Here is a 288,358-nt window from a genome sequence, read left to right as displayed (position 1 = left end):
TGTCAAAACTTTGTTAGGAATTATGTGATCCTTACTGGCTGGAAGTAAGGGAGTTAGGGCATGAAGTTATTTCTAGAGGTTGGACACATACCAAGTTTAGCTCAGTTCAGGGCATCTTTGAAATACCTATACAAACTTGTTCCTACATAGTAACTTGCAACTTTGAATGAGAATGTGCTTGCTTACAGCAACGTGCTACATGTTCTGAATGCCCGAATTGGGAATCTGTGTCAAAACTTTGTTAGGAATTATGTGATCGTTACTAGCTGGAAGCAAGTGAGATGGGGCATGAAGTTATTTCTAGGAGTTGGAGACATACAACGTTTAGCTCAGTTCTGGGCTTCTTTGAAATACCTATACAATCTTGTTCCTACATAGTAACTTGCAACTTTGAATGAGAATGTGCTTGCTTACAGCAACGTGCTATATGTTCTGAATGCCCGAATTGGGAATCTGTGTCAAAACTTTGTTAGGAATTATGTGAGGCTTACTGGCTGGAAGTAATGGTGATGGGGCATGAAGTTATTTCTAGGAGTTGGAGACATACAACGTTTAGCTCAGTTCTGGGCATCTTTGAAATACCTTTACAAACTTGTTCCTACATAGTAACTTGCAACTTTGAATGAGAATGTGCTTGCTTACAGCAACGTGCTATATGTACTGAATGATCGAATTGGGAATCTGTGTCAAAACTTTGTTAGGAATTATGTGATCCTTACTTGATGGAAGTAAGGGAGATGGGGCATGAAGTTATTTCTTGGAGTTGGAGACATACAACGTTTAGCTCAGTTCTGGGCATCTTTGAAATACCTATAAAAACTTGTTCCTACATACTAACTTGCAACTTTGAATGAGAATGTGCTTGCTTACAGCAACGTGCTACATGTTCTGAATGATCGAATTGGGAATCTGTGTCAAAACTTTGTTAGGAATTATGTGATCCTTACTAGCTGAAGTAATGGAGATGTGGCATGAAGTTATTTCTAGGAGTTGGAGACATACCAAGTTTAGCTCAGTTCTCGGCATCTTTGAAATACCTATACAAACTTGTTCCTACATAGTAACTTGCAACTTTGAATGAGAATGTGCTTGCTTACAGCAACGTGCTATATGTTTTGAATGCCCGAATTGGGATTCTGTGTCAAAACTTTGTTAAGAATTATGTGATCCTTACTAGCTGTAAGTAAGGGATATGGGGCATGAAGTTATTTCTAGGAGTTGGAGACATACAACGTTTAGCTCAGTTCTGGGCATCTTTGAAATACCTATACAAACTTGTTCCTACATAGTAACTTGCAACTTTGAATGAGAATGTGCTTGCTTACAGCAACGTACTATATGTTCTGAATGCCCGAATTGGGAATCTGTGTCAAAACTTTGTTAGGAATTATGTGATTCTTACTAGCTGGAAGTAAGGGAGATGGGGCATGAAGTTATTTCTAGGAGTTGGAGACATACCACGTTTAGGTCAGTTCTGGGCATCTTTGAAATACCTATACAAACTTGTTCCTACATAGTAACTTGCTACTTTGAATGAGAATGTGCTTGCTTACAGCAACGTGCTATATGTTCTGAATTCCCGAATTGGGCATCTGTGTCAAACCTTTGTCAGGAATTATGTGATACTTACTACCTGGAAGTAAGGGAGTTGGGGCATGAAGTTATTTCTAGGAGTTGGAGACATACCAAGTTTAGCTCAGTTCTGGGCATCTTTGAAATACCTTTACAAACTTGTTCCTACATAGTAACTTGCAACTTTGAATGAGAATGTGCTTGCTTACAGCAACGTGCTTTATGTTCTGAATGCCTGAATTGGGAATCTGTGTCAAAACTTTGTTAGAAATTATGTGATCCTAACTAAATGGAAGTAAGGGAGATAGGGCATGAAGTCATTTCTTGGAGTTGGAGACATACAACGTTTAGCTCAGTTCTGGGCATCTTTGAAATACCTATACAAACTTGTTCCTACATAGTAACTTGCAACTTTGAATGAGAATGTGCTTGCTAACAGCAACGTGCTACATGTTCAAATGCCCGAATTGGGAATCCTTGTCAAAACTTTGTTAGGAATTATGTGATCCTTACTAGCTGGAAGTAAGGGTGATGGGGCATGAAGCTATTTCTAGGAGTTAGAGACATACCAAGTTTAGCTCAGTTCTGGGCATCTTTCAAATACCTATACAAACTTGTTCCTACATAGTAACTTGCAACTTTGAATGAGAATGTGCTTGCTTACAGCAACGTGCTATATGTTCTGAATGCCCGAATTGGGAATCTGTGTCAAAACTTTGTTAGGAATTATGTGATCCTTACTAGCTGGAAGTAAGGGAGTTGGGGCATGAAGTTATTTCTAGAGGTTGGACACATACCATGTTTAGCTCAGTTCTGGGCATCTTTGAAACACCTATACAAACTTGTTCCTACATAGTAACTTGCAACTTTGAATGAGAATGTGCTTGCTTACAGCAACGTGCTACATGTTCTGAATGCCCGAATTGGGAATCTGTGTCAAAATTTGTTAGGAATTATGTGAACCTTACTAGCTGGAAGTAAGGGAGATTGGGCATGAAGTTGTTTCTAGGAGTTGGAGACATACAACGTTTAGCTCAGTTCTGGGCATCTTTGAAATACCTATACAAACTTGTTCCTACCTAGTAACTTGCAACATTGAATGAGAATGTGCTTGCTTACAGCAACATGCTATATGTTCTGAATGCCTGAATTGGGAATCTGTGTCAAAACTTTGTTAGGAATTATGTGATCCTTACTAGCTGGAAGTAAGGGATATGGGGCATGAAGTTATTTCTAGGAGTTGGACACATACCAAGTTTAGATCAGTTCTGGGCATCTTTGAAAGTCCTATACAAACTTGTTCCTACATAATAACTTGCAACTTTGAATGAGAATGTGCTTGCTTACAGCAACGTGCTATATGTTCTGAATGCCCGAATTGGGAATCTGTGTCAAAACTTTGTTAGGAATTATGTGATCCTTACTAGCTGGAAGTAAGGGAGATGGGGCATGAAGTTATTTCTAGGAGTTGGAGACATACAACGTTTAGCTGAGTTCTGGGCATCTTTGAAATACCTATACAAACTTGTTCCTACATAGGAACTTGCAACTTTGAATGAGAATGTGCTTGCTTACAGCAACGTGCTATATGTTCTGAATGCCCGAATTGGGAATCTGTGTCAAAATTTTGTTAGGAATTATGTGATCCTTACTAGATGGAAGTAAGGGAGATGGGGCATGAAGTTATTTCTAGGAGTTGGAGACATACAACGTTTAGCTCAGTTCTGGGCATCTTTGAAAGTCCTATACAAACTTGTTCCTACATAGTAACTTGCAACTTTGAATGAGAATGTGCTTGCTTATCATCAACGTTCTATCTGTTCTGAATGCCCGAATTGCGAATCTGTGTCAAAACTTTGTTAGGAATTATGTGATCCGTACTAGCAGGAAGTAACGGAGTTGGGGCATGAAGTTATTTCTAGGAGTTGGACACATACAAAGTTTAGCTCAGTTCTGGGCATCTTTGAAATACCTATACAAACTTGTTCCTACATAGTAACTTGCAACTTTGAATGAGAATGTGCTTGCTTACAGCAACGTGCTATATGTTCTGAATGCCCGAATTTGGAATCTGTGTCAAAACTTTGTTAGGAATTATGTGATCCTTACTAGCTGGAAGTAAGGGAGATGGGGCATGAAGTTATTTCTAGGAGTTGGAGACATACCAAGTTTAGCTCAGTTCTGGGCATCTTTGAAAGTCCTATACAAACTTGTTCCTACATAGTAACTTGCAACTTTGAATGAGAATGTGCTTGCTTACAGCAACGTGCTATATGTTCTGAATGCCCGAATTGGGAATCTGTGTCAAAACTTTGTTAGGAATTATGTGATCCTTACTAGCTGAAAGTAAGGGAGATGGGGCATGAAGTTATTTCTAGGAGTTGGAGACATACCAAGTTTAGCTCAGTTCTGGGCATCTTTGAAAGTCCTATTCAATCTTGTTCCTACATAGTAGCTTGCAACTTTGAATGAGAATGTGCTTGCTTACAGCAACGTGCTATATGTACTGAATGATCGAATTGGGAATCTGTGTCAAAACTTTGTTAGGAATTATGTGATCCTTACTAGATGGAAGTAAGGGAGATGGGGCATGAAGTTATTTCGAGGAGTTGGAGACATACAACGTTTAGCTCAGTTCTGGGCATCTTTGAAATACCTATAAAAACTTGTTCCTACATAGTAACTTGCAACTTTGAATGAGAATGTGCTTGCTTACAGCAACGTGCTACATGTTCTGAATGATCGAATTGGGAATCTGTGTCAAAACTTTGTTAGGAATTATGTGATCCTTACTAGCTGAAGTAATGGAGATGGGGCATGAAGTTATTTCTAGGAGTTGGAGACATACCAAGTTTAGCTCAGTTCTGGGCATCTTTGAAATACCTATACAAACTTGTTCCTACACAGTAACTTGCAACTTTGAATGAGAATGTGCTTGCTTACAGCAACGTGCTATATGTTTTGAATGCCCGAATTGGGATTCTGTGTCAAAACTTTGTTAAGAATTATGTGATCCTTACTAGCTGTAAGTAAGGGATATGGGGCATGAAGTTATTTCTAGGAGTTGGAGACATGCAACGTTTAGCTCAGTTCTGGGCATCTTTGAAATACCTATACAAACTTGTTCCTACATAGTAACTTGCAACTTTGAATGAGAATGTGCTTGCTTACAGCAACGTACTATATGTTCTGAATGCCCGAATTGGGAATCTGTGTCAAAACTTTGTTAGGAATTATGTGATTCTTACTAGCTGGAAGTAAGGGAGATGGGGCATGAAGTTATTTCTAGGAGTTGGAGACATACCACGTTTAGCTCAGTTCTGGGCATCTTTGAAATACCTATACAAACTTGTTCCTACATAGTAACTTGCTACTTTGAATGAGAATGTGCTTGCTTACAGCAACGTGCTATATGTTCTGAATTCCCGAATTGGGCATCTGTGTCAAAACTTTGTCAGGAATTATGTGATCCTTACTACCTGGAAGTAAGGGAGTTGGGGCATGAAGTTATTTCTAGGAGTTGGAGACATACCAAGTTTAGCTCAGTTCTGGGCATCTTTGAAATACCTTTACAAACTTGTTCCTACATAGTAACTTGCAACTTTGAATGAGAATGTGCTTGCTTACAGCAACGTGCTTTATGTTCTGAATGCCTGAATTGGGAATCTGTGTCAAAACTTTGTTAGAAATTATGTGATCCTAACTAAATGGAAGTAAGGGAGATGGGGCATGAAGTCATTTCTTGGAGTTGGAGACATACAACGTTTAGCTCAGTTCTGGGCATCTTTGAAATACCTATACAAACTTGTTCCTACATAGTAACTTGCAACTTTGAATGAGAATGTGCTTGCTTACAGCAACGTGCTACATGTTCTAAATGCCCGAATTGTGAATCCTTGTCAAAACTTTGTTAGGAATTATGTGATCCTTACTAGCTGGAAGTAAGGGTGATGGGGCATGAAGCTATTTCTAGGAGTTAGAGACATACCAAGTTTAGCTCAGTTCTGGGCATCTTTCAAATACCTATAAAAACTTGTTCCTACATAGTAACTTGCAACTTTGAATGAGAATGTGCTTGCTTACAGCAACGTGCTACATGTTCTGAATGCCCGAATTGGGAATCTGTGTCAAAACTTTGTTAAGAATTATGTGATCCTTACTAGCTGGAAGTAAGGGAGTTGGGGCATGAAGTTATTTCTAGAGGTTGGACACATACCATGTTTAGCTCAGTTCTGGGCATCTTTGAAACACCTATACAAACTTGTTCCTACATAGTAACTTGCAACTTTGAATGAGAATGTGCTTGCTTACAGCAACGTGCTACATGTTCTGAATGCCCGAATTGGGAATCTGTGTCAAAATTTGTTAGGAATTATGTGAACCTTACTATCTGGAAGTAAGGGAGATTGGGCATGAAGTTGTTTCTAGGAGTTGGAGACATACAACGTTTAGCTCAGTTCTGGGCATCTTTGAAATACCTATACAAACTTGTTCCTACCTAGTAACTTGCAACATTGAATGAGAATGTGCTTGCTTACAGCAACATGCTATATGTTCTGAATGCCTGAATTGGGAATCTGTGTCAAAACTTTGTTAGGAATTATGTGATCCTTACTAGCTGGAAGTAAGGGAGTTGGGGCATGAAGTTATTTCTAGGAGTTGGACACATACCAAGTTTAGATCAGTTCTGGGCATCTTTGAAAGTCCTATACAAACTTGTTCCTACATAATAACTTGCAACTTTGAATGAGAATGTGCTTGCTTACATCAACGTGCTATATGTTCTGAATGCCCGAATTGGGAATCTGTGTCAAAACTTTGTTAGGAATTATGTGATCCTTACTAGCTGGAAGTAAGGGAGATGGGGCATGAAGTTATTTCTAGGAGTTGGAGACATACAACGTTTAGCTGAGTTCTGGGCATCTTTGAAATACCTATACAAACTTGTTCCTACATAGGAACTTGCAACTTTGAATGAGAATGTGCTTGCTTACAGCAACGTGCTATATGTTCTGAATGCCCGAATTGGGAATCTGTGTCAAAACTTTGTTAGGAATTATGTGATCCTTACTAGATGGAAGTAAGGGAGATGGGGCATGAAGTTATTTCTAGGAGTTGGAGACATACCAAGTTTAGCTCAGTTCTGGGCATCTTTGAAATACCTATACAAACTTGTTCCTACATAGTAACTTGCAACTTTGAATGAGAATGTGCTTGCTTACAGCAACGTGCTATATGTTCTGAATGCCCGAATTGGGAATCTGTGTCAAAACTTTGTTAGGAATTATGTGATCCTTACTAGCTGAAAGTAAGGGAGATGGGGCATGAAGTTATTTCTAGGAGTTGGAGAAATACCAAGTTTAGCTCAGTTTTGGGCATCTTTGAAATACCTATACAAACTTGTTCCTACATAGTAACTTGCAACTTTGAATGAGAATGTGCTTGCTTACAGCAACGTGCTATATGTTCTGAGTGCCCGAATTGGGAATCTGTGTCAAAACTTTGTTAGGAATTATGTGATCCTTACTAGCTGGAAGTAAGGGTGATGGGGCATGAAGCTATTTCTAGGAGTTGGAGACATACCAAGTTTAGCTCAGTTCTGGGCATCTTTCAAATACCTATACAAACTTGTTCCTACATAGTAACTTGCAACTTTGAATGAGAATGTGCTTGCTTACAGCAACGTGCTATATGTTGTGAATGCCCGAATTGGGAATCTGTGTCAAAACTTTGTTAGGAATTATGTGATCCTTACTAGCTGGAAGTAAGGGAGTTGGGGCATGAAGTTATTTCTAGAGGTTGGACACATACCAAGTTTAGCTCAGTTCTGGGCATCTTTGAAACACCTATACAAACTTGTTCCTACATAGTAACTTGCAACTTTGAATGAGAATGTGCTTGCTTACAGCATCGTGCTACATGTTCTCAATGCCCGAATTGGGAATCTGTGTCAAAATTTGTTAGGAATTATGTGAACCTTACTAGCTGGAAGTAAGGGAGATTGGGCATGAAGTTGTTTCTAGGAGTTGGAGACATACAACGTTTAGCTCAGTTCTGGGCATCTTTGAAATACCTATACAAACTTGTTCCTACATAGTAACTTGCAACTTTGAATGAGAATGTGCTTGCTTACAGCAACATGCTATATGTTCTGAATGCCAGAATTGGGAATCTGTGTCAAAACTTTGTTAGGAATTATGTGATCCTTACTTGCTGGAAGTAAGGGAGTTGGGGCATGAAGTTATTTCTAGGAGATGGACACATAACAAGTTTAGCTCAGTTCTGGGCATCGTTGAAAGTCCTATACAAACTTGTTCCTACATAATAACTTGCAACTTTGAATGAGAATGTGCTTGCTTACAGCAACGTGCTATATGTTCTGAATGCCCGAATTGGGAATCTGTGTCAAAACTTTGTTAGGAATTATGTGATCCTTAGTAGCTGGAAGTAAGTGAGATGGGGCATGAAGTTATTTCTAGGAGTTGGAGACATACAACGTTTAGCTGAGTTCTGGGCATCTTTGAAATACCTATACAAACTTGTTCCTACATAGGAACTTGCAACTTTGAATGAGAATGTGCTTGCTTACAGCAACGTGCTATATGTTCTGAATGCCCGAATTGGGAATCTGTGTCAAAACTTTGTTAGGAATTATGTGATCCTTACAAGATGGAAGTAAGGGAGATGGGGCATGAAGTTATTTCTAGGAGTTGGAGACATACAACGTTTAGCTCAGTTCTGGGCATCTTTGAAAGTCCTATACAAACTTGTTCCTACATAGTAACTTGCAACTTTGAATGAGAATGTGCTTGCTTATCATCAACGTTCTATATGTTCTGAATGCCCGAATTGGGAATCTGTGTCAAAACTTTGTTAGGAATTATGTGATCCTTACTAGCAGGAAGTAACGGAGTTGGGGCATGAAGTTATTTCTAGGAGTTGGACACATACCAAGTTTAGCTCAGTTCTCGGCATCTTTGAAATACCTATACAAACTTGTTCCTACATAGTAACTTGCAACTTTGAATGAGAATGTGCTTGCTTACAGCAACGTGCTATATGTTCTGAATGCCCGAATTTGGAATCTGTGTCAAAACTTTGTTAGGAATTATGTGATCCTTACTAGATGGAAGTAAGGGAGATGGGGCATGAAGTTATTTCTAGGAGTTGGAGACATACCAAGTTTAGCTCAGTTCTGGGCATCTTTGAAAGTCCTATACAAACTTGTTCCTACATAGTAACTTGCAACTTTGAATGAGAATGTGCTTGCTTACAGCAACGTGCTATATGTTCTGAATGCCCGAATTGGGAATCTGTGTCAAAACTTTGTTAGGAATTATGTGATCCTTACTAGCTGAAAGTAAGGGAGATGGGGCATGAAGTTATTTCTAGGAGTTGGAGACATACCAAGTTTAGCTCAGTTCTGGGCATCTTTGAAAGTCCTATTCAAACTTCTTCCTGCATAGTAACTTGCAACTTTGAATGAGAATGTGCTTGCTTACAGCAACGTGCTATATGTTCTGAATGCCCGAATTGGGAATCTGTGTCAAAACTTTGTTAGGAATTATGTGATCCTTACTAGCTGGAAGTAAGGGTGATGGGGCATGAAGCTATTTCTAGGAGTTGGAGACATACCAACTTTAGCTCAGTTCTGGGCATCTTTCAAATACCTATACAAACTTGTTCCTACATAGTAACTTGCAACTTTGAATGAGAATGTGCTTGCTTACAGCAACGTGCTATATGTTCTGAATGCCCGAATTGAGAATCTGTGTCAAAACTTTGTTAGGAATTATGTGATCCTTACTAGCTGGAAGTAAGGGAGTTGGGGCATGAAGTTATTTCTAGAGGTTGGACACATACCAAGTTTAGCTCAGTTCTGGGCATCTTTGAAACACCTATACAAACTTGTTCCTACATAGTAACTTGCAACTTTGAATGAGAATGTGCTTGCTTACAGCAACGTGCTATATGTTCTGAATGCCCGAATTGGGAATCTGTGTCAAAACTTTGTTAGGAATTATGTGAACCTTACTAGATGGAAGTAATGGAGATGGGGCATGAAGTTATTTCGAGGAGTTGGAGACATACAACGTTTAGCTCAGTTCTGGGCATCTTTGAAATACCTATAAAAACTTGTTCCTACATAGTAACTTGCAACTTTTAAATGAGAATGTGCTTGCTTACAGCAACGTGCTACATGTTCTGAATGATCGAATTGGGAATCTGTGTCAAAACTTTGTTAGGAATTATGTGATCCTTACTAGCTGAAGTAATGGAGATGGGGCATGAAGTTATTTCTAGGAGTTGGAGACATACCTTGTTTAGCTCAGTTCTGGGCATCTTTGAAATACCTATACAAACTTGTTCCTACATAGTAACTTGCAACTTTGAATGAGAATGAGCTTGCTTACAGCAACGTGCAATATGTTTTGAATGCCCGAATTGGGAATCTGTGTCAAAACTTTGTTAAGAATTATGTGATCCTTACTAGCTGTAAGTAAGGGATATGGAGCATGAAGTTATTTCTAGGAGTTGGAGACATACAACGTTTAGCTCAGTTCTGGGCATCTTTGAAATACCTATACAAACTTGTTCCTACATAGTAACTTGCAACTTTGAATGAGAATGTGCTTGCTTACAGCAACGTACTATATGTTCTGAATGCCCGAATTGGGAATCTGTGTCAAAACTTTGTTAGGAATTATGTGATCCTTACTAGCTGGAAGTAAGGGAGATGGGGCATGAAGTTATTTCTAGGAGTTGGAGACATACCACGTTTAGCTCAGTTCTGGGCATCTTTGAAATACCTATACAAACTTGTTCCTACATAGTAACTTGCAACATTGAATGAGAATGTGCTTGCTTACAGCAACGTGCTATATGTTCTGAATTCCCGAATTGGGAATCTGTGTCAAAACTTTGTTAGGAATTATGTGATCCTTACTACCTGGAAGTAAGGGAGTTGGGGCATGAAGTTATTTCTAGGAGTTGGAGACATACCAAGTTTAGCTCAGTTCTGGGCATCTTTGAAATACCTTTACAAACTTGTTCCTACATAGTAACTTGCAACTTTGAATGAGAATGTGCTTGCTTACAGCAACGTGCTTTATGTTCTGAATGCCTGAATTGGGAATCTGTGTCAAAATTTGTTAGAAATTATGTGATCCTAACTAAATGGAAGTAAGGGAGATGGGGCATGAAGTCATTTCTTGGAGTTGGAGACATACAACGTTTAGCTCAGTTCTGGGCATCTTTCAAATACCTATACAAACTTGTTCCTACATAGTAACTTGCAACTTTGAATGAGAATGTTCTTGCTTACAGCAACGTACTATATGTTCTAAATGCCCGAATTGGGAATCTGTGTCAAAACTATGTTAGGAATTATGTGATCCTTACTAGCTGGAAGTAAGGGAGATGGGGCATGAAGTTATTTCTAGGAGTTGGAGACATACCAAGTTTAGCTCAGTTCTGGGCATCTTTGAAATACCTATACAAACTTGTTCCTACATAGTAACTTGCAACTTTGAATGAGAATGTGCTTGCTTACAGCAACGTGCTATATGTTCTGAATGCCCGAATTGGGAATCTATGTCATAACTTTGTTAGGAATTATGTGATCCTTACTAGCTGGAAGTAAGTGTGATGGGGCATGAAGTTATTTCTAGGAGTTGGAGACATACAAGGTTTAGCTCAGTTCTGGGCATCTGTGAAATACCTTTACAAACTTGTTCCTACATAGTAACTTGCAACTTTGAATGAGAATGTGCTTGCTTACAGCAACGTGCTATATGTTCTGAACGCCCGAATTGGGAATCTGTGTCAAAACTTTGTTAGGAATTATGTGATCCTTACTAGCTGTAAGTAAGGGATATGGAGCATGAAGTTATTTCTAGGAGTTGGAGACATACAACGTTTAGCTCAGTTCTGGGCATCTTTGAAATACCTATACAAACTTGTTCCTACATAGTAACTTGCAACTTTGAATGAGAATGTGCTTGCTTACAGCAACGTACTATATGTTCTGAATGCCCGAATTGGGAATCTGTGTCAAAACTTTGTTAGGAATTATGTGATCCTTACTAGCTGGAAGTAAGGGAGATGGGGCATGAAGTTATTTCTAGGAGTTGGAGACATACCACGTTTAGCTCAGTTCTGGGCATCTTTGAAATACCTATACAAACTTGTTCCTACATAGTAACTTGCAACATTGAATGAGAATGTGCTTGCTTACAGCAACGTGCTATATGTTCTGAATTCCCGAATTGGGAATCTGTGTCAAAACTTTGTTAGGAATTATGTGATCCTTACTACCTGGAAGTAAGGGAGTTGGGGCATGAAGTTATTTCTAGGAGTTGGAGACATACCAAGTTTAGCTCAGTTCTGGGCATCTTTGAAATACCTTTACAAACTTGTTCCTACATAGTAACTTGCAACTTTGAATGAGAATGTGCTTGCTTACAGCAACGTGCTTTATGTTCTGAATGCCTGAATTGGGAATCTGTGTCAAAATTTGTTAGAAATTATGTGATCCTAACTAAATGGAAGTAAGGGAGATGGGGCATGAAGTCATTTCTTGGAGTTGGAGACATACAACGTTTAGCTCAGTTCTGGGCATCTTTCAAATACCTATACAAACTTGTTCCTACATAGTAACTTGCAACTTTGAATGAGAATGTTCTTGCTTACAGCAACGTACTATATGTTCTAAATGCCCGAATTGGGAATCTGTGTCAAAACAATGTTAGGAATTATGTGATCCTTACTAGCTGGAAGTAAGGGAGATGGGGCATGAAGTTATTTCTAGGAGTTGGAGACATACCAAGTTTAGCTCAGTTCTGGGCATCTTTGAAATACCTATACAAACTTGTTCCTACATAGTAACTTGCAACTTTGAATGAGAATAAGCTTGCTTACAGCAACGTGCTATATGTTCTGAATGCCCGAATTGGGAATCTATGTCATAACTTTGTTAGGAATTATGTGATCCTTACTAGCTGGAAGTAAGTGTGATGGGGCATGAAGTTATTTCTAGGAGTTGGAGACATACAAGGTTTAGCTCAGTTCTGGGCATCTGTGAAATACCTTTACAAAATTGTTCCTACATAGTAACTTGCAACTTTGAATGAGAATGTGCTTGCTTACAGCAACGTGCTATATGTTCTGAACGCCCGAATTGGGAATCTGTGTCAAAACTTTGTTAGGAATTATGTGATCCTTACTGGCTGGAAGTAAGGGAGTTAGGGCATGAAGTTATTTCTAGAGGTTGGACACATACCAAGTTTAGCTCAGTTCTGGGCATCTTTGAAATACCTATACAAACTTGTTCCTACCTAGTAACTTGCAACATTGAATGAGAATGTGCTTGCTTACAGCAACGTGCTACATGTTCTGAATGCCCGAATTGGGAATCTGTGTCAAAACTTTGTTAGGAATTATGTGATCCTTACTAGCTGGAAGCAAGGGAGATGGGGCATGAAGTTATTTCTAGGAGTTGGAGACATACAACGTTTAGCTCAGTTCTGGGCATCTTTGAAATACCTATACAATGTTGTTCCTACATAGTAACTTGCAACTTTGAATGAGAATGTGCTTGCTTACAGCAACGTGCTATATGTTCTGAATGCCCGAATTGGGAATCTGTGTCAAAACTTTGTTAGGAATTATGTGATCCTTACTAGCTGGAAGTAAGGGAGATGGGGCATGAAGTTATTTCTAGGAGTTGGAGACATACAACGTTTAGCTGAGTTCTGGGCATCTTTGAAATACCTATACAAACTTGTTCCTACATAGTAACTTGCAACTTTGAATGAGAATGTGCTTGCATACAGCAACGTGCTACATGTTCTAAATGCCCGAATTGGGAATCCTTGTCAAAACTTTGTTAGGAATTATGTGATCCTTACTAGCTGGAAGTAAGGGTGATGGTGCATGAAGCTATTTCTAGGAGTTGGAGACATACCACGTTTAGCTCAGTTCTGGGCATCTTTCAAATACCTATACAAACTTGTTCCTACATAGTAACTTGCAACTTTGAATGAGAATGTGCTTGCTTACAGCAACGTGCTATATGTTCTGAATGCCCGAATTGGGAATCTTTGTTAAAACTTTGTTAGAAATTATGTGATTCTTACTAGATGGAAGTAAGGGAGATGGGGCATGAAGATATTTCTAGGAGTTGGAGACATACCAAGTTTAGTTCATTTCTGGGAATCTTTGAAAGTCCTATACAAACTTGTTCCTACATATTAACTTGCAACTTTGAATGAGAATGTGCTTGCTTACAGCAACGTGCTACATGTTCTGAATGCCCGAATTGGGAATCTGTGTCAAAACTTTGTTAGGAATTATGTGATCCTTACTAGATGGAAGTAAGGGAGATGGGGCATGAAGTTATTTCTAGGAGTTGGAGACATACAATGTTTTGCTCAGTTCTGGGCATCTTTGAAATACCTATACAAACTTGTTCCTACATAGTAACTAGCAAATTTGAATGAGAATATGCTTTCTTACAGCAACTTGCTATATGTTCTGAATGCCCGAATTGGGAATCTGTGTCAAAACTTTGTTAGGAATTATGTGATCCTTACTAGCTGGAAGTAAGGGAGTTGGGGCATGAAGTTATTTCTAGAGGTGGGACACATACCAAGTTTAGCTCAGTTCTGGGCATCTTTGAAATACCTATACAAACTTGTTCCTACATAGTAACTTGCAACTTTGAATGAGAATGTGCTTGCTTAGAGCAACGTGCTATATGTTCTGAATGCCCGAATTGGGATTCTGTGTCAAATCTTTGTTAGGAATTATGTGATCCTTACTAGCTGGAAGTAAGGGTGATGGGGCATGAAGTTATTTCTAGGAGTTGGAGACATACAACGTTTAGCTCAGTTCTGGGCATCTTTGAAATACCTATACAAACTTGTTCCTACATAGTAACTTGCAATTTTCAATGAGAATGTGCTTGCTTACAGCAACGTGCTATATGTTCTGAATGCCCGAATTGGGAATCTATGTTAAAACTTTGTTAGAAATTATGTGATCCTTACTAGATGAAAGTAAGGGAGATGGGGCATGAAGTTATTTCTAGGAGTTGGAGACATACAACGTTTCACTCAGTTCTGGGCATCTTTGAAATACCTATACAAACTTGTTCCTACATAGTAACTTGCAACTTTGAATGAGAATGTGCTTGCTTACAGCAACGTGCTACATGTTCTGAATGCCCGAATTGGGAATCTGTGTCAAAACTTTGTTAGGAATTATGTGATCCTTACTAGCTGGAAGTAAGGGAGTTGGGGCATGAAGTTATTTCTAGAGGTTGGATACATACAACGTTTAGCTCAGTTCTGGGCATCTTTGAAATACCTATACAAACTTGTTCCTACATAGTAACTTGCAACTTTGAATGAGAATGTGCTTGCTTACAGCAACGTGCTATATGTTCTGAATGCCCGAATTGAGATTTTGTATCAAATCTTTGTTAGAAATTATGTGATCCTTAATAGATGTAAGTAAGCGAGATGGCGCATGAAGTTATTTCTATGAGTTGGAGACATACAACGTTTAGCTCAGTTCTGGGCATCTTTGAAAGTTCTATATAAACTTGTTCCTACATAGTAACTTGCATCTTTTAATGAGAATGTGCTTGCTTACAGCAACGTGCTATATGTTCTGAATGCCCGAATTGGGAATCTGTGTCAAAACTTTGTTAGGAAATATGTGATCGTTACTAGCTGGAAGTAAGGGAGATCGGGCATGACGTTATTTCTAGGAGTTGGAGACATACCAAGTTTAGCTCAGTTCTGGGCATCTTTGAAATACCTATACAAACTTGTTCCTACATAGTAACTTGCAACTTTGAATGAGAATGTGCTTGCTTACGGCAAAGTGCTATATGTTCTGAATGCCCGAATTGGGAATCTGTGTCAAAATTTTGTTAGGAATTATGTGATCCTTACTAGCTGGAAGTAAGGGAGATGGGGCATGAAGTTATTTCTAGGAGTTGGAGACATACCACGTTTAGCTCAGTTCTGGGCATCTTTGAAATACCTATACAAACTTGTTCCTACATAGTAACTTGCAACTTTGAATGAGAATGTGCTTGCTTAAAACAACGTGCTATATGTTCTGAATGCCCGAATTGGGAATCTGTGTCAAATCTTTTTTAGGAATTATGTGATCCTTACTAGCTGGAAGTAAGGGAGATGGGGCATGAAGTTATTTCTAGGAGTTGGGGACATACCACGTTTAGCTCAGTTCTGGGCATCTTTGAAATACCTATACAAACTTGTTCCTACATAGTAACATGCAACTTTGAATGAGAATGTGCTTGCTTACAGCAACGTGCTATATGTTCTGAATGCCCGAATTGGGAATCTGTGCCAAAACATTGTTAGGAATTATGTGATACTTACTAGCTGGAAGTAAGGCAGATGGGGCATGAAGTTATTACTAGGAGTTGGAGACATACCAAGATTAGCTCAATTCTGGGCATCTTTGAAATACCTATACAAACTTGTTCCTACATAGTAACTTGCAACTTTGAATGAGAATGTGCTTGCTTACAGCAACGTGCTATATGTTCTGAATGCCCGAATTGGGAATCTGTGTCAAAACTTTGTTAGGAAATATGTGATCTTTACCAGCTGGAAGTAAGTGTGATTGGGCATGAAGTCATTTCTAGGAGTTGGAGACATACCAAGCTTAGCTCAGTTCTGGGCATCTTTGAAATACCTTTACAAACTTGTTCCTACATAGAACTTGCAACTTTGAATGAGAATGTGCTTGCTTACAGCAACGTGCTATGTGTTCTGAATGCCCGAATTGGGAATCTGTGTCAAAACTTTGTTAGAAATTATGTGATCCTTACTAGCTGGAAGTAAGGGAGTTGTGGCATGAAGTTATTTCTAGAGGTTGGACATATACCAAGTTTAGCTCAGTTCTGGGCATCTTTGAAATACCTATACAAACTTGTTCCTACATAGTAACTTGCAACTTTGAATGAGAATGTGCTTGCTTACATCAACGTGCTATATGTTCTGAATGCCCGAATTGGGAATCTGTGTCAAAACTTTGTTAGGAATTATGTGATCCTTACTAGCTGGAAGTAAGGGAGATTGGGCATGAAGTTATTTCTAGGAGTTGGAGACATATAACGTTTAGCTCAGTTCTGGGCATCTTTGAAATACCTATACAAACTTGTTCCTACATAGTAACTTGCAACTTTGAATGAGAATGTGCTTGCTTACAGCAACGTGCTATATGTTCTGAATGAGCGAATTGGGAATCTGTGTCAAAACTTTGTTATGAATTATGTGATCCTTATTAGCTGGAATTATGTGAGATGGGGCATGAAGTTATTTCTAGTAGTTGGAAACATACAACGTTTAGCTCAGTTCTGTGCATCTTTGAAATACCTATACAAACTTGTTCCTACATAGTAACTTGCAATTTTGAATGAGAATGTGCTTGCTTACAGCAACATGCTATATGTTCTGAATGCCCGAATTGGGAATCTGTGTCAAAACTTTATTAGGAAAAATATGATCCTTACTAGCTGGAAATAAGGGAGTTGGGCCTTAAGTTATTTCTAGAGGTTGGACACATACCAAGTTAGCTCAGTTCTGGGCATCTTTGAAATACCTATACAAACTTGTTGCTACATAGTAACTTGCAAATTTGAATGAGAATGTGCTTGCTTACAGCAACGTGCTATATGTTCTGAATGCCCGAATTGAGAATCTGTGTCAAAACTTTGTTAGGAATTATGTGATCCTTACTAGCTGGAAGTAAGGGAGATGGGGCATGAAGTTATTTCTAGGAGTTGGAGACATACCACGTTTAGCTCAGTTCTGGGCATCTTTGAAATACCTTTACAAACTTGTTCCTACATAGTAACTTGCAACTTTGAATGAGAATGTGCTTGCTTACAGCAACGTGCTATATGTTCTGAATGCCCGAATTGGGAATCTGTGTTAAAACTTTGTTAGAAATTATGTGATCCTTACTAGATGGAAGTAAGGGAGATGGGGCATCAAGATATTTCTAGGAGTTGGAGACATACCAAGTTTAGTTCAGTTCTGGGCATCTTTGAAATACCTTTACAAACTTGTTCCTACATAGTAACTTGCAACTTTGAATGAGAATGTGCTTGCTTACAGCAACGTGCTATATATTCTGAATGCCCGAATTGGGAATTTGTATCAAATTTTTGTTAGAAATTATGTGATCCTTACTAGATGGAAGTAAAGGAGATGGGGCATGAAGTTATTTCTAGGAGTTGGACACATACAACGTTTAGCTCAGTTCTGGGCATCTTTCAAATACCTATACAAACTTGTTCCTACATAGTAACTTGCAACTTTGAATGAGAATGTGCTTGCTTACAGCAACGTGCTATATGTTCTGAATCCCCGAATTGGGAATCTGTGTCAAATCTTTGTTAGGAATTATGTGATCGTTACTAGCTGGAAGTAAGGGAGATGGGGCATGACGTTATTTCTAGGAGTTGGAGACATACCAAGTTTAGCTCAGTTCTGGGCATCTTTGAAATACCTATACAAACTTGTTCCTACATAGTAACTTGCAACTTTGAATGAGAATGTGCTTGCTTACAGCAACGTGCTATATGTTCTGAATGCCCGAATTGGGAATCTGTGTCAAATCTTTGTTAGGAATTACGTGATCCTTACTAGCTGGAATTAAGGGAGATGGGGCATGAAGTTATTTCTAGGAGTTGGAGACATACCACGTTTAGCTCAGTTCTGGGCATCTTTGAAATACCTATACAAACTTGTTCCTACATAGTAACTTGCAACATTGAATGAGAATGTGCTTGCTTACAGCAATGTGCTATATGTTCTGAATGCACGAACTGGGAATCTGTGTCAAAACTTTGTTAGAAATTATGTGATCCTTACTGGCTGGAAGTAAGGGAGATGGGGCATGAAGTTATTTCTAGGAGTTGGAGACATACCAAGTTTAGCTCACTTCTGGGCATCTTTGAAATACCTATACTAAATTGTTCCTAGATAGTAACTTGCAACTTTGAATGAGAATGTGCTTGCTTACAGCAACGTACTATATGTTTTGAATGCCCGAATTGGGAATCTGTGTCAAAACTTTGTTAGGAATTATGTGATCCTTATGAGCTGGAAGTAAGGGAGATGGGGCATGAAGTTATTTCTAGGAGTTGGAGACATACAAAGTTTATCACCGTTCGGGATATCTTTGAAATACCTATACAAACTTGTTCCTTCATAGTAAATTGCAACTTTGAATGAGAATGTGCTTGCTTACAGCAACGTGCTATATGTTCTGAATGCCCGAATTGGGAATCTGTGTCAAAACTTTGTTAGGAATTATGTGATCCTTACTAGCTGTAAGTAAGGGAGATGGGGCATGAAGTTATTTCTAGGAGTTGGACACATACCAAGTTTAGCTCAGTTCTGGGCGTCTTTGAAATACCTATACAAACTTGTTCCTACATAGTAACTTGCAACTTTGAATGAGAATGTGCTTGCTTACAGCAACGTGCTATATGTTCTGAATGCCCGAATTCGGAATCTGTGTCAAAACTTTGTTAGGAATTATGTGATCCTTACTAGCTGGAAGTAAGGGAGATGGGGCATGAAGTTGTTTCTAGGAGTTGAACACATACCAAGTTTAGCTCAGTTCTGGGCATCTTTGAAAGTCCCATACAAACTTGTTCCTACATAGTAACTTGCAACTTTGAATGAGAATGTGCTTGCTTACAGCAACGTGCTATATGTTCTGAATGCCCGAATTGGGAATCTGTGTCAAAACTTTGTTAGGAATTATGTGATCCTTACTAGATGGAAGTAAGGGAGATGGGGCATGAAGTTATTTCTAGGAGTTGGAGACATACCACGTTTAGCTCAGATCTGGGCATCTTTGAAATACCTATACAAACTTGTTCCTACATAGTCACTTGCAACTTTGAATGAGAATGTGCTTGCTTACAGCAACGTGCTATATGTTCTGAATGCCCGAATTGGGAACCTGTGTCAAAACTTTGTTAGGAATTATGTGATCCTTACTAGCTGGAAGTAAGGGAGATGGGGCATGACGTTACTTCTAGGAGTTGGAGACATACCAAGTTTAGCTCAGTTCTGGGCATCTTTGAAATACCTATACAAACTTGTTCCTACATAGTAACTTGCAACTTTGAATGAGAATGTGCTTGCTTACAGCAACGTGCTATATGTTCTGAATGCCCGAATTGGGAATCTGTGTCAAATCTTTGTTAGGAATTACGTGATCCTTACTAGCTGGAATTAAGGGAGATGGGGCATGAAGTTATTTCTAGGAGTTGGAGACATACCACGTTTAGCTCAGTTCTGGGCATCTTTGAAATACCTATACAAACTTGTTCCTACATAGTAACTTGCAACATTGAATGAGAATGTGCTTGCTTACAGCAATGTGCTATATGTTCTGAATGCACGAACTGGGAATCTGTGTCAAAACTTTGTTAGAAATTATGTGATCCTTACTGGCTGGAAGTAAGGGAGATGGGGCATGAAGTTATTTCTAGGAGTTGGAGACATACCAAGTTTAGCTCACTTCTGGGCATCTTTGAAATACCTATACTAAATTGTTCCTAGATAGTAACTTGCAACTTTGAATGAGAATGTGCTTGCTTACAGCAACGTACTATATGTTTTGAATGCCCGAATTGGGAATCTGTGTCAAAACTTTGTTAGGAATTATGTGATCCTTATGAGCTGGAAGTAAGGGAGATGGGGCATGAAGTTATTTCTAGGAGTTGGAGACATACAAAGTTTATCACCGTTCGGGATATCTTTGAAATACCTATACAAACTTGTTCCTTCATAGTAAATTGCAACTTTGAATGAGAATGTGCTTGCTTACAGCAACGTGCTATATGTTCTGAATGCCCGAATTGGGAATCTGTGTCAAAACTTTGTTAGGAATTATGTGATCCTTACTAGCTGTAAGTAAGGGAGATGGGGCATGAAGTTATTTCTAGGAGTTGGACACATACCAAGTTTAGCTCAGTTCTGGGCATCTTTGAAATACCTATACAAACTTGTTCCTACATAGTAACTTGCAACTTTGAATGAGAATGTGCTTGCTTACAGCAACGTGCTATATGTTCTGAATGCCCGAATTCGGAATCTGTGTCAAAACTTTGTTAGGAATTATGTGATCCTTACTAGCTGGAAGTAAGGGAGATGGGGCATGAAGTTATTTCTAGGAGTTGGACACATACCAAGTTTAGCTCAGTTCTGGGCATCTTTGAAAGTCCCATACAAACTTGTTCCTACATAGTAACTTGCAACTTTGAATGAGAATGTGCTTGCTTACAGCAACGTGCTATATGTTCTGAATGCCCGAATTGGGAATCTGTGTCAAATCTTTGTTAGGAATTACGTGATCCTTACTAGCTGGAATTAAGGGAGATGGGGCATGAAGTTATTTCTAGGAGTTGGAGACATACCACGTTTAGCTCAGTTCTGGGCATCTTTGAAATACCTATACAAACTTGTTCCTACATAGTAACTTGCAACATTGAATGAGAATGTGCTTGCTTACAGCAATGTGCTATATGTTCTGAATGCACGAACTGGGAATCTGTGTCAAAACTTTGTTAGAAATTATGTGATCCTTACTGGCTGGAAGTAAGAGAGATGGGGCATGAAGTTATTTCTAGGAGTTGGAGACATACCAAGTTTAGCTCACTTCTGGGCATCTTTGAAATACCTATACTAAATTGTTCCTAGATAGTAACTTGCAACTTTGAATGAGAATGTGCTTGCTTACAGCAACGTACTATATGTTTTGAATGCCCGAATTGGGAATCTGTGTCAAAACTTTGTTAGGAATTATGTGATCCTTATGAGCTGGAAGTAAGGGAGATGGGGCATGAAGTTATTTCTAGGAGTTGGAGACATACAAAGTTTATCACCGTTCGGGATATCTTTGAAATACCTATACAAACTTGTTCCTTCATAGTAAATTGCAACTTTGAATGAGAATGTGCTTGCTTACAGCAACGTGCTATATGTTCTGAATGCCCGAATTGGGAATCTGTGTCAAAACTTTGTTAGGAATTATGTGATCCTTACTAGCTGTAAGTAAGGGAGATGGGGCATGAAGTTATTTCTAGGAGTTGGACACATACCAAGTTTAGCTCAGTTCTGGGCATCTTTGAAATACCTATACAAACTTGTTCCTACATAGTAACTTGCAACTTTGAATGAGAATGTGCTTGCTTACAGCAACGTGCTATATGTTCTGAATGCCCGAATTCGGAATCTGTGTCAAAACTTTGTTAGGAATTATGTGATCCTTACTAGCTGGAAGTAAGGGAGATGGGGCATGAAGTTATTTCTAGGAGTTGGACACATACCAAGTTTAGCTCAGTTCTGGGCATCTTTGAAAGTCCCATACAAACTTGTTCCTACATAGTAACTTGCAACTTTGAATGAGAATGTGCTTGCTTACAGCAACGTGCTATATGTTCTGAATGCCCGAATTGGGAATCTGTGTCAAAACTTTGTTAGGAATTATGTGATCCTTACTAGATGGAAGTAAGGGAGATGGGGCATGAAGTTATTTCTAGGAGTTGGAGACATACCACGTTTAGCTCAGATCTGGGCATCTTTGAAATACCTATACAAACTTGTTCCTACATAGTCACTTGCAACTTTGAATGAGAATGTGCTTGCTTACAGCAACGTGCTATATGTTCTGAATGCCCGAATTGGGAATCTGTGTCAAAACTTTGTTAGGAATTATGTGATCCTTACTAGCTGGAAGTAAGGGAGATGGGGCATGAAGTTATTTCTAGGAGTTGGAGACATACAACGTTTAGCTCAGTTCTGGGCATCTTTGAAATACCTATACAAACTTGTTCCTACATAGTAACTTGCAACTTTGAATGAGAATGTGCTTGCTTACAGCAACGTGCTACATGTTCTGAATGCCCCAATTGGGAATCTGTGTCAAAACTTTGTTAGGAATTATGTGATCCTTACTAGCTGGAAGTAAGGGAGATGGGGCATGAAGTTATTTCTAGGAGTTGGACACATACCAAGTTTAGCTCAGTTCTGGGCGTCTTTGAAATACCTATACGAACTTGTTCCTACATATTAACTTGCAACTTTGAATGAGAATGTGCTTGCTTACAGCAACGTGCTATATGTTCTGAATGCCTGAATTGGGAATCTGTGTCAAAATGTTAGGAATAATGTGATCCTTACTAGGTGGAAGTAAGGGAGTTGGGGCATGAAGGTATTTATAGGAGTTGAACACATACCAAGTTTTGCACAGTTCTGGGCATCTTTGAAATACCTATACAAACTTGTTCCTACATAGTAACTTGCAACTTTGAATGAGAATGTGCTTGCTTACAGCAACGTGCTATATGTTCTGAATGCCCGAATGGGTAATCTGTGTCAAAACATTGTTAGAAATTATGTGATCCTTACTAGATGGAAGTAAGGGAGATGGGGCATGAAGTTATTTCTAGGAGTTGGAGACATACCAAGTTTAGCTCAGTTCTGGGCATCTTTGAAATACCTATACAAACTTGTTCCTACATAGTAACTTGCATCTTTGAATGAGAATGTGCTTGCTTACTGCAACGTGCTATATGTTCTGAATGCCCGAATTGGGAATCTGTGTCAAAACTTTGTTAGGAATTATGTGATCCTTACTAGCTGGAAGTAAGGGAGATGGGGCATGAAGTTATTTCTAGGAGTTGGAGACATACCAAGTTTAGCTCAGTTCTGGGCATCTTTGAAATACCTTTACAAACTTGTTCCCACATAGTAACTTGCAACTTTGAATGAGAATGTGCTTGCTTACAGCAACGTGCTATATGTTCTGAATGCCCGAATTGGGAATCTGTGTCAAAACTTTGTTAGGAATTATGTGATCCTTACTAGCTGGAAGTAAGGGAGATGGGGCATGACGTTATTTCTAGGAGTTGGAGACATACCAAGTTTAGCTCAGTTCTGGGCATCTTTGAAATACCTATACAAACTTGTTCCTACATAGTAACTTGCAACTTTGAATGAGAATGTGCTTGCTTACAGCAACGTGCTATATGTTCTGATTGCCCCAATTGGGAATCTGTGTCAAAACTTTGTTAGGAATTATGTGATCCTTACTAGCTGGAAGTAAGGGAGATGGGGCATGAAGTTATTTCTAGGAGATGGAGACATACCACGTTTAGCTCAGTTCTGGGCATCTTTGAAGTACCTATACAAACTTGTTCCTACATAGTAACTTGCAACTTTGAATGACAATGTGCTTGCTTTCAGCAACGTGCTATATGTTCTGAATGCCCGAATTGGGAATCTGTGTCAAAACTTTGTTAGAAATTATGTGATCCTTACTGGCTGGAAGTAAGGGAGATGGGGCATGAAGTTATTTCTAGGAGTTGGAGACATACCAAGTTTAGCTCACTTCTGGGCATCTTTGAAATACCTATACTAAATTGTTCCTAGATAGTAACTTGCAACTTTGAATGAGAATGTGCTTGCTTACAGCAACGTACTATATGTTTTGAATGCCCGAATTGGGAATCTGTGTCAAAACTTTGTTAGGAATTATGTGATCCTTATGAGCTGGAAGTAAGGGAGATGGGGCATGAAGTTATTTCTAGGAGTTGGAGACATACAAAGTTTATCACCGTTCGGGATATCTTTGAAATACCTATACAAACTTGTTCCTTCATAGTAAATTGCAACTTTGAATGAGAATGTGCTTGCTTACAGCAACGTGCTATATGTTCTGAATGCCCGAATTGGGAATCTGTGTCAAAAATTTGTTAGGAATTATGTGATCCTTACTAGCTGTAAGTAAGGGAGATGGGGCATGAAGTTATTTCTAGGAGTTGGACACATACCAAGTTTAGCTCAGTTCTGGGCATCTTTGAAATACCTATACAAACTTGTTCCTACATAGTAACTTGCAACTTTGAATGAGAATGTGCTTGCTTACAGCAACGTGCTATATGTTCTGAATGCCCGAATTCGGAATCTGTGTCAAAACTTTGTTAGGAATTATGTGATCCTTACTAGCTGGAAGTAAGGGAGATGGGGCATGTAGTTGTTTCTAGGAGTTGAACACATACCAAGTTTAGCTCAGTTCTGGGCATCTTTGAAAGTCCCATACAAACTTGTTCCTACATAGTAACTTGCAACTTTGAATGAGAATGTGCTTGCTTACAGCAACGTGCTATATGTTCTGAATGCCCGAATTGGGAATCTGTGTCAAAACTTTGTTAGGAATTATGTGATCCTTACTAGATGGAAGTAAGGGAGATGGGGCATGAAGTTATTTCTAGGAGTTGGAGACATACCACGTTTAGCTCAGATCTGGGCATCTTTGAAATACCTATACAAACTTGTTCCTACATAGTCACTTGCAACTTTGAATGAGAATGTTCTTGCTTACAGCAACGTGCTATATGTTCTGAATGCCCGAATTGGGAATCTGTGTCAAAACTTTGTTAGGAATTATGTGATCCTTACTAGCTGGAAGTAAGGGAGATGGGGCATGAAGTTACTTCTAGGAGTTGGAGACATACCAAGTTTAGCTCAGTTCTGGGCATCTTTGAAATACCTATACAAACTTGTTCCTACATAGTAACTTGCAACTTTGAATGAGAATGTGCTTGCTTACAGCAACGTGCTATATGTTCTGAATGCCCGAATTGGGAATCTGTGTCAAATCTTTGTTAGGAATTACGTGATCCTTACTAGCTGGAATTAAGGGAGATGGGGCATGAAGTTATTTCTAGGAGTTGGAGACATACCACGTTTAGCTCAGTTCTGGGCATCTTTGAAATACCTATACAAACTTGTTCCTACATAGTAACTTGCAACATTGAATGAGAATGTGCTTGCTTACAGCAATGTGCTATATGTTCTGAATGCACGAACTGGGAATCTGTGTCAAAACTTTGTTAGAAATTATGTGATCCTTACTGGCTGGAAGTAAGGGAGATGGGGCATGAAGTTATTTCTAGGAGTTGGAGACATACCAAGTTTAGCTCACTTCTGGGCATCTTTGAAATACCTATACTAAATTGTTCCTAGATAGTAACTTGCAACTTTGAATGAGAATGTGCTTGCTTACAGCAACGTACTATATGTTTTGAATGCCCGAATTGGGAATCTGTGTCAAAACTTTGTTAGGAATTATGTGATCCTTATGAGCTGGAAGTAAGGGAGATGGGGCATGAAGTTATTTCTAGGAGTTGGAGACATACAAAGTTTATCACCGTTCGGGATATCTTTGAAATACCTATACAAACTTGTTCCTTCATAGTAAATTGCAACTTTGAATGAGAATGTGCTTGCTTACAGCAACGTGCTATATGTTCTGAATGCCCGAATTGGGAATCTGTGTCAAAACTTTGTTAGGAATTATGTGATCCTTACTAGCTGTAAGTAAGGGAGATGGGGCATGAAGTTATTTCTAGGAGTTGGACACATACCAAGTTTAGCTCAGTTCTGGGCATCTTTGAAATACCTATACAAACTTGTTCCTACATAGTAACTTGCAACTTTGAATGAGAATGTGCTTGCTTACAGCAACGTGCTATATGTTCTGAATGCCCGAATTCGGAATCTGTGTCAAAACTTTGTTAGGAATTATGTGATCCTTACTAGCTGGAAGTAAGGGAGATGGGGCATGAAGTTATTTCTAGGAGTTGGACACATACCAAGTTTAGCTCAGTTCTGGGCATCTTTGAAAGTCCCATACAAACTTGTTCCTACATAGTAACTTGCAACTTTGAATGAGAATGTGCTTGCTTACAGCAACGTGCTATATGTTCTGAATGCCCGAATTGGGAATCTGTGTCAAAACTTTGTTAGGAATTATGTGATCCTTACTAGATGGAAGTAAGGGAGATGGGGCATGAAGTTATTTCTAGGAGTTGGAGACATACCACGTTTAGCTCAGATCTGGGCATCTTTGAAATACCTATACAAACTTGTTCCTACATACTCACTTGCAACTTTGAATGAGAATGTGCTTGCTTACAGCAACGTGCTATATGTTCTGAATGCCCGAATTGGGAATCTGTGTCAAAACTTTGTTAGGAATTATGTGATCCTTACTAGCTGGAAGTAAGGGAGATGGGGCATGAAGTTATTTCTAGGAGTTGGAGACATACAACGTTTAGCTCAGTTCTGGGCATCTTTGAAATACCTATACAAACTTGTTCCTACATAGTAACTTGCAACTTTGAATGAGAATGTGCTTGCTTACAGCAACGTGCTACATGTTCTGAATGCCCCAATTGGGAATCTGTGTCAAAACTTTGTTAGGAATTATGTGATCCTTACTAGCTGGAAGTAAGGGAGATGGGGCATGAAGTTATTTCTAGGAGTTGGACACATATCAAGTTTAGCTCAGTTCTGGGCGTCTTTGAAATACCTATACGAACTTGTTCCTACATATTAACTTGCAACTTTGAATGAGAATGTGCTTGCTTACAGCAACGTGCTATATGTTCTGAATGCCTGAATTGGGAATCTGTGTCAAAATGTTAGGAATAATGTGATCCTTACTAGGTGGAAGTAAGGGAGTTGGGGCATGAAGGTATTTATAGGAGTTGAACACATACCAAGTTTTGCACAGTTCTGGGCATCTTTGAAATACCTATACAAACTTGTTCCTACATAGTAACTTGCAACTTTGAATGAGAATGTGCTTGCTTACAGCAACGTGCTATATGTTCTGAATGCCCGAATTGGGAATCTGTGTCAAAACTTTGTTAGGAATTATGTGATCCTTACTAGCTGGAAGTAAGGGAGATGGGGCATGAAGTTATTTCTAGGAGTTGGAGACATACCAAGTTTAGCTCAGTTCTGGGCATCTTTGAAATACCTTTACAAACTTGTTCCCACATAGTAACTTGCAACTTTGAATGAGAATGTGCTTGCTTACAGCAACGTGCTATATGTTCTGAATGCCCGAATTGGGAATCTGTGTCAAAACTTTGTTAGGAATTATGTGATCCTTACTAGCTGGAAGTAAGGGAGATGGGGCATGACGTTATTTCTAGGAGTTGGAGACATACCAAGTTTAGCTCAGTTCTGGGCATCTTTGAAATACCTATACAAACTTGTTCCTACATAGTAACTTGCAACTTTGAATGAGAATGTGCTTGCTTACAGCAACGTGCTATATGTTCTGATTGCCCCAATTGGGAATCTGTGTCAAAACTTTGTTAGGAATTATGTGATCCTTACTAGCTGGAAGTAAGGGAGATGGGGCATGAAGTTATTTCTAGGAGATGGAGACATACCACGTTTAGCTCAGTTCCGGGCATCTTTGAAGTACCTATACAAACTTGTTCCTACATAGTAACTTGCAACTTTGAATGACAATGTGCTTGCTTACAGCAACGTGCTATATGTTCTGAATGCCCGAATTGGGAATCTGTGTCAAAACTTTGTTAGGAATTATGTGATCCTTACTAGCTGGAAGTAAGGGAGATGGGGCATGAAGTTATTTCTAGGAGTTGGAGACATACCACGTTTAGCTCAGTTCCGGGCATCTTTGAAATACCTATACAAACTTGTTCCTACATAGTAACTTGCACTTTGAATGAGAATGTGCTTGCTTGCAGCAACGTGCTATATGTTCTGAATGCCCGAATTGGGAATCTGTGTCAAAACTTTGTTAGGAATTATGTGATCCTTACTAGATGGAAGTAAGGGAGATGGGGCATGAACTTATTTCTAGGAGTTGGAGACATACCAAGTTTAGCTCAGTTCTGGGCATCTTTGAAATACCTATACAAACTTGTTCCTACATAGTAACTTGCATCTTTGAATGAGAATGTGCTTGCTTACACCAACGTGCTATATGTTCCAAATGTCCGAATTGGGAATCTGTGTCAAAACTTTGTTAGGAATTATGTGATCCTTACTAGCTGGAAGTAAGGGAGATGGGGCATGAAGTTATTTCTAGGAGTTGGACACATACCAAGTTTAGCTCAGTTCTGGGCATCTTTGAAAGTCCTATTCAAACTTGTTCCTACATAGTAACTTGCAACTTTGAATGAGAATGTGCTTGCTTACAGCAACGTGCTATATGTTCTGAATGCCCGAATTGGGAATCTGTGTCAAAACTTTGTTAGGAATTATGTGATCCTTACTAGATGGAAGTAAGGGAGATGGGGCATGAAGTTATTTTTAGGAGTTGGAGGCATACAACGTTTAGCTCAGTTCTGGGCATCTTTGAAATACCTATACAAACTTGTTCCTACATAGTAACTTGCAACTTTGAATGAGAATGTGCTTACTTACAGCAACGTGCTATATGTTCTGAATGCCCGAATTGGGAATCTGTGTCAAATCTTTGTTAGGAATTTGTGATCCTTACTGGCTGGAAGTAAGGGAGTTGGGGCATGAAGTTATTTCTAGATGTTGGACACATACCAAGTTTAGCTCAGTTCTGGGCATCTTTGAAAGTCCTATTCAAACTTGTTCCTACATAGTAACTTGCAACTTTGAAGGAGAATGTGCTTGCTTACAGCTACGTGCTATATGTTCTGTATGTCCGAATTGGGAATCTGTGTCAAAACTTTGTTAGGAATTATGTGATCCTTACTAGCTGGAAGTAAGGAAGTTGGGGCATGAAGTTATTTCTAGGAGTTGGAGACATACCATGTTTAGCTCAGTTCTGGGCATCTTTGAAATACCTATACAAACTTGTTCCTACATAGTAACATGCAACTTCGAATGAGAATGTGCTTGCTTACCGCAACGTGGTATATGTTCTGAATGACCGAATTGGGAATCTGTGTCAAAACTTTGTTAGAAATTATGTGATCCTAACTAGATGGAAGTAAGAGAGATGGGACATGAAGTTATTTCTAGGAGTTGGAGACATACAACGTTTAGCTCAGTTCTGGGCATCTTTCAAATACCTATACAAACTTGTTCCTACATAGTAATTTGCAACTTTGAATGAGAATGTGCTTGCTTACAGCAACGTGCTATATGTTCTGAATGCACGAATTGGGAATCTGTGTCAAAACTTTGTTAGAAATTATGTGATCCTTACTAGATGGAAGTAAGGGAGATGGGGCATGAAGTTATTTCTAGGAGTTGGAGACATACCAAGTTTAGCTCAGTTTTGGGCATCTTTGAAATACCTATACAAAATTGTTCCTACATAGTAACTTGCAACTTTGAATGAGAATGTGCTTGCTTACAGCAACGTACTATATGTTTTGAATGCCCGAATTGGGAATCTGTGTCAAAACTTTGTTAGGAATTAAGTGATCCTTACTAGCTGGAAGTAAGGTAGATGGGGCATGAAGTTATTTCTAGGAGTTGGAGACATACAGAGTTTAGCACCGTTCGGGATATCTTTGAATACCTATACAAACTTGTTCCTACATAGTAAATTGCAACTTTGAATGAGAATGTGCTTACTTACAGCAACGTGCTATATGTTCTGAATGCCTGAATTGGGAATCTGTGTCAAAACTTTGTTAGGAATTATGTGATCCTTACTAGCTGGAAGTAAGGGAGATGGGGCATGAAGTTATTTCTAGGAGTTGGAGACATACCAAGTTTAGCTCAGTTCTGGGCATCTTTGAAAGTCCTATTCAAACTTGTTTCTACATAGTAACTTGCAACGTTGAATGAGAATGTGCTTGCTTACAGCAACGTGCTATATGTTCTGAATGCCCGAATTGTGAATCTGTGTCAAAACTTTGTTAGGAATTATGTGATCCTTACTAGCTGGAAGTAAGGGAGTTGGGGCATGAAGTTATTTCTAGGAGTTGGAGACATACAACGTTTAGCTCAGTTCTGGGCATCTTTGAAATACCTATACAAACTTGTTCCTACATAGTAACTTGCAACTTTGAATGAGAATGTGCTTGCTTACAGCAACGTGCTATATGTTCTGAATGCCCGAATTGGGAATCTGTGTCAAATCTTTGTTAGGAATTATGTGATCCTTACTAGCTGGAAGTAAGGGAGATGGGGCATGAAGTTATTTCTAGGAGTTGGAGACATACCACGTTTAGCACCGTTCGGGATATCTTTGAAATACCTATACAAACTTGTTCCTACATAGTAACTTGCAACTTTGAATGAGAATGTGCTTGCTTACAGCAACGTGCTATATGTTCTGAATGCCCGAATTGGGAATCTGTGTCAAAACTTTGTTAGGAATTATGTGATCCTTACTAGCTGGAAGTAAGTGAGATGGGGCATGAAGTTATTTCTAGGAGTTGGACACATACCACGTTTAGCTCAGTTCTGGGCATCTTTGAAATACCTATACAAACTTGTTCCTACATAGTAACTTGCAACTTTGAATGAGAATGTGCTTGCTTACAGCAACGTGCTATATGTTCTGAATGCCCGAATTGGGAATCTGTGTCAAATCTTTGTTAGGAATTATGTGATCCTTACTAGATGGAAGTAAGGGAGATGGGGCATGAAGTTATTTCTAGGAGTTGGAGACATACCACGTTTAGCTCAGTGCTGGGAATCTTTGAAATACCTATACAAACTTGTTCCTACATAGTAACTTGCAACTTTGAAGGAGAATGTGCTTGCTTACAGCTACGTGCTATATGTTCTGTATGTCCGAATTGGGAATCTGTGTCAAAACTTTGTTAGGAATTATGTGATCCTTACTAGCTGGAAGTAAGGAAGTTGGGGCATGAAGTTATTTCTAGGAGTTGGAGACATACCATGTTTAGCTCAGTTCTGGGCATCTTTGAAATACCTATACAAACTTGTTCCTACATAGTAACATGCAACTTCGAATGAGAATGTGCTTGCTTACAGCAACGTGGTATATGTTCTGAATGACCGAATTGGGAATCTGTGTCAAAACTTTGTTAGAAATTATGTGATCCTAACTAGATGGAAGTAAGAGAGATGGGACATGAAGTTATTTCTAGGAGTTGGAGACATACAACGTTTAGCTCAGTTCTGGGCATCTTTCAAATACCTATACAAACTTGTTCCTACATAGTAATTTGCAACTTTGAATGAGAATGTGCTTGCTTACAGCAACGTGCTATATGTTCTGAATGCACGAATTGGGAATCTGTGTCAAAACTTTGTTAGAAATTATGTGATCCTTACTAGATGGAAGTAAGGGAGATGGGGCATGAAGTTATTTCTAGGAGTTGGAGACATACCAAGTTTAGCTCAGTTTTGGGCATCTTTGAAATACCTATACAAAATTGTTCCTACATAGTAACTTGCAACTTTGAATGAGAATGTGCTTGCTTACAGCAACGTACTATATGTTTTGAATGCCCGAATTGGGAATCTGTGTCAAAACTTTGTTAGGAATTAAGTGATCCTTACTAGCTGGAAGTAAGGGAGATGGGGCATGAAGTTATTTCTAGGAGTTGGAGACATACAAAGTTTAGCACCGTTCGGGATATCTTTGAATACCTATACAAACTTGTTCCTACATAGTAAATTGCAACTTTGAATGAGAATGTGCTTACTTACAGCAACGTGCTATATGTTCTGAATGCCCGAATTGGGAATCTGTGTCAAAACTTTGTTAGGAATTATGTGATCCTTACTAGCTGGAAGTAAGGGAGATGGGGCATGAAGTTATTTCTAGGAGTTGGAGACATACCAAGTTTAGCTCAGTTCTGGGCATCTTTGAAAGTCCTATTCAAACTTGTTTCTACATAGTAACTTGCAACGTTGAATGAGAATGTGCTTGCTTACAGCAACGTGCTATATGTTCTGAATGCCCGAATTGTGAATCTGTGTCAAAACTTTGTTAGGAATTATGTGATCCTTACTAGCTGGAAGTAAGGGAGTTGGGGCATGAAGTTATTTCTAGGAGTTGGAGACATACAACGTTTAGCTCAGTTCTGGGCATCTTTGAAATACCTATACAAACTTGTTCCTACATAGTAACTTGCAACTTTGAATGAGAATGTGCTTGCTTACAGCAACGTGCTATATGTTCTGAATGCCCGAATTGGGAATCTGTGTCAAATCTTTGTTAGGAATTATGTGATCCTTACTAGCTGGAAGTAAGGGAGATGGGGCATGAAGTTATTTCTAGGAGTTGGAGACATACCACGTTTAGCACCGTTCGGGATATCTTTGAAATACCTATACAAACTTGTTCCTACATAGTAACTTGCAACTTTGAATGAGAATGTGCTTGCTTACAGCAACGTGCTATATGTTCTGAATGCCCGAATTGGGAATCTGTGTCAAAACTTTGTTAGGAATTATGTGATCCTTACTAGCTGGAAGTAAGTGAGATGGGGCATGAAGTTATTTCTAGGAGTTGGACACATACCACGTTTAGCTCAGTTCTGGGCATCTTTGAAATACCTATACAAACTTGTTCCTACATAGTAACTTGCAACTTTGAATGAGAATGTGCTTGCTTACAGCAACGTGCTATATGTTCTGAATGCCCGAATTGGGAATCTGTGTCAAATCTTTGTTAGGAATTATGTGATCCTTACTAGATGGAAGTAAGGGAGATGGGGCATGAAGTTATTTCTAGGAGTTGGAGACATACCACGTTTAGCTCAGTGCTGGGAATCTTTGAAATACCTATACAAACTTGTTCCTACATAGTAACTTGCATCTTTGAAGGAGAATGTGATTGCTTACAGCTACGTGCTATATGTTCTGTATGTCCGAATTGGGAATCTGTGTCAAAACTTTGTTAGGAATTATGTGATCCTTACTAGCTGGAAGTAAGGAAGTTGGGGCATGAAGTTATTTCTAGGAGTTGGAGACATACCATGTTTAGCTCAGTTCTGGGCATCTTTGAAATACCTATACAAACTTGTTCCTACATAGTAACATGCAACTTCGAATGAGAATGTGCTTGCTTACAGCAACGTGGTATATGTTCTGAATGACCGAATTGGGAATCTGTGTCAAAACTTTGTTAGAAATTATGTGATCCTAACTAGATGGAAGTAAGAGAGATGGGACATGAAGTTATTTCTAGGAGTTGGAGACATACAACGTTTAGCTCAGTTCTGGGCATCTTTCAAATACCTATACAAACTTGTTCCTACATAGTAATTTGCAACTTTGAATGAGAATGTGCTTGCTTACAGCAACGTGCTATATGTTCTGAATGCACGAATTGGGAATCTGTGTCAAAACTTTGTTAGAAATTATGTGATCCTTACTAGATGGAAGTAAGGGAGATGGGGCATGAAGTTATTTCCAGGAGTTGGAGACATACCAAGTTTAGCTCAGTTTTGGGCATCTTTGAAATACCTATACAAAATTGTTCCTACATAGTAACTTGCAACTTTGAATGAGAATGTGCTTGCTTACAGCAACGTACTATATGTTTTGAATGCCCGAATTGGGAATCTGTGTCAAAACTTTGTTACGAATTATGTGATCCTTACTAGCTGGAAGTAAGGGAGATGGGGCATGAAGTTATTTCTAGGAGTTGGACACATACCAAGTTTAGCACCGTTCGGGATATCTTTGAATACCTATACAAACTTGTTCCTACATAGTAAATTGCAACTTTGAATGAGAATGTGCTTACTTACAGCAACGTGCTATATGTTCTGAATGCCCGAATTGGGAATCTGTGTCAAAACTTTGTTAGGAATTATGTGATCCTTACTAGCTGTAAGTAAGGGAGATGGGGCATGAAGTTATTTCTAAGAGTTGGACACATACCACGTTTAGCTCAGTTCTGGGCATCTTTGAAATACCTATACAAACTTGTTCCTACATAGTAACTTGCAACTTTGAATGAGAATGTGCTTGCTTACAGCAACGTGCTATATGTTTTGAATGCCCGAATTGGGAATCAGTGTCAAAACTTTGTTAGGAATTATGTGATCCTTACTAGCTGGAAGTAAGGGAGATGGGGCATGAAGTTATTTCTAGAGGTTGGACACATACCAAGTTTAGCTCAGTTCTGGGCATCTTTGAAACTCCTATACAAACTTGTTCCTACATAGTAACTTGCAACTTTGAATGAGAATGTGCTTGCTTACAGCAACGTGCTATATGTTCTGAATGCCCGAATTGGGAATCTGTGTCAAAACTTTGTTAGGAATTATGTGATTCTTACTAGATGGAAGTAAGGGAGATGGGGCATGAAGTTATTTCTAGGAGTTGGAGACATACAACGTTTAGCTCAGTTCTGGGCATCTTTGAAATACCTATACAAACTTGTTCCTACATAGTAACTTGGAACTTTGAATGAGAATGTGCTTGCTTACAGCAACGTGCTATATGTTCTGAATGCCCGAATTGGGAATCTGTGTCAAAACTTTGTTAGGAATTATGTGATCCTTACTAGCTGGAAGTAAGGGAGATGGGGCATGAAGTTTTTTCTAGGAGTTGGACACATACCGAGATTAGCTCAGTTCTGGGCATCTTTGAAAGTCCTATTCAAACTTGTTCCTACATTGTAACTTGCAACTTTGAATGAGAATGTGCTTGCTTACAGCAACGTACTATATGTTCTGAATGCCCGAATTGGGAATCTGTGTCAAAACTTTGTTAGGAATTATGTGATCCTTACTAGCTGGAAGTAAGGGAGTTGGGGCATGAAGTTATTTCTAGGAGTTGGACACATACCAAGTTTAGCTCAGTTCTGGGCATCTTTGAAATACCTATACAAAATTGTTCCTACATAGTAACTTGCAACTTTGAATGAGAATGTGCTTGCTTACAACAACGTGCTCTATGTTCTGAATGCCCGAATTGGGAATCTGTGTCAAAACTTTGTTAGGAATTATGTGATCCTTACTAGCTGGAAGTAAGGGAGTTGGGGCATGAAGTTATTTCTAGAGGTTGGACACATACCAAGTTTAGCTCAGTTCTGGGCATCTTTGAAATACCTATACAAACTTGTTCCTACATAGTAACTTGCAACTTTGAATGAGAATGTGCTTGCTTACAGCAACGTGCTATATGTTCTGAATGCCCGAATTGGGAATCTGTGTCAAATCTTTGTTAGGAATTATGTGATCCTCAGTAGATGGAAGTAAGGGAGATGGGGCATGAAGTTATTTCTAGGAGTTGGAGACATACCAAGTTTAGCTCAGTTCTGGGCATCTTTGAAATACCTTTACAAACTTGTTCCCACATAGTAACTTGCAACTTTGAATGAGAATGTGCTTGCTTACAGCAACGTGCTATATGTTCTGAATGCCCGAATTGGGAATCTGTGTCAAAACTTTGTTAGGAATTATATGATCCTTACTAGCTGGAAGTCTGGGAGATGGGGCATGAAGTTATTTCTAGTTGTTGGACACATACCAAGTTTAGCTCAGTTCTGGGCATCTTTGAAATACCTATACAAACTTGTTCCTACATAGTAACTTGCAACTTTGAATGAGAATGTGCTTGCTTACAGCAACGTGCTACATGTTCTGAATGCCCCAATTGGGAATCTGTGTCAAAACTTTGTTAGGAATTATGTGATCCTTACTAGCTGGATGTAAGGGAGATGGGGCATGAAGTTATTTCTAGGAGTTGGAGACATACCAAGTTTAGCTCAGTTCTGGGCATCTTTGAAAGTCCTATTCAAACTTGTTTCTACATAGTAACTTGCAACTTTGAATGAGAATGTGCTTGCTTACAGCAACGTGCTATATGTTCTGAATGCCCGAATTGGGAATCTGTGTCAAAACTTTGTTAGGAATTATGTGATCCTTACTAGCTGGAAGTAAGGGAGTTGGGGCATGAAGTTATTTCTAGGAGTTGGAGACATACAACGTTTAGCTCAGTTCTGGGCATCTTTGAAATACCTATACAAACTTGTTCCTACATAGTAACTTGCAACTTTGAATGAGAATGTGCTTGCTTACAGCAACGTGCTATATGTTCTGACTGCCCGAATTGGTAATCTGTGTCAAAACTTTGTTAGAATTTATGTGATCCTTACTAGGTGGAAGTAAGGGAGATGGGGCATGAAGTTATTTCTAGGAGTTGGACACATACCAAGTTTAGCTCAGTTCTGGGCATCTTTGAAATACCTATACAAACTTGTTCCTACATAGTAACTTGCAACTTTGAATGAGAATGTGCTTGCTTACAGCAACGTGCTATATGTTCTGAATGCCCGAATTGGGAATCTGTGTCAAAACTTTGTTAGGAATTATGTGATCCTTACTAGCTGAAAGTAAGGGAGTTGGGACATGAAGTTATTTCTAGAGGTTGGACACATCCCAAGTTTAGCTCAGTTCTGGGCATCTTTGAAATACCTATACAAACTTGTTCCTACATAGTAACTTGCAACTTTGAATGAGAATGTGCTTGCTTACAGCAACGTGCTATATGTTCTGAATGCCCGAATTGGGAATCTGTGTCAAATCTTTGTTAGGAATTATGTGATCCTTACTAGATGGAAGTAAGTGAGATGGGGCATGAAGTTATTTCTAGGAGTTGGAGACATACCAAGTTTAGCTCAGTTCTGGGCATCTTTGAAATACCTTTACAAACTTGTTCCCACATAGTAACTTGCAACTTTGAATGAGAATGTGCTTGCTTACAGCAACGTGCTATATGTTCTGAATGCCCGAATTGGGAATCTGTGTCAAAACTTTGTTAGGAATTATGTGATCCTTACTAGCTGGAAGTAAGGGAGATGGGGCATGACGTTATTTCTAGGAATTGGAGACATACCAAGTTTAGCTCAGTTCTGGGCATCTTTGAAATACCTATACAAATTTGTTCCTACATAGTAACTTGCAACTTTGAATGAGAATGTGCTTGCTTACAGCAACGTGCTATATGTTCTAAATGCCCCAATTGGGAATCTGTGTCAAAATTTTGTTAGGAATTATGTGATCCTTACTAGCTGGAAGTAAGGGAGATGGGGCATGAAGTTATTTCTAGGAGTTGGAGACATACCACGTTTAGCTCAGTTCTCGGCATCTTTGAAATACCTATACAAACTTGTTCCTACATAGTAACTTGCAACTTTGAATGAGAATGTGCTTGCTTACAGCAACGTGCTATATGTTCTGAATGCCCGAATTGGGAATCTGTGTCAAAAGTTTGTTAGGAATTATGTGATCCTTACTAGCTGGAAGTAAGTGAGATGGGGCATGAAGTTATTTCTAGGAGTTGGAGACATACCACGTTTAGCTCAGTTCTGGGCATCTTTGAAATACCTTTACAAACTTGTTCCTACATAGTAACTTGCAACTTTGAATGAGAATGTGCTTGCTTGCAGCAACGTGCTATATGTTCTGAATGCCCGAATTGGGAATCTGTGTCAAAACTTTGTTAGGAATTATGTGATCCTTACTAGCTGGAAGTAAGGTAGATGGGGCATGAAGTTATTTCTAGGAGTTGTAGACATTCCAAGTTTAGCTCAGTTCTGGGCATCTTTGAAAGTCCTATTCAAACTTGTTTCTACATAGTAACTTGCAACTTTGAATGAGAATGTGCTTGCTTACAGCAACGTGCTATATGTTCTGAATGCCCGAATTGGGAATCTGTGTCAAAACTTTGTTAGGAATTATGTGATCCTTAGTAGCTGGAAGTAAGGGAGTTGGGGCATGAAGTTATTTCTAGGAGTTGGAGACATACCAAGTTTAGCTCAGTTCTGGGCATCTTTGAAATACCTATACAAACTTGTTCCTACATAGTAACTTGCAACTTTGAAGGAGAATGTGATTGCTTACAGCTACGTGCTATATGTTCTGTATGTCCGAATTGGGAATCTGTGTCAAAACTTTGTTAGGAATTATGTGATCCTTACTAGCTGGAAGTAAGGAAGTTGGGGCATGAAGTTATTTCTAGGAGTTGGAGACATACTATGTTTAGCTCAGTTCTGGGCATCTTTGAAATACCTATACAAACTTGTTCCTACATAGTAACATGCAACTTCGAATGAGAATGTGTTGGCTTACAGCAACGTGGTATATGTTCTGAATGACCGAATTGGGAATCTGTGTCAAAACTTTGTTAGAAATTATGTGATCCTAACTAGATGGAAGTAAGAGAGATGGGACATGAAGTTAATTCTAGGAGTTGGAGACATACAACGTTTAGCTCAGTTCTGGGCATCTTTCAAATACCTATACAAACTTGTTCCTACATAGTAATTTGCAACTTTGAATGAGAATGTGCTTGCTTACAGCAACGTGCTATATGTTCTGAATGCACGAATTGGGAATCTGTGTCAAAACTTTGTTAGAAATTATGTGATCCTTACTAGATGGAAGTAAGGGAGATGGGGCATGAAGTTATTTCTAGGAGTTGGAGACATACCAAGTTTAGCTCAGTTTTGGGCATCTTTGAAATACCTATACAAAATTGTTCCTACATAGTAACTTGCAACTTTGAATGAGAATGTGCTTGCTTACAGCAACGTGCTACATGTTCTGAATGCCCCAATTGGGAATCTGTGTCAAAACTTTGTTAGGAATTATGTGATCCTTACTAGCTGGATGTAAGGGAGATGGGGCATGAAGTTATTTCTAGGAGTTGGAGACATACCAAGTTTAGCTCAGTTCTGGGCATCTTTGAAAGTCCTATTCAAACTTGTTTCTACATAGTAACTTGCAACTTTGAATGAGAATGTGCTTGCTTACAGCAACGTGCTATATGTTCTGAATGCCCGAATTGGGAATCTGTGTCAAAACTTTGTTAGGAATTATGTGATCCTTACTAGCTGGAAGTAAGGGAGTTGGGGCATGAAGTTATTTCTAGGAGTTGGAGACATACAACGTTTAGCTCAGTACTGGGCATCTTTGAAATACCTATACAAACTTGTTCCTACATAGTAACTTGCAACTTTGAATGAGAATGTGCTTGCTTACAGCAACGTGCTATATGTTCTGACTGCCCGAATTGGTAATCTGTGTCAAAACTTTGTTAGAAATTATGTGATCCTTACTAGGTGGAAGTAAGGGAGATGGGGCATGAAGTTATTTCTAGGAGTTGGACACATACCAAGTTTAGCTCAGTTCTGGGCATCTTTCAAATACCTATACAAACTTGTTCCTACATAGTAACTTGCAACTTTGAATGAGAATGTGCTTGCTTACAGCAACCTGCTATATGTTCTGAATGCCCGAATTGGGAATCTGTGTCAAAACTTTGTTAGGAATTATGTGATCCTTACTAGCTGAAAGTAAGTGAGTTGGGACATGAAGTTATTTCTAGAGGTTGGACACATACCAAGTTTAGCTCAGTTCTGGGCATCTTTGAAATACCTATACAAACTTGTTCCTACATAGTAACTTGCAACTTTGAATGAGAATGTGCTTGCTTACAGCAACGTGCTATATGTTCTGAATGCCCGAATTGGGAATCTGTGTCAAATCTTTGTTAGGAATTATGTGATCCTTATTAGACTGAAGTAAGTGAGATGGGGCATGAAGTTATTTCTAGGAGTTGGAGACATACCAAGTTTAGCTCAGTTCTGGGCATCTTTGAAATACCTTTACAAACTTGTTCCCACATAGTAACTTGCAACTTTGAATGAGAATGTGCTTGCTTACAGCAACGTGCTATATGTTCTGAATGCCCGAATTGGGAATCTGTGTCAAAACTTTGTTAGGAATTATGTGATCCTTACTAGCTGGAAGTAAGGGAGATGGGGCATGACGTTATTTCTAGGAATTGGAGACATACCAAGTTTAGCTCAGTTCTGGGCATCTTTGAAATACCTATACAAATTTGTTCCTACATAGTAACTTGCAACTTTGAATGAGAATGTGCTTGCTTACAGCAACGTGCTATATGTTCTAAATGCCCCAATTGGGAATCTGTGTCAAAATTTTGTTAGGAATTATGTGATCCTTACTAGCTGGAAGTAAGGGAGATGGGGCATGAAGTTATTTCTAGGAGTTGGAGACATACCACGTTTAGCTCAGTTCTGGGCATCTTTGAAATACCTATACAAACTTGTTCCTACATAGTAACTTGCAACTTTGAATGAGAATGTGCTTGCTTACAGCAACGTGCTATATGTTCTGAATGCCCGAATTGGGAATCTGTGTCAAAAGTTTGTTAGGAATTATGTGATCCTTACTAGCTGGAAGTAAGTGAGATGGGGCATGAAGTTATTTCTAGGAGTTGGAGACATACCACGTTTAGCTCAGTTCTGGGCATCTTTGAAATACCTTTACAAACTTGTTCCTACATAGTAACTTGCAACTTTGAATGAGAATGTGCTTGCTTGCAGCAACGTGCTATATGTTCTGAATGCCCGAATTGGGAATCTGTGTCAAAACTTTGTTAGGAATTATGTGATCCTTACTAGCTGGAAGTAAGGTAGATGGGGCATGAAGTTATTTCTAGGAGTTGTAGACATACCAAGTTTAGCTCAGTTCTGGGCATCTTTGAAAGTCCTATTCAAACTTGTTTCTACATAGTAACTTGCAACTTTGAATGAGAATGTGCTTGCTTACAGCAACGTGCTATATGTTCTGAATGCCCGAATTGGGAATCTGTGTCAAAACTTTGTTAGGAATTATGTGATCCTTAGTAGCTGGAAGTAAGGGAGTTGGGGCATGAAGTTATTTCTAGGAGTTGGAGACATACCAAGTTTAGCTCAGTTCTGGGCATCTTTGAAATACCTATACAAACTTGTTCCTACATAGTAACTTGCAACTTTGAATGAGAATGTGCTTGCTTACAGCAACGTGCTATATGTTCTGAATGCCCGAATTGGGAATCTGTGTCAAAACTTAGTTAGGAATTATGTGATCCTTACTAGCTGGAAGTAAGGTAGTTGGGGCATGAAGTTATTTCTAGAGGTTGGACACATACCAAGTTTAGCTCAGTTCTGGGCATCTTTGAAATACCTATACAAACTTGTTCCTACATAGTAACTTGCAACTTTGAATGAGAATGTGCTTGCTTACAGCAACGTGCTATATGTTCTGAATGCCCGAATTGGGAATCTGTTTCAAATCTTTGTTAGGAAGTATGTGATCCTTACTAGCTGGAAGTAAGGGAGATGGGGCATGAAGTTATTTCTAGGATTTGGAGACATACCAAGTTTAGCTCAGTTCTGGGCATCTTTGAAATACCTTTACAAACTTGTTCCCACATAGTAACTTGCAACTTTGAATGAGAATGTGCTTGCTTACAGCAACGTGCTATATGTTCTAAATGCCCCAATTGGGAATCTGTGTCAAAATTTTGTTAGGAATTATGTGATCCTTACTAGCTGGAAGTAAGGGAGATGGGGCATGAAGTTATTTCTAGGAGTTGGAGACATACCACGTTTAGCTCAGTTCTGGGCATCTTTGAAATACCTATACAAACTTGTTCCTACATAGTAACTTGCAACTTTGAATGAGAATGTGCTTGCTTACAGCAACGTGCTATATGTTCTGAATGCCCGAATTGGGAATCTGTGTCAAATCTTTGTTAGGAATTATGTGATCCTTACTAGCTGGAAGTAAGGGAGATGGGGCATGAAGTTATTTCTAGGAGTTGGAGACATACCACGTTTAGCTCAGTTCTGGGCATCTTTGAAATACCTTTACAAACTTGTTCCCACATAGTAACTTGCAACTTTGAATGAGAATGTGCTTGCTTACAGCAACGTGCTATATGTTCTGAATGCCCGAATTGGGAATCTGTGTCAAAACTTTGTTAGGAATTATGTGATCCTTACTAGCTGGAAGTAAGGTAGATGGGGCATGAAGTTATTTCTTGGAGTTGGAGACATACCAAGTTTAGCTCAGTTCTGGGCATCTTTGAAAGTCCTATTCAAACTTGTTTCTACATAGTAACTTGCAACTTTGAATGAGAATGTGCTTGCTTACAGCAACGTGCTATATGTTCTGAATGCCCGAATTGGAAATCTGTGTCAAAACTTTGTTAGGAATTATGTGATCCTTACTAGCTGGAAGTAAGGGAGTTGGGGCATGAAGTTATTTCTAGAGGTTGGACACATACCAAGTTTAGCTCAGTTCTGGGCATCTTTGAAATACCTATACAAACTTGTTCCTACATAGTAACTTGCAACTTTGAATGAGAATGTGCTTGCTTACAGCAACGTGCTATATGTTCTGAATGCCCGAATTGGGAATCTGTGTCAAATCTTTGTTAGGAAGTATGTGATCCTTACTAGATGGAAGTAAGGGAGATGGGGCATGAAGTTATTTCTAGGAGTTGGAGACATACCAAGTTTAGCTCAGTTCTGGGCATCTTTGAAATACCTTTACAAACTTGTTCCCACATAGTAACTTGCAACTTTGAATGAGAATGTGCTTGCTTACAGCAACGTGCTATATGTTCTGAATTCCCGAATTGGGAATCTGTGTCAAAACTTTGTTAGGAATTATGTGATCCTTACTAGATGGAAGTAAGGGAGATGGAGCATGACGTCATTTCTAGGAGTTGGAGACATACCAAGTTTAGCTCAGTTCTGGGCATCTTTGAAATACCTATACAAATTTGTTCCTACATAGTAACTTGCAACTTTGAATGAGAATGTGCTTGCTTACAGCAACGTGCTATATGTTCTAAAGGCCCCAATTGGGAATATGTGTCAAAATTTTGTTAGTAATTATGTGATCCTTACTAGCTGGAAGTAAGGGAGATGGGGCATGAAGTTATTTCTAGGAGTTGGAGACATACCACGTTTAGCTCAGTTCTGGGCATCTTTGAAATACCTATACAAACTTGTTCCTACATAGTAACTTGCAACTTTGAATGAGAATGTGCTTGCTTACAGCAACGTGCTATATGTTCTGAATGCCCGAATTGGGAATCTGTGTCAAAACTTAGTTAGGAATTATGTGATCCTTACTAGCTGGAAGTAAGGTAGTTGGGGCATGAAGTTATTTCTAGAGGTTGGACACATACCAAGTTTAGCTCAGTTCTGGGCATCTTTGAAATACCTATACAAACTTGTTCCTACATAGTAACTTGCAACTTTGAATGAGAATGTGCTTGCTTACAGCAACGTGCTATATGTTCTGAATGCCCGAATTGGGAATCTGTTTCAAATCTTTGTTAGGAAGTATGTGATCCTTACTAGCTGGAAGTAAGGGAGATGGGGCATGAAGTTATTTCTAGGATTTGGAGACATACCAAGTTTAGCTCAGTTCTGGGCATCTTTGAAATACCTTTACAAACTTGTTCCCACATAGTAACTTGCAACTTTGAATGAGAATGTGCTTGCTTACAGCAACGTGCTATATGTTCTAAATGCCCCAATTGGGAATCTGTGTCAAAATTTTGTTAGGAATTATGTGATCCTTACTAGCTGGAAGTAAGGGAGATGGGGCATGAAGTTATTTCTAGGAGTTGGAGACATACCACGTTTAGCTCAGTTCTGGGCATCTTTGAAATACCTATACAAACTTGTTCCTACATAGTAACTTGCAACTTTGAATGAGAATGTGCTTGCTTACAGCAACGTGCTATATGTTCTGAATGCCCGAATTGGGAATCTGTGTCAAATCTTTGTTAGGAATTATGTGATCCTTACTAGCTGGAAGTAAGGGAGATGGGGCATGAAGTTATTTCTAGGAGTTGGAGACATACCACGTTTAGCTCAGTTCTGGGCATCTTTGAAATACCTTTACAAACTTGTTCCCACATAGTAACTTGCAACTTTGAATGAGAATGTGCTTGCTTACAGCAACGTGCTATATGTTCTGAATGCCCGAATTGGGAATCTGTGTCAAAACTTTGTTAGGAATTATGTGATCCTTACTAGCTGGAAGTAAGGTAGATGGGGCATGAAGTTATTTCTTGGAGTTGGAGACATACCAAGTTTAGCTCAGTTCTGGGCATCTTTGAAAGTCCTATTCAAACTTGTTTCTACATAGTAACTTGCAACTTTGAATGAGAATGTGCTTGCTTACAGCAACGTGCTATATGTTCTGAATGCCCGAATTGGAAATCTGTGTCAAAACTTTGTTAGGAATTATGTGATCCTTACTAGCTGGAAGTAAGGGAGTTGGGGCATGAAGTTATTTCTAGAGGTTGGACACATACCAAGTTTAGCTCAGTTCTGGGCATCTTTGAAATACCTATACAAACTTGTTCCTACATAGTAACTTGCAACTTTGAATGAGAATGTGCTTGCTTACAGCAACGTGCTATATGTTCTGAATGCCCGAATTGGGAATCTGTGTCAAATCTTTGTTAGGAAGTATGTGATCCTTACTAGATGGAAGTAAGGGAGATGGGGCATGAAGTTATTTCTAGGAGTTGGAGACATACCAAGTTTAGCTCAGTTCTGGGCATCTTTGAAATACCTTTACAAACTTGTTCCCACATAGTAACTTGCAACTTTGAATGAGAATGTGCTTGCTTACAGCAACGTGCTATATGTTCTGAATTCCCGAATTGGGAATCTGTGTCAAAACTTTGTTAGGAATTATGTGATCCTTACTAGATGGAAGTAAGGGAGATGGAGCATGACGTCATTTCTAGGAGTTGGAGACATACCAAGTTTAGCTCAGTTCTGGGCATCTTTGAAATACCTATACAAATTTGTTCCTACATAGTAACTTGCAACTTTGAATGAGAATGTGCTTGCTTACAGCAACGTGCTATATGTTCTAAAGGCCCCAATTGGGAATATGTGTCAAAATTTTGTTAGTAATTATGTGATCCTTACTAGCTGGAAGTAAGGGAGATGGGGCATGAAGTTATTTCTAGGAGTTGGAGACATACCACGTTTAGCTCAGTTCTGGGCATCTTTGAAATACCTATACAAACTTGTTCCTACATAGTAACTTGCAACTTTGAATGAGAATGTGCTTGCTTACAGCAACGTGCTATATGTTCTGAATGCCCGAATTGGGAATCTGTGTCAAAACTTTGTTAGGAATTATGTGATCCTTACTAGCTGGAAGTAAGGGAGTTGGGGCATGAAGTTATTTCTAGAGTTTGGACACATACCAAGTTTAGCTCAGTTCTGGGCATCTTTGAAATACCTATACAAACTTGTTCCTACATAGTAACTTGCAACTTTGAATGAGAATGTGCTTGCTTACAGCAACGTGCTATATGTTCTGAATGCCCGAATTGGAAATCTGTGTCAAATCTTTGTTAGAGATTATGTGATCTTTACTAGATGGAAGTAAGGGAGATGGGGCATGAAGTTATTTCTAGGAGTTGGACACATACCAAGTTTAGCTCAGTTCTGGGCATCTTTGAAATACCTTTACAAACTTGTTCCCACATAGTAACTTGCAACTTTGAATGAGAATGTGCTTGCTTACAGCAACGTGCTATATGTTATGAATGCCCGAATTGGGAATCTGTGTCAAAACTTTGTTAGGAATTATGTGATCCTTACTAGCTGGAAGTAAGGGAGATGGGGCATGACGTTATTTCTAGGAGTTGGAGACATACCAAGTTTAGCTCAGTTCTGGGCATCTTTGAAATACCTATACAAATTTGTTCCTACATAGTAACTTGCAACTTTGAATGAGAATGTGCTTGCTTACAGCAACGTGCTATATGTTCTAAATGCCCCAATTGGGAATCTGTGTCAAGATTTTGTTAGGAATTATGTGATCCTTACTAGCTGGAAGTAAGGGAGATGGGGCATGAAGTTATTTCTAGGAGTTGGAGACATACCACGTTTAGCTCAGTTCTGGGCATCTTTGAAATACCTATACAAACTTGTTCCTACATAGTAACTTCCAACTTTGAATGAGAATGTGCTTGCTTACAGCAACGTGCTATATGTTCTGAATGCCCGAATTGGGAATCTGTGTCAAATCTTTGTTAGGAATTATGTGATCCTTACTAGCTGGAAGTAAGGGAGATGGGGCATGAAGTTATTTCTAGGAGTTGGAGACATACCACGTTTAGCTCAGTTCTGGGCATCTTTGAGATACCTTTACAAACTTGTTCCTACATAGTAACTTGCAACTTTGAATGAGAATGTGCTTGCTTGCAGCAACGTGCTATATTTTCTCAATGCCCGAATTGGGAATCTGTGTCAAAACTTTGTTAGGAATTATGTGATCCTTACTAGCTGGAAGTAAGGGAGATGGGGCATGAAGTTATTTCTAGGAGTTGGAGACATACCAAGTTTAGCTCAGTTCTGGGCATCTTTGAAAGTCCTATTCAAACTTGTTTCTACATAGTAACTTGCAACTTTGAATGAGAATGTGCTTGCTTACAGCAACGTGCTATATGTTCTGAATGCCCGAATTGGAAATCTGTGTCAAAACTTTGTTAGGAATTATGTGATCCTTAGTAGCTGGAAGTAAGGGAGTTGGGGCATGAAGTTATTTCTAGGAGTTGGAGACATACAACGTTTAGGTCAGTTCTGGGCATCTTTGAAATACCTATACAAACTTGTTCCCACATAGTAACTTGCAACTTTGAATGAGAATGTGCTTGCTTCCAGCAACGTGCTATATGTTCTGAATGCCCGAATTGGGAATCTGTGTCAAAACTTTGTTAGGAATTATGTGATCCTTACTAGCTGGAAGTAAGGGAGATGGGGCATGAAGTAATTTCTAGGAGTTGGAGACATACCAAGTTTAGCTCAGTTCTGGGCATCTTTGAAATACCTATACAAACTTGTTCCTACATAGTAACTTGCAACTTTGAATGAGAATGTTCTTGCTTATAGCAACGTGCTATATGTTCTGACTGCCCGAATTGGTAATCTGTGTCAAAACTTTGTTAGAAATTATGTGATCCTTACTAGATGGAAGTAAGGGATATGGGGCATGAAGTTATTTCTAGGAGTTGGAGACATACCAAGTTTAGCTCAGTTCTGGGCATCTTTGAAAGTCCTATTCAAACTTGTTTCTACATAGTAACTTGCAATTTTGAATGAGAATGTGCTTGCTTACAGCAACGTGCTATATGTTCTGAATGCCCGAATTGGGAATCTGTGTCTAAACTTTGTTAGAAATTATGTGATCCTTACTAGCTGGAAGTAAGGGAGTTGGGGCATGAAGTTATTTCTAGAGGTTGGACACATACCAAGTTTAGCTCAGTTCTGGGCATCTTTGAAATACCTATACAAACTTGTTCCTACATAGTAACTTGCAACTTTGAATGAGAATGTGCTTGCTTACAGCAACGTGCTATATGTTCTGAATGCCCGAATTGGAAATCTGTGTCAAATCTTTGTTAGAGATTATGTGATCTTTACTAGATGGAAGTAAGGGAGATGGGGCATGAAGTTATTTCTAGGAGTTGGAGACATACCAAGTTTAGCTCAGTTCTGGGCATCTTTGAAATACCTTTACAAACTTGTTCCCACATAGTAACTTGCAACTTTGAATGAGAATGTGCTTGCGTACAGCAACGTGCTATATGTTCTAAATGCCCCAATTGGGAATCTGTGTCAAAACTTTGTTAGGAATTATGTGATCCTTAATAGCTGGAAGTAAGGGAGATGGGGCATGAGGTAATTTCTAGGAGTTGGAGACATACCAAGTTTAGCTCAGTTCTGGGCATCTTTGAAATACCTATACAAACTTGTTCCTACATAGTAACTTGCAACTTTGAATGAGAATGTTCTTGCTTACAGCAACGTGCTATATGTTCTGACTGCCCGAATTGGTAATCTGTGTCAAAACTTTGTTAGAAATTATGTGATCCTTACTAGATGGAAGTAAGGGATATGGGGCATGAAGTTATTTCTAGGAGTTGGAGACATACCAAGTTTAGCTCAGTTCTGGGCATCTTTGAAATACTTATACAAACTTGTTCCTACATAGTAACTTGCATCTTTGAATGAGAATGTGCTTGCTTACAGCAACGTGCTATATGTTCCGAATGTCCGAATTGGGAATTTGTGTAAAAACTTTGTTAGGAATTATGTGATCCTTACTAGCTGGAAGTAAGGGAGATGGGGCATGAAGTTATTTCTAGGAGTTGGACACATACCAAGTTTAGCTCAGTTCTGGGCATCTTTGAAATACCTATACAAACTTGTTCCTACATAGTAACTTGCAACTTTGAATGAGAATGTGCTTGCTTACAGCAACGTGCTATATGTTCTGAATGCCCGAATTGGGAATCTGTGTCAAAACTTTGTTAGGAATTATGTGATCCTTACTAGATGGAAGTAAGGGAGATGGGGTATGAAGTTATTTTTAGGAGTTGGAGACATACAACGTTTAGCTCAGTTCTGGGCATCTTTGAAATACCTATACAAACTTGTTCCTACATAGTAACTTGCAACTTTGAATGAGAATGTGCTTGCTTACAGCAACGTCCTATATGTTCTGAATGCCCGAATTGGGAATCTGTGTCAAAACTTTGTTAGGAATTATGTGATCCTTACTCGCTGGAAATAAGGGAGATGGGGCATGAAGTTATTTCTAGGAGTTGGAGACATACCAAGTTTAGCTCAGTTCTGGGCATCTTTGAAAGTCCTATACAAACTTGTTCCTACATAGTAACTTGCAACTTTGAATGAGAATGTGCTTGCTTACAGCAACGTGCTATATGTTCTGAATGCCCGAATTGGGAATCTGTGTCAAAACTTTGTTAGGAATTATGTGATCCTTACTAGATGGAAGTAAGGGAGATGGGGCATGAAGTTATTTCTAGGAGTTGGAGACATACAACGTTTAGCTCAGTTCTGGGCATCTTTGAAAGTCCTATTCAAACTTGTTCCTACATAGTAACTTGCAACTTTGAATGAGAATGTGCTTGCTTACAGCAACGTACTATATGTTCTGAATGCCCGAATTGGGAATCTGTGTCAAAACTTTGTTAGGAATTATGTGATCCTTACTAGCTGGAAGTAAGGGAGTTGGGGCATGAAGTTATTTCTAGGAGTTGGACACATACCAAGTTTAGCACAGTTCTGGGCATCTTTGAAATACCTATACAAACTTGTTCCTACATAGTAACTTGCAACTTTGAATGAGAATGTGCTTGCTTACAGCAACGTGCTATATGTTCTGAATGCCCGAATTGGGAATCTGTGTCAAATCTTTGTTAGGAATTATGTGATCCTTACTAGGTGGAAGTAAGTGAGATGGGGCATGAAGTTATTTCTAAGAGTTGGAGACATACCAAGTTTAGCTCAGTTCTGAGCATCTTTGAAAGTCCTATTCAAACTTGTTCCTACATAGTAACTTGTAACTTTGAATGAGAATGTGCTTAGTTACAGCAACGTGCTATATGTTCTTAATGCCCGAATTGGGAATGTGTGTCAAAAGTTTGTTAGGAATTATGTGATCCTTACTAGCTGGAAGTAAGGGAGATGGGGCATGACCTTATTTCTAGGAGTTGGAGACATACCACGTTTAGCTCAGTTCTGGGCATCTTTGAAATATCTATACAAACTTGTTCCTACATAGTAACTTGCAACTTTGAATGAGAATGTGCTTGCTTACAGCAACGTGCTATATGTTCTGAATTCCCCAATTGGGAATGTGTGTCAAATCTTTGTTAGGAATTATGTGATCCTTACTAGCTGGAAGTAAGGGAGATGGGGCATGAAGTTATTTCTAGGAGTTGGAGACATACCACGTTTAGCTCAGTTCTGGGCATCTTTGAAATACCTATACAAACTTGTTCCTACATAGTAACTTGCAACTTTGAATGAGAATGTGCTTGCTTACAGCAACGTGCTATATGTTCTGAATGCCAGAATTGGGAATCTGTGTCAAATCTTTGTTAGGAATTATGTGATCCTTACTAGCTGGAAGTAAGGGAGATGGGGCATGAAGTTATTTCTAGGAGTTGGAGACATACCACGTTTAGCTCAGTTCTGGGCATCTTTGAAATACCTATACAAACTTGTTCCTACATAGTAACTTGCATCTTTGAATGAGAATGTGCTTGCTTACAGCAACATGCTATATGTTCTGAATGTCCGAATTGGGAATCTGTGTCAAATCTTGTTAGCAATTATGTGATCCTTACTAGCTGGAAGTAAGGGAGATGGGGCATGAAGTTATTTCTAGGAGTTGGAGACATACCAAGTTTAGCTCAGTTCTGGGCATCTTTGAAAGTCCTATTCAAACTTGTTCCTACATAGTAACATGCAACTTTGAATGAGAATGTGCTTGCTTACAGCAACTTACTATATGTTCTGAATGCCCGATTTGGGAATCTGTGTCAAAACTTTGTTAGGAATTATGTGATCCTTACTAGCTGGAAGTAAGGGAGTTGGGGCATGAAGTTATTTCTAGGAGTTGGACACATACCAAGGTTAGCTCAGTTCTGGGCATCTTTGAAATACCTATACAAACTTGTTCCTACACAGTAACTTGCAACTTTGAATGAGAATGTGCTTGCTTACAGCAACGTGCTATATGTTCTGAATGACCGAATTGGGAATCTGTGTCAAATCTTTGTTAGGAATTATGTGATCCTTGCTAGCTGGTAGTAAGGGAGATGGGGCATGAAGTTATTTCTAGAAGTTGGAGACATACAACGTTTAGCTCAGTTCTGGGCATCTTTGAAATACCTTTACAAACTTGTTCCCACATAGTATCTTGCAACTTTGAATGAGAATGTGCTTGCTTACAGCAACGTGCTATATGTTCTGAATGCCCGAATTGGGAATCTGTGTTAAAACTTTGTTAGAAATTATGTGATCCTTACTAGATGGAAGTAAGGGAGATGGGGCATGAAGTTATTTCTAGGAGTTGGAGACATACAACGTTTAGCTCAGTTCTGGGCATCTTTGAAATACCTATACAAACTTGTTCCTACATAGTAACTTGCAACTTTGAATGAGAATGTGCTTGCTTACAGCAACGTGCTATATGTTCTGAATGCCCGAATTGGGAATCTGTGTCAAATCTTTGTTAGGAATTATGTGATCCTTACTAGCTGGAAGTAAGGGAGATTGGGCATGAAGTTATTTCTAGGAGTTGGAGACATACAACGTTTAGCTCAGTTCAGGGCATCTTTGAAATACCTATACAAACTTGTTCCTACATAGTAACTTGCAACTTTGAATGAGAATGTGCTTGCTTACAGTAACGTGCTATATGTTCTGAATTCCCGAATTGGGAATCTGTGTCAAAACTTTGTTAGGAATTATGTGATCCTTACTAGCTGGAAGTAAGGGAGTTGGGGTATGAAGTTATTTCTAGAGGTTGGACACATACCAAGTTTAGCTCAGTTCTGGGCATCTTTGAAATACCTATACAAACTTGTTCCTACATAGTAACTTGCAACTTTGAATGAGAATGTGCTTGCCTACAGCAACGTGCTATATGTTCTGAATGCCCGAATTGGGAATCTGTGATAAAACTTTGTTAGAAATTATGTGATCCTTACTAGATGGAAGTAAGGGAGATGGGGCATGAAGTTATTTCTAGGAGTTGGATACATACAACGTTTAGCTCAGTTCTGGGAATCTTTGAAATACCTATACAAACTTGTTCCTACATAGTAACTTGCAACTTTGAATGGGAATGTGCTTGCTTACAGCAACGTGCTATATGTTCTGAATGCCCGAATTGGGAATCTGTGTCAAAACACTTTTAGGAATTATGTGATCCTTACTAGCTGGAAGTAAGGGAGATGGGGCATGAAATTATTTCTAGGAGTTGGAGACATACAACGTTTAGCTCAGTTCTGGGCATCTTTGAAATACCTATACAAACATGTTCCTACATAGTAACTTGCAACTTTGAATGAGAATGTGCTTACTTACAGCAACGTGCTATATGATCTGAATGCCCGAATTGGGAATCTGTGTCAAAACTTTGTTAGGAATTATGTGATCCTTACTAGCTGGAAGTAAGGGAGTTGGGGTATGAAGTTATTTCTAGAGGTTGGACACATACCAAGTTTAGCTCAGTTCTGGGCATCTTTGAAATACCTATACAAACTTGTTCCTACATAGTAACTTGCAACTTTGAATGAGAATGTGCTTGCTTACAGCAACGTGCTATATGTTCTGAATGCCCGAACTGGGAATCTGTGTCAAAACTTTGTTAGGAATTATGTGATCCTTACTAGCTGGAAGTAAGGGTGATGGGGCATGAAGTTATTTCTAGGAGTTGGAGACATACAACGTTTAGCTGAGTTCTGGGCATCTTTGAAATACCTTTACAAACTTGTTCCTACACAGTAACTTGCAACTTTGAATGAGAATGTGCTTGCTTACAGCAACGTGCTATATGTTCTGAATGCCCGAAATGGGAATCTGTGTTAAAACTTTGTTAGAAATTATGTTATCCTAACTAGATGGAAGTAAAGGAGATGAGGCATGAAGTTATTTCTAGGAGTTGGAGACATACAACGTTTAGCTCAGTTCTGGGCATCTTTGAAATACCTATACAAACTTGTTCCTTCATAGTAACTTGCAACTTTGAATGAGAAAGTGCTTGCTTACAGCAACGCGCTACATGTTCTGAATGCCCGAATTGGGAATCTGTGTCAAAACTTTGTTAGGAATTATGTGATCCTTTCTAGCTGGAAGTAAGGGAGTAGGGGCATGAAGTTATTTCTATAGGTTGCACACATACCAAGTTTAGCTCAGTTCTGGGCATCTATGAAATACCTATACAAACTTGTTCCTACATAGTAACTTGCAACTTTGAATGAGAATGTGCTTGCTTACAGCAACGTGCTATATGTTCTGAATGCCCGAATTGGGAATCTGTGTCAAATCTTTGTTAGGAATTATGTGATCCTTACTAGCTGGAAGTAAGGGAGATGGGGCATGAAGTTATTTCTAGGAGTTGGACACATACAAAGTTTACCACCGTTCGGGGTATCTTTGAAATACCTATACAAACTTGTTCCTACATAGTAACTTGCAACTTTGAATGAGAATGTGCTTGCTTAGAGCTACGTGCTATATGTTCAGAATGCCCGAATTGGGAATCTGTGTCAAAAGTTTGTTCGGAATTATGTGATCCTTACTAGCTGGAAGTAAGGGAGATGGGGCATGACGTTATTTCTAGGAGTTGGAGACATACTAAGTTTAGCTCAGTTCTGGGCATCTTCGAAATACCTATACAAACTTGTTGCTACATAGTAACTTGCAACTTTGAATGAGAATGTGCTTGCTTACAGCAACGTGTTATATGTTCTGAATGCCCCAATTGGGAATCTGTGTCAAAACTTTGTTAGGAATTATGTGATCCTTACTAGCTGGAAGTAAGGGAGTTGGGGCATGAAGTTATTTCTAGAGGTTGGACACATACCAAGTTTAGCTCAGTTCTGGGCATCTTTGAAATACCTATACAAACTTGTTCCTACATAGTAACTTGCAACTATGAATGAGAATGTGCTTGCTTACAGCAACGTGCTATATGTTCTGAATACCCGAATTGGGAATCTGTGTCAAATCTTTGTTAGGAATTATGTGATCCTTACTAGCTGGAAGTAAGGGAGATAGGGCATGAAGTTATTTCTAGAAGTTGGAGACATACCAAGTTTAGCTCAGTTCTGGGCATCTTTGAAATACCTTTACAAACTTGTTTCCACATAGTAACTTGCAACTTTGAATGAGAATGTGCTTGCTTACAGCAACGTGCTATATGTTCTGAATGCCCAAATTGGGAATCTGTGTTAAAACTTTGTTAGAAATTATGTGATCCTTACTAGCTGGAAGTAAGGGAGATGGGGCATGAAGTTATTTCTAGGAGTTGGAGACATACAACGTTTAGCTCAGTTCTGGGCATCTTTGAAATACCTATACAAACTTGTTCCTACATAGTCACTTGCAACTTTGAATGAGAATGTGCTTGCTTACAGCAACGTGCTATATGTTCTGAATGCCCGAATTGGGAATCTGTGTCAAAAGTTTGTTAGGAATTATGTGATCCTTACTAGCTGGAAGTAAAGGATATGGGGCATGAAGTTATTTCTAGAGGTTGGACACATACCAAGTTTAGCTCAGTTCTGGGCATCTTTGAAATACCTATACAAACTTGTTCCTTCATAGTAACTTGCAACTTTGAATGAGAATGTGCTTGCTTACAGCAACGTGCTATATGTTCTGAATGCCCGAATTGGGAATCTGTGTCTAATCTTTGTTAGGAATTATGTGATCCTTACTAGCTGGAAGTAAGGGAGATTGGGCATCAAGTTATTTCTAGGAGTTGGAGACATACAACGTTTAGCTCAGTTCTGGGCATCTTTGAAATACCTATACAAACTTGTTCCTACATAGTAACTTGCAACTTTGAATGAGAATGTGCTTGCTTACAGTAACGTGCTATATGTTCTGAATGCCCGAATTGGGAATCTGTGTCAAAACTTTGTTAGGAATTATGTGATCCTTACTAGCTGGAAGTAAGGGAGATGGGGCATGAAGTTATTTCTAGGAGTTGGACACATACAAAGTTTAGCACCGTTCGGGGTATCTTTGAAATACCTATACAAACTTGTTCCTACATAGTAACTTGCAACTTTGAATGAGAATGTGCTTCCTTAGAGCAACGTGCTATATGTTCAGAATGCCCGAATTGGGAATCTGTGTCAAAAGTTTGTTCGGAATTATGTGATCCTTACAAGCTGGTAGTAAGGGAGATGAGGCATGACGTTATTTCTAGGAGTTGGAGACATACTAAGTTTAGCTCAGTTCTGGGCATCTTTGAAATACCTATACAAAGTTGTTCCTACATAGTAACTTGCAACTTTGAATGAGAATGTGCTTGCTTACAGCAACGTGTTATATGTTCTGAATGCCCCAATTGGGAATCTGTGTCAAAACTTTGTTAGGAATTATGTGATCCTTACTGGCTGGAAGTAAGGGAGTTGGGGCATGAAGTTATTTCTAGAGGTTGGACACATACCAAGTTTAGCTCAGTTCTGGGCATCTTTGAAATACCTATACAAACTTGTTCCTACATAGTAACTTGCCACTTTGAATGAGAATGTGCTTGCTTACAGCAACGTGCTATATGTTCTGAATGCACGAATTGGGAATCTGTGTCAAATCTTTGTTAGGAATTATGTGATCCTTACTAGCTGGAAGTAAGGGAGATGGGGCATGAAGTTATTTCTAGAAGTTGAAGACATACCAAGTTTAGCTAAGTTCTGGGCATCTTTGAAATACCTATACAACCTTGTTCCTACATAGTAACTTGCAACTTTGAATGAGAATGTGCTTGCTTACAGCAACGTGCTATATGTTCTGAATGCCCGAATTGGGAATCTGTGTCAAATCTTTGTTAGGAATTATGTGATCCTTACTAGCTGGAAGTAAGGGAGATTGGGCATGAAGTTATTTCTAGGAGTTGGAGACATACAACGTTTAGCTCAGTTCTGGGCATCTTTGAAATACCTATACAAACTTGTTCCTACATAGTAACTTGCAACTTTGAATGAGAATGTGCTTGCTTACAGTAACGTGCTATATGTTCTGAATGCCCGAATTGGAAATCTGTGTCAAAACTTTGTTAGGAATTATGTGATCCTTACTAGCTGGAAGTAAGGGAGTTGGGACATGAAGTTATTTCTAGAGGTTGGACACATACCAAGTTTAGCTCAGTTCTGGGCATCTTTGAAATACCTATACAAACTTGTTCCTACATAGTAACTTGCAACTTTGAATGAGAATGTGCTTGCCTACAGCAACGTGCTATATGTTCTGAATGCCCGAATTGGGAATCTGTGATAAAACTTTGTTAGAAATTATGTGATCCTTACTAGATGGAAGTAAGGGAGATGGGGCATGAAGTTATTTCTAGGAGTTGGAGACATACAACGTTTAGCTCAGTTCTGGGAATCTTTGAAATACCTATACAAACTTGTTCCTACATAGTAACTTGCAACTTTGAATGGGAATGTGCTTGCTTACAGCAACGTGCTATATGTTCTGAATGCCCGAATTGGGAATCTGTGTCAAAACATTGTTAGGAATTATGTGATCCTTACTAGCTGGAAGTAAGGGAGATGGGGCATGAAATTATTTCTAGGAGTTGGAGACATACAACGTTTATCTCAGTTCTGGGCATCTTTGAAATACCTATACAAACATGTTCCTACATAGTAACTTGCAACTTTCAATGAGAATGTGCTTTCTTACAGCAACGTGCTATATGATCTGAATGCCCGAATTGGGAATCTGTGTCAAAACTTTGTTAGGAATTATGTGATCCTTACTAGCTGGAAGTAAGGGAGTTGGGGTATGAAGTTATTTCTAGAGGTTGGACACATACCAAGTTTAGCTCAGTTCTGGGCATCTTTGAAATACCTATACAAACTTGTTCCTACATAGTAACTTGCAACTTTGAATGAGAATGTGCTTGCTTACAGCAACGTGCTATATGTTCTGAATGCCCGAACTGGGAATCTGTGTCAAAACTTTGTTAGGAATTATGTGATCCTTACTAGCTGGAAGTAAGGGTGATGGGGCATGAAGTTATTTCTAGGAGTTGGAGACATACAACGTTTAGCTGAGTTCTGGGCATCTTTGAAATACCTTTACAAACTTGTTCCTACATAGTAACTTGCAACTATGAATGAGAATGTGCTTGCTTACAGCAACGTGCTATATGTTCTGAATGCCCGAAATGGGAATCTGTGTTAAAACTTTGTTAGAAATTATGTGATCCTTACTAGATGGAAGTAAAGGAGATGAGGCATGAAGTTATTTCTAGGAGTTGGAGACATACAACGTTTAGCTCAGTTCTGGGCATCTTTGAAATACCTATACAAACTTGTTCCTTCATAGTAACTTGCAACTTTGAATGAGAAAGTGCTTGCTTACAGCAACGCGCTACATGTTCTGAATGCCCGAATTGGGAATCTGTGTCAAAACTTTGTTAGGAATTATGTGATCCTTACTAGCTGGAAGTAAGGGAGTTGGGGCATGAAGTTATTTCTAGAGGTTGGACACATACCAAGTTTAGCTCAGTTCTGGGCATCTTTGAAATACCTATACAAACTTGTTCCTACATAGTAACTTGCAACTTTGAATGAGAATGTGCTTGCTTACAGCAACGTGCTATATGTTCTGAATGCCCGAATTGGGAATCTGTGTCAAATCTTTGTTAGGAATTATGTGATCCTTACTAGCTGGAAGTAAGGGAGATGGGGCATGAAGTTATTTCTAGGAGTTGGACACATACAAAGTTTAGCACCGTTCGGGGTATCTTTGAAATACCTACACAAACTTGTTCCTACATAGTAACTTGCAACTTTGAATGAGAATGTGCTTGCTTAGAGCAACGTGCTATATGTTCAGAATGCCCGAATTGGGAATCTGTGTCAAAAGTTTGTTCGGAATTATGTGATCCTTACTAGCTGGAAGTAAGGGAGATGGGGCATGACGTTATTTCTATGAGTTGGAGACATACTAAGTTTAGCTCAGTTCTGGGCATCTTCGAAATACCTATACAAACTTGTTCCTACATAGTAACTTGCAACTTTGAATGAGAATGTGCTTGCTTACAGCAACGTGTTATATGTTCTGAATGCCCCAATTGGGAATCTGTGTCAGAACTTTGTTAGGAATTATGTGATCCTTACTAGCTGGAAGTAAGGGAGTTGGGGCATGAAGTTATTTCTAGAGGTTGGACACATACCAAGTTTAGCTCAGTTCTGGGCATCTTTGAAATACCTATACAAACTTGTTCCTACATAGTAACTTGCAACTATGAATGAGAATGTGCTTGCTTACAGCAACGTGCTATATGTTCTGAATGCCCGAATTGGGAATCTGTGTCAAATCTTTGTTAGGAATTATGTGATCCTTACTAGCTGGAAGTAAGGGAGATAGGACATGAAGATATTTCTAGAAGTTGGAGACATACCAAGTTTAGCTCAGTTCTGTGCATCTTTGAAATACCTTTACAAACTTGTTTCCACATAGTAACTTGCAACTTTGAATGAGAATGTGCTTGCTTACAGCAACGTGCTATAAGTTCTGAATGCCCGAATTGGGAATCTGTGTTAAAACTTTGTTAGAAATTATGTGATCCTTACTAGCTGGAAGTAAGGGAGATGGGGCATGAAGTTATTTCTAGGAGTTGGAGACATACAACGTTTAGCTCAGTTCTGGGCATCTTTGAAATACCTATACAAACTTGTTCCTACATAGTCACTTGCAACTTTGAATGAGAATGTGCTTGCTTACAGCAACGTGCTATATGTTCTGAATGCCCGAATTGGGAATGTGTGTCAAAAGTTTGTTAGGAATTATGTGATCCTTACTAGCTGGAAGTAAAGGATATGGGGCATGAAGTTATTTCTAGAGGTTGGACACATACCAAGTTTAGCTCAGTTCTGGGCATCTTTGAAATACCTATACAAACTTGTTCCTACATAGTAACTTGCAACTTTGAATGAGAATGTGCTTGTTTACAGCAACGTGCTATATGTTCTGAATGCCCGAATTGGGAATCTGTGTCTAATCTTTGTTAGGAATTATGTGATCCTTACTAGCTGGAAGTAAGGGAGATTGGGCATAAAGTTATTTCTAGGAGTTGGAGACATACAACGTTTAGCTCAGTTCTGGGCATCTTTGAAATACCTATACAAACTTGTTCCTACATAGTAACTTGCAACTTTGAATGAGAATGTGCTTGCTTACAGTAACGTGCTATATGTTCTGAATGCCCGAATTGGGAATCTGTGTCAAAACTTTGTTAGGAATTATGTGATCCTTACTAGCTGGAAGTAAGGGAGATGGGGCATGAAGTTATTTCTAGGAGTTGGACACATACAAAGTTTAGCACCGTTCGGGGTATTTTTGAAATACCTATACAAACTTGTTCCTACATAGTAACTTGCAACTTTGAATGAGAATGTGCTTGCTTAGAGCAATGTGCTATATGTTCAGAATGCCCGAATTGGGAATCTGTGTCAAAACTTTGTTAGGAATTATGTGATCCTTACTAGCTGGAAGTAAGGGAGTTGGGGCATGAAGTTATTTCTAGAGGTTGGACACATACCAAGTTTAGCTCAGTTCTGGGCATCTTTGAAATACCTATACAAACTTGTTCCTACATAGTAACTTGCCACTTTGAATGAGAATGTGCTTGCTTACAGCAACGTGCTATATGTTCTGAATGCCCGAATTGGGAATGTGTGTCAAAAGTTTGTTAGGAATTATGTGATCCTTACTAGCTAGAAGTAAGGGAGATGGGGCATGACGTTATTTCTAGGAGTTGGAGACATACCAAGTTTAGCTCAGTTCTGGGTATCTTTGAAATACCTATACAAACTTGTTCCTACATAGTAACTTGCAACTTTAAATGAGAATGTGCTTACTTACAGCAACGTGCTATATGTTCTGAATGCCCCAATTGGGAATCTGTGTCAAAACTTTGTTAGGAATTATGTGATCCTTACTAGCTGGAAGTAAGGGAGTTGGGGCATGAAATTATTTCTAGAGATTGGACACATACCAAGTTTAGCTCAGTTCTGGGCATCTTTGAAATACCTATACAAACTTGTTCCTACATAGTAACTTGCAACTTTGAATGAGAATGTGCTTGCTTACAGTAACGTGCTATATGTTCTGAATGCCCGAATTGGAAATCTGTGTCAAAACTTTGTTAGGAATTATGTGATCCTTACTAGCTGGAAGTAAGGGAGTTGGGGTATGAAGTTATTTCTAGAGGGTGGACACATACCAAGTTTAGCTCAGTTCTGGGCATCTTTGAAATACCTATACAAACTTGTTCCTACATAGTAACTTGCAACTTTGAATGAGAATGTGCTTGCCTACAGCAACGTGCTATATGTTCTGAATGCCCGAATTGGGAATCTGTGATAAAACTTTGTTAGAAATTATGTGATCCTTACTAGATGGAAGTAAGGGAGATGGGGCATGAAGTTATTTCTAGGAGTTGATGACATACAACGTTTAGCTCAGTTCTGGGAATCTTTGAAATACCTATACAAACTTGTTCCTACATAGTAACTTGCAACTTTGAATGGGAATGTGCTTGCTTACAGCAACGTGCTATATGTTCTGAATGCCCGAATTGGGAATCTGTGTCAAAACATTGTTAGGAATTATGTGATCCTTACTAGCTGGAAGTAAGGGAGATGGGGCATGAAATTATTTCTAGGAGTTGGAGACATACAACGTTTAGCTCAGTTCTGGGCATCTTTGAAATACCTATACAAACATGTTCCTACATAGTAACTTGCAACTTTCAATGAGAATGTGCTTTCTTACAGCAACGTGCTATATGATCTGAATGCCCGAATTGGGAATCTGTGTCAAAACTTTGTTAGGAATTATGTGATCCTTACTAGCTGGAAGTAAGTGAGTTGGGGTATGAAGTTATTTCTAGAGGTTGGACACATACCAAGTTTAGCTCAGTTCTGGGCATCTTTGAAATACCTATACAAACTTGTTCCTACATAGTAACTTGCAACTTTGAATGAGAATGTGCTTGCTTACAGCAACGTGCTATATGTTCTGAATGCCCGAACTGGGAATCTGTGTCAAAACTTTGTTAGGAATTATGTGATCCTTACTAGCTGGAAGTAAGGGTGATGGGGCATGAAGTTATTTCTAGGAGTTGGAGACATACAACGTTTAGCTGAGTTCTGGGCATCTTTGAAATACCTTTACAAACTTGTTCCTACATAGTAACTTGCAACTTTGAATGAGAATGTGCTTGCTTACAGCAACGTGCTATATGTTCTGAATGCCCGAAATAGGAATCTGTGTTAAAACTTTGTTAGAAATTATGTGATCCTTACTAGATGGAAGTAAAGGAGATGAGGCATGAAGTTATTTCTAGGAGTTGGAGACATACAACGTTTAGCTCAGTTCTGGGCATCTTTGAAATACCTATACAAACTTGTTCCTTCATAGTAACTTGCAACTTTGAATGAGAAAGTGCTTGCTTACAGCAACGCGCTACATGTTCTGAATGTCCGAATTGGGAATCTGTGTCAAAACTTTGTTAGGAATTATGTGATCCTTACTAGCTGGAAGTAAGGGAGTTGGGGAATGAAGTTATTTCTAGAGGTTGGACACATACCAAGTTTAGCTCAGTTCTGGGCATCTTTGAAATACCTATACAAACTTGTTCCTACATAGTAACTTGCAACTTTGAATGAGAATGTGCTTGCTTACAGCAACGTGCTATATGTTCTGAATGCCCGAATTGGGAATCTGTGTCAAATCTTTGTTAGGAATTATGTGATCCTTACTAGCTGGAAGTAAGGGAGATGGGGCATGAAGTTATTTCTAGGAGTTGGACACATACAAAGTTTAGCACCGTTCGGGGTATCTTTGAAATACCTACACAAACTTGTTCCTACATAGTAACTTGCAACTTTGAATGAGAATGTGCTTGCTTAGAGCAACGTGCTATATGTTCAGAATGCCCGAATTGGGAATCTGTGTCAAAAGTTTGTTCGGAATTATGTGATCCTTACTAGCTGGAAGTAAGGGAGATGGGGCATGACGTTATTTCTATGAGTTGGAGACATACTAAGTTTAGCTCAGTTCTGGGCATCTTCGAAATACCTATACAAACTTGTTCCTACATAGTAACTTGCAACTTTGAATGAGAATGTGCTTGCTTACAGCAACGTGTTATATGTTCTGAATGCCCCAACTGGGAATCTGTGTCAAAACTTTGTTAGGAATTATGTGATCCTTACTAGCTGGAAGTAAGGGAGTTGGGACATGAAGTTATTTCTAGAGGTTGGACACATACCAAGTTTAGCTCAGTTCTGGGCATCTTTGAAATACCTATACAAACTTGTTCCTACATAGTAACGTGCAACTATGAATGAGAATGTGCTTGCTTACAGCAACGTGCTATATGTTCTGAATGCCCCAATTGGGAATCTGTGTCAAATCTTTGTTAGGAATTATGTGATCCTTACTAGCTGGAAGTAAGGGAGATAGGACATGAAGTTATTTCTAGAAGTTGGAGACATACCAAGTTTAGCTCAGTTCTGTGCATCTTTGAAATACCTTTACAAACTTGTTTCCACATAGTAACTTGCAACTTTGAATGAGAATGTGCTTGCTTACAGCAACGTGCTATATGTTCTGAATGCCCGAATTGGGAATCTGTGTTAAAACTTTGTTAGAAATTATGTGATCCTTACTAGCTGGAAGTAAGGGAGATGGGGCATGAAGTTATTTCTAGGAGTTGGAGACATACAACGTTTAGCTCAGTTCTGGGCATCTTTGAAATACCTATACAAACTTGTTCCTACATAGTCACTTGCAACTTTGAATGAGAATGTGCTTGCTTACAGCAACGTGCTATATGTTCTGAATGCCCGAATTGGGAATGTGTGTCAAAAGTTTGTTAGGAATTATGTGATCCTTACTAGCTGGAAGTAAAGGATATGGGGCATGAAGTTATTTCTAGAGGTTGGACACATACCAAGTTTAGCTCAGTTCTGGGCATCTTTGAAATACCTATACAAACTTGTTCCTACATAGTAACTTGCAACTTTGAATGAGAATGTGCTTGTTTACAGCAACGTGCTATATGTTCTGAATGCCCGAATTGGGAATCTGTTTCTAATCTTTGTTAGGAATTATGTGATCCTTACTAGCTGGAAGTAAGGGAGATTGGGCATAAAGTTATTTCTAGGAGTTGGAGACATGCAACGTTTAGCTCAGTTCTGGCCATCTTTGAAATACCTATACAAACTTGTTCCTACATAGTAACTTGCAACTTTGAATGAGAATGTGCTTACTTACAGCAACGTGCTACATGTTCTGAATGCCCGAATTGGGAATCTGTGTCAAAACTTTGTTAGGAATTATGTGATCCTTACTAGCTGGAAGTAAGGGAGATGGGGCATGAAGTTATTTCTAGGAGTTGGACACATACCAAGTTTAGTTCAGTTCTGGGCATCTTTGAAATACCTATACGAACTTGTTCCTACATGTTAAATTGCAACTTTGAATGAGAATGTGCTTGCTTACAGCAACGTGCTATATGTTCTGAATGCCCGAATTGGGAATCTGTGTCAAAATTTGTTAGGAATTATGTGATCCTTACTAGCTGGAAGTAAGGGAGATGGGGCATGAAGTTATTTCTAGGAGTTGGAGACATACAACTTTTAGCTAAGTTCTGGGCATCTTTGAAAAACCTATACAAACTTGTTCCTACATAGTAACTTGCAACTTTGAATGAGAATGTGCTTGCTTACAGCAACTTGCTATATGTTCTGAATGACCGAATTGGGAATCTGTGTCAAAACTTTGTTAGGAATTATGTGATCCTTACTAGCTGGAAGTAAGGGAGTTGGGGCATGAAGTTATTTCTAGAGGTTGGACACATACCAAGTTTAGCTCAGTTCTGGGCATCTTTGAAATACCTATACAAACTTGTTCCTACATAGTAACTTGCAACTTTGAATGAGAATGTGCTTGCTTACAGCAACGTGCTATATGTTCTGAATGCCCGAATTGGGAATCTGTGTCAAAACTTTGTTAGGAATTATGTGATCCTTACTAGCTGGAAGTAAGGGAGATGGGGCATGAAGTTATTTCTAGGAGTTGGAGACATACCAAGTTTAGCTTAGTTCTGGGCATCTTTGAAATACCTATACAAACTTGTTCCTACATAGTAACTTGCAACTTTGAATGAGAATGTGCTTGCTTACAGCAACGTGCTATATGTTCTGAATGCCCGAATTGGGAATCTGTGTCAAAACTTTGTTAGGAATTATGTGATCCTTACTAGATGGAAGTAAGGGAGATGGGGCATGAAGTTCTTTCTAGGAGTTGGAGACATACAACGTTTAGCTCAGTTCTGGGCATCTTTGAAATACCTATACAAACTTGTTCCTACATAGTAACTTGCAACTTTGAATGAGAATGTGCTTGCTTACAGCAACGTGCTATATGTTCTGAATGCCCGAACTGGGAATCTTTGTCAAAACTTTGTTAGGAATTATGTGATCCTTACTAGCTGGAAGTAAGGGAGATTGGGCATGAAGTTGTTTCTAGGAGTTGGAGACATACAACGTTTAGCTCAGTTCTGGGCATCTTTGAAATACCTATACAAACTTGTTCCTACATAGTAACTTGCAACTTTGAATGAGAATGTGCTTGCTTACAGCAACGTGCTATATGTTCTGAATGCCCGAATTGGGAATCTGTGTCAAAACTTTGTTAGGAATTATGTGATCCTTACTAGTGGAAATAAGGGAGTTGGGGCATGAAGTTATTTCTAGGAGTTGGACACATACCAAGTTTAGCTCAGTTCTGGGCATCTTTGAAAGTCCTATACAAACTTGTTCTTACATAGTAACTTGCAACTTTGAATGAGAATGTGCTTGCTGACAGCACCGTGCTATATGTTCTGAATGCCCGAATTGGGAATCTGTGTTAAAACTTTGTTAGGAATTCTGTGATCCTTACTGGCTGGAAGTAATGGTGATGGGGCATGAAGTTATTTCTAGGAGTTGGAGACATACAACGTTAAGCTCAGTTCTGGGCATCTTTGAAATACCTTTACAAACTTGTTCCTACATAGTAACTTGCAACTTTGAATGAGAGTGTGTTTGCTTACAGCAACGTGCTATATGTTCTGAATGCCCGAATTGGGAATCTGTGTTAAAACTTTGTTAGGAATTATGTGATCCTTACTAGATGGAAGTAAGGGAGATGGGGCATGAAGATATTTCCAGGAGTTGGAGACATACAGCGTTTAGCTCAGTTCTGGGCATCTTTGAAATACCTATACAAACTTGTTCCTACATAGTAACTTGCAACTTTGAATGAGAATGTGCTTGCTTACAGCAACGTGCTACATGTTCTGAATGATCGAATTGGGAATCTGTGTCAAAACTTTGTTAGGAATTATGTGATCCTTACTAGCTGGAAGTAAGGGAGATGGGGCTTGAAGTTATTTCTAGGAGTTGGAGACATACCAAGTTTAGCTCCGTTCTGGGCATCTTTGAAATACCTATACAAACTTGTTCCTACATAGTAACTTGCAACTTTGAATGAGAATGTGCTTGCTTACAGCAACGTGCTATATGTTCTGAATGCCCGAATTGGGAATCTGTGTCAAAACTTTGTTAGGAATTATGTGATCCTTACTAGATGGAAGTAAGGGAGATGGGGCATGAAGTTATTTCTTGGAGTTGGAGACATACAACCTTTACCTCAGTTCTGGGCATCTTTGAAATACCTATACAAACTTGTTCCTACATAGTAACTTGCATCTTTGAATGAGAATGTGCTTGCTTATCATCAACGTGCTATATGTTCTGAATGCCCGAATTGGGAATCTGTGTCAAAACTTTGTTAGGAATTATGTGATCCTTACTAGCTGGAAGTAAGGGAGATTGGGCATGAAGTTGTTTCTAGGAGTTGGAGACATACAACGTTTAGCTCATTTCTGGGCATCTTTGAAATACCTATACAAACTTGTTCCTACATAGTAACTTGCAACTTTGAATGAGAATGTGCTTGCTTACAGCAACGTGCTATATGTTCTGAATGCCCGAATTGGGAATCTGTGTCAAAACTTTGTTAGGAATTATGTGATCCTTACTAGCTGGAAATAAGGGAGTTGGGGCATGAAGTTATTTCTAGGAGTTGGACACATACCAAGTTTAGCTCAGTTCTGGGCATCTTTGAAAGTCCTATACAAACTTGTTCTTACATAGTAACTTGCAACTTTAAATGAGAATGTGCTTGCTGACAGCAACGTGCTATATGTTCTGAATGTCCGAATTGGGAATCTGTGTCAAAACTTTGTTAGGAATTATGTGATCCTTACTGGCTGGAAGTAATGGTGATGGGGCATGAAGTTATTTCTAGGAGTTGGAGACATACAACGTTTAGCTCAGTTCTGGGCATCTTTGAAATACCTTTACAAACTTGTTCCTACATAGTAACTTGCAACTTTGAATGAGAGTGTGTTTGCTTACAGCAACGTGCTATATGTTCTGAATGCCCGAATTGGGAATCTGTGTTAAATCTTTGTTAGAAATTATGTGATCCTTACTAGATGGAAGTAAGGGAGATGGGGCATGAAGTTATTTCCAGGAGTTGGAGACATACAGCGTTTAGCTCAGTTCTGGGCATCTTTGAAATACCTATACAAACTTGTTCCTACATAGTTACTTGCAACTTTGAATGAGAATGTGCTTGCTTACAGCAACGTGCTACATGTTCTGAAGGCCCGAATTGGGAATCTGTGTTAAAACTTTGTTAGGAATTATGTGATCCTTACTAGCTGGAAGTAAGGGAGATGGGGCATGAAGTTATTTCTAGAGGTTGGACACATACCAAGTTTAGCTCAGATCTGGGCATCTTTGAAATACCTATACAAACTTGTTCCTACATAGTAACTTACAACTTTGAATGAGAATGTGCTTGCTTACAGCAACGTGCTATATGTTCTGAATGCCCGAATTGGGAATCTGTGTCAAAACTTTGTTAGGAATTATGTGATCCTTACTAGCTGGAAGTAAGGGTGATGGGGCCTGAAGTTATTTCTAGGAGTTGGAGACATACCAAGTTTAGCTCAGTTCTGGGCATCTTTGAAATACCTTTACAAACTTGTTCCTACATAGTAACTTGCAACTTTGAATTAGAATGTGCTTGCTTACAGCAACGTGCTATATGTTCTGAATGCCCGAATTGGGAATCTGTGTCAAAACTTTGTTAGGAAATATGTGATCCTTACTAGCTGGAAGTAAGGGTGATGGGGCATGAAGTTATTTCTAGGAGTTGGACACATACCAAGTTTAGCTCAGTTCTGGGCTTCTTTGAAATACCTTTACAAACTTGTTCCTACATAGTAACTTGCAACTTTGAATGAGAATGTGCTTGCTTACAGCAACGTGCTATATGTTCTGAATGTCCGAATTGGGAATCTATGTTAAAACTTTGTTAGAAATTATGTGATCCTTACTAGCTGGAGGTTAGGGTGATGGGGCATGAAGTTATTTCTAGGAGTTGGAGACATACCAAGTTTAGCTCAGTTCTGGGCATCTTTGAAATACCTTTACAAACTTGTTCCTACATAGTAACTTGCAACTTTGAATGAGAATGTGCTTGCTTACAGCAACGTGCTATATGTTCTGAATGCCCGAATTGGGAATCTATGTTAAAACTTTGTTAGAAATTATGTGATTCTTACTAGATGGAAGTAAGGGAGATGTGGCATGATGTTATTTCCAGGAGTTCAAGACATACAACGTTTAGCTCAGTTCTGGGCATCTTTGAAATACCTATACAAACTTGTTCATACATAGTAACTTGCAACTTTGAATGAGAATGTGCTTGCTTACAGCAACGTGCTACATGTTCTGAATGCCCGAATTGGGAATCTGTGTCAAAACTTTGTTAGGAATTATGTGATCCTTACTAGCTGGAAGTAAGGGAGATGGGGCATGAAGTTATTTCTAGGAGTTGGACACATACTAAGTTTAGCTCAGTTCTGAGCATCTTTGAACTACCTATACAAACTTGTTCCTACATAGTAACTTGCAACTTTGAATGAGAATGTGCTTGCTTACAGCAACGTGCTATATGTTCTGAATGCCCGAATTGGGAATCTGTGTCAGAACTTTGTTAGTAATTATGTAATCCTTACTAGCTGGAAGTAAGGGAGATGGGGCATGAAGTTATTTCTAGGAGTTGGAGACATACAACGTTTAGCTCAGTTCTGGGCATCTTTGAAATACCTATACAAACTTGTTCCTACATAGTAACTTGCAACGTTGAATGAGAATGTGCTTGCTTACAGCAACGTGCTACATGTTCTGAATGCCCGAATTGGGAATCTGTGTCAAAACTTTGTTAGGAATTATGTGATCCTTACTAGCTGGAAGTAAGATAGATGTGGCATGGAGTTATTTCTAGAAGTTGGACACATACCAAGTTTAGCTCAGTTCTGGGCATCTTTGAAACACCTATACGAACTGTTCCTACATAGTAACTTGGAACTTTGAATGAGAATGTGCTTGCTTACAGCAACGTGCTATATGTTCTGTATGCACGAATTGGGAATCTGTGTCAAAACTTTGTTAGAAATTATGTGATCCTTACTAGATGGAAGTAAGGGAGATGGGGCATGAAGTTATTTCTAGGAGTTGGAGACATACAACCTTTAGCTCAGTTCTGGGCATCTTTGAAATTCCTATACAACCTTGTTCCTACATAGTAACTTGCAACTTTGAATGAGAATGTGCTTGCTTATGATCAACGTGCCATATGTTCTGAATGCCCGAATTGGGAATCTGTGTCAAATCTTTGTTAGGAATTATGTGATCCTTACTAGCTGGAAGTAAGGGAGATTGGGCATGAAGTTATTTCTAGGAGTTGGAGACATACAACGTTTAGCTCAGTTCTGGGCATCTTTGAAATACCTATACACACTTGTTCCTACATAGTAACTTGCAACGTTGAATGAGAATGTGCTTGCTTACAGCAACGTGCTACATGTTCTGAATGCCCGAATTGGGAATCTGTGTCAAAACTTTGTTAGGAATTATGTGATCCTTACTAGCTGGAAGTAAGGGAGATGGGGCATGAAGTTCTTTCTAGGAGTTGGACACATACCAAGTTTAGCTCAGTTCTGGGCATCTTTGAAATACCCATACGAACTTGTTCCTACATATTAACTTGCAACTTTGAATGAGAATGTGCTTGCTTACAGCAACGTGCTATATGTTCTGAATGCCCGAATTGGGAATCTGTGCCAAAAATTTGTTAGGAATTATGTGATCCTTACTAGCTGGAAGTAAGGGAGTTGGGGCATGAAGTTATTTCTAGAGGTTGGACACATACCAAGTTTAGCTCAGATCTGGGCATCTTTGAAATACCTATACAAACTTGTTCCTACATAGTAACTTACAACTTTGAATGAGAATGAGCTTGCTTACAGCAACGTGCTATATGTTCTGAATGCCCGAATTGGGAATCAGTGTCAAAACTTTGTTAGGAATTATGTGATCCTTACTAGCTGGAAGTAAGGGTGATGGGGCCTGAAGTTATTTCTAGGAGTTGGAGACATACCAAGTTTAGCTCAGTTCTGGGCATCTTTGAAATACCTTTACAAACTTGTTCCTACATAGTAACTTGCAACTTTGAATGAGAATGTGCTTGCTTACAGCAACGTGCTATATATTCTGAATGCCCGAATTGGGAATCTGTGTCAAAACTTTGTTAGGAATTATGTGATCCTTACTAGCTGGAGGTAAGGGTGATGGGGCATGAAGTTATTTCTAGGAGTTGGAGACATACCAAGTTTAGCTCAGTTCTGGGTATCTTTGAAATACCTTTACAAACTTGTTCCTACATAGTAACTTGCAACTTTGAATGAGAATGTGCTTGCTTACAGCAACGTGCTATATGTTCTGAATGCCCGAATTGGGAATCTATGTTAAAACTTTGTTAGAAATTATGTGATCCTTACTAGATGGAAGTAAGGGAGATGGGGCATGATGTTATTTCCAGGAGTTCAAGACATACAACGTTTAGCTCAGTTCTGGGCATCTTTGAAATAACTATACAAACTTGTTCATACATAGTAACTTGCAACTTTGAATGAGAATGTGCTTGCTTACAGCAACGTGCTATATGTTCTGAATGCCCGAATTGGGAATCTGTGTCAAAACTTTGTTAGGAATTATGTGATCCTTACTAGCTGGAAGTAAGGGAGATGGGGCATGAAGTTATTTCTAGGAGTTGGACACATACCAAGTTTAGCTCAGTTCTGAGCATCTTTGAAATACCTATACAAACTTGTTCCTACATAGTAACTTGCAACTTTGAATGAGAATGTGCTTGCTTACAGCAACGTGCTATATGTTCTGAATGCCCGAATTGGGAATCTGTGTCAGAACTTTGTTAGTAATTATGTGATCCTTACTAGCTGGAAGTAAGGGAGATGGGGCATGAAGTTATTTCTAGGAGTTGGAGACATACAACGTTTAGCTCAGTTCTGGGCATCTTTGAAATACCTATACAAACTTGTTCCTACATAGTAACTTGCAACGTTGAATGAGAATGTGCTTGCTTTCAGCAACGTGCTACATGTTCTGAATGCCCGAATTGGGAATCTGTGTCAAAACTTTGTTAGGAATTATGTGATCCTTACTAGCTGGAAGTAAGGGAGATGGGGCATGGAGTTATTTCTAGAGGTTGGACACATACCAAGTTTAGCTCAGTTCTGGGCATCTTTGAAATACCTATACGAACTGTTCCTACATAGTAACTTGGAACTTTGAATGAGAATGTGCTTGCTTACAGCAACGTGCTATATGTTCTGTATGCCCGAATTGGGAATCTGTGTCAAAACTTTGTTAGAAATTATGTGATCCTTACTAGATGGAAGTAAGGGAGATGGGGCATGAAGTTATTTCTAGGAGTTGGAGACATACAACGTTTAGCTCAGTTCTGGGCATCTTTGAAATTCCTATACAACCTTGTTCCTACATAGTAACTTGCAACTTTGAATGAGAATGTGCTTGCTTATCATCAACGTGCCATATGTTCTGAATGCCCGAATTGGGAATCTGTGTCAAAACTTTGTTAGGAATTATGTGATCCTTACTAGCTGGAAGTAAGGGAGATTGGGCATGAAGTTATTTCTAGGAGTTGGAGACATACAACGTTTAGCTCAGTTCTGGGCATCTTTGAAATACCTATACAAACTTGTTCCTACATATTAACTTGCAACGTTGAATGAGAATGTGCTTGCTTACAGCAACGTGCTACATGTTCTGAATTCCCGAATTGGGAATCTGTGTCAAATCTTTGTTAGGAATTATGTTATCCTTACTAGCTGGAAGTAAGGGATATGGGGCATGAAGTTATTTCTAGGAGTTGGAGACATAAAACGTTTAGCTCAGTTCTGGCCATCTTTGAACTACCTATACAAACTTGTTCCTACATAGTAACTTGCAACTTTGAATGAGAATGTGCTTGCTTACAGCAACGTGCTACATGTTCTGAATGCCCGAATTGGGAATCTGTGTCAAAACTTTGTTAGGAATTATGTGATCCTTACTACCTGGAAGTAAGGGAGATGGGGCATGATGTTATTTCTAGGAGTTGGACACATACCAAGTTTAGCTCAGTTCTGGGCATCTTTGAAATACCCATACGAACTTGTTCCTACATATTAACTTGCAACTTTGAATGAGAATGTGCTTGCTTACAGCAACGTGCTATATGTTCTGAATGCCCGAATTGGGAATCTGTGCCAAAAATTTGTTTGGAATTATGTGATCCTTACTAGCTGGAAGTAAGGGAGTTGGGGCATGAAGTTATTTCTAGAGGTTGGACACATACCAAGTTTAGCTCAGATCTGGGCATCTTTGAAATAACTATACAAACTTGTTCCTACATAGTAACTTACAACTTTGAATGAGAATGTGCTTGCTTACAGCAACGTGCTATATGTTCTGAATGCCCGAATTGGGAATCTGTGTCAAAACTTTGTTAGGAATTATGTGATCCTTACTAGCTGGAAGTAAGGGTGATGGGGCCTGAAGTTATTTCTAGGAGTTGGAGACATACCAAGTTTAGCTCAGTTCTGGACATCTTTGAAATACCTTTACAAACTTGTTCCTACATAGTAACTTGCAACTTTGAATGAGAATGTGCTTGCTTACAGCAACGTGCTATATGTTCTGAATGCCCGAATTGGGAATCTGTGTCAAAACTTTGTTAGGAATTATGTGATCCTTACTAGCTGGAAGTAAGGGTGATGGGGCATGAAGTTATTTCTAGGAGTTGGAGACATACCAAGTTTAGCTCAGTTCTGGGCATCTTTGAAATACCTTTACAAACTTGTTCCTACATAGTAACTTGCAACTTTGAATGAGAATGTGCTTGCTTACAGCAACGTGCTATATGTTCTGAATGCCCGAATTGGGAATCTATGTTAAAACTTTGTTAGAAATTATGTGATCCTTACTAGATGGAAGTAAGGGAGATGGGGCATGATGTTATTTCCAGGAGTTCAAGACATACAACGTTTAGCTCAGTTCTGGGCATCTTTGAAATACCTATACAAACTTGTTCATACATAGTAACTTGCAACTTTGAATGAGAATGTGCTTGCTTACAGCAACGTGCTACATGTTCTGAATGCCCGAATTGGGAATCTGTGTCAAAACTTTGTTAGGAATTATGTGATCCTTACTAGCTGGAAGTAAGGGAGATGGGGCATGAAGTTATTTCTAGGAGTTGGACACATACCAAGTTTAGCTCAGTTCTGAGCATCTTTGAAATACCTATACAAACTTGTTCCTACATAGTAACTTGCAACTTTGAATGAGAATGTGCTTGCTTACAGCAACGTGCTATATGTTCTGAATGCCCGAATTGGGAATCTGTGTCAGAACTTTGTTAGTAATTATGTGATCCTTACTAGCTGGAAGTAAGGGAGATGGGGCATGAAGTTATTTCTAGGAGTTGGAGACATACAACGTTTAGCTCAGTTCTGGGCATCTTTGAAATACCTATACAAACTTGTTCCTACATAGTAACTTGCAACGTTGAATGAGAATGTGCTTGCTTACAGCAACGTGCTACATGTTCTGAATGCCCGAATTGGGAATCTGTGTCAAAACTTTGTTAGGAATTATGTGATCCTTACTAGCTGGAAGTAAGGGAGATGGGGCATGGAGTTATTTCTAGAAGTTGGACACATACCAAGTTTAGCTCAGTTCTGGGCATCTTTGAAATACCTATACGAACTGTTCCTACATAGTAACTTGGAACTTTGAATGAGAATGTGCTTGCTTACAGCAACGTGCTATATGTTCTGTATGCCCGAATTGGGAATCTGTGTCAAAACTTTGTTAGAAATTATGTGATCCTTACTAGATGGAAGTAAGGGAGATGGGGCATGAAGTTATTTCTAGGAGTTGGAGACATACAACGTTTAGCTCAGTTCTGGGCATCTTTGAAATTCCTATACAACCTTGTTCCTACATAGTAACTTGCAACTTTGAATGAGAATGTGCTTGCTTATCATCAACGTGCCATATGTTCTGAATGCCCGAATTGGGAATCTGTGTCAAAACTTTGTTAGGAATTATGTGATCCTTACTAGCTGGAAGTAAGGGAGATTGGGCATGAAGTTATTTCTAGGAGTTGGAGACATACAACGTTTAGCTCAGTTCTGGGCATCTTTGAAATACCTATACAAACTTGTTCCTACATAGTAACTTGCATCTTTGAATGAGAATGTGCTTGCTTACAGCAACGTGCTACATGTTCTGAATTCCCGAATTGGGAATCTGTGTCAAATCTTTGTTAGGAATTATGTTATCCTTACTAGCTGGAAGTAAGGGATATGGGGCATGAAGTTATTTCTAGGAGTTGGAGACATAAAACGTTTAGCTCAGTTCTGGCCATCTTTGAACTACCTATACAAACTTGTTCCTACATAGTAACTTGCAACTTTGAATGAGAATGTGCTTGCTTACAGCAACGTGCTACATGTTCTGAATGCCCGAATTGGGAATCTGTGTCAAAACTTTGTTAGGAATTATGTGATCCTTACTAGCTGGAAGTAAGGGAGATGGGGCATGAAGTTATTTCTAGGAGTTGGACACATACCAAGTTTAGCTCAGTTCTGGGCATCTTTGAAATACCCATACGAACTTGTTCCTACATATTAACTTGCAACTTTGAATGAGAATGTGCTTGCTTACAGCAACGTGCTATATGTTCTGAATGCCCGAATTGGGAATCTGTGCCAAAAATTTGTTTGGAATTATGTGATCCTTACTAGCTGGAAGTAAGGGAGTTGGGGCATGAAGTTATTTCTAGAGGTTGGACACATACCAAGTTTAGCTCAGATCTGGGCATCTTTGAAATACCTATACAAACTTGTTACTACATAGTAACTTACAACTTTGAATGAGAATGTGCTTGCTTACAGCAACGTGCTATATGTTCTGAATGCCCGAATTGGGAATCTGTGTCAAAACTTTGTTAGGAATTATGTGATCCTTACTAGCTGGAAGTAAGGGTGATGGGGCCTGAAGTTATTTCTAGGAGTTGGAGACATATCAAGTTTAGCTCAGTTCTGGGCATCTTTGAAATACCTTTACAAACTTGTTCCTACATAGTAACTTGCAACTTTGAATGAGAATGTGCTTTCTTACAGCAACGTGCTATATGTTCTGAATGCCCGAATTGGGAATCTGTCAAAACTTTGTTAGGAATTGTGTGATCCTTACTGGCTGGAAGTAATGGTGATGGGGCATGAAGTTATTTCTAGGAGTTGGAGACATACAACGTTTAACTCAGTTCTGGGCATCTTTGAAATACCTTTACAAACTTGTTCCTACATAGTAACTTGCAACTTTGAATGAGAGTGTGTTTCCTTACAGCAACGTGCTATATGTTCTGAATGCCCGAATTGGGAATCTGTGTTAAAACTTTGTTAGAAATTATGTGATCCTTACTATATGGAAGTAAGGGAGATGGGGCATGAAGTTATTTCCAGGAGTTGGAGACATACAGCGTTTAGCTCAGTTCTGGGCATCTTTGAAATACCTATACAAACTTGTTCCTACATAGTAACTTGCAACTTTGAATGAGAATGTGCTTGCTTAGAGCAACGTGCTACATGTTCTGAATGATCGAATTGGGAATCTGTGTCAAAACTTTGTTAGGAATTATGTGATCCTTACTAGCTGGAAGTAAGGGAGATGGGGCTTGAAGTTATTTCTAGGAGTTGGAGACATACAACGTTTAGCTCAGTTCTGGGCATCTTTGAAATACCTATACAAACTTGTTCCTACATAGTAACTTGCAACTTTGAATGAGAATGTGCTTGCTTACAGCAACGTGCTATATGTTCTGAATGCCCGAATTGGGAATCTGTGTCAAAACATTGTTAGGAATTCTGTCATCCTTACTAGCTGGAAGTAAGGGAGATGGGGCATGAAGTTATTTCTAGGAGTTGGAGACATACAACGTTTAGCTCAGTTCTGGGCATCTTTGAAATACCTATACAAACTTGTTCCTACATAGGAACTTACAACTTTGAATGAGAATGTGCTTGCTTACAGCAACGTGCTATATGTTCTGAATGCCCGAATTGGGAATCTGTGTCAAAACTTTGTTAGGAATTATGTGATCCTTACTGGCTGGAAGTAATGGTGATGGGGCATGAAGTTATTTCTAGGAGTTGGAGACATACAACGTTAAGCTCAGTTCTGGGCATCTTTGAAATACCTTTACAAAATTATTCCTACATAGTAACTTGCAACTTTGAATGAGAGTGTGTTTGCTTACAGCAACGTGCTATATGTTCTGAATGCCCGAATTGGGAATCTGTGTTAAAACTTTGTTAGAAATTATGTCATCCTTACTAGATGGAAGTAAGGGAGATGGGGCATGAAGTTATTTCCAGGAGTTGGAGACATACAGCGTTTAGCTCAGTTCTGGGCATCTTTGAAATACCTATACAAACTTGTTCCTACATAGTAACTTGCAACTTTGAATGAGAATGTTCTTGCTTACAGCAACGTGCTACATGTTCTGAATGATCGAATTGGGAATCTGTGTCAAAACTTTGTTAGGAATTATGTGATCCTTACTAGCTGGAAGTAAGGGAGATGGGGCTTGAAGTTATTTCTAGGAGTTGGAGACATACCAAGTTTAGCTCAGTTCTGGGCATCTTTGAAATACCTATACAAACTTGTTCCTACATAGTAACTTGCAACTTTGAATGAGAATGTGCTTGCTTACAGCAACGTGCTACATGTTCTGAAGGCCCGAATTGGGAATCTGTGTTAAAACTTTGTTAGGAATTATGTGATCCTTACTAGCTGGAAGTAAGGAAGATGGGGCATGAAGTTATTTCTAGGAGTTGGACACATACCAAGTTTAGCTCAGTTCTGGGCATCTTTGAAATACCCATACGAACTTGTTCCTACATATTAACTTGCAACTTTGAATGAGAATGTGCTTGCTTACAGCAACGTGCTATATGTTCTGAATGCCCGAATTGGGAATCTGTGTCAAAACTTTGTTAGAAATTATCTGATCCTTACTAGATGGAAGTAAGGGAGATGGGGCATGAAGTTATTTCTAGGAGTTGGAGACATACCAAGTTTAGCTCAGTTCTGGGCATCTTTGAAATACCTATACAAACTTGTTCCTACATAGTAACTTGCAACTTTGAATGAGAATGTGCTTGCTTACAGCAACGTGCTATATGTTCTGAATGCCCGAATTGGGAATCTGTGTCAAAACTTTGTTAGAAATTATGTGATCCTTACTAGATGGAAGTAAGGAAGATGGGGCATGAAGTTATTTCTAGGAGTTGGAGACATACCAAGTTTAGCTCAGTTCTGGGCATCTTTGAAATACCTTTACAAACTTGTTCCTACATAGTAACTTGCAACCTTGAATGAGAATGTGCTTGCTTACAGCAACGTGCTATATGTTCTGAATGCCCGAATTGGGAATCTATGTTAAAACTTTGTTAGAAATTATGTGATCCTTACTAGATGGAAGTAAGGGAGATGGGGCATGAGGTTATTTCCAGGAGTTCAAGACATACAACGTTTAGCTCAGTTCTGGGCATCTTTGAAATACCTGTACAAATTTGTTCATACATAGTAACTTGCAACTTTGAATGAGAATGTGCTTGCTTACAGCAACGTGCTACATGTTCTGAATGCCCGAATTGGGAATCTGTGTCAAAACTTTGTTAGGAATTATGTGATCCTTACTAGCTGGAAGTAAGGGAGATGGGTCATGAAGTTATTTCTAGGAGTTGGACACATACCAAGTTTAGCTCAGTTCTGAGCATCTTTGAAATACCTATACAAACTTGTTCCTACATAGTAACTTGCAACTTTGAATGAGAATGTGCTTGCTTACAGCAACGTGCTGTATGTTCTGAATGCCCGAATTGGGATTCTGTGTCAGAACTTTGTTAGTAATTATGTGATCCTTACTAGCTGGAAGTAAGGGATATGGGGCATGAAGTTATTTCTAGGAGTTGGAGACATACAACGTTTAGCTCAGTTCTGGGCATCTTTGAAATACCTATACAAACTTGTTCCTACATAGTAACTTGCAACGTTGAATGAGAATGTGCTTGCTTACAGCAACGTGCTACATGTTCTGAATGCCCGAATTGGGAATCTGTGTCAAAACTTTGTTAGGAATTATGTGATCCTTACTAGCTGTTAGTAAGGGAGATGGGGCATGGAGTTATTTCTAGGAGTTGGACACATACCAAGTTTAGCTCAGTTCTGGGCATCTTTGAAATACCTATACGAACTGTTCCTACATAGTAACTTGCAACTTTGAATGAGAATGTGCTTGCTTACAGCAACTTGCTATATGTTCTGAATGCCCGAATTGGGAATCTGTGTCAAAACTTTGTTAGGAATTATGTGATCCTTACTAGCTGGAAGTAAGGGAGTTGGGGCATGAAGTTATTTCTAGAGGTTGGACACATACCAAGTTTAGCTCAGTTCTGGGCATCTTTGAAATACCTATTCAAACTTGTTCCTATAAAGTAACTTGCAACTTTGAATTGAGAATGTGCTTGCTTACAGCAACGTGCTATATGTTCTGAATGCCCGAATTGGGAATCTGTGTCAAAACTTTGTTAGGAATTATGTGATCCTTACTAGCTGGAAGTAAGGGAGATGGGGCATGAAGTTATTTCTAGGAGTTGGAGACATACAACGTTTAGCTCAGTTCTGGGCATCTTTGAAATACCTATACAAACTTGTTCCTACATAGTAACTTGCAACTTTGAATGAGAATGTGCTTGCTTACAGCAACGTGCTATATGTTCTGAATGCCCGAATTGGGAATCTGTGTCAAAACTTTGTTAGGAATTATGTGATCCTTACTAGATGGAAGTAAGGGAGATGGGGCATGAAGTTATTTCTAGGAGTTGGAGACATACAAAGTTTACCTCAGTTCTGGGCATCTTTGAAATACCTATACAAACTTGTTCCTACATAGTACCTTGCAACTTTGAAAGAGAATGTGCTTGCTTAACATCAACGTGCTATATGTTCTGAATGCCCGAATTGGGAATCTGTGTCAAAACTTTGTTAGGAATTATGTGATCCTTACTAGCTAGAAGTAAGGGAGATTGGGCATGAAGTTGTTTCTAGGAGTTGGAGACATACAACGTTTAGCTCAGTTCTGGGCATCTTTGAACTAAATATACAAACTTGTTCCTACATAGTAACTTGCAACTTTGAATGAGAATGTGCTTGCTTACAGCAACGTGCTACATGTTCTGAATGCCCGAATTGGGAATCTGTGTCAAAACTTTGTAGGAATTATGTGATCCTTACTAGCTGGAAGTAAGGGAGATGGGGCATGAAGTTATTTCTAGGAGTTGGACACATACCAAGTTTAGCTCAGTTCTGGGCATCTTTGAAATACCTATCCGAACTTGTTCCTACATGTTATATTGCAACTTTGAATGAGAATGTGCTTGCTTACAGCAACGCGCTATATGTTCTGAATGCCCGAATTGGGAATCTGTGACAAAATTTGTTAGGAAATATGTGATCCTTACTAGCTGGAAGTAAGTGAGATGGGGCATGAAGTTATTTCTAGGAGTTGGAGACATACAACGTTTAGCTCAGTTCTGGGCATCTTTGAAATACCTATACAAACTTGTTCCTACATGGTAACTTGCAACTTTGAATGAGAATGTGCTTGCTTACAGCAACTTGCTATATGTTCTGAATGCCCGAATTGGGAATCTGTGTCAAAACTATGTTAGGAATTATGTGATCCTTACTAGCTGGAAGTAAGGGAGTTGGGGCATGAAGTTATTTCTAGAGGTTGGACACATACCAAGTTTAGCTCAGTTCTGGGCATCTTTGAAATACCTATACAAACTTGTTCCTACATAGTAACTTGCAACTTTGAATGAGAATGTGCTTGCTTACAGCAACGTGCTATATGTTCTGAATCCCCGAATTGGGAATCTGTGTCAAAACTTTGTTAGGAATTATGTGATCCTTACTAGATGGAAGTAAGGGAGATGGGGCATGAAGTTATTTCTAGGAGTTGGAGACATACAAAGTTTACCTCAGTTCTGGGCATCTTTGAAATACCTATACAAACTTGTTCCTACATAGTACCTTGCAACTTTGAATGAGAATGTGCTTGCTTAACATCAACGTGCTATATGTTCTGAATGCCCGAATTGGGAATCTGTGTCAAAACTTTGTTAGGAATTATGTGATCCTTACTAGCTGGAAGTAAGGTAGTTGGGGCATGAAGTTATTTCTAGAGGTTGGACACATACCAAGTTTAGCTCAGTTCTGGGCATCTTTGAAATACCTATACAAACTTGTTCCTACATAGTAACTTGCAACTTTGAATGAGAATGTGCTTGCTTACAGCAACTTGCTATATGTTCTGAATGCCCGAATTGGGAATCTGTGTCAAAACTTTGTTAGGAATTATGTGATCCTTACTAGCTGGAAGTAAGGGAGATTGGGCATGAAGTTGTTTCTAGGAGTTGGAGACATACAACGTTTAGCTCAGTTCTGGGCATCTTTGAAATACCTATACAAACTTGTTCCTACATAGTAACTTGCAACTTTGAATGAGAATGTGCTTGCTTACAGCAACGTGCTACATGTTCTGAATGATCGAATTGGGAATCTGTGTCAAAACTTTGTTAGGAATTATGTGATCCTTACTAGCTGGAATTAAGGGAGATGGGGCATGAAGTTATTTCTAGGAGTTGGAGACATACCAAGTTTAGCTCAGTTCTGGGCATCTTTGAAATACCTATACAAACTTGTTCCTACATAGTAACTTGCAACTTTGAATGAGAATGTGCTTGCTTACAGCAACGTGCTATATGTTCTGAATGCCCGAATTGGGAATCTGTGTCAAAACTTTGTTAAGAATTATGTGATCCTTACTAGCTGTAAGTAAGGGATATGGGGCATGAAGTTATTTCTAGGAGTTGGAGACATACAACGTTTAGCTCAGTTCTGGGCATCTTTGAACTACCTATACAAACTTGTTCCTACATAGTAACTTGCAACTTTGAATGAGAATGTGCTTGCTTACAGCAACGTGCTATATGTTCTGAATGATCGAATTGGGAATCTGTGTTAAAACTTTGTTAGGAATTATGTGATCCTTACTAGCTGGAAGTAAGGGAGATGGGGCATGAAGTTATTTCTAGGAGTTGGACACATACCAAGTTTAGCTCAGTTCTGGGCATCTTTGAAATACCCATACGAACTTGTTCCTACATATTAACTTGCAACTTTGAATGAGAATGTGCTTGCTTACAGCAACGTGCTATATGTTCTGAATGCCCGAATTGGGAATCTGTGTCAAAACTTTGTTAGGAATTATGTGATCCTTACTAGATGGAAGTAAGGAAGATGGGGCATGAAGTTATTTCTAGGAGTTGGAGACATACCAAGCTTAGCTCAGTTCTGGGCATCTTTGAAATACCTTTACAAAGTTGTTCCTACATAGTAACTTGCAACTTTGAATGAGAATGTGCTTGCTTACAGCAACGTGCTATATGTTCTGAATGCCCGAATTGGGAATCTGTCAAAACTTTGTTAGGAATTGTGTGATCCTTACTGGCTGGAAGTAATGGTGATGGGGCATGAAGTTATTTCTAGGAGTTGGAGACATACAACGTTTAACTCAGTTCTGGGCATCTTTGAAATACCTTTACAAACTTGTTCCTACATAGTAACTTGCAACTTTGAATGAGAGTGTGTTTCCTTACAGCAACGTGCTATGTGTTCTGAATGCCCGAATTGGGAATCTGTGTTAAAACTTTGTTAGAAATTATGTGATCCTTACTATATGGAAGTAAGGGAGATGGGGCATGAAGTTATTTCCAGGAGTTGGAGACATACAGCGTTTAGCTCAGTTCTGGGCATCTTTGAAATACCTATACAAACTTGTTCCTACATAGTAACTTGCAACTTTGAATGAGAATGTGCTTGCTTAGAGCAACGTGCTACATGTTCTGAATGATCGAATTGGGAATCTGTGTCAAAACTTTGTTAGGAATTATGTGATCCTTACTAGCTGGAAGTAAGGGAGATGGGGCTTGAAGTTATTTCTAGGAGTTGGAGACATACAACGTTTAGCTCAGTTCTGGGCATCTTTGAAATACCTATACAAACTTGTTCCTACATAGTAACTTGCAACTTTGAATGAGAATGTGCTTGCTTACAGCAACGTGCTATATGTTCTGAATGCCCGAATTGGGAATCTGTGTCAAAACATTGTTAGGAATTCTGTCATCCTTACTAGCTGGAAGTAAGGGAGATGGGGCATGAAGTTATTTCTAGGAGTTGGAGACATACAACGTTTAGCTCAGTTCTGGGCATCTTTGAAATACCTATACAAACTTGTTCCTACATAGGAACTTACAACTTTGAATGAGAATGTGCTTGCTTACAGCAACGTGCTATATGTTCTGAATGCCCGAATTGGGAATCTGTGTCAAAACTTTGTTAGGAATTATGTGATCCTTACTGGCTGGAAGTAATGGTGATGGGGCATGAAGTTATTTCTAGGAGTTGGAGACATACAACGTTAAGCTCAGTTCTGGGCATCTTTGAAATACCTTTACAAAATTATTCCTACATAGTAACTTGCAACTTTGAATGAGAGTGTGTTTGCTTACAGCAACGTGCTATATGTTCTGAATGCCCGAATTGGGAATCTGTGTTAAAACTTTGTTAGAAATTATGTCATCCTTACTAGATGGAAGTAAGGGAGATGGGGCATGAAGTTATTTCCAGGAGTTGGAGACATACAGCGTTTAGCTCAGTTCTGGGCATCTTTGAAATACCTATACAAACTTGTTCCTACATAGTAACTTGCAACTTTGAATGAGAATGTTCTTGCTTACAGCAACGTGCTACATGTTCTGAATGATCGAATTGGGAATCTGTGTCAAAACTTTGTTAGGAATTATGTGATCCTTACTAGCTGGAAGTAAGGGAGATGGGGCTTGAAGTTATTTCTAGGAGTTGGAGACATACCAAGTTTAGCTCAGTTTTGGGCATCTTTGAAATACCTATACAAACTTGTTCCTACATAGTAACTTGCAACTTTGAATGAGAATGTGCTTGCTTACAGCAACGTGCTACATGTTCTGAAGGCCCGAATTGGGAATCTGTGTTAAAACTTTGTTAGGAATTATGTGATCCTTACTAGCTGGAAGTAAGGGAGATGGGGCATGAAGTTATTTCTAGGAGTTGGACACATACCAAGTTTAGCTCAGTTCTGGGCATCTTTGAAATACCCATACGAACTTGTTCCTACATATTAACTTGCAACTTTGAATGAGAATGTGCTTGCTTACAGCAACGTGCTATATGTTCTGAATGCCCGAATTGGGAATCTGTGTCAAAACTTTGTTAGAAATTATCTGATCCTTACTAGATGGAAGTAAGGGAGATGGGGCATGAAGTTATTTCTAGGAGTTGGAGACATACCAAGTTTAGCTCAGTTCTGGGCATCTTTGAAATACCTATACAAACTTGTTCCTACATAGTAACTTGCAACTTTGAATGAGAATGTGCTTGCTTACAGCAACGTGCTATATGTTCTGAATGCCCGAATTGGGAATCTGTGTCAAAACTTTGTTAGAAATTATGTGATCCTTACTAGATGGAAGTAAGAAAGATGGGGCATGAAGTTATTTCTAGGAGTTGGAGACATACCAAGTTTAGCTCAGTTCTGGGCATCTTTGAAATACCTTTACAAACTTGTTCCTACATAGTAACTTGCAACCTTGAATGAGAATGTGCTTGCTTACAGCAACGTGCTATATGTTCTGAATGCCCGAATTGGGAATCTATGTTAAAACTTTGTTAGAAATTATGTGATCCTTACTAGATGGAAGTAAGGGAGATGGGGCATGAGGTTATTTCCAGGAGTTCAAGACATACAACGTTTAGCTCAGTTCTGGGCATCTTTGAAATACCTGTACAAATTTGTTCATACATAGTAACTTGCAACTTTGAATGAGAATGTGCTTGCTTACAGCAACGTGCTACATGTTCTGAATGCCCGAATTGGGAATCTGTGTCAAAACTTTGTTAGGAATTATGTGATCCTTACTAGCTGGAAGTAAGGGAGATGGGTCATGAAGTTATTTCTAGGAGTTGGACACATACCAAGTTTAGCTCAGTTCTGAGCATCTTTGAAATACCTATACAAACTTGTTCCTACATAGTAACTTGCAACTTTGAATGAGAATGTGCTTGCTTACAGCAACGTGCTGTATGTTCTGAATGCCCGAATTGGGATTCTGTGTCAGAACTTTGTTAGTAATTATGTGATCCTTACTAGCTGGAAGTAAGGGATATGGGGCATGAAGTTATTTCTAGGAGTTGGAGACATACAACGTTTAGCTCAGTTCTGGGCATCTTTGAAATACCTATACAAACTTGTTCCTACATAGTAACTTGCAACGTTGAATGAGAATGTGCTTGCTTACAGCAACGTGCTACATGTTCTGAATGCCCGAATTGGGAATCTGTGTCAAAACTTTGTTAGGAATTATGTGATCCTTACTAGCTGTTAGTAAGGGAGATGGGGCATGGAGTTATTTCTAGGAGTTGGACACATACCAAGTTTAGCTCAGTTCTGGGCATCTTTGAAATACCTATACGAACTGTTCCTACATAGTAACTTGCAACTTTGAATGAGAATGTGCTTGCTTACAGCAACTTGCTATATGTTCTGAATGCCCGAATTGGGAATCTGTGTCAAAACTTTGTTAGGAATTATGTGATCCTTACTAGCTGGAAGTAAGGGAGTTGGGGCATGAAGTTATTTCTAGAGGTTGGACACATACCAAGTTTAGCTCAGTTCTGGGCATCTTTGAAATACCTATTCAAACTTGTTCCTATAAAGTAACTTGCAACTTTGAATTGAGAATGTGCTTGCTTACAGCAACGTGCTATATGTTCTGAATGCCCGAATTGGGAATCTGTGTCAAAACTTTGTTAGGAATTATGTGATCCTTACTAGCTGGAAGTAAGGGAGATGGGGCATGAAGTTATTTCTAGGAGTTGGAGACATACAACGTTTAGCTCAGTTCTGGGCATCTTTGAAATACCTATACAAACTTGTTCCTACATAGTAACTTGCAACTTTGAATGAGAATGTGCTTGCTTACAGCAACGTGCTATATGTTCTGAATGCCCGAATTGGGAATCTGTGTCAAAACTTTGTTAGGAATTATGTGATCCTTACTAGATGGAAGTAAGGGAGATGGGGCATGAAGTTATTTCTAGGAGTTGGAGACATACAAAGTTTACCTCAGTTCTGGGCATCTTTGAAATACCTATACAAACTTGTTCCTACATAGTACCTTGCAACTTTGAAAGAGAATGTGCTTGCTTAACATCAACGTGCTATATGTTCTGAATGCCCGAATTGGGAATCTGTGTCAAAACTTTGTTAGGAATTATGTGATCCTTACTAGCTAGAAGTAAGGGAGATTGGGCATGAAGTTGTTTCTAGGAGTTGGAGACATACAACGTTTAGCTCAGTTCTGGGCATCTTTGAACTAAATATACAAACTTGTTCCTACATAGTAACTTGCAACTTTGAATGAGAATGTGCTTGCTTACAGCAACGTGCTACATGTTCTGAATGCCCGAATTGGGAATCTGTGTCAAAACTTTGTAGGAATTATGTGATCCTTACTAGCTGGAAGTAAGGGAGATGGGGCATGAAGTTATTTCTAGGAGTTGGACACATACCAAGTTTAGCTCAGTTCTGGGCATCTTTGAAATACCTATCCGAACTTGTTCCTACATGTTATATTGCAACTTTGAATGAGAATGTGCTTGCTTACAGCAACGCGCTATATGTTCTGAATGCCCGAATTGGGAATCTGTGACAAAATTTGTTAGGAAATATGTGATCCTTACTAGCTGGAAGTAAGTGAGATGGGGCATGAAGTTATTTCTAGGAGTTGGAGACATACAACGTTTAGCTCAGTTCTGGGCATCTTTGAAATACCTATACAAACTTGTTCCTACATGGTAACTTGCAACTTTGAATGAGAATGTGCTTGCTTACAGCAACTTGCTATATGTTCTGAATGCCCGAATTGGGAATCTGTGTCAAAACTATGTTAGGAATTATGTGATCCTTACTAGCTGGAAGTAAGGGAGTTGGGGCATGAAGTTATTTCTAGAGGTTGGACACATACCAAGTTTAGCTCAGTTCTGGGCATCTTTGAAATACCTATACAAACTTGTTCCTACATAGTAACTTGCAACTTTGAATGAGAATGTGCTTGCTTACAGCAACGTGCTATATGTTCTGAATCCCCGAATTGGGAATCTGTGTCAAAACTTTGTTAGGAATTATGTGATCCTTACTAGATGGAAGTAAGGGAGATGGGGCATGAAGTTATTTCTAGGAGTTGGAGACATACAAAGTTTACCTCAGTTCTAGGCATCTTTGAAATACCTATACAAACTTGTTCCTACATAGTACCTTGCAACTTTGAATGAGAATGTGCTTGCTTAACATCAACGTGCTATATGTTCTGAATGCCCGAATTGGGAATCTGTGTCAAAACTTTGTTAGGAATTATGTGATCCTTACTAGCTGGAAGTAAGGGAGATTGGGCATGAAGTTGTTTCTAGGAGTTGGAGACATACAACGTTTAGCTCAGTTCTGGGCATCTTTGAAATACCTATACAAACTTGTTCCTACATAGTAACTTGCAACTTTGAATGAGAATGTGCTTGCTTACAGCAACTTGCTATATGTTCTGAATGCCCGAATTGGGAATCTCTGTCAAAACTTTGTTAGGAATTATGTGATCCTTACTAGCTGGAAGTAAGGTAGTTGGGGCATGAAGTTATTTCTAGAGGTTGGACACATACCAAGTGTAGCTCAGTTCTGGGCATCTTTGAAATACCTATACAAACTTGTTCCTACATAGTAACTTGCAACTTTGAATGAGAATGTGCTTGCTTACAGCAACGTGCTATATGTTCTGAATGCCCGAATTGGGAATCTGTGTCAAATCTTTGTTAGGAATTATGTGATCCTTACTAGCTTGAAGTAAGGGAGATGGGGCATGAAGTTATTTCTAGGAGTTGGAGACATACAACGTTTAGCTCAGTTCTGGGCATCTTTGAAATACCTATACAAACTTGTTCCTACATAGTAACTTGCAACGTTGAATGAGAATGTGCTTGCTTACAGCAACGTGCTACATGTTCTGAATTCCCGAATTGGGAATCTGTGTCAAAACTTTGTTAGGAATTATGTAATCCTTACTAGCTGGAAGTAAGGGATATGGGGCATGAAGTTATTTCTAGGAGTTGGAGACATAAAACGTTTAGCTCAGTTCTGGCCATCTTTGAACTACCTATACAAACTTGTTCCTACATAGTAACTTGCAACTTTGAATGAGAATGTGCTTGCTTACAGCAACGTGCTACATGTTCTGAATGCCCGAATTGGGAATCTGTGTCAAAACTTTGTTAAGAATTATGTGATCCTTACTAGCTGGTAGTAAGGGAGATGGGGCATGAAGTTATTTCTAGGAGTTGGAGACATACCAAGTTTAGCTCAGTTCTGGGCATCTTTGAAATACCTATCCGAACTTGTTCCTACATGTTATATTGCAACTTTGAATGAGAATGTGCTTGCTTACGGCAACGCGCTATATGTTCTGAATGCCCGCATTGGGAATCTGTGTCAAAATTTGTTAGGAAATATGTGATCCTTACTAGCTGGAAGTAAGTGAGATGGGGCATGAAGTTATTTCTAGGAGTTGGAGACATACAACGTTTAGCTCAGTTCTGGGCATCTTTGAAATACCTATACAAACTTGTTCCTACATAGTAACTTGCAACTTTGAATGAGAATGTGCTTGCTTACAGCAACTTGCTATATGTTCTGAATGCCCGAATTGGGAATCTGTGTCAAAACTTTGTTAGGAATTATGTGATCCTTACTAGCTGGAAGTAAGGGAGATTGGGCATGAAGTTGTTTCTAGGAGTTGGAGACATACAACGTTTAGCTCAGTTCTGGGCATCTTTGAAATACCTATACAAACTTGTTCCTACATAGTAACTTGCAACTTTGAATGAGAATGTGCTTGCTTACAGCAACGTGCTACATGTTCTGAATGATCGAATTGGGAATCTGTGTCAAAACTTTGTTAGGAATTATGTGATCCTTACTAGCTGGAATTAAGGGAGATGGGGCATGAAGTTATTTCTAGGAGTTGGAGACATACCAAGTTTAGCTCAGTTCTGGGCATCTTTGAAATACCTATACAAACTTGTTCCTACATAGTAACTTGCAACTTTGAATGAGAATGTGCTTGCTTACAGCAACGTGCTATATGTTCTGAATGCCCGAATTGGGAATCTGTGTCAAAACTTTGTTAAGAATTACGTGATCCTTACTAGCTGTAAGTAAGGGATATGGGGCATGAAGTTATTTCTAGGAGTTGGAGACATACAACGTTTAGCTCAGTTCTGGGCATCTTTGAACTACCTATACAAACTTGTTCCTACATAGTAACTTGCAACTTTGAATGAGAATGTGCTTGCTTACAGCAACGTGCTACATGTTCTGAAGGCCCGAATTGGGAATCTGTGTCAAAACTTTGTTAGGAATTATGTGATCCTTACTAGCTGGAAGTAAGGGAGATGGGGCATGAAGTTATTTCTAGGAGTTGGACACATACCAAGTTTAGCTCAGTTCTGGGCATCTTTGAAATTCCCATACGAACTTGTTCCTACATATTAACTTGCAACTTTGAATGAGAATGTGCTTGCTTACAGCAACGTGCTATATGTTCTGAATGATCGAATTGGGAATCTGTGTTAAAACTTTGTTAGGAATTATGTGATCCTTACTAGCTGGAAGTAAGGGAGATGGGGCATGAAGTTATTTCTAGGAGTTGGACACATACCAAGTTTAGCTCAGTTCTGGGCATCTTTGAAATACCCATACGAACTTGTTCCTACATATTAACTTGCAACTTTGAATGAGAATGTGCTTGCTTACAGCAACGTGCTATATGTTCTGAATGCCCGAATTGGGAATCTGTGTCAAAACTTTGTTAGGAATTATGTGATCCTTACTAGATGGAAGTAAGGAAGATGGGGCATGAAGTTATTTCTAGGAGTTGGAGACATACCAAGCTTAGCTCAGTTCTGGGCATCTTTGAAATACCTTTACAAAGTTGTTCCTACATAGTAACTTGCAACTTTGAATGAGAATGTGCTTGCTTACAGCAACGTGCTATATGTTCTGAATGCCCGAATTGGGAATCTATGTCAAAACTTTGTTAGAAATTATGTGATCCTTACTAGATGGAAGTAAGGGAGATGGGGCATGATGTTATTTCCAGGAGTTCAAGACATACAACGTTTAGCTCAGTTCTGGGCATCTTTGAAATACCTATACAAACTTGTTCATACATAGTAACTTGCAACTTTGAATGAGAATGTGCTTGCTTACAGCAACGTGCTATATGTTCTGAATGCCCGAATTGGGAATCTGTGTCAAAACTTTGTTAGGAATTATGTGATCCTTACTAGCTGGAAGTAAGGGAGATGGGGCATGAAGTTATTTCTAGGAGTTGGACACATACCAAGTTTAGCTCAGTTCTGAGCATCTTTGAAATACCTATACAAACTTGTTCATACATAGTAACTTGCAACTTTGAATGAGAATGTGCTTGCTTACAGCAACGTGCTATATGTTCTGAATGCCCGAATTGGGAATCTGTGTCAAAACTTTGTTAGGAATTATGTGATCCTTACTAGATGGAAGTAAGGAAGATGGGGCATGAAGTTATTTCTAGGAGTTGGATACATACCAAGCTTAGCTCAGTTCTGGGCATCTTTGAAATACCTTTACAAAGTTGTTCCTACATAGTAACTTGCAACTTTGAATGAGAATGTGCTTGCTTACAGCAACGTGCTATATGTTCTGAATGCCCGAATTGGGAATCTGTGTCAGAACTTTGTTAGTAATTATGTGATCCTTACTAGCTGGAAGTAAGGGAGTTGGGGCATGAAGTTATTTCTAGGAGTTGGAGACATACAACGTTTAGCTCAGTTCTGGGCATCTTTGAAATACCTATACAAACTTGTTCCTACATAGTAACTTGCAACGTTGAATGAGAATGTGCTTGCTTACAGCAACGTGCTACATGTTCTGAATGCCCGAATTGGGAATCTGTGTCAAAACTTTGTTAGGAATTATGTGATCCTTACTAGCTGGAAGTAAGGGAGATGGGGCATGGAGTTATTTCTAGGAGTTGGACACATACCAAGTTTAGCTCAGTTCTGGGCATCTTTGAAATACCTATACGAACTGTTCCTACATAGTAACTTGCAACTTTGAATGAGAATGTGCTTGTTTACAGCAACTTGCTATATGTTCTGAATGCCCGAATTGGGAATCTGTGTCAAATCTTTGTTAGGAATTATGTGATCCTTACTAGCTGGAAGTAAGGGAGATGGAGCATGAAGTTATTTCTAGGAGTTGGAGACATACAACGTTTAGCTCAGTTCTGGGCATCTTTGAAATACCTATACAAACTTGTTCCTACATAGTAACTTGCAACTTTGAATGAGAATGTGCTTGCTTACAGCCACGTGCTATATGTTCTGAATGCCCGAATTGGGAATCTGTGTCAAAACTTTGTTAGGAATTATGTGATCCTTACTATCTGGAAGTAAGGGAGATGGGGCATGAAGTTATTTCTAGGAGTTGGAGACATACAAAGTTTACCTCAGTTCTGGGCATCTTTGAAATACCTATACAAACTTGTTCCTACATAGTACCTTGCAACTTTGAATGAGAATGTGCTTGCTTAACATCAACGTGCTATATGTTCTGAATGCCCGAATTGGGAATCTGTGTCAAAACTTTGTTAGGAATTATGTGATCCTTACTAGCTGGAAGTAAGGGAGATTGGGCATGAAGTTGTTTCTAGGAGTTGGAGACATACAATGTTTAGCTCAGTTCTGGGCATCTTTGAAATACCTATACAAACTTGTTCCTACATAGTAACTTGCAACGTTGAATGAGAATGTGCTTGCTTACAGCAACGTGCTACATGTTCTGAATTCCCGAATTGGGAATCTGTGTCAAAACTTTGTTAGGAATTATGTTATCCTTACTAGCTGGAAGTAAGGGATATGGGGCATGAAGTTATTTCTAGGAGTTGGAGACATAAAACGTTTAGCTCAGTTCTGGCCATCTTTGAACTACCTATACAAACTTGTTCCTACATAGTAACTTGCAACTTTGAATGAGATTGTGCTTGCTTACAGCAACGAGCTATATGTTCTGAATGCCCGAATTGGGAATCTGTGTCAAAACATTGTTAGGAATTATGTGATCCTTACTAGCTGGAAGTAAGGGAGATGGGGCATGAAGTCATTTCAAGGAGTTGGACGCATACCAAGTTTAGCTCAGTTCTTGGCATCTTTGAAATACCTATACACACTTGTTCCTACATAGTAACTTGCAACTTTGAATGAGAATGTGCTTGCTTACAGCAACGTGCTATATGTTCTGAATGCCCGAATCGGGAATCTGTGTCAAAACTTTGTTAAGAATTATGTGATCCTTACTAGCTGTAAGTAAGGGATATGGGGCATGAAGTTATTTCTAGGAGTTGGATACATACCAAGTTTAGCTCAGTTCTGGGCATCTTTGAAATACCTATACAAACTTGATCCTACATAGTAACTTGCAACTTTGAATGAGAATGTGCTTGCTTACAGCAACGTGCTACATGTTCTGAAGGCCCGAATTGGGAATCTGTGTCAAAATTTTGTTAGGAATTATGTGATCCTTACTAGCTGGAAGTAAGGGAGATGGGGCATGAAGTTATTTCTAGGATTTGGACACATACCAAGTTTAGCTCAGTTCTGGGCATCTTTGAAATTCCCATACGAACTTGTTCCTACATATTAACTTGCAACTTTGAATGAGAATGTGCTTGCTTACAGCAACGTGCTATATGTTCTGAATGACCGAATTGGGAATCTGTGTCAAAACTTTGTTAGGAATTATGTGATCCTTACTAGCTGGAAGTAAGGGAGATGGGGCATGAAGTTATTTCTAGGAGTTGGAGACATACCAAGTTTAGCTCAGTTCTGGGCATCTTTGAAATACCTATACAAACTTGTTCATACATAGTAACTTGCAACTTTGAATGAGAATGTGCTTGCTTACAGCAACGTGCTATATGTTCTGAATGCCCGAATTGGGAATCTGTGTCAAAACTTTGTTAGGAATTATGTGATCCTTACTAGCTGGAAGTAAGGGAGATGGGGCATGAAGTTATTTCTAGGAGTTGGACACATACCAAGTTTAGCTCAGTTCTGAGCATCTTTGAAATACCTATACAAACTTGTTCATACATAGTAACTTGCAACTTTGAATGAGAATGTGCTTGCTTACAGCAACGTGCTATATGTTCTGAATGCCCGAATTGGGAATCTGTGTCAAAACTTTGTTAGGAATTATGTGATCCTTACTAGATGGAAGTAAGGAAGATGGGGCATGAAGTTATTTCTAGGAGTTGGAGACATACCAAGCTTAGCTCAGTTCTGGGCATCTTTGAAATACCTTTACAAAGTTGTTCCTACATAGTAACTTGCAACTTTGAATGAGAATGTGCTTGCTTACAGCAACGTGCTATATGTTCTGAATGCCCGAATTGGGAATCTGTGTCAGAACTTTGTTAGTAATTATGTGATCCTTACTAGCTGGAAGTAAGGGAGTTGGGGCATGAAGTTATTTCTAGGAGTTGGAGACATACAACGTTTAGCTCAGTTCTGGGCATCTTTGAAATACCTATACAAACTTGTTCCTACATAGTAACTTGCAACGTTGAATGAGAATGTGCTTGCTTACAGCAACGTGCTACATGTTCTGAATGCCCGAATTGGGAATCTGTGTCAAAACTTTGTTAGGAATTATGTGATCCTTACTAGCTGTTAGTAAGGGAGATGGGGCATGGAGTTATTTCTAGGAGTTGGACACATACCAAGTTTAGCTCAGTTCTGGGCATCTTTGAAATACCTATACGAACTGTTCCTACATAGTAACTTGCAACTTTGAATGAGAATGTGCTTGTTTACAGCAACTTGCTATATGTTCTGAATGCCCGAATTGGGAATCTGTGTCAAATCTTTGTTAGGAATTATGTGATCCTTACTAGCTGGAAGTAAGGGAGATGGAGCATGAAGTTATTTCTAGGAGTTGGAGACATACAACGTTTAGCTCAGTTCTGGGCATCTTTGAAATACCTATACAAACTTGTTCCTACATAGTAACTTGCAACTTTGAATGAGAATGTGCTTGCTTACAGCCACGTGCTATATGTTCTGAATGCCCGAATTGGGAATCTGTGTCAAAACTTTGTTAGGAATTATGTGATCCTTACTAGCTGGAAGTAAGGGAGATGGGGCATGAAGTTATTTCTAGGAGTTGGAGACATACAACGTTTAGCTCAGTTCTGGGCATCTTTGAAATACCTATACAAACTTGTTCCTACATAGTAACTTGCAACTTTGAATGAGAATGTGCTTGCTTACAGCAACGTGCTACATGTTCTGAAGGCCCGAATTGGGAATCTGTGTCAAAATTTTGTTAGGAATTATGTGATCCTTACTAGCTGGAAGTAAGTGAGATGGGGCATGAATTTATTTCTAGGATTTGGACACATACCAAGTTTAGCTCAGTTCTGGGCATCTTTGAAATTCCCATACGAACTTGTTCCTACATATTAACTTGCAACTTTGAATGAGAATGTGCTTGCTTACAGCAACGTGCTATATGTTCTGAATGCCCGAATTGGGAATCTGTGTCAAAACTTTGTTAGGAATTATGTGATCCTTACTAGCTGGAAGTAAGGGAGATGGGGCATGAAGTTATTTCTAGGAGTTGGACACATACCAAGTTTAGCTCAGTTCTGAGCATCTTTGAAATACCTATACAAACTTGTTCATACATAGTAACTTGCAACTTTGAATGAGAATGTGCTTGCTTACAGCAACGTGCTATATGTTCTGAATGCCCGAATTGGGAATCTGTGTCAAAACTTTGTTAGGAATTATGTGATCCTTACTAGATGGAAGTAAGGAAGATGGGGCATGAAGTTATTTCTAGGAGTTGGAGACATACCAAGCTTAGCTCAGTTCTGGGCATCTTTGAAATACCTTTACAAAGTTGTTCCTACATAGTAACTTGCAACTTTGAATGAGAATGTGCTTGCTTACAGCAACGTGCTATATGTTCTGAATGCCCGAATTGGGAATCTGTGTCAGAACTTTGTTAGTAATTATGTGATCCTTACTAGCTGGAAGTAAGGGAGTTGGGGCATGAAGTTATTTCTAGGAGTTGGAGACATACAACGTTTAGCTCAGTTCTGGGCATCTTTGAAATACCTATACAAACTTGTTCCTACATAGTAACTTGCAACGTTGAATGAGAATGTGCTTGCTTACAGCAACGTGCTACATGTTCTGAATGCCCGAATTGGGAATCTGTGTCAAAACTTTGTTAGGAATTATGTGATCCTTACTAGCTGTTAGTAAGGGAGATGGGGCATGGAGTTATTTCTAGGAGTTGGACACATACCAAGTTTAGCTCAGTTCTGGGCATCTTTGAAATACCTATACGAACTGTTCCTACATAGTAACTTGCAACTTTGAATGAGAATGTGCTTGTTTACAGCAACTTGCTATATGTTCTGAATGCCCGAATTGGGAATCTGTGTCAAATCTTTGTTAGGAATTATGTGATCCTTACTAGCTGGAAGTAAGGGAGATGGAGCATGAAGTTATTTCTAGGAGTTGGAGACATACAACGTTTAGCTCAGTTCTGGGCATCTTTGAAATACCTATACAAACTTGTTCCTACATAGTAACTTGCAACTTTGAATGAGAATGTGCTTGCTTACAGCCACGTGCTATATGTTCTGAATGCCCGAATTGGGAATCTGTGTCAAAACTTTGTTAGGAATTATGTGATCCTTACTAGCTGGAAGTAAGGGAGATGGGGCATGAAGTTATTTCTAGGAGTTGGAGACATACAACGTTTAGCTCAGTTCTGGGCATCTTTGAAATACCTATACAAACTTGTTCCTACATAGTAACTTGCAACTTTGAATGAGAATGTGCTTGCTTACAGCAACGTGCTACATGTTCTGAAGGCCCGAATTGGGAATCTGTGTCAAAATTTTGTTAGGAATTATGTGATCCTTACTAGCTGGAAGTAAGTGAGATGGGGCATGAATTTATTTCTAGGATTTGGACACATACCAAGTTTAGCTCAGTTCTGGGCATCTTTGAAATTCCCATACGAACTTGTTCCTACATATTAACTTGCAACTTTGAATGAGAATGTGCTTGCTTACAGCAACGTGCTATATGTTCTGAATGACCGAATTGGGAATCTGTGTCAAAACTTTGTTAGGAATTATGTGATCCTTACTAGCTGGAAGTAAGGGAGATGGGGCATGAAGTTATTTCTAGGAGTTGGAGACATACCAAGTTTAGCTCAGTTCTGGGCATCTTTGAAATACCTATACAAACTTGTTCCTACATAGTACCATGCAACTTTGAATGAGAATGTGCTTGCTTGCAGCAACGTGCTATATGTTCTGAATGCCCGAATTGGGAATCTGTGTCAAAATTTTGTTAAGAATTATGTGATCCTTACTAGCTGTAAGTAAGGGATATGGGGCATGAAGTTATTTCTAGGAGTTGGAGACATACAACTTTTAGCTCAGTTCTGGGCATCTTTGAAATACCTATACAAACTTGTTCCTACATAGTAACTTGCAACTTTGAATGAGAATGTGCTTGCTTACAGCAACGTGCTACATGTTCTGAAGGCCCGAATTGGGAATCTGTGTCAAAACTTTGTTAGGAATTATGTGATCCTTACTAGCTGGAAGTAAGGGAGATGGGGCATGAAGTTATTTCTAGGAGTTGGACACATACCAAGTTTAGCTCAGTTCTGGGCATCTTTGAAATTCCCATACGAACTTGTTCCTACATATTAACTTGCAACTTTGAATGAGAATGTGCTTGCTTACAGCAACGTGCTATATGTTCTGAATGCCCGAATTGGGAATCTGTGTCAAAACTTTGTTAGAAATTATGTGATCCTTACTAGATGGAAGTAAGGGAGATGGGGCATGAAGTTATTTCTAGGAGTTGGAGACATACCAAGTTTAGCTCAGTTCTGGGCATCTATGAAATACCTATACAAACTTGTTCCTACATAGTAACTTGCAACTTTGAATGAGAATGTGCTTGCTTACAGCAACGTGCTATATGTTCTGAATACCCGAATTGGGAATCTGTGTCAAAACTTTGTTAGGAATTATGTGATCCTTACTAGCTGGAAGTAAGGGTGATGGGGCATGAAGTTATTTCTAGGAGTTGGAGACATACCAAGTTTAGCTCAGTTCTGGGCATCTTTGAAATACCTTTACAAACTTGTTCCTACATAGTAACTTGCAACTTTGAATGAGAATGTGCTTGCTTACAGCAACGTGCTATATGTTCTGAATGCCCGAATTGGGAATCTATGTTAAAACTTTGTTACAAATTATGTGATCCTTACTAGATGGAAGTAAGGGAGATGGGGCATGAAGTTATTTCCAGGAGTTCAAGACATACAACGTTTAGCTCAGGTCTGGGCATCTTTGAAATACCTATACAAACTTGTTCCTACATAGTAACGTGCAACTTTGAAAGAGAATGTGCTTGCTTACAGCAACGTGCTACATGTTCTGAATGCCCGAATTGGGAATCTGTGTCAAAACTTTGTTAGGAATTATGTGATCCTTACTAGCTGGAAGTAAGGGAGATGGGGCATGAAGTTATTTCAAGGAGTTGGACGCATACCAAGTTTAGCTCAGTTCTGGGCATCTTTGAAATACCTATACAAACTTGTTCCTACATAGTAACTTGCAACTTTGAATGAGAATGTGCTTGCTTACAGCAACGTGCTATAAGTTCTGAATGCCCGAATTAGGAATCTGTGTTAAAACTTTGTTAGAAATTATGTGATCCTTACTAGCTGGAAGTTAGGGAGATGGGGCATGAAGTTATTTCTAGGAGTTGGACACATACCAAGTTTAGCACAGTTCTGGGCATCTTTGAAATACCTATACAAACTTGTTCGTACATAGTAACTTGCAACTTTGAATGAGAATGTGCTTGCTTACACCAACGTGCTATTTGTTCTGAATGCCCGAATTGGGAATCTGTGTCAAAAGTTTGTTAGGAATTATGTGATCCTTACTAGCTGGAAGTAAGGGAGATGGGGCATGAAGTTATTTCTAGGAGTTGGACAAAGACCAAGTTTAGCTCAGTTATGGGCATCTTTGAAATACCTATACAAACTTGTTCCTACATAGTAACTTGCAAATTTGAATGAGAATGTGCTTGCTTACAGCAAACGTGCTATATGTTCTGAATGCCCGAATTGGGAATCTGTGTCAAAACTTTGTTAGGAATTATGTGATCCTTACTAGCTGGAAGTAAGGGTGATGGGGCATGAAGTTATTTCTAGGAGTTGGAGACATACTAAGTTTAGCTCAGTTCTGGGCATCTTTGAAATACCTATACAAACTTGTTCCTACATAGTAACTTGCAACTTTGAATGAGAATGTGCTTGCTTACAGCAACGTGCTATATGTTCTGAATGCCAGAATTGGGAATCTGTGTCAAAACTTTGTTAGTAATTATGTGATCTTTACTGGCTGGAAGTAATGGTGATGGGGCATGAAGTTATTTCTAGGAGTTGGAGACATACAACGTTAGCTGAGCTCTGGGCATCTTTGAAATACCTTTACAAACTTGTTCCTACATAGTAACTTGCACCTTTGAATGAGAATGTGCTTGCTTACAGCAACGTGCTATATGTTCTGAATGACCGAATTGGGAATCTGTGTCAAAACTTTGTTAGGAATTATGTAATCCTTACTAGCTGGAAGTAAGGGAGATGGGGCATGAAGTTATTTCTAGGAGTTGGAGACATACAACATTTAGCTCAGTTCTGGGCATCTTTGAACTACCTATACAAACTTGTTCATACGTAGTAACTTGCAACTTTGAATGAGAATGTGCTTGCTTACAGCAAACGTGCTATATGTTCTGAATGCCCGAATTGGGAATCTGTGTCAAAACTTTGTTAGGAATTATGTGATCCTTACTAGCTGGAAGTAAGGGTGATGGGGCATGAAGTTATTTCTAGGAGTTGGAGACATACTAAGTTTAGCTCAGTTCTGGGCATCTTTGAAATACCTATACAAACTTGTTCCTACATAGTAACTTGCAACTTTGAATGAGAATGTTCTTGCTTACAGCAACGTGCTATATGTTCTGAATGACCGAATTGGGAATCTGTGTCAAAACTTTGTTAGGAATTATGTAATCCTTACTAGCTGGAAGTAAGGGAGATGGGGCATGAAGTTATTTCTAGGAGTTGGAGACATACAACATTTAGCTCAGTTCTGGGCATCTTTGAACTACCTATACAAACTTGTTCATACGTAGTAACTTGCAACTTTGAATGAGAATGTGCTTGCTTACAGCAACGTGCTACATGTTCTGAATGCCCGAATTGGGAATCTGTGTCAAAACTTTGTTAGGAATTATGTGATCCTTACTACCTGGAAGTAAGGGAGATGGGGCATGAAGTTATTTCTAGGAGTTGGACACATACCAAGTTTAGCTCAGTTCTGGGCATCTTTGAAATACCTATACGAACTTGTTCCTACATATTAAATTGCAACTTTGAATGAGAATGTGCTTGCTTACAGCAACGTGCTATATGTTCTGAATACCCGAATTGGGAATCTGTGTCAAAATTTATTAGGAAATATGTGATCCTTACTAGCTGGAAGTAAGGGAGTTGGGGCATGAAGTTATTTCTAGGAGTTGGACACATACCAAGTTTAGCACAGTTCTGGGTATCTTTGAAATACCTATACAAACTTGTTCCTACATAGTAACTTGCAACTTTGAATGAGAATGTGCTTGCTTACAGCAACGTGCTATATGTTCTGAATGCCCGAATTGGGAATCTGTGTCAAAACATTGTTAGGAATTATGTGATCCTTACTAGCTGGAAGTAAGGGAGATGGGGCATGAAGTCATTTCAAGGAGTTGGACGCATACCAAGTTTAGCTCAGTTCTGGGCATCTTTGAAATTCCTATACAAACTTGTTCCTACATAGTAACTTGCAACTTTGAATGAGAATGTGCTTGCTTGCAGCAACGTGCTATATGTTCTGAATGCCCGAATTGGGAATCTGTGTCAAAACTTTGTTAGGAATTATGTGATCCTTACTAGCTGGAAGTAAGGGAGATGGGGCATGAAGTTATTTCTAGAGGTTGGACACATACCAAGTTTAGCTCAGTTCTGGGCATCTTTGAAATACCTATACAAACTTGTTCCTACATAGTAACTTGCAACTTTGAATGAGAATGTGCTTGCTTACAGCAACGTGCTATATGTTTTGAAAGCCCGAATTGGGAATCTGTGTCAAAACTTTGTTAGGAATTATGTGATCCTTACTAGCTGGAAGTAAGTGAGACGGGGCATGAAGTTATTTCTAGGAGTTGGAGACATACAACGTTTAGCTCAGTTCTGGGCATCTTTAAAATACCTATACAAACTTGTTCCTACATAGTAACTTGCAACTTTGAATGAGAATGTGCTTGCTTACAGCAACGTGCTACATGTTCTGAATGCCCGAATTGGGAATCTGTGTCAAAACTTTGTTAGGAATTATGTTATCCTTACTAGCTGGAAGTAAGGGAGATGGGGCATGAAGTTATTTCTAGGAGTTGGACACATAGCAAGTTTAGCTCAGTTCTGGGCATCTTTGAAATACGTATACAAACTTGTTCCTACATAGTAACTTGCAACTTTGAATGAGAATGTGCTTGCTTTCTGCAACGTGCTATATGTTCTGAATGACCGAATTGGGAATCTGTGTCAGAACTTTGTTAGTAATTATGTGATCCTTACTAGCTGGAAGTAAGGGATATGGGGCATTAAGTTATTTCTAGGAGTTGGAGACATACAACGTTTAGCTCAGTTCTGGGCATCTTTGAAATACCTATACAAACTTGTTCCTACATAGTAACTTGCAACTTTGAATGAGAATGTGCTTGCTTGCAGCAACGTGCTATATGTTCTGAATGCCCGAATTGGGAAACTGTGTCAAAACTTTGTTAAGAATTATGTGATCCTTACTAGCTGTAAGTAAGGGATAAGTGGCATGAAGTTATTTCTTGGAGTTGGAGACATACAACGTTTAGCTCAGTTCTGGGCATCTTTGAAATACCTATACAAACTTGTTCCTACATAGTAACTTGCAACTTTGAATGAGAATGTGCTTGTTTACAGCAACATGCTATATGGTCTGAATGCCCGAATTGGGAATCTGTGTCAAAACTTTGTTAGGAATTATGTGATCCTTACTAGCTGGAAGAAAGGGAGTTGGGGCATGAAGGTATTTCTAGGAGTTGGACACATACCAAGTTTAGCACAGTTCTGGGCATCTTTGAAATACCTATACAAACTTGTTCCTACATAGTAACTTGCAACTTTGAATGAGAATGTGCTTGCTTACAGCAACTTGCTATATGTTCTGAATACCCGATTTGGAAATCTGTGTCAAATCTTTGTTAAGAATTATGTGATCCTTACTAGCTGGAAGTAAGGGAGTTGGGGCATGAAGTTATTTCTAGGAGTTGGAGACATACCAACTTTAGCTCAGTTCTGGGCATCTTTGAAATACCTATACAAACTTGTTCCTACATAGTAACTTGCAACTTTGAATGAGAATGTGCTTGCTTACAGCAACGTGCTATATGTTCTGAATGCCCGAATTGGGAATCTGTGTCAAAACTTTGTTAGTAATTATGTGATCCTTACTGGCTGGAAGTAATGGTGATGGGGCATGAAGTTATTTCTAGGAGTTGGAGACATACAACGTTAGCTGAGTTCTGGGCATCTTTGAAATACCTATACAAACTTGTTCCTACATAGTAACTTGCAACTTTGAATGAGAATGTGCTTGCTTATCATCAACGTGCTATGTGTTCTGTGTGCCCGAATTGGGAATCTGTGTCAAAACTTTGTTAGGAATTATGTGATCCTTACTAGCTGGAAATAAGGGAGATTGGGCATGAAGTTATTTCTAGGAGTTGGAGACATACAACGTTTAGCTCAGTTCTGGGCATCTTTAAAATACCTATACAAACTTGTTCCTACATAGTAACTTGCAACTTTGAATGAGAATGTGCTTGCTTACAGCAACGTGCTACATGTTCTGAATGCCCAAATTGGGAATCTGTGTCAAAACTTTGTTAGGAATTATGTGATCCTTACTAGCTGGAAGTAAGGGAGATGGGGCATGAAGTTATTTCTAGGAGTTGAACACATACCAAGTTTAGCTCAGTTCTGGGCATCTTTGAAATACCTATACAAACTTGTTCCTACATAGTAACTTGCAACTTTGAATGAGAAGGTGCTTGCTTACAGCTACGTGCTATATGTTCTGAATGCCCGAATTGGGAATCTGTGTTAAAACATTGTTGGTAATTATGTGATCCTTACTATGTGGAAGTAAGGGAGATGGGGCATGAAGTTATTTCTAGGAGTTGGAGACATACCATGTTTAGCTCAGTTCTGGGCATCTTTGAAATACCTATACAAACTTGTTCCTACATAGTAACTTGCAACTTTGAATGAGAATGTGCTTGCTTACAGCAACGTGCTATATGTTCTGAATGCCCGAATTGGGAATCTGTGTCAAAACTTTGTTAGAAATTATGTGATCCTTACTAGATGGAAGTAAGTGAGATGGGGCATGAAGTTATTTCTAGGAGTTGGAGACATACCAAGTTTAGCTCAGTTCTGGGCATCTTTGAAATACCTATACAAACTTGTTCCTACATAGTAACTTGCAACTTTGAATGAGAATGTGCTTGCTTACAGCAACGTGCTATATGTTCTGAATGCCCGAATTGGGAATCTGTGTCAAAACTTTGTTAGGAATTATGTGATCCTTACTAGCTGGAAGTAAGGGAGTTGGGGCATGAAGTTATTTCTAGAGGTTGGACACATACCAAGTTTAGCTCAGTTCTGGGCATCTTTGAAATACCTATACAAACTTGTTCCTACATAGTAACTTGCAACTTTGAATGAGAATGTGCTTGCTTACAGCAAACGTGCTATATGTTCTGAATGCCCGAATTGGGAATCTGTGTCAAAACTTTGTTAGGAATTATGTGATCCTTACTAGCTGGAAGTAAGGGTGATGGGGCATGAAGTTATTTCTAGGAGTTGGAGACATACCAAGTTTAGCTCAGTTCTGGGCATCTTTGAAATACCTTTACAAACTTGTTCCTACATAGTAACTTGCAACTTTGAATGAGAATGTGCTTGCTTACAGCAACGTGCTATATGTTCTGAATGCCCGAATTGGGAATCTGTGTCAAAACTTTGTTAGAAATTATGTGATGCTTACTAGATGGAAGTAAGGGAGATGGGGCATGAAGTTATTTCTAGGAGTTGGAGACATACAACGTTTAGCTCAGTTCTGGGCATCTTTGAACTACCTATACAAACTTGTTCCTACATAATAACTTGCAACTTTGAATGAGAATGTGCTTGCTTATCATCAACGTGCTATATGTTCTGAGTGCCCGAATTGGAAATCTGTGTCAAAACTTTGTTAGGAATTATGTGATCCTTACTAGCTGGAAGTAAGGGAGATGGGGCATGAAGTTATTTCTAGGAGTTGGAGACATACAACGTTTAGCTAGGTTCTGGGCATCTTTGAAATACCTATACAAACTTGTTCCTACATAGTAACTTCCAACTTTGAATGAGAATGTGCTTGCTTACAGCAACCTGCTATATGTTCTGAATGCCCGAATTGGGAATCTGTGTCAAAATTTGTTAGGAAATATGTGATCCTTACTAGCTGGAAGTAAGGGAGTTGGGGCATGAAGGTATTTCTAGGAGTTGGACACGTACCAAGTTTAGCACAGTTCTGGGCATCTTTGAAATACCTATACAAACTTGTTCCTACATAGTAACTTGCAACTTTGAATGAGAATGTGCTTGCTTACAGCAACGTGCTATATGTTCTGAATGCCCGAATTGGGAATCTGTGTCAAAACATTGTTAGGAATTATGTGATCCTTACTAGGTGGAAGTAAGGGAGATGCGGCATGAGGTTATTTCTAGGAGTTGGACACATACAACGTTTAGATCAGTTCTGGGCATCTTTGAAATACCTATACAAACTTGTTCCTACATAGTAACTTGCAACTTTGAATGAGAATGTGCTTGCTTACAGCAACGTGCTATATGTTCTGAATGCCCGAATTGGGAATCTGTGTCAAAACTTTGTTAGAAATTATGTGATCCTTACTAGATGGACGTAAAGGAGATGGGGCATGAAGTTATTTCTAGGAGTTGGAGACATACCAAGTTTAGCTCAGTTCTGGGCATCTTTGAAATACCTATAAAAACTTGTTCCTACATAGTAACTTGCAAATTTGAATGAGAATGTGCTTGCTTACAGCAAACGTGCTATATGTTCTGAATGCCCGAATTGGGAATCTGTGTCAAAACATTGTTAGGAATTATGTGATCCTTACTAGCTGGAAGTAAGGGTGATGGGGCATGAAGTTATTTCTAGGAGTTGGAGACATACAACGTTTAGCTCAGTTCTGGGCATCTTTGAAATACCTATACAAACTTGTTCCTACATAGTAACTTGCAACTTTGAATGAGAATGTGCTTGCTTACAGCAACTTGCTATATGTTCTGAATACCCGAATTTGGAATCTGTGTCAAATCTTTTTTAAGAATTACGTGATCCTTACTAGCTGGAAGTAAGGGAGTTGGGGCATGAAGTTATTTCTAGGAGTTGGAGACATACAACGTTTAGCTCAGTTCTGGGCATCTTTGAAATACCTATACAAACTTGTTCCTACATAGTAACTTGCAACTTTGAATGAGAATGTGCTTGTTTACAGCAACATGCTATATGTTCTGAATGCCCGAATTGGGAATCTGTGTCAAAACTTTGTTAGGAATTATGTGATCCTTACTAGCTGGAAGAAAGGGAGTTGGGGCATGAAGTTATTTCTAGGAGTTGGACACATACCAAGTTTAGCACAGTTCTGGGCATCTTTGAAATACCTATACAAACTTGTTCCTACATAGTAACTTGCAACTTTGAATGAGAATGTGCTTGCTTACAGCAACTTGCTATATGTTCTGAATACCCGATTTGGAAATCTGTGTCAAAACTTTGTTAAGAATTATGTGATCCTTACTAGCTGGAAGTAAGGGAGTTGGGGCATGAAGTTATTTCTAGGAGTTGGAGACATACCAACTTTAGCTCAGTTCTGGGCATCTTTGAAATACCTATACAAACTTGTTCCTACATAGTAACTTGCAACTTTGAATGAGAATGTGCTTGCTTACAGCAACGTGCTATATGTTCTGAATGCCCGAATTGGGAATCTGTGTCAAAACTTTGTTAGTAATTATGTGATCCTTACTGGCTGGAAGTAATGGTGATGGGGCATGAAGTTATTTCTAGGAGTTGGAGACATACAACGTTAGCTGAGTTCTGGGCATCTTTGAAATACCTATACAAACTTGTTCCTACATAGTAACTTGCAACTTTGAATGAGAATGTGCTTGCTTATCATCAACGTGCTATGTGTTCTGTGTGCCCGAATTGGGAATCTGTGTCAAAACTTTGTTAGGAATTATGTGATCCTTACTAGCTGGAAATAAGGGAGACTGGGCATGAAGTTATTTCTAGGAGTTGGAGACATACAACGTTTAGCTCAGTTCTGGGCATCTTTAAAATACCTATACAAACTTGTTCCTACATAGTAACTTGCAACTTTGAATGAGAATGTGCTTGCTTACAGCAACGTGCTACATGTTCTGAATGCCCAAATTGGGAATCTGTGTCAAAACTTTGTTAGGAATTATGTGATCCTTACTAGCTGGAAGTAAGGGAGATGGGGCATGAAGTTATTTCTAGGAGTTGAACACATACCAAGTTTAGCTCAGTTCTGGGCATCTTTGAAATACCTATACAAACTTGTTCCTACATAGTAACTTGCAACTTTGAATGAGAAGGTGCTTGCTTACAGCTACGTGCTATATGTTCTGAATGCCCGAATTGGGAATCTGTGTTAAAACATTGTTGGTAATTATGTGATCCTTACTATGTGGAAGTAAGGGAGATGGGGCATGAAGTTATTTCTAGGAGTTGGAGACATACCATGTTTAGCTCAGTTCTGGGCATCTTTGAAATACCTATACAAACTTGTTCCTACATAGTAACTTGCAACTTTGAATGAGAATGTGCTTGCTTACAGCAACGTGCTATATGTTCTGAATGCCCGAATTGGGAATCTGTGTCAAAACTTTGTTAGAAATTATGTGATCCTTACTAGATGGAAGTAAGTGAGATGGGGCATGAAGTTATTTCTAGGAGTTGGAGACATACCAAGTTTAGCTCAGTTCTGGGCATCTTTGAAATACCTATACAAACTTGTTCCTACATAGTAACTTGCAACTTTGAATGAGAATGTGCTTGCTTACAGCAACGTGCTATATGTTCTGAATGCCCGAATTGGGAATCTGTGTCAAAACTTTGTTAGGAATTATGTGATCCTTACTAGCTGGAAGTAAGGGAGTTGGGGCATGAAGTTATTTCTAGAGGTTGGACACATACCAAGTTTAGCTCAGTTCTGGGCATCTTTGAAATACCTATACAAACTTGTTCCTACATAGTAACTTGCAACTTTGAATGAGAATGTGCTTGCTTACAGCAAACGTGCTATATGTTCTGAATGCCCGAATTGGGAATCTGTGTCAAAACTTTGTTAGGAATTATGTGATCCTTACTAGCTGGAAGTAAGGGTGATGGGGCATGAAGTTATTTCTAGGAGTTGGAGACATACCAAGTTTAGCTCAGTTCTGGGCATCTTTGAAATACCTTTACAAACTTGTTCCTACATAGTAACTTGCAACTTTGATTGAGAATGTGCTTGCTTACAGCAACGTGCTATATGTTCTGAATGCCCGAATTGGGAATCTGTGTCAAAACTTTGTTAGAAATTATGTGATGCTTACTAGATGGAAGTAAGGGAGATGGGGCATGAAGTTATTTCTAGGAGTTGGTGACATACAACGTTTAGCTCAGTTCTGGGCATCTTTGAACTACCTATACAAACTTGTTCCTACATAATAACTTGCAACTTTGAATGAGAATGTGCTTGCTTATCATCAACGTGCTATATGTTCTGAGTGCCCGAATTGGAAATCTGTGTCAAAACTTTGTTAGGAATTATGTGATCCTTACTAGCTGGAAGTAAGGGAGATGGGGCATGAAGTTATTTCTAGGAGTTGGAGACATGCAACGTTTAGCTCAGTTCTGGGCATCTTTGAAATACCTATACAAACTTGTTCCTACATAGTAACTTCCAACTTTGAATGAGAATGTGCTTGCTTACAGCAACGTGCTATATGTTCTGAATGCCCGAATTGGGAATCTGTGTCAAAATTTGTTAGGAAATATGTGATCCTTACTAGCTGGAAGTAAGGGAGTTGGGGCATGAAGGTATTTCTAGGAGTTGGACACGTACCAAGTTTAGCACAGTTCTGGGCATCTTTGAAATACCTATACAAACTTGTTCCTACATAGTAACTTGCAACTTTGAATGAGAATGTGCTTGCTTACAGCAACGTGCTATATGTTCTGAATGCCCGAATTGGGAATCTGTGTCAAAACATTGTTAGGAATTATGTGATCCTTACTAGGTGGAAGTAAGGGAGATGCGGCATGAGGTTATTTCTAGGAGTTGGACACATACAACGTTTAGATCAGTTCTGGGCATCTTTGAAATACCTATACAAACTTGTTCCTACATAGTAACTTGCAACTTTGAATGAGAATGTGCTTGCTTACAGCAACGTGCTATATGTTCTGAATGCCCGAATTGGGAATCTGTGTCAAAACTTTGTTAGAAATTATGTGATCCTTACTAGATGGACGTAAAGGAGATGGGGCATGAAGTTATTTCTAGGAGTTGGAGACATACCAAGTTTAGCTCAGTTCTGGGCATCTTTGAAATACCTATAAAAACTTGTTCCTACATAGTAACTTGCAAATTTGAATGAGAATGTGCTTGCTTACAGCAAACGTGCTATATGTTCTGAATGCCCGAATTGGGAATCTGTGTCAAAACATTGTTAGGAATTATGTGATCCTTACTAGCTGGAAGTAAGGGTGATGGGGCATGAAGTTATTTCTAGGAGTTGGAGACATACAACGTTTAGCTCAGTTCTGGGCATCTTTGAAATACCTATACAAACTTGTTCCTACATAGTAACTTGCAACTTTGAATGAGAATGTGCTTGCTTACAGCAACTTGCTATATGTTCTGAATACCCGAATTTGGAATCTGTGTCAAATCTTTTTTAAGAATTACGTGATCCTTACTAGCTGGAAGTAAGGGAGTTGGGGCATGAAGTTATTTCTAGGAGTTGGAGACATACTAAGTTTAGCTCAGTTCTGGGCATCTTTGAAATACCTTTACAAACTTGTTCCTACATAGTAACTTGCAACTTTGAATGAGAATGTGCTTGCTTACAGCAAAGTGCTATATGTTCTGAATGCCCGAATTGGGAATCTGTGTCAAAACTTTGTTAGGAATTATGTGATCCTTACTAGCTGGAAGTAAGTGAGACGGGGCATGAAGTTATTTCTAGGAGTTGGAGACATACAACGTTTAGCTCAGTTCTGGGCATCTTTAAAATACCTATACAAACTTGTTCCTACATAGTAACTTGCAACTTTGAATGAGAATGTGCTTGCTTACAGCAACGTGCTACATGTTCTGAATGCCCGTATTGGGAATCTGTGTCAAAACTTTGTTAGGAATTATGTGATCCTTACTAGCTGGAAGTAAGGGAGATGGGGCATTAACTTATTTCTAGGAGTTGGACACATATCAAGTTTAGCTCAGTTCTGGGCATCTTTGAAATACCTATACAAACTTGTTCCTACATAGTAACTTGCAACTTTGAATGAGAATGTGCTTGCTTTCAGCAACGTGCTATATGTTCTGAATGCCCGAATTGGGAATCTGTGTCAGAACTTTGTTAGTAATTATGTGATCCTTACTAGCTGGAAGTAAGGGATATGGGGCATGAAGTTATTTCTAGGAGTTGGAGACATACAACGTTTAGCTCAGTTCTGGGCATCTTTGAAATACATATACAAACTTGTTCCTACATAGTAACTTGCAACTTTGAATGAGAATGTTCTTGCTTGCAGCAACGTGCTATATGTTCTGAATGCCCGAATTGGGAATCTGTGTCAAAACTTTGTTAAGAATTATGTGATCCTTACTAGCTGTAAGTAAGGGATATGGGGCATGAAGTTATTTCTAGGAGTTGGAGACATACAACGTTTAGCTCAGTTCTGGGCATCTTTGAAATACCTATACAAACTTGTTCCTACATAGTAACTTGCAACTTTGAATGAGAATGTGCTTGCTTACAGCAACGTGCTATATGTTCTGAATGCCCGAATTGGGAGTCTGTGTCAAAACTTTGTTAGGAATTATGTGATCCTTACTAGCTGGAAGTAAGGGAGTTGGGGCATGAAGGTATTTCTAGGAGTTGGACACATACCAAATTTAGCACAGTTCTGGGCATCTTTGAAATACCTATACAAACTTGTTCCTACATAGTAACTTGCAACTTTGAATGAGAATGTGCTTGCTTACAGCAACGTGCTATATATTCTGAATGCCCGAATTTGGAATCTGTGTCAAAACCTTGTTAGGAATTATGTGATCCTTACTAGGTGGAAGTAAGGGAGATGGGGCATGAAGTTATTTCTAGGAGTTGGACACATACAACGTTTAGCTCAGTTCTGGGCATCTTTGAAATACCTATACAAACTTGTTCCTACATAGTAACTTGCAACTTTGAATGAGAATGTGCTTGCTTACAGCAACGTGCTATATGTTCTGAATGCCCGAATTGGGAATCTGTGTCAAAACTTTGTTAGAAATTATGTGATCCTTACTAGATGGACGTAAGGGAGATGGGGCATGAAGTTATTTCTAGGAGTTGGAGACATACAAAGTTTAGCTCAGTTCTGGACATCTTTGAAATACCTATACAAACTTGGTCCTACATAGTAACTTGCAACTTTGAATGAGAATGTGCTTGCTTACAGCAAACGTGCTATATGTTCTGAATGCCCGAATTGGGAATCTGTGTCAAAACTTTGTTAGGAATTATGTGATCCTTACTAGCTGGAAGTAAGGGTGATGGGGCATGAAGTTATTTCTAGGAGTTGGAGACATACAACGTTTAGCTCAGTTCTGGGCATCTTTGAAATACCTATACAAACTTGTTCCTACATAGTAACTTGCAACTTTGAATGAGAATGTGCTTGCTTACAGCAACTTGCTATATGTTCTGAATACCCGATTTGGGAATCTGTGTCAAAACTTTGTTAGGAATTATGGGATCCTTACTAGCTGGAAGTAAGGGAGTTGGGGCATGAAGTTATTTCTAGGAGTTGGAGACATACCAAGTTTAGCTCAGTTCTGGGCATCTTTGAAATACCTATACAAACTTGTTCCTACATAGTAACTTGCAACTTTGACTGAGAATGTGCTTGCTTACAGCAACGTGCTATATGTTCTGAATGCCCGAATTGGGAATCTGTGTCAAAACTTTGTTAGTAATTATGTGATCCTAATGGCTGGAAGTAATGGTGATGGGGCATGAAGTTATTTCTAGGAGTTGGAGACATACAACGTTAGCTGAGTTCTGGGCATCTTTGAAATAGCTTTACAAAATTGTTCCTACATAGTAACTTGCAACTTTGAATGAGAATGTGCTTGCTTACAGCAACGTGCTATATGTTCTGCATGACCGAATTGGGAATCTGTGTCATAACTTTGTTAGGAATTATGTGATCCTTACTACCTGGAAGTAAGGGAGATGGGGCATGAAGTTATTTCTAGGAGTTGGAGACATACAACGTTTAGCTCAGTTCTGGGCATCTTTGAACTACCTATACAAACTTGTTCATACATAGTAACTTGCAACTTTGAATGAGAATGTGCTTGCTTACAGCAACGTGCTACATGTTCTGAATGCCCGAATTGGGAATCTGTGTCAAAACTTTGTTAGGAATTATGTGATCCTTACTAGCTGGAAATAAGGGAGATTGGGCATGAAGTTATTTCTAGGAGTTGGAGACATACAACGTTTAGCTCAGTTCTGGGCATCTTTGAAATACCTATACAAACTTGTTCCTACATAGTAACTTGCAACTTTGAATGAGAATGTGCTTTCTTACAGCAACGTGCTTTATGTTCTCAATGCCCGTATTGGGAATCTGTGTCAAAACTTTGTTAGGAATTACGTGATCCTTACTAGCTGGAAGTAAGTGAGACGGGGCATGAAGTTATTTCTAGGAGTTGGAGACATACAACGTTTAGCTCAGTTCTGGGCATCTTTAAAATACCTATACAAACTTGTTCCTACATAGTAACTTGCAACTTTGAATGAGAATGTGCTTGCTTATAGCAACGTGCTACATGTTCTGAATGCCCGAATTGGGAATCTGTGTCAAATCTTTGTTAGGAATTATGTGATCCTTACTAGCTGGAAGTAAGGGAGATGGGGCATGAAGTTATTTCTAGGAGTTGGACACATACCAAGTTTAGCTCAGTTCTGGGCATCTTTGAAATACCTATACAAACTTGTTCCTACATAGTAACTTGCAACTTTGAATGAGAATGTGCTTGCTTTCAGCAACGTGCTATATGTTCTGAATGCCCGAATTGGGAATCTGTGTCAGAACTTTGTTAGTAATTATGTGATCCTTACTAGCTGGAAGTAAGGGATATGGGGCATGAAGTTATTTCTAGGAGTTGGAGACATACAACGTTTAGCTCATTTCTGGGCATCTTTGAAATACCTATACAAACTTGTTCCTACATAGTAACTTGCAACGTTGAATGAGAATGTGCTTGCTTACAGCAACGTGCTACATGTTCTGAATGCGCGAATTGGGAATCTGTGTCAAAATTTGTTAGGAAATATGTAATCCTTACTAGCTGGAAGTAAGGGAGTTGGGGCATGAAGGTATTTCTAGGAGTTGTACACATACCAAGTTTAGCACAGTTCTGGGCATCTTTGAATTACCTATACAAACTTGTTCCTACATAGTAACTTGCAACTTTGAATGAGAATGTGCTTGCTTACAGCAACGTGCTATATGTTCTGAATGCCCGAATTGGGAATCTGTGTCAAAACATTGTTGGTAATTATGTGATCCTTACTAGCTGGAAGTAAGGGAGATGGGGCATGAAGTTATTTCTAGGAGTTGGAGACATACCATGTTTAGCTCAGTTCTGGGCATCTTTGAAATACCTATACAAACTTGTTCCTACATAGTAACTTGCAACTTTGAATGAGAATGTTCTTGGTTACAGCAACGTGCTATATGTTCTGAATGCCCGAATTGGGAATCTGTGTCAAAACTTTGTTAGAAATTATGTGATCCTTACTAGATGGAAGTAAGGGAGATGGGGCATGAAGTTATTTCTAGGAGTTGGAGACATACCAAGTTTAGCTCAGTTCTGGGCATCTTTGAAATACCTATACAAACTTGTTCCTACATAGTAACTTGCAACTTTGAATGAGAATGTGCTTGCTTTCAGCAATGTGCTATATGTTCTGAATGCCCGAATTGGGAATCTGTGTCAGAACATTGTTAGTAATTATGTGATCCTTACTAGCTGGAAGTAAGGGATATGGGGCATGAAGTTATTTCTAGGAGTTGGAGACATACAACGTTTAGCTCAGTTCTGGGCATCTTTGAAATACATATACAAACTTGTTCCTACATAGTAACTTGCAACTTTGAATGAGAATGTTCTTGCTTGCAGCAACGTGCTATATGTTCTGAATGCCCGAATTGGGAATCTGTGTCAAAACTTTGTTAAGAATTATGTGATCCTTACTAGCTGTAAGTAAGGGATATGGGGCATGAAGTTATTTCTAGGAGTTGGAGACATACAACGTTTAGCTCAGTTCTGGGCATCTTTGAAATACCTATACAAACTTGTTCCTACATAGTAACTTGCAACTTTGAATGAGAATGTGCTTGCTTACAGCAACGTGCTATATGTTCTGAATGCCCGAATTGGGAGTCTGTGTCAAAACTTTGTTAGGAATTATGTGATCCTTACTAGCTGGAAGTAAGGGAGTTGGGTCATGAAGGTATTTCTAGGAGTTGGACACATACCAAATTTAGCACAGTTCTGGGCATCTTTGAAATACCTATACAAACTTGTTCCTACATAGTAACTTGCAACTTTGAATGAGAATGTGCTTGCTTACAGCAACGTGCTATATATTCTGAATGCCCGAATTTGGAATCTGTGTCAAAACCTTGTTAGGAATTATGTGATCCTTACTAGGTGGAAGTAAGGGAGATGGGGCATGAAGTTATTTCTAGGAGTTGGACACATACAACGTTTAGCTCAGTTCTGGGCATCTTTGAAATACCTATACAAACTTGTTCCTACATAGTAACTTGCAACTTTGAATGAGAATGTGCTTGCTTACAGCAACGTGCTATATGTTCTGAATGCCCGAATTGGGAATCTGTGTCAAAACTTTGTTAGAAATTATGTGATCCTTACTACATGGACGTAAGGGAGATGGGGCATGAAGTTATTTCTAGGAGTTGGAGACATACAAAGTTTAGCTCAGTTCTGGACATCTTTGAAATACCTAAACAAACTTGTTCCTACATAGTAACTTGCAACTTTGAATGAGAATGTGCTTGCTTACAGCAAACGTGCTATATGTTCTGAATGCCCGAATTGGGAATCTGTGTCAAAACTTTGTTAGGAATTATGTGATCCTTACTAGCTGGAAGTAAGGGTGATGGGGCATGAAGTTATTTCTAGGAGTTGGAGACATACAACGTTTAGCTCAGTTCTGGGCATCTTTGAAATACCTATACAAACTTGTTCCTACATAGTAACTTGCAACTTTGAATGAGAATGTGCTTGCTTACAGCAACTTGCTATATGTTCTGAATACCCGATTTGGGAATCTGTGTCAAAACTTTGTTAGGAATTATGTGATCCTTACTAGCTGGAAGTAAGGGAGTTGGGGCATGAAGTTATTTCTAGGAGTTGGAGACATACCAAGTTTAGCTCAGTTCTGGGCATCTTTGAAATACCTATACAAACTTGTTCCTACATAGTAACTTGCAACTTTGAATGAGAATGTGCTTGCTTACAGCAACGTGCTATATGTTCTGAATGCCCGAATTGGGAATCTGTGTCAAAACTTTGTTAGTAATTATGTGATCCTTACTGGCTGGAAGTAATGGTGATGGGGCATGAAGTTATTTCTAGGAGTTGGAGACATACAACGTTAGCTGAGTTCTGGGCATCTTTGAAATAGCTTTACAAACTTGTTCCTACATAGTAACTTGCAACTTTGAATGAGAATGTGCTTGCTTACAGCAACGTGCTATATGTTCTGCATGACCGAATTGGGAATCTGTGTCATAACTTTGTTAGGAATTATGTGATCCTTACTACCTGGAAGTAAGGGAGATGGGGCATGAAGTTATTTCTAGGAGTTGGAGACATACAACGTTTAGCTCAGTTCTGGGCATCTTTGAACTACCTATACAAACTTGTTCATACATAGTAACTTGCAACTTTGAATGAGAATGTGCTTGCTTACAGCAACGTGCTACATATTCTGAATGCCCGAATTGGGAATCTGTGTCAAAACTTTGTTAGGAATTATGTGATCCTTACTAGCTGGAAATAAGGGAGATTGGGCATGAAGTTATTTCTAGGAGTTGGAGACATACAACGTTTAGCTCAGTTCTGGGCATCTTTGAAATACCTATACAAACTTGTTCCTACATAGTAACTTGCAACTTTGAATGAGAATGTGCTTGCTTACAGCAACGTGCTTTATGTTCTGAATGCCCGTATTGGGAATCTGTGTCAAAACTTTGTTAGGAATTACGTGATCCTTACTAGCTGGAAGTAAGTGAGACGGGGCATGAAGTTATTTCTAGGAGTTGGAGACATACAACATTTAGCTCAGTTCTGGGCATCTTTAAAATACCTATATAAACTTGTTCCTACATAGTAACTTGCAACTTTGAATGAGAATGTGCTTGCTTAAAGCAACGTGCTACATGTTCTGAATGCCCGAATTGGGAATCTGTGTCAAAACTTTGTTAGGAATTATGTGATCCTTACTAGCTGGAAGTAAGGGAGATGGGGCATGAAGTTATTTCTAGGAGTTGGACACATACCAAGTTTAGCTCAGTTCTGGGCATCTTTGAAATACCTATACAAACTTGTTCCTACATAGTAACTTGCAACTTTGAATGAGAATGTGCTTGCTTTCAGCAACGTGCTATATGTTCTGAATGCCCGAATTGGGAATCTGTGTCAGAACTTTGTTAGTAATTATGTGATCCTTACTAGCTGGAAGTAAGGGATATGGGGCATGAAGTTATTTCTAGGAGTTGGAGACATACAACGTTTAGCTCATTTCTGGGCATCTTTGAAATACCTATACAAACTTGTTCCTACATAGTAACTTGCAACGTTGAATGAGAATGTGCTTGCTTACAGCAACGTGCTACATGTTCTGAATGCGCGAATTGGGAATCTGTGTCAAAATTTGTTAGGAAATATGTAATCCTTACTAGCTGGAAGTAAGGGAGTTGGGGCATGAAGGTATTTCTAGGAGTTGTACACATACCAAGTTTAGCACAGTTCTGGGCATCTTTGAATTACCTATACAAACTTGTTCCTACATAGTAACTTGCAACTTTGAATGAGAATGTGCTTGCTTACAGCAACGTGCTATATGTTCTGAATGCCCGAGTTGGGAATCTGTGTCAAAACATTGTTGGTAATTATGTGATCCTTACTAGCTGGAAGTAAGGGAGATGGGGCATGAAGTTATTTCTAGGAGTTGGAGACATACCATGTTTAGCTCAGTTCTGGGCATCTTTGAAATACCTATACAAACTTGTTCCTACATAGTAACTTGCAACTTTGAATGAGAATGTTCTTGGTTACAGCAACGTGCTATATGTTCTGAATGCCCGAATTGGGAATCTGTGTCAAAACTTTGTTAGAAATTATGTGATCCTTACTAGATGGAAGTAAGGGAGATGGGGCATGAAGTTATTTCTAGGAGTTGGAGACATACCAAGTTTAGCTCAGTTCTGGGCATCTTTGAAATACCTATACAAACTTGTTCCTACATAGTAACTTGCAACTTTGAATGAGAATGTGCTTGCTTACAGCAACGTGCTATATGTTCTGAATGCCCGAATTGGGAATCTGTGTCAAAACTTTGTTAGGAATTATGTGATCCTTACTAGCTGGAAGTAAGGGAGTTGGGGCATGAAGTTATTTCTAGAGGTTGGACACATACCAAGTTTAGCTCAGTTCTGGGCATCTTTGAAATACCTATACAAACTTGTTCCTACATAGTAACTTGCAACTTTGAATGAGAATATGCTTGCTTACAGCAAACGTGCTATATGTTCTGAATGCCCGAATTGGGAATCTGTGTCAAAACTTTGTTATGAATTATGTGATCCTTACTAGCTGGAAGTAAGGGTGATGGGGCATGAAGTTATTTCTAGGAGTTGGAGACATACCAACTTTAGCTCATTTCTGGGCATCTTTGAAATACCTTTACAAACTTGTTCCTACATAGTAACTTGCAACTTTGAATGAGAATGTGCTTGCTTAAAGCAACGTGCTATATGTTCTGAATGCCCGAATTGGGAATCTGTGTCAAAACTTTGTTAGAAATTATGTGATCCTTACTAGATGGAAGTAAGGGAGATAGGGCATGAAGTTTTTCTAGGAGTTGGAGACATACAACGTTTAGCTCAGTTCTGGGCATCTTTGAACTACCTTTACAAACTTGTTCCTACATAGTAACTTGCAACTTTGAATGAGAATGTGCTTGCTTACAGCAACGTGCTATATGTTCTGAATGACCGAATTGGGTATCTCTGTCAAAATTTTGTTAGGAATTATGTGATCCTTACTAGCTGGAAGTAAGAGAGATGGGGCATGAAGTTATTTCTAGGAGTTGGAGACATACAACGTTTAGCTCAGTTCTGGGCATCTTTGAACTACCTATACAAACTTGTTCCTACATAGTAACTTGCAACTTTGAATGAGAATGTGCTTGCTTATAGCAACGTGCTACATGTTCTGAATGCCCGAATTGGGAATCTGTGTCAAAACTTTGTTAGGAATTATGTGATCCTTACTAGCTGGAAGTAAGGGAGTTGGGGCATGAAGGTATTTCTAGGAGTTGTACACATACCAAGTTTAGCACAGTTCTGGGCATCTTTGAATTACCTATACAAACTTGTTCCTACATAGTAACTTGCAACTTTGAATGAGAATGTGCTTGCTTACAGCAACGTGCTATATGTTCTGAATGCCCGAATTGGGAATCTGTGTCAAAACATTGTTGGTAATTATGTGATCCTTACTAGCTGGAAGTAAGGGAGATGGGGCATGAAGTTATTTCTAGGAGTTGGAGACATACCATGTTTAGCTCAGTTCTGGGCATCTTTGAAATACCTATACAAACTTGTTCCTACATAGTAACTTGCAACTTTGAATGAGAATGTTCTTGGTTACAGCAACGTGCTATATGTTCTGAATGCCCGAATTGGGAATCTGTGTCAAAACTTTGTTAGAAATTATGTGATCCTTACTAGATGGAAGTAAGGGAGATGGGGCATGAAGTTATTTCTAGGAGTTGGAGACATACCAAGTTTAGCTCAGTTCTGGGCATCTTTGAAATACCTATACAAACTTGTTCCTACATAGTAACTTGCAACTTTGAATGAGAATGTGCTTGCTTTCAGCAACGTGCTATATGTTCTGAATGCCCGAATTGGGAATCTGTGTCAGAACATTGTTAGTAATTATGTGATCCTTACTAGCTGGAAGTAAGGGATATGGGGCATGAAGTTATTTCTAGGAGTTGGAGACATACAACGTTTAGCTCAGTTCTGGGCATCTTTGAAATACATATACAAACTTGTTCCTACATAGTAACTTGCAACTTTGAATGAGAATGTTCTTGCTTGCAGCAACGTGCTATATGTTCTGAATGCCCGAATTGGGAATCTGTGTCAAAACTTTGTTAAGAATTATGTGATCCTTACTAGCTGTAAGTAAGGGATATGGGGCATGAAGTTATTTCTAGGAGTTGGAGACATACAACGTTTAGCTCAGTTCTGGGCATCTTTGAAATACCTATACAAACTTGTTCCTACATAGTAACTTGCAACTTTGAATGAGAATGTGCTTGCTTACAGCAACGTGCTATATGTTCTGAATGCCCGAATTGGGAGTCTGTGTCAAAACTTTGTTAGGAATTATGTGATCCTTACTAGCTGGAAGTAAGGGAGTTGGGTCATGAAGGTATTTCTAGGAGTTGGACACATACCAAATTTAGCACAGTTCTGGGCATCTTTGAAATACCTATACAAACTTGTTCCTACATAGTAACTTGCAACTTTGAATGAGAATGTGCTTGCTTACAGCAACGTGCTATATATTCTGAATGCCCGAATTTGGAATCTGTGTCAAAACCTTGTTAGGAATTATGTGATCCTTACTAGGTGGAAGTAAGGGAGATGGGGCATGAAGTTATTTCTAGGAGTTGGACACATACAACGTTTAGCTCAGTTCTGGGCATCTTTGAAATACCTATACAAACTTGTTCCTACATAGTAACTTGCAACTTTGAATGAGAATGTGCTTGCTTACAGCAACGTGCTATATGTTCTGAATGCCCGAATTGGGAATCTGTGTCAAAACTTTGTTAGAAATTATGTGATCCTTACTAGATGGACGTAAGGGAGATGGGGCATGAAGTTATTTCTAGGAGTTGGAGACATACAAAGTTTAGCTCAGTTCTGGACATCTTTGAAATACCTAAACAAACTTGTTCCTACATAGTAACTTGCAACTTTGAATGAGAATGTGCTTGCTTACAGCCAACGTGCTATATGTTCTGAATGCCCGAATTGGGAATCTGTGTCAAAACTTTGTTAGGAATTATGTGATCCTTACTAGCTGGAAGTAAGGGTGATGGGGCATGAAGTTATTTCTAGGAGTTGGAGACATACAACGTTTAGCTCAGTTCTGGGCATCTTTGAAATACCTATACAAACTTGTTCCTACATAGTAACTTGCAACTTTGAATGAGAATGTGCTTGCTTACAGCAACTTGCTATATGTTCTGAATACCCGATTTGGGAATCTGTGTCAAAACTTTGTTAGGAATTATGTGATCCTTACTAGCTGGAAGTAAGGGAGTTGGGGCATGAAGTTATTTCTAGGAGTTGGAGACATACCAAGTTTAGCTCAGTTCTGGGCATCTTTGAAATACCTATACAAACTTGTTCCTACATAGTAACTTGCAACTTTGAATGAGAATGTGCTTGCTTACAGCAACGTGCTATATGTTCTGAATGCCCGAATTGGGAATCTGTGTCAAAACTTTGTTAGTAATTATGTGATCCTTACTGGCTGGAAGTAATGGTGATGGGGCATGAAGTTATTTCTAGGAGTTGGAGACATACAACGTTAGCTGAGTTCTGGGCATCTTTGAAATAGCTTTACAAACTTGTTCCTACATAGTAACTTGCAACTTTGAATGAGAATGTGCTTGCTTACAGCAACGTGCTATATGTTCTGCATGACCGAATTGGGAATCTGTGTCATAACTTTGTTAGGAATTATGTGATCCTTACTACCTGGAAGTAAGGGAGATGGGGCATGAAGTTATTTCTAGGAGTTGGAGACATACAACGTTTAGCTCAGTTCTGGGCATCTTTGAACTACCTATACAAACTTGTTCATACATAGTAACTTGCAACTTTGAATGAGAATGTGCTTGCTTACAGCAACGTGCTACATATTCTGTATGCCCGAATTGGGAATCTGTGTCAAAACTTTGTTAGGAATTATGTGATCCTTACTAGCTGGAAATAAGGGAGATTGGGCATGAAGTTATTTCTAGGAGTTGGAGACATACAACGTTTAGCTCAGTTCTGGGCATCTTTGAAATACCTATACAAACTTGTTCCTACATAGTAACTTGCAACTTTGAATGAGAATGTGCTTGCTTACAGCAACGTGCTTTATGTTCTGAATGCCCGTATTGGGAATCTGTGTCAAAACTTTGTTAGGAATTACGTGATCCTTACTAGCTGGAAGTAAGTGAGACGGGGCATGAAGTTATTTCTAGGAGTTGGAGACATACAACATTTAGCTCAGTTCTGGGCATCTTTAAAATACCTATATAAACTTGTTCCTACATAGTAACTTGCAACTTTGAATGAGAATGTGCTTGCTTAAAGCAACGTGCTACATGTTCTGAATGCCCGAATTGGGAATCTGTGTCAAAACTTTGTTAGGAATTATGTGATCCTTACTAGCTGGAAGTAAGGGAGATGGGGCATGAAGTTATTTCTAGGAGTTGGACACATACCAAGTTTAGCTCAGTTCTGGGCATCTTTGAAATACCTATACAAACTTGTTCCTACATAGTAACTTGCAACTTTGAATGAGAATGTGCTTGCTTTCAGCAACGTGCTATATGTTCTGAATGCCCGAATTGGGAATCTGTGTCAGAACTTTGTTAGTAATTATGTGATCCTTACTAGCTGGAAGTAAGGGATATGGGGCATGAAGTTATTTCTAGGAGTTGGAGACATACAACGTTTAGCTCATTTCTGGGCATCTTTGAAATACCTATACAAACTTGTTCCTACATAGTAACTTGCAACGTTGAATGAGAATGTGCTTGCTTACAGCAACGTGCTACATGTTCTGAATGCGCGAATTGGGAATCTGTGTCAAAATTTGTTAGGAAATATGTAATCCTTACTAGCTGGAAGTAAGGGAGTTGGGGCATGAAGGTATTTCTAGGAGTTGTACACATACCAAGTTTAGCACAGTTCTGGGCATCTTTGAATTACCTATACAAACTTGTTCCTACATAGTAACTTGCAACTTTGAATGAGAATGTGCTTGCTTACAGCAACGTGCTATATGTTCTGAATGCCCGAGTTGGGAATCTGTGTCAAAACATTGTTGGTAATTATGTGATCCTTACTAGCTGGAAGTAAGGGAGATGGGGCATGAAGTTATTTCTAGGAGTTGGAGACATACCATGTTTAGCTCAGTTCTGGGCATCTTTGAAATACCTATACAAACTTGTTCCTACATAGTAACTTGCAACTTTGAATGAGAATGTTCTTGGTTACAGCAACGTGCTATATGTTCTGAATGCCCGAATTGGGAATCTGTGTCAAAACTTTGTTAGAAATTATGTGATCCTTACTAGATGGAAGTAAGGGAGATGGGGCATGAAGTTATTTCTAGGAGTTGGAGACATACCAAGTTTAGCTCAGTTCTGGGCATCTTTGAAATACCTATACAAACTTGTTCCTACATAGTAACTTGCAACTTTGAATGAGAATGTGCTTGCTTACAGCAACGTGCTATATGTTCTGAATGCCCGAATTGGGAATCTGTGTCAAAACTTTGTTAGGAATTATGTGATCCTTACTAGCTGGAAGTAAGGGAGTTGGGGCATGAAGTTATTTCTAGAGGTTGGACACATACCAAGTTTAGCTCAGTTCTGGGCATCTTTGAAATACCTATACAAACTTGTTCCTACATAGTAACTTGCAACTTTGAATGAGAATATGCTTGCTTACAGCAAACGTGCTATATGTTCTGAATGCCCGAATTGGGAATCTGTGTCAAAACTTTGTTATGAATTATGTGATCCTTACTAGCTGGAAGTAAGGGTGATGGGGCATGAAGTTATTTCTAGGAGTTGGAGACATACCAACTTTAGCTCATTTCTGGGCATCTTTGAAATACCTTTACAAACTTGTTCCTACATAGTAACTTGCAACTTTGAATGAGAATGTGCTTGCTTAAAGCAACGTGCTATATGTTCTGAATGCCCGAATTGGGAATCTGTGTCAAAACTTTGTTAGAAATTATGTGATCCTTACTAGATGGAAGTAAGGGAGATAGGGCATGAAGTTTTTCTAGGAGTTGGAGACATACAACGTTTAGCTCAGTTCTGGGCATCTTTGAACTACCTTTACAAACTTGTTCCTACATAGTAACTTGCAACTTTGAATGAGAATGTGCTTGCTTACAGCAACGTGCTATATGTTCTGAATGACCGAATTGGGTATCTCTGTCAAAATTTTGTTAGGAATTATGTGATCCTTACTAGCTGGAAGTAAGAGAGATGGGGCATGAAGTTATTTCTAGGAGTTGGAGACATACAACGTTTAGCTCAGTTCTGGGCATCTTTGAACTACCTATACAAACTTGTTCCTACATAGTAACTTGCAACTTTGAATGAGAATGTGCTTGCTTATAGCAACGTGCTACATGTTCTGAATGCCCGAATTGGGAATCTGTGTCAAAACTTTGTTAGGAATTATGTGATCCTTACTAGCTGGAAGTAAGGGAGATGGGGCATGAAGTTATTTCTAGGAGTTGGACACATACCAAGTTTAGCTCAGTTCTGGGCATCTTTGAAATACCTATACAAACTTGTTCCTACATAGTAACTTGCAACTTTGAATGAGAATGTGCTTGCTTTCAGCAACGTGCTATATGTTCTGAATGCCCGAATTGGGAATCTGTGTCAGAACTTTGTTAGTAATTATGTGATCCTTACTAGCTGGAAGTAAGGGATATGGGGCATGAAGTTATTTCTAGGAGTTGGAGACATACAACGTTTAGCTCATTTCTGGGCATCTTTGAAATACCTATACAAACTTGTTCCTACATAGTAACTTGCAACGTTGAATGAGAATGTGCTTGCTTACAGCAACGTGCTACATGTTCTGAATGCCCGAATTGGGAATCTGTGTCAAAACTTTGTTAGGAATTACGTGATCCTTACTAGCTGGAAGTAAGGGAGATGGGGCATAGAGTTATTTCTAGGAGTTGGACACATACCAAGTTTAGCTCAGTTCTGGGCATCTTTGAAATACCTATACGAACTTGTTCCTACATATTAAATTGCAACTTTGAATGAGAATGTGCTTGCTTACAGCAACGTGCTATATGTTCTGAATGCCCGAATTGGGAATCTGTGTCAAAATTTGTTAGGAAATATGTGATCCTTACTAGCTGGAAGTAAGGGAGTTGGGGCATGAAGGTATTTCTAGGAGTTGTACACATACCAAGTTTAGCACAGTTCTGGGCATCTTTGAATTACCTATACAAACTTGTTCCTACATAGTAACTTGCAACTTTGAATGAGAATGTGCTTGCTTACAGCAACGTGCTATATGTTCTGAATGCCCGAATTGGGAATCTGTGTCAAATCATTGTTGGTAATTATGTGATCCTTACTAGCTGGAAGTAAGGGAGATGGGGCATGAAGTTATTTCTAGGAGTTGGAGACATACCATGTTTAGCTCAGTTCTGGGCATCTTTGAAATACCTATACAAACTTGTTCCTACATAGTAACTTGCAACTTTGAATGAGAATGTTCTTGGTTACAGCAACGTGCTATATGTTCTGAATGCCCGAATTGGGAATCTGTGTCAAAACTTTGTTAGAAATTATGTGATCCTTACTAGATGGAAGTAAGGGAGATGGGGCATGAAGTTATTTCTAGGAGTTGGAGACATACCAAGTTTAGCTCAGTTCTGGGCATCTTTGAAATACCTATACAAACTTGTTCCTACATAGTAACTTGCAACTTTGAATGAGAATGTGCTTGCTTACAGCAACGTGCTATATGTTCTGAATGCCCGAATTGGGAATCTGTGTCAAAACTTTGTTAGGAATTATGTGATCCTTACTAGCTGGAAGTAAGGGAGTTGGGGCATGAAGTTATTTCTAGAGGTTGGACACATACCAAGTTTAGCTCAGTTCTGGGCATCTTTGAAATACCTATACAAACTTGTTCCTACCTAGTAACTTGCAACTTTGAATGAGAATATGCTTGCTTACAGCAAACGTGCTATATGTTCTGAATGCCCGAATTGGGAATCTGTGTCAAAACTTTGTTATGAATTATGTGATCCTTACTAGCTGGAAGTAAGGGTGATGGGGCATGAAGTTATTTCTAGGAGTTGGAGACATACCAACTTTAGCTCATTTCTGGGCATCTTTGAAATACCTTTACAAACTTGTTCCTACATAGTAACTTGCAACTTTGAATGAGAATGTGCTTGCTTAAAGCAACGTGCTATAGGTTCTGAAAGCCCGAATTGGGAATCTGTGTCAAAACGTTGTTAGAAATTATGTGATCCTTACTAGATGGAAGTAAGGGAGATGGGGCATGAAGTTTTTCTAGGAGTTGGAGACATACAACGTTTAGCTCAGTTCTGGGCATCTTTGAACTACCTATACAAACTTGTTCCTACATAGTAACTTGCAACTTTAAATGAGAATGTGCTTGCTTATCATCAACGTGCTATATGTTCTGAGTGCCCGAATTGGGAATCTGTGTCACAACATTGTTAGGAATTATGTGATCCTTACTAGCTGGAAGTAAGTGAGATGGGGCATGATGTTATTTCTAGGAGTTGGAGACATACAACATTTAGCTCAGTTCTGGGCATCTTTGAAATACCTATACAAACTTGTTCCTACATAGTAACTTGCAACTTTGAATGAGAATGTGCTTGCTTACAGCAACTTGCTATATGTTCTGAATACCCGAATTGGGAATCTGTGTCAAAACTTTGTTAGGAATTATGTGATCCTTACTAGCTGGAAGTAAGGGAGATGGGGCATGAAGTTATTTCAAGGAGTTGGACGCATACCAAGTTTAGCTCAGTTCTGGGCATCTTTGAAATACCTATACAAACTTGTTCCTACATAGTAACTTGCAACTTTGAATGAGAATGTGCTTGCTTTCAGCAACGTGCTATATGTTCTGAATGCCCGAATTGGGAATCTGTGTCAAAACTTTGTTAGAAATTATGTGATCCTTACTTGATGGAAGTAAGGGAGATGGGGCATGAAGTTATTTCTAGGAGTTGGAGACATGCCAAGTTTAGCTCAGTTCTGGGCATCTTTGAAATACCTATACAAACTTGTTCCTACATAGTAACTTGCAACTTTGAATGAGAATGTGCTTGCTTACAGCAACTTGCTATATGTTCTGAATGCCCGAATTGGGAATCTGTGTCAATACTTTGTTAGGAATTATGTGATCCTTACTAGCTGGAAGTAAGGGTGATGGGGCATGAAGTTATTTCTTGGAGTTGGACACATACCAAGTTTAGCTCAGTTCTGGGCATCTTTGAAATACCTATACGAACTTGTTCCTACATATTAACTTGCAACTTTGAATGAGAATGTGCTTGCTTACAGCAACGTGCTATATGTTCTGAATGCCCGAATTGGGAATCTGTGTCAAAATTTGTTAGAAATTATGTGATCCTTACTAGCTGGAAGTAAGGGAGTTGGGGCATGAAGGTATTTCTAGGAGTTGGACACATACCAAGTTTAGCACAGTTCTGGGCATCTTTGAAATACCTTTACAAACTTGTTCCTACATAGTAACTTGCAACTTTGAATGAGAATGTGCTTGCTTATCATCAAGATGCTATATGTTCTGAGTGCCCGAATTGGGAATCTGTGTCAAAACTTTGTTAGGAATTATGTGATCCTTACTAGCTGGAAATAAGGGAGATTGGGCATAAAGTTATTTCTAGGAGTTGGAGACATACAACGTTTAGCTCAGTTCTGGGCATCTTTGAAATACCCATACAAACTTGTTCCTACATAGTAACTTGCAACTTTGAATGAGAATGTGCTTGCTTACAGCAACGTGCTATATGTTCTGAATGCCCGAATTGGGAATCTGTGTCAAAACTTTGTTAGGAATTATGTGATCCTTACTAGCTGGAAGTAAGTGAGACGGGGCATGAAGTTATTTCTAGGAGTTGAAGACATACAACGTTTAGCTCAGTTCTGGGAATCTTTAAAATACCTATACAAACTTGTTCCTACATAGTAACTTGCAACTTTGAATGAGAATGTGCTTGCTTACAGCAACGTGCTACATGTTCTGAATGCCCGAATTGGGAATCTGTGTCAAAACTTTGTTAGGAATTATGTGATCCTTACTAGCTGGAAGTAAGGGAGATGGAACATGAAGTTATTTCTAGGAGTTGGACACATACCAAGTTTAGCTCAGTTCTGGGCATCTTTGAAATACCTATACAAACTTGTTCCTACATAGTAACTTGCAACTTTGAATGAGAATGTGCTTGCTTTCAGCAACGTGCTATATGTTCTGAATGCCCGAATTGGGAATCTGTGTCAGAACTTTGTTAGTAATTATGTGATCCTTACTAGCTGGAAGTAAGGGATATGGGGCATGAAGTTATTTCTAGGAGTTGGAGACATACAACGTTTAGCTCAGTTCTGGGCATCTTTGAAATACCTATACAAACTTGTTCCTACATAGTAACTTGCAACTTTGAATGAGAATGTGCTTGCTTACAGCAACGTGCTACATGTTCTGAATTCCCGAATTGGGAATCTGTGTCAAAACTTTGTTAGGAATTATGTGATCCTTACTAGCTGGAAGTAAGGGAGTTGGGGCATGAAGGTATTTCTAGGAGTTGACACATACCAAGTGTAGCACATTTCTGGGTATCTTTGAAATACCTATACAAACTTGTTCCTACATAGTAACTTGCAACTTTGAATGAGAATGTGCTTGCTTTCAGCAACGTGCTATATGTTCTGAATGCCCGAATTGGGAATCTGTGTCAAAACTTTGTTAGAAATTATGTGATCCTTACTTGATGGAAGTAAGGGAGATGGGGCATGAAGTTATTTCTAGGAGTTGGAGACATGCCAAGTTTAGCTCAGTTCTGGGCATCTTTGAAATACCTATACAAACTTGTTCCTACATAGTAACTTGCAACTTTGAATGAGAATGTGCTTGCTTACAGCAACTTGCTATATGTTCTGAATGCCCGAATTGGGAATCTGTGTCAATACTTTGTTAGGAATTATGTGATCCTTACTAGCTGGAAGTAAGGGTGATGGGGCATGAAGTTATTTCTTGGAGTTGGACACATACCAAGTTTAGCTCAGTTCTGGGCATCTTTGAAATACCTATACGAACTTGTTCCTACATATTAACTTGCAACTTTGAATGAGAATGTGCTTGCTTACAGCAACGTGCTATATGTTCTGAATGCCCGAATTGGGAATCTGTGTCAAAATTTGTTAGAAATTATGTGATCCTTACTAGCTGGAAGTAAGGGAGTTGGGGCATGAAGGTATTTCTAGGAGTTGGACACATACCAAGTTTAGCACAGTTCTGGGCATCTTTGAAATACCTTTACAAACTTGTTCCTACATAGTAACTTGCAACTTTGAATGAGAATGTGCTTGTTTACAGCAACGTGCCATATGTTCTGAATGCCCGAATTGGGAATCTGTGTGAAAACTTTGTTAGGAATTATGTGATCCTTACTAGCTGGAAGTAAGGGAGATGGGGCATGAAGTTATTTCTAGGAGTTGGAGACATACAACGTTTAGCTGAGTTCTGGGCATCTTTGAACTACCTATACAAACTTGTTCCTACATAGTAACTTGCAACTTTGAATGAGAATGTGCTTGCTTATCATCAAGATGCTATATGTTCTGAGTGCCCGAATTGGGAATCTGTGTCAAAACTTTGTTAGGAATTATGTGATCCTTACTAGCTGGAAATAAGGGAGATTGGGCATAAAGTTATTTCTAGGAGTTGGAGACATACAACGTTTAGCTCAGTTCTGGGCATCTTTGAAATACACATACAAACTTGTTCCTACATAGTAACTTGCAACTTTGAATGAGAATGTGCTTGCTTACAGCAACGTGCTATATGTTCTGAATGCCCGAATTGGGAATCTGTGTCAAAACTTTGTTAGGAATTATGTGATCCTTACTAGCTGGAAGTAAGTGAGACGGGGCATGAAGTTATTTCTAGGAGTTGAAGACATACAACGTTTAGCTCAGTTCTGGGAATCTTTAAAATACCTATACAAACTTGTTCCTACATAGTAACTTGCAACTTTGAATGAGAATGTGCTTGCTTACAGCAACGTGCTACATGTTCTGAATGCCCGAATTGGGAATCTGTGTCAAAACTTTGTTATGAATTATGTGATCCTTACTAGCTGGAAGTAAGGGTGATGGGGCATGAAGTTATTTCTAGGAGTTGGAGACATACCAACTTTAGCTCATTTCTGGGCATCTTTGAAATACCTTTACAAACTTGTTCCTACATAGTAACTTGCAACTTTGAATGAGAATGTGCTTGCTTAAAGCAACGTGCTATAGGTTCTGAAAGCCCGAATTGGGAATCTGTGTCAAAACTTTGTTAGAAATTATGTGATCCTTACTAGATGGAAGAAAGGGAGATGGGGCATGAAGTTTTTCTAGGAGTTGGAGACATACAACGTTTAGCTCAGTTCTGGGCATCTTTGAACTACCTATACAAACTTGTTCCTACATAGTAACTTGCAACTTTAAATGAGAATGTGCTTGCTTATCATCAACGTGCTATATGTTCTGAGTGCCCGAATTGGGAATCTGTGTCACAACATTGTTAGGAATTATGTGATCCTTACTAGCTGGAAGTAAGTGAGATGGGGCATGATGTTATTTCTAGGAGTTGGAGACATACAACGTTTAGCTCAGTTCTGGGCATCTTTGAAATACCTATACAAACTTGTTCCTACATAGTAACTTGCAACTTTGAATGAGAATGTGCTTGCTTACAGCAACTTGCTATATGTTCTGAATACCCGAATTGGGAATCTGTGTCAAAACTTTGTTAGGAATTATGTGATCCTTACTAGCTGGAAGTAAGGGACTTGGGGCATGAAGTTATTTCTAGGAGTTGGAGACATACAACGTTTAGTTCAGTTCTGGGCATCTTTGAAATACCTTTACAAACTTGTTCCTACATAGTAACTTGCAACTTTGAATGAGAATGTGCTTGCTTACAGCAACGTGCTATATGTTCTGAATGACCGAATTGGGTATCTCTGTCAAAATTTTGTTAGGAATTATGTGATCCTTACTAGCTGGAAGTAAGAGAGATGGGGCATGAAGTTATTTCTAGGAGTTGGAGACATACAACGTTTAGCTCAGTTCTGGGCATCTTTGAACTACCTATACAAACTTGTTCCTACATAGTAACTTGCAACTTTGAATGAGAATGTGCTTGCTTACAGCAACGTGCTACATGTTCTGAATTCCCGAATTGGGAATCTGTGTCAAAATTTGTTAGGAAATATGTGATCCTTACTAGCTGGAAGTAAGGGAGATGGGGCATGAAGTTATTTCAAGGAGTTGGACGCATACCAAGTTTAGCTCAGTTCTGGGCATCTTTGAAATACCTATACAAACTTGTTCCTACATAGTAACTTGCAACTTTGAATGAGAATGTGCTTGCTTGCAGCAACGTGCTATATGTTCTGAATGCCCGAATTGGGAATCTGTGTCAAAACTTTGTTAGAAATTATGTGATCCTTACTTGATGGAAGTAAGGGAGATGGGGCATGAAGTTATTTCTAGGAGTTGGAGACATGCCAAGTTTAGCTCAGTTCTGGGCATCTTTGAAATACCTATACAAACTTGTTCCTACATAGTAACTTGCAACTTTGAATGAGAATGTGCTTGCTTACAGCAACTTGCTATATGTTCTGAATGCCCGAATTGGGAATCTGTGTCAAAACTTTGTTAGGAATTATGTGATCCTTACTAGCTGGAAGTAAGGGTGATGGGGCATGAAGTTATTTCTTGGAGTTGGACACATACCAAGTTTAGCTCAGTTCTGGGCATCTTTGAAATACCTATACGAACTTGTTCCTACATATTAACTTGCAACTTTGAATGAGAATGTGCTTGCTTACAGCAACGTGCTATATGTTCTGAATGCCCGAATTGGGAATCTGTGTCAAAATTTGTTAGAAATTATGTGATCCTTACTAGCTGGAAGTAAGGGAGTTGGGGCATGAAGGTATTTCTAAGAGTTGGACACATACCAAGTTTAGCACAGTTCTGGGCATCTTTGAAATACCTTTACAAACTTGTTCCTACATAGTAACTTGCAACTTTGAATGAGAATGTGCTTGTTTACAGCAACGTGCCACATGTTCTGAATGCCCGAATTGGGAATCTGTGTGAAAACTTTGTTAGGAATTATGTGATCCTTACTAGCTGGAAGTAAGGGAGATGGGCCATGAAGTTATTTCTAGGAGTTGGAGACATACAACGTTTAGCTGAGATCTCTGCATCTTTGAACTACCTATACAAACTTGTTCCTACATAGTAACTTGCAACTTTGAATGAGAATGTGCTTGCTTATCATCAAGATGCTATATGTTCTGAGTGCCCGAATTGGGAATCTGTGTCAAAACTTTGTTAGGAATTATGTGATCCTTACTAGCTGGAAATAAGGGAGATTGGGCATAAAGTTATTTCTAGGAGTTGGAGACATACCAAGTTTAGCTCAGTTCTGGGCATCTTTGAAATACCCATACAAACTTGTTCCTACATAGTAACTTGCAACTTTGAATGAGAATGTGCTTGCTTACAGCAACGTGCTATATGTTCTGAATGCCCGAATTGGGAATCTGTGTCAAAACTTTGTTAGGAATTATGTGATCCTTACTAGCTGGAAGTAAGTGAGACGGGGCATGAAGTTATTTCTAGGAGTTGGAGACATACAACGTTTAGCTCAGTTCTGGGCATCTTTAAAATACCTATACAAACTTGTTCCTACATAGTAACTTGCAACTTTGAATGAGAATGTGCTTGCTTACAGCAACGTGCTACATGTTCTGAATGCCCGAATTGGGAATCTGTGTCAAAACTTTGTTAGGAATTATGTGATCCTTACTAGCTGGAAGTAAGGGAGATGGAACATGAAGTTATTTCTAGGAGTTGGACACATACCAAGTTTAGCTCAGTTCTGGGCATCTTTGAAATACCTATACAAACTTGTTCCTACATAGTAACTTGCAACTTTGAATGAGAATGTGCTTGCTTTCAGCAACGTGCTATATGTTCTGAATGCCCGAATTGGGAATCTGTGTCAGAACTTTTTTAGTAATTATGTGATCCTTACTAGCTGGAAGTAAGGGATATGGGGCATGAAGTTATTTCTAGGAGTTGGAGACATACAACGTTTAGCTCAGTTCTGGGCATCTTTGAAATACCTATACAAACTTGTTCCTACATAGTAACTTGCAACGTTGAATGAGAATGTAGTTGCTTACAGCAACGTGCTACATGTTCTGAATGCCCGAATTGGGAATCTGTGTCAAAACTTTGTTAGGAATTATGTGATCCTTACTAGCTGGAAGTAAGGGAGATGGGGCATGGAGTTATTTCTAGGAGTTGGACACATACAAAGTTTAGCTCAGTTCTGGGCATCTTTGAAATACCTATACGAACTTGTTCCTACATATTAAATTGCAACTTTGAATGAGAATGTGCTTGCTTACAGCAACGTGCTATATGTTCTGAATGCCCGAATTGGGAATCTGTGTCAAAATTTGTTAGGAAATATGTGATCCTTACTAGCTGGAAGTAAGGGAGTTGGGGCATGAAGGTATTTCTAGGAGTTGGAGACATTACAAGTTTAGCACAGTTCTGGGCATCTTTGAAATACCTATACAAAATTGTTCCTACATAGTAACTTGCAACTTTGAATGAGAATCTGCTTGCTTACAGCAACGTGCTATATGTTCTGAATGCCCGAATTGGGAATCTGTGTCAAAACATTGTTGGTAATTATGTGATCCTTACTAGCTGGAAGTAAGGGAGATGGGGCATGAAGTTATTTCTAGGAGTTGGAGACATACCAAGTTTAGCTCAGTTCTGGGCATCTTTGAAATACCTATACAAACTTGTTCCTACATAGTAACTTGCAACTTTGAATGAGAATGTGCTTGCTTACAGCAACGTGCTACATGTTCTGAATGCCCGAATTGGGAATCTGTGTCAAAACTTTGTTAGGAATTATGTGATCCTTACTAGCTGGAAGTAAGGCAGTTGGGGCATGAAGTTATTTCTAGAGGTTGGACACATACCAAGTTTAGCTCAGTTCTGGGCATCTTTGAAATACCTATACAAACTTGTTCCTACATACTAACTTGCAACTTTGAATGAGAATGTGCTTGCTTACAGCAAACGTGCTATATGTTCTGAATGCCCGTATTGGGAATTTGTGTCAAAACTTTGTTAGGAATTATGTGATCCTTACTAGCTGGAAGTAAGGGTGATGGGGCATGAAGTTATTTCTAGGAGTTGGAGACATATCAAGTTTAGCTCAGTTCTGGGCATCTTTGAAATACCTTTACAAACTTGTTCCTACATAGTAACTTACAACTTTGAATGAGAATGTGCTTGCTTACAGCAACGTGCTATATGTTCTGAATGCCCGAATTGGGAATCTGTGTCAAACCTTTGTTGGAAATTATGTGATCCTTGCTAGATGGAAGTAAGGGAGAGGGGCATGAAGTTATTTCTAGGAGTTGGAGACATACAACATTTAGCTCAGTTCTGGGCATCTTTGAACTACCTATACAAACTTGTTCCTACATAGTAACTTGCAACTTTGAATGAGAATGTGCTTGCTTATCATCAAGGTGCTATATGTTCTGAGTGCCTGAATTGGGAATCTGTGTCAAAACTTTGTTAGGAATTATGTGATCCTTACTAGATGGAAGTAAGGGAGATGGGGCATGAAGTTATTTCTAGGAGTTGGAGACATACCAAGTTTAGCTCAGTTCTGGGCATCTTTGAAAGTCCTATTCAAACTTGTTCCTACATAGTAACTTGCAACTTTGAATGCGAATGTGCTTGCTTACAGCAACGTGCTATATGTTCTGAATGCCCGAATTGGGAATCTGTGTCAAAACTTTGTTAGGAATTATGTGCTCCTTACAATCTGGAAGTAAGGGAGTTGGGGCATGAAGTTATTTCTAGGAATTGGACTCATACCAAGTTTAGCTCAGTTCTGGGCATCTTTGAAATACCTATAGAAACTTGTTCCTACATAGTAACTTGCAACTTTGAATGAGAATGTGCTTGCTTACAGCAACGTGCTATATGTTCTGAATGCCCGAATTGGGAATCTGTGTCAAAACTTTGTTAGGAATTATGTGATTCTTACTAGCTGGAAGTAAGGGAGATGGGGCATGAAGTCATTTCAAGGAGTTGGACGCATACCAAGTTAGCTCAGTTCTGGGCATCTTTGAAATACCTATACAAACTTGTTCCTACATAGTAACTTGCAACTTTCAATGAGAATGTGCTTGCTTACAGCAACGTGCTATATGTTCTGAATGCCCGAATTGGGAATCTGTGTCAAAACTTTGTTAGGAATTCTGTGATCCTTACTAGATGGAAGTAAGGGAGATGGGTCATGAAGTTATTTCTAGAGGTTGAACACATACCAAGTTTAGCTCAGTTCTGGGCATCTTTGAAATACCTATACAAACATGTTCCTACATAGTAACTTGCAACTTTGAATGAGAATGTGCTTGCTTACAGCAACGTGCTATATGTTCTTCATGCCCGAATTGGGAATCTGTGTCAAAACTTTGTTAGGAATTATGTGATCTTTACTAGCTGGAAGTAAGGGTGATGGGGCATGAAGTTATTTCTAGGAGTTGGAGACATACCAAGTTTAGCTCAGTTCTGGGCATCTTTGAAATACCTTTAGAAACTTGTTCCTACATAGTAACTTGCAACTTTGAATGAGAATGTGCTTGCTTACAGCAACGTGCTATATGTTCTGAATGCCCGAATTGGGAATATGTGTAAAATCTTTGTGAGAAATTATGTGATCCTTACTAGATGGAAGTAAGGTAGATGGGGCATAAAGTTATTTCTAGGAGTTGGAGACATACCAAGTTTAGCTCAGTTCTGGGCATCTTTGAACTACCTATACAAACTTGTTCCTACATAGTAGCTTGCAACTTTGAATGAGAATGTGCTTGCTTATCATCAACGTGCTATATGTTCTGAGTGCCCGAATTGGGAATCTGTGTCAAAACTTTGTTAGGAATTATGTGATCCTTACTAGCTGGAAATAAGGGAGATTGGGCATCAAGTTATTTCTAGGAGTTGGAGACATACAACGTTTAGCTCAGTTCTGGGCATCTTTGAAATACCTATACAAACTTGTTCCTCCATAGTAACTTGCAACTTTGAATGAGAATGTGCTTGCTTACAGCAACGTGCTATGTGTTCTGAATGCCCGAATTGGGAATCTGTGTCAAAACTTTGTTAGGAATTATGTGATCCTTACTAGCTGGAAGTAAGTGAGACGGGGCATGAAGTTATTTCTAGGAGTTGGAGACATACAACGTTTAGCTCAGTTCTGGGCATCTTTAAAATACCTATACAAACTTGTTCCTACATAGTAACTTGCAATTTTGAATGAGAATGTGCTTGCTTACAGCAACGTGCTACATGTTCTGAATGCCCGAATTGGGAATCTGTGTCAAAACTTTGTTAGGAATTATGTGATCCTTACTAGCTGGAAGTAAGGGAGATGGGGCATGAAGTTATTTCTAGGAGTTGGAGACATACCAAGTTTAGCTCAGTTCTGGGCATCTTTGAAATACCTATACAAACTTGGTCCTACATAGTAACTTGCATCTTTGAATGAGAATGTGCTTGCTTACAGCAACGTGCTATATGTTCTGAATGCCCGAATTGGGAATCTGTGTCAAAATTTATTAGGAATTATGTGATCCTTACTGGCTGGAAGTAAGGGAGATGGGGCATGAAGTTATTTCTAGGAGTTGGACACATACCAAGTTTAGCTCAGTTCTGGGCATCTTTGAAATACCTATACAAACTTGTTCCTACATAGTAACTTGCAACTTTTAATGAGAATGTGCTTGCTTACAGCAACGTGCTATATGTTCTGAATGCCCGAATTGGGAATCTGTGTCAAAACTTTGTTAGGAATTATGTGATCCTTACTAGCTGGAAATAAGGGAGATTGGGCATAAAGTTATTTCTAGGAGTTGGAGACATACAACGTTTAGCTCAGTTCTGGGCATCTTTGAAATACCTATACAAACTTGTTCCTACATAGTAACTTGCAACTTTGAATGAGAATGTGCTTGCTTACAGCAACGTGCTATATGTTCTGAATGCCCGAATTGGGAATCTGTGTCAAAACTTTGTTAGGAATTATGTGATCCTTACTAGCTGGAAGTAAGTGAGACGGGGCATGAAGTTATTTCTAGGAGTTGGAGACATACAACGTTTAGCTCAGTTCTGGGCATCTTTAAAATACCTATACAAACTTGTTCCTACATAGTAACTTGCAACTTTGAATGAGAATGTGCTTGCTTACAGCAACGTGCTACATGTTCTGAATGCCCGAATTGGGAATCTGTGTCAAAACTTTGTTAGGAATTATGTGATCCTTACTAGCTGGAAGTAAGGGAGATGGAACATGAAGTTATTTCTAGGAGTTGGACACATACCAAGTTTAGCTCAGTTCTGGGCATCTTTGAAATACCTATACAAACTTGTTCCTACATAGTAACTTGCAACTTTTAATGAGAATGTGCTTGCTTTCAGCAACGTGCTATATGTTCTGAATGCCCGAATTGGGAATCTGTGTCAGAACTTTGTTAGTAATTATGTGATCCTTACTAGCTGGAAGTAAGGGATATGGGGCATGAAGTTATTTCTAGGAGTTGGAGACATACAACGTTTAGATCAGTTCTGGGCATCTTTGAAATACCTATACAAACTTGTTCCTACATAGTAACTTGCAACGTTGAATGAGAATGTGCTTGCTTACAGCAACGTGCTACATGTTCTGAATGCCCGAATTGGGAATCTGTGTCAAAACTTTGTTAGGAATTATGTGATCCTTACTAGCTGGAAGTAAGGGAGATGGGGCATGGAGTTATTTCTAGTAGTTGGACACATACAAAGTTTAGCTCAGTTCTGGGCATCTTTGAAATACCTATACGAACTTGTTCCTACATATTAAATTGCAACTTTGAATGAGAATGTGCTTGCTTACAGCAACGTGCTATATGTTCTGAATGCCCGAATTGTGAATCTGTGTCAAAATTTGTTAGGAAATATGTGATCCTTACTAGCTGGAAGTAAGGGTGATGGGGCATGAAGTTATTTCTAGGAGTTGGAGACATATCAAGTTTAGCTCAGTTCTGGGCATCTTTGAAATACCTTTACAAACTTGTTCCTACATAGTAACTTACAACTTTGAATGAGAATGTGCTTGCTTACAGCAACGTGCTATATGTTCTGAATGCCCGAATTGGGAATCTGTGTCAAACCTTTGTTGGAAATTATGTGATCCTTGCTAGATGGAAGTAAGGGAGAGGGGCATGAAGTTATTTCTAGGAGTTGGAGACATACAACATTTAGCTCAGTTCTGGGCATCTTTGAACTACCTATACAAACTTGTTCCTACATAGTAACTTGCAACTTTGAATGAGAATGTGCTTGCTTATCATCAAGGTGCTATATGTTCTGAGTGCCTGAATTGGGAATCTGTGTCAAAACTTTGTTAGGAATTATGTGATCCTTACTAGATGGAAGTAAGGGAGATGGGGCATGAAGTTATTTCTAGGAGTTGGAGACATACCAAGTTTAGCTCAGTTCTGGGCATCTTTGAAAGTCCTATTCAAACTTGTTCCTACATAGTAACTTGCAACTTTGAATGCGAATGTGCTTGCTTACAGCAACGTGCTATATGTTCTGAATGCCCGAATTGGGAATCTGTGTCAAAACTTTGTTAGGAATTATGTGCTCCTTACAATCTGGAAGTAAGGGAGTTGGGGCATGAAGTTATTTCTAGGAATTGGACTCATACCAAGTTTAGCTCAGTTCTGGGCATCTTTGAAATACCTATAGAAACTTGTTCCTACATAGTAACTTGCAACTTTGAATGAGAATGTGCTTGCTTACAGCAACGTGCTATATGTTCTGAATGCCCGAATTGGGAATCTGTGTCAAAACTTTGTTAGGAATTATGTGATTCTTACTAGCTGGAAGTAAGGGAGATGGGGCATGAAGTCATTTCAAGGAGTTGGACGCATACCAAGTTAGCTCAGTTCTGGGCATCTTTGAAATACCTATACAAACTTGTTCCTACATAGTAACTTGCAACTTTCAATGAGAATGTGCTTGCTTACAGCAACGTGCTATATGTTCTGAATGCCCGAATTGGGAATCTGTGTCAAAACTTTGTTAGGAATTCTGTGATCCTTACTAGATGGAAGTAAGGGAGATGGGTCATGAAGTTATTTCTAGAGGTTGGACACATACCAAGTTTAGCTCAGTTCTGGGCATCTTTGAAATACCTATACAAACATGTTCCTACATAGTAACTTGCAACTTTGAATGAGAATGTGCTTGCTTACAGCAACGTGCTATATGTTCTTCATGCCCGAATTGGGAATCTGTGTCAAAACTTTGTTAGGAATTATGTGATCCTTACTAGCTGGAAGTAAGGGTGATGGGGCATGAAGTTATTTCTAGGAGTTGGAGACATACCAAGTTTAGCTCAGTTCTGGGCATCTTTGAAATACCTTTAGAAACTTGTTCCTACATAGTAACTTGCAACTTTGAATGAGAATGTGCTTGCTTACAGCAACGTGCTATATGTTCTGAATGCCCGAATTGGGAATATGTGTAAAATCTTTGTGAGAAATTATGTGATCCTTACTAGATGGAAGTAAGGTAGATGGGGCATAAAGTTATTTCTAGGAGTTGGAGACATACCAAGTTTAGCTCAGTTCTGGGCATCTTTGAACTACCTATACAAACTTGTTCCTACATAGTAGCTTGCAACTTTGAATGAGAATGTGCTTGCTTATCATCAACGTGCTATATGTTCTGAGTGCCCGAATTGGGAATCTGTGTCAAAACTTTGTTAGGAATTATGTGATCCTTACTAGCTGGAAATAAGGGAGATTGGGCATCAAGTTATTTCTAGGAGTTGGAGACATACAACGTTTAGCTCAGTTCTGGGCATCTTTGAAATACCTATACAAACTTGTTCCTCCATAGTAACTTGCAACTTTGAATGAGAATGTGCTTGCTTACAGCAACGTGCTATGTGTTCTGAATGCCCGAATTGGGAATCTGTGTCAAAACTTTGTTAGGAATTATGTGATCCTTACTAGCTGGAAGTAAGTGAGACGGGGCATGAAGTTATTTCTAGGAGTTGGAGACATACAACGTTTAGCTCAGTTCTGGGCATCTTTAAAATACCTATACAAACTTGTTCCTACATAGTAACTTGCAATTTTGAATGAGAATGTGCTTGCTTACAGCAACGTGCTACATGTTCTGAATGCCCGAATTGGGAATCTGTGTCAAAACTTTGTTAGGAATTATGTGATCCTTACTAGCTGGAAGTAAGGGAGATGGGGCATGAAGTTATTTCTAGGAGTTGGAGACATACCAAGTTTAGCTCAGTTCTGGGCATCTTTGAAATACCTATACAAACTTGGTCCTACATAGTAACTTGCATCTTTGAATGAGAATGTGCTTGCTTACAGCAACGTGCTATATGTTCTGAATGCCCGAATTGGGAATCTGTGTCAAAATTTATTAGGAATTATGTGATCCTTACTGGCTGGAAGTAAGGGAGATGGGGCATGAAGTTATTTCTAGGAGTTGGACACATACCAAGTTTAGCTCAGTTCTGGGCATCTTTGAAATACCTATACAAACTTGTTCCTACATAGTAACTTGCAACTTTTAATGAGAATGTGCTTGCTTACAGCAACGTGCTATATGTTCTGAATGCCCGAATTGGGAATCTGTGTCAAAACTTTGTTAGGAATTATGTGATCCTTACTAGCTGGAAATAAGGGAGATTGGGCATAAAGTTATTTCTAGGAGTTGGAGACATACAACGTTTAGCTCAGTTCTGGGCATCTTTGAAATACCTATACAAACTTGTTCCTACATAGTAACTTGCAACTTTGAATGAGAATGTGCTTGCTTACAGCAACGTGCTATATGTTCTGAATGCCCGAATTGGGAATCTGTGTCAAAACTTTGTTAGGAATTATGTGATCCTTACTAGCTGGAAGTAAGTGAGACGGGGCATGAAGTTATTTCTAGGAGTTGGAGACATACAACGTTTAGCTCAGTTCTGGGCATCTTTAAAATACCTATACAAACTTGTTCCTACATAGTAACTTGCAACTTTGAATGAGAATGTGCTTGCTTACAGCAACGTGCTACATGTTCTGAATGCCCGAATTGGGAATCTGTGTCAAAACTTTGTTAGGAATTATGTGATCCTTACTAGCTGGAAGTAAGGGAGATGGAACATGAAGTTATTTCTAGGAGTTGGACACATACCAAGTTTAGCTCAGTTCTGGGCATCTTTGAAATACCTATACAAACTTGTTCCTACATAGTAACTTGCAACTTTTAATGAGAATGTGCTTGCTTTCAGCAACGTGCTATATGTTCTGAATGCCCGAATTGGGAATCTGTGTCAGAACTTTGTTAGTAATTATGTGATCCTTACTAGCTGGAAGTAAGGGATATGGGGCATGAAGTTATTTCTAGGAGTTGGAGACATACAACGTTTAGATCAGTTCTGGGCATCTTTGAAATACCTATACAAACTTGTTCCTACATAGTAACTTGCAACGTTGAATGAGAATGTGCTTGCTTACAGCAACGTGCTACATGTTCTGAATGCCCGAATTGGGAATCTGTGTCAAAACTTTGTTAGGAATTATGTGATCCTTACTAGCTGGAAGTAAGGGAGATGGGGCATGGAGTTATTTCTAGTAGTTGGACACATACAAAGTTTAGCTCAGTTCTGGGCATCTTTGAAATACCTATACGAACTTGTTCCTACATATTAAATTGCAACTTTGAATGAGAATGTGCTTGCTTACAGCAACGTGCTATATGTTCTGAATGCCCGAATTGTGAATCTGTGTCAAAATTTGTTAGGAAATATGTGATCCTTACTAGCTGGAAGTAAGGGTGATGGGGCATGAAGTTATTTCTAGGAGTTGGAGACATATCAAGTTTAGCTCAGTTCTGGGCATCTTTGAAATACCTTTACAAACTTGTTCCTACATAGTAACTTACAACTTTGAATGAGAATGTGCTTGCTTACAGCAACGTGCTATATGTTCTGAATGCCCGAATTGGGAATCTGTGTCAAACCTTTGTTGGAAATTATGTGATCCTTGCTAGATGGAAGTAAGGGAGAGGGGCATGAAGTTATTTCTAGGAGTTGGAGACATACAACATTTAGCTCAGTTCTGGGCATCTTTGAACTACCTATACAAACTTGTTCCTACATAGTAACTTGCAACTTTGAATGAGAATGTGCTTGCTTATCATCAAGGTGCTATATGTTCTGAGTGCCTGAATTGGGAATCTGTGTCAAAACTTTGTTAGGAATTATGTGATCCTTACTAGATGGAAGTAAGGGAGATGGGGCATGAAGTTATTTCTAGGAGTTGGAGACATACCAAGTTTAGCTCAGTTCTGGGCATCTTTGAAAGTCCTATTCAAACTTGTTCCTACATAGTAACTTGCAACTTTGAATGCGAATGTGCTTGCTTACAGCAACGTGCTATATGTTCTGAATGCCCGAATTGGGAATCTGTGTCAAAACTTTGTTAGGAATTATGTGCTCCTTACAATCTGGAAGTAAGGGAGTTGGGGCATGAAGTTATTTCTAGGAATTGGACTCATACCAAGTTTAGCTCAGTTCTGGGCATCTTTGAAATACCTATAGAAACTTGTTCCTACATAGTAACTTGCAACTTTGAATGAGAATGTGCTTGCTTACAGCAACGTGCTATATGTTCTGAATGCCCGAATTGGGAATCTGTGTCAAAACTTTGTTAGGAATTATGTGATTCTTACTAGCTGGAAGTAAGGGAGATGGGGCATGAAGTCATTTCAAGGAGTTGGACGCATACCAAGTTAGCTCAGTTCTGGGCATCTTTGAAATACCTATACAAACTTGTTCCTACATAGTAACTTGCAACTTTCAATGAGAATGTGCTTGCTTACAGCAACGTGCTATATGTTCTGAATGCCCGAATTGGGAATCTGTGTCAAAACTTTGTTAGGAATTCTGTGATCCTTACTAGATGGAAGTAAGGGAGATGGGTCATGAAGTTATTTCTAGAGGTTGGACACATACCAAGTTTAGCTCAGTTCTGGGCATCTTTGAAATACCTATACAAACATGTTCCTACATAGTAACTTGCAACTTTGAATGAGAATGTGCTTGCTTACAGCAACGTGCTATATGTTCTTCATGCCCGAATTGGGAATCTGTGTCAAAACTTTGTTAGGAATTATGTGATCCTTACTAGCTGGAAGTAAGGGTGATGGGGCATGAAGTTATTTCTAGGAGTTGGAGACATACCAAGTTTAGCTCAGTTCTGGGCATCTTTGAAATACCTTTAGAAACTTGTTCCTACATAGTAACTTGCAACTTTGAATGAGAATGTGCTTGCTTACAGCAACGTGCTATATGTTCTGAATGCCCGAATTGGGAATATGTGTAAAATCTTTGTGAGAAATTATGTGATCCTTACTAGATGGAAGTAAGGGAGATGGGGCATAAAGTTATTTCTAGGAGTTGGAGACATACCAAGTTTAGCTCAGTTCTGGGCATCTTTGAACTACCTATACAAACTTGTTCCTACATAGTAGCTTGCAACTTTGAATGAGAATGTGCTTGCTTATCATCAACGTGCTATATGTTCTGAGTGCCCGAATTGGGAATCTGTGTCAAAACTTTGTTAGGAATTATGTGATCCTTACTAGCTGGAAATAAGGGAGATTGGGCATCAAGTTATTTCTAGGAGTTGGAGACATACAACGTTTAGCTCAGTTCTGGGCATCTTTGAAATACCTATACAAACTTGTTCCTCCATAGTAACTTGCAACTTTGAATGAGAATGTGCTTGCTTACAGCAACGTGCTATATGTTCTGAATGCCCGAATTGGGAATCTGTGTCAAAACTTTGTTAGGAATTATGTGATCCTTACTAGCTGGAAGTAAGTGAGACGGGGCATGAAGTTATTTCTAGGATTTGGAGACATACAACGTTTAGCTCAGTTCTGGGCATCTTTAAAATACCTATACAAACTTGTTCCTACATAGTAACTTGCAATTTTAAATGAGAATGTGCTTGCTTACAGCAACGTGCTACATGTTCTGAATGCCCGAATTGGGAATCTGTGTCAAAACTTTGTTAGGAATTATGTGATCCTTACTAGCTGGAAGTAAGGGAGATGGGGCATGAAGTTATTTCTAGGAGTTGGAGACATACCAAGTTTAGCTCAGTTCTGGGCATCTTTGAAATACCTATACAAACTTGGTCCTACATAGTAACTTGCATCTTTGAATGAGAATGTGCTTGCTTACAGCAACGTGCTATATGTTCTGAATGCCCGAATTGGGAATCTGTGTCAAAATTTATTAGGAATTATGTGATCCTTACTGGCTGGAAGTAAGGGAGATGGGGCATGAAGTTATTTCTAGGAGTTGGACACATACCAAGTTTAGCTCAGTTCTGGGCATCTTTGAAATACCTATACAAACTTGTTCCTACATAGTAACTTGCAACTTTTAATGAGAATGTGCTTGCTTACAGCAACGTGCTATATGTTCTGAATGCCCGAATTGGGAATCTGTGTCAAAACTTTGTTAGGAATTATGTGATCCTTACTAGCTGGAAATAAGGGAGATTGGGCATAAAGTTATTTCTAGGAGTTGGAGACATACAACGTTTAGCTCAGTTCTGGGCATCTTTGAAATACCTATACAAACTTGTTCCTACATAGTAACTTGCAACTTTGAATGAGAATGTGCTTGCTTACAGCAACGTGCTATATGTTCTGAATGCCCGAATTGGGAATCTGTGTCAAAACTTTGTTAGGAATTATGTGATCCTTACTAGCTGGAAGTAAGTGAGACGGGGCATGAAGTTATTTCTAGGAGTTGGAGACATACAACGTTTAGCTCAGTTCTGGGCATCTTTAAAATACCTATACAAACTTGTTCCTACATAGTAACTTGCAACTTTGAATGAGAATGTGCTTGCTTACAGCAACGTGCTACATGTTCTGAATGCCCGAATTGGGAATCTGTGTCAAAACTTTGTTAGGAATTATGTGATCCTTACTAGCTGGAAGTAAGGGAGATGGAACATGAAGTTATTTCTAGGAGTTGGACACATACCAAGTTTAGCTCAGTTCTGGGCATCTTTGAAATACCTATACAAACTTGTTCCTACATAGTAACTTGCAACTTTTAATGAGAATGTGCTTGCTTTCAGCAACGTGCTATATGTTCTGAATGCCCGAATTGGGAATCTGTGTCAGAACTTTGTTAGTAATTATGTGATCCTTACTAGCTGGAAGTAAGGGATATGGGGCATGAAGTTATTTCTAGGAGTTGGAGACATACAACGTTTAGATCAGTTCTGGGCATCTTTGAAATACCTATACAAACTTGTTCCTACATAGTAACTTGCAACGTTGAATGAGAATGTGCTTGCTTACAGCAACGTGCTACATGTTCTGAATGCCCGAATTGGGAATCTGTGTCAAAACTTTGTTAGGAATTATGTGATCCTTACTAGCTGGAAGTAAGGGAGATGGGGCATGGAGTTATTTCTAGTAGTTGGACACATACAAAGTTTAGCTCAGTTCTGGGCATCTTTGAAATACCTATACGAACTTGTTCCTACATATTAAATTGCAACTTTGAATGAGAATGTGCTTGCTTACAGCAACGTGCTATATGTTCTGAATGCCCGAATTGTGAATCTGTGTCAAAATTTGTTAGGAAATATGTGATCCTTACTAGCTGGAAGTAAGGGAGTTGGGGCATGAAGGTATTTCTAGGAGTTGGACACATAACAAGTTTAGCACAGTTCTGGGCATCTTTGAAATACCTATACAAAATTGTTCCTACATAGTAACTTGCAACTTTGAATGAGAATGTGCTTGCTTACAGCAACGTGCTATATGTTCTGAATGCCCGAATTGGGAATTTGTGTCAAAACATTGTTGGTAATTATGTGATCCTTACTAGCTGGAAGTAAGGGAGATGGGGCATGAAGTTATTTCTAGGAGTTGGAGACATATCAAGTTTAGCTCAGTTCTGGGCATCTTTGAAATACCTATACAAACTTGTTCCTACATAGTAACTTGCAACTTTGAATGAGAATGTGCTTGCTTACAGCAACGTGCTATATGTTCTGAATGCCCGAATTGGGAATCTGTGTCAAAACTTTGTTAGAAATTATGTAATCCTTACTAGATGGAAGTAAGGGAGATGGGGCATGAAGTTATTTCTAGGAGTTGGAGACATACCAAGTTTAGCTCAGTTCTGGGCATCTTTGAAATACCTATACGAACTTGTTCCTACATAGTAACTTGCAACTTTGAATGAGAATGTGCTTGCTTACAGCAACGTGCTATATGTTCTGAATGCCCGAATTGGGAATCTGTGTCAAAACTTTGTTAGGAATTATGTGATCCTTACTAGCTGGAAGTAAGGGAGTTGGGGCATGAAGTTATTTCTAGAGGTTGGACACATACCAAGTTTAGCTCAGTTCTGGGCATCTTTGAAATACCTATACAAACTTGTTCCTACATACTAACTTGCAACTTTGAATGAGAATGTGCTTCCTTACAGCAAACGTGCTATATGTTCTGAATGCCCGAATTGAGAATTTGTGTCAAAACTTTGTTAGGAATTATGTGATCCTTACTAGCTGGAAGTAAGGGTGATGGGGCATGAAGTTATTTCTAGGAGTTGGAGACATACCAAGTTTAGCTCAGTTTTGGGCATCTTTGAAATACCTTTACAAACTTGTTCCTACATAGTAAATTACAACTTTGAATGAGAATGTGCTTGCTTACAGCAACGTGCTATATGTTCTGAAAGCCCGAATTGGGAATCTGTGTCAAAACTTTGTTAGAAATTATGTGATCCTTACTAGATGGAAGTAAGGGAGATGGGGCATGATGTTATTTCTAGGAGTTGGAGACATACAACGTTTAGCTCAGTTCTGGGCATCTTTGAACTACCTATACAAACTTTTTCCTACATAGTAACTTGCAACTTTGAATGAGAATGTGCTTGCTTATCATCAACGTGCTATATGTTCTGAGTGCCCGAATTGGGAATCTGTGTCAAAACTTTGTTAGGAATTATGTGATCCTTACTAGATGGAAGTAAGGGAGATGGGGCATGAAGTTATTTCTAGGAGTTGGAGACATACCAAGTTTAGCTCAGTTCTGGGCATCTTTGAAAGTCCTATTCAAACTTGTTCCTACATAGTAACTTGCAACTTTTTAATGAGAATGTGCTTGCTTACAGCAACGTGCTATATGTTCTGAATGCCCGAATTGGGAATCTGTGTCAAAACTTTGTTAGGAATTATGTGCTCCTTACAAGCTGGAAGTAAGGGAGTTGGGGCATGAAGTTCTTTCTAGGAATTGGACTCATATCAAGTTTAGCTCAGTTCTGGACATCTTTGAAATACCTATAGAAACTTGTTCCTACATAGTAACTTGCAACTTTGAATGAGAATGTGCTTGCTTACAGCAACGTGCTATATGTTCTGAATGCCCGAATTGGGAATCTGTGTCAAAACTTTGTTAGGAATTATGTGATCCTTACTACCTGGAAGTAAGGGATATGGGGCATGAAGTCATTTCAAGGAGTTGGACGCATACCAAGTTTAGCTCAGTTCTGGGCATCTTTGAAATACCTATACAAACTTGTTCCTACATAGTAACTTGCAACTTTGAATGAGAATGTGCTTGCTTACAGCAACGTGCTATATGTTCTGAATGCCCGAATTGGGAATCTGTGTCAAAACTTTGTTAGGAATTATGTGATCCTTACTAGCTGGAAGTAAGGGTGATGGGGCATGAAGTTATTTCTAGGAGTTGGAGACATACCAAGTTTAGCTCAGTTCTTGGCATCTTTGAAATACCTTTACAAACTTGTTCCTACATAGTAACTTGCAACTTTGAATGAGAATGTGCTTGCTAACAGCAACGTGCTATATGTTCTGAGTGCCCGAATTGGGAATCTGTGTCAAAACTTTGTTAGGAATTATGTGATCCTTACTAGCTGGAAATAAGGGAGATTGGGCATGAAGTTATTTCTAGGAGTTGGAGACATACAACGTTTAGCTCAGTTCTGGGCATCTTTGAAATACCTATACAAACTTGTTCCTACATAGTAACTTGCAACTTTGAATGAGAATGTGCTTGCTTACAGCAACGTGCTATAAGTTCTGAATGCCCGAATTGGGAATCTGTGTCAAAACTTTGTTAGGAATTATGTGATCCTTACTAGCTGGAAGTAAGTGAGACGGGGCATGAAGTTATTTCTAGGAGTTGGAGACATACAACGTTTAGCTCAGTTCTGGGCATCTTTAAAATACCTATACAAACTTGTTCCTACATAGTAACTTGCAATTTTGAATGAGAATGTGCTTGCTTACAGCAACGTGCTACATGTTCTGAATGCCCGAATTGGGAATCTGTGTCAAAACATTGTTAGGAATTATTTGATCCTTACTAGCTGGAAGTAAGGGAGATGGGGCATGAAGTTATTTCTAGGAGTTGGACACATACCAAGTTTAGCTCAGTTCTGGGCATCTTTGAAATTCCTATACAAACTTGTTCCTACATAGTAACTTGCAACTTTGAATGAGAATGTGCTTGCTTTCAGCAACGTGCTATATGTTCTGAATGCCCGAATTGGGAATCTGTGTCAGAACTTTGTTAGTAATTATGTGATCCTTACCAGCTGGAAGTAAGGGATATGGGGCATGACGTTATTTCTAGGAGTTGGAGACATACAACGTTTAGCTCAGTTCTGGGCATCTTTGAAATACCTATACAAACTTGTTCCTACATAGTAACTTGCAACGTTTAATGAGAATGTGCTTGCTTACAGAAACGTGCTACATGTTCTGAATGCCCGAATTGGGAATCTGTGTCAAAACTTTGTTAGGAATTATGTGATCCTTACTAGCTGGAAGTAAGGGAGATGGGGCATGGAGTTATTTCTAGGAGTTGGACACATACCAAATTTAGCTCAGTTCTGGGCATCTTTGAAATACCTATACAAACTTGTTCCTACATAGTAACTTGCAACTTTAAATGGGAATGTGCTTGCTTACAGCAACGTGCTATATGTTCTGAATGCCTGAATTGGGAATCTGTGTCAAAACATTGTTGGTAATAATGTGATCCTTACTAGCTGGAAGTAAGGGAGATGGGGCATGAAGTTGTTTCTAGGAGTTGGAGACATACCAAGTTTAGCTCAGTTCTGGGCATCTTTGAAATACCTATAGAAACTTGTTCCTACATAGTAACTTGCAACTTTGAATGAGAATGTGCTTGCTTACAGCAACGTGCTATATGTTCTGAATGCCCGAATTGGGAATCTGTGTCAAAACTTTGTTAGGAATTATGTGATCCTTACTAGCTGGAAGTAAGGGAGTTGGGGCATGAAGTTATTTCTAGAGGTTGGACACATACCAAGTTTAGCTCAGTTCTGGGCATCTTTGAAATACCTATACAAACTTGTTCCTACATACTAACTTTCAACTTTGAATGAGAATGTGCTTGCTTACAGCAAACGTGCTATATGTTCTGAATGCCCGAATTGGGAATCTGTGTCAAAACTTTGTTAGGAATTATGTGATCCTTACTAGCTGGAAGTAAGGGTGATGGGGCATGAAGTTATTTCTAGGAGGTGGAGACATACCAAGTTTAGCTCAGTTCTGGGCATCTTTGAAAGTCCTATTCAAACTTGTTCCTACATAGTAACTTGCAACTTTGAATGAGAATGTGCTTGCTTACAGCAACGTGCTATATGTTCTGAATGCCCGAATTGGGAATCTGTGTCAAAACTTTGTTAGGAATTATGTGATGCTTACTGGCTGGAGTAATGGTGATGGGGCATGAAGTTATTTCTAGGAGTTGGAGACATACAACGTTTAGCTCAGTTCTGGGCATCTTTGAAATACCTTTACAAACTTGTTCCTACATAGTAACTTGCAACTTTGAATGAGAATGTGCTTGCTTACAGCAACGTGCTATATGTTCTGAATGATCGAATTGGGAATCTGTGTCAAAACTTTGTTAAGAATTATGTGATCCTTACTAGCTGTAAGTAAGGGATATGGGGCATGAAGTTATTTCTAGGAGTTGGAGACATACAACGTTTAGCTCAGTTCTGGGCATCTTTGAAATACCTATACAAACTTGTTCCTATATAGTAACTTGCAACTTTGAATGAGAATGTGCTTGCTTACAGCAAAGTACTATATGTTCTGAATGCCCGAATTGGGAATCTGTGTCAAAACTTTGTTAGGAATTATGTGATCCTTACTAGCTGGAAGTAAGGGAGATGGGGCATGAAGTTATTTCTAGGAGTTGGAGACATACCACGTTTAGCTCAGTTCTGGGCATCTTTGAAATACCTATACAAACTTGTTCCTACATAGTAACTTGCAACTTTGAATGAGAATGTGCTTGCTTACAGCAACGTGCTATATGTTCTGAATGCCCGAATTGGGAATCTGTGTCAAAACTTTGTTAGGAATTATGTGATCCTTACTACCTGGAAGTAAGGGAGTTGGGGCATGAAGTTATTTCTAGGAGTTGGAGACATACCAAGTTTAGCTCAGTTCTGGGCATCTTTGAACTACCTATACAAACTTGTTCATACATAGTAACTTGCAACTTTGAATGAGAATGTGCTTGCTTACAGCAACGTGCTTTATGTTCTGAATGCCTGAATTGGGAATCTGTGTCAAAACTTTGTTAGAAATTATGTGATCCTAACTAGATGGAAGTAAGGGAGATGGGGCATGAAGTTATTTCGAGGAGTTGGAGACATACAACGTTTAGCTCAGTTCTGGGCATCTTTGAAATACCTATAAAAACTTGTTCCTACATAGTAACTTGCAACTTTGAATGAGAATGTGCTTGCTTACAGCAACGTGCTACATGTTCTGAATGGTCGAATTGGGAATCTGTGTCAAAACTTTGTTAGGAATTATGTGATCCTTACTAGCTGAAGTAATGGAGATGGGGCATGAAGTTATTTCTAGGAGTTGGAGACATACCAAGTTTAGCTCAGTTCTGGGCATCTTTGAAATACCTATACAAACTTGTTCCTACACAGTAACTTGCAACTTTGAATGAGAATGTGCTTGCTTACAGCAACGTGCTATATGTTTTGAATGCCCGAATTGGGATTCTGTGTCAAAACTTTGTTAAGAATTATGTGATCCTTACTAGCTGTAAGTAAGGGATATGGGGCATGAAGTTATTTCTAGGAGTTGGAGACATACAACGTTTAGCTCAGTTCTGGGCATCTTTGAAATACCTATACAAACTTGTTCCTACATAGTAACTTGCAACTTTGAATGAGAATGTGCTTGCTTACAGCAACGTACTATATGTTCTGAATGCCCGAATTGGGAATCTGTGTCAAAACTTTGTTAGGAATTATGTGATTCTTACTAGCTGGAAGTAAGGGAGATGGGGCATGAAGTTATTTCTAGGAGTTGGAGACATACCACGTTTAGCTCAGTTCTGGGCATCTTTGAAATACCTATACAAACTTCTTCCTACATAGTAACTTGCTACTTTGAATGAGAATGTGCTTGCTTACAGCAACGTGCTACATGTTCTGAATGATCGAATTGGGAATCTGTGTCAAAACTTTGTTAGGAATTATGTGATCCTTACTAGCTGAAGTAATGGAGATGGGGCATGAAGTTATTTCTAGGAGTTGGAGACATACCAAGTTTAGCTCAGTTCTCGGCATCTTTGAAATACCTATACAAACTTGTTCCTACATAGTAACTTGCAACTTTGAATGAGAATGTGCTTGCTTACAGCAACGTGCTATATGTTTTGAATGCCCGAATTGGGATTCTGTGTCAAAACTTTGTTAAGAATTATGTGATCCTTACTAGCTGTAAGTAAGGGATATGGGGCATGAAGTTATTTCTAGGAGTTGGAGACATACAACGTTTAGCTCAGTTCTGGGCATCTTTGAAATACCTATACAAACTTGTTCCTACATAGTAACTTGCAACTTTGAATGAGAATGTGCTTGCTTACAGCAACGTACTATATGTTCTGAATGCCCGAATTGGGAATCTGTGTCAAAACTTTGTTAGGAATTATGTGATTCTTACTAGCTGGAAGTAAGGGAGATGGGGCATGAAGTTATTTCTAGGAGTTGGAGACATACCACGTTTAGCTCAGTTCTGGGCATCTTTGAAATACCTATACAAACTTGTTCCTACATAGTAACTTGCTACTTTGAATGAGAATGTGCTTGCTTACAGCAACGTGCTATATGTTCTGAATTCCCGAATTGGGCATCTGTGTCAAAACTTTGTCAGGAATTATGTGATACTTACTACCAGGAAGTAAGGGAGTTGGGGCTTGAAGTTATTTCTAGGAGTTGGAGACATACCAAGTTTAGCTCAGTTCTGGGCATCTTTGAAATACCTTTACAAACTTGTTCCTACATAGTAACTTGCAACTTTGAATGAGAATGTGCTTGCTTACAGCAACGTGCTTTATGTTCTGAATGCCTGAATTGGGAATCTGTGTCAAAACTTTGTTAGAAATTATGTGATCCTAACTAAATGGAAGTAAGGGAGATAGGGCATGAAGTCATTTCTTGGAGTTGGAGACATACAACGTTTAGCTCAGTTCTGGGCATCTTTGAAATACCTATACAAACTTGTTCCTACATAGTAACTTGCAACTTTGAATGAGAATGTGCTTGCTAACAGCAACGTGCTACATGTTCTAAATGCCCGAATTGGGAATCCTTGTCAAAACTTTGTTAGGAATTATGTGATCCTTACTAGCTGGAAGTAAGGGTGATGGGGCATGAAGCTATTTCTAGGAGTTAGAGACATACCAACTTTAGCTCAGTTCTGGGCATCTTTCAAATACCTATACAAACTTGTTCCTACATAGTAACTTGCAACTTTGAATGAGAATGTGCTTGCTTACAGCAACGTGCTATATGTTCTGAATGCCCGAATTGGGAATCTGTGTCAAAACTTTGTTAGGAATTATGTGATCCTTACTAGCTGGAAGTAAGGGAGTTGGGGCATGAAGTTATTTCTAGAGGTTGGACACATACCATGTTTAGCTCAGTTCTGGGCATCTTTGAAACACCTATACAAACTTGTTCCTACATAGTAACTTGCAACTTTGAATGAGAATGTGCTTGCTTACAGCAACGTGCTACATGTTCTGAATGCCCGAATTGGGAATCTGTGTCAAAATTTGTTAGGAATTATGTGAACCTTACTAGCTGGAAGTAAGGGAGATTGGGCATGAAGTTGTTTCTAGGAGTTGGAGACATACAAATTTAGCTCAGTTCTGGGCATCTTTGAAATACCTATACAAACTTGTTCCTACCTAGTAACTTGCAACATTGAATGAGAATGTGCTTGCTTACAGCAACATGCTATATGTTCTGAATGCCTGAATTGGGAATCTGTGTCAAAACTTTGTTAGGAATTATGTGATCCTTACTAGCTGGAAGTAAGGGATATGGGGCATGAAGTTATTTCTAGGAGTTGGACACATACCAAGTTTAGATCAGTTCTGGGCATCTTTGAAAGTCCTATACAAACTTGTTCCTACATAATAACTTGCAACTTTGAATGAGAATGTGCTTGCTTACAGCAACGTGCTATATGTTCTGAATGCCCGAATTGGGAATCTGTGTCAAAACTTAGTTAGGAATTATGTGATCCTTACTAGCTGGAAGTAAGGGAGATGGGGCATGAAGTTATTTCTAGGAGTTGGAGACATACAACGTTTAGCTGAGTTCTGGGCATCTTTGAAATACCTATACAAACTTGTTCCTACATAGGAACTTGCAACTTTGAATGAGAATGTGCTTGCTTACAGCAACGTGCTATATGTTCTGAATGCCCGAATTGGGAATCTGTGTCAAAACTTTGTTAGGAATTATGTGATCCTTACTAGATGGAAGTAAGGGAGATGGGGCATGAAGTTATTTCTAGGAGTTGGAGACATACAACGTTTAGCTCAGTTCTGGGCATCTTTGAAAGTCCTATACAAACTTGTTCCTACATAGTAACTTGCAACTTTGAATGAGAATGTGCTTGCTTATCATCAACGTTCTATCTGTTCTGAATGCCCGAATTGGGAATCTGTGTCAAAACTTTGTTAGGAATTATGTGATCCGTACTAGCAGGAAGTAACGGAGTTGGGGCATGAAGTTATTTCTAGGAGTTGGACACATACAAAGTTTAGCTCAGTTCTGGGCATCTTTGAAATACCTATACAAACTTGTTCCTACATAGTAACTTGCAACTTTGAATGAGAATGTGCTTGCTTACAGCAACGTGCTATATGTTCTGAATGCCCGAATTTGGAATCTGTGTCAAAACTTTGTTAGGAATTATGTGATCCTTACTAGCTGGAAGTAAGGGAGATGGGGCATGAAGTTATTTCTAGGAGTTGGAGACATACCAAGTTTAGCTCAGTTCTGGGCATCTTTGAAAGTCCTATACAAACTTGTTCCTTCATAGTAACTTGCAACTTTGAATGAGAATGTGCTTGCTTACAGCAACGTGCTATATGTTCTGAATGCCCGAATTGGGAATCTGTGTCAAAACTTTGTTAGGAATTATGTGATCCTTACTAGCTGAAAGTAAGGGAGATGGGGCATGAAGTTATTTCTAGGAGTTGGAGACATACCAAGTTTAGCTCAGTTCTGGGCATCTTTGAAAGTCCTATTCAATCTTGTTCCTACATAGTAGCTTGCAACTTTGAATGAGAATGTGCTTGCTTACAGCAACGTGCTATATGTACTGAATGATCGAATTGGGAATCTGTGTCAAAACTTTGTTAGGAATTATGTGATCCTTACTAGATGGAAGTAAGGGAGATGGGGCATGAAATTATTTCGAGGAGTTGGAGACATACAACGTTTAGCTCAGTTCTGGGCATCTTTGAAATACCTATAAAAACTTGTTCCTACATAGTAACTTGCAACTTTGAATGAGAATGTGCTTGCTTACAGCAACGTGCTACATGTTCTGAATGATCGAATTGGGAATCTGTGTCAAAACTTTGTTAGGAATTATGTGATCCTTACTAGCTGAAGTAATGGAGATGGGGCATGAAGTTATTTCTAGGAGTTGGAGACATACCAAGATTAGCTCAGTTCTGGGCATCTTTGAAATACCTATACAAACTTGTTCCTACACAGTAACTTGCAACTTTGAATGAGAATGTGCTTGCTTACAGCAACGTGCTATATGTTTTGAATGCCCGAATTGGGATTCTGTGTCAAAACTTTGTTAAGAATTATGTGATCCTTACTAGCTGTAAGTAAGGGATATGGGGCATGAAGTTATTTCTAGGAGTTGGAGACATACAACGTTTAGCTCAGTTCTGGGCATCTTTGAAATACCTATACAAACTTGTTCCTACATAGTAACTTGCAACTTTGAATGAGAATGTGCTTGCTTACAGCAACGTACTATATGTTCTGAATGCCCGAATTGGGAATCTGTGTCAAAACTTTGTTAGGAATTATGTGATTCTTACTAGCTGGAAGTAAGGGAGATGGGGCATGAAGTTATTTCTAGGAGTTGGAGACATACCACGTTTAGCTCAGTTCTGGGCATCTTTGAAATACCTATACAAACTTGTTCCTACATAGTAACTTGCAACTTTGAATGAGAATGTGCTTGCTTACAGCAACGTGCTACATGTTCTAAATGCCCGAATTGGGAATCCTTGTCAAAACTTTGTTAGGAATTATGTGATCCTTACTAGCTGGAAGTAAGGGTGATGGGGCATGTAGCTATTTCTAGGAGTTAGAGACATACCAAGTTTAGCTCAGTTCTGGGCATCTTTCAAATACCTATACAAACTTGTTCCTACATAGTAACTTGCAACTTTGAATGAGAATGTGCTTGCTTACAGCAACGTGCTATATGTTCTGAATGCCCGAATTGGGAATCTGTGTCAAAAATTTGTTAGGAATTATGTGATCCTTACTAGCTGGAAGTAAGGGAGTTGGGGCATGAAGTTATTTCTAGAGGTTGGACACATACCATGTTTAGCTCAGTTCTGGGCATCTTTGAAACACCTATACAAACTTGTTCCTACATAGTAACTTGCAACTTTGAATGAGAATGTGCTTGCTTACAGCAACGTGCTACATGTTCTGAATGCCCGAATTGGGAATCTGTGTCAAAATTTGTTAGGAATTATGTGAACCTTACTATCTGGAAGTAAGGGAGATTGGGCATGAAGTTGTTTCTAGGAGTTGGAGACATACAACGTTTAGCTCAGTTCTGGGCATCTTTGAAATACCTATACAAACTTGTTCCTACCTAGTAACTTGCAACATTGAATGAGAATGTGCTTGCTTACAGCAACATGCTATATGTTCTGAATGCCTGAATTGGGAATCTGTGTCAAAACTTTGTTAGGAATTATGTGATCCTTACTAGCTGGAAGTAAGGGAGTTGGGGCATGAAGTTATTTCTAGGAGTTGGACACATACCAAGTTTAGATCAGTTCTGGGCATCTTTGAAAGTCCTATACAAACTTGTTCCTACATAATAACTTGCAACTTTAAATGAGAATGTGCTTGCTTACAGCAACGTGCTATATGTTCTGAATGCCCGAATTGGGAATCTGTGTCAAAACTTTGTTAGGAATTATGTGATCCTTACTAGCTGGAAGTAAGGGATATGGGGCATGAAGTTATTTCTAGGAGTTGGAGACATACAACGTTTAGCTGAGTTCTGGGCATCTTTGAAATACCTATACAAACTTGTTCCTACATAGGAACTTGCAACTTTGAATGAGAATGTGCTTGCTTACAGCAACGTGCTATATGTTCTGAATGCCCGAATTGGGAATCTGTGTCAAAACTTTGTTAGGAATTATGTGATCCTTACTAGATGGAAGTAAGGGAGATGGGGCATGAAGTTATTTCTAGGAGTTGGAGACATACCAAGTTTAGCTCAGTTCTGGGCATCTTTGAAATACCTATACAAACTTGTTCCTACATAGTAACTTGCAACTTTGAATGAGAATGTGCTTGCTTACAGCAACGTGCTATATATTCTGAATGCCCGAATTGGGAATCTGTGTCAAAACTTTGTTAGGAATTATGTGATCCTTACTAGCTGAAAGTAAGGGAGATGGGGCATGAAGTTATTTCTAGGAGTTGGAGACATACCAAGTTTAGCTCAGTTCTGGGCATCTTTGAAAGTCCTATTCAATCTTGTTCCTACATAGTAGCTTGCAACTTTGAATGAGAATGTGCTTGCTTACAGCAACGTGCTATATGTTCTGAATGCCCGAATTGGGAATCTGTGTCAAAACTTTGTTAGGAATTATGTGATCCTTACTAGCTGGAAGTAAGGGAGAAGGGGCATGAAGTTATTTCTAGGAGTTGGACACATACCAAGTTTAGCTCAGTTCTGGGCATCTTTGAAATACCTGTACAAACTTATTACTACATAGTAACTTGCAACTTTGAATGAGAATGTGCTTGCTTACAGCAACGTGCTATATGTTCTGAATGCCCGAATTGGGAATCTGTGTCAAAACTTTGTTAGGAATTATGTGATCCTTACTAAATGGAAGTAAGGGAGATGGGGCATGAAGTTATTTCTAGGAGTTGGAGAAATACCAAGTTTAGCTCAGTTTTGGGCATCTTTGAAATACCTATACAAACTTGTTCCTACATAGTAACTTGCAACTTTGAATGAGAATGTGCTTGCTTGCAGCAACGTGCTATATGTTCTGAATGCCCGAATTGGGAATCTGTGTCAAAACTTTGTTAGGAATTATGTGATCCTTACTAGCTGGAAGTAAGGGTGATGGGGCATGAAGCTATTTCTAGGAGTTGGAGACATACCAAGTTTAGCTCAGTTCTGGGCATCTTTCAAATACCTATACAAACTTGTTCCTACATAGTAACTTGCAACTTTGAATGAGAATGTGCTTGCTTACAGCAACGTGCTATATGTTGTGAATGCCCGAATTGGGAATCTGTGTCAAAACTTTGTTAGGAATTATGTGATCCTTACTAGCTGGAAGTAAGGGAGTTGGGGCATGAAGTTATTTCTAGAGGTTGGACACATACCAAGTTTAGCTCAGTTCTGGGCATCTTTGAAACACCTATACAAACTTGTTCCTACATAGTAACTTGCAACTTTGAATGAGAATGTGCTTGCTTACAGCAACGTGCTACATGTTCTGAATGCCCGAATTGGGAATCTGTGTCAAAATTTGTTAGGAATTATGTGAACCTTACTAGCTGGAAGTAAGGGAGATTGGGCATGAAGTTGTTTCTAGGAGTTGGAGACATACAACGTTTAGCTCAGTTCTGGGCATCTTTGAAATACCTATACAAACTTGTTCCTACATAGTAACTTGCAACTTTGAATGAGAATGTGCTTGCTTACAGCAACATGCTATATGTTCTGAATGCCAGAATTGGGAATCTGTGTCAAAACTTTGTTAGGAATTATGTGATCCTTACTTGCTGGAAGTAAGGGAGTTGGGGCATGAAGTTATTTCTAGGAGATGGACACATAACAAGTTTAGCTCAGTTCTGGGCATCGTTGAAAGTCCTATACAAACTTGTTCCTACATAATAACTTGCAACTTTGAATGAGAATGTGCTTGCTTACAGCAACGTGCTATATGTTCTGAATGCCCGAATTGGGAATCTGTGTCAAAACTTTGTTAGGAATTATGTGATCCTTAGTAGCTGGAAGTAAGTGAGATGGGGCATGAAGTTATTTCTAGGAGTTGGAGACATACGTTTAGCTGAGTTCTGGGCATCTTTGAAATACCTATACAAACTTGTTCCTACATAGGAACTTGCAACTTTGAATGAGAATGTGCTTGCTTACAGCAACGTGCTATATGTTCTGAATGCCCGAATTGGGAATCTGTGTCAAAACTTTGTTAGGCATTATGTGATCCTTACAAGATGGAAGTAAGGGAGATGGGGCATGAAGTTATTTCTAGGAGTTGGAGACATACAACGTTTAGCTCAGTTCTGGGCATCTTTGAAAGTCCTATACAAACTTGTTCCTACATAGTAACTTGCAACTTTGAATGAGAATGTGCTTGCTTATCATCAACGTTCTATATGTTCTGAATGCCCGAATTGGGAATCTGTGTCAAAACTTTGTTAGGAATTATGTGATCCTTACTAGCTTGAAGTAAGGGAGATGGGGCATGAAGTTATTTCTAGGAGTTGGAGACATACCAAGTTTAGCTCAGTTCTGGGCATCTTTGAAAGTCCTATACAAACTTGTTCCTACATAGTAACTTGCAACTTTGAATGAGAATGTGCTTGCTTACAGCAACGTGCTATATGTTCTGAATGCCCGAATTGGGAATCTGTGTCAAAACTTTGTTAGGAATTATGTGATCCTTACTAGCTGAAAGTAAGGGAGATGGGGCATGAAGTTATTTCTAGGAGTTGGAGACATACCAAGTTTAGCTCAGTTCTGGGCATCTTTGAAAGTCCTATTCAAACTTCTTCCTACATAGTAACTTGCAACTTTGAATGAGAATGTGCTTGCTTACAGCAACGTGCTATATGTTCTGAATGCCCGAATTGGGAATCTGTGTCAAAACTTTGTTAGGAATTATGTGATCCTTACTAGCTGGAAGTAAGGGTGATGGGGCATGAAGCTATTTCTAGGAGTTGGAGACATACCAAGTTTAGCTCAGTTCTGGTCATCTTTCAAATACCTATACAAACTTGTTCCTACATAGTAACTTGCAACTTTGAATGAGAATGTGCTTGCTTACAGCAACGTGCTATATGTTCTGAATGCCCGAATTCGCAATCTGTGTCAAAACTTTGTTAGGAATTATGTGATCCTTACTAGCTGGAAGTAAGGGAGTTGGGGCATGAAGTTATTTCTAGAGGTTGGACACATACCAAGTTTAGCTCAGTTCTGGGCATCTTTGAAACACCTATACAAACTTGTTCCTACATAGTAACTTGCAACTTTGAATGAGAATGTGCTTGCTTACAGCAACGTGCTATATGTTCTGAATGCCCGAATTGGGAATCTGTGTCAAAACTTTGTTAGGAATTATGTGAACCTTACTAGATGGAAGTAATGGAGATGGGGCATGAAGTTATTTCGAGGAGTTGGAGACATACAACGTTTAGCTCAGTTCTGGGCATCTTTGAAATACCTATAAAAACTTGTTCCTACATAGTAACTTGCAACTTTTAAATGAGAATGTGCTTGCTTAGAGCAACGTGCTACATGTTCTGAATGATCGAATTGGGAATCTGTGTCAAAACTTTGTTAGGAATTATGTGATCCTTACTAGCTGAAGTAATGGAGATGGGGCATGAAGTTATTTCTAGGAGTTGGAGACATACCTTGTTTAGCTCAGTTCTGGGCATCTTTGAAATACCTATACAAACTTGTTCCTACATAGTAACTTGCAACTTTGAATGAGAATGTGCTTGCTTACAGCAACGTGCTATATGTTTTGAATGCCCGAATTGGGAATCTGTGTCAAAACTTTGTTAAGAATTATGTGATCCTTACTAGCTGTAAGTAAGGGATATGGAGCATGAAGTTATTTCTAGGAGTTGGAGACATACAACGTTTAGCTCAGTTCTGGGCATCTTTCAAATACCTATACAAACTTGTTCCTACATAGTAACTTGCAACTTTGAATGAGAATGTGCTTGCTTACAGCAACGTACTATATGTTCTGAATGCCCGAATTGGGAATCTGTGTCAAAACTTTGTTAGGAATTATGTGATCCTTACTAGCTGGAAGTAAGGGAGATGGGGCATGAAGTTATTTCTAGGAGTTGGAGACATACCACGTTTAGCTCAGTTCTGGGCATCTTTGAAATACCTATACAAACTTGTTCCTACATAGTAACTTGCAACTTTGAATGAGAATGTGCTTGCTTACAGCAACGTGCTATATGTTCTGAATTCCCGAATTGGGAATCTGTGTCAAAACTTTGTTAGGAATTATGTGATCCTTACTACCTGGAAGTAAGGGAGTTGGGGCATGAAGTTATTTCTAGGAGTTGGAGACATACCAAGTTTAGCTCAGTTCTGGGCATCTTTGAAATACCTTTACAAACTTGTTCCTACATAGTAACTTGCAACTTTGAATGAGAATGTGCTTGCTTACAGCAACGTGCTTTATGTTCTGAATGCCTAAATTGGGAATCTGTGTCAAAATTTGTTAGAAATTATGTGATCCTAACTAAATGGAAGTAAGGGAGATGGGGCATGAAGTCATTTCTTGGAGTTGGAGACATACAACGTTTAGCTCAGTTCTGGGCATCTTTCAAATACCTATACAAACTTGTTCCTACATAGTAACTTGCAACTTTGAATGAGAATGTTCTTGCTTACAGCAACGTACTATATGTTCTAAATGCCCGAATTGGGAATCTGTGTCAAAACTTTGTTAGGAATTATGTGATCCTTACTAGCTGGAAGTAAGGGAGATGGGGCATGAAGTTATTTCTAGGAGTTGGAGACATACCAAGTTTAGCTCAGTTCTGGGCATCTTTCAAATACCTATACAAACTTGTTCCTACATAGTAACTTGCAACTTTGAATGAGAATGTGCTTGCTTACAGCAACGTGCTATATGTTCTGAATGCCCGAATTGGGAATCTATGTCATAACTTTGTTAGGAATTATGTGATCCTTACTAGCTGGAAGTAAGTGTGATGGGGCATGAAGTTATTTCTAGGAGTTGGAGACATACAAGGTTTAGCTCAGTTCTGGGCATCTGTGAAATACCTTTACAAACTTGTTCCTACATAGTAACTTGCAACTTTGAATGAGAATGTGCTTGCTTACAGCAACGTGCTATATGTTCTGAACGCCCGAATTGGGAATCTGTGTCAAAACTTTGTTAGGAATTATGTGATCCTTACTGGCTGGAAGTAAGGGAGTTAGGGCATGAAGTTATTTCTAGAGGTTGGACACATACCATGTTTAGCTCAGTTCTGGGCATCTTTGAAATACCTATACAAACTTGTTCCTACATAGTAACTTGCAACATTGAATGAGAATGTGCTTGCTTACAACAACGTGCTACATGTTCTGAATGCCCGAATTGGGAATCTGTGTCAAAACTTTGTTAGGAATTATGTGATCCTTACTAGCTGGAAGCAAGGGAGATGCGGCATGAAGTTATTTCTAGGAGTTGGAGACATACAAGGTTTAGCTCAGTTCTGGGCATCTTTGAAATACCTATACAATGTTGTTCCTACATAGTAACTTGCAACTTTGAATGAGAATGTGCTTGCTTACAGCAACGTGCTATATGTTCTGAATGCCCGAATTGGGAATCTGTGTCAAAACTTTGTTAGGAATTATGTGATCCTTACTAGCTGGAAGTAAGGGAGATGGGGCATGAAGTTATTTCTAGGAGTTGGAGACATACAACGTTTAGCTCAGTTCTGGGCATCTTTGAAATACCTATACAAACTTGTTCCTACATAGTAACTTGCAACTTTGAATGAGAATGTGCTTGCATACAGCAACGTGCTACATGTTCTAAATGCCCGAATTGGGAATCCTTGTCAAAACTTTGTTAGGAATTATGTGATCCTTACTAGCTGGAAGTAAGGGTGATGGTGCATGAAGCTATTTCTAGGAGTTGGAGACATACCACGTTTAGCTCAGTTCTGGGCATCTTTCAAATACCTATACAAACTTGTTCCTACATAGTAACTTGCAACTTTGAATGAGAATGTGCTTGCTTACAGCAACGTGCTATATGTTCTGAATGCCCGAATTGGGAATCTGTGTCAAAACTTTGTTAGGAATTATGTGATCCTTACTAGCTGGAAGTAAGGGAGTTGGGGCATGAAGTTATTTCTAGAGGTTGGACACATACCAAGTTTAGCTCAGTTCTGGGCATCTTTGAAACACCTATACAAACTTGTTCCTACATAGTAACTTGCAACTTTGAATGAGAATGTGCTTGCTTACAGCAACGTGCTACATGTTCTGAATGCCCGAATTGGGAATCTGTGTCAAAATTTGTTAGGAATTATGTGAACCTTACTAGCTGGAAGTAAGGGAGATTGGGCATGAATTGGTTCTAGGAGTTGGAGACATACAACGTTTAGCTCAGTTCTGGGCATCTTTGAAATACCTATACAAACTTGTTCCTACATAGTAACTTGCAACTTTGAATGAGAATGTGCTTGCTTAGCGCAACATGCTATATGTTCTGAATGCCTGAATTGGGAATCTGTGTCAAAACTTTGTTAGGAATTATGTGATCCTTACTAGCTGGAAGTAATGGAGTTGGGGCATGAAGTTATTTCTAGGAGTTGGACACATACCAAGTTTAGCTCAGTTCTGGGCATCTTTGAAAGTCCTATACAAACTTGTTCCTACATAATAACTTGCAACTTTGAATGAGATTGTGCTTGCTTACAGCAACGTGCTATATGTTCTGAATGCCCGAATTGGGAATCTGTGTCAAAACTTTGTTAGGAATTATGTGATCCTTACTAGCTGGAAGTAAGTGAGATGGGGCATGAAGTTATTTCTAGGAGTTGGAGACATACAACGTTTAGCTGAGTTCTGGGCATCTTTGAAATACCTATACAAACTTGTTCCTACATAGGAACTTGCAACTTTGAATGAGAATGTGCTTGCTTACAGCAACGTGCTATATGTTCTGAATGCCCGAATTGGGAATCTGTGTCAAAACTTTGTTAGGAATTATGTGATCCTTACTAGATGGAAGTAAGGGAGATGGGGCATGAAGTTATTTCTAGGAGTTGAAGACATACAACGTTTAGCTCAGTTCTGGGCATCTTTGAAAGTCCTATACAAACTTGTTCCTACATAGTAACTTGCAACTTTGAATGAGAATGTGCTTGCTTACAGCAACGTGCTACATGTTCTGATTCCCCGAATTGGGAATCTGTGTCAAAACTTTGTTAGGAATTATGTGATCCTTACTAGCTGGAAGTAGGGAGATGGGACATGAAGTTATTTCTAGGAGTTGGAGACATACAACCTTTAGCTCAGTTCTGGGCATTTTGAAATACCTATACAAACTTGTTCCTACATAGTAACTTGCAACTTTGAATGAGAATGTGCTTGCTTACAGCAACGTGCTACATGTTCTGAATGCCCGAATTGGGAATCTCTGTCAAATCTTTGTTAGGAATTATGTGATCCTTACTAGCTGGAAGTAGGGGGATGGGGCATGAAGTTATTTCTAGGAGTTGGAGACATACAACGTTTAGCTCAGTTCTGGGAATCTTTGAAATACCTATACAAACTTGTTCCTACATAGTAACTTGCAACTTTGGACGAGAATGTGCTTGCTTACAGCAACGTGCTATATGTTCTGAATGCCCGAATTGGGAATCTGTGTCAAAACTTTGTTAGGAATTATGTGATCCTTACTAGCTGGAAGTAAGGGAGATGGGGCATGATGTTATTTCTAGGAGTTGGACACATACCAAGTTTAGCTCAGTTCTGGGCATCTTTGAAATACCTATACAAACTTGTTCCTACATAGTAACTTGCAACTTTGAATGAGAATGTGCTTGCTTACAGCAACGTGCTATATGTTCTGAATGCCCGAATTGGGAATCTGTGTCAAAACTTTGTTAGGAATTATGTGATCCTTACTAGCTGGAAGTAAGGGAGATGGGGCATGAAGTTATTTCTAGGAGTTGGACACATACCAAGTTTAGCTCAGTTCTGGGCATCTTTGAAATACCTATACAAACTTGTTCCTACATAGTAAGTTGCAACTTTGAATGAGAATGTGCTTGCTTACAGCAACGTGCTATCTCTTCTGAATGCCCGAATTGCGAATCTGTGTCAAAACTTTGTTAGGAATTATGTGATCCTTACTAGATGGAAGTAAGGGAGATGGGGCATGAAGTTATTTCTACGAGTTGGAGACAACAACGTTTAGCTCAGTTCTGGGCATCTTTGAAATACCTATACAAACTTGTTCCTACATAGTAACTTTCAACTTTGAATGAGAATGTGCTTGCTTACAGCAACGTGCTATATGTTCTGAATGCCCGAATTGGGAATCTGTGTCAAAACTTTGTTAGGAATTATGTGATCCTTACTAGCTGGAAGTAAGGGTGATGGGGCATGAAGTTATTTCTAGGAGTTGATGACATACCAAGTTTAGCTCAGTTCTGGGCCTCTTTGAAATACCTTTACAAACTTATTCCTACATAGTAACATGCAACTTTGAATGAGAATGTGCTTGCTTACAGCAACGTGCTATATGTTCTGAAGGCCCGAATTTGGAATTTGTGTCAAACCTTTGATAGAAATTATGTGATCCTTACTAGATGGAAGTAAGGGAGATGGGGCATGAAGTTATTTCTAGGAGTTGGAGACATACAACATTTAGCTCAGTTCTGGTCATCTTTGAAATACCTATACAAACTTGTTCCTACATAGTAACTTGCAACATTGAATTGAATGTGCTTGCTAGCAGCAACGTGCTACATGTCCTGAATGCCTGAATTGGGAATCTGTGTCAAAACTTTGTTAGGAATTATGTGATCCTTACTAGCTGGAAGTAAGGGAGATGGGGCATGAAGTTATTTCAAGGAGTTGGAGACATACCAAGTTTAGCTCACTTCTGGGCATCTTTGATATACCTATACAAATTTGTTCCTACATAGTAACTTGCAACTTTGAATGAGAATGTGCTTGCTTACATCAACGTACTATATGTTCTGAATGCCCGAATTGGGCATGTGTGTCAAAACTTTGTTAGGAATTATGTGATCCTTACTGGCTGGAAGTAAGGGAGTTGGGGCATGAAGTTATTTCTAGAGGTTGGACACATACCAAGTTTAGCTCAGTTCTGGAAATCTTTCAAATACCTATACAAACTTGTTCCTACATAGTAACTTGCAACTTTGAATGAGAATGTACTTGCTTACAGGAACGTGCTATATGTTCTGAATGCCCGAATTGGGAATCTGTGTCAAAACTTTGTTAGGAATTATGTGATCCTTACTGGCTGGAAGTAAGGGTGATGGGGCATGAAGTTATTTCTAGGAGTTGGAGACATACAACGTTTAGCTCAGTTCTGGGCATCTTTGAAATACCTTTACAAACTTGTTCCTACATAGTAACTTGCAACTTTGAATGAGAATGTGCTTGCTTACAGAAACGTGCTACATGTTCTGAATGCCCGAATTTGGAATCTGTGTCAATATTTCTTAGGAATTATGAGATCCTTACAAGCTGGAAGTAAGGGAGTTGGGGCATGAAGGTATTTCTAGGAGTTTGACACATACCAAGTTTAGCACAGTTCTGGGCATCTTTGAAATACCTATACAAACTTGTTCCTACATAGTAACTTGCAACTTTGAATGAGAATGTGCTTGCTTACCGCAACGTGCTATATGTTCTGAATGCCCGAATTGGGAATCTGTGTCAAATCTTTGTTAGGAATTATGTGATCCTTACTAGCTGGAAGTAAGGGAGATGGGGCATGAAGTTATTTCTAGGAGTTGGACAAATACCAAGTTTAGCTCAGTTCTGGGCATCTTTGGAATACCTATACAAACTTGTTCCTACATAGTAACTTGCAACTTTGAATGAGAATGTGCTTGCTTACAGCAACGTGCTATATGTTCTGAATGCCCGAATTGGGAATCTGTGTCAAAACTTTGTTAGGAATTATGTGATCCTTACTAGCTGGAAGTAAGGGAGATGGGGCATGAGGATATTTCTAGGAGTTGGACACATACCAAGTTTAGCTCAGTCTGGGCATCTTTGAAATACCTATACAAACTTGTTCCTACATAGTAACTTGCAACTTTGAATGAGATTGTGCTTGCTTACAGCAAAGTGCTATATGTTCTGAATGCCCGAATTGGGAATCTGTGTCAAAACTTTGTTAGGAATTATGTGATCCTGACTAGCTGGAAGTAAGGGAGATGGGGCATGAAGTTATTTCTTGGAGTTGGACACATACCAAGTTTAGCTCAGTTCTGGGCATCTTTGAAATACCTATACAAACTTGTTCCTACATAGTAACTTGCAACTTTGAATGAGAATGTGCTTGCTTACAGCAACGTGCTATATGTTCTGAATGCCCGAATTGGGAATCTGTGTCAATATTTTGTTAGGAATTATGTGATCCTTACTAGCTGGAAGTAAGGGTGATGGGGCATGAAGTTATTTCTAGGAGTTGGAGACATACCAAGTTTAGCTCAGTTCTGGGCATCTTTGAAATACCTTTACAAACTTGTTCCTACATAGTAACTTGCAACTTTGAATTGAATGTGCTTGCATACAGCAACGTGCTATATGTTCTGAATGCCCGAATTGGGATTCTGTGTCAAAACTTTGTTAGGAATTATGTGATCCTTACTAGCTGGAAGTAAGTGAGATGGGGCATGAAGTTATTTCTAGAAGTTGGAGACATACCAGTTGAGCTCAGTTCTGGGCATCTTTGATATACATATACAAACTTGTTCCTACATAGTAACTTGCAACTTTGAATGAGAATGTGCTTGCTTACAGCAACGTGCTATATGTTCTGAATGCCCGAATTTGGAATTTGTGTAAAAACTTTGTTAGAAATTATGTGATCCTTACTAGATGGAAGTAAGGGAGATGGGGCATGAAGTTATTTCTAGGAGTTGGAGTCATACAACATTTAGCTCAGTTCTGGGCATCTTTGAAATACCTATACAAACTTGTTCCTGCATAGTAACTTGCAACTTTGAATGAGAATGTGCTTGCTTACAGCAACGTGCTACATGTTCTGAATGCCCGAATTGAGAATCTGTGTCAAAACTTTGTTAGGAATTATGTGATCCTTACTAGCTGGAAGTAAGGGAGATGGCGCATGAAGTTATTTCTAGGAGTTGGAGACATACAACGGTTAGCTCAGTTCTGGGCATCTTTGAAATACCTATACAAACTTGTTCCTACATAGGAACTTGCAACTTTGAATGAGAATGTGCTTGCTTACAGAAACGTGCTATATGTTCTGAATGCCCGAATTTGGAATTTGTGTCAAAACTTTGTTAGGAATTATGTGATCCTTACTGGCTGGAAGTAAGGGAGTTGGGACATGAAGTTATTTCTAGAGGTTGGACACATACCAAGTTTAGCTCAGTTCTGGAAATCTTTGAAATACCTATACAAACTTGTTCCTACGTAGTAACTTGCAACTTTGAATGAGAATGTGCTTGCTTACAGCAACGTGCTATATGTTCTGAATGCCCGAATTGGGAATCTGTGTCAAAACTTTGTTAGGAATTATGTGATCCTTACTGGCTGGAAGTAAGGGTGATGGGGCATGAAGTTATTTCTTGGAGTTGGACACATACCAAGTTTAGCTCAGTTCTGGGCATCTTTGAAATACCTATACAAACTTGTTCCTACATAGTAACTTGCAACTTTGAATGAGAATGTGCTTGCTTACACCAACGTGCTATATGTTCTGAATGCCCGAATTGGGAATCTGTGTCAAAGTTTTGTTAGGAATTATGTGATCCTTACTAGCTGGAAGTAAGGGTGATGGGGCATGAAGTTATTTCTAGGAGTTGGAGACATACCAAGTTTAGCTCAGTTCTGGGCATCTTTGAAATACCTTTACAAACTTGTTCCTACATAGTAACTTGCAACTTTGAATTGAATGTGCTTGCATACAGCAACGTGCTACATGTTCTGAATGCCCGAATTGAGAATCTGTGTCAAAACTTTGTTAGGAATTATGTGATCCTTACTAGCTGGAAGTAAGGGAGATGGGGCATGAAGTTATTTCTAGGAGTTGGAGACATACAACGTTTAGCTCAGTTCTGGGCATCTTTGAAATACCTATACAAACTTGTTCCTACATAGGATCTTGCAACTTTGAATGAGAATGTGCTTGCTTACAGCAACGTGCTATATGTTCTGAATCCCCGAATTGGGAATTTGTGTCAAAACTTTGTTAGGAATTATGTGATCCTTACTGGCTGGAAGTAAGGGAGTTGGGACATGAAGTTATTTCTAGAGGTTGGACACATACCAAGTTTAGCTCAGTTCTGGAAATCTTTGAAATACCTATACAAACTTGTTCCTACGTAGTAACCTGCAACTTTGAATGAGAATGTGCTTGCTTAAAGCAACGTGCTATATGTTCTGAATGCCCGAATTGGGAATCTGTGTCAAAACTTTGTTAGGAATTATGTGATCCTTACTGGCTGTAAGTAAGGGTGATGGGGCATGAAGTTATTTCTAGGAGTTGGAGACATACAACGTTTAGCTCAGTTCTGGGCATCTTTGAAATACCTTTAGAAACTTGTTCCTACATAGTAACTTGCAACTTTGAATGAGAATGTGCTTGCTTACAGCAACGTGCTATATGTTCTGAATGCCCGAATTTGGAATTTGTGTCAAAACTTTGTTAGAAATTATGTGATCCTTACTAGATGAAAGTAAGGGAGATGGGGCATGAAGTTATTTCTAGGAGTTGGAGACATACAACATTTAGCTCAGTTCTGGGCATCTTTGAAATACCTATACAAACTTGTTCCTACATAGTAACTTGCAACATTGAATTGAATGTGCTTGCTTACAGCAACGTGCTACAAGTTCTGAATGCCCGAATTGGGAGTCTGTGTCAAAACTTTGTTAGGAATTATGTGATCCTTACTAGCTGGAAGTAAGGGAGATGGGGCATGAAGTTCTTTCTAGGAGTTGGAGACATACCAAGTTTAGCTCAGTTCTGGGCATCTTTGATATACCTATACAAACTGGTTCCTACATAGTAACGTGCAACTTTGAATGAGAATGTGCTTGCTTACATCAACGTACTATATGTTCTGAATGCCCGAATTGGGAATCTGTGTCAAAACTTTGTTAGGAATTATGTGATCCTTACTAGATGGAAGTAAGGGAGATGGGGCATGAAGTTATTTCTAGGAGTTGGAGACATACAACGTTTAGCTCAGTTCTGGGCATCTTTGAAATACCTATACAAACTTGTTCCTACATAGTAACTTGCAACTTTGAATGAGAATGTGCTTGCTTACAGCAACGTGCTATATGTTCTGAATGCCCGATTTGGGAATCTGTGTGAAATCTTTGTTAGGAATTATGTGATCCTTACTGACTGGAAGTAAGGGTGATGGGGCATGAAGATATTTCTAGGAGTTGGAGACATACAACGTTTAGCTCAGTTCTGGGCATCTTTGAAATACCTTTACAAACTTGTTCCTACATAGTAACTTGGAACTTTGAATGAGAATATGCTTCCTTACAGAAAAGTTCTACATGTTCTGAATGCCAGAATTGGGAATCTGTGTCAAAACTTTGTTAGAAATTATGTGATCCTTACTAGCTGGAAGTAAGGGAGATTTGGCATGAAGTTATTTCTAGGAGTTCTAGACATACAACGTTTAGCTCAGTTCTGGGCATCTTTGAAATACCTATACAAACTTGTTCCTACATAGTAACATGCAACTTTGAATGAGAATGTGCTTGCTTACAGCAACGTGCTACATGTTCTGAAAGCCCGAATTGGGAATCTGTGTCAAAATTTGTTAGGAATTATGTGATCCTTACTAGCTGGAAGTAAGGGAGTTGGGGCATGAAGTTATTTCTAGAGGTTTGACACATACAAAGTTTAGCACAGTTCTGGGCATCTTTGAAATACTTATACGATCTTGTTCCTACATAGTATCTTGGAACTTTGAATGAGAATGTGCTTGCTTACAGCAACGTGCTATATGTTCTGAATACCCGAATTGGGAATCTGTGTCAAAACTTTGTTAGAAATTATGTGATCCTGACTAGATGGCAGTAAGGGAGATGGGGCATGAAGTTATTTCTAGGTGTTGGACACATACCAAGTTTAGCTCAGTTCTGGGCATCTTTGAAATACCTATACAAACTTGTTCCTACATAGTAACTTGCAACATTGAATGAGAATGTGCTTGCTTACAGCAACGTGCTATATGTTCTGAATGCCCGAATTGGGAATCTGTGTCAAAACTTTGTTAGAAATTATGTGATCCTTACTAGCTGGAAGTAAGGGAGATGGGGCATGAAGATTTTTCTAGGAGTTGGAGACGTACAACGTTTAGCTCAGTTCTGGGCATCTTTGAAATACCTATACAAACTTGTTCCTACATAGTAACTTGCAACTTTGAATGAGAATGTGCTTGCTTACAGCAACGTGCTACATGTTCTGGATGCCCGAATTGGGAATCTGTGTCAAAACTTTGTTAGGAATTATGTGATCCTTACTAGCTGGAAGTAAGGGAGATGGGGCATGAAGTTATTTCTAGGAGTTGGAGACATACCAAGTTTAGCTCAGTTCTGGGCTTCTTTGAAATACTTATACAAACTTGTTCCTACATATTAACTTGCAACTTTGAATGAGAATGTGCTTGCTTACATCAACGTACTATATGTTCTGAATGCCCGGATTGGGAATCTGTGTCAAAACTTTGTTAGGAATTATGTGATCCTTACTAGCTGGAAGTAAGGGAGATGGGGCATGAAGTTATTTCTAGGAGTTGGAGACATACAACGTTTAGCTCAGTTCTGGGCATCTTTGAAATACCTTAACAAACTTGTTCCTACATAGTAACTTGCAACTTTGAATGAGAATGTGCTTGATTACAGAAACGTGCTACATGTTCTGAATGCCCGAATTGGGAATCTGTGTCAAAACTTTGTTAGAAATTTTGTGATCCTTACTAGCTGGAAGTAAGGGTGATGGTGCATGAAGTTATTTCTAGGAGTTGATGACATACCAAGTTTAGCTCAGTTCTGGGCATCTTTGAAATACCTTTTCAAACTTGTTCCTACATAGTAACTTGCAACTTTGAATGAGAATGTGCTTGCTTACAGCAACGTGCTATATGTTCTGAATGCCCGAATTTGGATTTTGTGTCAAAACTTTGTTAGAAATTATGTGATCCTTACTAGATGAAAGTAAGTGAGATGGGGCATGAAGTTATTTCTAGGATTTGGAGACATACAACATTTAGCTCAGTTCTGGGAATCTTTGAAATACCTATACAAACTTGTTCCTACATAGTAACTTACAACTTTGAATTGAATGTGCTTGCTTACAGCAACGTGCTACATGTTCTGAATGCCCGAATTGGGAATCTGTGTCAAAACTTTGTTAGGAATTATGTGATCCTTACTAGCTGGAAGTAAGGGAGATGTGGCAAGAAGTTATTTCTAGGAGTTGGAGACATACCAAGTTTAGCTCAGTTCTGGGCATCTTTCATATACCTATACAAACTTGTTCCTACATAGTAACTTGCAACTTTGAATGAGAATGTGCTTGCTTACAGCAACGTGCTACATGTTCTGGATGCCCGAATTGGGAATCTGTGTCAAAACTTTGTTAGGAATTATGTGATCCTTACTAGCTGGAAGTAAGGGAGATGGGGCAGGAAGTTATTTCTAGGAGTTGGAGACATACAACGTTTAGCTCAGTTCTGGGCATCTTTGAAATACCTATACAAACTTGTTCCTACGTAGTAACCTGCAACTTTGAATGAGAATGTGCTTGCTTACAGCAACGTGCTATATGTTCTGAATGCCCGAATTGGGAATCTGTGTCAAAACTTTGTTAGGAATTATGTGATCCTTACTGGCTGGAAGTAAGGGTGATGGGGCATGAAGTTATTTCTAGGAGTTGGAGACATACAACGTTTAGCTCAGTTCTGGGCATCTTTGAAATGCCTTTAGAAACTTGTTCCTACATAGTAACTTGCAACTTTGAATGAGAATGTGCTTGCTTACAGCAACGTGCTATATGTTCTGAATGCCCGAATTTGGAATTTGTGTCAAAACTTTGTTAGAAATTATGTGATCCTTACTAGATGAAAGTAAGGGAGATGGGGCATGAAGTTATTTCTAGGAGTTGGAGACATACAACATTTAGCTCAGTTCTGGGCATCTTTGAAATACCTATACAAACTTGTTCCTACATAGTAACTTGCAACTTTGAATTGAATGTGCTTGCTTACAGCAACGTGCTACATGTTCTGAATGCCCGAATTGGGAATCTGTGTCAAAACTTTGTTAGGAATTATGTGATCCTTACTAGCTGGAAGTAAGGGAGATGGGGCATGAAGATATTTCTAGGAGTTTAAGACATACCAAGTTTAGCTCAGTTCTGGGCATCTTTGATATACCTATACAAACTTGTTCCTACATAGTAACTTGCAACTTTGAATGAGAATGTGCTTGCTTACATCAACGTACTATATGTTCTGAATGCCCGAATTGGGAATCTGTGTCAAAACTTTGTTAGGAATTATGTGATCCTTACTAGCTGGAAGTAAGGGAGATGGGGCATGAAGTTATTTCTAGGAGTTGGAGACATACAACGTTTAGCTCAGTTCTGGGCATCTTTGAAATACCTATACAAACTTGTTCCTACATAGTAACTTGCAACTTTGAATGAGAATGTGCTTGCTTACAGCAACGTGCTATATGTTCTGAATGCCCGATTTGGGAATCTGTGTGAAATCTTTGTTAGGAATTTTGTGATCCTTACTGGCTGGAAGTAAGGGTGATGGGGCATGAAGATATTTCTAGGAGTTGGAGACATACAACGTTTAGCTCAGTTCTGGGCATCTTTGAAATACCTTTACAAACTTGTTCCTACATAGTATCTTGGAACTTTGAATGAGAATGTGCTTGCTTACAGAAAAGTTCTACATGTTCTGAATGCCAGAATTGGGAATCTGTGTCAAAACTTTGTTAGAAATTATGTGATCCTTACTAGCTGGAAGTAAGGGAGATTTGGCATGAAGTTATTTCTAGGAGTTGGAGACATACAACATTTAGCTCAGTTCTGGGCATCTTTGAAATACCTATACAAACTTGTTCCTACATAGTAACTTACAACTTTGAATTGAATGTGCTTGCTTACAGCAACGTGCTACATGTTCTGAATGCCCGAATTGGGAATCTGTGTCAAAACTTTGTTAGGAATTATGTGATCCTTACTAGCTGGAAGTAAGGGAGATGTGGCATGAAGTTATTTCTAGGAGTTGGAGACATACCAAGTTTAGATCAGTTCTGGGCATCTTTGAAATACCTATACAAACTTGTTCCTACATAGTAACTTGCAACTTTGAATGAGAATGTGCTTGCTTACAGCAACGTGCTACATGTTCTGGATGCCCGAATTGGGAATCTGTGTCAAAACTTTGTTAGGAATTATGTGATCCTTACTAGCTGGAAGTAAGGGAGATGGGGCATGAAGTTATTTCTAGGAGTTGGAGACATACCAAGTTTAGCTCAGTTCTGGGCTTCTTTGAAATACTTATACAAACTTGTTCCTACATATTAACTTGCAACTTTGAATGAGAATGTGCTTGCTTACATCAACGTACTATATGTTCTGAATGCCCGGATTGGGAATCTGTGTCAAAACTTTGTTAGGAATTATGTGATCCTTACTAGCTGGAAGTAAGGGAGATGGGGCATGAAGTTATTTCTAGGAGTTGGAGACATACAACGTTTAGCTCAGTTCTGGGCATCTTTGAAATACCTTAACAAACTTGTTCCTACATAGTAACTTGCAACTTTGAATGAGAATGTGCTTGATTACAGAAACGTGCTACATGTTCTGAATGCCCGAATTGGGAATCTGTGTCAAAACTTTGTTAGAAAATTTGTGATCCTTACTAGCTGGAAGTAAGGGTGATGGGGCATGAAGTTATTTCTAGGAGTTGATGACATACCAAGTTTAGCTCAGTTCTGGGCATCTTTGAAATACCTTTGCAAACTTGTTCCTACATAGTAACTTGCAACTTTGAATGAGAATGTGCTTGCTTACAGCAACGTGCTATATGTTCTGAATGCCCGAATTTGGATTTTGTGTCAAAACTTTGTTAGAAATTATGTGATCCTTACTAGATGAAAGTAAGTGAGATGGGGCATGAAGTTATTTCTAGGATTTGGAGACATACAACATTTAGCTCAGTTCTGGGAATCTTTGAAATACCTATACAAACTTGTTCCTACATAGTAACTTACAACTTTGAATTGAATGTGCTTGCTTACAGCAACGTGCTACATGTTCTGAATGCCCGAATTGGGAATCTGTGTCAAAACTTTGTTAGGAATTATGTGATCCTTACTAGCTGGAAGTAAGGGAGATGTGGCAAGAAGTTATTTCTAGGAGTTGGAGACATACCAAGTTTAGCTCAGTTCTGGGCATCTTTCATATACCTATACAAACTTGTTCCTACATAGTAACTTGCAACTTTGAATGAGAATGTGCTTGCTTACAGCAACGTGCTACATGTTCTGGATGCCCGAATTGGGAATCTGTGTCAAAACTTTGTTAGGAATTATGTGATCCTTACTAGCTGGAAGTAAGGGAGATGGGGCAGGAAGTTATTTCTAGGAGTTGGAGACATACAACGTTTAGCTCAGTTCTGGGCATCTTTGAAATACCTATACAAACTTGTTCCTACATAGGAACTTGCAACTTTGAATGAGAATGTGCTTGCTTACAGCAACGTGCTATATGTTCTGAATGCCCGAATTGGGAATCTGTGTCAAAACTTTGTTAGGAATTATGTGATCCTTACTGGCTGGAAGTAAGGGAGTTGGGACATGAAGTTATTTCTAGAGGTTGGACACATACCAAGTTTAGCTCAGTTCTGGAAATCTTTGAAATACCTATACAAACTTGTTCCTACGTAGTAACCTGCAACTTTGAATGAGAATGTGCTTGCTTACAGCAACATGCTATATGTTCTGAATGCCCGAATTGGGAATCTGTGTCAAAACTTTGTAAGGAATTATGTGATCCTTTCTAGCTGGAAGTAAGGGTGATGGGGCATGAAGTTATTTCTAGGAGTTGATGACATACCAAGTTTAGCTCAGTTCTGGGCATCTTTGAAATACCTTTACAAACATGTTCCTACATAGTAACTTGCAACTTTGAATGAGAATGTGCTTTCTTACAGCAACGTGCTATATGATCTGAATGCCCGAATTTGGAATTTGTGTCAAAACTTTGTTAGAAATTATGTGATCCTTACTAGATGGAAGTAAGGAAGATGGGGCATGAAGTTATTTCTAGGAGTTGGAGACATACAACATTTAGCTCAGTTCTGGGCATCTTTCAAATACCTATACACACTTGTTCCTACATAGTAACTTGCAGCTTTGAATTGAATGTGCTTGCTTACAGCAACGTGCTACATGTTCTGAAAGCCCGAATTGGGAATCTGTGTCAAAACTTTGTTAGGAATTATGTGATCCTTACTAGCTGGAAGTAAGGGAGATGGGGCATGAAGTTATTTCTAGGAGTTGGAGACATACCAAGTTTAGCTCAGTTCTGGGCATCTTTGAAATACCTCTACAAACTTGTTCCTACATAGTAACTTGCAACTTTGAATGAGAATGTGCTTGCTTACAGCAACGTGCTATATGTTCTGAATGCCCGAATTGGGAATCTGTGTCAAAACTTTGTTAGGAATTATGTGATCCTTACCGGCTGGAAGTAAGGGAGTTGGGGCATGAAGTTATTTCTAGAGGTTGGACACATACCAAGTTTAGCTCAGTTCAGGAAATCTTTGAAATACCTATACAAACTTGTTCCTACATAGTAACTTGCAACTTTGAATGAGAATGTGCTTGCTTACAGCAACGTGCTATATGTTCTGAATGCCCGAATTGGGAATCTGTGTCAAAACTTTGTTAGGAATTATGTGATCCTTACTAGCTGGAAGTAAGGGAGATGGGGCATGAACTTATTTCTAGGAGTTGGAGACATACAACGTTTAGCTCACTTCTGGGCATCTTTGAAATACCTATACAAACTTGTTCCTACATAGTAACTTGCAACTTTGAATGAGAATGTGCTTGCTTACAGCAACGTGCTACAAGTTCTGAATGCCTGAATTGGGAATCTGTGTCAAAACTTTGTTAGAAATTATGTGATCCTTACTAGCTGGAAGTAAGGGAGATTGGGTATGAAGTTATTTCCAGGAGTTGGAGACATACAACGTTTAGCTCAGTTCTGGGCATCTTTGAAATACCTATACAAACTTGTTCCTATATAGTAACTTCCAACTTTTAATGAGAATGTGCTTGCTTACAGCAACGTGCTACATGTTCTGAATGCCCGAATTGGGAATCTGTGTCAAAACTTTGTTAGGAATTATGTGATCCTTACTAGCTGGAAGTAAGGGAAATGGGGCATGAAGTTATTTCTAGGAGTTGGACACATACCAAGTTTAGCTCAGTTCTGGCCATCTTTGAAATTCCTATTCAAATTTGTTCCTACATAGTAACTTGCAACTTTGAATGAGAATGTGCTTGGTTACAGCAACGTGCTATATGTTCTGAATGCCCGAATTCGGAATTTGTGTCAAAACTTTGTTAGGAATTATGTGATCCTTACTAGCTGTAAGTAAGGGAGTTTGGGGCATGAAGTTATTTCTAGGAGATGGACACATACCAAGTTTAGCTCAGTTCTGGGCATCTTTGAAATACCTATACAAACTTGTTCCTACATAGTAACTTGCAACTTTGAATGAGAATGTGCTTGCTTACAGCAACGTGCTATATGTTCTGAATGCCCGAATTGGGAATCTGTGTCAAAACTTTGTTAGGAATTATGTGATCCTTACTAGCTGGAAGTAAGGGTGATGGGGCATGAAGTTATTTCTAGGAGTTGATGACATACCAAGTTTAGCTCAGTTCTGGGCATCTTTGAAATACCTTTACAAACTTGTTCCTACATAGTAACTTGCAACTTTGAATGAGAATGTGCTTACTTACAGCAACGTGCTATATGTTCTGAATGCCCGAATTGGGAATCTGTGTCAAAACTTTGTTAGGAATTATGTGATCCTTATTAGCTGGAAGTAAGGGTGGTGGGGCATGAAGTTATTTCTAGGAGTTGATGACATACCAAGTTTAGCTCAGTTCTGGGCCTCTTTGAAATACCTTTACAAACTTGTTCCTACATAGTAACTTGCAACTTTGAATGAGAATGTGCTTGCTTACAGCAACGTGCTATATGTTCTGAATGCCCGAATTTGGAATTTGTGTCAAAACTTTGATAGAAATTATGTGATCCTTACTAGATGGAAGTAAGGGAGATGGGGCATGAAGTTATTTCTAGGAGTTTGAGACATACAACATTTAGCTCAGTTCTGGGCATCTTTGAAATACCTATACAAACTTGTTCCTACATAGTAACTTGCAACTTTGAATGAGAATGTGCTTGCTTAAAGCAACGTGCTATATGTTCTGAATGCCCGAATTGGGAATCTGTGTCAAAACTTTGTTAGGAATTATGTGATCCTTACTGGCTGGAAGTAAGTGTGATGGGGCATGAAGTTATTTCTAGGAGTTGGAGACGTACAACGTTTAGCTCAGTTCTGGGCATCTTTGAAATACCTTTACAAACTTGTTCCTACATAGTAACATGCAACTTTGAATGAGAATGTGCTTGCTTACAGAAACGTGCTACATGTTCTGAATGCCCGAATGGGGAATCTGTGTCAAAATTTGTTAGGAATTATGTGATCCTTACTAGCTGAAGTAATGGAGATGGGGCATGAAGTTATTTCTAGGAGTTGGAGACATACCTTGTTTAGCTCAGTTCTGGGCATCTTTGAAATACCTATACAAACTTGTTCCTACATAGTAACTTGCAACTTTGAATGAGAATGTGCTTGCTTACAGCAACGTGCTATATGTTTTGAATGCCCGAATTGGGAATCTGTGTCAAAACTTTTTTAAGAATTATGTGATCCTTACTAGCTGTAAGTAAGGGATATGGAGCATGAAGTTATTTCTAGGAGTTGGAGACATACAACGTTTAGCTCAGTTCTGGGCATCTTTGAAATACCTATACAAACTTGTTCCTACATAGTAACTTGCAACTTTGAATGAGAATGTGCTTGCTTACAGCAACGTACTATATGTTCTGAATGCCCGAATTGGGAATCTGTGTCAAAACTTTGTTAGGAATTATGTGATCCTTACTAGCTGGAAGTAAGGGTGATGGGGCATGAAGTTATTTCTAGGAGTTGATGACATACCAAGTTTAGCTCAGTTCTGGGCATCTTTGAAATACCTTTACAAACTTGTTCCTACATAGTAACTTGCAACTTTGAATGAGAATGTGCTTACTTACAGCAACGTGCTATATGTTCTGAATGCCCGAATTGGGAATCTGTGTCAAAACTTTGTTAGGAATTATGTGATCCTTACTAGCTGGAAGTAAGGGTGGTGGGGCATGAAGTTATTTCTAGGAGTTGATGACATACCAAGTTTAGCTCAGTTCTGGGCCTCTTTGAAATACCTTTACAAACTTGTTCCTACATAGTAACTTGCAACTTTGAATGAGAATGTGCTTGCTTACAGCAACGTGCTATATGTTCTGAATGCCCGAATTTGGAATTTGTGTCAAAACTTTGATAGAAATTATGTGATCCTTACTAGATGGAAGTAAGGGAGATGGGGCATGAAGTTATTTCTAGGAGTTGGAGACATACAACATTTAGCTCAGTTCTGGGCATCTTTGAAATACCTATACAAACTTGTTCCTACATAGTAACTTGCAACTTTGAATGAGAATGTGCTTGCTTAAAGCAACGTGCTATATGTTCTGAATGCCCGAATTGGGAATCTGTGTCAAAACTTTGTTAGGAATTATGTGATCCTTACTGGCTGGAAGTAAGTGTGATGGGGCATGAAGTTATTTCTAGGAGTTGGAGACGTACAACGTTTAGCTCAGTTCTGGGCATCTTTGAAATACCTTTACAAACTTGTTCCTACATAGTAACATGCAACTTTGAATGAGAATGTGCTTGCTTACAGAAACGTGCTACATGTTCTGAATGCCCGAATGGGGAATCTGTGTCAAAATTTGTTAGGAATTATGTGATCCTTACTAGCTGAAGTAATGGAGATGGGGCATGAAGTTATTTCTAGGAGTTGGAGACATACCTTGTTTAGCTCAGTTCTGGGCATCTTTGAAATACCTATACAAACTTGTTCCTACATAGTAACTTGCAACTTTGAATGAGAATGTGCTTGCTTACAGCAACGTGCTATATGTTTTGAATGCCCGAATTGGGAATCTGTGTCAAAACTTTGTTAAGAATTATGTGATCCTTACTAGCTCTAAGTAAGGGATATGGAGCATGAAGTTATTTCTAGGAGTTGGAGACATACAACGTTTAGCTCAGTTCTGGGCATCTTTGAAATACCTATACAAACTTGTTCCTACATAGTAACTTGCAACTTTGAATGAGAATGTGCTTGCTTACAGCAACGTACTATATGTTCTGAATGCCCGAATTGGGAATCTGTGTCAAAACTTTGTTAGAAATTATGTGATCCTTACTAGCTGGAAGTAAGGGAGATGGGGCATGAAGTTATTTCTAGGAGTTGGAGACATACCACGTTTAGCTCAGTTCTGGGCATCTTTGAAATACCTATACAAACTTGTTCCTACATAGTAACTTGCAACTTTGAATGAGAATGTGCTTGCTTACAGCAACGTGCTATATGTTCTGAATTCCCGAATTGGGAATCTGTGTCAAAACTTTGTTAGGAATTATGTGATCCTTACTACCTGGAAGTAAGGGAGTTGGGGCATGAAGTTATTTCTAGGAGTTGGAGACATACCAAGTTTAGCTCAGTTCTGGGCATCTTTGAAATACCTTTACAAACTTGTTCCTACATAGTAACTTGCAACTTTGAATGAGAATGTGCTTGCTTACAGCAACGTGCTTTATGTTCTGAATGCCTGAATTGGGAATCTGTGTCAAAATTTGTTAGAAATTATGTGATCCTAACTAAATGGAAGTAAGGGAGATGGGGCATGAAGTCATTTCTTGGAGTTGGAGACATACAACGTTTAGCTCAGTTCTGGGCATCTTTCAAATACCTATACAAACTTGTTCCTACATAGTAACTTGCAACTTTGAATGGGAATGTTCTTGCTTACAGCAACGTACTATATGTTCTAAATGCCCGAATTGGGAATCTGTGTCAAAACTTTGTTAGGAATTATGTGATCCTTACTAGCTGGAAGTAAGGGAGATGGGGCATAAAGTTATTTCTAGGAGTTGGAGACATACCAAGTTTAGCTCAGTTCTGGGCATCTTTGAAATACCTATACAAACTTGTTCCTACATAGTAACTTGCAACTTTGAATGAGAATGTGCTTGCTTACAGCAACGTGCTATATGTTCTGAATGCCCGAATTGGGAATCTATGTCATAACTTTGTTAGGAATTATGTGATCCTTACTAGCTGGAAGTAAGTGTGATGGGGCATGAAGTTATTTCTAGGAGTTGGAGACATACAAGGTTTAGCTCAGTTCTGGGCATCTGTGAAATACCTTTACAAACTTGTTCCTACATAGTAACTTGCAACTTTGAATGAGAATGTGCTTGCTTACAGCAACGTGCTATATGTTCTGAACGCCCGAATTGGGAATCTGTGTCAAAACTTTGTTAGGAATTATGTGATCCTTACTGGCTGGAAGTAAGGGAGTTAGGGCATGAAGTTATTTCTAGAGGTTGGACACATACCAAGTTTAGCTCAGTTCTGGGCATCTTTGAAATACCTATACAAACTTGTTCCTACATAGTAACTTGCAACATTGAATGAGAATGTGCTTGCTTACAGCAACGTGCTACATGTTCTGAATGCCCGAATTGGGAATCTGTGTCAAAACTTTGTTAGGAATTATGTGATCCTTACTAGCTGGAAGCAAGGGAGATGGGGCATGAAGTTATTTCTAGGAGTTGGAGACATACAACGTTTAGCTCAGTTCTGGGCATCTTTGAAATACCTATACAATGTTGTTCCTACATAGTAACTTGCAACTTTGAATGAGAATGTGCTTGCTTACAGCAACGTGCTATATGTTCTGAATGCCCGAATTGGGAATCTGTGTCAAAACTTTGTTAGGAATTATGTGATCCTTACTAGCTGGAAGTAAGGGAGATGGGGCATGAAGTTATTTCTAGGAGTTGGAGACATACAACGTTTAGCTCAGTTCTGGGCATCTTTGAAATACCTATACAAACTTGTTCCTACATAGTAACTTGCAACTTTGAATGAGAATGTGCTTGCATACAGCAACGTGCTACATGTTCTAAATGCCCGAATTTTGAATCCCTGTCAAAACTTTGTTAGGAATTATGTGATCCTTACTAGCTGGAAGTAAGGGTGATGGTGCATGAAGCTATTTCTAGGAGTTGGAGACATACCACGTTTAGCTCAGTTCTGGGCATCTTTCAAATACCTATACAAACTTGTTCCTACATAGTAACTTGCAACTTTGAATGAGAATGTGCTTGCTTACAGCAACGTGCTATATGTTCTGAATGCCCGAATTGGGAATCTGTGTCAAAACTTTGTTAGGAATTATGTGGTCCTTACTAGCTGGAAGTAAGGGAGTTGGGGCATGAAGTTATTTCTAGAGGTTGGACACATACCAAGTTTAGCTCAGTTCTGGGCATCTTTGAAACACCTATACAAACTTGTTCCTACATAGTAACTTGCAACTTTGAATGAGAATGTGCTTGCTTACAGCAACGTGCTACATGTTCTGAATGCCCGAATTGGGAATCTGTGTCAAAATTTGTTAGGAATTATGTGAACCTTACTAGCTGGAAGTAAGGGAGATTGGGCATGAAGTTGTTTCTAGGAGTTGGAGACATACAACGTTTAGCTCAGTTCTGGGCATCTTTGAAATACCTATACAAACTTGTTCCTACATAGTAACTTGCAACTTTGAATGAGAATGTGCTTGCTTAGCGCAACATGCTATATGTTCTGAATGCCTGAATTGGGAATCTGTGTCAAAACTTTGTTAGGAATTATGTGATCCTTACTAGCTGGAAGTAATGGAGTTGGGGCATGAAGTTATTTCTAGGAGTTGGACACATACCAAGTTTAGCTCAGTTCTGGGCATCTTTGAAAGTCCTATACAAACTTGTTCCTACATAATAACTTGCAACTTTGAATGAGAATGTGCTTGCTTACAGCAACGTGCTATATGTTCTGAATGCCCGAATTGGGAATCTGTGTCAAAACTTTGTTAGGAATTATGTGATCCTTACTAGCTGGAAGTAAGTGAGATGGGGCATGAAGTTATTTCTAGGAGTTGGAGACATACAACGTTTAGCTGAGTTCTGGGCATCTTTGAAATACCTATACAAACTTGTTCCTACATAGGAACTTGCAACTTTGAATGAGAATGTGCTTGCTTACAGCAACGTGCTATATGTTCTGAATGCCCGAATTGGGAATCTGTGTCAAAACTTTGTTAGGAATTATGTGATCCTTACTAGATGGAAGTAAGGGAGATGGGGCATGAAGTTATTTCTAGGAGTTGAAGACATACAACGTTTAGCTCAGTTCTGGGCATCTTTGAAAGTCCTATACAAACTTGTTCCTACATAGTAACTTGCAACTTTGAATGAGAATGTGCTTGCTTATCATCAACGTTCTATATGTTCTGAATGCCCGAATTGGGAATCTGTGTCAAAACTTTGTTAGGAATTATGTGATCCTTACTAGCAGGAAGTAACGGAGTTGGGGCATGAAGTTATTTCTAGGAGTTGGACACATACCAAGTTTAGCTCAGTTCTGGGCATCTTTGAAATACCTATACAAACTTGTTCCTACATAGTAGCTTGCAACTTTGAATGAGAATGTGCTTGCTTACAGCAACGTGCTACATGTTCTGAACGCCCGAATTGGGAATCTCTGTCAAATCTTTGTTAGGAATTATGTGATCCTTACTAGCTGGAAGTAGGAGGATGGGGCATGAAGTTATTTCTAGGAGTTGGAGACATACAACGTTTAGCTCAGTTCTGGGCATCTTTGAAATATCTATACAAACTTGTTCCTACATAGTAACTTGCAACTTTGAATGAGAATGTGCTTGCTTACAGCAACGTGCTACATGTTCTGAATGCCCGAATTGGGAATCTATGTCAAAACTTAGTTAGGAATTATGTGATCCTTACTAGCTGGAAGTAAGGGAGATGGGGCATGAAGTTATTTCTAAGAGTTGGACACATACCAAGTTTAGCTCAGTTCTGGGCATCTTTGAAATACCTATACAAACTTGTTCCTACATAGTAACTTGCAACTTTGAATGAGAATGTGCTTGCTTACAGCAACGTGCTACATGTTCTGATTCCCCGAATTGGGAATCTGTGTCAAAACTTTGTTAGGAATTATGTGATCCTTACTAGCTGGAAGTAGGGAGATGGGACATGAAGTTATTTCTAGGAGTTGGAGACATACAACCTTTAGCTCAGTTCTGGGCATTTTGAAATACCTATACAAACTTGTTCCTACATAGTAACTTGCAACTTTGAATGAGAATGTGCTTGCTTACAGCAACGTGCTACATGTTCTGAATGCCCGAATTGGGAATCTCTGTCAAATCTTTGTTAGGAATTATGTGATCCTTACTAGCTGGAAGTAGGGGGATGGGGCATGAAGTTATTTCTAGGAGTTGGAGACATACAACGTTTAGCTCAGTTCTGGGAATCTTTGAAATACCTATACAAACTTGTTCCTACATCGTAACTTGCAACTTTGGACGAGAATGTGCTTGCTTACAGCAACGTGCTATATGTTCTGAATGCCCGAATTGGGAATCTGTGTCAAATCTTTGTTAGGAATTATGTGATCCTTACTAGCTGGAAGTAAGGGAGATGGGGCATGATGTTATTTCTAGGAGTTGGACACATACCAAGTTTAGCTCAGTTCTGGGCATCTTTGAAATACCTATACAAACTTGTTCCTACATAGTAACTTGCAACTTTGAATGAGAATGTGCTTGCTTACAGCAACGTGCTATATGTTCTGAATGCCCGAATTGGGAATCTGTGTCAAAACTTTCTTAGGAATTATGTGATCCTTACTAGCTGGAAGTAAGGGAGATGGGCCATGAAGTTATTTCTAGGAGTTGGACACATACCAAGTTTAGCTCAGTTGTGGGCATCTTTGAAATACCTATACAAACTTGTTCCTACATAGTAACTTGCAACTTTGAATGAGAATGTGCTTGCTTACAGCAACGTGCTATCTCTTCTGAATGCCCGAATTGCGAATCTGTGTCAAAACTTTGTTAGGAATTATGTGATCCTTACTAGATGGAAGTAAGGGAGATGGGGCATGAAGTTATTTCTACGAGTTGGAGACAACAACGTTTAGCTCAGTTCTGGGCATCTTTTGAAATACCTATACAAACTTGTTCCTACATAGTAACTTGCAACTTTGAATGAGAATGTGCTTGCTTACAGCAACGTGCTATATGTTCTGAATGCCCGAATTGGGAATCTGTGTCAAAACTTTGTTAGGAATTATGTGATCCTTACTAGCTGGAAGTAAGGGAGATGGGGCATGAAGTTATTTCTAGGAGTTGGAGACATACAACGTTTAGCTCAGTTCTGGGCATCTTTGAAATACCTATACAAACTTGTTCCTACATAGTAACTTGCAACTTTGAATGAGAATGTGCTTGCTTACAGCAACGTGCTATATGTTCTGAATGCCCGAATTGGGAAACTGTGTCAAAACTTTGTTAGGAATTATGTGATCCTTACTAGCTGGAAGTAAGGGAGATGGGGCATGAAGATATTTCTAGGAGTTGGACACATACCAAGTTTAGCTCAGTTCTGGGCATCTTTGAAATACCTATACAAACTTGTTCCTACATAGTAACTTGCAACTTTGAATGAGAATGTGCTTGCTTACAGCAACGTGCTTCATGTTCTGAATGCCCGAATTGGGAATCTGTGTCAAAACTTTCTTAGGAATTATGTGATCCTTACTAGCTGGAAGTAAGGGAGATGGGCCATGAAGTTATTTCTAGGAGTTGGACACATACCATGTTTAGCTCAGTTCTGGGCATCTTTGAAATACCTATACAAACTTGTTCCTACATAGTAACTTGCAACTTTCAATGAGAATGTACTTGCTTACAGCAACGTGCTATATGTTCTGAATGCCCGAATTGCGAATCTGTGTCAAAACTTTGTTAGGAATTATGTGATCCTTACTAGATGGAAGTAAGGGAGATGGGGCATGATGATATTTCTAGGAGTTGGACACATACCAAGTTTAGCTCAGTTCTTGGCATCTTTGAAATACCTATACAAACTTGTTCCTACATAGTAACTTGCTACTTTGAATGAGAATGTGCTTGCTTACAGCAACGTGCTATATGTTCTGAATGGCCGAATTGGGAATCTGTGTCAAAACTTTCTTAGGAATTATGTGATCCTTACTAGATGGAAGTAAGGGAGATGGGGCATGAAGTTATTTCTAGGAGTTGGAGACATACAACGTTTAGCTCAGTTCTGGGCATCTTTGAAATACCTATACAAACTTGTTCCTACATAGTAACTTGCAACTTTGAATGAGAATGTGCTTGCTTACAGCAACGTGCTACATGTTCTGAATGCCCAAATTGGGAATCTCTGTCAAAACTTTGTTAGAAATTATGTGATCCTTACTAGCTGGAAGTAAGGGAGATTGGGCATGAAGTTATTTGTAGGAGTGGGAGACATACAACGTTTAGCTCAGTTCTGGGCATCTTTGAAATACCTGTACAAACTTGTTCCTACATAGTAACTTCCAACTTTTAATGAGAATGTGCTTGCTTACAGCAACGTGCTACATGTTCTGAATGCTGGAATTGGGAATCTGTGTCAAAACTTTGTTAGGAATTATGTGATCCTTACCAGCTGGAAGTAAAGGAAATGGGGCATGAAGTTATTTCTAGGAGTTGGACACATACCAAGTTTAGCTCAGTTCTGGGCATCTTTGAAATTCCTATTCAAATTTGTTCCTACATAGTAACTTGCAACTTTGAATGAGAATGTGCTTGCTTACAGCAACGTGCTATATGTTCTGAATGCCCGAATTGGGAATTTGTGTCAAAACTTTGTTAGGAATTATGTGATCCTTACTAGCTGGAAGTAAGGGAGTTTGGGGCATGAAGTTATTTCTAGGAGATGGACACATACCAAGTTTAGCTCAGTTCTGGGCATCTTTGAAATACCTATACAAACTTGTTCCTACATAGTAACTTTCAACTTTGAATGAGAATGTGCTTGCTTACAGCAACGTGCTATATGTTCTGAATGCCCGAATTGGGAATCTGTGTCAAAACTTTGTTAGGAATTATGTGATCCTTACTAGCTGGAAGTAAGGGTGATGGGGCATGAAGTTATTTCTAGGAGTTGATGACATACCAAGTTTAGCTCAGTTCTGGGCCTCTTTGAAATACCTTTACAAACTTATTCCTACATAGTAACATGCAACTTTGAATGAGAATGTGCTTGCTTACAGCAACGTGCTATATGTTCTGAAGGCCCGAATTTGGAATTTGTGTCAAACCTTTGATAGAAATTATGTGATCCTTACTAGATGGAAGTAAGGGAGATGGGGCATGAAGTTATTTCTAGGAGTTGGAGACATACAACATTTAGCTCAGTTCTGGTCATCTTTGAAATACCTATACAAACTTGTTCCTACATAGTAACTTGCAACATTGAATTGAATGTGCTTGCTTGCAGCAACGTGCTACATGTCCTGAATGCCTGAATTGGGAATCTGTGTCAAAACTTTGTTAGGAATTATGTGATCCTTACTAGCTGGAAGTAAGGGAGATGGGGCATGAAGTTATTTCTAGAAGTTGGAGACATACCAGTTGAGCTCAGTTCTGGGCATCTTTGATATACATATTCAAACTTGTTCCTACATAGTAACTTGCAACTTTGAATGAGAATGTGCTTGCTTACAGCAACGTGCTATATGTTCTGAATGCCCGAATTTGGAATTTGTGTAAAAACTTTGTTAGAAATTATGTGATCCTTACTAGATGGAAGTAAGGGAGATGGGGCATGAAGTTATTTCTAGGAGTTGGAGTCATACAACATTTAGCTCAGTTCTGGGCATCTTTGAAATACCTATACAAACTTGTTCCTGCATAGTAACTTGCAACTTTGAATGAGAATGTGCTTGCTTACAGCAACGTGCTACATGTTCTGAATGCCCGAATTGAGAATCTGTGTCAAAACTTTGTTAGGAATTATGTGATCCTTACTAGCTGGAAGTAAGGGAGATGGCGCATGAAGTTATTTCTAGGAGTTGGAGACATACAACGGTTAGCTCAGTTCTGGGCATCTTTGAAATACCTATACAAACTTGTTCCTACATAGGAACTTGCAACTTTGAATGAGAATGTGCTTGCTTACAGAAACGTGCTATATGTTCTGAATGCCCGAATTTGGAATTTGTGTCAAAACTTTGTTAGGAATTATGTGATCCTTACTGGCTGGAAGTAAGGGAGTTGGGACATGAAGTTATTTCTAGAGGTTGGACACATACCAAGTTTAGCTCAGTTCTGGAAATCTTTGAAATACCTATACAAACTTGTTCCTACGTAGTAACTTGCAACTTTGAATGAGAATGTGCTTGCTTACAGCAACGTGCTATATGTTCTGAATGCCCGAATTGGGAATCTGTGTCAAAACTTTGTTAGGAATTATGTGATCCTTACTGGCTGGAAGTAAGGGTGATGGGGCATGAAGTTATTTCTTGGAGTTGGACACATACCAAGTTTAGCTCAGTTCTGGGCATCTTTGAAATACCTATACAAACTTGTTCCTACATAGTAACTTGCAACTTTGAATGAGAATGTGCTTGCTTACACCAACATGCTATATGTTCTGAATGCCCGAATTGGGAATCTGTGTCAAAGTTTTGTTAGGAATTATGTGATCCTTACTAGCTGGAAGTAAGGGTGATGGGGCATGAAGTTATTTCTAGGAGTTGGAGACATACCAAGTTTAGCTCAGTTCTGGGCATCTTTGAAATACCTTTACAAACTTGTTCCTACATAGTAACTTGCAACTTTGAATTGAATGTGCTTGCATACAGCAACGTGCTACATGTTCTGAATGCCCGAATTGAGAATCTGTGTCAAAACTTTGTTAGGAATTATGTGATCCTTACTAGCTGGAAGTAAGGGAGATGGGGCATGAAGTTATTTCTAGGAGTTGGAGACATACAACGTTTAGCTCAGTTCTGGGCATCTTTGAAATACCTATACAAACTTGTTCCTACATAGGAACTTGCAACTTTGAATGAGAATGTGCTTGCTTACAGCAACGTGCTATATGTTCTGAATGCCCGAATTGGGAATTTGTGTCAAAACTTTGTTAGGAATTATGTGATCCTTACTGGCTGGAAGTAAGGGAGTTGGGACATGAAGTTATTTCTAGAGGTTGGACACATACCAAGTTTAGCTCAGTTCTGGAAATCTTTGAAATACCTATACAAACTTGTTCCTACGTAGTAACCTGCAACTTTGAATGAGAATGTGCTTGCTTAAAGCAACGTGCTATATGTTCTGAATGCCCGAATTGGGAATCTGTGTCAAAACTTTGTTAGGAATTATGTGATCCTTACTGGCTGTAGTTAAGGGTGATGGGGCATGAAGTTATTTCTAGGAGTTGGAGACATACAACGTTTAGCTCAGTTCTGGGCATCTTTGAAATACCTTTAGAAACTTGTTCCTACATAGTAACTTGCAACTTTGAATGAGAATGTGCTTGCTTACAGCAACGTGCTATATGTTCTGAATGCCCGAATTTGGAATTTGTGTCAAAACTTTGTTAGAAATTATGTGATCCTTACTAGATGAAAGTAAGGGAGATGGGGCATGAAGTTATTTCTAGGAGTTGGAGACATACAACATTTAGCTCAGTTCTGGGCATCTTTGAAATACCTATACAAACTTGTTCCTACATAGTAACTTGCAACATTGAATTGAATGTGCTTGCTTACAGCAACGTGCTACATGTTCTGAATGCCCGAATTGGGAATCTGTGTCAAAACTTTGTTAGGAATTATGTGATCCTTACTAGCTGGAAGTAAGGGAGATGGGGCATGAAGTTCTTTCTAGGAGTTGGAGACATACCAAGTTTAGCTCAGTTCTGGGCATCTTTGATATACCTATACAAACTTGTTCCTACATAGTAACGTGCAACTTTGAATGAGAATGTGCTTGCTTACATCAACGTACTATATGTTCTGAATGCCCGAATTGGGAATCTGTGTCAAAACTTTGTTAGGAATTATGTGATCCTTACTAGATGGAAGTAAGGGAGATGGGGCATGAAGTTATTTCTAGGAGTTGGAGACATACAACGTTTAGCTCAGTTCTGGGCATCTTTGAAATACCTATACAAACTTGTTCCTACATAGTAACTTGCAACTTTGAATGAGAATGTGCTTGCTTACAGCAACGTGCTATATGTTCTGAATGCCCGATTTGGGAATCTGTGTGAAATCTTTGTTAGGAATTATGTGATCCTTACTGACTGGAAGTAAGGGTGATGGGGCATGAAGATATTTCTAGGAGTTGGAGACATACAACGTTTAGCTCAGTTCTGGGCATCTTTGAAATACCTTTACAAACTTGTTCCTACATAGTAACTTGGAACTTTGAATGAGAATGTGCTTCCTTACAGAAAAGTTCTACATGTTCTGAATGCCAGAATTGGGAATCTGTGTCAAAACTTTGTTAGAAATTATGTGATCCTTACTAGCTGGAAGTAAGGGAGATTTGGCATGAAGTTATTTCTAGGAGTTCTAGACATACAACGTTTAGCTCAGTTCTGGGCATCTTTGAAATACCTATACAAACTTGTTCCTACATAGTAACATGCAACTTTGAATGAGAATGTGCTTGCTTACAGCAACGTGCTACATGTTCTGAAAGCCCGAATTGGGAATCTGTGTCAAAATTTGTTAGGAATTATGTGATCCTTACTAGCTGGAAGTAAGGGAGTTGGGGCATGAAGTTATTTCTAGAGGTTTGACACATACAAAGTTTAGCACAGTTCTGGGCATCTTTGAAATACTTATACGATCTTGTTCCTACATAGTATCTTGGAACTTTGAATGAGAATGTGCTTGCTTACAGCAACGTGCTATATGTTCTGAATACCCGAATTGGGAATCTGTGTCAAAACTTTGTTAGAAATTATGTGATCCTGACTAGCTGGAAGTAAGGGTGATGGGGCATGAAGTTATTTCTAGGAGTTGGAGACATACCATGTTTAGCTCAGTTCTGGGCATCTTTGAAATACCTTTACAAACTTGTTCCTACATAGTAACTTGCAACTTTGAATTGAATGTGCTTGCATACAGCAACGTGCTATATGTTCTTAATGCCCGAATTGGGATTCTGTGTCAAAACTTTGTTAGGAATTATGTGATCCTTACTAGCTGGAAGTAAGTGAGATGGGGCATGAAGTTATTTCTAGAAGTTGGAGACATACCAAGTTGAGCTCAGTTCTGGGCATCTTTGATATACATATACAAACTTGTTCCTACATAGTAACTTGCAACTTTGATTGAGAATGTGCTTGCTTACAGCAACGTGCTATATGTTCTGAATGCCCGAATTTGGAATTTGTGTCAAAACTTTGTTAGAAATTATGTGATCCTTACTAGATGGAAGTAAGGGAGATGGGGCATGAAGTTATTTCTAGGAGTTGGAGACATACAACATTTAGCTCAGTTCTGGGCATCTTTGAAATACCTATACAAACTTGTTCCTACATAGTAACTTGCAACTTTGAATTGAATGTGCTTGCTTACAGCAACGTGCTACATGTTCTGAATGCCCGAATTGAGAATCTGTGTCAAAACTTTGTTAGGAATTATGTGATCCTTACTAGCTGGAAGTAAGGGAGATGGGGCATGAAGGTATTTCTAGGAGTTGGAGACATACAACGTTTAGCTCAGTTCTGGGCATCTTTGAAATACCTATACAAACTTGTTCCTACATAGGAACTTGCAACTTTGAATGAGAATGTGCTTGCTTACAGCAACGTGCTATATGTTCTGAATGCCCGAATTGGGAATCTGTGTCAAAACTTTGTTAGGAATTATGTGATCCTTACTGGCTGGAAGTAAGGGAGTTGGGACATGAAGTTATTTCTAGAGGTTGGACACATACCAAGTTTAGCTCAGTTCTGGAAATCTTTGAAATACCTATACAAACTTGTTCCTACGTAGTAACCTGCAACTTTGAATGAGAATGTGCTTGCTTACAGCAACGTGCTATATGTTCTGAATGCCCGAATTGGGAATCTGTGTCAAAACTTTGTTAGGAATTATGTGATCCTTACTGGCTGGAAGTAAGGGTGATGGGGCATGAAGTTATTTCTAGGAGTTGGAGACATACAACGTTTAGCTCAGTTCTGGGCATCTTTGAAATACCTTTAGAAACTTGTTCCTACATAGTAACTTGCAACTTTGAATGAGAATGTGCTTGCTTACAGCAACGTGCTATATGTTCTGAATGCCCGAATTTGGAATATGTGTCAAAACTTTGTTAGAAATTATGTGATCCTTACTAGATGAAAGTAAGGGAGATGGGGCATGAAGTTATTTCTAGGAGTTGGAGACATACAACATTTAGCTCAGTTCTGGGCATCTTTGAAATTCCTATACAAACTTGTTCCTACATAGTAACTTGCAACTTTGAATTGAATGTGCTTGCTTACAGCAACGTGCTACATGTTCTGAATGCCCGAATTAGGAATCTGTGTCAAAACTTTGTTAGGAATTATGTGATCCTTACTAGATGGAAGTAAGGGAGATGGGGCATGAAGTTATTTCTAGGAGTTGGAGACATACCAAGTTTAGCTCAGTTCTGGGCATCTTTGATATACCTATACAAACTTGTTCCTACATAGTAACTTGCAACTTTGAATGAGAATGTGCTTGCTTACATCAACGTACTATATGTTCTGAATGCCCGAATTGGGAATCTGTGTCAAAACTTTGTTAGGAATTATGTGATCCTTACTAGCTGGAAGTAAGGGAGATGGGGCATGACGTTATTTCTAGGAGTTGGAGACATACATCGTTTAGCTCAGTTCTGGGCATCTTTGAAATACCTATACAAACTTGTTCCTACATAGTAACTTGCAACTTTGAATGAGAATGTGCTTGCTTACAGCAACGTGCTATATGTTCTGAATGCCCGATTTGGGAATCTGTGTGAAATCTTTGTTAGGAATTATGTGATCCTTGCTGGCTGGAAGTAAGGGTGATGGGGCATGAAGATATTTCTAGGAGTTGGAGACATACAACGTTTAGCTCAGTTCTGGGCATCTTTGAAATACCTTTACAAACTTGTTCCTACATAGTAACTTGGAACTTTGAATGAGAATGTGCTTGCTTACAGAAAAGTTCTACATGTTCTGAATGCCAGAATTGGGAATCTGTGTCAAAACTTTGTTAGAAATTATGTGATCCTTACTAGCTGGAAGTAAGGGAGATTTGGCATGAAGTTATTTCTAGAAGTTGGAGACATACAACGTTTAGCTCAGTTCTGGGCATCTTTGAAATACCTATACAAACTTGTTCCTACATAGTAACATGCAACTTTGAATGAGAATGTGCTTGCTTACAGCAACGTGCTACATGTTCTGAAAGCCCGAATTGGGAATCTGTGTCAAAATTTGTTAGGAATTATGTGATCCTTACTAGCTGGAAGTAAGGGAGTTGGGGCATGAAGTTATTTCTAGAGGTTTGACACATACAAAGTTTAGCACAGTTCTGGGCATCTTTGAAATACTTATACGATCTTGTTCCTACATAGTATCTTGGAACTTTGAATGAGAATGTGCTTGCTTACAGCAACGTGCTATATGTTCTGAATACCCGAATTGGGAATCTGTGTCAAAACTTTGTTAGAAATTATGTGATCCTTACTAGCTGGAAGTAAGGGAGTTGGGGCATGAAGGTATATCTAGGAGTTGGACAAATACCAAGTTTAGCACAGTTCTGGGCATCTTTGAAATACCTGCACAAACTTGTTCCTACATAGTAACTTGCAACTTTGAATGAGAATGTGCTTGCTTACAGCAACGTGCTATATGTTCTGAATGCCCGAATTGGGAATCTGTGTCAAATCTTTGTTAGGAATTATGTGATCCTTACTAGCAGGAAGTAAGGGAGATGGGGCATGAAGTTATTTCTAGGAGTTGGACACATACCAAGTTTAGCTCAGTCTGGGCATCTTTGATATACCTATACAAACTTGTTCCTACATAGTAACTTGCAACTTTGAATGAGATTGTGCTTGCTTACATCAACGTACTATATGTTCTGAATGCCCGAATTGGGAATCTGTGTCAAAACTTTGTTAGGAATTATGTGATCCTTACTAGCTGGAAGTAAGGGAGATGGGGCATGAAGTTATTTCTAGGAGTTGGAGACATACAACGTTTAGCTCAGTTCTGGGCATCTTTGAAATACCTATACAAACTTGTTCCTACATAGTAACTTGCAACTTTGAATGAGAATGTGCTTGCTTACATCAACGTACTATATGTTCTGAATGCCCGATTTGGGAATCTGTGTGAAATCTTTGTTAGGAATTATGTGATCCTTACTGGCTGGAAGTAAGGGTGATGGGGCATGAAGATATTTCTAGGAGTTGGAGACATACAACGTTTAGCTCAGTTCTGGGCATCTTTGAAATACCTTTACAAACTTGTTCCTACATAGTAACTTGGAACTTTGAATGAGAATGTGCTTGCTTACAGAAAAGTGCTGCATGTTCTGAATGCCAGAATTGGGAATCTGTGTCAAAACTTTGTTACAAATTATGTTATCCTTACTAGCTGGAAGTAAGGGAGATTTGGCATGAAGTTATTTCTAGGAGTTGGAGACATACAACGTTTAGCTCAGTTCTGGGCATCTTTGAAATACCTATACAAACTTGTTCCTACATAGTAACTTGCAACTTTGAATGAGAATGTGCTTGCTTACAGCAACGTGCTATATGTTCTGAATGCCCGATTTGGGAATCTGTGTGAAATCTTTGTTAGGAATTATGTGATCCTTACTGGCTGGAAGTAAGGGTGATGGGGCATGAAGATATTTCTAGGAGTTGGAGAGATACAACGTTTAGCTCAGTTCTGGGCATCTTTGAAATACCTTTACAAACTTGTTCCTACATAGTAACTTGGAACTTTGAATGAGAATGTGCTTGCTTACAGAAAAGTCCTACATGTTCTCAACGCCAGAATTGGGAATCTGTGTCAAAACTTTGTTAGAAATTATGTGATCCTTACTAGCTGGAAGTAAGGGAGATTTGGCATGAAGTTATTTCTAGGAGTTGGAGACATACAACGTTTAGCTCAGTTCTGGGCATCTTTGAAATACCTATACAAACTTGTTCCTACATAGTAACATGCAACTTTGAATGAGAATGTGCTTGCTTACAGCAACGTGCTACATGTTCTGAATGCCCGAATTGGGAATCTGTGTCAAAATTTGTTAGGAATTATGTGATCCTTACTAGCTGGAAGTAAGGGAGTTGGGGCATGAAGTTATTTCTAGAGGTTTGACACATACAAAGTTTAGCACAGTTCTGGGCATCTTTGAAATACTTATACGATCTTGTTCCTACATAGTATCTTGGAACTTTGAATGAGAATGTGCTTGCTTACAGCAACGTGCTACATGTTCTGAATGCCCGAATTGGGAACCTGTGTCAAATCTTTGTTAGAAATTATGTGATCCTTACTAGCTGGAAGTAAGGGAGATGGGGCATGAAGTTATTTCTAGGAGTTGGACACATACCAAGTTTAGCTCAGTTCTGGGCATCTTTGAAATACCTATACGAACTTGTTCCTACATATTAACTTGCAACTTTGAATGAGAATGTGCTTGCTTACAGCAACGTGCTATATTTTCTGAATGCCCGAATTGGAAATCTGTATCAAAATTTGTTAGGAATTATGTGATCCTTACTAGCTGGAAGTAAGGTAAATGGGGCATGGAGTTATTTCTAGGAGTTGAACACATACCAAGTTTAGCTCAGTTCTGGGCATCTTTGAAATTCCTATTCAAACTTGTTCCTACATAGTAACTTGCAACTTTGAATGAGAATGTGCTTGCTTACAGCAACGTGCTATATGTTCTGAATGCCCGAATTGGGAATTTGTGTCAAAACTTTGTTAGGAATTATGTGATCCTTACTAGCTGGAAGTAAGGGAGTTTGGGGCATGAAGTTATTTCTAGGAGATGGACACATACCAAGTTTAGCTCAGTTCTGGGCATCTTTGAAATACCTATACAAACTTGTTCCTACATAGTAACTTGCAACTTTGAATGAGAATGTGCTTGCTTAAAGCAACGTGCTATATGTTCTGAATGCCCGAATTGGGAATCTGTGTCAAAACTTTGTTAGGAATTATGTGATCCTTACTAGCTGGAAGTAAGGGAGATGGGGCATGAAGTTATTTCTAGACTTTGGACACATACCAAGTTTAGCTCAGTTCTGGAAATCTTTGAAACACCTATACAAACTTGTTCCTACATAGTAACTTGCAACTTTGAATGAGAATGTGCTTGCTTACAGAAACGTGCTATATGTTCTGAATGCCCGAATTGGGAATCTGTGTCAAAACTTTATTAGGAATTCTGTGATCCTTACTGGCTGGAAGTAAGTGTGATCGGGCATGAAGTTATTTCTAGGAGTTGGAGACATACAACGTTTAGCTCAGTTCTGGGCATCTTTGAAATACCTTTACAAACTTGTTCCTCCATAGTAACTTGCAACTTTGAATGAGAATGTGCTTGCTTACAGAAACGTGCTACATGTTCTGAATGCCCGAATTGGGAATCTGTGTCAAAACTCTGTTAGAAATTATGTGATCCTTACTAGCTGGAAGTAAGGGAGATGGGGCATGAAGTTATTTCTAGGAGTGGATGACATACCAAGTTTAGCTCAGTTCTGGGCATCTTTGAAATACCTTTACAAACTTGTTCCTACATAGTAACTTGCAACTTTGAATGAGAATGTGCTTGCTTACAGAAACGTGCTATATGTTCTGAATGCCCGAATTTGGAATTTGTGTCAAAACTTTGTTAGAAATTATGTGATCCTTACTAGATGGAAGTAAGGGAGATGGGGCATGAAGTTATTTCTAGGAGTTGGAGACATACAACATTTAGCTCCGTTCTGGGCATCTTTGAAATACCTATACAAACTTGTTCCTACATAGCAACTTGCAACTTTGAATTGAATGTGCTTGCTTACAGCAACGTGCTACATGTTCTGAATGCACGAATTGGGAATCTGTGTCAAAACTTTGTTAGGAATTATGTGATCCTTACTAGCTGGAAGTAAGGGAGATGGGGCATGAAGTTATTTCTAGGAGTTGGAGACATACAACGTTTAGCTCAGTTCTGGGCATCTTTGAAATACCTATACAAACTTGTTCCTATATAGTAAGTTGCAACTTTGAATGAGAATGTGCTTGCTTACAGCAACGTGCTATGTGTTCTGAATGCCCGAATTGGGAATCTGTGTCAAAACTTTGTTAGGAATTATGTGATCCTTACTAGCTGGAAGTAATGGAGTTGGGGCATGAAGTTATTTCTAGGAGTTGGAGACATACCAAGTTTAGCTCAGTTCTGGGCATCTATGAAATACCTATACAAACTTGTTCCTACATATTATCTTGCAACTTTGAATGAGAATGTGCTTGCTTACAGCAACGTGCTATATGTTCTGAATGCCTGAATTGGGAATCTGTGTCAAAACTTTGTTAGGAATTATGTGATCCTTACTAGCTGGAAGTAAGGGAGTTGGGGCATGAAGCTATTTCTAGGAGTTGGACACATACCAAGTTTAGCACAGTTCTGGGCATCTTTGAAATACCTTTACAAACTTGTTCCTACATAGTAACTTGCAACTTTGAATGAGAATGTGCTTGCTTACAGCAACGTGCTATATGTTCTGAATGCCCGAATTGGGAATCTGTGTCAAAACTTTCTTAGAATTTATGTGATCCTTACTAGGTGGAAGTAAGAGAGATGGGGCATGAAGTTATTTCTAGGAGTTGGAGACATACAACGTTTAGCTCAGTTCTGGGCATCTTTGAAATACCTATACAAACTTGTTCCTACATAGGAACTTGGAACTTTGAATGAGAATGTGCTTGCTTACAGCAACGTGCTACATGTTCTGAATGCCCGAATTGGGAAATTGTGTCAAAACTTTGTTAGGAATTATGTGATCCTTACTAGTGGAAGTAAGGGAGATGGGGCATGAAGTTATTTCTAGGAGTTGGAGACATACAACGTTTTGCTCAGTTCTGGGCATCTTTGAAATACCTATACAAACTTGTTCCTACATAGTAACTTGCAACTTTGAATGAGAATGTGCTTGCTTACAGCAACGTGCTATATGTTCTGAATGCCCGAATTGGGAATCTGTGTCAAAACATTGTTAGAAATTATGTGATCCATAATAGCTGGAAGTAAGTGAGATGGGGCATGAAGTTATTTCAAGGAGTTGGAGACATAAAACGTTTAGCTTAGTTCTGGGCATGTTTGAAATACCTATACAAACTTGTTCCTACATAGTAACTTGCAACTTTGAATGAGAATGTGCTTGCTTACAGCAACGTGCTACATGTTCTGAATGCCCGAATTGGGAATCTGTGTCAAAACTTTGTTAGGAATTATGTGATCCTTACTAGCTGGAAGTAAGGGAGATGGGGCATGAAGTTATTTCTAGGAGTTGGACACATACCAAGTTTAGCTCAGTTCTGGGCATCTTTGAAATACCTATACAAACTTGTTCCTACATAGTAACTTGCAACTTTGAATGAGAATGTGCTTGCTTACAGCAACGTGCTATATGTTCTGAATGCCCGAATTGGGAATCTGTGTCAAAACTTTGTTAGGAATTATGTGATCCTTACTGACTGGAAGTAAGGGAGTTGGGGCATGAAGTTATTTCTAGAGGTTGGACACATACCAAGTTTAGCTCAGTTCTGGGCATCTTTGAAATACCTATACAAACTTGTTCCTACATAGTAACTTGCAACTTTGAATGAGAATGTGCTTGCTTACAGCAACGTGCTATATGTTCTGAATGCCCGAATTGGGAATCTGTGTTAAAACTTTGTTAGAAATTATGTGATCCTTACTAGATGGAAGTAAGGGAGATGGGGCATGAAGTTATTTCTAGGAGTTTGAGACATACAACGTTTAGCTCAGTTCTGGGCATCATTGAAATACCTATACAAACTTGTTCCTACATAGTAACTTGCAACTTTGAATGAGAATGTGCTTGCTTACAGCAACGTGCTATATGTTCTGAATGCCCGAATTGGGAATCTGTGTCAAATCTTTGTTAGGAATTATGTGATCCTTACTAGCTGGAAGTAAGGGAGATGGGGCATGAAGTTATTTCTAGGAGTTGGAGACATGCAACGTTTAGCTCAGTTCTCGGCATCTTTGAAATACCTATACAAACTTGTTCCTACATAGTAACTTGAAACTTTGAATGAGAATGTGCTTGCTTACAGCAACGTGCTACATGTTCTGAATGCCCGAAATGGGAATCTGTGTCAAAACTTTGTTAGGAATTATGTGATCCTTACTACCTGGAAGTAAGTGAGATGGGGCATGAAGTTATTTCTAGGAGTTGGACACATACCAAGTTTAGCTCAGTTCTGGGCATCTTTGAAATACCTATACGAACTTGTTCCTACATATTAACTTCCAACTTTGAATGAGAATGTGCTTGCTTTAGCAACGTGCTATATGTTCTGAATGCCCGAATTGGGAATCTTTGTCAAAATTTGTTAGGAATTATGTGATCCTTACTAGCTGGAAGTAAGGGAGTTGGGGCATGAAGGTATTTCTAGGAGTTGGACACATACCAAGTTTAGCACAGTTCTGGGCATCTTTGAAATACCTATACAAACTTGTTCCTACATAGTAACTTGCAACTTTGAATGAGAATGTGCTTGCTTACAGCAACGTGCGATATATTCTGAATGCCCGAATTGGGAATCTGTGTCAAAACTTTGTTAGGAATTATGTGACCCTTACTAGCTGGAAGTAAGGGAGATGGGGCATGGAGTTATTTCTAGGAGTTGGACACATACCAAGTTAGGCTGAGTTCTGGGCATCTTTGAAATTCCTATTCAACCTTGTTCCTACATAGTAACTTGCAACTTTGAATTAGAATGTGCTTGCTTATGGCAACGTGCTATATGATCTGAATGTCCGAATTGGGAATCTGTGTCAAAACTTTGTTAGGAATTATGTGATCCTTACTAGCTGGAAGTAAGGGAGTTTGGGGCATGAAGTTATTTCTAGGAGATGGACACATACCAAGTTTAGCTCAGTTCTGGGCATCTTTGAAATACCTATACAAACTTGTTCCTACATAGTAACTTGCAACTTTGAATGAGAATGTGCTTGCTTACAGCAACGTGCGATATGTTCTGAATGCCCGAATTGGGAATCTGTGTCAAAACTTTGTAGGAATTATGTGATCCTTAGTAGCTGGAAGTAAGGAGATGGGGCATGAAGTTATTTCTAGGAGTTGGAGACATACCAAGTTTAGCTCAGTTCTGGGCATCTTTGATATACCTATACAAACTTGTTCCTACATAGTAACTTGCAACTTTCAATGAGAATGTGCTTGCTTACAGCAACGTGCTATATGTTCTGAATGCCCGAATTGGGAATCTGTGTCAAAACTTTGTTAGGAATTATGTGATCCTTGCTAGCTGGAAATAAGGGAGATGGGGCATGAAGTTATTTCTAGGAGTTGGACACATACCAAGTTTAGCTCAGTTCTGGGCATCTTTGAAATACCTATACAAACTTGTTCCTACATAGTAACTTGCATCTTTCAATGAGAATGTGCTTGCTTACAGCAACGTGCTATATGTTCTGAATGCCCGAATTGGGAATCTGTGTCAAAACTTTGTTAGGAATTATGTGATCCTTGCTAGCTGGAAGTAAGGGAGATGGGGCATGAAGTTATTTCTAGGAGTTGGAGACATACAACGTTTAGCTCAGTTCTGGGCATCTTTGAAATACCTATACAAACATGTTCCTACACAGTAACTTGGAACTGTGAATGAGAATGTGCTTGCTTACAGCAACGTGCTACATGTTCTGAATGCCCGAATTGGGAATCTGTGTCAAAACTTTGTTAGGAATTATGTGATCCTTACTAGCTGGAAGTAAGGGAGATGGGGCATGAAGTTATTTCTAGGAGTTGGAGACATACAACGTTTAGCTCAGTTCTGGGCATCTTTGAAATACCTATACAAACTTGTTCCTATATAGTAAGTTGCAACTTTGAATGAGAATGTGCTTGCTTACAGCAACGTGCTATGTGTTCTGAATGCCCGAATTGGGAATCTGTGTCAAAACATTGTTAGGAATTATGTGATCCTTACTAGCTGGATGTAATGGAGTTGGGGCATGAAGTTATTTCTAGGAGTTGGAGACATACGAAGTTTAGCTCAGTTCTGGGCATCTTTGAAATACCTATACAAACTTGTTCCTACATATTAACTTGCAACTTTGAATGAGAATGTGCTTGCTTACAGCAACGTGCTATATGTTCTGAATGCCCGAATTGGGAATCTTTGTCAAAATTTGTTAGGAATTATGTGATCCTTACTAGCTGGAAGTAAGGGAGTTGGGACATGAAAGTATTTCTAGGAGTTGGACACATACCAAGTTTAGCACAGTTCTGGGCATCTTTGAAATACCTATACAAACTTGTTCCTACATAGTAACTTGCAACTTTGAATGAGAATGTGCTTGCTTACAGCAACGTGCGATATATTCTGAATGCCCGAATTGGGAATCTGTGTCAAAACTTTGTTAGGAATTATGTGATCCTTACTAGCTGGAAGTAAGGGAGATGGGGCATGGAGTTATTTCTAGGAGTTGGACACATACCAAGCTAGGCTGAGTTCTGGGCATCTTTGAAATTCCTATTCAAGCTTGTTCCTACATAGTAACTTGCAACTTTGAATTAGAATGTGCTTGCTTATGGCAACGTGCTATATGATCTGAATGCCCGAATTTGGAATCTGTGTCAAAACTTTGTTAGGAATTATGTGATCCTTACTAGCTGGAAGTAAGGGAGTTTGGGGCATGAAGTTATTTCTAGGAGATGGACACATACCAAGTTTAGCTCAGTTCTGGGCATCTTTGAAATACCTATACAAACTTGTTCCTACATAGTAACTTGCAACTTTGAATGAGAATGTGCTTGCTTACATCAACGTGCTATATGAACTGAATGCCCGAATTTTGAATCTGTGTCAAAACTTTGTTAGGAATTATGTGATCCTTACTAGCTGGAAGTAAGGGAGATGGGGCATGAAGTTATTTCTAGGAGTTGGAGACATACAACGTTTAGCTCACTTCTGGGCATCTTTGAAATACCTATACAAACTTGTTCCTACATAGTAACTTGCAACTTTGAATGAGAATGTGCTTGCTTACAGCAACGTGCTACATGTTATGAATGCCCGAATTGGGAACCTGTGTCAAAACTTTGTTAGAAATTATGTGATCCTTACTAGCTGGAAGTAAGGGAGATGGGGCATGAAGTTATTTATAGGAGTTGGAGATATACAACGTTTAGCTCACTTCTGGGCATCTTTGAAATACCTGTACAAACTTGTTCCTACATAGTAACTTGCAACTTTGAATGAGAATGTGCTTGCTTACAGCAACGTGCGATATGTTCTGAATGCCCGAATTGGGAATCTGTATCAAAATTTGTTAGGAATTATGTGATCCTTACTAGCTGGAAGTAAGGGAGATGGGGCATGGAGTTATTTCTAGGAGTTGGACACATACCAAGTTTAACTCAGTTCTGGGCATCTTTGAAATTCCTATTTAAACTTGTTCCTACATAGTAACTTGCAACTTTGAATGAGAATGTGCTTGCTTACAGCAACGTGCTATATGTTCTGAATGCCGGAATTGGGAATCTGTGTCAAAAATTTTGTTAGGAATTATGTGATCCTTACTAGCTGGAAGTAAGGGAGTTTGGGGCATGAAGTTATTTCTAGGAGATGGACACATACCAAGTTTAGCTCAGTTCTGGGCATCTTTGAAATACCTATACAAACTTGTTCCTACATAGTAACTTGCAACTTTGAATGAGAATGTGCTTGCTTACAGCAACGTGCGATATGTTCTGAATGCCCGAATTGGGAATTTGTGTCAAAACTTTGTAGGAATTATGTGATCCTTACTAGCTGGAAGTAAGGAGATGGGGCATGAAGTTATTTCTAGGAGTTGGAGACATACCAAGTTTAGCTCAGTTCTGGGCATCTTTGAAATACCTATACAAACTTGTTCCTACATAGTAACTTGCAACTTTCAATGAGAATGTGCTTGCTTACAGCAACGTGCTATATGTTCTGAATGCCTGAATTGGGAATCTGTGTCAAAACTTTGTTAGGAATTATGTGATCCTTGCTAGCTGGAAATAAGGGAGATGGGGCATGAAGTTATTTCTAGGAGTTGGACACATACCAAGTTTAGCTCAGTTCTGGGCATCTTTGAAATACCTATACAAACTTGTTCCTACATAGTAACTTGCATCTTTCAATGAGAATGTGCTTGCTTATAGCAACGTGCTATATGTTCTGAATGCCCGAATTGGGAATCTGTGTCAAAACTTTGTTAGGAATTATGTGATCCTTGCTAGCTGGAAGTAAGGGAGATGGGGCATGAAGTTATTTCTAGGAGTTGGAGACATACAACGTTTAGCTCAGTTCTGGACATCTTTGAAATACCTATACAAACATGTTCCTACACAGTAACTTGGAACTGTGAATGAGAATGTGCTTGCTTACAGCAACGTGCTACATGTTCTGAATGCCCGAATTGGGAATCTGTGTCAAAACTTTGTTAGGAATTATGTGATCCTTACTAGCTGGAAGTAAGGGAGATGGGGCATGAAGTTATTTCTAGGAGTTGGAGACATACAACGTTTAGCTCAGTTCTGGGCATCTTTGAAATACCTATACAAACTTGTTCCTATATAGTAAGTTGCAACTTTGAATGAGAATGTGCTTGCTTACAGCAACGTGCTATGTGTTCTGAATGCCCGAATTGGGAATCTGTGTCAAAACATTGTTAGGAATTATGTGATCCTTACTAGCTGGAAGTAATGGAGTTGGGTCATGAAGTTATTTCTAGGAGTTGGAGACATACGAAGTTTAGCTCAGTTCTGGGCATCTTTGAAATACCTATACAAACTTGTTCCTACATATTAACTTGCAACTTTGAATGAGAATGTGCTTGCTTACAGCAACGTGCTATATGTTCTGAATGCCCGAATTGGGAATCTTTGTCAAAATTTGTTAGGAATTATGTGATCCTTACTAGCTGGAAGTAAGGGAGTTGGGACATGAAAGTATTTCTAGGAGTTGGACACATACCAAGTTTAGCACAGTTCTGGGCATCTTTGAAATACCTATACAAACTTGTTCCTACATAGTAACTTGCAACTTTGAATGAGAATGTGCTTGCTTACAGCAACGTGCGATATATTCTGAATGCCCGAATTGGGAATCTGTGTCAATACTTTGTTAGGAATTATGTGATCCTTACTAGCTGGAAGTAAGGGAGATGGGGCATGGAGTTATTTCTAGGAGTTGGACACATACCAAGTTAGGCTGAGTTCTGGGCATCTTTGAAATTCCTATTCAAGCTTGTTCCTACATAGTAACTTGCAACTTTGAATTAGAATGTGCTTGCTTATGGCAACGTGCTATATGATCTGAATGCCCGAATTTGGAATCTGTGTCAAATCTTTGTTAGGAATTATGTGATCCTTACTAGCTGGAAGTAAGGGAGTTTGGGGCATGAAGTTATTTCTAGGAGATGGACACATACCAAGTTTAGCTCAGTTCTGGGCATCTTTGAAATACCTATACAAACTTGTTCCTACATAGTAACTTGCAACTTTGAATGAGAATGTGCTTGCTTACATCAACGTGCTATATGAACTGAATGCCCGAATTTTGAATCTGTGTCAAAACTTTGTTAGGAATTATGTGATCCTTACTAGCTGGAAGTAAGGGAGATGGGGCATGAAGTTATTTCTAGGAGTTGGAGACATACAACGTTTAGCTCACTTCTGGGCATCTTTGAAATACCTATACAAACTTGTTCCTACATAGTAACTTGCAACTTTGAATGAGAATGTGCTTGCTTACAGCAACGTGCTATATGTTCTGAATGCCCGAATTGGGAACCTGTGTCAAAACTTTGTTAGAAATTTTGTGATCCTTACTAGCTGGAAGTAAGGGAGATGGGGCATGAAGTTATTTCTAGGAGTTGGAGATATACAACGTTTAGCTCACTTCTGGGCATCTTTGAAATACCTGTACAAACTTGTTCCTACATAGTAACTTGCAACTTTGAATGAGAATGTGCTTGCTTACAGCAACGTGCTACATGTTCTGAATGCCCGAATTGGGAATCTGTGTCAAAACTTTGTTAGGAATTATGTGATCCTTACTAGCTGGAAGTAAGGGAGATGGGGCATGAAGTTATTTCTAGGAGTTGGACACATACCAAGTTTAGGTCAGTTCTGGGCATCTTTGAAATACCTATACGAACTTCTTCCTACATATTAACTTGCAACTTTGAATGAGAATGTGCTTGCTTACAGCAACATGCTATATGTTCTGAATGCCCGAATTGGGAATCTGTATCAAAATTTGTTAGGAATTATGTGATCCTTACTAGCTGGAAGTAAGGGAGATGGGGCATGGAGTTATTTCTAGGAGTTGGACACATACCAAGTTTAGCTCAGTTCTGGGCATCTTTGAAATTCCTATTCAAACTTGTTCCTACATAGTAACTTGCAACTTTGAATGAGAATGTGCTTGCTTACAGCAACGTGCTATATGTTCTGAATGCCCGAATTGGGAATCTGTGTCAAAACTTTGTTAGGAATTATGTGATCCTTACTAGCTGGAAGTAAGGGAGTTTGGGGCATGAAGTTATTTCTAGGAGATGGACACATACCAAGTTTAGCTCAGTTCTGGGCATCTTTGAAATACCTATACAAACATGTTCCTACATAGTAACTTGCAACTTTGAATGAGAATGTGCTTGCTTACAGCAACGTGCGATATGTTCTGAATGCCCGAATTGGGAATCTGTGTCAAAACTTTGTTAGGAATTATGTGATCCTTAGTAGCTGGAAGTAAGGGAGATGGGGCATGACGTTATTTCTAGGAGTTGGAGACATACCAAGTTTAGCTCAGTTCTGGGCATCTTTGAAATACCTATACAAACTTGTTCCTACATAGTAACTTGCAACTTTGAATGAGAATGTGCTTGCTTACAGCAACGTGCTACATGTTCTGAATGCCCGAATAGTGAATTTGTGTTAAAACGTGGTTAGAAATTATGTGATCCTTACTAGATGGAAGTAAGGGAGACGGGGCATGAAGTTATTTCTAGGAGTTGGAGACATACAACGTTTAGCTCAGTTCTGGGCATCTTTGAAATACCTATACAAACTTGTTCCTACATAGTAACATGCAACTTTGAATGAGAATGTGCTTGCTTACAGCAACGTGCTATATGTTCTGAATGCCCGAATTGGGAATCTGTGTCAAAACTTTGTTAGGAATTATGTGATCCTTGTCTGCTGGAAGTAAGGGAGATGGGTCATGAAGTTATATCTAGGAGTTGGAAACATACCAAGTTTAGCACACTTCTGGGCATCTTTGAAATACCTATACAAACTTATTCCTACATAGTAACTTGCAACTTTGAATGAGAATGTGCTTGCTTACAGCAACGTGCTATATGTTCTGAATGCCCGAATTGGGAATCTGTGTCAAATCTTTGTTAGGAATTATGTGATCCTTGCTAGCTGGAAGTAAGGGAGTTGGGGCATGAAGGTATTTCTAGGAGTTGGACACATACCAAGTTTAGCACAGTTCTCGGCATCTTTGAAATACCTTTACAAACTTGTTCCTACATAGTAACTTGCAACTTTGAATGAGAATGTGCTTGCTTACAGCAACGTGCTATATGTTCTGAATGCCCGAATTGGGAATCTGTGTCAAAACTTTCTTAGAATTTATGTGATCCTTACTAGGTGGAAGTAAGGGAGATGGGGCATGAAGTTATTTCTAGGAGTTGGAGACATACAACGTTTAGCTCAGTTCTGGGCATCTTTGAAATACCTATACAAACTTGTTCCTACATAGTAACTTGCAACTTTGAATGAGAATGTGCTTGCTTACAGCAACGTGCTATATGTTCTGAATGCCCGAATTGGGAATCTGTGTCAAAACTTTGTTAGAAATTATGTGATCCATAATAGCTGGAAGTAAGTGAGATGGGGCATGAAGTTATTTCAAGGAGTTGGAGACATAAAACGTTTAGCTCAGTTCTGGGCATGTTTGAAATACCTATACAAACTTGTTCCTACATAGTAACTTGCAACTTTGAATGAGAATGTGCTTGCTTACAGCAACGTGCTACATGTTCTGAATGCCCGAATTGGGAATCTGTGTCAAAACTTTGTTAGGAATTATGTGATCCTTACTAGCTGGAAGTAAGGGAGATGGGGCATGAAGTTATTTCTAGGAGTTGGAGACATACAACGTTTAGCTCAGTTCTGGGCATCTTTGAAATACCTATACTAACTTGTTCCTACATAGTAACTTGCAACTTTGAATGAGAATGTGCTTGCTTACAGCAACGTGCTATATGTTCTGAATGCCCGAATTGGGAATCTGTGTCAAAACTTTGTTATGAATTATGTGATCCTTACTGACTGGAAATAAGGGAGTTGGGGCATGAAGTTATTTCTAGAGGTTGGACACATACCAAGTTTAGCTCAGTTCTGGGCATCTTTGAAATACCTATACAAACTTGTTCCTACATAGTAGCTTGCAACTTTGAATGAGAATGTGCTTGCTTACAGCAACGTGCTATATGTTCTGAATGCCCGAATTGGGAATCTGTGTTAAAACTTTGTTAGAAATTATGTGATCCTTACTAGATGGAAGTAAGGGAGATGGGGCATGAAGTTATTTCTAGGAGTATGAGACATACAACGTTTAGCTCAGTTCTGGGCATCTTTGAAATACCTATACAAACTTGTTCCTACATAGTAACTTGCAACTTTGAATGAGAATGTGCTTGCTTACAGCAACGTGCTATATGTTCTGAATGCCCGAATTGGGAATCTGTGTCAAAACTTTGTTAGGAATTATGTGATCCTTACTAGCTGGAAGTAAGGGAGATGGGGCATGAAGTTATTTCTAGGAGTTGGAGACATGCAACGTTTAGCTCAGTTCTCGGCATCTTTGAAATACCTATACAAACTTGTTCCTACATAGTAACTTGAAACTTTGAATGAGAATGTGCTTGCTTACAGCAACGTGCTACATGTTCTGAATGCCCGAATTGGGAATCTGTGTCAAAACTTTGTTAGGAATTATGTGATCCTTACTACCTGGAAGTAAGTGAGATGGGGCATGAAGTTATCTCTAGGAGTTGGACACATACCAAGTTTAGCTCAGTTCTGGGCATCTTTGAAATACCTATACGAACTTGTTCCTACATATTAACTTCCAACTTTGAATGAGAATGTGCTTGCTTTCAGCAACGTGCTATATGTTCTGAATGCCCGAATTGGGAATCTTTGTCAAAATCTGTTAGGAATTATGTGATCCTTACTAGCTGGAAGTAAGGGAGTTGGGACATGAAGGTATTTCTAGGAGTTGGACACATACCAAGTTTAGCACAGTTCTGGGCATCTTTGAAATACCTATACAAACTTGTTCCTACATAGTAACTTGCCACTTTGAATGAGAATGTGCTTGCTTACAGCAACGTGCGATATATTCTGAATGCCCGAATTGGGAATCTGTGTCAAAACTTTGTTAGGAATTATGTGATCCTTACTAGCTGGAAGTAAGGGAGATGGGGCATGGAGTTATTTCTAGGAGTTGAACACATACCAAGTTAGGCTGAGTTCTGGGCATCTTTGAAATTCCTATTCAACCTTGTTCCTACATAGTAACTTGCAACTTTGAATTAGAATGTGCTTGCTTATGGCAACGTGCTATATGATCTGAATGACCGAATTGGGAATCTGTGTCAAAACTTTGTTAGGAATTATGTGATCCTTACTAGCTGGAAGTAAGGGAGATGGGGCATGAAGTTATTTCTAGGAGTTGGAGATATACAACGTTTAGCTCACTTCTGGGCATCATTGAAATACCTGTACAAACTTGTTCCTACATAGTAACTTGCAACTTTGAATGAGAATGTGCTTGCTTACAGCAACGTGCTACATGTTCTGAATGCCCGAATTGGGAATCTGTGTCAAAACTTTGTTAGGAATTATGTGATCCTTACTAGCTGGAAGTAAGGGAGATGGGGCATGAAGTTATTTCTAGGAGTTGGACACATACCAAGTTTAGCTCAGTTCTGGGCATCTTTGAAATACCTATACGAACTTCTTCCTACATATTAACTTGCAACTTTGAATGAGAATGTGCTTGCTTACAGCAACATGCTATATGTTCTGAATGCCCGAATTGGGAATCTGTATCAAAATTTGTTAGGAATTATGTGATCCTTACCTGCTGGAAGTAAGGGAGATGGGGTATGGAGTTATTTCTAGGAGTTGGACACATACCAAGTTTAGCTCAGTTCTGGGCATCTTTGAAATTCCTATTCAAACTTGTTCCTACATAGTAACTTGCAACTTTGAATGAGAATGTGCTTGCTTACAGCAACGTGCTATATGTTCTGAATGCCCGAATTGGGAATCTGTGTCAAAACTTTGTTAGGAATTATGTCATCCTTACTAGCTGGAAGTAAGGGAGTTTGGGGCATGAAGTTATTTCTAGGAGATGGACACATACCAAGTTTAGCTCAGTTCTGGGCATCTTTGAAATACCTATACAAACTTGTTCCTACATAGTAACTTGCAACTTTGAATGAGAATGTGCTTACTTACAGCAACGTGCTATATGTTCTGAATGCCCGAATTGGGAATCTGTGTCAAAACTTTGTTAGGAATTATGTGATCCTTAGTAGCTGGAAGTAAGGGAGATGGGGCATGAAGTTATTTCTAGGAGTTGGAGACAAACCAAGTTTAGCTCAGTTCTGGGCATCTTTGAAATACCTATACAAACTTGTTCCTACATAGTAACTTGCATCTTTCAATGAGAATGTGCTTGCTTACAGCAACGTGCTATATGTTCTGAATGCCCGAATTGGGAATCTGTGTCAAAACTTTGTTAGGAATTATGTGATCCTTGCTAGCTGGAAGTAAGGGAGATGGGGCATGAAGTTATTTCTAGGAGTTGGACACATACCAAGTTTAGCTCAGTTCTGGGCATCTTTGAAATACCTTTACAAACATGTTCCTACATAGTAATTTGCAACTTTGAATGAGAATGTGCTTGCTTACAGCAACGTGCTACATGTTCTGAATGCCCGAATAGGGAATTTGTGTTAAAACTTTGTTAGAAATTATGTGATCCTTACTAGATGGAAGTAAGGGAGATGGGGCATGAAGGTATTTCTAGGAGTTGGAGACATGCAACGTTTAGCCCAGTTCTGGGCATCATTGAAATACCTATACAAACTTGTTCCTACATAGTAACTTGCAACTTTGAATGAGAATGTGCTTGCTTACAGCAACGTGCTATATGTTCTGAATGCCCGAATCCGGAATCTGTGTCAGAACTTTGTTAGGAATTATGTGATCCTTGTCTGCTGGAAGTAAGGGAGATGGGTCATGAAGTTATATCTAGGAGTTGGACACATACCAAGTTTAGCACACTTCTGGGCATCTTTGAAATACCTATACAAACTTATTCCTACATAGTAACTTGCATCTATGAATGAGAATGTGCTTGCTTACAGCAACGTGCTATATGTTCTGAATGCCCGAATTGGGAATCTGTGTCAAAACTTTGTTAGGAATTATGTGATCCTTACTAGCTGGAAGTAAGGGAGATGGGGCATGAAGTTATTTCTAGGAGTTGGAGACATACAACGTTTAGCTCAGTTCTGGGCATCTTTGAAATACCTATACAAACTTGTTCCTACACAGTAACTTGGAACTTTGAATGAGAATGTGCTTGCTTACAGCAACGTGCTACATGTTCTGAATGCCCGAATTGGGAATCTGTGTCAAAACTTTGTTAGGAATTATGTGATCCTTACTAGCTGGAAGTAAGGGAGATGGGGCATGAAGTTATTTCTAGGAGTTGGAGACATACAACGTTTAGCTCAGTTCTGGGCATCTTTGAAATACCTATACAAACTTGTTCCTATATAGTAAGTTGCAACTTTGAATGTTAATGTGCTTGCTTACAGCAACGTGCTATGTGTTCTGAATGCCCGAATTGGGAATCTGTGTCAAAACTTTGTTAGGAATTATGTGATCCTTACTAGCTGGAAGTAATGGAGTTGGGGCATGAAGTTACTTCTAGGAGTTGGAGACATACAAAGTTTAGCTCAGTTCTGGGCATCTTTGAAATACCTATACAAACTTGTTCCTACATATTAACTTGCAACTTTGAATGAGAATGTGCTTGCTTACAGCAACGTGCTATATGTTCTGAATGCCCGAATTCGCAATCTGTGTCAAAATTTGTTAGGAATTATGTGATCCTTACTAGCTGGAAGTAAGGGAGTTGGGGCAGGAAGGTATTTCTAGGAGTTGGACACATACCAAGTTTAGCACAGTTCTGGGCATCTTTGAAATACCTTTACAAACTTGTTCCTACATAGTAACTTGCAACTTTGAATGAGAATGTGCTTGCTTACAGCAACGTGCTATATGTTCTGAATGCCCGAATTGGGAATCTGTGTCAAAACTTTCTTAGAATTTATGTGATCCTTACTAGGTGGAAGTAAGGGAGATGGGGCATGAAGTTATTTCTAGGAGTTGGAGACATACAACGTTTAGCTCAGTTCTGGGCATCTTTGAAATACCTATACAAACTTGTTCCTACATAGTAACTTGGAACTTTGAATGAGAATGTGCTTGCTTACAGCAACGTGCTACATGTTCTGAATGCCCGAATTGGGAAACTGTGTCATAACTTTGTTAGGAATTATGTGATCCTTACTAGTGGAAGTAAGGGAGATGGGGCATGAAGTTATTTCTAGGAGTTGAAGACATACAACGTTTAGCTCAGTTCTGGGCATCTTTGAAATACCTATACAAACTTGTTCCTACATAGTAACTTGCAACTTTGAATGAGAATGTGCTTGCTTACAGCAACGTGCTATATGTTCTGAATGCCCGAATTGGGAATCTGTGTCAAAACTTTGTTAGAAATTATGTGATCCATAATAGCTGGAAGTAAGTGAGATGGGGCATGAAGTTATTTCAAGGAGTTGGAGACATAAAACCTTTAGCTCAGTTCTGGGCATGTTTGAAATACCTATACAAACTTGTTCCTACCTAGTAACTTGCAACTTTGAATGAGAATGTGCTTGCTTACAGCAACGTGCTACATGTTCTGAATGCCCGAATTGGGAATCTGTGTCAAAACTTTGTTAGGAATTATGTGATCCTTAGTAGCTGGAAGTAAGGGAGATGGGGCATGAAGTTATTTCTAGGAGTTGGAGACAAACCAAGTTTAGCTCAGTTCTGGGCATCTTTGAAATACCTATACAAACTTGTTCCTACATAGTAACTTGCATCTTTCAATGAGAATGTGCTTGCTTACAGCAACGTGCTATATGTTCTGAATGCCCGAATTGGGAATCTGTGTCAAAACTTTGTTAGGAATTATGTGATCCTTGCTAGCTGGAAGTAAGGGAGATGGGGCATGAAGTTATTTCTAGGAGTTGGACACATACCAAGTTTAGCTCAGTTCTGGGCATCTTTGAAATACCTTTACAAACATGTTCCTACATAGTAATTTGCAACTTTGAATGAGAATGTGCTTGCTTACAGCAACGTGCTACATGTTCTGAATGCCCGAATAGGGAATTTGTGTTAAAACTTTGTTAGAAATTATGTGATCCTTACTAGATGGAAGTAAGGGAGATGGGGCATGAAGGTATTTCTAGGAGTTGGAGACATGCAACGTTTAGCCCAGTTCTGGGCATCATTGAAATACCTATACAAACTTGTTCCTACATAGTAACTTGCAACTTTGAATGAGAATGTGCTTGCTTACAGCAACGTGCTATATGTTCTGAATGCCCGAATCCGGAATCTGTGTCAGAACTTTGTTAGGAATTATGTGATCCTTGTCTGCTGGAAGTAAGGGAGATGGGTCATGAAGTTATATCTAGGAGTTGGACACATACCAAGTTTAGCACACTTCTGGGCATCTTTGAAATACCTATACAAACTTATTCCTACATAGTAACTTGCATCTATGAATGAGAATGTGCTTGCTTACAGCAACGTGCTATATGTTCTGAATGCCCGAATTGGGAATCTGTGTCAAAACTTTGTTAGGAATTATGTGATCCTTACTAGCTGGAAGTAAGGGAGATGGGGCATGAAGTTATTTCTAGGAGTTGGAGACATACAACGTTTAGCTCAGTTCTGGGCATCTTTGAAATACCTATACAAACTTGTTCCTACACAGTAACTTGGAACTTTGAATGAGAATGTGCTTGCTTACAGCAACGTGCTACATGTTCTGAATGCCCGAATTGGGAATCTGTGTCAAAACTTTGTTAGGAATTATGTGATCCTTACTAGCTGGAAGTAAGGGAGATGGGGCATGAAGTTATTTCTAGGAGTTGGAGACATACAACGTTTAGCTCAGTTCTGGGCATCTTTGAAATACCTATACAAACTTGTTCCTATATAGTAAGTTGCAACTTTGAATGTTAATGTGCTTGCTTACAGCAACGTGCTATGTGTTCTGAATGCCCGAATTGGGAATCTGTGTCAAAACTTTGTTAGGAATTATGTGATCCTTACTAGCTGGAAGTAATGGAGTTGGGGCATGAAGTTACTTCTAGGAGTTGGAGACATACAAAGTTTAGCTCAGTTCTGGGCATCTTTGAAATACCTATACAAACTTGTTCCTACATATTAACTTGCAACTTTGAATGAGAATGTGCTTGCTTACAGCAACGTGCTATATGTTCTGAATGCCCGAATTCGCAATCTGTGTCAAAATTTGTTAGGAATTATGTGATCCTTACTAGCTGGAAGTAAGGGAGTTGGGGCAGGAAGGTATTTCTAGGAGTTGGACACATACCAAGTTTAGCACAGTTCTGGGCATCTTTGAAATACCTTTACAAACTTGTTCCTACATAGTAACTTGCAACTTTGAATGAGAATGTGCTTGCTTACAGCAACGTGCTATATGTTCTGAATGCCCGAATTGGGAATCTGTGTCAAAACTTTCTTAGAATTTATGTGATCCTTACTAGGTGGAAGTAAGGGAGATGGGGCATGAAGTTATTTCTAGGAGTTGGAGACATACAACGTTTAGCTCAGTTCTGGGCATCTTTGAAATACCTATACAAACTTGTTCCTACATAGTAACTTGGAACTTTGAATGAGAATGTGCTTGCTTACAGCAACGTGCTACATGTTCTGAATGCCCGAATTGGGAAACTGTGTCATAACTTTGTTAGGAATTATGTGATCCTTACTAGTGGAAGTAAGGGAGATGGGGCATGAAGTTATTTCTAGGAGTTGAAGACATACAACGTTTAGCTCAGTTCTGGGCATCTTTGAAATACCTATACAAACTTGTTCCTACATAGTAACTTGCAACTTTGAATGAGAATGTGCTTGCTTACAGCAACGTGCTATATGTTCTGAATGCCCGAATTGGGAATCTGTGTCAAAACTTTGTTAGAAATTATGTGATCCATAATAGCTGGAAGTAAGTGAGATGGGGCATGAAGTTATTTCAAGGAGTTGGAGACATAAAACCTTTAGCTCAGTTCTGGGCATGTTTGAAATACCTATACAAACTTGTTCCTACCTAGTAACTTGCAACTTTGAATGAGAATGTGCTTGCTTACAGCAACGTGCTACATGTTCTGAATGCCCGAATTGGGAATCTGTGTCAAAACTTTGTTAGGAATTATGTGATCCTTACTAGCTGGAAGTAAGGGAGATGGTGCATGAAGTTATTTGTAGGAGTTGGACACATACCAAGTTTAGCTCAGTTCTGGGCATCTTTGAAATAGCTATACAAACTTGTTCCTACATAGTAACTTGCAACTTTGAATGAGAATGTGCTTGCTTACAGCAACGTGCTATATGTTCTGAATGCCCGAATTGGGAATCTGTGTCAAAACTTTGTTAGGAATTATGTGATCCTTACTGACTGGAAGTAAGGGAGTTGGGGCATGAAGTTATTTCTAGAGGTTGGACACATACCAAGTTTAGCTCAGTTCTGGGCATCTTTGAAATACCTATACAAACTTGTTCCTACATAGTAACTTGCAACTTTGAATGAGAATGTGCTTGCTTACAGCAACGTGCTATATGTTCTGAATGCCCGAATTGGGAATCTATGTTAAAACTTTGTTAGAAATTATGTGATCCTTACTAGATGGAAGTAAGGGAGATGGGGCATGAAGTTATTTTTGGAGTTGGAGACATACAACGTTTAGCTCAGTTCTGGGCATCTTTGAAATACCTATACAAACTTGTTCCTACATATTAACTTGCAACTTTGAATGAGAATGTGCTTGCTTACAGCAACGTGCTATATGTTCTGAATGCCCGAATTGGGAATCTGTGTCAAAACTTTGTTAGGAATTATGTGAACATTACTACCTGGAAGTAAGTGAGATGGGGCATGAAGTTATTTCTAGGAGTTGGACACATACCAAGTTTAGCTCAGTTCTGGGCATCTTTGAAATACCTATACGAACTTGTTCCTACATATTAACTTGCAACTTTGAATGAGAATGTGCTTGCTTTCAGCAACGTGCTATATTTTCTGAATGCCCGAATTGGGAATCTTTGTCAAAATTTGTTAGGAATTATGTGATCCTTACTAGCTGGAAGTAAGGGAGTTGGGGCATGAAGGTATTTCTGGAGTTGGACACATACCAAGTTTAGCACAGTTCTGGGCATCTTTGAAATACCTATACAAACTTGTTCCTACATAGTAACTTGCAACTTTGAATGAGAATGTGCTTGCTTACAGCAACGTGCGATATATTCTGAATGCCCGAATTGGGAATCTGTGTCAAAACTTTGTTAGGAATTATGTGATCCTTACTAGCTGGAAGTAAGGGAGATGGGGCATGGAGTTATTTCTAGGAGTTGGAGACATACAAAGTTTAGCTCTGTTCTGGGCATCTTTGAAATACCTATACAAACTTGTTCCTACATAGTAACTTGCAACTTTGAATGAGAATGTGCTTGCTTACATCAACGTGCTATATGAACTGAATGCCCGAATTTTGAATCTGTGTCAAAACTTTGTTAGGAATTATGTGATCCTTACTAGCTGGAAGTAAGGGAGATGGGGCATGAAGTTATTTCTAGGAGTTAGAGACATACAACGTTTAGCTCACTTCTGGTCATCTTTGAAATACCTATACAAACTTATTTCTACATAGTAACTTGCAACTTTGAATGAGAATGTGCTTGCTTACAGCAACTTCCTACATGTTCTGAATGCCCGAATTGGGAATCTGTGTCAAAACTTTGTTAGGAATTATGTGATCCTTACTAGCTGGAAGTAAGGGAGATGGGGCATGAAGTTATTTCTAGGAGTTGGAGACATACCAAGTTTAGCTCAGTTCTGTGCATCTTTGAATATCCTATTCAAACTTGTTCCTACATAGTAACTTGCAACTTTGAATGAGAATGTGCTTGCTTACAGCAACGTGCTATATGTTCTGAATGCCCGAATTGGGAATCTGTGTCAAAACTTTGTTAGGAATTATGTGATCCTTACTAGATGGAAGCAAGGGAGCTGCGGCATGAAGTTATTTCTAGGAGTTGGACACATACCAAGTTTAGCTCAGTTCTGGGCATCTTTGAAATACCTATACGAACTTGTTCCTACATATTAACTTGCTACTTTGAATGAGAATGTGCTTGCTTACAGCAACGTGCTATATGTTCTGAATGCCCGAATTGGGAATCTGTGTCATAACTTTGTTAGGAATTATGTGATCCTTACTAGCTGGAAGTAAGGGAGTTGGGGCATGAAGTTATTTCTAGAGGTTGGACACATACCAAGTTTAGCTCAGTTCTGGGCATCTTTGAAATACCTATACAAACTTGTTCCTACATAGTAACTTGCAACTTTGAATGAGAATGTGCTTGCTTACAGCAACGTGCTACATGTTCTGAATGCCCGAATTGGGAATTTGTGTCAAAACTTTGTTTGAAATTATGTGATCCTTAATAGCTGGAAGTAAGGGAGATGGGGCATGAAGTTATTTCTAGGAGTTGGAGACATACCAAGTTTAGCTCAGTTCTGGGCATCTTTGAAATACCTATACAAACTTGTTCCTACATAGTAACTTGCAACTTTGAATGAGAATGTGCTTGCTTACAGCAACGTGCTATATGTTCTGAATGCCCGAATTGGGAATCTGTGTCAAAACTTTGTTAGGAATTATGTGATCCTTACTAGCTGGAAGTAAGGGAGTTGGGGCATGAAGGTATTTCTAGGAGTTGGACACATACCAAGTTTAGCTCAGTTCTGGGCATCTTTGAAATACCTATACAAACTTGTTCCTACATAGTAACTTGCAACTTTGAATGAGAATGTGCTTGCTTACATCAACGTGCTATATGAACTGAATGCCCGAATTTTGAATCTGTGTCAAAACTTTGTTAGGAATTATGTGATCCTTACTAGCTGGAAGTAAGGGAGATGGGGCATGAAGTTATTTCTAGGAGTTGGAGACATACAACGTTTAGCTCACTTCTGGTCATCTTTGAAATACCTATACAAACTTGTTTCTACATAGTAACTTGCAACTTTGAATGAGAATGTGCTTGCTTACAGCAACTTCCTACATGTTCTGAATGCCCGAATTGGGAATCTGTGTCAAAACTTTGTTAGGAATTATGTGATCCTTACTAGCTGGAAGTAAGGGAGATGTGGCATGAAGTTATTTCTAGGAGTTGGAGACATACCAAGTTTAGCTCAGTTCTGTGCATCTTTGAATATCCTATTCAAACTTGTTCCTACATAGTAACTTGCAACTTTGAATGAGAATGTGCTTGCTTACAGCAACGTGCTATATGTTCTGAATGCCCGAATTGGGAATCTGTGTCAAAACTTTGTTAGGAATTATGTGATCCTTACTAGATGGAAGCAAGGGAGCTGCGGCATGAAGTTATTTCTAGGAGTTGGACACATACCAAGTTTAGCTCAGTTCTGGGCATCTTTGAAATACCTATACGAACTTGTTCCTACATATTAACTTGCTACTTTGAATGAGAATGTGCTTGCTTACAGCAACGTGCTATATGTTCTGAATGCCCGAATTGGGAATCTGTGTCATAACTTTGTTAGGAATTATGTGATCCTTACTAGCTGGAAGTAAGGGAGTTGGGGCATGAAGTTATTTCTAGGAGATGGACACATACCAAGTTTAGCTCAGTTCTGGGCATCTTTGAAATACCTATACAAACTTGTTCCTACATAGTAACTTGCAACTTTGAATGAGAATGTGCTTGCTTACATCAACGTGCTATATGAACTGAATGCCCGAATTTTGAATCTGTGTCAAAACTTTGTTAGGAATTATGTGATCCTTACTAGCTGGAAGTAAGGGAGATGGGGCATGAAGTTATTTCTAGGAGTTGGAGACATACAACGTTTAGCTCACTTCTGAGCATCTTTGAAATACCTATACCAACTTGTTTCTACATAGTAACTTGCAACCTTGAATGAGAATGTGCTTGCTTACAGCAACGTCCTTCATGTTCTGAATGCCCGAATTGGGAATCTGTGCCAAAATTTTGTTAGGAATTATGTGCTCCTTACTAGATGGAAGTAAGGGAGATGGGGCATGAAGTTATTTCTAGGAGTTGGAGACATACCAAGTTTAGCTCAGTTCTGGGCATGTTTGAAATACCTATACAAACTTGTTGCTACATAGTAACTTGCAACTTTGAATGAGAATGTGCTTGCTTACAGCAACGTGCTATATGTACTGAATGCCCGAATTAGGAATCTGTGTCAAAACATTGTTAGGAATTATGTGATCCTTACTAGATGGAAGCAAGGGAGATGCGGCATGAAGTTATTTCTAGGAGTTGGACACATACCAAGTTTAGCTCACTTCTGGGCATCTTTGAAATACCTATTCAAACTTGTTCCTACATAGTAACTTGCAACTTTGAATGAGAATGTGCTTGCTTACAGCGACGTGCTATATGATCTGAATGCCCGAATTGGGAATCTGTGTCATAATTTTGTTAGGAATTATGTGATCCTTACTAGCTGGAAGTAAGGGAGTTGGGGCATGAAGTTATTTCTAGAGGTTGGACACATACCAAGTTTAGCTCAGTTCTGGGCATCTTTGAAATACCTATACAAACTTGTTCCTACATAGTAACTTGCAACTTTGAATGAGAAGGTGCTTGCTTACAGCAACGTGCTACATGTTCTGAATGCCCGAATTGGGAATCTGTGTCAAAATTTGTTAGGAATTATGTGATCCTTACTAGCTGGAAGTAAGGGAGTTGGGGCATGAAGATATTTCTAGGAGTTGGACACATACCAAGTTTAGCACAGTTCTGGGCATCTTTGAAATACCTATACAAACTTGTTCCTACATAGTAACTTGCAACTTTGAATGAGAATGTGCTTGCTTACAGCAACGTGCTATATGCTCTGAATGCCCGAAAAGGGAATCTGTGTCAAAACTTTGTTAGGAATTATGTGATCCTTACAAATGGAAGTAAGTGAGATGGGGCATGAAGTTATTTCTAGGAGTTGGAGACATACAACGTTTAGCTCAGTTCTGGGCATCTTTGAAATACCTATACAAACTTGTTCCTACATAGTAACTTGCAACTTTGAATGAGAATGTGCTTGCTTGCAGCAACGTGCTTTATGTTCTGAATGCCCGATTTGGGAATCTGTGTCAAAACTTTGTTAGGAATTATGTGATCCTTACTAGCTGGAATTAAGGGAGATGGGGCATGAAGTTATTTCTAGGAGTTGGACACATACCAAGTTTAGCTCAGTTCTGGGCATCTTTGAAATACCTATACAAACTTGTTCCTACATAGTAACTTGCAACTTTGAATGAGAATGTGCTTGCTTACAGCAACGTGCTATATGTTCTGAATGCCCGAATTGGGAATCTGTGTCAAAATTTTTTAGGAATTATGTGATCCTTACTAGCTGGAAGTAAGGGAGTTGGGGCATGAAGGTATTTCTAGGAGTTGGACACATACCAAGTTTAGCTCAGTTCTGGGCATCTTTGAAATACCTATACAAACTTGTTCCTACATAGTAACTTGCAACTTTGAATGAGAATGTGCTTGCTTACAGCAACGTGCTATATGTTCTGAATGCCCGAATTAGGAATCTGTGTCAAAACTTTGTTAGGAATTATGTGATCCTTACTAGGTGGAAGTAAGTGAGATGAGGCATGAAATTATTTCTAGGAGTTGGTAACATACCAAGTTTAGCTCAGTTCTGGGCATCTTTGAAATACCATACAAACTTGTTCCTACATAGTAACTTGCAACTTTGAATGAGAATGTGCTTGCTTCCAGCAACGTGCTATATGTTCTGAATGCCCGAATTGGGAATCTGTGTCAAAACTTTGTTAGAAATTATGTGATCCTTACTAGCTGGAAGTAAGGGAGATGGGGCATGAAGTTATTTCTAGGAGTTGGACAGATACCAAGTTTAGCTCAGTTCTGGGCATCTTTGAAATACCTATACAAACTTGTTCCTACATAGTAACTTGCAACTTTGAATGAGAATGTGCTTGCTTCCAGCAACGTGCTATATGTTCTGAATGCCCGAATTGGGAATCTGTGTCAAAACTTTGTTAGGAATTATGTGATCCTTACTAGCTGGAAGTAAGGGAGATGGGGCATGAAGTTATTTCTAGGAGTTGGAAACATACCAATTTTAGCTCAGTTCTGGGCATCTTTGAAATACCATACAAAATTGTTCCTACATAGTAACTTGCAACTTTGAATGAGAATGTGCTTGCTTACAGCAACGTGCTATATGTTCTGAATGCCCGAATTGGGAATCTGTGTCAAAACTTTGTTAGAAATTATGTGATCCTTACTAGCTGGAAGTAAGGGAGATGGGGCATGAAGTAATTTCTAGGAGTTGGACAGATACCAAGTTTCGCTCAGTTCTGGGCATCTTTGAAATACCTATACAAACTTGTTCCTACATAGTAACTTGCAACTTTGAATGAGAATGTGCTTGCTTCCAGCAACGTGCTCTATGTTCTGAATGCCCGAATTGGGAATCTGTGTCAAAACTTTGTTAGGAATTATGTGATCCTTACTAGCTGGAAGTAAGGGAGATGGGGCATGATGTTATTTCTAGGAGTTGGAGACGTGCAACGTTTAGCTCAGTTCTCGGCATCTTTGAAATACCTATACAAACTTGTTCCTACATAGTAACTTGAAACTTTGAATGAGAATGTGCTTGCTTACAGCAACGTGCTATATGTTCTGAATGCCCGAATTGGGAATCTGTGTCAAAACTTTGTTAGGAATTATGTGATCCTTACTACCTGGAAGTAAGTGAGATGGGGCATGAAGTTATTTCTAGGAGTTGGACACATACCAAGTTTAGCTCAGTTCTGGGCATCTTTGAAATACCTATACGAACTTGTTCCTACATATTAACTTGCAACTTTGAATGAGAATGTGCTTGCTTTCAGCAACGTGCTATATGTTCTGAATGCCCGAATTGGGAATCTTTGTCAAAATTTGTTAGGAATTATGTGATCCTTACTAGCTGGAAGTAAGGGAGTTGGGGCATGAAGGTATTTCTAGGAGTTGGACACATACCAATTTTAGCACAGTTCTGGTCATCTTTGAAATAGCTATACAAACTTGTTCCTACATAGTAACTTGCAACTTTGAATGAGAATGTGCTTGCTTACAGCAACGTGCGATATATTCTGAATGCCCGAATTGGGAATCTGTGTCAAAACTTTGTTAGGAATTATGTGATCCTTACTAGCTGGAAGTAAGGGAGATGGGGCATGGAGTTATTTCTAGGAGTTGGACACATACCAAGTTTAGCTGAGTTCTGGGCATCTTTGAAATTCCTATTCAACCTTGTTCCTACATAGTAACTTGCAACTTTGTATTAGAATGTGCTTGCTTACGGCAACGTGCTATATGATCTGAATGCCCGAATTGGGAATCTGTGTCAAAACTTTGTTAGGAATTATGTGATCCTTACTAGCTGGAAGTAAGGGAGTTTGGGGCATGAAGTTATTTCTAGGAGATGGACACATAGCAAGTTTAGCTCAGTTCTGGGCATCTTTGAAATACCTATACAAACTTGTTCCTACATAGTAACTTGCAACTTTGAATGAGAATGTGCTTGCTTACAGCAACGTGCGATATGTTCTGAATGCCCGAATTGGGAATCTGTGTCAAAACTTTGTTAGGAAATATGTGATCCTTAATAGCTGGAAGTAAGGGAGATGGGGCATGAAGTTATTTCTAGGAGTTGGAGACATACCAAGTTTAGCTCAGTTCTGGGCATCTTTGAAATACCTATACAAACTTGTTCCTACATAGTAACTTGCAACTTTGAATGAGAGTGTGCTTGCTTACATCAACGTGCTATATGAACTGACTGCCCGAATTTTGAATCTGTGTCAAAACTTTGTTAGGAATTATGTCATCCTTACTAGCTGGAAGTAAGGGAGATGGGGCATGAAGTTATTTCTAGGAGTTGGACACATACCAAGTTTAGCTCACTTCTGGGCATCTTTGAAATACCTATACAAACTTGTTCCTACATAGTAACTTGCAACTTTGAATGAGAATGTGCTTGCTTACAGCAACGTGCTACATTTTCTGAATGCCCGAATTGGGAATCTGTGTCAAAATTTTGTTAGGAATAATGTGATCCTTACTAGCTGGAAGTAAGGGAGTTGGGGCATGATGTCATTTCTAGAGGTTGGACACATACCAAGTTTAGCTCAGTTCTGGGCATCTTTGAAATACCTATACAAACTTGTTCCTACATAGTAACTTGCATCTTTGAATGAGAATGTGCTTGCTTACAGCAACATGCTACATGTTCTGAATGCCCAAATTGGGAATCTGTGTCAAAACTTTGTTAGGAATTATGTGATCCTTACTAGCTGGAAGTAAGGGAGATGGGGCATGAAGTTATTTCTAGGAGTTGGACACATACCAAGTTTAGCTCAGTTCTGGGCATCTTTGAAATACCTATACAAACTTGTTCCTACATAGTAACTTGCATCTTTGAATGAGAATGTGTTTGCTTACAGCAACGTGCTACATGTTCTGAATGCCCGAATTGGGAATCTGTGTCAAAACTTTGTTAGGAATTATGTGATCCTTACTAGCTGGAAGTAAGGGAGATGGGGCATGAAGTTATTTCTAGGAGTTGGACACATACCAAGTTTAGCTCAGTTCTGGGCATCTTTGAAATACCTATACGAACTTGTTCCTACATATTAACTTGCAACTTTGAATGAGAATGTGCTTGCTTTCAGCAACGTGCTATATGTTCTGAATGCCCGAATTGGGAATCTTTGTCAAAATTTGTTAGGAATTATGTGATCCTTACTAGCTGGAAGTAAGGGAGTTGGGGCATGAAGGTACTTCTAGGAGTTGGACACATACCAAGTTTAGCACAGTTCTGGGCATCATTTAAATACCTATACAAACTTGTTCCTACATAGTAACTTGCAACTTTGAATGAGAATGTGCTTGCTTACAGCAACGTGCGATATATTCTGAATGCCCGAATGGGGAATCTGTGTCAAAACTTTGTCAGGAATTATGTGATCCTTACTAGCTGGAAGTAAGGGAGATGGGGCATGGAGTTATTTCTAGGAGTTGGACACATACCTAGTTTAGCTGAGTTCTGGGCATCTTTGAAATATCTATTCAACCTTGTTCCTACATAGTAACTTGCAACTTTGAATGAGAATGTGCTTGCTTACGGCAACGTGCTATATGATCTGAATGCCCGAATTGGGAATCTGTGTCAAAACTTTGTTAGGAATTATGTGATCATTACTAGCTGGAAGTAAGGGAGTTTGGAGCATGAAGTTATTTCTAGGAGATGGACACATACCAAGTTTAGCTCAGTTCTGGGCATCTTTGAAATTCCTATACAAACTTGTTCCTACATAGTAACTTGCAACTTTGAATGAGAATGTGCTTGCTTACAGCAACGTGCTATATGTTCTGAATGCCCGAATTGGGAATCTGTGTCAAATCTTTGTTAGGAATTATGTGATCCTTACTAGCTGGAAGTAAGGGAGATGGGGCATGAAGTTATTTCTAGGAGTTGGAGACGTGCAACGTTTAGCTCAGTTCTCGGCATCTTTGAAATACCTATACAAACATGTTCCTACATAGTAACTTGCAACTTTGAATGAGAATGTGCTTGCTTACAGCAACGTGCTACATTTTCTGAATGCCCGAATTGGGAATCTGTGTCAAAATTTTGTTAGGAATTATGTGATCCTTACTAGCTGGAAGTAAGGGAGTTGGGGCATGAAGTCATTTCTAGAGGTTGGACACATACCAAGTTTAGCTCAGTTCTGGGCATCTTTGAAATACCTATACAAACTTGTTCCTACATAGTAACTTGCAACTTTGAATGAGAATGTGCTTGCTTACAGCAACGTGCTATATGTTCTGAATGCCCGAATTGGGAATCTGTGTCAAAACTTTGTTAGGAATTATGAGATCCTTACTAGATGGAAGCAAGGGAGCTGCGGCATGAAGTTATTTCTAGGAGTTGGACACATACCAAGTTTAGCTCAGTTCTGGGCATCTTTGAAATACCTATACAAACTTGTTCCTACATATTAACTTGCTACTTTGAATGAGAATGTGCTTGCTTACAGCAACGTGCTATATGTTCTGAATGCCCGAATTGGGAATCTGTGTCATAACTTTGTTAGGAATTATGTGATCCTTACTAGCTGGAAGTAAGGGAGTTGGGGCATGAAGGTATTTCTAGGAGTTGGACACATACCAAGTTTAGCTCAGTTCTGGGCATCTTTGAAATACCTACACAAACTTGTTCCTACATAGTAACTTGCAACTTTGAATGAGAATGTGCTTGCTTACAGCAACGTGCTATATGTTCTCAATGCCCGAATTGGGAATCTGTGTCAAAATTTGTTAGGAATTATGTGATCCTTGCTAGCTGGAAGTAAGGGAGTTGGGGCATGAGGTTATTTCTAGAGGTTGGACACATACCAAGTTAAGCTCAGTTCTGGGCATCTTTGAAATACCTATACAAACTTGTTCCTACATAGTAACTTGCATCTTTGAATGAGAATGTGCTTGCTTACAGCAACGTGCTATATGTTCTGAATGCCCGAATTGGGAATCTGTGTCAAAACTTTGTTAGGAATTATGTGATCCTTACTAGCTGAAAGTAAGGGTGATGGGGCAAAAGTTATTTCTAGGAGTTGGAGACATACCAAGTTTAGCTCAGTTCTGAGCATCTTTGAAATACCATTACAAACTTGTTCCTACATAGTAACTTGCAACTTTGAATGAGAATGTGCTTGCTTACAGCAACGTGCTATATGTTCTGAATGCCCGAATTGGGAATCTGTGTCAAAACTTTGTTAGAAATTATGTGATCCTTACTAGCTGGAAGTAAGGGAGATGGGGCATGAAGTTATTTCTAGGAGTTGGAGACATACAACGTTTAGCTCAGTTCTGGGCATCTTTAAAATACCTATACAAACTTGTTCATACATAGTAACTTGCAACTTTGAATGAGAATGTGCTTGCTTACAGCAACGTGCTATATGTTCTGAATGCCCGAATTGGAAATCTGCGTCAAAACTTTGTTAGGAATTATGTGATCCTTACTAGCTGGAAGTAAGGGAGATGGGGCATGAAGTTATTTCTAGGAGTTGGACACATACCAAGTTTAGCTCAGTTCTGGGCATCTTTGAAATACCTATACAAACTTGTTCCTACATAGTAACTTGCATCTTTCAATGAGAATGTGCTTTCTTACAGCAACGTTCGATGTGTTCTGAATGCCCGAATTGGGAATCTGTGTCAAAACTTTGTTAGGAATTATGTGATCCTTACTAGCTGGAAGTAAGGGAGATGGGGCATGAAGATATTTCTAGGAGTTGGAGACATACCAAGTTTAGCTCAGTTCTGGGCATCTTTGAAAGTCCTATTCAAACTTGTTTCTACATAGTAACTTGCAACTTTGAATGAGAATGTGCTTGCTTACAGCACCGTGCTATATGTTCTGAATGCCCGAATTGGGAATCTGTGTCAAAACTTTATTAGGAATTATGTGATCCTTACTAGCTGGAAGTAAGGGAGATGGGGCATGAAGTTATTTCTAGGAGTTGGACACATACCAAGTTTAGCTCAGTTCTGGGCATCTTTGAAATACCTATACAAACTTGTTCCTACATAGTAACTTGCATCTTTGAATGAGAATGTGCTTGCTTACAGCAACGTGCTACATGTTCTGAATGCCCGAATTGGGAATCTGTGTCAAAACTTTGTTAGGAATTATGTGATCCTTACTAGCTGGAAGTAAGGGAGATGGGGCATGAAGTTATTTCTAGGAGTTGGACACATACCAAGTTTAGCTCAGTTCTGGGCATCTTTGAAATACCTATACGAACTTGTTCCTACATATTAACTTGCAACTTTGAATGAGAATGTGCTTGCTTTCAGCAACGTGCTATATGTTCTGAATGCCCGAATTGGGAATCTTTGTCAAAATTTGTTAGGAATTATGTGATCCTTACTAGCTGGAAGTAAGGGAGTTGGGGCATGAAGGTACTTCTAGGAGTTGGACACATACCAAGTTTAGCACAGTTCTGGGCATCATTTAAATACCTATACAAACTTGTTCCTACATAGTAACTTGCAACTTTGAATGAGAATGTGCTTGCTTACAACAACGTGCGATATATTCTGAATGCCCGAATGGGGAATCTGTGTCAAAACTTTGTCAGGAATTATGTGATCCTTACTAGCTGGAAGTAAGGGAGATGGGGCATGGAGTTATTTCTAGGAGTTGGACACATACCTAGTTTAGCTGAGTTCTGGGCATCTTTGAAATATCTATTCAACCTTGTTCCTACATAGTAACTTGCAACTTTGAATGAGAATGTGCTTGCTTACGGCAACGTGCTATATGATCTGAATGCCCGAATTGGGAATCTGTGTCAAAACTTTGTTAGGAATTATGTGATCATTACTAGCTGGAAGTAAGGGAGTTTGGAGCATGAAGTTATTTCTAGGAGATGGACACATACCAAGTTTAGCTCAGTTCTGGGCATCTTTGAAATTCCTATACAAACTTGTTCCTACATAGTAACTTGCAACTTTGAATGAGAATGTGCTTGCTTACAGCAACGTGCTATATGTTCTGAATGCCCGAATTGGGAATCTGTGTCAAATCTTTGTTAGGAATTATGTGATCCTTACTAGCTGGAAGTAAGGGAGATGGGGCATGAAGTTATTTCTAGGAGTTGGAGACGTGCAACGTTTAGCTCAGTTCTCGGCATCTTTGAAATACCTATACAAACTTGTTCCTACATAGTAACTTGCAACTTTGAATGAGAATGTGCTTGCTTACAGCAACGTGCTACATTTTCTGAATGCCCGAATTGGGAATCTGTGTCAAAATTTTGTTAGGAATTATGTGATCCTTACTAGCTGGAAGTAAGGGAGTTGGGGCATGAAGTCATTTCTAGAGGTTGGACACATACCAAGTTTAGCTCAGTTCTGGGCATCTTTGAAATACCTATACAAACTTGTTCCTACATAGTAACTTGCAACTTTGAATGAGAATGTGCTTGCTTACAGCAACGTGCTATATGTTCTGAATGCCCGAATTGGGAATCTGTGTCAAAACTTTGTTAGGAATTATGAGATCCTTACTAGATGGAAGCAAGGGAGCTGCGGCATGAAGTTATTTCTAGGAGTTGGACACATACCAAGTTTAGCTCAGTTCTGGGCATCTTTGAAATACCTATACAAACTTGTTCCTACATATTAACTTGCTACTTTGAATGAGAATGTGCTTGCTTACAGCAACGTGCTATATGTTCTGAATGCCCGAATTGGGAATCTGTGTCATAACTTTGTTAGGAATTATGTGATCCTTACTAGCTGGAAGTAAGGGAGTTGGGGCATGAAGTTATTTCTAGAGGTTGGACACATACCAAGTTTAGCTCAGTTCTGGGCATCTTTGAAATACCTATACAAACTTGTTCCTACATAGTAACTTGCAACTTTGAATGAGAATGTGCTTGCTTACAGCAACGTGCTACATGTTCTGAATGCCCGAATTGGGAATCTGTGTCAAAACTTTGTTTGGAATTATGTGATCCTTACTAGCTGGAAGTAAGGGAGATGGGGCATGAAGTTATTTCTAGGAGTTGGAGACATACCAAGTTTAGCTCAGTTCTGGGCATCTTTGAAATACCTATACAAACTTGTTCCTACATAGTAACTTGCAACTTTGAATGAGAATGTGCTTGATTACAGCAACGTGCTATATGTTCTGAATGCCCGAATTGGGAATCTGTGTCAAAACTTTGTTAGGAATTATATGATCCTTACTAGCTGGAAGTAAGGGAGTTGGGGCATGAAGGTATTTCTAGGAGTTGGACACATACCAAGTTTAGCTCAGTTCTGGGCATCTTTGAAATACCTACACAAACTTGTTCCTACATAGTAACTTGCAACTTTGAATGAGAATGTGCTTGCTTACAGCAACGTGCTATATGTTCTCAATGCCCGAATTGGGAATCTGTGTCAAAATTTGTTAGGAATTATGTGATCCTTGCTAGCTGGAAGTAAGGGAGTTGGGGCATGAGGTTATTTCTAGAGGTTGGACACATACCAAGTTAAGCTCAGTTCTGGGCATCTTTGAAATACCTATACAAACTTGTTCCTACATAGTAACTTGCATCTTTGAATGAGAATGTGCTTGCTTACAGCAACGTGCTATATGTTCTGAATGCCCGAATTGGGAATCTGTGTCAAAACTTTGTTAGGAATTATGTGATCCTTACTAGCTGAAAGTAAGGGTGATGGGGCAAAAGTTATTTCTAGGAGTTGGAGACATACCAAGTTTAGCTCAGTTCTGAGCATCTTTGAAATACCATTACAAACTTGTTCCTACATAGTAACTTGCAACTTTGAATGAGAATGTGCTTGCTTACAGCAACGTGCTATATGTTCTGAATGCCCGAATTGGGAATCTGTGTCAAAACTTTGTTAGAAATTATGTGATCCTTACTAGCTGGAAGTAAGGGAGATGGGGCATGAAGTTATTTCTAGGAGTTGGAGACATACAACGTTTAGCTCAGTTCTGGGCATCTTTAAAATACCTATACAAACTTGTTCATACATAGTAACTTGCAACTTTGAATGAGAATGTGCTTGCTTACAGCAACGTGCTATATGTTCTGAATGCCCGAATTGGAAATCTGCGTCAAAACTTTGTTAGGAATTATGTGATCCTTACTAGCTGGAAGTAAGGGAGATGGGGCATGAAGTTATTTCTAGGAGTTGGACACATACCAAGTTTAGCTCAGTTCTGGGCATCTTTGAAATACCTATACAAACTTGTTCCTACATAGTAACTTGCATCTTTCAATGAGAATGTGCTTGCTTACAGCAACGTTCGATGTGTTCTGAATGCCCGAATTGGGAATCTGTGTCAAAACTTTGTTAGGAATTATGTGATCCTTACTAGCTGGAAGTAAGGGAGATGGGGCATGAAGATATTTCTAGGAGTTGGAGACATACCAAGTTTAGCTCAGTTCTGGGCATCTTTGAAAGTCCTATTCAAACTTGTTTCTACATAGTAACTTGCAACTTTGAATGAGAATGTGCTTGCTTACAGCACCGTGCTATATGTTCTGAATGCCCGAATTGGGAATCTGTGTCAAAACTTTATTAGGAATTATGTGATCCTTACTAGCTGGAAGTAAGGGAGATGGGGCATGGAGTTTTTTCTAGGAGTTGGACACATACCAAGTTTAGCTCAGTTCTGGGCATCTTTGAAATTCCTATTCAAACTTGTTCCTACATAGTAACTTGCAAATTTGAATGAGAATGTGCTTGCTTACAGCAACGTGCTATATGTTCTGAATGACCGAATTGGGAATCTGTGTCAAAACTTTGTTAGGAATTATGTGATCCTTACTAGCTGGAAGTAAGGGAGTTTGGGGCATGAAGTTATTTCTAGGAGATGGACACATACCAAGTTTAGCTCACTTCTGGGCATCTTTGAAATATCTATACAAACTTGTTCCTACATAGTAACTTGCAACTTTGAATGAGAATGTGCTTGCTTACAACAACGTGCGATATGTTCTGAATGCCCGTATTGGGAATCTGTGTCAAAACTTTTTAGGAATTATGTAATCCTTACCGGCTGGAAGTAAGGGAGTTGGGGCATGAAGTTATTTCTAGGAGTTGGAGACATACAACGTTTAGCTCACTTCTGGTCATCTTTGAAATACCTATACAAACTTGTTTCTACATAGTAACTTGCAACTTTGAATGAGAATGTGCTTGCTTACAGCAACTTCCTACATGTTCTGAATGCCCGAATTGGGAATCTGTGTCAAAACTTTGTTAGGAATTATGTGATCCTTACTAGCTGGAAGTAAGGGAGATGGGGCATGAAGTTATTTCTAGGAGTTGGAGACATACCAAGTTTAGCTCTGTTCTGGGCATCTTTGAATATCCTATTCAAACATGTTCCTACATAGTAACTTGCAACTTTGAATGAGAATGTGCTTGCTTACAGCAACGTGCTATATGTTCTGAATGCCCGAATTGGGAATCTGTGTCAAAACTTTGTTAGGAATTATGTGATCCTTACTAGATGGAAGCAAGGGAGCTGCGGCATGAAGTTATTTCTAGGAGTTGGACACATACCAAGTTTAGCTCAGTTCTGGGCATCTTTGAAATACCTATACGAACTTGTTCCTACATATTAACTTGCTACTTTGAATGAGAATGTGCTTGCTTACAGCAACGTGCTATATGTTCTGAATGCCCCAATTGGGAATCTGTGTCATAACTTTGTTAGGAATTATGTGATCCTTACTAGCTGGAAGTAAGGGAGTTGGGGCATGAAGTTATTTCTAGAGGTTGGACACATACCAAGTTTAGCTCAGTTCTGGGCCTCTTTGAAATACCTATACAAACTTGTTCCTACATAGTAACTTGCAACTTTGAATGAGAATGTGCTTGATTACAGCAACGTGCTATATGTTCTGAATGCCCGAATTGGGAATCTGTGTCAAAACTTTGTTAGGAATTATGTGATCCTTACTAGCTGGAAGTAAGGGAGTTGGGGCATGAAGGTATTTCTAGGAGTTGGACACATACCAAGTTTAGCTCAGTTCTGGGCATCTTTGAAATACCTATACAAACTTGTTCCTACATAGTAACTTGCAACTTTGAATGAGAATGTGCTTGCTTACAGCAACGTGCTATATGTTCTCAATGCCCGAATTGGGAATCTGTGTCAAAACTTTGTTAGGAATTATGTGATCCTTACTAGCTGAAAGTAAGGGTGATGGGGCATGAAGTTATTTCTAGGGGTTGGAGACATACCAAGTTTAGCTCAGTTCTGAGCATCTTTGAAATACCATTACAAACTTGTTCCTACATAGTAACTTGCAACTTTGAATGAGAATGTGCTTGCTTACAGCAACGTGCTATATGTTCTGAATGCCCGAATTGGGAATCTGTGTCAAAACTTTGTTAGAAATTATGTGATCCTTACTAGATGGAAGTAAGGGAGATGGGGCATGAAGTTATTTCTAGGAGTTGGAGACATACAACGTTTAGCTCAGTTCTGGGTATCTTTAAAATACCTATACAAACTTGTTCCTACATAGTAACTTGCAACTTTGAATGAGAATGTGCTTGCTTACAGCAACGTGCTATATGTTCTGAATGCCCGAATTGGAAATCTGCGTCAAAACTTTGTTAGGAATTATGTGATCCTTACTAGCTGGAAGTAAGGGAGATGGGGCATGAAGTTATTTCTAGGAGTTGGACACATACCAAGTTTAGCTCAGTTCTGGGCATCTTTGAAATACCTATACAAACTTGTTCCTACATAGTAACTTGCATCTTTCAATGAGAATGTGCTTGCTTACAGCAACGTTCGATGTGTTCTGAATGCCCGAATTGGGAATCTGTGTCAAAACTTTGTTAGGAATTATGTGATCCTTACTAGCTGGAAGTAAGGGAGATGGGGCATGAAGATATTTCTAGGAGTTGGAGACATACCAAGTTTAGCTCAGTTCTGGGCATCTTTGAAAGTCCTATTCAAACTTGTTTCTACATAGTAACTTGCAACTTTGAATGAGAATGTGCTTGCTTACAGCACCGTGCTATATGTTCTGAATGCCCGAATTGGGAATCTGTGTCAAAACTTTATTAGGAATTATGTGATCCTTACTAGCTGGAAGTAAGGGAGATGGGGCATGGAGTTTTTTCTAGGAGTTGGACACATACCAAGTTTAGCTCAGTTCTGGGCATCTTTGAAATTCCTATTCAAACTTGTTCCTACATAGTAACTTGCAAATTTGAATGAGAATGTGCTTGCTTACAGCAACGTGCTATATGTTCTGAATGACCGAATTGGGAATCTGTGTCAAAACTTTGTTAGGAATTATGTGATCCTTACTAGCTGGAAGTAAGGGAGTTTGGGGCATGAAGTTATTTCTAGGAGATGGACACATACCAAGTTTAGCTCACTTCTGGGCATCTTTGAAATATCTATACAAACTTGTTCCTACATAGTAACTTGCAACTTTGAATGAGAATGTGCTTGCTTACAACAACGTGCGATATGTTCTGAATGCCCGTATTGGGAATCTGTGTCAAAATTTGTTAGGAATTATGTGAATCATACTACCTGGAAGTAAGGGAGTTGGGGCATGAAGGTTTTTCTAGGAGTTGGACACATACCAATTTTAGCACAGCTCTGGGCATCTTTGAAATACCTATACAAACTTGTTCCTACATAGTAACTTGCAACTTTGAATGAGAATGTGCTTGCTTACAGCAACGTGCGATATATTCTGAATGCCCTAATTGGGAACCTGTGTCAAAACTTTGTTAGAAATTATGTGATCCTTATTAGCTGGAAGTAAGGGAGATGGGGCATGGAGTTATTTCTAGGAGTTGGAGACATACAACGTTTAGCTCAGTTCTGGGCATCTTTGAAATTCCTATTCAAACTTGTTCCTACATAGTAACTTGCAACTTTGAATGAGAATGTGCTTGCTTACAGCAACGTGCTATATGTTCTGAATGCCCGAATTGGGAATCTGTGTCAAATCTTTGTTAGGAATTATGTGATCCTTACTAGCTGGAAGTAAGGGAGATCGGGCATGAAGTTATTTCTAGGAGTTGGAGACGTGCAACGTTTAGCTCAGTTCTCGGCATCTTTGAAATACCTATACAAACTTGTTCCTACATAGTAACTTGAAACTTTGAATGAGAATGTGCTTGCTTACAGCAACGTGCTACATGTTCTGAATGCCCGAATTGGGAATCTGTGTCAAAACTTTGTTAGGAAATATGTGATCCTTACTACCTGGAAGTAAGTGAGATGGGGCATGAAGTTATTTCTAGGAGTTGGACACATACCAAGTTTAGCTCAGTTCTGGGCATCTTTGAAATACCTATACGAACTTGTTCCTACATATTAACTTGCAACTTTGAATGAGAATGTGCTTGCTTTCAGCAACGTGCTATATGTTCTGAATGCCCGAATTGGGAATCTTTGTCAAAATATGTTAGGAATTATGTGATCCTTACTAGCTGGAAGTAAGGGAGTTGGGGCATGAAGGTATTTCTAGGAGTTGGACACATACCAAGTTTAGCACAGATCTGGTCATCTTTGAAATACCTATACAAACTTGTTCCTACATAGTAACTTGCAACTTTGAATGAGAATGTGCTTGCTTACAGCAACGTGCGATATATTCTGAATGCCCGAATTGGGAATCTGTGTCAAAACTTTGTTAGGAATTATGTGATCCTTACTAGCTGGAAGTAAGGGAGATGGGGCATGGAGTTATTTCTAGGAGTTGGACACATACCAAGTTTAGCTGAGTTCTGGGCATCTTTGAAATTCCTATTCAACCTTGTTCCTACATAGTAACTTGCAACTTTGTATTAGAATGTGCTTGCTTACGGCAACGTGCTATATGATCTGAATGCCCGAATTGGGAATCTGTGTCAAAACTTTGTTAGGAATTATGTGATCCTTACTAGCTGGAAGTAAGGGAGTTTGGGGCATGAAGTTATTTCTAGGAGATGGACACATAGCAAGTTTAGCTCAGTTCTGGGCATCTTTGAAATACCTATACAAACTTGTTCCTACATAGTAACTTGCATCTTTGAATGAGAATGTGCTTGCTTACAGCAACATGCTACATGTTCTGAATGCCCAAATTGGGAATCTGTGTCAAAACTTTGTTAGGAATTATGTGATCCTTACTAGCTGGAAGTAAGGGAGATGGGGCATGAAGTTATTTCTAGGAGTTGGACACATACCAAGTTTAGCTCAGTTCTGGGCATCTTTGAAATACCTATACAAACTTGTTCCTACATAGTAACTTGCATCTTTGAATGAGAATGTGCTTGCTTACAGCAACGTGCTACATGTTCTGAATGCCCGAATTGGGAATCTGTGTCAAAACTTTGTTAGGAATTATGTGATCCTTACTAGCTGGAAGTAAGGGAGATGGGGCATGAAGTTATTTCTAGGAGTTGGAGACATACCAAGTTTAGCTCAGTTCTGGGCATCTTTGAAATACCTATACGAATTTGTTCCTACATATTAACTTGCAACTTTGAATGAGAATGTGCTTGCTTTCAGCAACGTGCTATATGTTCTGAATGCCCGAATTGGGAATCTTTGTCAAAATTTGTTAGGAATTATGTGATCCTTACTAGCTGGAAGTAAGGGAGTTGGGGCATGAAGGTACTTCTAGGAGTTGGACACATACCAAGTTTAGCACAGTTCTGGGCATCATTTAAATACCTATACAAACTTGTTCCTACATAGTAACTTGCAACTTTGAATGAGAATGTGCTTGCTTACAGCAACGTGCGATATATTCTGAATGCCCGAATGGGGAATCTGTGTCAAAACTTTGTTAGGAATTATGTGATCCTTACTAGCTGGAAGTAAGGGAGTTTGGAGCATGAAGTTATTTCTAGGAGATGGACACATACCAAGTTTAGCTCAGTTCTGGGCATCTTTGAAATTCCTATGCAAACTTGTTCCTACATAGTAACTTGCAACTTTGAATGAGAATGTGCTTGCTTACAGCAACGTGCTATATGTTCTGAATGCCCGAATTGGGAATCTGTGTCAAGTCTTTGTTAGGAATTATGTGATCCTTACTAGCTGGAAGTAAGGGAGATGGGGCATGGAGTTATTTCTAGGAGTTGGACACATACCAAGTTTAGCTGAGTTCTGGGCATCTTTGAAATTCCTATTCAACCTTGTTCCTACATAGTAACTTGCAACATTGTATTAGAATGTGCTTGCTTACGGCAACGTGCTATATGATCTGAATGCCCGAATTGGGAATCTGTGTCAAAACTTTGTTAGGAATTATGTGATCCTTACTAGCTGGAAGTAAGGGAGTTTGGGGCATGAAGTTATTTCTAGGAGATGGACACATACCAAGTTTAGCTCAGTTCTGAGCATCTTTGAAATACCTATACAAACTTGTTCCTACATAGTAACTTGCAACTTTGAATGAGAATGTGCTTGCTTACAGCAACGTGCGATATGTTCTGAATGCCCGAATTGGGAATCTGTGTCAAAACTTTGTTAGGAAATATGTGATCCTTAATAGCTGGAAGTAAGGGAGATGGGGCATGAAGTTATTTCTAGGAGTTGGAGACATACCAAGTTTAGCTCAGTTCTGGGCATCTTTGAAATACCTATACAAACTTGTTCCTACATAGTAACTTGCAACTTTGAATGAGAATGTGCTTGCTTACATCAACGTGCTATATGAACTGAATGCCCGAATTTTGAATCTGTGTCAAAACTTTGTTAGGAATTATGTCATCCTTACTAGCTGGAAGTAAGGGAGATGGGGCATGAAGTTATTTCTAGGAGTTGGAGACATACAACGTTAGGTCACTTCTGGGCATCTTTGAAATACCTATACAAACTTGTTTCTACATAGGAACTTGCAACTTTGAATGAGAATGTGCTTGCTTACAGCAATGTCCTACATGTTCTGAATGCCCGAATTGGGAATCTGTGTCAGAATTTTGTTAGGAATTATGTGATCCTTACTAGCTGGAAGTAAGGGAGATGGGGCATGAAGTTATTTCTAGGAGTTGGACACATACCAAGTTTAGCTCAGTTCTGGGCATCTTTGAAATACCTATACAAACTTGTTGCTACATAGTAACTTGCAACTTTGAATGAGAATGTGCTTGCTTACATCAACGTTCTATATGTTCTGAATGCCCGAATTGGGAATCTGTGTCAAAACTTTGTTAGAAATTATGTGATCCATAATAGCTGGAAGTAAGTGAGATGGGGCATGAAGTTATTTCTAGGAGTTGAAGACATACAAAGTTTAGCTCAGTTCTGGGCATGTTTGAAATACCTATACAAACTTGTTCCTACATAGTAACTTGCAACTTTGAATGAGAATGTGCTTGCTTACAGCAACGTGCTACATATTCTGAATGCCCGAATTGGGAATCTGTGTCAGAACTTTGTTAGGAATTATGTGATCCTTACTAGGTGGAAGTAAGGGAGATGGGGCATGAAGTTATTTCTAGGAATTGGACACATACCAAGTTTAGCTCAGTTCTGGGCATCTTTGAAATACCTCTACAATCTTGTTCCTACATAGTAACTTGCAACTTTGAATGAGAATGTGCTTGCTTACAGCAACGTGCTATATGTTCTGAATGCCCGAATTGGGAATCTGTGTCAAAACTTTGTTAGGAATTATGTGATCCTTACTGGCTGGAAGTAAGGGAGTTGGGGCATGAATTTATTTTTAGAGGTTGGACACATACCAAGTTTAGCTCAGTTCTGGGCATCTTTGAAATACCTATACAAACTTGTTCCTACATAGTAACTTGCAACTTTGAATGAGAATGTGCTTGCTTACAGCAACGTGCTACATGTTCTCAATGCCCGAATTGGGAATCTGTGTCAAAATTTGTTAGGAATTATGTGATCCTTGCTAGCTGGAAGTAAGGGAGATGGGGCATGAGGTTATTTTAGGAGTTGGACACATACCAAGTTAAGCTCAGTTCTGGGCATCTTTGAAAGACCTATACATACTTGTTCCTACATAGTAACTTGCATCTTTGAATGAGAATGTGCTTGCCTACAGCAACGTGCTATATGTTCTGAATGCCTGAATTGGGAATCTGTGTCAAAACTTTTTTAGGAATTATGTGATCCTTACTAGCTGGAAGTAAGGGTGATGGGGCATGAAGTTATTTCTAGGAGTTGGAGACATACCAAGTTTAGCTCAGTTCTGAGCATCTTTGAAATACCTTTACAAACTTGTTCCTACATAGTAACTTGCAACTTTGAATGAGAATGTGCTTGCTTACAGCAACGTGCTATATGTTCTGAATGCCCGAATTGGGAATCTGTGTCAAAGCTTTGTTAGAAATTATGTGATCCTTACTAGATGGAAGTAAGGGAGATGGGGCATGAAGTTATTTCTAGGAGTTGGAGACATACAACTTTTAGCTCAGTTCTGGGCATCTTTGAAATACCTATACAAACTTGTTCCTACATAGTAACTTGCAACTTTGAATGAGAATGTGCTTGCTTACAGCAACGTGCTATATGTTCTGAATGCCCGAATTGGGAATCTGTGTCAAAACTTTGTTAGGAATTATGTGATCCTTACTGGCTGGAAGTAAGGGAGTTGGGGCATGAAGTTATTTCTAGAGGTTGGACACATACCAAGTTTAGCTCAGTTCTGGGCATCTTTGAAATACCTATACAAACTTGTTCCTACATAGTATCTTGCAACTTTGAATGAGAATGTGCTTTCTTACAGCAACGTGCTATATGTTCTGAATGCCCGAATTGGGAATCTGTGTCAAAACTTTGTTAGGAATTATGTGATCATTACTGGCTGGAAGTAAGGGTGATGGGGCATGAAGTTATTTCTAGGAGTTGGAGACGTACAACGTTTAGCTCAGTTCTGGGCATCTTTGAAATACCTTTACAAACTTGTTCCTACATAGTAACTTGCAACTTTGAATGAGAATGTGCTTGCTTACAGCAACGTGCTACATGTTCTGAATGCCCGAATTGGGAATCTGTGTTAAAACTTTGTTAGGAATTATGTGATCCTTACTAGCTGGAAGTAAGGGAGTTGGGGCATGAAGTCATTTCTAGAGGTTGGACACATACCAAGTTTAGCTCAGTTTTGGGCATCTTGAAATACCTATACAAACTTGTTCCTACATAGTAACTTGCAACTTTGAATGAGAATGTGCTTGCTTACAGCAACGTGCTATATGTTCTGAATGCCCGAATTGGGAATCTGTGTCAAAACTTTGTTAGGAATTATGTGATCCTTACTAGATGGAAGCAAGGGAGCTGCGGCATGAAGTTATTTCTAGGAGTTGGACACATACCAAGTTTAGCTCAGTTCTGGGCATCTTTGAAATACCTATACAAACTTGTTCCTACATATTAACTTGCTACTTTGAATGAGAATGTGCTTGCTTACAGCAACGTGCTATATGTTCTGAATGCCCGAATTGGGAATCTGTGTCATAACTTTGTTAGGAAATATGTGATCCTTACTAGCTGGAAGTAAGGGAGTTGGGGCATGAAGTTATTTCTAGAGGTTGGACACATACCAAGTTTAGCTCAGTTCTGGGCATCTTTGAAATACCTATACAAACTTGTTCCTACATAGTAACTTGCAACTTTGAATGAGAATGTGCTTGCTTACAGCAACGTGCTACATGTTCTGAATGCCCGAATTGGGAATCTGTGTCAAAACTTTGTTTGGAATTATGTGATCCTTACTAGCTGGAAGTAAGGGAGATGGGGCATGAAGTTATTTCTAGGAGTTGGAGACATACCAAGTTTAGCTCAGTTCTGGGCATCTTTGAAATACCTATACAAACTTGTTCCTACATAGTAACTTGCAACTTTGAATGAGAATGTGCTTGATTACAGCAACGTGCTATATGTTCTGAAGGCCCGAATTGGGAATCTGTGTCAAAACTTTGTTAGGAATTATATGATCCTTACTAGCTGGAAGTAAGGGAGTTGGGGCATGAAGGTATTTCTAGGAGTTGGACACATACCAAGTTTAGCTCAGTTCTGGGCATCTTTGAAATACCTACACAAACTTGTTCCTACATAGTAACTTGCAACTTTGAATGAGAATGTGCTTGCTTACAGCAACGTGCTATATGTTCTCAATGCCCGAATTGGGAATCTGTGTCAAAATTTGTTAGGAATTATGTGATCCTTGCTAGCTGGAAGTAAGGGAGTTGGGGCATGAGGTTATTTCTAGAGGTTTTACACATACCAAGTTAAGCTCAGTTCTGGGCATCTTTGAAATACCTATACAAACTTGTTCCTACATAGTAACTTGCATCTTTGAATGAGAATGTGCTTGCTTACAGCAACGTGCTATATGTTCTGAATGCCCGAATTGGGAATCTGTGTCAAAACTTTGTTAGGAATTATGTGATCCTTACTAGCTGAAAGTAAGGGTGATGGGGCATGAAGTTATTTCTAGGAGTTGGAGACATACCAAGTTTAGCTCAGTTCTGAGCATCTTTGAAATACCATTACAAACTTGTTCCTACATAGTAACTTGCAACTTTGAATGAGAATGTGCTTGCTTACAGCAACGTGCTATATGTTCTGAATGCCCGAATTGGGAATCTGTGTCAAAACTTTGTTAGAAATTATGTGATCCTTACTAGCTGGGAGTAAGGGAGATGGGGCATGAAGTTATTTCTAGGAGTTGGAGACATACAACGTTTAGCTCAGTTCTGGGCATCTTTAAAATACCTATACAAACTTGTTCCTACATAGTAACTTGCAACTTTGAATGAGAATGTGCTTGCTTACAGCAACGAGCGATATGTTCTGAATGCCCGAATTGGGAATCTGTGTCAAAACTTTGTTAGGAATTATGTGATCCTTACTAGCTGGAAGTAAGGGAGATGGGGCATGGAGTTATTTCTAGGAGTTGGACACATACCAAGTTTAGCTGAGTTCTGGGCATCTTTGAAATTCCTATTCAACCTTGTTCCTACATAGTATCTTGCAACTTTGTATTAGAATGTGCTTGCTTACGGCAACGTGCTATATGATCTGAATGCCCGAATTGGGAATCTGTGTCAAAACTTTGTTAGGAATTATGTGATCCTTACTAGCTGGAAGTAAGGGATTTTGGGGCATGAAGTTATTTCTAGGAGATGGACACATACCAAGTTTAGCTCACTTCTGGGCATCTTTGAAATACCTATACAAACTTGTTCCTACATAGTAACTTGCAACTTTGAATGAGAATGTGCTTGCTTACAGCAACGTGCTATATGTTCTGAATGCCCGAATTGGGAATCTGTGTCAAAACTTTGTTAGGAAATATGTGATCCTTACCAGCTGGAAGTAAGGGAGATGGGGCATGAAGTTATTTCTAGGAGTTGGAGACATACCAAGTTTAGCTCAGTTCTGGGCATCTTTGAAATACCTATACAAACTTGTTCCTACATAGTAACTTGCAACTTTGAATGAGAATGTGCTTGCTTACATCAACGTGCTATATGAACTGAATGCCCGAATTTTGAATCTCTGTCAAAACTTTGTTAGGAATTATGTCATCCTTACTAGCTGGAAGTAAGGGAGATGGGGCATGAAGTTATTTCTAGGAGTTGGAGACATACAACGTTTAGCTCACTTCTGGGCATCTTTGAAATACCTATACAAACTTGTTCCTACATAGTAACTTGCAACTTTGAATGAGAATGTGCTTGCTTACAGCAACGTGCTACATGTTCTGAATGCCCGAATTGGGAATCTGTGTCAAAACTTTGTTAGGAATTATGTGATCCTTACTAGCTGGAAGTAAGGGAGATGGGGCATGAAGTTATTTCTAGGAGTTGGACACATACCATGTTTAGCTTAGTTCTGGGCATCTTTGAAATACCTATACAAACTTGTTCCTACATAGTAACTTGCAACTTTAAAGGAGAATGTGCTTGCTTACAGCAACGTGCTATATGTTCTGAATGCCCGAATTGGGAATCTGTGTCAAAACTTTGTTAGGAATTATGTGATTCTTACTAGATGGAAGCAAGGGAGATGGGGCATGAAGTTATTTCTAGGAGTTGGACACATACCAAGTTTAGCTCAGTTCTGGGCATCTTTAAAATACCTATACCAACTTGTTCCTACATATTAACTTGCAATTTTGAATGAGAATGTGCTTGCTTACAGCAACGTGCTATATGTTCTGAATGCCCGAATTGGGAATCTGTGTCACAATTTGTTAGGAATTATGTGATCCATACTAGCTGGAAGTAAGGGAGTTGGGGCATGAAGATATTTCTAGGAGTTGGACACGTACCAAGTTTAGCACAGTTCTGGGCATCTTTGAAATACCTATACAAACTTGTTCCTACATAGCAACTTGCAACTTTGAATGAGAATGTGCTTGCTTACAGCAACGTGCCATGTGTTCGGAATGCCCGAATTTGGAATCTGTGTCAAAACTTTGTTAGGAAATATGTGATCCCTACCAGCTGGAAGTAAGGATGATGGGGCATGAAGTTATTTCTAGGAGTTGGAGACATACCAAGTTTAGCTCAGTTCTGGGCATCTTTGAAAGTCCTATTCAAACTTGTTCCTACATAGCAACTTGCAACTTTGAATGAGAATGTGCTTGCTTACAGCACCGTGCTATATGTTCTGAATGCGCGAATTGGGAATGTGTGTCAAAACTTTGTTAGGAATTATGTGATCCTTACTAGCTGGAAGTAAGGGAGTTGGGGCATGAAGTTATTTCTAGAGGTTGGAGACATACCAAGTTTAGCTCAGTTCTGGGCATCTTTGAAAGTCCTATTCAAACTTGTTCCTACATAGGAACTTGCAACTTTGAATGAGAATGTGCTTGCTTACAGCACCGTGCTATAGGTTCTGAATGACCAAAATGGGAATCTGTGTCAAACTTTGTTAGAAATTATGTGATCCTTACAAGCTGGAAGTAAGGGAGATGGGGCATGAAGTTATTTCTAGGAGTTGGAGACATACAACGTTTAGCTCAGTTCTGGGCATCTTTGAAATACCTATACAAACTTGTTCCTACATAGTAACTTGCAACTTTGAATGAGAATGTGCTTGCTTACAGCAACGAGCTACATGTTCTGAATGCCCGAATTAGGAATCTGTGTCAAATCTTTGTTAGGAATTATGTGATCCTTACTAGCTGGAAGTAAGGGAGATGGGGCATGAAGTTATTTCTAGGAGTTGGACACATACCAAGTTTAGCTCAGTTCTGGGCATCTTTGAAACACCTATACGAACTTGTTCCTACATATTAACCTGCAACTTTGAATGAGAATGTGCTTGCTTACAGCAACGTGCTATATGTTCTGAATGCCCGAATTGGGAATCTGTGTCAAAATTTGTTAGGAATTATGTGATCCTTACTAGCTGGAAGTAAGGGAGATGGGGCATGAAGTTATTTCTAGGAGTTGGACACATACTAAGTTTAGCTCAGTTCTGGGCATCTTTGAAATACCTATACAAACTTGTTCCTACATAGTAACTTGCAACTTTGAATGAAAATGTGCTTGCTTACAGCAACGTGCTACATATTCTGAATGCCCGAATTGGGAATCTGTGTCAGAACTTTGTTAGGAATTATGTGATCCTTACTAGGTGGAAGTAAGGGAGATGGGGCATGAAGTTATTTCTAGGAATTGGACACATACCAAGTTTAGCTCAGTTCTGGGCATCTTTGAAATACCTCTACAATCTTGTTCCTACATAGTAACTTGCAACTTTGAATGAGAATGTGCTTGCTTACAGCAACGTGCTATATGTTCTGAATGCCCGAATTGGGAATCTGTGTCAAAACTTTGTTAGGAATTATGTGATCCTTACTGGCTGGAAGTAAGGGAGTTGGGGCATGAATTTATTTTTAGAGGTTGGACACATACCAAGTTTAGCTCAGTTCTGGGCATCTTTGAAATACCTATACAAACTTGTTCCTACATAGTAACTTGCAACTTTGAATGAGAATGTGCTTGCTTACAGCAACGTGCTACATGTTCTCAATGCCCGAATTGGGAATCTGTGTCAAAATTTGTTAGGAATTATGTGATCCTTACTAGATGGAAGCAAGGGAGCTGCGGCATGAAGTTATTTCTAGGAGTTGGACACATACCAAGTTTAGCTCAGTTCTGGGCATCTTTGAAATACCTATACAAACTTGTTCCTACATATTAACTTGCTACTTTGAATGAGAATGTGCTTGCTTACAGCAACGTGCTATATGTTCTGAATGCCCGAATTGGGAATCTGTGTCATAACTTTGTTAGGAAATATGTGATCCTTACTAGCTGGAAGTAAGGGAGTTGGGGCATGAAGTTATTTCTAGAGGTTGGACACATACCAAGTTTAGCTCAGTTCTGGGCATCTTTGAAATACCTATACAAACTTGTTCCTACATAGTAACTTGCAACTTTGAATGAGAATGTGCTTGCTTACAGCAACGTGCTACATGTTCTGGATGCCCGAATTGGGAATCTGTGTCAAAACTTTGTTTGGAATTATGTGATCCTTACTAGCTGGAAGTAAGGGAGATGGGGCATGAAGTTATTTCTAGGAGTTGGAGACATACCAAGTTTAGCTCAGTTCTGGGCATCTTTGAAATACCTATACAAACTTGTTCCTACATAGTAACTTGCAACTTTGAATGAGAATGTGCTTGATTACAGCAACGTGCTATATGTTCTGAAGGCCCGAATTGGGAATCTGTGTCAAAACTTTGTTAGGAATTATATGATCCTTACTAGCTGGAAGTAAGGGAGTTGGGGCATGAAGGTATTTCTAGGAGTTGGACACATACCAAGTTTAGCTCAGTTCTGGGCATCTTTGAAATACCTACACAAACTTGTTCCTACATAGTAACTTGCAACTTTGAATGAGAATGTGCTTGCTTACAGCAACGTGCTATATGTTCTCAATGCCCGAATTGGGAATCTGTGTCAAAATTTGTTAGGAATTATGTGATCCTTGCTAGCTGGAAGTAAGGGAGTTGGGGCATGAGGTTATTTCTAGAGGTTTTACACATACCAAGTTAAGCTCAGTTCTGGGCATCTTTGAAATACCTATACAAACTTGTTCCTACATAGTAACTTGCATCTTTGAATGAGAATGTGCTTGCTTACAGCAACGTGCTATATGTTCTGAATGCCCGAATTGGGAATCTGTGTCAAAACTTTGTTAGGAATTATGTGATCCTTACTAGCTGAAAGTAAGGGTGATGGGGCATGAAGTTATTTCTAGGAGTTGGAGACATACCAAGTTTAGCTCAGTTCTGAGCATCTTTGAAATACCATTACAAACTTGTTCCTACATAGTAACTTGCAACTTTGAATGAGAATGTGCTTGCTTACAGCAACGTGCTATATGTTCTGAATGCCCGAATTGGGAATCTGTGTCAAAACTTTGTTAGAAATTATGTGATCCTTACTAGCTGGGAGTAAGGGAGATGGGGCATGAAGTTATTTCTAGGAGTTGGAGACATACAACGTTTAGCTCAGTTCTGGGCATCTTTAAAATACCTATACAAACTTGTTCCTACATAGTAACTTGCAACTTTGAATGAGAATGTGCTTGCTTACAGCAACGAGCGATATGTTCTGAATGCCCGAATTGGGAATCTGTGTCAAAACTTTGTTAGGAATTATGTGATCCTTACTAGCTGGAAGTAAGGGAGATGGGGCATGGAGTTATTTCTAGGAGTTGGACACATACCAAGTTTAGCTGAGTTCTGGGCATCTTTGAAATTCCTATTCAACCTTGTTCCTACATAGTATCTTGCAACTTTGTATTAGAATGTGCTTGCTTACGGCAACGTGCTATATGATCTGAATGCCCGAATTGGGAATCTGTGTCAAAACTTTGTTAGGAATTATGTGATCCTTACTAGCTGGAAGTAAGGGATTTTGGGGCATGAAGTTATTTCTAGGAGATGGACACATACCAAGTTTAGCTCACTTCTGGGCATCTTTGAAATACCTATACAAACTTGTTCCTACATAGTAACTTGCAACTTTGAATGAGAATGTGCTTGCTTACAGCAACGTGCTATATGTTCTGAATGCCCGAATTGGGAATCTGTGTCAAAACTTTGTTAGGAAATATGTGATCCTTACCAGCTGGAAGTAAGGGAGATGGGGCATGAAGTTATTTCTAGGAGTTGGAGACATACCAAGTTTAGCTCAGTTCTGGGCATCTTTGAAATACCTATACAAACTTGTTCCTACATAGTAACTTGCAACTTTGAATGAGAATGTGCTTGCTTACATCAACGTGCTATATGAACTGAATGCCCGAATTTTGAATCTCTGTCAAAACTTTGTTAGGAATTATGTCATCCTTACTAGCTGGAAGTAAGGGAGATGGGGCATGAAGTTATTTCTAGGAGTTGGAGACATACAACGTTTAGCTCACTTCTGGGCATCTTTGAAATACCTATACAAACTTGTTCCTACGTAGTAACTTGCAACTTTGAATGAGAATGTGCTTGCTTACAGCAACGTGCTACATGTTCTGAATGCCCGAATTGGGAATCTGTGTCAAAACTTTGTTAGGAATTATGTGATCCTTACTAGCTGGAAGTAAGGGAGATGGGGCATGAAGTTATTTCTAGGAGTTGGACACATACCATGTTTAGCTTAGTTCTGGGCATCTTTGAAATACCTATACAAACTTGTTCCTACATAGTAACTTGCAACTTTAAAGGAGAATGTGCTTGCTTACAGCAACGTGCTATATGTTCTGAATGCCCGAATTGGGAATCTGTGTCAAAACTTTGTTAGGAATTATGTGATTCTTACTAGATGGAAGCAAGGGAGATGGGGCATGAAGTTATTTCTAGGAGTTGGACACATACCAAGTTTAGCTCAGTTCTGGGCATCTTTAAAATACCTATACCAACTTGTTCCTACATATTAACTTGCAATTTTGAATGAGAATGTGCTTGCTTACAGCAACGTGCTATATGTTCTGAATGCCCGAATTGGGAATCTGTGTCACAATTTGTTAGGAATTATGTGATCCATACTAGCTGGAAGTAAGGGAGTTGGGGCATGAAGATATTTCTAGGAGTTGGACACGTACCAAGTTTAGCACAGTTCTGGGCATCTTTGAAATACCTATACAAACTTGTTCCTACATAGCAACTTGCAACTTTGAATGAGAATGTGCTTGCTTACAGCAACGTGCCATGTGTTCGGAATGCCCGAATTGGGAATCTGTGTCAAAACTTTGTTAGGAAATATGTGATCCCTACCAGCTGGAAGTAAGGATGATGGGGCATGAAGTTATTTCTAGGAGTTGGAGACATACCAAGTTTAGCTCAGTTCTGGGCATCTTTGAAAGTCCTATTCAAACTTGTTCCTACATAGCAACTTGCAACTTTGAATGAGAATGTGCTTGCTTACAGCACCGTGCTATATGTTCTGAATGCGCGAATTGGGAATGTGTGTCAAAACTTTGTTAGGAATTATGTGATCCTTACTAGCTGGAAGTAAGGGAGTTGGGGCATGAAGTTATTTCTAGAGGTTGGAGACATACCAAGTTTAGCTCAGTTCTGGGCATCTTTGAAAGTCCTATTCAAACTTGTTCCTACATAGGAACTTGCAACTTTGAATGAGAATGTGCTTGCTTACAGCACCGTGCTATAGGTTCTGAATGACCAAAATGGGAATCTGTGTCAAACTTTGTTAGAAATTATGTGATCCTTACAAGCTGGAAGTAAGGGAGATGGGGCATGAAGTTATTTCTAGGAGTTGGAGACATACAACGTTTAGCTCAGTTCTGGGCATCTTTGAAATACCTATACAAACTTGTTCCTACATAGTAACTTGCAACTTTGAATGAGAATGTGCTTGCTTACAGCAACGAGCTACATGTTCTGAATGCCCGAATTAGGAATCTGTGTCAAATCTTTGTTAGGAATTATGTGATCCTTACTAGCTGGAAGTAAGGGAGATGGGGCATGAAGTTATTTCTAGGAGTTGGACACATACCAAGTTTAGCTCAGTTCTGGGCATCTTTGAAACACCTATACGAACTTGTTCCTACATATTAACCTGCAACTTTGAATGAGAATGTGCTTGCTTACAGCAACGTGCTATATGTTCTGAATGCCCGAATTGGGAATCTGTGTCAAAATTTGTTAGGAATTATGTGATCCTTACTAGCTGGAAGTAAGGGAGATGGGGCATGAAGTTATTTCTAGGAGTTGGACACATACTAAGTTTAGCTCAGTTCTGGGCATCTTTGAAATACCTATACAAACTTGTTCCTACATAGTAACTTGCAACTTTGAATGAAAATGTGCTTGCTTACAGCAACGTGCTATATGTTCTGAATGCCCGTATTGGGTATCTGTGTCAAAACTTTGTTAGGAATTATGTGATCCTTACAAGCTGGAAGTAAGGGAGTTTGGGGCATGAAGTTATTTCTAGGAGATGGACACATACCAAGTTTAGCTCAGTTCTGGGCATCTTTGAAATACCTATACAAACTTGTTCCTACATAGTAACTTGCAACTTTGAATGAGAATGTGCTTGCTTACAGCAACGTACTATATGTTCTGAATGCCCGAATTGGGAATCTGTGTCAAGACTTTGTTAGGAAATATGTGATCCTTAGTAGCTGGAAGTAAGGGAGATGGGGCATGAAGTTATTTCTAGGAGTTGGAGGCATACCAAGTTTAGCTCAGTTCTGGGCATCTTTGAAATACCTATACAAACTTGTTCCTACATAGTAACCTGCAACTTTGAATGAGAATGTGCTTGCTTACATCAACGTGCTATATGAATTGAATGCCCGAAATGGGAATCTGTGTCAAAACTTTGTTAGGAATTATGTGATCCTTACTAGCTGGAAGTAAGGGAGATGTGGCATGAAGTTATTTCTAGGAGTTGGAGACATACAACGTTTAGCTCAGTTCTGGGCATCTTTGAAATACCTATACAAACTTGTTTCTACATAGTAACTTGCAACTTTGAATGAGAATGTGCTTGCTTACAGCAACGTGCTACATGTTCTGAATGCCCGAATTAGGAAACTGTGTCAAAATTTTGTTAGGAATTATGTGATCCTTACTAGCTGGAAGTAAGGGAGATGGGGCATGAAGTTATTTCTAGGAGTTGGAGACATACCAAGTTTAGCTCAGTTCTGGGCATCTTTGAAATACCTATACGTACTTGTTCCTACATAGTAACTTGCAACTTTGAATGAGAATGTGCTTGCTTACAGCAACGTGCTATATGTTCTGAATGCCCGAATTGGGAATCTGTGTCAAAACTTTGTTAGGAATTATGTGATCCTTACAGGATGGAAGCAAGGGAGATGGGGCATGAAGTTATTTCTAGGAGTTGGACACATACCATGTTTAGCACAGTTCTGGGCATCTTTGAAATACCTATACAAACTTGTTCCTACATAGTATCTTGCAACTTTGAATGAGAATGTGCTTGCTTACAGCAACGTGCGATATGTTCTGAATGCCCGAATTGGGAATCTGTGTCAAAACTTTGTTAGGAATTATGTGATCCTTACTAGCTGGAAGTAAGGGAGATGGGGCATGAAGTTATTTCTAGGAGTTGGAGACATACCAAGTTTAGCTCAGTTCTGGGCATCTTTGAATATCCTATTCAAACTTGTTCCTACATAGTAACTTGCAACTTTGAATGAGAATGTGCTTGCTTACAGCAACGTGCTATATGTTCTGAATGCCCGAATTGGGAATCTGTGTCAAAACTTTGTTAGGAATTAAGTGACCCTTACTAGCTGGAAGTAAGGGAGTTGGGGCATGAAGTTATTTCTAGAAGATGGACATATACCAAGTTTAGCTCAGTTCTGAGCATCTTTGAAATACCTATACAAACTTGTTCCTACATAGTAACTTGCAACTTTGAATGAGTTTGTGCTTGCTTACAGCAACGTGCTATATGTTCTGAATGCCCGAATTGGGAATCTGTATCATAACTTTGTTAGGAATTATCTGATCCTTAGTAGCTGGAAGTAAGGGAGATGGGGCATGAAGTCATTTCTAGGAGTTGGAGACATACCAAGTTTAGCTCAGTTCTGGGCATCTTTGAAATACCTATACAAACTTGTTCCTACATAGTAACTTGCAACTTTGAATGAGAATGTGCTTGCTTACATTAACGTGCTATATGAACTGAATGCCCGAATTGGGAATCTGTGTCAAAACTTTGTTAGGAATTATGTGATCCTTACTAGCTGGAAGTAAGGGATATGGAGCATGAAGTTATTTCTAGGAGTAGGAGACATACAACGTTTCGCTCAGTTCTGGGCATCTTTGAAATACCTATACAAACTTGTTTCTACATAGTAACTTGCAACTTTGAATGAGAATGTGCTTGCTTACAGCAACGTGCTACATGTTCTGAATGCCCGAATTAGGAAACTGTGTCAAAATTTTGTTAGGAATTATGTGATCCTTACAAGCTGGAAGTAAGGGAGATGGGGCATGAAGTTATTTCTAGGAGTTGGAGACATACCAAGTTTAGCTCAGTTCTGGGCATCTTTGAAATACCTATACGAACTTGTTCCTACATAGTAACTTGCAACTTTGAATGAGAATGTGCTTGCTTACAGCAACGTGCTATATGTTCTGAATGCCCGAATTGGGAATCTGTGTCAAAACTTTGTTAGGAATTATGTGATCCTTACTAGATGGAAGCAAGGGAGATGGGGCATGAAGTTATTTCTAGGAGTTGGACACATACCATGTTTAGCAGAGTTCTGGGCATCTTTGAAATACCTATACAAACTTGTTCCTACATAGTATCTTGCAACTTTGAATGAGAATGTGCTTGCTTACAGCAACGTGCGATATGTTCTGAATGCCCGAATTGGGAATCTGTGTCAAAACTTTGTTAGGAATTATGTGATCCTTAATTGCTGGAAGTAAGGAAGATGGGGCATGAAGTTATTTCTAGGAGTTGGAGACATACCAAGTTTAGCTCAGTTCTGGGCATCTTTGAAACACCTATACGAACTTGTTCCTACATATTAACTTGCAACTTTGAATGAGAATGTGCTTGCTTACAGCAACGTGCTATATGTTCTGAATGCCCAAATTGGGAATCTGTGTCAAAATTTGTTAGGAATTATGTGATCCTTACTAGCTGGAAGTAAGGGAGATGGGGCATGAAGTTATTTCTAGGAGTTGGACACATACTAAGTTAAGCTCAGTTCTGGGCATCTTTGAAATACCTATACAAACTTGTTCCTACATAGTAACTTGCAACTTTGAATGAAAATGTGCTTGCTTACAGCAACGTGCTATATGTTCTGAATGCCCGTATTGGGAATCTGTGTCAAAACTTTGTTAGGAATTATGTGATCCTTACAAGCTGGAAGTAAGGGAGTTTGGGGCATGAAGTTATTTCTAGGAGATGGACACATACCAAGTTTAGCTCAGTTCTGGGCATCTTTGAAATACCTATACAAACTTGTTCCTACATAGTAACTTGCAACTTTGAATGAGAATGTGCTTGCTTACAGCAACGTACTATATGTTCTGAATGCCCGAATTGGGAATCTGTGTCAAGACTTTGTTAGGAAATATGTGATCCTTAGTAGCTGGAAGTAAGGGAGATGGGGCATGAAGTTATTTCTAGGAGTTGGAGACATACCAAGTTTAGCTCAGTTCTGGGCATCTTTGAAATACCTATACAAACTTGTTCCTACATAGTAACCTGCAACTTTGAATGAGAATGTGCTTGCTTACATCAACGTGCTATATGAATTGAATGCCCGAAATGGGAATCTGTGTCAAAACTTTGTTAGGAATTATGTGATCCTTACTAGCTGGAAGTAAGGGAGATGTGGCATGAAGTTATTTCTAGGAGTTGGAGACATACAACGTTTAGCTCAGTTCTGGGCATCTTTGAAATACCTATACAAACTTGTTTCTACATAGTAACTTGCAACTTTGAATGAGAATGTGCTTGCTTACAGCAACGTGCTACATGTTCTGAATGCCCGAATTAGGAAACTGTGTCAAAATTTTGTTAGGAATTATGTGATCATTACTAGCTGGAAGTAAGGGAGATGGGGCATGAAGTTATTTCTAGGAGTTGGAGACATACCAAGTTTAGCTCAGTTCTGGGCATCTTTGAAATACCTATACGTACTTGTTCCTACATAGTAACTTGCAACTTTGAATGAGAATGTGCTTGCTTACAGCAACGTGCTATATGTTCTGAATGCCCGAATTGGGAATCTGTGTCAAAACTTTGTTAGGAATTATGTGATCCTTACTAGATGGAAGCAAGGGAGATGGGGCATGAAGTTATTTCTAGGAGTTGGACACATACCATGTTTAGCACAGTTCTGGGCATCTTTGAAATACCTATACAAACTTGTTCCTACATAGTATCTTGCAACTTTGAATGAGAATGTGCTTGCTTACAGCAACGTGCGATATGTTCTGAATGCCCGAATTGGGAATCTGTGTCAAAACTTTGTTAGGAATTATGTGATCCTTACTAGCTGGAAGTAAGGGATATGGGGCATGAAGTTATTTCTAGGAGTAGGAGACATACAACGTTTCGCTCAGTTCTGGGCATCTTTGAAATACCTATATAAACTTGTTTCTACATAGTAACTTGCAACTTTGAATGAGAATGTGCTTGCTTACAGCAACGTGCTACATGTTCTGAATGCCCGAATTAGGAAACTGTGTCAAAATTTTGTTAGGAATTATGTGATCCTTACTAGCTGGAAGTAAGGGAGATGGGGCATGAAGTTATTTCTAGGAGTTGGAGACATACCAAGTTTAGCTCAGTTCTGGGCATCTTTGAAATACCTATACGAACTTGTTCCTACATAGTAACTTGCAACTTTGAATGAGAATGTGCTTGCTTACAGCAACGTGCTATATGTTCTGAATGCCCGAATTGGGAATCTGTGTCAAAACTTTGTTAGGAATTATGTGATCCTTACTAGATGGAAGCAAGGGAGATGGGGCATGAAGTTATTTCTAGGAGTTGGACACATACCATGTTTAGCAGAGTTCTGGGCATCTTTGAAATACCTATACAAACTTGTTCCTACATAGTATCTTGCAACTTTGAATGAGAATGTGCTTGCTTACAGCAACGTGCGATATGTTCTGAATGCCCGAATTGGGAATCTGTGTCAAAACTTTGTTAGGAATTATGTGATCCTTACTAGCTGGAAGTAAGGGAGATGGGGCATGAAGTTATTTCTAGGAGTTGGAGACATACCAAGTTTAGCTCAGTTCTGGGCATCTTTGAAACACCTATACGAACTTGTTCCTACATATTAACTTGCAACTTTGAATGAGAATGTGCTTGCTTACAGCAACGTGCTATATGTTCTGAATGCCCGAATTGGGAATCTGTGTCAAAATTTGTTAGGAATTATGTGATCCTTACTAGCTGGAAGTAAGGGAGATGGGGCATGAAGTTATTTCTAGGAGTTGGACACATACTACGTTTAGCTCAGTTCTGGGCATCTTTGAAATACCTATACAAACTTGTTCCTACATAGTAACTTGCAACTTTGAATGAAAATGTGCTTGCTTACAGCAACGTGCTATATGTTCTGAATGCCCGTATTGGGAATCTGTGTTAAAACTTTGTTAGGAATTATGTGATCCTTACAAGCTGGAAGTAAGGGAGTTTGGGGCATGAAGTTATTTCTAGGAGATGGACACATACCAAGTTTAGCTCAGTTCTGGGCATCTTTGAAATACCTATACAAACTTGTTCCTACATAGTAACTTGCAACTTTGAATGAGAATGTGCTTGCTTACAGCAACGTACTATATGTTCTGAATGCCCGAATTGGGAATCTGTGTCAAGACTTTGTTAGGAAATATGTGATCCTTAGTAGCTGGAAGTAAGGGAGATGGGGCATGAAGTTATTTCTAGGAGTTGGAGACATACCAAGTTTAGCTCAGTTCTGGGCATCTTTGAAATACCTATACAAACTTGTTCCTACATAGTAACCTGCAACTTTGAATGAGAATGTGCTTGCTTACATCAACGTGCTATATGAATTGAATGCCCGAATTGGGAATCTGTGTCAAAACTTTGTTAGGAATTATGTGATCCTTTCTAGCTGGAAGTAAGGGAGATGTGGCATGAAGTTATTTCTAGGAGTTGGAGACATACAACGTTTAGCTCAGTTCTGGGCATCTTTGAAATACCTATACGTACTTGTTCCTACATAGTAACTTGCAACTTTGAATGAGAATGTGCTTGCTTACAGCAACGTGCTATATGTTCTGAATGCCCGAATTGGGAATCTGTGTCAAAACTTTGTTAGGAATTATGTGATCCTTACTAGATGGAAGCAAGGGAGATGGGGCATGAAGTTATTTCTAGGAGTTGGACACATACCATGTTTAGCACAGTTCTGGGCATCTTTGAAATACCTATACAAACTTGTTCCTACATAGTATCTTGCAACTTTGAATGAGAATGTGCTTGCTTACAGCAACGTGCGATATGTTCTGAATGCCCGAATTGGGAATCTGTGTCAAAACTTTGTTAGGAATTATGTGATCCTTACTAGCTGGAAGTAAGGGATATGGGGCATGAAGTTATTTCTAGGAGTAGGAGACATACAACGTTTCGCTCAGTTCTGGGCATCTTTGAAATACCTATACAAACTTGTTTCTACATAGTAACTTGCAACTTTGAATGAGAATGTGCTTGCTTACAGCAACGTGCTACATGTTCTGAATGCCCGAATTAGGAAACTGTGTCAAAATTTTGATAGGAATTATGTGATCCTTACTAGCTGGAAGTAAGGGAGATGGGGCATGAAGTTATTTCTAGGAGTTGGAGACATACCAAGTTTAGCTCAGTTCTGGGCATCTTTGAAATACCTATACGAACTTGTTCCTACATAGTAACTTGCAACTTTGAATGAGAATGTGCTTGCTTACAGCAACGTGCTATATGTTCTGAATGCCCGAATTGGGAATCTGTGTCAAAACTTTGTTAGGAATTATGTGATCCTTACTAGATGGAAGCAAGGGAGATGGGGCATGAAGTTATTTCTAGGAGTTGGACAAATACCATGTTTAGCAGAGTTCTGGGCATCTTTGAAATACCTATACAAACTTGTTCCTACATAGTATCTTGCAACTTTGAATGAGAATGTGCTTGCTTACAGCAACGTGCGATATGTTCTGAATGCCCGAATTGGGAATCTGTGTCAAAACTTTGTTAGGAATTATGTGATCCTTACTAGCTGGAAGTAAGGGAGATGGGGCATGAAGTTATTTCTAGGAGTTGGAGACATACCAAGTTTAGCTCAGTTCTGGGCATCTTTGAAACACCTATACGAACTTGTTCCTACATATTAACTTGCAACTTTGAATGAGAATGTGCTTGCTTACAGCAACGTGCTATATGTTCTGAATGCCCGAATTGGGAATCTGTGTCAAAATTTGTTAGGAATTATGTGATCCTTACTAGCTGGAAGTAAGGGAGATGGGGCATGAAGTTATTTCTAGGAGTTGGACACATACTACGTTTAGCTCAGTTCTGGGCATCTTTGAAATACCTATACAAACTTGTTCCTACATAGTAACTTGCAACTTTGAATGAAAATGTGCTTGCTTACAGCAACGTGCTATATGTTCTGAATGCCCGTATTGGGAATCTGTGTTAAAACTTTGTTAGGAATTATGTGATCCTTACAAGCTGGAAGTAAGGGAGTTTGGGGCATGAAGTTATTTCTAGGAGATGGACACATACCAAGTTTAGCTCAGTTCTGGGCATCTTTGAAATACCTATACAAACTTGTTCCTACATAGTAACTTGCAACTTTGAATGAGAATGTGCTTGCTTACAGCAACGTACTATATGTTCTGAATGCCCGAATTGGGAATCTGTGTCAAGACTTTGTTAGGAAATATGTGATCCTTAGTAGCTGGAAGTAAGGGAGATGGGGCATGAAGTTATTTCTAGGAGTTGGAGACATACCAAGTTTAGCTCAGTTCTGGGCATCTTTGAAATACCTATACAAACTTGTTCCTACATAGTAACCTGCAACTTTGAATGAGAATGTGCTTGCTTACATCAACGTGCTATATGAATTGAATGCCCGAATTGGGAATCTGTGTCAAAACTTTGTTAGGAATTATGTGATCCTTTCTAGCTGGAAGTAAGGGAGATGTGGCATGAAGTTATTTCTAGGAGTTGGAGACATACAACGTTTAGCTCAGTTCTGGGCAGCTTTGAAATACCTATACAAACTTGTTTCTACATAGTAACTTGCAACTTTGAATGAGAATGTGCTTGCTTACAGCAACGTGCTACATGTTCTGAATGCCCGAATTAGGAAACTGTGTCAAAATTTTGTTAGGAATTATGTGATCCTTACTAGATGGAAGCAAGGGAGATGGGGCATGAAGTTATTTCTAGGAGTTGGACACATACCATGTTTAGCAGAGTTCTGGGCATCTTTGAAATACCTATACAAACTTGTTCCTACATAGTATCTTGCAACTTTGAATGAGAATCTGCTTGCTTACAGCAACGTGCGATATGTTCTGAATGCCCGAATTGGGAATCTGTGTCAAAACTTTGTTAGGAATTATGTGATCCTTACTAGCTGGAAGTAAGGGAGATGGGTCATGAAGTTATTTCTAGGAGTTGGAGACATACCAAGTTTAGCTCAGTTCTGGGCATCTTTGAATATCCTATTCAAACTTGTTCCTACATAGTAACTTGCAACTTTGAATGAGAATGTGCTTGCTTACAGCAACGTGCTATATGTTCTGAATGCCCGAATTGGGAATCTGTGTCAAAACTTTGTTAGGAATTATGTGATCCTTACTAGCTGGAAGTAAGGGAATTGGGGCATGAAGTTATTTCTAGAAGATGGACACATACCAAGTTTAGCTCAGTTCTGAGCATCTTTGAAATACCTATACAAACTTGTTCCTACATAGTAACTTGCAACTTTGAATGAGAATGTGCTTGCTTACAGCAACGTGCTATATGTTCTGAATGCCCGAATTGGGAATCTGTGTCATAACTTTGTTAGGAATTATGTGATCCTTACTAGCTGGAAGTAAGGGAGTTGGGGCATGAAGTTATTTCTAGAGGTTGGACACATACCAAGTTTAGCTCAGTTCTGGGCATCTTTGAAATACCTATACAAACTTGTTCCTACATAGTAACTTGCAACTTTGAATTAGAATGTGCTTGTTTACAGCAACGTGCTACATGTTCTGAATGGCCGAATTCGGAATCTGTGTCAAAACTTTGTTAGGAATTATGTGATCCTTACTAGCTGGAAGTAAGGGAAATGGGGCATGAAGTTATTTCTAGGAGTTGGAGACATACCAAGTTTAGCTCAGTTCTGGGCATCTTTGAAATACCTATACAAACTTGTTCCTACATAGTAATTTGCAACTTTGAATGAGAATGTGCTTGCTTACAGCAACGTGCTATATGTTCTGAATGCCCGAATTGGGAATCTGTGTCAAAACTTTGTTAGGAATTATGTGATCCTTACTATCTGGATGTAAGTGTGTTGGGGCATGAAGGTATTTCTAGGAGTTGGACACATACCAAGTTGAGCACAGTTCTGGGCATCTTTGAAATACCTATACAAACTTGTTCCTACATAGTAACTTGCAACTTTGAATGAGAATGTGCTTGCTTACAGCAACGTGCTATACGTTCTCAATGTCCGAATTGGGAATCTGTGTCAAAATTTGTTAGGAATTATGTGATCCTTGCTAGCTGGAAGTAAGGGAGATGGGGCATGAGGTTATTTCTAGGAGTTGGAGACATACCACTTTTAGCTCAGTTCTGGGCATCTTTGAAATACCTATACAAACTTGTTCCTACATAGTAACTTGCATCTTTGAATGAGAATCTGCTTGCTTACAGCAACGTGCTATATGTTCTGAATGCCCGAATTGGGGATCTGTGTCAAAACTTTGTTAGGAATTATGTGATCCTTACTAGCTGGAAGTAAGGGAGATGGGGCATGAAGTTATTTCTAGAGGGTGGACACATACCAAGTATAGCTCAGTTCTGGGCATCTTTGAAATACCTATAGAAACTTGTTCCTACATAGTAACTTGCAACTTTGAATGAGAATGTGCTTTTTTACAGCAACGTGCTATATTTTCTGAATGCCCGAATTGGGAATCTGTGTCAAAACTTTGTTAGGTATTATGTGATCATTACTGGCTGGAAGTAAGGGTGATGGGGCATGAAGTTATTTCTAGGAGTTGGAGACATACAACGTTTAGCTCAGTTCTGGGCATCTTTGAAATACCTTTACAAACTTGTTCCTACATAGTAACTTGCAACTTTGAATGAGAATGTGCTTGCTTACAGCAACGTGCTACATGTTCTGAATGCCCGAATTGGGAATCTGTGTTAAAACTTTGTTAGAAATTATGTGATCCTTACTAGATGGAAGTAAGGGAGATGGGGCATGAAGTTATTTTTGGAGTTGGAGACATACAACGTTTAGCTCAGTTCTGGGCATCTTTGAAATACCTATACAAACTTGTTCCTACATAGTAACTTGCAACTTTGAATGAGAATGTGCTTGCTTACAGCAACGTGCTATATTTTCTGAATGCCCGAATTGGGAATCTGTGTCAGAACTTTGTTAGGAATTATGTGATCCTTACTAGCTGGAAGTAAGGGAGTTGGGGCATGAAGTCATTTCTAGAGGTTGGACACATACCAAGTTTAGCTCAGTTCTGGGAATCTTTGAAATACCTATTCAAACTTGTTCCTACATAGTAACTTGCAACTTTGAATGAGAATGTGCTTGCTTACAGCAACGTGCTATATGTTCTGAATGACCGAAGGCGGAATCTGTGTCAAAACTTTGTTAGGAATTATGTGATCCTTACTAGCTGGAAGTAAGGGAGTTTGGGGCATGAAGTTATTTCTAGGAGATGGACACATACCAAGTTTAGCTCACTTCTGGGCATCTTTGAAATACCTATACAAACTTGTTCCTACATAGTAACTTGCAACTTTGAATGAGAATGTGGTTGCTTACAGCAACGTGCGATATGTTCTGAATGCCCGAATTGGGAATCTGTGTCAAAACTTTGTTAGGAATTATGTGATCCTTACTAGGTGGAAGTAAGGGAGATGGGGCATGAAGTTGTTTCTAGGAGTTGGAGACATACCAAGTTTAGCTCAGTTCTGGGCATCGTTGAAATACCTATACAAACTTGTTGCTACATAGTAACTTGCAACTTTGAATGAGAATGTGCTTGCTTACAGCAACGTGCTATATGTTCTGAATGCCCGAATTGGGAATCTGTGTCAAAACTTTGTTAGAAATTATGTGATCCTTACTAGCTGGAAGTAAGTGAGATGGGGCATGAAGTTATTTCTAGGAGTTGGAGACATACAACGTTTAGCTCAGTTCTGGGCATCTTTGAAATACCTATACAAACTTGTTTCTACATAGTAACTTGCAACTTTGAATGAGAATGTGCTTGCTTACAGCAACGTCCTTCATGTTCTGAATGCCCGAATTGGGAATCTGTGTCAAAATTTGTTAGGAATTATGTGATTCTTACTAGCTGGAAGTAAGGGAGTTGGGGCATGAAGGTATTTCTAGGAGTTGGACACATACCAAGTTTAGCACAGTTCTGGGCATCTTTCAAATACCTATACAAACTTGTTCCTACATAGTATCTTGCAACTTTGAATGAGAATGTGCTTGCTTACAGCAACGTGCGATATGTTCTGAATGCCTGAATTGGGAATCTGTGTCAAAACTTTGTTAGGAATTATGTGATCCTTACTAGCTGGAAGTAAGGGAGTTGGGGCATGAAGTTATTTCTAGAAGATGGACACATACCAAGTTTAGCTCAGTTCTGAGCATCTTTGAAATACCTATACAAACTTGTTCCTACATAGTAACTTGCAACTTTGAATGAGAATGTGCTTGCTTACAGCAACGTGCTATATGTTCTGAATGCCCGAATTGGGAATCTGTGTCAAAACTTTGTTAGGAATTATGTGATCCTTACTAGCTGGAAGTAAGGGAAATGGGGCATGAAGTTATATCTAGGAGTTGGAGACATACCAAGTTTAGCTCAGTTCTGGGCATCTTTGAAATACCTATACAAACTTGTTCCTACATAGTAACTTGCAACTTTGAATGAGAATGTGCTTGCTTACAGCAACGTGCTATATGTTCTGAATGCCCGAATTGGGAATCTGTGTCAAAACTTTGTTAGGAATTATGTGATCCTTACTATCTGGATGTAAGTGTGTTGGGGCATGAAGGTATTTCTAGGAGTTGGACACATACCAAGTTGAGCACAGTTCTGGGCATCTTTGAAATACCTATGCAAACTTGTTCCTACATAGTAACTTGCAACTTTGAATGAGAATGTGCTTGCTTACAGCAATGTGCTATACGTTCTCAATGCCCGAATTGGGAATCTGTGTCAAAATTTGTTAGGAATTATGTGATCCTTGCTAGATGGAAGTAAGGTAGATGGGGCATGAAGTTATTTCTAGGAGTTGGAGACATACCAAGTTTAGCTCAGTTCTGGGCATCTTTGAATATCCTATTCAAACTTGTTCCTACATAGTAACTTGCAACTTTGAATGAGAATGTGCTTGCTTACAGCAACGTGCTATATGTTCTGAATGCCCGAATTGGGAATCTGTGTCAAAATTTGTTAGGAATTATGTGATCCTTACTAGCTGGAAGTAAGGGAGATGGGGCATGAAGTTATTTCTAGGAGTTGGACACATACTAAGTTTAGCTCAGTTCTGGGCATCTTTGAAATACCTATACAAACTTGTTCCTACATAGTAACTTGCAACTTTGAATGAAAATGTGCTTGCTTACAGCAACGTGCTATATGTTCTGAATGCCCGTATTGGGAATCTGTGTCAAAACTTTGTTAGGAATTATGTGATCCTTACAAGCTGAAAGTAAGGGAGTTTGGGGCATGAAGTTATTTCTAGGAGATGGACACATACCAAGTTTAGCTCAGTTCTGGGCATCTTTGAAATACCTATACAAACTTGTTCCTACATAGTAACTTGCAACTTTGAATGAGAATGTGCTTGCTTACAGCAACGTACTATATGTTCTGAATGCCCGAATTGGGAATCTGTGTCAAGACTTTGTTAGGAAATATGTGATCCTTAGTAGCTGGAAGTAAGGGAGATGGGGCATGAAGTTATTTCTAGGAGTTGGAGACATACCAAGTTTAGCTCAGTTCTGGGCATCTTTGAAATACCTATACAAACTTGTTCCTACATAGTAACCTGCAACTTTGAATGAGAATGTGCTTGCTTACATCAACGTGCTATATGAATTGAATGCCCGAATTGGGAATCTGTGTCAAAACTTTGTTAGGAATTATGTGATCCTTACTAGCTGGAAGTAAGGGAGATGTGGCATGAAGTTATTTCTAGGAGTTGGAGACATACAACGTTTAGCTCTGTTCTGGGCATCTTTGAAATACCTATACAAACTTGTTTCTACATAGTAACTTGCAACTTTGAATGAGAATGTGCTTGCTTACAGCAACGTGCTACATGTTCTGAATGCCCGAATTAGGAAACTGTGTCAAAATTTTGTTAGGAATTATGTGATCCTTACTAGATGGAAGCAAGGGAGATGGGGCATGAAGTTATTTCTAGGAGTTGGACACATACCATGTTTAGCAGAGTTCTGGGCATCTTTGAAATACCTATACAAACTTGTTCCTACATAGTATCTTGCAACTTTGAATGAGAATCTGCTTGCTTACAGCAACGTGCGATATGTTCTGAATGCCCGAATTGGGAATCTGTGTCAAAACTTTGTTAGGAATTATGTGATCCTTACTAGCTGGAAGTAAGGGAGATGGGGCATGAAGTTATTTCTATGAGTTGGAGACATACCAAGTTTAGCTCAGTTCTGGGCATCTTTGAATATCCTATTCAAACTTGTTCCTACATAGTAACTTGCAACTTTGAATGAGAATGTGCTTGCTTACAGCAACGTGCTATATGTTCTGAATGCCCGAATTGGGAATCTGTGTCAAAACTTTGTTAGGAATTATGTGATCCTTACTAGCTGGAAGTAAGGGAGTTGGGGCATGAAGTTATTTCTAGAAGATGGACACATACCAAGTTTAGCTCAGTTCTGAGCATCTTTGAAATACCTATACAAACTTGTTCCTACATAGTAACTTGCAACTTTGAATGAGAATGTGCTTGCTTACAGCAACGTGCTATATGTTCTGAATGCCCGAATTGGGAATCTGTGTCATAACTTTGTTAGGAATTATGTGATCCTTACTAGCTGGAAGTAAGGGAGTTGGGGCATGAAGTTATTTCTAGAGGTTGGACACATACCAAGTTTAGATCAGTTCTGGGCATCTTTGAAATACCTATACAAACTTGTTCCTACATAGTAACTTGCAACTTTGAATTAGAATGTGCTTGCTTACAGCAACGTGCTACATGTTCTGAATGGCCGAATTCGGAATCTGTGTCAAAACTTTGTTAGGAATTATGTGATCCTTACTAGCTGGAAGTAAGGGAAATGGGGCATGAAGTTATTTCTAGGAGTTGGAGACATACCAAGTTTAGCTCAGTTCTGGGCATCTTTGAAATACCTATACAAACTTGTTCCTACATAGTAATTTGCAACTTTGAATGAGAATGTGCTTGCTTACAGCAACGTGCTATATGTTCTGAATGCCCGAATTGGGAATCTGTGTCAAATCTTTGTTAGGAATTATGTGATCCTTACTATCTGGATGTAAGTGTGTTGGGGCATGAAGGTATTTCTAGGAGTTGGACACATACCAAGTTGAGCACAGTTCTGGGCATCTTTGAAATACCTATACAAACTTGTTCCTACATAGTAACTTGCAACTTTGAATGAGAATGTGCTTGCTTACAGCAACGTGCTATACGTTCTCAATGTCCGAATTGGGAATCTGTGACAAAATTTGTTAGGAATTATGTGATCCTTGCTAGCTGGAAGTAAGGGAGATGGGGCATGAGGTTATTTCTAGGAGTTGGAGACATACCACGTTTAGCTCAGTTCTGGGCATCTTTGAAATACCTATACAAACTTGTTCCTACATAGTAACTTGCATCTTTGAATGAGAATCTGCTTGCTTACAGCAACGTGCTATATGTTCTGAATGCCCGAATTGGGAATCTGTGTCAAAACTTTGTTAGGAATTATGTGATCCTTACTAGCTGGAAGTAAGGGAGATGGGGCATGAAGTTATTTCTAGAGGGTGGACACATACCAAGTTTAGCTCAGTTCTGGGCATCTTTGAAATACCTATACAAACTTGTTCCTACATAGTAACTTGCAACTTTGAATGAGAATGTGCTTTCTTACAGCAACGTGCTATATTTTCTGAATGCCCGAATTGGGAATCTGTGTCAAAACTTTGTTAGGTATTATGTGATCATTACTGGCTGGAAGTAAGGGTGATGGGGCATGAAGTTATTTCTAGGAGTTGGAGACATACAACGTTTAGCTCAGTTCTGGGCATCTTTGAAATACCTTTACAAACTTGTTCCTACATAGTAACTTGCAACTTTGAATGAGAATGTGCTTGCTTACAGCAACGTGCTACATGTTCTGAATGCCCGAATTGGGAATCTGTGTTAAAACTTTGTTAGAAATTATGTGATCCTTACTAGATGGAAGTAAGGGAGATGGGGCATGAAGTTATTTTTGGAGTTGGAGACATACAACGTTTAGCTCAGTTCTGGGCATCTTTGAAATACCTATACAAACTTGTTCCTACATAGTAACTTGCAACTTTGAATGAGAATGTGCTTGCTTACAGCAACGTGCTACATTTTCTGAATGCCCGAATTGGGAATCTGTGTCAGAACTTTGTTAGGAATTATGTGATCCTTACTAGCTGGAAGTAAGGGAGTTGGGGCATGAAGTCATTTCTAGAGGTTGGACACATACCAAGTTTAGCTCAGTTCTGGGAATCTTTGAAATACCTATACAAACTTGTTCCTGCATAGTAACTTGCATCTTTGAATGACAATGTGCTTGCTTACAGCAAAGTGCTACATGTTCTGAATGCCCGAATTGGGAATCTGTGTCAAAATTTGTTAGGAATTATGTGATCCTTACGAGCTGGAATTAAGGGAGTTGGGGCATGGAGGTATTTCTAGGAGTTGGACACATACCAACTTTAGCACAGTTCTGGGCATCTTTGAAATACCTATACAAACTTGTTCCTACATAGTATCTTGCAACTTTGAATGAGAATGTGCTTGCTTACAGCAACGTGCGATATGTTCTGAATGCCTGAATTGGGAATCTGTGTCAAAACTTTGTTAGGAATTATGTGATCCTTACTAGCTGGAAGTAAGGGAGTTGGGGCATGAAGTTATTTCTAGAAGATGGACACATACCAAGTTTAGCTCAGTTCTGAGCATCTTTGAAATACATATACAAACTTGTTCCTACATAGTAACTTGCAACTTTGAATGAGAATGTGCTTGCTTACAGCAACGTGCTATATGTTCTGAATGCCCGAATTGGGAATCTGTGTCAAATCTTTGTTAGGAATTATTTGATCCTTACTAGCTGGAAGTAAGGGAAATGGGGCATGAAGTTATATCTAGGAGTTGGAGACATACCAAGTTTAGCTCAGTTCTGGGCATCTTTGAAATACCTATACAAACTTGTTCCTACATAGTAACTTGCAACTTTGAATGAGAATGTGCTTGCTTACAGCAACGTGCTATATGTTCTGAATGCCCGAATTGGGAATCTGTGTCAAAACTTTGTTAGGAATTATGTGATCCTTACTATCTGGAAGTAAGTGTGTTGGGGCATGAAGGTATTTCTAGGAGTTGGACACATACCAAGTTTAGCTCAGTTCTGGGCATCTTTGAAATACCTTTACAAACTTGTTCCTACATAGTAACTTGCAACTTTGAATGAGAATGTGCTTGCTTACAGCAACGTGCTACATGTTCTGAATGCCCGAATTGGGAATCTGTGTTAAAACTTTGTTAGAAATTATGTGATCCTTACTAGATGGAAGTAAGGGAGATGGGGCATGAAGTTATTTTTGGATTTGGAGACATACAACGTTTAGCTCAGTTCTGGGCATCTTTGAAATACCTATACAAACTTGTTCCTACATAGTAACTTGCAACTTTGAATGAAAATGTGCTTGCTTACAGCAACGTGCTACATTTTCTGAATGCCCGAATTGGGAATCTGTGTCAAAACTTTGTTAGGAATTATGTGATCCTTACTAGCTGGAAGTAAGGGAGTTGGGGCATGAAGTCATTTCTAGAGGTTGGACACATACCAAGTTTAGCTCAGTTCTGGGCATCTTTGAAATACCTATACAAACTTGTTCCTGCATAGTAACTTGCATCTTTGAATGAGAATGTGCTTGCTTACAGCAAAGTGCTACATGTTCTGAATGCCCGAATTGGGAATCTGTGTCAAAATTTGTTAGGAATTATGTGATCCTTACTAGCTGGAAGTAAGGGAGTTGGGGCATGAAGGTATTTCTAGGAGTTGGACACATACCAAGTTTAGCACAGTTCTGGGCATCTTTGAAATACCTATACAAACTTGTTCCTACATAGTATCTTGCAACTTTGAATGAGAATGTGCTTGCTTACAGCAACGTGCGATATGTTCTGAATGCCCGAATTGGGAATCTGTGTCAAAACTTTGTTAGGAATTATGTGATCCTTACTAGCTGGAAGTAAGGGAGTTGGGGCATGAAGTTATTTTTAGAAGATGGACACATACCAAGTTTAGCTCAGTTCTGAGCATCTTTGAAATACCTATACAAACTTGTTCCTACATAGTAACTTGCAACTTTGAATGAGAATGTGCTTGCTTACAGCAACGTGCTATATGTTCTGAATGCCCGAATTGGGAATATGTGTCAAAACTTTGTTAGGAATTATGTGATCCTTACTAGCTGGAAGTAAGGGAAATGGGGCATGAAGTTATATCTAGGAGTTGGAGACATACCAAGTTTAGCTCAGTTCTGGGCATCTTTGAAATACCTATACAAACTTGTTCCTACATAGTAACTTGCAACTTTGAATGAAAATGTGCTTGCTTACAGCAACGTGCTATATGTTCTGAAAGCCCGAATTGGGAATCTGTGTCAAAACTTTGTTAGGAATTATGTGATCCTTGCTAGCTGGAAGTAAGGGAGATGGGGCATGATGTTATTTCTAGGAGTTGGACACATACCAAGTTAAGCTCAGTTCTGGGCATCTTTGAAATACCTATACAAACTTGTTCCTACATAGTAACTTGCATCTTTGAATGAGAATGTGCTTGCTTACAGCAACGTGCTATATGTTCTTAATGCCCTAATTGGGAATCTGTGTCAAAACTTTGTTAGGAATTATGTGATCCTTACTAGCTGGAAGTAAGTGAGATGGGGCATGAAGTTATTTCTAGGAGTTGGAGACATACCAAGTTTAGCTCAGTTCTGGGCATCTTTGAAATACCTTTACAAACTTGTTCCTACATAGTAACTTGCAACTTTGAATGAGAATGTGCTTGCTTACAGCAACGTGCGATATGTTCTGAATGCCCGAATTGGGAATCTGTGTCAAAACTTTGTTAGGAATTATGTGATCCTTACTGGCTGGAAGTAAGGGAGTTGGGGCATGAAGTTATTTCTAGAGGTTGGACACATACCAAGTTTAGCTCAGTTCTGGGCATCTTTGAAATACCTATACAAACTTGTTCCTACATAGTAACTTGCAACTTTGAATGAGAATGTGCTTTCTTACAGCAACGTGCTATATTTTCTGAATGCCCGAATTGGGAATCTGTGTCAAAACTTTGTTAGAAATTATGTGATCATTACTGGCTGGAAGTAAGGGTGATGGGGCATGAAGTTATTTCTAGGAGTTGGAGACATACAACGTTTAGCTCAGTTCTGGGCATTTCTGAAATACCTTTACAAACTTGTTCCTACATAGTAACTTGCAACTTTGAATGAGAATGTGCTTGCTTACAGCAACGTGCTACATGTTCTGAATGCCCGAATTGGGAATCTGTGTTAAAACTTTGTTAGAAATTATGTGATCCTTACTAGATGGAAGTAAGGGAGATGGGGCATGAAGTTATTTTTGGAGTTGGAGACATACAACGTTTAGCTCAGTTCTGGGCATCTTTGAAATACCTATACAAACTTGTTCCTACATAGTAACTTGCAACGTTGAATGAGAATGTGCTTGCTTACATCAACGTGCTACATTTTCTGAATGCCCGAATTGGGAATCTGTGTCAAAACTTTGTTAGGAATTATGTGATCCTTACTAGCTGGAAGTAAGGGAGTTGGGGCATGAAGTCATTTCTAGAGGTTGGACACATACCAAGTTTAGCTCAGTTCTGGGCATCTTTGAAATACCTATACAAACTTGTTCCTACATAGTAACTTGCATCTTTGAATGAGAATGTGCTTGCTTACAGCAACGTGCTACATGTTCTGAAGGCCCGAATTGGGAATCTGTGTCAAAACTTTGTTAGGAATTATGTGATCCTTACTAGCTGGAAGTAAGGGAGATGGGGCATGAAGCTATTTCTAGGAGTTGGACACATACCAAGTTTAGCTCAGTTCTGGGCATCTTTGAAATACCTATACAAACTTGTTCCTACATATTAACTTGCAACTTTGAATGAGAATGTGCTTGCTTACAGCAACGTGCTATATGTTCTGAATGCCCGAATTGGGAATCTGTGTCAAAATTTGTTAGGAATTATGTGATCCTTACTAGCTGGAAGTAAGGGAGATGGGGCATGAAGTTATTTCTAGGAGTTGGAGACATGCAACGTTTAGCTCAGTTCTCGGCCTCTTTGAAATACCTACACAAACTTGTTCCTACATAGTAACTTGAAACTTTGAATTAGAATGTGCTTGCTTACAGCAACGTGCTACATGTTCTGAATGCCCGAATTGGGAATCTGTGTCAAAACTTTGTTAGGAATTATGTGATCCTTACTACCTGGAAGTAAGTGAGATGTGGCATGAAGTTATTTCTAGGAGTTGGACACATACCAAGTTTAGCTCAGTTCTGGGCATCTTTGAAATACCTATACAAACTTGTTCCTACATATTAACTTGCAACTTTGAATGAGAATGTGCTTGCTTACAGCAACGTGCTATACGTTCTCAATGCCCGAATTGGGAATCTGTGTCAAAATTTGTTAGGAATTATGTGATCCTTGCTAGCTGGAATAATGGAGATGGGGCATGAGGTTATTTCTAGGAGTTGGACACATACCAAGTTAAGCTCAGTTCCTGGCATCTTTGAAATACCTATACAAACTTGTTCCTACATAGTAACTTGCATCTTTGAATGAGAATGTGCTTGCTTACAGCAACGTGCTATATGTTCTGAATGACCTAATTGGGAATATGTGTCAAAACTTTGTTAGGAATTATGTGATCCTTACTAGCTGGAAGTAAGTGAGATGGGGCATGAAGTTATTTCTAGGAGTTGGAGACATACCAAGTTTAGCTCAGTTCTGAGCATCTTTGAAATACCTTTACAAACTTGTTCCTACATAGTAACTTGCAACTTTGAATGAGAATGTGCTTGCTTACAGCAACGTGCTATATGTTCTGAATGCCCGAATTGGGAATCTGTGTCAAAACTTTGTTAGGAATTATGTGATCCTTACTGGCTGGAAGTAAGGGAGTTGGGGCATGAAGTTATTTCTAGAGGTTGGACACATACCAAGTTTAGCTCAGTTCTGGGCATCTTTGAAATACCTATACAAACTTGTTCCTACATAGTAACTTGCAACTTTGAATGAGAATGTGCTTTCTTACAGCAACGTGCTATATTTTCTGAATGCCCGAATTGGGAATCTGTGTAAAAACTTTGTTAGGAATTATGTGATCATTACTGGCTGGAAGTAAGGGTGATGGGGCATGAAGTTATTTGTAGGAGTTGGAGACATACAACGTTTAGCTCAGTTCTGTGCATCTTTGAAATACCTTTACAAACTTGTTCCTACATAGTAACTTGCAAATTTGAATGAGAATGTGCTTGCTTACAGCAACGTGCTACATGTTCTGAATGCCCGAATTGGGAATCTGTGCTAAAACTTTGTTAGAAATTATGTGATCCTTGCTAGATGGAAGTAAGGGAGATGGGGCATGAAGTTATTTTTGGAGTTGGAGACATACAACGTTTAGCTCAGTTCTGGGCATCTTTGAAATACCTATACAAACTTGTTCCTACATAGTAACTTGCAACTTTGAATGAGAATGTGCTTGCTTACAGCAACGTGCTACATTTTCTGAATGCCCGAATTGGGAATCTGTGTCAAAACTTTGTTAGGAATTATGTGATCCTTACTAGCTGGAAGTAAGGGAGTTGGGGCATGAAGTCATTTCTAGAGGTTGGACACATACCAAGTTTAGCTCAGTTCTGGGCATCTTTGAAATACCTATACAAACTTGTTCCTACATAGTAACTTGCATCTTTGAATGAGAATGTGCTTGCTTACAGCAACGTGCTACATGTTCTGAATGCCCGAATTGGGAATCTGTGTCAAAACTTTGTTAGGAATTATGTGATCCTTACTAGCTGGAAGTAAGGGAGATGGGGCATGAAGTTATTTCTAGGAGTTGGACACATACCAAGTTTAGCTCAGTTCTGGGCATCTTTGAAATACCTATACAAACTTGTTCCTACATATTAACTTGCAACTTTGAATGAGAATGTGCTTGCTTACAGCAACGTGCTATATGTTCTGAATGCCCGAATTGGGAATCTGTGTCAAAATTTGTTAGGAATTATGTGATCCTTACTAGCTGGAAGTAAGGGAGTTGGGGCATGAAGTTCTTTCTAGGAGTTGGACACATACCAAGTTTAGCACAGTTCTGGGCATCTTTGAAATACCTATACAAACTTGTTCCTACATAGTAACTTGCAACTTTGAATGAGAATGTGCTTACTTACAGCAACGTGCGATATATTCTGAATTCCCGAATTGGGAATCTGTGTCAAAACTTTGTTAGGAATTATGTGATCCTTACTAGCTGGAAGTAAGGGAGATGGGGCATTGAGTTATTTCTAGGAGTTGGACACATACCAAGTTTAGCTCAGTTCTGGGCATCTTTGAAATTCCTATTCAAACTTGTTCCTACATAGTAACTTGCAACATTGAATGAGAATGTGCTTGCTTACAGCAACGTGCTATATGTTCTGAATACCCGAATTGGGAATCTGTGTCAAATCTTTGTTAGGAATTATGTGATCCTTACTAGCTGGAAGTAAGGGAGATGGGGCATGAAGTTATTTCTAGGAGTTGGAGACATGCAACGTTTAGCTCAGTTCTCGGCATCTTTGAAATACCTATACAAACTTGTTCCTACATAGTAACTTGAAACTTTGAATGAGAATGTGCTTGCTTACAGCAACGTGCTACATGTTCTGAATACCCGAATTGGGAATCTGTGTCAAAACTTTGTTAGGAATTATGTGATCCTTACTAGCTGGAAGTAAGGGAAATGGGGCATGAAGTTATATCTAGGAGTTGGAGACATACCAAGTTTAGCTCAGTTCTGGGCATCTTTGAAATACCTATACAAACTTGTTCCTACATAGTAACTTGCAACTTTGAATGAGAATGTGCTTGCTTACAGCAACGTGCTATATGTTCTGAATGCCCGAATTGGGAATCTGTGTCAAAACTTTGTTAGGAATTATGTGATCCTTACTATCTGGAAGTAAGTGTGTTGGGGCATGAAGGTATTTCTAGGAGTGGGACACATACCAAGTTGAGCACAGTTCTGGGCATCTTTGAAATACCTATACAAACTTGTTCCTACATAGTAACTTGCAACTTTGAATGAGAATGTGCTTGCTTACAGCAACGTGCTATACGTTCTCAATGCCCGAATTGGGAATCTGTGTCAAAATTTGTTAGGAATTATTTGATCCTTGCTAGCTGGAATAATGGAGATGGGGCATGAGGTTATTTCTAGGAGTTGGACACATACCAAGTTAAGCTCAGTTCCTGGCATCTTTGAAATACCTATACAAACTTGTTCCTACATAGTAACTTGCATCTTTGAATGAGAATGTGCTTGCTTACAGCAACGTGCTATATGTTCTGAATGCCCTAATTGGGAATCTGTGTCAAAACTTTGTTAGGAATTATGTGATCCTTACTAGCTGGAAGTAAGTGAGATGGGGCATGAAGTTATTTCTAGGAGTTGGAGACATACCAAGTTTAGCTCAGTTCTGAGCATCTTTGAAATACCTTTACAAACTTGTTCCTACATAGTAACTTGCAACTTTGAATGAGAATGTGCTTGCTTACAGCAACGTGCTATATGTTCTGAATGCCCGAATTGGGAATCTGTGTCAAAACTTTGTTAGAAATTATGTGATCCTTACTAGATGGAAGTAAGGGAGATGGGGCATGAAGTTATTTCTAGGAGTTGGAGACATACAACTTTTAGCTCAGTTCTGGGCATCTTTGAAATACCTATACAAACTTGTTCCTACATAGTAACTTGCAACTTTGAATGAGAATGTGCTTGCTTACAGCAACGTGCGATATGTTCTGAATGCCCGAATTGGGAATCTGTGTCAAAACTTTGTTAGGAATTATGTGATCCTTACTGGCTGGAAGTAAGGGAGTTGGGGCATGAAGTTATTTCTAGAGGTTGGACACATACCAAGTTTAGCTCAGTTCTGGGCATCTTTCAAATACCTATACAAACTTGTTCCTACATAGTAACTTGCAACTTTGAATGAGAATGTGCTTTCTTACAGCAACGTGCTATATTTTCTGAATGCCCGAATTGGGAATCTGTGTAAAAACTTTGTTAGGAATTATGTGATCATTACTGGCTGGAAGTAAGGGTGATGGGGCATGAAGTTATTTGTAGGAGTTGGAGACATACAACGTTTAGCTCAGTTCTGTGCATCTTTGAAATACCTTTACAAACTTGTTCCTACATAGTAACTTGCAACTTTGAATGAGAATGTGCTTGCTTACAGCAACGTGCTACATGTTCTGAATGCCCGAATTGGGAATCTGTGCTAAAACTTTGTTAGAAATTATGTGATCCTTACTAGATGGAAGTAAGGGAGATGGGGCATGAAGTTATTTTTGGAGTTGGAGACATACAACGTTTAGCTCAGTTCTGGGCATCTTTGAAATACCTATACAAACTTGTTCCTACATAGTAACTTGCAACTTTGAATGAGAATGTGCTTGCTTACAGCAACGTGCTACATTTTCTGAATGCCCGAATTGGGAATCTGTGTCAAAACTTTGTTAGGAATTATGTGATCCTTACTAGCTGGAAGTAAGGGAGTTGGGGCATGAAGTCATTTCTAGAGGTTGGACACATACCAAGTTTACCTCAGTTCTGGGCATCTTTGAAATACCTATACAAACTTGTTCCTACATAGTAACTTGCATCTTTGAATGAGAATGTGCTTGCTTACAGCAACGTGCTACATGTTCTGAATGCCCGAATTGGGAATCTGTGTCAAAACTTTGTTAGGAATTTTGTGATCCTTACTAGCTGGAAGTAAGGGAGATGGGGCATGAAGTTATTTCTAGGAGTTGGACACATACCAAGTTTAGCTCAGTTCTGGGCATCTTTGAAATACCTATACAAACTTGTTCCTACATATTAACTTGCAACTTTGAATGAGAATGTGCTTGCTTACAGCAACGTGCTATATGTTCTGAATGCCCGAATTGGGAATCTGTGTCAAAATTTGTTAGGAAATATGTGATCCTTACTAGCTGCAAGTAAGGGAGTTGGGGCATGAAGTTCTTTCTAGGAGTTGGACACAAACCAAGTTTAGCACAGTTCTGGGCATCTTTGAAATACCTATACAAACTTGTTCCTACATAGCAACTTGCAACTTTGAATGAGAATGTGCTTGCTTACAGCAACGTGCCATGTGTTCGGAATGCCCGAATTGGGAATCTGTGTCAAAACTTTGTTAGGAATTATGTGATCCTTACTAGCTGGAAGTAAGGGAGATGGGGCATGGAGTTATTTCTAGGAGTTGGACACATACCAAGTTTAGCTCAGTTCTGGGCATCTTTGAAATTCCTATTCAACCTTGTTCCTACATAGTAACTTGCACCTTTGAATTAGAATGTGCTTGCTTACGGCAACGTGCTATATGATCTGAATGCCCGAATTGGGAATCTGTGTCAAAACTTTGTTAGGAATTATGTGATCCTTACTAGCTGGAAGTAAGGGAGATGGGGCATGAAGTTATTTCTAGGAGTTGGAGACATACCAAGTTTAGCTCAGTTCTGGGCATCTTTGAAATACCTATACAAACTTGTTCCTACATAGTAACCTGCAACTTTGAATGAGAATGTGCTTGCTTACATCAACGTGCTATATGAATTGAATGCCCGAATTGGGAATCTGTGTCAAAACTTTGTTAGGAATTATGTGATCCTTACTAGCTGGAAATAAGGGAGATGTGGCATGAAGTTATTTCTAGGAGTTGGAGACATACAACGTTTAGCTCTGTTCTGGGCATCTTTGAAATACCTATACAAACTTGTTTCTACATAGTAACTTGCAACTTTGAATGAGAATGTGCTTGCTTACAGCAACGTGCTACATGTTCTGAATGCCCGAATTAGGAAACTGTGTCAAAATTTTGTTAGGAATTATGTGATCCTTACTAGATGGAAGCAAGGGAGATGGGGCATGAAGTTATTTCTAGGAGTTGGACACATACCATGTTTAGCAGAGTTCTGGGCATCTTTGAAATACCTATACAAACTTGTTCCTACATAGTATCTTGCAACTTTGAATGAGAATCTGCTTGCTTACAGCAACGTGCGATATGTTCTGAATGCCCGAATTGGGAATCTGTGTCAAAACTTTGTTAGGAATTATGTGATCCTTACTAGCTGGAAGTAAGGGAGATGGGGCATGAAGTTATTTCTATGAGTTGGAGACATACCAAGTTTAGCTCAGTTCTGGGCATCTTTGAATATCCTATTCAAACTTGTTCCTACATAGTAACTTGCAACTTTGAATGAGAATGTGCTTGCTTACAGCAACGTGCTATATGTTCTGAATGCCCGAATTGGGAATCTGTGTCAAAACTTTGTTAGGAATTATGTGATCCTTACTAGCTGGAAGTAAGGGAGTTGGGGCATGAAGTTATTTCTAGAAGATGGACACATACCAAGTTTAGCTCAGTTCTGAGCATCTTTGAAATACCTATACAAACTTGTTCCTACATAGTAACTTGCAACTTTGAATGAGAATGTGCTTGCTTACAGCAACGTGCTATATGTTCTGAATGCCCGAATTGGGAATCTGTGTCATAACTTTGTTAGGAATTATGTGATCCTTACTAGCTGGAAGTAAGGGAGTTGGGGCATGAAGTTATTTCTAGAGGTTGGACACATACCAAGTTTAGATCAGTTCTGGGCATCTTTGAAATACCTATACAAACTTGTTCCTACATAGTAACTTGCAACTTTGAATTAGAATGTGCTTGCTTACAGCAACGTGCTACATGTTCTGAATGGCCGAATTCGGAATCTGTGTCAAAACTTTGTTAGGAATTATGTGATCCTTACTAGCTGGAAGTAAGGGAAATGGGGCATGAAGTTATTTCTAGGAGTTGGAGACATACCAAGTTTAGCTCAGTTCTGGGCATCTTTGAAATACCTATACAAACTTGTTCCTACATAGTAATTTGCAACTTTGAATGAGAATGTGCTTGCTTACAGCAACGTGCTATATGTTCTGAATGCCCGAATTGGGAATCTGTGTCAAATCTTTGTTAGGAATTATGTGATCCTTACTATCTGGATGTAAGTGTGTTGGGGCATGAAGGTATTTCTAGGAGTTGGACACATACCAAGTTGAGCACAGTTCTGGGCATCTTTGAAATACCTATACAAACTTGTTCCTACATAGTAACTTGCAACTTTGAATGAGAATGTGCTTGCTTACAGCAACGTGCTATACGTTCTCAATGTCCGAATTGGGAATCTGTGACAAAATTTGTTAGGAATTATGTGATCCTTGCTAGCTGGAAGTAAGGGAGATGGGGCATGAGGTTATTTCTAGGAGTTGGAGACATACCACGTTTAGCTCAGTTCTGGGCATCTTTGAAATACCTATACAAACTTGTTCCTACATAGTAACTTGCATCTTTGAATGAGAATCTGCTTGCTTACAGCAACGTGCTATATGTTCTGAATGCCCGAATTGGGAATCTGTGTCAAAACTTTGTTAGGAATTATGTGATCCTTACTAGCTGGAAGTAAGGGAGATGGGGCATGAAGTTATTTCTAGAGGGTGGACACATACCAAGTTTAGCTCAGTTCTGGGCATCTTTGAAATACCTATACAAACTTGTTCCTACATAGTAACTTGCAACTTTGAATGAGAATGTGCTTTCTTACAGCAACGTGCTATATTTTCTGAATGCCCGAATTGGGAATCTGTGTCAAAACTTTGTTAGGTATTATGTGATCATTACTGGCTGGAAGTAAGGGTGATGGGGCATGAAGTTATTTCTAGGAGTTGGAGACATACAACGTTTAGCTCAGTTCTGGGCATCTTTGAAATACCTTTACAAACTTGTTCCTACATAGTAACTTGCAACTTTGAATGAGAATGTGCTTGCTTACAGCAACGTGCTACATGTTCTGAATGCCCGAATTGGGAATCTGTGTTAAAACTTTGTTAGAAATTATGTGATCCTTACTAGATGGAAGTAAGGGAGATGGGGCATGAAGTTATTTTTGGAGTTGGAGACATACAACGTTTAGCTCAGTTCTGGGCATCTTTGAAATACCTATACAAACTTGTTCCTACATAGTAACTTGCAACTTTGAATGAGAATGTGCTTGCTTACAGCAACGTGCTACATTTTCTGAATGCCCGAATTGGGAATCTGTGTCAGAACTTTGTTAGGAATTATGTGATCCTTACTAGCTGGAAGTAAGGGAGTTGGGGCATGAAGTCATTTCTAGAGGTTGGACACATACCAAGTTTAGCTCAGTTCTGGGAATCTTTGAAATACCTATACAAACTTGTTCCTGCATAAGAACTTGCATCTTTGAATGACAATGTGCTTGCTTACAGCAAAGTGCTACATGTTCTGAATGCCCGAATTGGGAATCTGTGTCAAAATTTGTTAGGAATTATGTGATCCTTACGAGCTGGAATTAAGGGAGTTGGGGCATGAAGGTATTTCTAGGAGTTGGACACATACCAACTTTAGCACAGTTCTGGGCATCTTTGAAATACCTATACAAACTTGTTCCTACATAGTATCTTGCAACTTTGAATGAGAATGTGCTTGCTTACAGCAACGTGCGATATGTTCTGAATGCCTGAATTGGGAATCTGTGTCAAAACTTTGTTAGGAATTATGTGATCCTTACTAGCTGGAAGTAAGGGAGTTGGGGCATGAAGTTATTTCTAGAAGATGGACACATACCAAGTTTAGCTCAGTTCTGAGCATCTTTGAAATACATATACAAACTTGTTCCTACATAGTAACTTGCAACTTTGAATGAGAATGTGCTTGCTTACAGCAACGTGCTATATGTTCTGAATGCCCGAATTGGGAATCTGTGTCAAATCTTTGTTAGGAATTATTTGATCCTTACTAGCTGGAAGTAAGGGAAATGGGGCATGAAGTTATATCTAGGAGTTGGAGACATACCAAGTTTAGCTCAGTTCTGGGCATCTTTGAAATACCTATACAAACTTGTTCCTACATAGTAACTTGCAACTTTGAATGAGAATGTGCTTGCTTACAGCAACGTGCTATATGTTCTGAATGCCCGAATTGGGAATCTGTGTCAAAACTTTGTTAGGAATTATGTGATCCTTACTATCTGGAAGTAAGTGTGTTGGGGCATGAAGGTATTTCTAGGAGTTGGACACATACCAAGTTTAGCTCAGTTCTGGGCATCTTTGAAATACCTTTACAAACTTGTTCCTACATAGTAACTTGCAACTTTGAATGAGAATGTGCTTGCTTACAGCAACGTGCTACATGTTCTGAATGCCCGAATTGGGAATCTGTGTTAAAACTTTGTTAGAAATTATGTGATCCTTACTAGATGGAAGTAAGGGAGATGGGGCATGAAGTTATTTTTGGATTTGGAGACATACAACGTTTAGCTCAGTTCTGGGCATCTTTGAAATACCTATACAAACTTGTTCCTACATAGTAACTTGCAACTTTGAATGAAAATGTGCTTGCTTACAGCAACGTGCTACATTTTCTGAATGCCCGAATTGGGAATCTGTGTCAAAACTTTGTTAGGAATTATGTGATCCTTACTAGCTGGAAGTAAGGGAGTTGGGGCATGAAGTCATTTCTAGAGGTTGGACACATACCAAGTTTAGCTCAGTTCTGGGCATCTTTGAAATACCTATACAAACTTGTTCCTGCATAGTAACTTGCATCTTTGAATGAGAATGTGCTTGCTTACAGCAAAGTGCTACATGTTCTGAATGCCCGAATTGGGAATCTGTGTCAAAATTTGTTAGGAATTATGTGATCCTTACTAGCTGGAAGTAAGGGAGTTGGGGCATGAAGGTATTTCTAGGAGTTGGACACATACCAAGTTTAGCACAGTTCTGGGCATCTTTGAAATACCTATACAAACTTGTTCCTACATAGTATCTTGCAACTTTGAATGAGAATGTGCTTGCTTACAGCAACGTGCGATATGTTCTGAATGCCCGAATTGGGAATCTGTGTCAAAACTTTGTTAGGAATTATGTGATCCTTACTAGCTGGAAGTAAGGGAGTTGGGGCATGAAGTTATTTTTAGAAGATGGACACATACCAAGTTTAGCTCAGTTCTGAGCATCTTTGAAATACCTATACAAACTTGTTCCTACATAGTAACTTGCAACTTTGAATGAGAATGTGCTTGCTTACAGCAACGTGCTATATGTTCTGAATGCCCGAATTGGGAATATGTGTCAAAACTTTGTTAGGAATTATGTGATCCTTACTAGCTGGAAGTAAGGGAAATGGGGCATGAAGTTATATCTAGGAGTTGGAGACATACCAAGTTTAGCTCAGTTCTGGGCATCTTTGAAATACCTATACAAACTTGTTCCTACATAGTAACTTGCAACTTTGAATGAAAATGTGCTTGCTTACAGCAACGTGCTATATGTTCTGAAAGCCCGAATTGGGAATCTGTGTCAAAACTTTGTTAGGAATTATGTGATCCTTGCTAGCTGGAAGTAAGGGAGATGGGGCATGATGTTATTTCTAGGAGTTGGACACATACCAAGTTAAGCTCAGTTCTGGGCATCTTTGAAATACCTATACAAACTTGTTCCTACATAGTAACTTGCATCTTTGAATGAGAATGTGCTTGCTTACAGCAACGTGCTATATGTTCTTAATGCCCTAATTGGGAATCTGTGTCAAAACTTTGTTAGGAATTATGTGATCCTTACTAGCTGGAAGTAAGTGAGATGGGGCATGAAGTTATTTCTAGGAGTTGGAGACATACCAAGTTTAGCTCAGTTCTGGGCATCTTTGAAATACCTTTACAAACTTGTTCCTACATAGTAACTTGCAACTTTGAATGAGAATGTGCTTGCTTACAGCAACGTGCGATATGTTCTGAATGCCCGAATTGGGAATCTGTGTCAAAACTTTGTTAGGAATTATGTGATCCTTACTGGCTGGAAGTAAGGGAGTTGGGGCATGAAGTTATTTCTAGAGGTTGGACACATACCAAGTTTAGCTCAGTTCTGGGCATCTTTGAAATACCTATACAAACTTGTTCCTACATAGTAACTTGCAACTTTGAATGAGAATGTGCTTTCTTACAGCAACGTGCTATATTTTCTGAATGCCCGAATTGGGAATCTGTGTCAAAACTTTGTTAGAAATTATGTGATCATTACTGGCTGGAAGTAAGGGTGATGGGGCATGAAGTTATTTCTAGGAGTTGGAGACATACAACGTTTAGCTCAGTTCTGGGCATTTCTGAAATACCTTTACAAACTTGTTCCTACATAGTAACTTGCAACTTTGAATGAGAATGTGCTTGCTTACAGCAACGTGCTACATGTTCTGAATGCCCGAATTGGGAATCTGTGTTAAAACTTTGTTAGAAATTATGTGATCCTTACTAGATGGAAGTAAGGGAGATGGGGCATGAAGTTATTTTTGGATTTGGAGACATACAACGTTTAGCTCAGTTCTGGGCATCTTTGAAATACCTATACAAACTTGTTCCTACATAGTAACTTGCAACTTTGAATGAAAATGTGCTTGCTTACAGCAACGTGCTACATTTTCTGAATGCCCGAATTGGGAATCTGTGTCAAAACTTTGTTAGGAATTATGTGATCCTTACTAGCTGGAAGTAAGGGAGTTGGGGCATGAAGTCATTTCTAGAGGTTGGACACATACCAAGTTTAGCTCAGTTCTGGGCATCTTTGAAATACCTATACAAACTTGTTCCTGCATAGTAACTTGCATCTTTGAATGAGAATGTGCTTGCTTACAGCAAAGTGCTACATGTTCTGAATGCCCGAATTGGGAATCTGTGTCAAAATTTGTTAGGAATTATGTGATCCTTACTAGCTGGAAGTAAGGGAGTTGGGGCATGAAGGTATTTCTAGGAGTTGGACACATACCAAGTTTAGCACAGTTCTGGGCATCTTTGAAATACCTATACAAACTTGTTCCTACATAGTATCTTGCAACTTTGAATGAGAATGTGCTTGCTTACAGCAACGTGCGATATGTTCTGAATGCCCGAATTGGGAATCTGTGTCAAAACTTTGTTAGGAATTATGTGATCCTTACTAGCTGGAAGTAAGGGAGTTGGGGCATGAAGTTATTTTTAGAAGATGGACACATACCAAGTTTAGCTCAGTTCTGAGCATCTTTGAAATACCTATACAAACTTGTTCCTACATAGTAACTTGCAACTTTGAATGAGAATGTGCTTGCTTACAGCAACGTGCTATATGTTCTGAATGCCCGAATTGGGAATATGTGTCAAAACTTTGTTAGGAATTATGTGATCCTTACTAGCTGGAAGTAAGGGAAATGGGGCATGAAGTTATATCTAGGAGTTGGAGACATACCAAGTTTAGCTCAGTTCTGGGCATCTTTGAAATACCTATACAAACTTGTTCCTACATAGTAACTTGCAACTTTGAATGAAAATGTGCTTGCTTACAGCAACGTGCTATATGTTCTGAAAGCCCGAATTGGGAATCTGTGTCAAAACTTTGTTAGGAATTATGTGATCCTTGCTAGCTGGAAGTAAGGGAGATGGGGCATGATGTTATTTCTAGGAGTTGGACACATACCAAGTTAAGCTCAGTTCTGGGCATCTTTGAAATACCTATACAAACTTGTTCCTACATAGTAACTTGCATCTTTGAATGAGAATGTGCTTGCTTACAGCAACGTGCTATATGTTCTTAATGCCCTAATTGGGAATCTGTGTCAAAACTTTGTTAGGAATTATGTGATCCTTACTAGCTGGAAGTAAGTGAGATGGGGCATGAAGTTATTTCTAGGAGTTGGAGACATACCAAGTTTAGCTCAGTTCTGGGCATCTTTGAAATACCTTTACAAACTTGTTCCTACATAGTAACTTGCAACTTTGAATGAGAATGTGCTTGCTTACAGCAACGTGCGATATGTTCTGAATGCCCGAATTGGGAATCTGTGTCAAAACTTTGTTAGGAATTATGTGATCCTTACTGGCTGGAAGTAAGGGAGTTGGGGCATGAAGTTATTTCTAGAGGTTGGACACATACCAAGTTTAGCTCAGTTCTGGGCATCTTTGAAATACCTATACAAACTTGTTCCTACATAGTAACTTGCAACTTTGAATGAGAATGTGCTTTCTTACAGCAACGTGCTATATTTTCTGAATGCCCGAATTGGGAATCTGTGTCAAAACTTTGTTAGAAATTATGTGATCATTACTGGCTGGAAGTAAGGGTGATGGGGCATGAAGTTATTTCTAGGAGTTGGAGACATACAACGTTTAGCTCAGTTCTGGGCATTTCTGAAATACCTTTACAAACTTGTTCCTACATAGTAACTTGCAACTTTGAATGAGAATGTGCTTGCTTACAGCAACGTGCTACATGTTCTGAATGCCCGAATTGGGAATCTGTGTTAAAACTTTGTTAGAAATTATGTGATCCTTACTAGATGGAAGTAAGGGAGATGGGGCATGAAGTTATTTTTGGAGTTGGAGACATACAACGTTTAGCTCAGTTCTGGGCATCTTTGAAATACCTATACAAACTTGTTCCTACATAGTAACTTGCAACGTTGAATGAGAATGTGCTTGCTTACATCAACGTGCTACATTTTCTGAATGCCCGAATTGGGAATCTGTGTCAAAACTTTGTTAGGAATTATGTGATCCTTACTAGCTGGAAGTAAGGGAGTTGGGGCATGAAGTCATTTCTAGAGGTTGGACACATACCAAGTTTAGCTCAGTTCTGGGCATCTTTGAAATACCTATACAAACTTGTTCCTACATAGTAACTTGCATCTTTGAATGAGAATGTGCTTGCTTACAGCAACGTGCTACATGTTCTGAAGGCCCGAATTGGGAATCTGTGTCAAAACTTTGTTAGGAATTATGTGATCCTTACTAGCTGGAAGTAAGGGAGATGGGGCATGAAGTTATTTCTAGGAGTTGGACACATACCAAGTTTAGCTCAGTTCTGGGCATCTTTGAAATACCTATACAAACTTGTTCCTACATATTAACTTGCAACTTTGAATGAGAATGTGCTTGCTTACAGCAACGTGCTATATGTTCTGAATGCCCGAATTGGGAATCTGTGTCAAAATTTGTTAGGAATTATGTGATCCTTACTAGCTGGAAGTAAGGGAGATGGGGCATGAAGTTATTTCTAGGAGTTGGAGACATGCAACGTTTAGCTCAGTTCTCGGCCTCTTTGAAATACCTACACAAACTTGTTCCTACATAGTAACTTGAAACTTTGAATTAGAATGTGCTTGCTTACAGCAACGTGCTACATGTTCTGAATGCCCGAATTGGGAATCTGTGTCAAAACTTTGTTAGGAATTATGTGATCCTTACTACCTGGAAGTAAGTGAGATGTGGCATGAAGTTATTTCTAGGAGTTGGACACATACCAAGTTTAGCTCAGTTCTGGGCATCTTTGAAATACCTATACAAACTTGTTCCTACATATTAACTTGCAACTTTGAATGAGAATGTGCTTGCTTACAGCAACGTGCTATACGTTCTCAATGCCCGAATTGGGAATCTGTGTCAAAATTTGTTAGGAATTATGTGATCCTTGCTAGCTGGAATAATGGAGATGGGGCATGAGGTTATTTCTAGGAGTTGGACACATACCAAGTTAAGCTCAGTTCCTGGCATCTTTGAAATACCTATACAAACTTGTTCCTACATAGTAACTTGCATCTTTGAATGAGAATGTGCTTGCTTACAGCAACGTGCTATATGTTCTGAATGACCTAATTGGGAATATGTGTCAAAACTTTGTTAGGAATTATGTGATCCTTACTAGCTGGAAGTAAGTGAGATGGGGCATGAAGTTATTTCTAGGAGTTGGAGACATACCAAGTTTAGCTCAGTTCTGAGCATCTTTGAAATACCTTTACAAACTTGTTCCTACATAGTAACTTGCAACTTTGAATGAGAATGTGCTTGCTTACAGCAACGTGCTATATGTTCTGAATGCCCGAATTGGGAATCTGTGTCAAAACTTTGTTAGGAATTATGTGATCCTTACTGGCTGGAAGTAAGGGAGTTGGGGCATGAAGTTATTTCTAGAGGTTGGACACATACCAAGTTTAGCTCAGTTCTGGGCATCTTTGAAATACCTATACAAACTTGTTCCTACATAGTAACTTGCAACTTTGAATGAGAATGTGCTTGCTTACAGCAACGTGCTATATTTTCTGAATGCCCGAATTGGGAATCTGTGTAAAAACTTTGTTAGGAATTATGTGATCATTACTGGCTGGAAGTAAGGGTGATGGGGCATGAAGTTATTTGTAGGAGTTGGAGACATACAACGTTTAGCTCAGTTCTGTGCATCTTTGAAATACCTTTACAAACTTGTTCCTACATAGTAACTTGCAAATTTGAATGAGAATGTGCTTGCTTACAGCAACGTGCTACATGTTCTGAATGCCCGAATTGGGAATCTGTGCTAAAACTTTGTTAGAAATTATGTGATCCTTGCTAGATGGAAGTAAGGGAGATGGGGCATGAAGTTATTTTTGGAGTTGGAGACATACAACGTTTAGCTCAGTTCTGGGCATCTTTGAAATACCTATACAAACTTGTTCCTACATAGTAACTTGCAACTTTGAATGAGAATGTGCTTGCTTACAGCAACGTGCTACATTTTCTGAATGCCCGAATTGGGAATCTGTGTCAAAACTTTGTTAGGAATTATGTGATCCTTACTAGCTGGAAGTAAGGGAGTTGGGGCATGAAGTCATTTCTAGAGGTTGGACACATACCAAGTTTAGCTCAGTTCTGGGCATCTTTGAAATACATATACAAACTTGTTCCTACATAGTAACTTGCATCTTTGAATGAGAATGTGCTTGCTTACAGCAACGTGCTACATGTTCTGAATGCCCGAATTGGGAATCTGTGTCAAAACTTTGTTAGGAATTATGTGATCCTTACTATCTGGAAGTAAGGGAGATGGGGCATGAAGTTATTTCTAGGAGTTGGACACATACCAAGTTTAGCTCAGTTCTGGGCATCTTTGAAATACCTATACAAACTTGTTCCTACATATTAACTTGCAACTTTGAATGAGAATGTGCTTGCTTACAGCAACGTGCTATATGTTCTGAATGCCCGAATTGGGAATCTGTGTCAAAATTTGTTAGGAATTATGTGATCCTTACTAGCTGGAAGTAAGGGAGTTGGGGCATGAAGTTCTTTCTAGGAGTTGGACACATACCAAGTTTAGCACAGTTCTGGGCATCTTTGAAATACCTATACAAACTTGTTCCTACATAGTAACTTGCAACTTTGAATGAGAATGTGCTTACTTACAGCAACGTGCGATATATTCTGAATTCCCGAATTGGGAATCTGTGTCAAAACTTTGTTAGGAATTATGTGATCCTTACTAGCTGGAAGTAAGGGAGATGGGGCATTGAGTTATTTCTAGGAGTTGGACACATACCAAGTTTAGCTCAGTTCTGGGCATCTTTGAAATTCCTATTCAAACTTGTTCCTACATAGTAACTTGCAACATTGAATGAGAATGTGCTTGCTTACAGCAACGTGCTATATGTTCTGAATGCCCGAATTGGGAATCTGTGTCAAATCTTTGTTAGGAATTATGTGATCCTTACTAGCTGGAAGTAAGGGAGATGGGGCATGAAGTTATTTCTAGGAGTTGGAGACATGCAACGTTTAGCTCAGTTCTCGGCATCTTTGAAATACCTATACAAACTTGTTCCTACATAGTAACTTGAAACTTTGAATGAGAATGTGCTTGCTTACAGCAACGTGCTACATGTTCTGAATACCCGAATTGGGAATCTGTGTCAAAACTTTGTTAGGAATTATGTGATCCTTACTAGCTGGAAGTAAGGGAAATGGGGCATGAAGTTATATCTAGGAGTTGGAGACATACCAAGTTTAGCTCAGTTCTGGGCATCTTTGAAATACCTATACAAACTTGTTCCTACATAGTAACTTGCAACTTTGAATGAGAATGTGCTTGCTTACAGCAACGTGCTATATGTTCTGAATGCCCGAATTGGGAATCTGTGTCAAAACTTTGTTAGGAATTATGTGATCCTTACTATCTGGAAGTAAGTGTGTTGGGGCATGAAGGTATTTCTAGGAGTGGGACACATACCAAGTTGAGCATAGTTCTGGGCATCTTTGAAATACCTATACAAACTTGTTCCTACATAGTAACTTGCAACTTTGAATGAGAATGTGCTTGCTTACAGCAACGTGCTATACTTTCTCAATGCCCGAATTGGGAATCTGTGTCAAAATTTGTTAGGAATTATTTGATCCTTGCTAGCTGGAATAATGGAGATGGGGCATGAGGTTATTTCTAGGAGTTGGACACATACCAAGTTAAGCTCAGTTCCTGGCATCTTTGAAATACCTATACAAACTTGTTCCTACATAGTAACTTGCATCTTTGAATGAGAATGTGCTTGCTTACAGCAACGTGCTATATGTTCTGAATGCCCTAATTGGGAATCTGTGTCAAAACTTTGTTAGGAATTATGTGATCCTTACTAGCTGGAAGTAAGTGAGATGGGGCATGAAGTTATTTCTAGGAGTTGGAGACATACCAAGTTTAGCTCAGTTCTGAGCATCTTTGAAATACCTTTACAAACTTGTTCCTACATAGTAACTTGCAACTTTGAATGAGAATGTGCTTGCTTACAGCAACGTGCTATATGTTCTGAATGCCCGAATTGGGAATCTGTGTCAAAACTTTGTTAGAAATTATGTGATCCTTACTAGATGGAAGTAAGGGAGATGGGGCATGAAGTTATTTCTAGGAGTTGGAGACATACAACTTTTAGCTCAGTTCTGGGCATCTTTGAAATACCTATACAAACTTGTTCCTACATAGTAACTTGCAACTTTGAATGAGAATGTGCTTGCTTACAGCAACGTGCGATATGTTCTGAATGCCCGAATTGGGAATCTGTGTCAAAACTTTGTTAGGAATTATGTGATCCTTACTGGCTGGAAGTAAGGGAGTTGGGGCATGAAGTTATTTCTAGAGGTTGGACACATACCAAGTTTAGCTCAGTTCTGGGCATCTTTCAAATACCTATACAAACTTGTTCCTACATAGTAACTTGCAACTTTGAATGAGAATGTGCTTTCTTACAGCAACGTGCTATATTTTCTGAATGCCCGAATTGGGAATCTGTGTAAAAACTTTGTTAGGAATTATGTGATCATTACTGGCTGGAAGTAAGGGTGATGGGGCATGAAGTTATTTGTAGGAGTTGGAGACATACAACGTTTAGCTCAGTTCTGTGCATCTTTGAAATACCTTTACAAACTTGTTCCTACATAGTAACTTGCAACTTTGAATGAGAATGTGCTTGCTTACAGCAACGTGCTACATTTCTGAATGCCCGAATTGGGAATCTGTGCTAAAACTTTGTTAGAAATTATGTGATCCTTACTAGATGGAAGTAAGGGAGATGGGGCATGAAGTTATTTTTGGAGTTGGAGACATACAACGTTTAGCTCAGTTCTGGGCATCTTTGAAATACCTATACAAACTTGTTCCTACATAGTAACTTGCAACTTTGAATGAGAATGTGCTTGCTTACAGCAACGTGCTACATTTTCTGAATGCCCGAATTGGGAATCTGTGTCAAAACTTTGTTAGGAATTATGTGATCCTTACTAGCTGGAAGTAAGGGAGTTGGGGCATGAAGTCATTTCTAGAGGTTGGACACATACCAAGTTTACCTCAGTTCTGGGCATCTTTGAAATACCTATACAAACTTGTTCCTACATAGTAACTTGCATCTTTGAATGAGAATGTGCTTGCTTACAGCAACGTGCTACATGTTCTGAATGCCCGAATTGGGAATCTGTGTCAAAACTTTGTTAGGAATTTTGTGATCCTTACTAGCTGGAAGTAAGGGAGATGGGGCATGAAGTTATTTCTAGGAGTTGGACACATACCAAGTTTAGCTCAGTTCTGGGCATCTTTGAAATACCTATACAAACTTGTTCCTACATATTAACTTGCAACTTTGAATGAGAATGTGCTTGCTTACAGCAACGTGCTATATGTTCTGAATGCCCGAATTGGGAATCTGTGTCAAAATTTGTTAGGAAATATGTGATCCTTACTAGCTGCAAGTAAGGGAGTTGGGGCATGAAGTTCTTTCTAGGAGTTGGACACAAACCAAGTTTAGCACAGTTCTGGGCATCTTTGAAATACCTATACAAACTTGTTCCTACATAGTAACTTGCAACTTTGAATGAGAATGTGCTTACTTACAGCAACGTGCGATATATTCTGAATTCCCGAATTGGGAATCTGTGTCAAAACTTTGTTAGGAATTATGTGATCCTTACTAGCTGGAAGTAAGGGAGATGGGGCATGGAGTTATTTCTAGGAGTTGGACACATACCAAGTTTAGCTCAGTTCTGGGCATCTTTGAAATTCCTATTCAACCTTGTTCCTACATAGTAACTTGCACCTTTGAATTAGAATGTGCTTGCTTACGGCAACGTGCTATATGATCTGAATGCCCGAATTGGGAATCTGTGTCAAAACTTTGTTAGGAATTATGTGATCCTTACTAGCTGGAAGTAAGGGAGATGGGGCATGAAGTTATTTCTAGGAGTTGGAGACATACAACATTTAGCTCACTTCTGGGCATCTTTGAAATACCTATACAAACTTGTTTCTACATAGTAACTTGCAACTTTGAATGAGAATGTTCTTGCTTACAGCAACGTCCTACATGTTCTGAATGCCCGAATTGGGAATCTGTGTCAAAATTTTGCTAGGAATTATGTGATCCTTAATAGCTGGAAGTAAGGGAGATGGGGCATGAAGTTATTTCTAGGAGTTGGAGACATACCAATTTTATCTCAGTTCTGGGCATCTTTGAAATAGCTATACAAACTTGTTGCTACATAGTAACTTGCAACTTTGAATGAGAATGTGCTTGCTTACAGCAACGTGCTATATGTTCTGAATGCCCGAATTGGGAATCTGTGTCAAAACTTTGTTAGAAATTATGTGATCCATAATAGCTGGAAGTAAGTGAGATGGGGCATGAAGTTATTTCTAGGAGTTGAAGACATACAACGTTTAGCTCAGTTCTGGGCCTGTTTGAAATACCTCTACAAACTTGTTCCTACATAGTAACTTGCAACTTTGAATGAGAATGTGCTTGCTTACAGCAACGTGCTACATGTTCTGAATGCCCGAATTGGGAATCTGTGTCAAAACTTTGTTAGGAATTATGTGATCCTTACTACCTGGAAGTAAGTGAGATGGGGCATGAAGTTATTTCTAGGAGTTGGACACATACCAAGTTTAGCTCAGTTCTGGGCATCTTTGAAATACCTATACGAACTTGTTCCTACATATTAACTTGCAACTTTGAATGAGAATGTGCTTGCTTACAGCAACGTGCTATATGTTCTAAATGCCCGAATTGGGAATCTTTGTCAAAATTTGTTAGGAATTATGTGATCCTTACTAGCTGGAAGTAAGGGAGTTGGGGCAAGAAGGTATTTCTAGGAGTTGGACACATACCAAGTTTAGCACAGTTCTGGGCATCTTTGAAATACCTATACAAACTTGTTCCTACATAGTAACTTGCAACTTTGAATGAGAATGTGCTTGCTTACAGCAACGTGCGATATATTCTGAATGCCCGAATTGGGAATCTCTGTCAAAAATTTGTTAGGAATTATGTGATCCTTACTAGCTGGAAGTAAGGGAGTTGGGGCATGAAGTTATTTCTAGAAGATGGACACATACCAAGTTTAGCTCAGTTCTGAGCATCTTTGAAATACATATACAAACTTGTTCCTACATAGTAACTTGCAACTTTGAATGAGAATGTGCTTGCTTACAGCAACGTGCTATATGTTCTGAATGCCCGAATTGGGAATCTGTGTCAAATCTTTGTTAGGAATTATTTGATCCTTACTAGCTGGAAGTAAGGGAAATGGGGCATGAAGTTATATCTAGGAGTTGGAGACATACCAAGTTTAGCTCAGTTCTGGGCATCTTTGAAATACCTATACAAACTTGTTCCTACATAGTAACTTGCAACTTTGAATGAGAATGTGCTTGCTTACAGCAACGTGCTATATGTTCTGAATGCCCGAATTGGGAATCTGTGTCAAAACTTTGTTAGGAATTATGTGATCCTTACTATCTGGAAGTAAGTGTGTTGGGGCATGAAGGTATTTCTAGGAGTTGGACACATACCAAGTTTAGCTCAGTTCTGGGCATCTTTGAAATACCTTTACAAACTTGTTCCTACATAGTAACTTGCAACTTTGAATGAGAATGTGCTTGCTTACAGCAACGTGCTACATGTTCTGAATGCCCGAATTGGGAATCTGTGTTAAAACTTTGTTAGAAATTATGTGATCCTTACTAGATGGAAGTAAGGGAGATGGGGCATGAAGTTATTTTTGGATTTGGAGACATACAACGTTTAGCTCAGTTCTGGGCATCTTTGAAATACCTATACAAACTTGTTCCTACATAGTAACTTGCAACTTTGAATGAAAATGTGCTTGCTTACAGCAACGTGCTACATTTTCTGAATGCCCGAATTGGGAATCTGTGTCAAAACTTTGTTAGGAATTATGTGATCCTTACTAGCTGGAAGTAAGGGAGTTGGGGCGTGAAGTCATTTCTAGAGGTTGGACACATACCAAGTTTAGCTCAGTTCTGGGCATCTTTGAAATACCTATACAAACTTGTTCCTGCATAGTAACTTGCATCTTTGAATGAGAATGTGCTTGCTTACAGCAAAGTGCTACATGTTCTGAATGCCCGAATTGGGAATCTGTGTCAAAATTTTGCTAGGAATTATGTGATCCTTAATAGCTGGAAGTAAGGGAGATGGGGCATGAAGTTATTTCTAGGAGTTGGAGACATACCAATTTTATCTCAGTTCTGGGCATCTTTGAAATAGCTATACAAACTTGTTGCTACATAGTAACTTGCAACTTTGAATGAGAATGTGCTTGCTTACAGCAACGTGCTATATGTTCTGAATGCCCGAATTGGGAATCTGTGTCAAAACTTTGTTAGAAATTATGTGATCCATAATAGCTGGAAGTAAGTGAGATGGGGCATGAAGTTATTTCTAGGAGTTGAAGACATACAACGTTTAGCTCAGTTCTGGGCCTGTTTGAAATACCTCTACAAACTTGTTCCTACATAGTAACTTGCAACTTTGAATGAGAATGTGCTTGCTTACAGCAACGTGCTACATGTTCTGAATGCCCGAATTGGGAATCTGTGTCAAAACTTTGTTAGGAATTATGTGATCCTTACTACCTGGAAGTAAGTGAGATGGGGCATGAAGTTATTTCTAGGAGTTGGACACATACCAAGTTTAGCTCAGTTCTGGGCATCTTTGAAATACCTATACGAACTTGTTCCTACATATTAACTTGCAACTTTGAATGAGAATGTGCTTGCTTACAGCAACGTGCTATATGTTCTAAATGCCCGAATTGGGAATCTTTGTCAAAATTTGTTAGGAATTATGTGATCCTTACTAGCTGGAAGTAAGGGAGTTGGGGCAAGAAGGTATTTCTAGGAGTTGGACACATACCAAGTTTAGCACAGTTCTGGGCATCTTTGAAATACCTATACAAACTTGTTCCTACATAGTAACTTGCAACTTTGAATGAGAATGTGCTTGCTTACAGCAACGTGCGATATATTCTGAATGCCCGAATTGGGAATCTCTGTCAAAAATTTGTTAGGAATTATGTGATCCTTACTAGCTGGAAGTAAGGGAGTTGGGGCATGAAGTTATTTCTAGAAGATGGACACATACCAAGTTTAGCTCAGTTCTGAGCATCTTTGAAATACATATACAAACTTGTTCCTACATAGTAACTTGCAACTTTGAATGAGAATGTGCTTGCTTACAGCAACGTGCTATATGTTCTGAATGCCCGAATTGGGAATCTGTGTCAAATCTTTGTTAGGAATTATTTGATCCTTACTAGCTGGAAGTAAGGGAAATGGGGCATGAAGTTATATCTAGGAGTTGGAGACATACCAAGTTTAGCTCAGTTCTGGGCATCTTTGAAATACCTATACAAACTTGTTCCTACATAGTAACTTGCAACTTTGAATGAGAATGTGCTTGCTTACAGCAACGTGCTATATGTTCTGAATGCCCGAATTGGGAATCTGTGTCAAAACTTTGTTAGGAATTATGTGATCCTTACTATCTGGAAGTAAGTGTGTTGGGGCATGAAGGTATTTCTAGGAGTTGGACACATACCAAGTTTAGCTCAGTTCTGGGCATCTTTGAAATACCTTTACAAACTTGTTCCTACATAGTAACTTGCAACTTTGAATGAGAATGTGCTTGCTTACAGCAACGTGCTACATGTTCTGAATGCCCGAATTGGGAATCTGTGTTAAAACTTTGTTAGAAATTATGTGATCCTTACTAGATGGAAGTAAGGGAGATGGGGCATGAAGTTATTTTTGGATTTGGAGACATACAACGTTTAGCTCAGTTCTGGGCATCTTTGAAATACCTATACAAACTTGTTCCTACATAGTAACTTGCAACTTTGAATGAAAATGTGCTTGCTTACAGCAACGTGCTACATTTTCTGAATGCCCGAATTGGGAATCTGTGTCAAAACTTTGTTAGGAATTATGTGATCCTTACTAGCTGGAAGTAAGGGAGTTGGGGCGTGAAGTCATTTCTAGAGGTTGGACACATACCAAGTTTAGCTCAGTTCTGGGCATCTTTGAAATACCTATACAAACTTGTTCCTGCATAGTAACTTGCATCTTTGAATGAGAATGTGCTTGCTTACAGCAAAGTGCTACATGTTCTGAATGCCCGAATTGGGAATCTGTGTCAAAATTTGTTAGGAATTATGTGATCCTTACTAGCTGGAAGTAAGGGAGTTGGGGCATGAAGGTATTTCTAGGAGTTGGACACATACCAAGTTTAGCACAGTTCTGGGCATCTTTGAAATACCTATACAAACTTGTTCCTACATAGTATCTTGCAACTTTGAATGAGAATGTGCTTGCTTACAGCAACGTGCGATATGTTCTGAATGCCCGAATTGGGAATCTGTGTCAAAACTTTGTTAGGAATAATGTGATCCTTACTAGCTGGAAGTAAGGGAGTTGGGGCATGAAGTTATTTTTAGAAGATGGACACATACCAAGTTTAGCTCAGTTCTGAGCATCTTTGAAATACCTATACAAACTTGTTCCTACATAGTAACTTGCAACTTTGAATGAGAATGTGCTTGCTTACAGCAACGTGCTATATGTTCTGAATGCCCGAATTGGGAATATGTGTCAAAACTTTGTTAGGAATTATGTGATCCTTACTAGCTGGAAGTAAGGGAAATGGGGCATGAAGTTATATCTAGGAGTTGGAGACATAC

This window comes from Diceros bicornis, chromosome 19, assembly GCF_020826845.1.
Source record: "Diceros bicornis minor isolate mBicDic1 chromosome 19, mDicBic1.mat.cur, whole genome shotgun sequence".
Classification (NCBI taxonomy): Eukaryota; Metazoa; Chordata; class Mammalia; order Perissodactyla; family Rhinocerotidae; genus Diceros; species Diceros bicornis.
The sequence above is the reverse complement of the archived record's forward strand: the minus strand, read 5'-3'. Positions refer to the sequence as shown.